Source organism: Bubalus kerabau, chromosome 23 (genome assembly GCF_029407905.1).
Source record: "Bubalus kerabau isolate K-KA32 ecotype Philippines breed swamp buffalo chromosome 23, PCC_UOA_SB_1v2, whole genome shotgun sequence".
NCBI lineage: Eukaryota > Metazoa > Chordata > Mammalia > Artiodactyla > Bovidae > Bubalus > Bubalus kerabau.
Window position 1 is genome coordinate 19,400,961 of NC_073646.1, and position 218,843 is coordinate 19,619,803.

General features: G+C 39.6%; 5 protein-coding genes across 12 annotated transcripts; 3 read left to right on the plus strand and 2 right to left on the minus strand.

Annotated features, from left to right (window-relative positions):
* Positions 1-19,785: 19,785 nt before the first annotated feature.
* Positions 19,786-43,147, plus strand: LOC129637279 (acyl-coenzyme A synthetase ACSM4, mitochondrial). The gene is made up of 13 exons (XM_055561276.1): positions 19,786-19,986; positions 21,921-22,131; positions 25,807-26,014; positions 31,636-31,779; positions 32,515-32,671; positions 34,949-35,028; positions 36,619-36,742; positions 37,772-37,852; positions 37,990-38,091; positions 38,566-38,693; positions 38,786-38,885; positions 41,747-41,866; positions 43,011-43,147. The coding sequence occupies exons 1-13, from the start codon at positions 19,786-19,788 to the stop codon at positions 43,095-43,097; spliced, it is 1,743 nt and encodes a 580-aa protein (XP_055417251.1). The 3' UTR covers positions 43,098-43,147.
* Positions 43,148-43,817: 670 nt separating this feature from the next.
* On the minus strand, positions 43,818-51,259 carry THUMPD1 (THUMP domain containing 1). 2 transcript variants are annotated; one of them, XM_055561277.1, is made up of 4 exons: positions 50,902-51,259; positions 49,454-49,631; positions 48,235-48,483; positions 43,818-47,731 (listed from the first exon to the last, which is right to left on the minus strand). In XM_055561277.1, exons 1-4 carry the CDS (start codon positions 51,130-51,132, stop codon positions 47,313-47,315), a joined length of 1,077 nt encoding a protein of 358 aa, XP_055417252.1. In that variant the 5' UTR covers positions 51,133-51,259; the 3' UTR covers positions 43,818-47,312. The 2 variants fall into 2 exon arrangements, with proteins under 2 accessions (XP_055417252.1, XP_055417253.1); XM_055561278.1 differs by having other exon boundaries at positions 49,454-49,628; positions 50,902-51,252.
* Positions 51,260-54,594: 3,335 nt separating this feature from the next.
* Positions 54,595-137,883, plus strand: ACSM3 (acyl-CoA synthetase medium chain family member 3). Of its 2 annotated transcripts, XM_055562563.1 has the most exons (15): positions 54,595-54,729; positions 55,225-55,334; positions 88,624-88,893; positions 89,687-89,897; positions 112,426-112,633; positions 117,000-117,143; positions 120,799-120,955; positions 121,441-121,520; positions 123,234-123,357; positions 124,712-124,792; positions 133,604-133,705; positions 134,363-134,490; positions 134,595-134,694; positions 137,228-137,347; positions 137,746-137,883. In XM_055562563.1, exons 3-15 carry the CDS (start codon positions 88,693-88,695, stop codon positions 137,830-137,832), a joined length of 1,743 nt encoding a protein of 580 aa, XP_055418538.1. In that variant the 5' UTR covers positions 54,595-54,729; positions 55,225-55,334; positions 88,624-88,692; the 3' UTR covers positions 137,833-137,883. The 2 variants fall into 2 exon arrangements, with proteins under 2 accessions (XP_055418538.1, XP_055418540.1); XM_055562565.1 differs by lacking the exons at positions 54,595-54,729; positions 55,225-55,334 and adding an exon at positions 80,561-80,697.
* ERI2 (ERI1 exoribonuclease family member 2) lies at positions 137,126-156,201 on the minus strand. Of its 3 annotated transcripts, none has more exons than XM_055562561.1 (9): positions 156,063-156,201; positions 150,977-151,044; positions 150,807-150,890; positions 149,389-149,516; positions 148,643-148,778; positions 147,148-147,248; positions 146,508-146,589; positions 140,391-140,479; positions 137,126-140,189 (listed from the first exon to the last, which is right to left on the minus strand). In XM_055562561.1, the coding sequence occupies exons 1-9, from the start codon at positions 156,083-156,085 to the stop codon at positions 138,852-138,854; spliced, it is 2,049 nt and encodes a 682-aa protein (XP_055418536.1). In that variant the 5' UTR covers positions 156,086-156,201; the 3' UTR covers positions 137,126-138,851. The 3 variants fall into 3 exon arrangements, with proteins under 3 accessions (XP_055418536.1, XP_055418535.1, XP_055418537.1); XM_055562560.1 differs by having other exon boundaries at positions 148,622-148,778; XM_055562562.1 differs by having other exon boundaries at positions 148,622-148,778; positions 150,807-150,885; positions 156,063-156,180.
* A 137-nt stretch (positions 156,202-156,338) lies between these two features.
* Positions 156,339-214,610, plus strand: REXO5 (RNA exonuclease 5). 4 transcript variants are annotated; one of them, XM_055562558.1, is made up of 20 exons: positions 156,339-156,450; positions 156,629-156,773; positions 164,901-165,013; positions 165,944-166,070; positions 167,184-167,280; positions 170,757-170,900; positions 181,072-181,160; positions 182,421-182,536; positions 186,514-186,652; positions 186,795-186,889; positions 191,769-191,871; positions 193,919-194,010; positions 194,776-194,896; positions 201,647-201,751; positions 202,237-202,374; positions 204,119-204,211; positions 209,302-209,518; positions 209,757-209,941; positions 211,071-211,189; positions 214,325-214,610. In XM_055562558.1, exons 2-20 carry the CDS (start codon positions 156,633-156,635, stop codon positions 214,440-214,442), a joined length of 2,352 nt encoding a protein of 783 aa, XP_055418533.1. In that variant the 5' UTR covers positions 156,339-156,450; positions 156,629-156,632; the 3' UTR covers positions 214,443-214,610. The 4 variants fall into 4 exon arrangements, with proteins under 4 accessions (XP_055418533.1, XP_055418532.1, XP_055418531.1 ...); XM_055562557.1 differs by having other exon boundaries at positions 156,385-156,522; XM_055562556.1 differs by having other exon boundaries at positions 156,389-156,526.
* Positions 214,611-218,843: the final 4,233 nt, after the last annotated feature.

A 218,843-nucleotide genomic window follows, 5' to 3' on the forward strand; every position in this document is an offset into this window, starting at 1 on the left:
GACGACTGGAAGGACCATAGACTTGAATTTATGGATCTTTGTTGGAAAAGTGATCTTTGCTTTTTAACACACTGCCTAGGTTTGTGAGAGTGTTCCTGCCAAAAAGAATCATCTTCTGATTTCATGGCTGCAGTCACCATCTGCATGATTTTAGAGCCCAAGGAAAGGAAATCTGTCACTGCTTCCACCTTTTCCCCTTCTGTTTGCCATGATGTGATAGGACCAAATGCCATGATCTTAGTTTTCTTAATATTTAGTTTCAAGCCAGCTTTTTCACTCTCCTCCTTCACCCTCATCAAGAGTCTCTTTAGTTCCCCTTAGCTTTCTGCCATTAGAGTGAAGTTGTTGATATTTCTGAAGTTGTTGATATTTCTCCTGGAAGTCTTGATTCCATCTTTTAAATAGCTTATTTCTTCTAGGCCCTTATTAAACATTTCTTCTGTGTTTTCATTTTGTTTAACTTACTGTGTTTGTGGTCTCTTTTCTGCAGGCCAGAAAGCTCATAGTTTCTCTTATTTGTGGGGTTTGCCCCCCATAGGTAGGGTTAGACTAGTACATTTTGAACAATACTCATTGGGGGAACTTGTGTCTGTATTCTGGTGGATAGAGTTGAATCTTGCCTCTCTGAAAGTCAGTGCCGTGTCCAGTAATGTGTTTTGGGTTGTCTTTGCACTTGGTATTGCTCTGGGCAGTCTATCTGCTAATGGGCAGGGTTGTGTTCCTGTTTTGCTGAAGGATCGGCATCAGGCATTTGGCCCTGAAGCTTGCTGGACTTTGGGTGGTATCTGGTCTTATTGTTGAGATGGAGGCCTTTGGGACAACTCTTGCCAATTAATGCTCTATGGGATTGGGAGTTCTCTGGTAGTCCAAAGTCCTGAACTTGGGTTCCCTCACCTTGGTTGTTGAGGCCCAACCCCTTACTGTAGCACTAAGACTTCACAGGCCATACAGCACAGAAGACAAAACCCAAAGACTAATGGTGAAAGCAACATTTGACAGCCAAGAACACCCAAAGAAACTCAGTGCCTACAAAGAGAAGAGTGAAAAAGGAAAAAAGGATAAAAATGGAGTCAAAAAAGAAGAGAGCACTCAAGCCAATAAACAAATCCATAAAAATGAAAACTATACATTTTTAGTTTTTGAAAAACTATACATTTTTGAAAACTATACATTTTTAGTTATTGTAGAAAAAATACAAAATCAAAAACACAGGGAAAAATGCAATATAACTAAAGAGTACTGTAAAACTAAGGAAATAAAATAAAATGAATATCTAAAAGTAAGATGTTTTTAAAAAGCAATAAGTAGTTTACAAAAAATAAAAATTAAAGGAATAATAAAGAAAGGACAATATTCGAACAATATGCAAAAGAAAAAAATAGAAAATATACAGAAAGGTAGTAGAAGAATTGGAGAAGGCAATGGCACCCCACTCCAGTACTCTTGCCTGGAAAATCCCATGGACGGAGGAACCTGGTAGGCTGCAGTCCATGGAGTCGCTAAGAGTGGGACACGACTGAGCGACTTCACTTTCAATTTTCACTTTCCACTTTCATGCATTGGAGAAGGAAATGGCAACCCACTCCAGTGTTCTTGCCTGGAGAATCCCAGGGACGGAGGAGCCTGATGAGCTGCCGTCTATGGGGTCGCACAGAGTCGGACACGACTGAAGCGACTTAGCAGCAGCAGTAGCAGTAAAAGAATGTCCTCATGATTCCTCCATTTTCCACTTCATACAGTGTGCTCCAGACAAACTGCCTACTCAGAAAGTCCTCCAATATTTTTAGAAAGATCTCTGGACCTTTTGTTGGCCGTGTGGGGTCAGCTTACACTCAGATCTTGCCTTACTCCAGCTTGAACTTGCTCCCAAAGTCCACAATTGCCCCTAAAGTCTCAGGCTAATTGCAGGGATTTAAGCTGCTGCACCTGCAGCTGCAGGTGCTAATTCCCTTCCTCTTCTTTAGTCACACGGCCCCTGGATTTCTGCTTTTGGGCCAGACTCTGCTTGTGGACCACACTCTGGTGTCTGTTCCCCACCTGTTCAAGAGCAGGCGAAGGCTGAGACTTATCAGGGCTCACTTGCTCAGTCAGACCAGAGAAAGGGCAGGGTATGGCAGCCACAAGTGGGATGTATCAGGGAGAGCCTATGGTGGTAGAGACCTGCTGGATGTTGTTACAGTCTGAGGTGGGCTGTGCAGTCTCCTAGAGGAATTGGCCCTGGATCATGAATCCCTTGGAAGAGCTTGGAAGAAGGTCAGCGGTGACCCGCTGCAGGGTTGGGGGCACTGATTGTAAATGTGTGCATGGGACCTTTTGAAGGAGGTCGCCATTATTCATTACCTCCACCATGGTTTGGCCTCAGGTCAAACAACAGAGAGGGAACACAGCCCTGTCCTTCAACAGAAAATTGGATAAAAGATTTACTGAGCATGGCCCTGCCCATCAGAACAAGACCCAGTTTCCCCCTCAGTCAGTCTCTCCCATCAGGAAGCTTCCATAAGTCTCTTATCCTTCTCCATCAGAGGGTAGACAGACTGAAAACCACAATCAAAGAAAACTAACCAATCTGCTCACATGGACCACAGCTTTGTCTAACTCAATGAAACTATGAGCCATGCTGTGTAGGGCCACACAAGATGGACAGGTCATGGTGGAGAGGTCTGACAAACCATGGCCCACTGGACAAGGAAATGGCAAACCACTTCAGTATTCTTGCTTTGAAAACCCCATGAAAAGTATGAAAAGGCAAAAATATAGGACACTGAAAGATGAACTCCCCAGGTTGGTAGGTGCCCAGTATACTACTGGAGATCAGTGGAGAACTAACTCTAGAAAGAATGAAGAGATGGAGCCAAAGCAAAAACAATACCCAGTTGTGGATGTGACTGGTGATGGAAGTAAAGTCCAGTTCTGTAAAGAGCAATATTGCATCGGAACCTTGAATGTTAGGTCCAAGAATCAAGGTAAATTGGAAGTAGTCAAACAGGAGATGGCAAGAGTGAACATCGACATTTAGGAATCAGCAAACTGAAATGGACTGGGATGGGTGAATATAATTTAGATGACCATTATATCTACTACTGTGGGCAAGAATCCCTAGAAAAAAGTGGAGTAGCCATCATAGTCAACAAAAGAGTCCGAAATGCAGTATTTGGGTGCAATTTCAAAAACGACAGAATGATCTCTGTTCATTTTCAAGGCAAGCCATTCAATATCACAGTAATCCAGGTTTATGCCCTGGCTAATAACGCTAAAGAAGCTGAAGTTGAACGGTTCTATGAAGACCTACAATACCATCTAGAACTAACACCCAAAAAAGATATCCTTTTCATTATAGGGGTCTGGAATACAAAAGCAGGAAGTCAAGAAATACCTGGAGTAATAGGCAAATTTGCCCTTGGAGTACAGAATGAAGCAGGGCAAAGGCTAACAGAGTTTTGCCAAGAGTGCACTGGTCATAGCAAACACCCTCTTCCAACTACACAAGAGACGACTCTACACATGGACATCATGAAATGGTCAATACTGAAATCAGATTGATTACATTCTTTGCAGCCAAAGATGGAGAAGCTCTATACAGTCAGCAAAAACAAGACAGGGAGCTGACTGTGGCTCAGATAATGAGCTCCTTATTGCCAAATTCAGACTTAAATTGAAGAAAGTAGGGAAAACCACTAGACCATTCAGGTAGGACCTATATCCAATCCCTTACGACTATACAGTGGAAGTGACAAATAGATTCAAAGGATTAGATCTGATAGACAGAGTGCCTGAAGAACTATGAATGGAGGTTCATGACATTGTACAGGAGACAGTGATCAAGACCATCCCCAAGAAAGAGAAATGCAAAAAGGCAAAATGGTTGTCTGAGGAAGCCTTACAAATAGCTGAGAAGAGAAGTGAAAGGCAAAGTAGAAAAGGAAAGATATACCCATTTGAATGTAGAGTTACAAAGAATAGCAAGGAGAGATAAGAAAGCCTTCCTCAGTGATCAATGCAAAAAATTAAGGAAAACAATAGAATGCGATAGACTAGAGATCTCTTCAAGAAAATTAGAGATACCAAGGGAACATTTCATGCAAAGATGGCCACAATAAAGGACAGAAATGGTATGGACCTAACAAAGCAGAAGATATTAAGAAGAGGTGGCAAGAATACACAGAACTATACAAAAAAGATCTTCAAGACCCAGATAATCATGATGGTATGATCCCTCATCTAGAGCCAGACATCCTGGAATGTGAAGTCAAGTGGGCCTTAGAAAGCATCACTACGAACAAAGCTAGTGGAGGTGATGGAATTCCAGTTGAGCTATTTCAAATCCTAAAAGATGATGCTGTGAAAGTGCTGCACTCAAAATGCCAGCAAATTTGGAAAACTCAGCAGTGGCCACAGGACTGGAAAAGGTCAGTTTTCATTCCAATTCCAAAGAAAGGCAATGCCAAAGAATGTTCAAACTACTGCACAATTGCACTCATCTCACACGCTAACAAAATAATGCTCAAAATTCTCCAAGACAGGCTTCAACAGTATGTGAACTTCCAGATGTTCAAGCTGGATTTAGAAAAGGCAGAGGAACAAGAGGTGAAATTGCCAACATCTGCTGGATCATTGAAAAAGGAAAGAGTTCCAGAAAAACATCTATTTCTGCTTTATTGACTATGCCAAAGCCTTTGACGGTGTGGATCACAGCAAACTGTGGAAAATTCTTAAAATATGGGGATACCAGACCACCTGACCTGCCTCCAGAGAAATCTGTATGCAGGTCAAGAAGCAACAGTTAGACCTGGATGTGGAACAACAGACTGGTTCCAAATCGGGAAAGGAGTACCTCAAGGCTGTATATTGTCACCCTGCTTATTTAACTTATATGCAGAGTACATCATGTGAAATGCTGGACTGGATGAAGCACAAGCTGGAATCAAGATTACCAGGAGAAATATCAATAACCTCAGATATGCAAATGACATCACCCTTATGGCAGAAAGTGAAGAAGAACTAAAAAGCCTCTTGATGAAAGTGAAAGAGGAGAGTGAAAAAGCTGGCTTAAAATACAACATTGAGAAAACTAGACCATGGCATCTGGTCTCATCACTTCATGGCAAATAGATAAGGAAACAGTGGAAACTGTGACAGACTTTATTTTCTTGGACTCCAAAATCACTGCAGATGGTGACTGCAGCCATGAAATTAAAAGACATTTGCTCCTTGGAAGAAAAGTTATGACCAACCTAGACTGCATATTAAAAAGCAGAGACATTGCTTTGCCAACAAAGGTTCATCTAGTCAAAGCTATGGTTTTTTCCAGTAGTCATATATGGATGTGAGAGCTGGCCTATAAAGAAAGCTGAGTGCCAAACAATTGATGCTTTTGAACTGTGCTGTTGGAGAAGACCCTTGAGAGTCCCTTGAACTGCAAGGAGATCCAACCAGTCCATCCTAAAGGAAATCAGCCCTGAATATTCATTGGAAGGACTGATGCTGAAGCTGAAACTCCAATACTTTGGCCACCTGATGCAAAGAACTGACTCATTTGAAAAGACCCTGATGCTGGGAAAGATTGAAGGCTGGAGGAGAAGGGGATGACAGAGGATGAGATGGTTGGATGCCATCTCCAACTCAATGGACATGAGTTTGAGTAAACTCCGGGAGTTGGTGATGGACAGGGAGGCCTGGCGTGCTGCAGTCCATGGGTTGCAAAGAGTCAGACATTACTGAGCGACTGAATTAAACTGAACTGAACTGGAAGAGCTAAGCTGCTTAGGCTCCCTGCAAGGTGCCTGCTCACAGTTTGGTGGCAGCTGCCACCTCTGGGTTCAAGAGCACAGCAGTGGCATTTTGTTTGCTGCCTCAGGCACTCTCCTTGGCTTTGCCAGTGGCTAGTGGCTTACATTTCCCCCTCTGGAACTGTAAACTGTAGTCACGTCTATCTCCACCGCTGGTACTTCTGCCCGTTTTAGCAGCCTCCACTGGGTATACAGCTGCTGTCTGGGAGTGGGCAGCGTTAAAGGGCCCTGATGCCAATGATCTCTTTTCACTGGGAGGCCCAGTATTTTCCCTGGGCTCCCTCAGCTGTCGTATTTGCCCCCTCAGAGTATCTTCATGGCAGTCAACCCCAAACCTCTCCCTGTGGTCCCACCCCCACCCCCACCCCCACCCCCCACCCCTCATGAGCCTGAGCCTCAGCACCCAGCCCCCACTCTCCGTGATGGGTGCAAGAGTTCAGGCCCTTTCTCAGCTGGTAAGTGCTGTTCAGCAACCATCTGTACGGTGAATTCTCTCCATTTTGCCGTCTGAGCAACTGTTGCTGCATTTCCCCTCTGAAGTTTTGAAGCTCCCCTCAAACCCCCTACCCCGGACTCTGAGTGTGCAGAAACTTTTCCTCCTTCACAACACCCTCCCTGGGGTGCAGGTCCCTGTCCTGAAATCCTTTGTCTCTTTTTTTTATCTTTATCTTCTGCCCTACCTTATTCTAAGGAGATTGGCTTGCCTTTTTGAAAACCTGGGGTTTTCTGCCAGCATTCAGAAGGTGTTCTGTAGGAGTTGTTTCACATGCAAATGAATTTTTGATGTATTTGTGGGGAGGTGGGTGATCTTCCTATCTTATTCCTCTTCCATCTTTGAAGTCCCCCACAATGGAGTCTTGTCAAAGGGCCACATTATAATCAAGCATTAAAATAATCCTTCAGTTCGGTTCAGTTCAGTCACTTAGTCATGTCCGACTCTTTGTGACCCCCATGAATCACAGCACCCCAGGCCTCCCTGTCCATCACCAACTCCTGGAGTTCACTCAAACTCATGTCCATCGAGTCAGTGATGCCATCCAGCCATCTCATCCTCTGCCGTCCCCTTCTCCTCCTGCCCCCAATCCCTCCCAGCATCAGAGTCTTTTCCAATGAGTCAACTCTTTGCATGAGGTGGCCAAAGTATTGGAGTTTCAGCTTCAGCATCAGTCCTTCCAGTTAGCCCTCGGCAACAACTTAACCTCTCAAAGTTCCAGTTCTCATTTGTAAAATAATGGTACTACTAGCGCCTACTTTATAAGAGTTTTGTAAAGATTATAATGAAATAATAGCACATAGGATCCCAGGAAATTATGAAGTATTGTATTCATGTTAAAATAGCTGTTACTACTATGTGAACGATTTCCAGATGAAAGAAATCTCTGAAGATGAAACAGACTCCTAGCATCTGGATTGGTGTGCTTATCCCTGAGGAGCGAGTCAACATTCTTAGCCTCCGATTCAAACAGCTTACCTAAGGGGTTAAGTGTATATTTTCTATTCTGATATGATTTGCAATGTCCCCTAGAAACCTATGGGTTACAATTGCTGTATTCCCTCATTCACCAGGGATGGAGTATGTTCCCTAAGGTCTCAGCCAATGGTCCAAGCTGCATGTCCATATACTCCCTGGGGTCTACTGCATAACAAGGTCCCTGATGTTTATCATCCCTGGAAGAAATATTGGTCCTTCCAGAAGAATCATTAGAGGCCTGGTGGCAATCTAATGATGGTGACTTATTACCTGGCCTTCCTAGTTACTGCAAGAGGCTCCCACGGGACACCTGAATAACCAAGTAAGAAAGCATAGAATACATGCTACTCCTTGCTGGAGGGAGAATTCAGTTCTTACAATGCAAAAGAAACATTCAAAGGCCTCAGAGAGGCTCAAGGAGCCAAATGGATCCCAAGATCACAGTTGGATAACTTTGCCCCAAATTTTGGATGAAAGTACTAACAGGAGGGAACATGTGAGAAGTGGAGTTTGAGAGCAGGTTATCCAGGAACTACTGATTTTTGCAGGGGCAGGGGTATTCCTGAGAGAGAATATTGAATACTGTCTCATATCCCCAGCTCTGGCCTTGAGGCTATCATAATAAGAATTTAATAAGCAAGACAGATATCTAAAACTGTCTATACAGCAACCATCCTCCTGGAGTAGCCTGTCTCGTCAACTATATGTCTATCCGGATAGCTTTCATGTTTTTCCTTGACCCCATCTCCACCTTGGCTTCTATTAATTAGTTCTTAACCAAACCCATGGAGAAGGCAATGGCACCCCACTCCAGTACTCTTGCCTGGAAAATCCCATGGATGGAGGAGCCTGGTAGGCTGCAGTCCATGGGGTCGCTGGGAGTCGGACACGACTGAGCGACTTCCCTTTCACTTTTCACTTTCATGCATTGGAGAAGGAAATGGCAAGCCACTCCAGTGTTCTTGCCTGGAGAATCCCAGGGACAGGGGAGCCTGGTGGGCTTCCGTCTATGGGGTCGCACAGAGTCGGACACGACTGAAGCGACTTAGCAGCAGCAGCAGCAACCAAACCCAAATCTTTTCTCCCGAGTTTTTCAACTTATAAATAAATAGTCAATCTCTTGAGTGGCAGAGATCTTAAGATGAAAAACCTTAGTGTTAACAAAGGCCAGTGTCCAGTGTGGAGAAAGCCAGTTTTCAGGGAAATAAAACAATTTCTCCACACAGGTAGGGAATTCCCTCCTGGTCCAGTGGTTTAGGATTCAGTGATCTACTGCCCTGGCCCTATGTTTGATCCCTGGTTGGGGAACTAAGATCCCACAAGCCAGAGGTGAGGCCAAAAAAATAAAATAAAATAAAGCAAAAACAAACAAAACACACACACACAAAACAACAATGAAATGGAACAACAACAACAAAAACCGCACAAAGAAATAGAGACAAGAAAAGGAAAGTACAGATTCCTATGACATTCAAGAGTCTCTGGTTTCCCAAGGCCCAGGTGTAACTGGTCTTCCTATCGTTTGGTTGATCAATGCATTCTTGATTCAACAAGCTAACAAGCACTTCCTTTCCCTCAAGCTGTGTAGATTTGGGTTCTGTCACTTCCAACCAAAATGGTCTTGACCTATAGATGACGTTCATATGGGCCAGAAGCAGAGTTCAGTATCCAAGCAATCTTTCTATTTCACCTCTGGAATGCCTCCAACTCCAGTGTGCATCTGGAATCTTCCCTTCCTACACATTTGCTGAACACCACCAGAGTAACCATGCTGAATACCTCTTCTTCATAAATATATTCTGATTCCCACATCTCCTTCACCACCACCACTAGGGCTACCCTCTCCATAAACCCGTTCACATGTCACATGTGCACTAGCTCTTCTCAGCCAGGATGCAATACCCACCAAAACAGGTACCATCCACGTCTTATTCACCTGTGACGCCCTAGTTCCTAGCACAGGGCATAGAATATTCTAGTGTCTGAGGATTATTTGCTTCCCTGGCCTGTCTCTATGTGGAGTTGATACGGTTCTTACCAGGCTGCTTGACTTTCTGAAAGATACTAATCCAACCCTCATCCCAGCTGATTACCTGCTCTTAACTTCTGTGTTTGTTAATACTCTACTCCCAAACATTCATAGTATTTGCTTTTACTGTATGTTGCTGAAATGTTATGGATTGGGTACAGAAACGAACTAAAGAGAAACCTCATTGTTGAATATACTATAGGAATGACAGGAAAGATGATGGTCACAGTAAGATACAAAAGAAAGTTCTCCCTCTGGTCTCAGTATCAGGAAAAAGTGAGACTTTTCTGCACAACCGGTCTGTGTTACCTTTATGGACACTGCATGCGCCTGATCATATTCCCCTCTAGGGAGAGCTCGTGCCAAACTTCTGGCACACTTCCAGCAAATGAAATAGGTCCTCGTGGCATGAGTTTTGTCTGTTTCTCTCACTCTGGTTTGTATCTTGCTTTCCTACTCTATTTTTTATTTTCCTGCATTTCCTCATCTCTCTTTTTTAAAAGAAAAATATTTTGTGCAATTCTCCAATAACCACAATTACTTACTGATGTAGCCACCTGTTGGGCACCGCACCACTTCTCAATCCTTGGAATCAGATTGGAAGCAATCGACATCATTTTCTCTTCCACACTGATTTTCATACGGTACTTTTTAAGTAAAACATTTAATATAGTCTTTATCCCATTTCCTTGATATTTTCTCTTCCACACTGATTTTCATACAGTACTTTTTAAGTAAAACATTTAATATAGTCTTTATCCCATTTCCTTGATATTTTCTCTTCCACACTGATTTTCATACAGTACTTTTTAAGTAAAACATTTAATATAGTCTTTATCCCATTTCCTTGAATATAATTTTTATTTTAGAATAGTTATTCATTTACAGAAAAGTTGCAAAAACAGTACAGAGAGTTCCCATATATTTGTCACCCAATTTCCCCATTGTTAACCTCTAACATTACCCTAGCACATTTGTCCCATTATAAACCAATTTTAGTACATTAGTATTAGCTAAACTCCACAGTTAATTACGATCTCCCTAGTTTTTCTGTATTGTCCTTTTTCTGTTTGAAGATCACTTTAATGTAGTAATGTGGAACCATTATGACGTTTAGTCATCATGTCTCTTAGTTTCTTTTGGTCTGTAACAGTTTTTCAGACTTTCCTTATTTCTGATGACCTTGACGGTTTTAAGGTGTGAGGTGTGCTGGTTGAGTCCTTTGTAGAAAGTCTGTCGAATCAGGATTTGTCTAATGTTTATTCCATAGTCAGATTGGGGTTATTGGTTTTGGGGAGGAAGCCTGCAGAGGTAAAGTGCCATTCTCATCGTACCATATCAGGGGTGCATGCTATTAACTTGACTTGTTACTGATGATATTAACCTTGATCACCTGGCCAAGGTACCATTTCCAAACTTTCTCCACTATAAAGATACTTTCTCTACTCTACTCTTTAAATCACATTGCTAAGCACAGCCTCCAAGAAGAGATAAGAAAGCCTTCCTCAGCAATCAATGCAGAGAAATAGAGGAAAACAACAGAATGGGAAAGACTAGAGATCTCTTCAAGAAAATTAGAGATACCAAGGGAACATTTCATGCAAAGATGGGCTCTATAAAGGACAGAAATGGTATGGACCTAACAGAAGCAGAAGATATTAAGAAGAGGTAGCAAGAATACACAGAAGAACTGTACAAAAAAGATCTTCACGACCCAGATAATCATGATGGTGTGATCACTCACGTAAAGCCAGACATCCTGGAATGTGAAGTCAAGTGGGCCTTAGAAAGCATCACTATGAACAAACCTAGTGGAGGTGATGGAATTCCAGTTGAGCTATTTCAAGTCCTGAAAGATGATGCTGTGAAAGTGCTGCACTCAATATGCCAACACATTTGGAAAACTCAGCAGTGGCCACAGGACTGGAAAAGGTCAGTTTTCATTCCAATCCCAAAGAAAGGCAATGCCAAAGAATGCTCAAACTACTGCACAATTGCACGCATCTCACACGCTAGTGAAGTAATGCTCAAAATTCTCCAAGCCAGGCTTCAGCAATACATGAACCGTGAACTTCCAGATGTTCAAGCTGGTTTTTGAAAAGGCAGAGGAACCAGAGATCAAATTGCCAACATCCGCTAGATCATGGAAAAAGCAAGAGAGTTCCAGAAAAACATCTATTTCTGCTTTATTGACTATGCCAAAGCCTTTGACTGTGTGGATCACAGTAAACTGTGGAAAATTCTGAAAGAGATGGGAATACCAGACCACCTGACCTGCCTCTTGAGAAACCTATATGCAGGTCAGGAAGCAACAGTTAGAACTGGACATGGAACAACAGACTGGTTCCAAATAGGAAAAGGAATACGTCAAGGCTGTATATTGTCACCCTGCTTATTTAACTTCTATGCAGAGTACATCATGAGAAACGCTGGGCTGGAAGAAACACAAGCTGGAATCAAGATTGCTGGGAGAAATATCAATAACCTCAGATATGCAGATGACACCACCCTTATGGATGAAAGTGAAGAGGAACTAGAAAGCCTCTTGATGAAAGTGAAAGTGGAGAGTGCAAAAGTTGGCTTAAAGCTCAGCATTCAGAAAACGAAGATCATGGCATCTGGTCCCATCACTTCATGGGAAATAGATGGGGAAACAGTGGAAACAGTGTCAGACTTTATTTTGGGGGGCTCCAAAATCACTGCAGATGGTGACTGCAGCCATGAAATTAAAAGACACTTACTCCTTGGAAGGAAAGTTATGACCAACCTAGATAGCATATTCAAAAACAGAGACATTACTTTGCCAACAAAGGTCCATCTAGTCAAGGCTATGGTTTTTCCAGTGGTCATGTATGGGTGTGAGAGTTGGACTGTGAAGAAAGCTGAGCACCGAAGAATTGATGCTTTTGAACTGTGGTGTTGGAGAAGACTCTTGAGAGTCCCTTGGACTGCAAAGAGATCCAACCAGTCCATTCTGAAGGAGATCAGCCCTGGGATTTCTTTGGAAGGAATGATGCTAAAACTGAAACTCCAGTACTTTGGCCACCTCATGCGAAGAGTTGACTCATTGGAAAAGACTCTGATGCTAGGAGGGATTCGGGGCAGGAGGAGAAGGGGACAACAGAGGATGAGATGGCTGGATGGCATCACTGACTCGATGGACATGAGTCTGAGTGAACTCCGGGAGTTGGTGATGGACAGGGAAGCCTGGCATGCTGCGATTCATGGGGTTGCAAGGAGTCGGACACGACTGAGCGACTGAATTGAACTGAACTGAAGCACAGCCTAAACCCAAGGGGAGGGAACTTAAGCTCCACTTCCTTCATGTGGCACCTACATAAATTATTCAGAATACTTTTGCCATATTTATTTATTGAATCTTTTTTTTTTAATAAATATACTCACAGCTATTTTCTTTTTCCTCAGCAACTTTTTAAAGATTGAATTGGATGGTATTTGGAGATATTAAATGAGGTTGTTTTCAGTTCCAAAATGTGTTCAAAACCCTTATCAGCATCAGTAATATTGAAAACAGGTTTTCAACTGAAGAGCCAGGCTTTTATAAATCATTGTGCATTTTTTAATAATTCATTGTGGTGTGTGTGTGTGTGTCCAGGAGCTTAATTATGCATATGAAGAACTAAAAACTCTGGATAACTCAGAACATAGGGTGGGAAAAGATGGCAAGAATGTGTAAATACCTTTATTCTTGCCCTGAAGAAGATAAAGGTTAACTAGAGGGTGGGCAGTGTGCCTGCCCATGAAAAGACTCTCTACCCAGGGACAGAACACGACACACACAAACACACACACACACACACACACATTCCAATAGTGCACGTTAAGTCTGAGGAAGCCACAGCCAGAGAGGTCTTATGACCCATTTCTGGAGAGAAGCCCACAAAGCTGTACATCTCCATATAGAAATGTGCCCCCACATGTACAGATGAGTAAAAAGGAAATGATGGTGTGGAAGAGAAGACCTACATGTCCTTAGCACCCCAACATGACATAGAAGAGCATCTAAAAGTATTCCAAGAGGGGTGCTGAGAGGAGGTAGAAGACTTGCAGGCAGGACTATAAAGAGGACCTTTCAACTCAGGTAGCTATAGAGCAAAGAATGATGGGGACAGTTCACAGTGGGTGAAGCAGAAGGGTGCAAGGATTAAAGATCAGCAAGGGTTGCACCCTTCGGCAGGAGTACCATGGATGATGTCAACAACCATGGACCAGATTCTGTTCTTTGATTGCAGGATGACACATTAGCCCTCTGAATTCTATACTGCACCCCGGGAGATGGAAGGGAAGGTCAGTATGTTGACTGAATTTTAGCTTTAAACTGGACCAAAAAAAGGTTTTTTATTGGAGGATAGTTGATTTACAACACGGTGTTAGTTTCTGCTGTACAGCAAAATGAATCTGTTTTCCCATACAGGCCATTACAGGGTATTGTACATAACTCACCTTTTCAATATCGTCACCCACCATTCCCTAAGAGAAAGCTTTGCTTTAGAAACTTGTCTATTTACCATCCCTGACTAGGCCTGCTCATTATTACCTCCATGTCTTTCTCCATGTTGTAGTCTCCTTCTGACCACTAAAAGCTCTCTTTTCTACCTATAGTCTTGCCATCCTCCAAAGCACCTCTTCTATGAAGCTGTTCAGGCAGCTCAGCCTGCAGTGAGCTGTATTATATCAGAGCTCCCACAGGGAGATGGAAGGAGCAAGGGAGAAGGATGCCTCTTCCTAATGAGCATTGTCATTGTTTACCCCTAGCTATTTGCCAGGTGCTGCCTTCCCCTTATAAGGACACTTGTGCTCATCTAGGTAATCTGGATAATTTCCCCATCTCAAGATCCTTAACTTAATCACATCTGCAAAGTCCCTTTTGCCACTTAAATAACATATTCACCTATTCTCAGGGAGAGGCTTTATTCAGTCTACCACAATGGAGTTCATTTATTAAAGGAGTTCGTTTATTAAACGACTAAGGCTCATGTCTGAGCCCAAAAGATATGCTGCCTTCTGGATATCACATGAGGTACCAAAGAACACAAGGTGAAAAGTGCCACTGTCAGGTCACTGGCCCCACCATTGCCACCAAAAAGCAACATTTAGGCACAGACTTCATGCAATCCAATCCTTGTTACCTATAATTGACATTCAAAAAGCCACAGGCAGGCAGAGTTTACATTCAAACTATCGATGACATTGTCTCAAAATGATTTCTAGTTAGGTAACATTAGGACCAGAGAAGGCCATGGCACCCCACTCCAGTACTCTCGCCTGGAAAATCCCATGGACGGAGAAGCCTGGTAGGCTGCAGTCCATGGGGTCGCGAAGAGTCGGACACGACTGAGCGACTTCACTTTCACTTTTCACTTTCATGCATTGGAGAAGGAAACGGCAACCCACTCCAGTGTTCTTGCCTGGAGAATCCTAGGGACGGGGGAGCCTGGTGGGCTGCCGTCTCTGGGGTTGCACAGAGTCGGACACGACTGAAGCGACTTAGCAGCAGCAGCATTAGGGCAGGCAGCTAGTCCTGTGGTAGCACACAGTCAGTGCTCAATGAAAGTCAAGAGTTGGAGGATTTCTCATAATCTCCTCTAATTAGTTAGTTGAGAGTTCCAGTATGATTTCTCTGGCTCTCCTTGGGTAGGTTTGCCAGGCCAGATCCATTATGCCCCAGTACTCCTGGGTTATTCAATAGTCATGTCAAGAAGTCCTGATAATATAGTCCACTTGAGTAGTATAAATCTTGATGTTGTCAGTTCAATGGGTGATGATAATCTGTTAAGTGGGCTTCCCCCCAGTAGCTGAACTGGTAAAGAATCCTCCTTCAATGCAGGAGACCTTGGTTGGATTCCTGGGTGAGGAAGATCCCCTGGAAAAGGGAACGGCTATCCAATCCAGTACTCTGGCCTGGAGAATCCCATGCACAGTATATTCCTTGGGGCCGTAAAGGGTCAGACATGACTGAGCAACTTTCACTTTTCACTTTCAATCTAAGTAGTAGAGTTAAGCCATTGTTTGGCACTGAACCATGAGAGGAGGTTGCTCCTGCATTTCCTCCCTCCTCCGCAAACTGCGTCTTATAAGTCGCTATCCCTTTAACCACAGGCTGTACAGAGAAATAAGAACTCTCCTCCCGGGGGATTGTGATCCTCCCAGCTGCACGCCAGAGACTTGGGGCTACAATGGCATAGATACCACCAAGAGAAAAGAAGGAAGAAAGCAAATTTCTGGCAGATACAGTGTGGAGTCTTTGTGAAGGAGCTGAAGGCCTTTCTGGATCAATAATACCATTTTCTGGTAAGGAGAAAAATGCATGTGGTATCATGAAAGTGACTTTAGTAAATGAGAAGTTGTGAAAGTGTATTTAAATCCATAGAAAGCTCTAAAAGTCACATTGTCTTGTCTTAACTGAATTACTGCAGACCCTGGATAAGAATGTCTCTTTGACAGAAAAATGGGCTGTTCTTCTATTTAGTGAAGTTTAGTAGAAATATTACAAAGATCTGTGATAGTGTTTCCTTTCATTGGCTTTGGAGACAAGTGCAAGCTGCTTACTAGATGAATGGCCTTTGGTAAACTGCTCACCTCTCAGTGCCTCAGACATCTTATATGTAAAGTAAACTGCCTGCCTTCTAGGCCTGTTACGAAAATTAAACAAGTTATTGGATGGAAATACCTCACACAGTGCTCAATACATATTTTTCACTGTTCATTTCCTCTAACACATTGGAAATAACTAAAACTTCAAAAATCACCTAGTTCAACTCTCACTTTTACAGATACCTTCTGGAGATATTTTGTTAAACACATTTACACACAGATTTCTACAGAGATAATGTCTTGACCCAAAACAGTCAGTAATTCCTCAGATTTGGTCCTGGAATCATATTAACTTTCCACAGAATACAGTCAGAAAATGGGTCTCTTCAATGCAAAATGGCAGCTCTTCAGAGTTTTGTGGTCTCCTTAAAAATTCGTCCACACTAAACCTTTAAGAGAATCAAAAACAGACAGGAGAGATAGAAAGAAAATTATTGGCAAAAATATTTTAAGGTCAATTAAGAAATCCTACTCTGTATATCTTGACTTGTCTTGGTCAGTAATGATCATGTTTGCATATGTAAAGCCATTTCACTATTTACTCACGTAACATAGGGAATGCTGAAATATATATTCATATCCAATCTTTTTATGACATGGTTTTAGATTTTTTGAATGTTAATTTGATGATTTATTAAGACATGGAAAATTTGCCCATAGAGATATGGAAAATAAAACAATTCATGAAAAATTACTTTTCAGTTTGGAGAAGATGGAGAGGAAATTTGCATTAAAAATATTCACTATATTTTCTGGACTATTTTCTCTGGGAAGCAAGAGTACTTCTGGTGTCCCATATCTTAAGCATCTTTCCAGAACAGCATTAAAATGGAACCAAGAAAGGTCCAAATGATGTATTAATAAGTGAAGGCCAGAATGCTTCAGGTGGATCGGGGCTCATTTTAGCCCCAAGAGCCTGTCAGGGCATTAAAAGAGGCAGAAATAGGATAAGGCACCAAGATGCTGGTGGCTCCACCCAATACTTTTCTAGGGTTTTTGTACATCAAGCAATTAAAGCCTCCTGCCAGAAATAGTTCTGGGGTTTGATTTTGTTTAATGTGCAGCATCTATTGAGTCCTAGTCATACACCTTGCACTATCCTAAGGCACTCACTTGAACCCCACAACTAGCCAATGAAGAAGGTACAATTATTACTCTCATTGCACAGTTAAAATGAGACTTAGAAGTATTAAACACCTTGACAAGGTCATCCAGAGAGGCAAGCGTGGATGCATGATGGTGTGTGGTATGTGTGTGTGTATATGTGTGGTATATGTGCCTGTATACATGCATGTGTACATGTGTGTACCTAGGAGGGGATGGGTTCTCACTTTCAGCAGAAAGATCCTTCTCCTTTCTACCTGGACATAATAAAGATTTTTTAACATCAATGATATTACCAGACTTAATTTTGTGTAACTATGGCTAAATTGGGCTTCCCTGGTGGCTCAGATGCTAAAGAATCTGCCTGCCAAGCCAGAAACCTGGGTTTCCCTGGGTCGGGAAGATCCCTTGGAGGAGGGCATAGCAACCCACTCCAGTATTTTTGCCTGGAGAATCCCATGGACAGAGAAGCCTGGCGGGCTACAGTCCATAGAGTTGCAAAGAGTTGAACATGACTTAAGCGACAGCATGCATGGATGCATGGCTAAATTATGCTGATCTTTTCTTATAAGTTTTCATACTTTCATACATAAAACTATAAATATTAGTCAAAAAAGAAGTAAACATGATCATTTTGTTGTTGTTCAGTCCCCCATTCATGTCCAACTCTTTGCAACCCCATGGACTGGAGCACACCAGACTTCCCTGTCCTTCACCATCTCCCAGAGCTTGCTCAAAGTCATGTCCATTGAGTCGGTGATGCCATCCAATTATCTTGTCTTCTGTCATCTCTTTCTCCTCCTGCCTTCTATCCTTCCCAGCATCAGGGTCTTTTCCAATGAGTCAGCTCTTCCCACCAGGTGGCCAAAGTATTGGAGTTTCAGCATCAGTCCTTCTGATGAATATTCAGGGTTGATTTGTTTTAGGATTGACTGGGTTTGATCTCCTTGCAGTCCAGGGGACTCTCAAGGGTTTTCTCCAACACTACAATTGGAAAGCATGAATTCTTTGGTGCTCAGGCTTCTTTATGGTCCAACTTTCACATCCATACATGACTACTGGAAAAACCATAGCTTTGACTAGACAGACCTTTGTTGGCAATGTAATGTCTCTGCTTTTTAGCACACTGTCTAGGTTTGTCATAGCTTTTCTTCCAAGGAGCAAGCACCATTTAATTTCATGGCTGCAGTCACCATCTGCAGTTTGCAGCCCAGGTAAATAAAGTCTTTCACTGTTTCCATTGTTTCCCCATCTATATGCCATGAAGTGATGGTACTGGATGCCATGATCTTAGTTTTTTGAATGTTGAATTTTAAGCCAGCTTTTCACTCTCCTCTTTCACCTTCATCAAGAGCCTCTGTAGTTCCTATTTGACTTCTACCATAGGGTGGTGTCATCTACATATATGAGGTTATTGATATTTCTTCTGGCAATCTTGATGCCAGCTTGAGCTTCATCCAGCTCAGCATTTCGCATGATGTATTCTGCATATAAGTTAAATAAACAATATACAGGGTGACAATATACAGCCTTGATGCACTCCTTTCCCAATTTTGAAGCAGTCTATTGTTTCATGTCCAGTTCTGATTGTTGCTTCTTGACCTGCATACGGGTTTCTCGGGAGGCAGATAAGGTGGTTTGGCACTCCAATCTCTATTACTGAAGATAGCTGTATGAGACATGTTAAGTGCTAAGGGTGCAAAGCATAACCTCTACTTACATCAAGATAGGTTAGAAGACAAGGCACATATGTTAAAAACAAGAGTTAATGACACAAGGTAGACAACTGTTGCATGAATAGTATAGATGCATGTTATGGAAATTCAAAGGAATAAATAAATCAGAAAATTAGGGAAAAAAATGTTAGAATACAGATGGCAGTACAGAAAGGAAAGAAGGTTACTTTACCAATGTCATAAAGCTAGTCTTGAAAGAGTTGAGAGTAAATCACAAGTTTCCTGATTCATATTGTAAGACTGTTTCATGGAACTATGTTAATGAAAATTATCTTAACAATAGCATTAGTTAACACTTTGAAGACACTTTTTACATACTGGGCATTTTACAGACATTATCTTATTAAATTCTCATAATAACCCTAGGACAGAGGTGCTGTATTTTCCCCCATTTCACACATGAGGAAATTGAGGTGTAAGAAAGATAATTTTCATAAAGCCCTACAGCCAGAAAATGGCTGATCCAGTACTTACACCAAGGTGTCTAAAGAGCTATAATGAAGGCAGGAAGCATGGCCCAGAAACCAGGGGAATGACAGGTCAAATCTAAGTGGTGGAAACAGACATTTATGAAAAGTCAGTGGGCTGCTTTACTGGAAGAGGAAATTCGAGAGAGGACTTAGCAGATAGAGTTAGAACAGAGTATGAGGCAGAGAGAAGGAGGTCGTGAATGTCAATCCAGGCAGCAAATATTCTGTTTGTCTATCATGTGTTTGGGAAGAAGGTAGGAACAGAAGATAGGAGCTTGACAACTCTATAGTTGTGGGCTGTTGTTGTTGCTGTTATTTTTAAGATTAACCTGGTCACAAAGAGAATGACGAGGAAAAGTCTAGTAGTAGAGGACTGATCAAGGGCTAAATCCTCAGCTCTAGAGAAGGATGGGGTGTTTTCAGGTGTTTTCCAAACTTCTGAGGGTACACAGCTACAGGTCCGCTTCCCAATCTCACCACAGAGCATGGGAAGAGACTAACACTCCTCACCAATATTTCCCCACAGACTGCAGTATTTCCATATCCACACAAGCTAACAAAGCCCTTTGGAACCATGAAGATTTTTTTCCGCTACCAGACATTCAGATTCATCTGGCTCACAAAGCCATCTGGCCGGCGCTTTCACAAAAGTCACCAGCTGGGGGTGCCTCTGACTCTTGCCGACTTTGAAGCCATAAATCGCTGTGAGAGATCATTGCCTAAGAACTTTAACTTTGCTGGGGATGTGCTGGACCAGTGGTCCCAAAAAGAGAAGGTATAAGATGACGGGCCTCCTTTAAATTCTTGGTGTCTACCTGTCTCTCAGACTTCCGTTTCCTTGTTCTGTGGCCATTTTTAATTCCATTTTTTCATACCTCATGGTTTCCTTTGTTTTCCAGTTGCCCTTCTCTCTCTCCAGGGAAGAACTTTGCACCTCAACTACGTATGGCTGTCTTCATCCTCAGCCCCCCTCATCATGGTTACTCAAAGAACTATGCCTCTTTCCCCTCGTTTTCCCCAAGTCGAACATAGCAGCTCTTTGGTCTCCAATTCTTCTGTTTGGTTTGGTCACAAAAAAAACAGTAACTTGAGCTTTGGTTTTATGAATAGTCATTGGTGCAGAAGCAGAGCTTGAAAAGGAAAAAGCAATATGTTTTATGAAGTGTTTAGTGTATCCCCAGGTCAAGGTCCCTGCATACTGACCCCCCCACCCCCAGCCAGGCACTAAGCTGAACACTCTACTTATCAATGCTTACCAAAGTGCACTGCGAGGGCCCGTGCTTCAGAATATATACTACATGTACAAGGTACTGAATATGTGGAGTTAATTCTTCCTAGTAAATAGAATGGACAATCTTCCTTCAAATCTATTGTCTTTAGCAGCTCTCTTATATTTGATACACTCACTTTTGAACAGAGAGCACAGATAGAAGATGAAAATCTCTAGATAAAATGTAGGGACATATTTTGTTTTCAGTATACATATTTATTTTTCAGTAACCCATTTTTAGCAAGTTGTACTGATTTTCCCATTATGGTGGTATTAATAATTAAACATATTTTCCTTCTTAAGTAAAGTATTCAAGTAAAAATGAGTCAACAGTGTAAAGAAGAATACAAAGAACAATAGCACAAGTGTAGACAGATCTGGAAAAATAGTGATACTCAAATGACTAACAATTGAGAAATATGGATCTATATTATTTCATCAAATCCCCATCACCACCCTGCAGCTAAGGGGGCTGCAGATAAGGAACTTAACCTCACAGAAGTTAAGCTACTTATGCAAGTTCACCAGTTCAAAGGTAAATGAACCAGCTTCTGATCTTACAGAGCTTTAATCCATTGGATAGGGATGCCTCTATGATATCACAAAGTTTAATGGAATAAATGGGAACGTGCATACAAAGCTGCAGGAACACAGAGAAGTCAGGAGAAGAAGTGGGAGCTAAGAAAGACTTGACCAAAGAAGTGAAATGAAAACTGGGCTTCCAAGTATTTTCCAACTAGGGAAGGTAAAGGGAGCATTCCAGATAGGGGAAGAAAAGGAGAGTAATATCTCCCCCAAGTAATACATAAAGCAAAGAGATTTTACAGTACAGACTTCTAGAATCATGTATAAGACATTTGCTCCAGAAAGCAATCAAGCTTCTTCTACAAAGGCCCTCCGTCTTGTTCTCGGTTACCTACGAAAGCCATAGCTTGTCCTTTTGGGTAAAAAATAAGTTCCTAATCAGTCTTGGTCCATTCATTTTGGCTTTTGGTTGGAAGAGACTCTAACTTAAACAAGAAATAAATTTATCAAAGGGATGTGGGAGAGGTCACAAAATTGGGTTGGAAGCTGGAGTTTTCACAAGGACAGGAAGCAGGACAGATGCATAAGCACCAAGAGCCAATAGATGGATTTTGCTCCAACCATTTTCTATCTTTTTGTTCTTCTCAGAAAACTCAATCAGGGACAGAAGGTGTGATTGGCCCAACTTGGTTCACAGGCCCACACGCTGATCAGGGAAGAATGGGCACCCTGGTGGGTTGTCTCAACAAGGAGGTATTTGATAGAACAGTGGCTCCCCCACAGACAAACTGGGTTCTGTTACTGGGCTCCACCAGCACAAGTGCTGAAGGAAAGATAACAAATATGTCCCATCTATTTGATGACCACTCAATCAAGCCTTCTCCCCTCTTCCCCATGTGCCCATGCATACCTAGACAGGAGAGAGACCAGCCAACCCAGCCCTGTGGTGGGTGAATGGCAAAGGGGATGAGGTGAAATGGAGCTTTGGAGAACTGGGCTCCTTGTCCCGGAAGGCTGCCAATGTGCTCACCAAGCCCTGTGGTTTAGAGAGAGGAGACCGAGTGGCCGTGATTCTTCCCCGAATCCCAGAGTGGTGGCTCATAAACGTGGCTTGTATGAGAACAGGTCAGTGCCAATATTTAACATTTTTAAATCATGCAGAAACAGAAAAAGACTGAAAGTAGAGGTTTTTATGAATTGTTAGTCCTGACTGAAGTTATGCTTACAAAGAACAGAAAAACTGGGTTGAAATTAGAAGCAATCATGATGCAATAATAAAACACTACCTCAAGAGGTAAGTATTATTGATGCCCATTTTGCGAGAAAGGAAACTGATGTTCAGAAAGGTTAAGTTTGCCCTGAGTCACACAGCTAGAAAGCTATGCAATTGGAGCTTAAACACGAAACTCTATAAAAGCGAATGTGGGTACCAATGCCTCTTTGCAGTGCTGGTTATGATGTGTTCATCCAGATGCTCCAGAACTTACTTCCCTGAATACATTTGGATTCTCCCTGACATAGCAGTACAAAAGGAAGAAAAAAGGACTTTATAACAAAATGACTTTTAAGACTAAGGTTGTAGATTCCAGCTGGAAAACCTTTGCCTCTTCCCAGAAAATTAATGTATTAAATGACACATTTTCTCCCACAGTAGTAATTTATAATGTACCCCAGTAAAATTTCTACAGAACTCTTTTCCTTTCTAGGACAGAGTCCAGCAGAAACCACAGCCAATGAGTTGGCCGTTTATTTTTGTAAATAAAGCTTTAAAGTTTTAATGGAATACTGCCATGCTCACTCATTTACATATTGTCTATAGCTCTTTTTCGGAGAAGGCAATGGCACCCCACTCCAGTACTCTTGCCTGGAAAATCCCGTGGATGGAGGAGCCTGGTAGGCTGCAGTCCATGGGGCCGCTAAGAGTCGGATATGACTGAGCGACTTCACTTTCACTTTTCACTTTCATGCACTGGAGAAGGAAATAGCAACCCACTCCAGTGTTCTTGCCTGGATAATCCCAGGGACGGGGGAGCCTGGTGGGCTGCCGTCTATGGGGTCGTACAGAGTCGGACACGACTGAATTGATTTAGCAGCATAGCTCTTTTTGCACTACAGCAGCAGAATTGCTAATTGAAATAGAGATGGTACGACTCACAAAGCCTAAAATGTTTACTGTCTGGCCTTTTACTGAAAAAGTTTGCACACACAACACAAATGTTTATACATCAATCAAAAATAAACAAGAATACCAAAGGATATACTACTATACCGAACACGAAAACATGTGTTGCAATATCATTAATAATAGGAAAAAATGGAAACAACTATATAAGAACTATTAAATAACTTAAAAACTAGCTGAGAATAAAGTTTAGTGGAGGTGTGGTTATTGCTAATTGAAATTATGATGCTTCAATTTGCTGGAGTGTCATTAAAAGAATAATTACAAGGATTTCATAATAGTGTTGAAAAATGCTCTCATTGCCAATATTACATAAAAATAGCAATATATAAAATTCTTTTTACATTCACTATAAAAAGGAATTTGCAAATGTGAAACAAATTGTGGGTTGGAAAGAGATTAAAGGTTTTGTCATAAAAATATACTAATATTACTTAACATAATGTATGCCATTTGTGAATGCTGAGATTAAAAACAAACCCACAAGCAGAATGGTCAAAAATATACAATTAATTAAATGTTAAACAAGTGCCTGAGGATTATGTTTTCAAGTTCAGAATAATTAAATCTCAGTAAATAGAGATACTAGTACTATGCACCACATAGCTAAACATTTTGCTTTTGCTGTAAAGCGTAAAAATCTGAAATCCACTAGAAGAGAACTTACTCCTGACCCCCAAGCTATCCATTAAATACATCCACATCACAAATCCCCCAAGACTACTAATAATTTCTGAGCCACTAAGAACAAATGATTTGCAAAATAATCTTATATTTTTATATTGAGTGAATGATGAGATATTTTCTTGATTAACTTATCACATCAAATATTTATTCATCTTCTCAAGAGGGGGTGACATGTAAGAGCTTTTAAGATATATTCAGTAATTGAAGTTTCCTTCCTAGGAATTCAACTCCATATCTTCCTATTTAGCGTACTTCAGGGAACTCACCAAGAAATAAGGAGTCTGGTATATGACATAGGTCTTGGGAGTCTGGGAAGTGTATCTTTGAATCTTGGTTCTTCCACTTACTTTACAGCCCTTGGGTTAGTTGTCATCTGCATGCTGGGATTAATTTTAAGTGAGATACCAGGCATATATTCGGAGAAGGCAATGGCACCCAACTCCAGTACTCTTGCCTGGAAAATCCCATGGACGGAGGAGCCTGGTAGGCTGCAGTCCATGGGGTCGCTAAAAGTCGGACACGACTGAGCAACTTGACTTTCACTTTTCACTTTCCTGCATTGGAGAAGGAAATGGCAACCCACTCCAGTGTTCTTGCCTGGAGAATCCCAGGGACGGGGGAGCCTGGTGAGCTGCCATCTATGGGGTCGCACAGAGTCGGACACGACTGAAGTGACTTAGCATTAGGCATATATTACATACTCAATAAATGGCAGTGGCTCTTTGTAATGCTTTACATACATTCCAGTTTCTTGCCATTGATCTGCTTTAGAAAGTGCAAACCACTTTCCCTCTGTTTTGCATCTAACTCTCCCATATATGTTCTTCTCATAAGGAACTAGTACTTTAAAATCAGGCCCATCACAGGCCAATGTTTAGAATGATGTGAAACAGTTGAATAAATTAAGCATTGACAAAGTAATGTAGGCATATGTCAATGAACACAGACCACTGAGAAAACCCAGATTTAAGGGCTGTCTCTACTACTTGCTTGGGTCATATTCCATCAGATGGCAACAACTGCATTGATTTACATGGTTGCTTAGAACAGTGGTCTCCAAGTTTTTTTGGCTATACAATCTATCAATAAAAATTCTTGGGAAACATATACTCCCATCTGGATATAGTTATTTAAGTTGTTCTACTTTGCTAATACAGTATGTATAAAAATATATACAAAAATGAGATAAAGTCATAACAGAATTCCATATCTGCAATAAATTTTTTAAATTCTAATTTCTTCTCTTATCCCTAGTGGCTTATCTTGCCAAACTCATTTGGAAACCATAGGTTCAGATGATTGGATGAGTTGATATTCATGAAAATGTAAACCTGTAAAGTGCTGTAAAATGTAAAGTACTGTTTAAGTGTTATATGACAATGACTAAAATGGAACATATAACAGCCCACCATTATGATGGCTCATGTCAAGAATCATCTGCCAATGCAGGAGATGTGGGTTCCATCCCTGGATCTGGAAGATCCCCTGGAGAAGGAAATAGCAACCCACTCCAGTATTCTTACCTGGGAAATCCTGCGGACAGAGGAGCCTGGCAGGCTGCAGTCCATGGGGTGGCAAAAAGAGGCAGACATGTCTTAGCGACTAAACAACGACAGCATAATGCTTACTATATGCCAGACTTACTATTAGTTTCCCCATTTTACAAAGAAGGAAAGGAAGACACAGAGAGATGAAGGAATAAGTGCAAGGTCACAAAGCACGTATGTTGCAAGAATGGGATTAGATCCAGGGACTGTCGGACTCTGAAGCTAGCGCTCTAAGGATCTCTCAGAGATCAGGGTCCTGCGGGATGTTCCTGGAGACCAAGACAAGGGTAGCTAAAGGTTAGATTTTGCAGCTCTTTGCCATGCAGGCACAAAGCCCAAGTTTCCACAGTCCACAGTCTATTCAGAGGTCTGTCTCTTTCCCAGGGCTTGTCTTCATGCCAGGAACAACCCAGCTGACAGCAAAAGACATCCTCTATCGGCTGCATGCATCTAAGGCCAAGTGCATTGTGGCCAGTGAGGAGGTGATCCCAGCAGTGGAGTCCATTGTGTCCGAGTGTCCAGACTTGAAGACCAAACTCCTGGTGTCTCCACACAGCCAGGATGGGTGGCTCAGCTTCCCAGAGTTACTTCAGTGAGTATTTTCCCCACGTCACTTGCAGTGCCAGCAATAACACCAGTCACAACTACATCTCAGAGTCTCCTAGCCTCCTGCATACTGTGGACTCCTGCATACTGTGGGTTGATACAGGCTCCTTCTCAGGAAAAGTCACCTAATAAAAACGTTTTAAGGACAGAGAAAGGGCTGCAGCTCTGCTCGCATTTCCCTCCTTTTTGCCAGGGCCTGAGATGAGTGTCCTACCCGAGTGAGTACTTGCCTAAGTCCTGGAGCACGTCTCCCACAACTCACGGCCTTGACTCTGGCCACCATTTTTTTTCCTTAAATGTGGTTCACCTCAGGGCTTTTGCACCTGCTGTTTTTTTCTATCTGGAATGCTCTTCCTCAGCCCTCATCAACAGGAAGTTGATGACTTCCTGTCAAACTTCAACTCAAATGTCTTATCCTCAGTGAGACTATCTCTGACCACCAGTTCCAAGCTAGTCTACCACATCATCCTATTGTTTTCTTCATAGTACTCATCACTACCCAAATATCACATCCACTCATTTGTTCCTGTATTTACTATCTGTTTTTCTCCTCTGCAGTTGACAAATGATGACCCATAGGCCAATTCTGGCATGGCACTCACTTTTATAAAGTTGTGTTGGAACATGACCACACCCATTTCTGTGCATATTGTCTAGAGCGGCTCTCATCTCATAAGAGCAGAGTTGGGTAGCTACAGCAGAGACTCTATGACCCCCAAAGCCTAAGATATTTATTATCTAGGTCTTTACAGAAAAAAAAACTTCCATCCTTCTTCTAAACAGTAAGCTCCAAGAAGGTTTTGACTGATCACTCTATTTCTAGTTCCTACCATTTAGTTGGGCCCTAAGAAATGCTTACTGAGGACTGAACAAAACAGCACCCTTAACCTCAATTTTCCTTATATGTAGATGCTTCCTAAACTGTAAAAAATGGAGTAAAATGTTTATTAAATGTATTATCCTTCAAAGAGCTGTTAAGTAGCTTATTTAAAAAAAATACTTTTGATCAGCTTATAAAAAGAAGACATATAAACTCTGTTGAATAAAAGTAGTTTCCATGGCTGGAATAAAATTTTACTAGTAATCAAAACTAAACCCTGTTGGTCAAAACCAAAAGGTTTTCCCACAGCTATGCCAGAGAATGCTGTTTGTGTCTTTCATAAACTGAGTACCTCTGGATAAGTCAAGTAACATCTCTAAAACTCTGTATCTTATCCATAAAATAAGGATAGTATAGTATCTACACCAATGAGTTGTATAAAAATCAAATGTGATGAAGCATGTGAAGTTTTTAGCATAATGCTTGGCACAGAGTAATCACTCTATAACATTTATAGTAATTATAATTATTATTAGTCTCAAGTTAACAAAGCCATTCAGCAGTGCAGTAATTCCCTAAGGTCAGTTCAGTTCAGTCGCTCAGTTGTGTCTGACTCTTTGCGACCCCATGAATTGCAGCACGCCAGGCCTCCCTGTCCATCACCATCTCCCGTAGTTCACCCAAACTCACGTCCATCGAGTCGGTGATGCCATCCAGCCATCTCATCCTCTGTCGTCCCCTTTTCCTCCTGCCCCCAATCCCTCCCAGCATCAGAGTCTTTTCCAATGAGTCAACTCTTCGCATGAGGTGGCCAAAGTACTGGAGTTTTAGCTTTAGCATCATTCCTTCCAAAGAACACCCAGGGCTGATCTCCTTTAGAATGGACTAAATTCCCTAAGGTAGTGTTATTCAATTGAATATTCATATTCCTCAGTAAAATATTTTTAACACACTCCCTTAATATATATTTATTTATTTATAAATTATATACATGTACTTTTGTGTACCACACAAATATAAAAAATAATTATTTTAAAGAATGAATTCTAAAATACATATAATTTGAAATTTTATTTTCTTCTCATTCCAGTCATCTTGCATATACTCCTAGGCAGCAAGTTCCCCTACTTTCAAGACTCCTGTCCTAAACAACTCTGCCCATTCTGTTGAGTCCCCAGAAAACCTTTAAAGCGTCACAAAATCCACAGGAGACAGAGAACTTTGAACTCATATGAATTTCAAATTGAAATTTATACATCTGGGGAGTATTTTTCAAGGTAAAGGGAATCCTCACTTCAAACCAACAACTTTGGAGTGTCATAACTTGACAACTGGCATGGATTGTTTCTCTAAAAGCTAAGGAAAAGAGACATAAATTGCCAACAACTGGCTGTTCTGTCAGAAAACCACACACAGCCACAATCAGGGCTATTTCATTTTGTTAGAGTCAATCTTCTGGGAGTTCACTTTAAGGTTTCTCACGCTACTTCTGTCTCCCATGGATAGATGTTCATGGACATTTTCCAGAATATTATACTAGAATGGGGAAACAGTTAAAATTATGGGCCTGACTGATATTTCTCTTTTCCTGTCCTAATAAAAAGGACCCTTCCCTTCAGCTCAAGACCCTGGATTCTGATCATAAGGGGCTTAAAACAATGTTCCAGGAAGAACTATATGAACAAAAGTATGGAGGCAAAGAAAACCCCAAAATGTGTAAAGAAAGGACTGCAAGCAGTTTGGGATGGCTAGAAAAGAAAATATGAAGCCAGAGTGGAGGCCAGAAGAGCAAGCAGAGGCCAGATAATGGCCTCTCATATAAAAATCTGACTCTTTGCGATCCCATGGACTATACAGTCCATGGAATTCTCCAGGACAGAATACTGGAGTGGGTAGCCATTCCCTTCTCCAGGGGATCTTATCAACCCAGGGATCAAACCCAGGTCTCCCACATTGCAGGCATATTCTTTACCAGCTGAGCCATCAGGAAAGCCCAAGAATACTGGCATTGGTAGACTATCCATTCTCCAGTGGATCTTCCCAACCCTGGAATAGAACCAAGGTCTCCTGCATTGCAGGCGATTCTTGACCAGCTGAACTACCAGGGAAGCCCAAAGATTGAATACGCATGCTAATTTTTTAACTTGATCCTATGAACAAGGGATCTAGAAAGGGAAATGGCAACCCACTCTAGTATTCTTGCCGGGAGAATTCCATGGATGGAGGAGCCTGGTGGGCTGTGGTCCATGGGGTCACAAAGAGTAGGACACGACAGAGCAACTAATACACACATGACAAGGGAAGCCAGTGAAGAGTTTTAAGAAGTGAAGTGTCAAGGTCAGTTTCCAGTTTTAAATAGATTTTTCTGGCAACTGCATAAAAAATAAATTTGAATAGAACCAAACTGGAATCAAAGAGACCATCTGAAAGGCTTATCTAGGGGAGCAAAGATGAGATTCTAAGTCCAAGCTCTGATGAGTAGTACTGAGAGAAGGAGGCACACTAAAGAAAGAACTAGAAGGATTTGGAGACTGATTGGACATGAAGAATGAAGGCAGGAATCTTCTGCTTTTAACTCAGATAACTTAGTGGGTGGGATACTATCAGCTGGAGAAAGAGTTTAAAGTTGTGTTCTCAGTCGCTCAGTAGTGTCTGACTCTGAGACCCCACTGACTGTAGCCTGCCAGGCTCCTCTGTCCATGGGGATTCTCCAGGCAAGAATACTGGAGTGGGTTGCCATGCCCTCCTCCAGGGGATCTTCCCAACCCAGGGATTGAACCCAGGTCTCCCACATTGCAGGCAGATTCTTTACTGTCTGAGCCACCAATTGAGGGGACTAAGAACAAACAAATGTGTAGCAAGTGGTAGATATTTGAGTCTCAGGCTCAAGGAGGTAAGGATATAAATCTGGAATCATCAGCATATAATCGGTTCCCAAAAACTGATTATATATATAAGTCAGGTATGCAAAGAAAGACAGAAGTCATACGCTGGAAACCCTGCTTGAAAATCTTCTTGTCACTCACAGATTATAATGTTTCTTTGTTTTAAAAATCAAAAGCTTTATATCAAAAGTTTTACATACTAGATTAAGACGCATTCAAAGATGAGTTGGGCTTTTTTGGTTTGTTTTTGTTTGCTTGTTTGTATCAGATACTATGATGATATTCCCCTTTCTCCAGTCCAACACATACCAATTTCACCATATATTTTACTGAAAAAGTCAATACAATTGAATGGTCTATTTTTATTTGGGGAGAGGGGACAAGGGGTAGGGTAGGCAAGTTACCAAGAAAACCACATTAATATTTCATGAAACTATATTTGACAATATAGTGTGTGTTTATACCATTAATCCTTACTGTTTTAAAATTTCAGTGGCAATCTTAATCTAATTAGGATGGATTAAAATGGTATCCTGAACTCTGTTTCCTTCAACCTGAGATATTAAAAAGATATGTGAGTTTCAAAAATTCATAGGTGTTCTATTGGGTATTAAATACTGAGTAACAAACCAACTCAAAAGTTAGTGATGTAAAAACAATCATTTTATTTGCTCAAGATTCTTTGGGTTAGAAATTCATGTAGGTCTCAGCAGAAGCAATTTATCTCTGCTCCACATCAGCTTGACTGGAGCTGGAGGATCCAAGTGGGTTCACTCATAATTCTGAGACTTTGGTGTTCGTTAAACATTTCTCTTCTCCCACACATGCCCTGTCTCTCCAGCAGGACAATCTGAACATTTTTATGTGGTGGCTGTGTTCCAGTGAAAAGTGAAACTACAAAGCCTTGGTGGCTCAGGCTGAGAAGTTGCACAACTTCTGTCATGTTCTGTTGGTCAAAGCAAATCTTAAGACCAGCCCAGATTCAAGGAGAGAGGACACAGGCTCCATCCCTCAGTGAGGCATGCTTAGATGGAAGGAATTGTTGGGGCTGTCTATGCAGACAATATTACAAAGATATTACTATCAGTTAAAGTGCTCTTAGCTTTAGCAATAGAAGACCCAAGTAAGCATGGCTTAAACAATACAAGTTTATTATATTACAGATAAGAAGTACAGAGGTAGAATGGAATGAGAGTTGGTTAATTCAGTGTTTTTTTGAAGATAGCATGGACCTAGATTCATTCATCTTTCCATCATGCCATCCTCAGTGTGGATGATAATGCTTCTTGTGATCCCAACATGGCTAGGCTAATTCCAGACATCAAGTACTCTTGCAACAATATCCAAAGGTCAAAAAGCAAGATGAATGGGGGTAGGGGGAGGCAGTATTCCTCCCTAATTGCATCATATGCCCATTCCTAACTCAGTAACTCGGAGAAGACAATGGCACCCCACTGCAGTACTCTTGCCTGGAAAATCCTATGGACAGAGGAGCCTGGTGGGCTGCAGTCCATGGGGTGGCTAAGAGTCGGACATGACTGAGCGACTTCACTTTCACTTTTCACTTTCATGCATTGATGGCAACCCACTCCAGTGTTCCTGCCTGGAGAATCTAGTGGTCTAGTGGTCTAGTGGTCTAGACCACTGGTGGTCTAGTGGTTAAGTTTTTATGCCCTCACTTCCAAGGGTACAGGTTCAATCTTTGGATGTAGAACTAAGATCCCACAAGCCATGCAGCACAGCTGCGAAGTCCCTATAAGTTTTCTTGAGAAATTTCTCTCAGGGAGGCTTTGGATTACATTCTGGTGTCAAGAAGGCATAAGTAGCAAAGCAAAAAAAAAAAAATCAGAGCTAAACTGGTCTGCTATGTTCAGTCATCATCTTGGGGCCCATACTTTACAGAACTGCCTCTGCAGAGCACAGTTGTGTGGAGACAGGAAGTCAAGAACCAATGGCCATTTATTTCACCAGTGGGACCACAGGTTCTCCCAAGATGGCCCAACACTCTCAGAGCAGCCTGGGAATTGGGTATACCCTCTGTGGAAGGTAAGGAGGAAAACTGTTTTTTGTTTTTTTTTTTTTTAATTATCCCCTGAGCTGCCAATATGTATATCCAATTGCCTAGCTGGCACCTCTACTTGGGTGGCTATTAGGTATTTCCAATGAAACATCTACAAAATAGAACTCTCGATGTCTTAATTCAGGAAATTGTACCATCTAACCAACTGGTCAAGCAAGAACTTAGGACCTGACCTTGATTCAGTCCCCACAACAGCATGTCTGGCTCCTTCTCCTTTTGGCCACATAAATTTGCCCACCCAGAAAGGCCTTCCAAGATGTCCTAAAACTATCACATTACCCTATTTCATTTTCCTCATAGCACTTATCACTATTTGAAGTTATGATATTTACTTAGATACTTATTCACTATCTCCCTAAAACAGGGAAGAAATCTGGTCTTCCTTGCACTCTGCTATAGAACAATGTCTATCATATAATATTTGCTCAGTAAATAGTTGTCACCTCAATGGACAAACTTGGAAAAACATGCAAAACCCAGACTCCCACTCTACTCTCAGACTACCTAAGATTCTGAAAAGCCCTCTAACAAGAATGAGAGGTGGTGCTGCTCATCTGGGCGTGGGGCTTCTTTTGACCCTTCTCCGTAGCCATTGAGGTTCCAAGGCAAGGCTGTTCCTTAAGGACACAAATTTGCTTACTTTCCTGTTTCTTTGTTTTATTTCAGCTTGGTCTGTCTTGTTGCTTCCCCATATCACTTAGGTATTGGCTGGACCTGAAGTCCACAGATATCATATGGAACATGTCTGACACTGGCTGGATCAAGGCTGCCATTGGCAGTGTGTTTTCCTCCTGGCTTCAAGGAGCCTGTGTCTTTGTGCATCGGATGGCCCAGTTTGACACCGACACTTTCCTGGATGTAAGTCACTACTTCAAATTACATATAGTTTTCTAAATTGCATATAGGTTTCTCTCGTCTTTCCCAGAACCATAGAGACATGATTCCTCAGAATGCAGGACTTCTTGGGCTTATGAAAATCATTTGTTTTTAAGAAGTGAAGTCTCCAGAGACTTGGCTTTAAAATGTATTTAACAGAGTGAAGAAGGAACACCCACAACGCTCTTAAGCATAAGAACCCCTCTTGTGCTTCAAATTGTTCAGGATTTGCTAGTATCACTTAATCAGTGGCCACCTGAGAGTCTGGTTCTAAATAACAGATTAAGTCTCAGTTCAGTTCAGTGGCCCAGTCATGTCTGACTGCCTGAGAGTCTAGTTCTAAATAACAGATTAAGTCTCAAGTCTAAATAAATCTTTGGTTTCTGTTTCAGTGAAACAAAGACAATAGTTGATAAGTCTGAACTCCTGTGTAGAGGAGATTGAAGGTGGTGTCACCTTTCTCCCAGAGTAGCACCTTTCATACTCCCTTCGCCCTGTGCTTCTCACTTTGCTAATTCTCAGAACCCAATATTCTTCTTGAAACCAGGAACATCCATCCTTCTCAGCCAGCAACAGCTAGAATGAGGTATCAGATGGCTCCAGTTTCTTAAGCCTTTAGAAAAATGTGATTCAAGGCCAATTATTTTTCAACCCCATGAATGATCAATCAAGTTTAACCAAATACTTATTATTAAAAGCACCACACCTGTGTGTGACTAAAAGCTATGCTCACCCTGTTATTTTGCCAACTGGTTTGACGAGATGGTTTATGAGTTTTCACAGAAATTTAGAGTAACATAAGAACTTGGGTCTCTACATCAGATTTGTAAAGTTACTTGAAGTAGGTAAGTTAATTTTACAGTTTTAAAACCAACATTTATAAAATAAGAATATTTTATTATTTATGAAATATTCTTTCATAAAGTAATATATTACAATATGTAAATAGAAATATTTAATAATGTTAATATACCATCACATGTAATTATATATAACATTATTAGTATTCTTATTTAGTATATTCAATGAGACAAAATATTCTTTTTATAAAATATTCAATGTGTAACATCTAAATATCTTATATGTCATTGGCAAATTATATATTAATATAATATTGATATATCTGTTTCATGAAATATTAAATACAAATATTAAAATTGTTCTCATTCAGTTGCTAAATTGTGTCTGAATCTTTGGTACCACACTGATGGCAGCATGGCAGGCTTCCCTGTCCTCCACTATCTCCCAGAGTTTGCTCAAACTCATGTCCGTTGAGTCAGTGATGCTCTCTAACCATCTCATCCTGTGACACCATTTTCTCCTTTTGCCTTCCATCTTTAGCATTGAGGTCTTTTCCAATGAGTTTTCTCTTCACATCAGATGGCCAAAGTATTGGCACTTCAGCTTTAGCATCAGTCCTTCCAGTGAAAATTCAAGGTTGATTTACTTTAGGTTTGACTGGTTTGATCTGTTTGCTGCCCAAGGGACTCTCAAGAGTCCACATTTGAAAGCATCAGTTTTTCAGCACTCAGCCTTTTATATGGTCCCAATCTCAGATCCGTACATGATTACTTGAAAAACCATAGATTTGACTAAATGGACCTTTGTCAGCAAAGTGATGTCTTTGCTTTTTTAATATGTTGTCTAGGTTTGTCATAGCTTTCCTTCCAAGAAGCAAGTGTCTTTTAATTTCATGGTTGCACCACAATTTGAAAGCATCAGTTTTTCAGCGCTCAGCCTTTTATATGGTCCAACTCTCACATTCATTCATGACTACTGGAAAAACCATATTTTTGACTATATGGACCTTTGTTGGCAAAGTGATGTCTTTGCTTTTTTAATACATTGTCTAGGTTTGTCATAGCGTTCCTTCCAAGAAGCAAGTGTCTTTTAATTTCATGGCTGCAGTCACCATCCACAGTGATTTTGGAGCCCAAGAAAATAAAGTGTTTCACCGTTTTCATTGTTTCCCCATCTATTTGCCATGAAGTGATGGGACCAGATGCCATGATCTTAGTTTTTTTAATGTTGAGTTTTAAGCCAGCTTTTTCACTCTCCTCTTTCACTCTCATCAAGAGGCTTTTTAGTTCCTTTTGCTTTCTGCTATTATAGTGGTATCATCTGTGTATCTGAGGTTATTGGTATTTTTCCATGAGATGATCACATGTCAATGAAAGAAAAGAGGAGGTTGTAGACATCAGCTCCAGTCATTGCCTTTAATTAACCACTGCTGATATTTTGTCTTTCTCCATCATCCAGACACTTACCACTTATCCCATCACGACCCTCTGCAGTGCTCCCACCGTCTACCGGATGCTTGTGCAAAAAGACCTTAAGAGGTATTTGGGCAGAAATCTCCATTTGAACCACAAACAAAAGTTATAATCCAGCAACACAGATCTCCCCTTTTCAGTACAAGATAGTTTCTCAGTCTCACCATTACTTACATTTTGAACCAAATAATTCTGTGTCATGGAGTGCTGTCCTTTGCTTTGTAGCATTCTACCTGGCCTCTACCTACTATTAATCTATATCAGTAGGACTTCCCTCTCCATCAGTGGTGATGATCAAAAATGTCTCCAGACATTACCAAGAGTCTCCTAGAGGGCAACCTCCCACCCCTGGCCCCCAACATCCCCAGTTTAAGAATCACTGGAACAACAGAACACTTCCAGAGACAACAAGAGTTCTGTAATCCCAGTGCTTTTATCACCCCTGCTCTAAACACACACACACACACACACACACACACACACACACACATCTATATTTATACTGCCCTGAAGTTAATAAAGTCTTATGACTTAAAGCTTATATTCAACTTAGCCAAATCACCTGAACGTTAGGTGAAGTTGCAAAGTATATTTATTTAACTAACATGAATTTAATATATAAGGAGAGAGAGAAAGGAAGAAACAATTTAAGTCATTACAGTCACCTGCTTCTCCCCTAAACCTAGATCCTTCAAAGACAAAACAAACAGAAAAAAGGCTTCCCCCAAGGTGTGGATGTCAAGGAGGGAGATAGCTATGAGAAACAATAAAGGAGACATGAATTTTCCCTTTTCCTAATCAACTCCTTGTGGCCCTCAGAATGTGAACATCTTGCTCAAATTTTAAGATTAATTCAAGGGCTTCTATTCTGAATAGGCCCAATTCATTTTCTACCAAACCCTCCCTCCCATTATGGACCTCACTATGTTAGAATTGAGCTGTTCCAAGCTTTCTCACCTGAACCTGGCTGGGCAATTGAGTAGTAAGCCACTAGTTAAAAGCTCACGCTACAAAGTCAAACAGGTGGACTCTGCTCCTAATAATGGATCTCAATCACTCAAGAAAACCTTGCTAAGGCTCCCTTAACTCCATCCATAAGAGATATTTAAGAGCCACCTCATGGGTTGTGGTAAGAATTCAACAACAGCAGCATGTTTGGTGAATGAGATACTTGACAAGTGATAAGTGTAGAGGACAGATTACTCAACTCTGCTCTTTATCATTTGGGAGGGCTTGGGCAAGTTCTTTAACTTTTTTCAACCTCAATGTCTTCATCTGTAAAACAGAGTTTGTGAAGATTATGAGAGTGCTCCACAAGCCCTTGTAACATCAAAAATGTTCAATTAATATTAGCTGCCATATTTCTTGGCTCTTAATAAGTTCTTAATATCATTATTAGCATTTTCTCCAACATTTTCCTCTCTTGAATGACATGTTAAATGTAAACTCCACCAAGAAACTGTTTTAATCATAACATACCCCATGTGCCTAGAACAACATCTGACAAGAGTATTTGCTCAACAAATATTCTCTGAATGAACTTTCCTAAGACTTGCCCTTCCTCACTCTTTGCTTGTTTCCAATGTCCTAGTTATCTGCCAATGAAAGCCACTCATATTTTGCTCCCCAAAGACCCCAGTGAAACTCTCTCTCCAGATATAAATTCAAGAAGCTGCGGCATTGCTTGACAGGAGGGGAGCCACTCAATCCAGAGGTACTGGAACAGTGGAAAGTGCAAACTGGATTGGAGCTGTATGAGGGCTACGGACAGACAGAAGTGGTATGTTTAATGGACAAAGTTTAGCCTTTCAACCCCAGGACTGTCAACTGAGCCCCTGAAGTGTTCCCATCATGCTCTAAATTGATGGTATTTCCTAAAACTTCTAAATTGCCCGACTAGGTTTGACTGAAGGGGAATCATGATTATTCTTGGCTTTCCTCCCTCCTTCTCACACAGGCTAAGTCTCAGAGGTGTTAGAGATTTAAGAGGTTCAAAATTGAATAGCTCATCTTTCCAATGCACTGGGAAGGACCCCAGAGAGTCCCAGTGGGCTTAACAGAACTTAAGGTGCACTTAATGGTACTCAGCCAAAAGGAGTGATTTTCAAAGTGTAGTCCCCAAACCAGCAGTATCAGTAGCACCTATGAATTTGGTAGAAATACAAATTCAAATACCCCGGCCTCTCCCTGACCTACGAATGAGAAACTGGGATGGGGCCCCAGCAATGTGTTTTAACTGATACATACTCAAGTTTGAGAACTACTAGTCCTCTCGCCTGGAGAATCCCATGGACGGAGGAGCCTGGTGGGCTGCAGTCCATGGGGTCTCGAAGAGTCAGACACGACTGAGCGACTTCACTTTCACTTTTCACTTTCATGCATTGGAGAAGGAAATGGCAACCCACTCCAGTGTTCTTGCCTGGAGAATCCCAGGGACGGGGGAGCCTGGTGGGCTGCCGTCTATGGGGTCGCACAGAGTCGGACACGACTGAAGCGACTTAGCAGCAGCAGAAGCAGCAGTCTCAAATAATGGAGAAGGAAATGGCAACCCACTCCAGTGTTCTTGCCTGGACAATCCCAAGGACGGTGGAGCCTGGTGGGCTGCCGTCTATGGGGTCGCACAGAGTTGGACACGACTGAAGCAACTTAGCAGCAGCAGCAACAGTCTCAAATAATGTATTTTGGAAGATGAGCTTGAATACTTGAAAAATCAGTCAAAACTGGGTCTTGGATTTCATTGTCATGATATATTAACAGCTACAGAAAAATGAATTTTTACATAGTTACATAAAATATATTCTCTTAATAGGGAATAATTTGTGCCAATCAGAAAGGACAAGAAATTAAACCGGGCTCAATGGGGAAAGGAGTACTACCCTACGATGTGCAGGTGGGTAATACCCAACTGGTTCAACAAAGAAGAGAGACTATTTCAGATTTCTGCTATTTGTTACACAACTATTAATAACCCATTTTCATTTTGTGAAAAGAAAGTTTTAGGTACCTAAACTGTTTCTTTCATTCTAGATTATTGATGAAAATGGCAACATCCTACCACCTGGAAAAGAAGGGGAAATTGCCCTCAGGCTAACATCTACACGACCCTTCTGTTTCTTCTCTGAATATGTGGTACAAGAATGTAGAACTTTAATAGACTTTAATAGAAAAGGTGGTATAATAGGGAGTCATATAGACTTGGGTCCAAATTTCATATCCCACATGTTTTGCTATGTAACCCTGGACAAGTCACAAAATCCAAGTCTATTTCATCAGCTGTAAAATGAAAAAAATAGATATATTATCTCTCTCCTAAGGATTTTGTAAAGATTAAACTCTATGTGAAAGAAACCAGCTACTTTGGTTGTCCTCAGAAAGGACACCTGGATAGGCTTTAGGGGGTGGGGGGAGGTAGATATGTGGTGCCATGGGTGGCATAGATAATATTTTTTATTATACTCTTGTATTCTTTTGTATTCTTTGCCAGGAACTACCTTTTTAAATTTTTTTTTAGAAATAGAATATGAAATGTACTAGTCACTTTATGGGTGCCATACCCCTTCTATTCTGATCAAACTAATCCCCAGTGTCATGTTTGATTCATAGGACAATCCAGAGAAAACTGCTGCCACCGTAAGAGGGAATTTTTACGTCACTGGAGACAGAGGAGTGATGGACAGTGATGGTTATTTCTGGTTTGTTGGCAGAGCTGATGATGTCATCATATCCTCTGGGTATGTACATTTGGTACTTTTAGAAAGTCACCATTTACCAGGGAAATCTACTTAGGTGTAGATATCAAAGGCTTCTTCTTTTCCCCTTCTAGGTACCGTATTGGGCCATTTGAAGTGGAGAGTGCACTAATTGAGCACCCAGCGGTCGTTGAATCAGCTGTTGTCAGCAGTCCAGATCCAGTCAGAGGAGAGGTAGTATGAAGGTCACTAATTAAAGTGGCAATATTGTATTTTCAAGTTGCCCATCTAACCACTTTAAAGAATGAATCAAAAGTAGTCATGTAATGAGACACACATGGCAATATATATTAGGCAATCAACTTTACAAGTGAGTTGTGTACCAAAGGGAATGTTTTAAGATTCTTTTAGTAGCAAATGACAGAAACTCAACTCAAACTGACTTATATTTCTTTAAAAAAAAAAACAAAAACAATCTATTGGCTCACACATCCAAGGGTTCATGTGATATTAGCAAAACTTAGTCTGTCTCTATTTCTTGCTCTGCTGTTCCTTATGTTGGCACTATTTGGGCAGGTTCTTCCCACCTGACGGTAGCAAACACCATATATACTTAACAAATTACACCTTAACAACCCCAGGAAAGGAGACAGCTTTTTGCTGTCTTTGCAAAGATCTTTGCTGTCTGGCTCAACCTGGATCATATGCCAGTCATTGGACATAGGAGTTAGTGTCAACTCCATCAGAGAGGTAAAGTAATCCTCCACAGGCAAATCAGGGTGCTGTTACTGAAAAGGGAAGACCAGATACTGCACAAGCAAAAGCAGATTTTACTATATGTATGATTGTCGTGAAATGCATACTGTACTTTCTCACAGAAACAGTGCAAATAAGAGATTGTGACCAAGTTCCCAAACAAATACCACAATCCTAATTAGGACCCAATGAAAGGGACTTCAGGGAATGACAAAAGTAGCCTTAGTTTTTGATGTTCAGTTACTCAGTTGTGTCTGACTCTTTGGGACCCCATGGACTGCAGCACGCCAGGTTTCCCTGTCCTTCACTATCTCCCAGAGTTTGCTCAAAATCAGATCCATTGAGTCAATGATGCCATCCAACTATCTCACCCTCTGTCGCCCCCTCCTCCTCCTGCCCTCAATCTTTCCCAGCATCAGGGTCTTTTCCCATGAGCTGGCTCTTCCCATAGGTGGCCAAAGTATTGGAGCTTCAGCTGCAGCATCAGTCCTTCCAATGAATATTCAGAGTTGATATCTTTTAGGATTGACTGGTTTGATCTCCTTGCTGTCCAAGGGACACTCAAGAGTCCTCTCCAGCTCCACAATATGAAGGCATCAGTTTTTCAGTACTCAACCTTTTATATGGTCCAACTTTCACATCCATACATGACTAATGGAAAAACCATATTTTTGACTATATGGACCTTTGTTGGCAAAATGATGTCTTTGCTTTTTAATATGTTGTCTAGGTTTGTCATAGCTTTCCTTCCAAGAAGCAAGTGTCTTTTAATTTCATGGCTGCAGTCACCATCCACAGTGATTTTGGAGCCTAAGAAAATAGTCTTTCATTGTTTCCATTGTTTCCCCATCTATTTGCCATAAGTGATGGGACCAGATGCCATGATCTTAGTTTTTTGAATGCTGAGTTTCAAGCCAGCTTTTTCACTCTTCTCTTTCACCTTCATCAAGAAGCTCTTTAGTTCCTCTTCGCTTTTTGCCATTAGAGTAGTGTCATCTGCATATCTGGGGTTATTAATATTTCTCCTGGCAATCTTGATTCCAGCTTGAGCTTCATCCAGCCTGGCATTTTCCATGATGCACTCTGCATATAAGTTAAATAAACAGGGTGACAATATACAGCCTTGACAGACTCCTTTCCCAATTTGGAACCAGTCCATTGCTCCATGTCTGGTTCTAACCGTTGTTTGTTGACCTACATACAGGTTCTCAAGAGGCAGGTAAGGCAGTCTAGTATACCCATCTCTTTAAGAATTTTCCACAGCTCAGTTGTGTCCAACTCTTTGTGACCCCATAGACTGTAGCCCATCAGGCTCCTCTGTCCATGGAATTCTCCAGGCAAGAATACTGGAGTAGGTTGCCATTTTCTTCTCCAGGGGATCTTCCTGACCCAGAGATCAAACCCAGGTCTCCTGCATTGCAGGCAGATTCTTTACCATCTGAGCCGCCAGGGACGCTCCAGCCTTAGTTCTAGGAGGAAGTCAAATAGCATGGAAGAGAGAATTTTCTTTTCCTCATGGAAGTTTCCTATATACTTTATGTTGAAATTTCAAAAACACTTTGCTTATCAGCATTCTCCCACATCTCTTTCTGTATTCCTGGCTCAAATTATACATGACCTTCTGTGGATCCCATTCTCATACCTCCAGTATCACTTCCATGATCAATGGATTCTGTTGTCCAAAATACTTTTCTCCTGTCACCAAATTCTCCTTGTCTCAATACAACCATTTCAGCTGAATATCAGAAGTAAACATGAATTAGAATCAATGTATGAATTGTTACTAACTTATATTCACCTCAGTAGTTATCTAGTTAGTGGGTTTTAAACAGTATTACAAAGAGAAGCAAAAAATATCAAGCAAGAAAGGCTTTTTATAGTAGATCAGTCCTTTCTGAGTCCATTTCTCAACATACACACTTTCTCCATCAGGCCTCCTCAAAACACATATTCTCTAAACCTCCAATAATCCTCTACTACTTCTTAAGTATGATGGAATAAGTGGCTACCTGTCAATCAAGGACTGCCTATTTAATAAACAGGATTAGTCTGGTTGAAATGTTCAATACTAGTGTGGCATGAAAATAAAATGAAGCCTTTAGCTTTATTGAACCACTGCATTCATCACTCTCTCAAACCATTTATCTGGAATTAGATCTCAAAACCTCACTGTATAGTTGTATTCAAGTTTTGTTCATAGGTGATCTCCAGCATATGCATGCATTTCTCAATCTACTATTAACAAACAATTAAGTATTGGTGTTTGCCATTGATTCCAAACTCTTTGATGTGTCTGAAAAAGAAATATATTGATATAAATTGATTTTTTCCCCCTACAGGTAGTGAAAGCTTTTGTTGTTTTATCTGCACCCTTTAAATCATCCAACCCAGAGAAATTAACTCTTGAACTTCAGGATCATGTAAAAAAATCAACTGCACCTTACAAGTATCCAAGAAAGGCAAGTATTGTGCCCAAAAGTTAAATGTGTTACCAAATAAATATCTAAACTAGTAAGTACAAATATTAGCTTTTGATTTTATAGTAACTCATTATACAAGTAGAGGACACCTGTTTCAACTTTAAGAATTTTGCTTTAAAATACTTTATATTAAGATACTACAGATGTTTGAAGAATTAGAATCTTTGGTCATCTCTACAATACTAAGTATACTAAAGATCCTTATCAGACTAATCAGTCCCATTTCATATGAGGAAAAAAAAATAGTGGCCAATTGTTTTCAAAGACAGCACGACTTATCTATCATAGTACTTTTGGGCCATTATACCTTTCTAAATTCAAAGCATGTGACTTTAAGTATTAAGGGATCAAATTTGAGGGACAGGAAGACAATATCATCCAAAGAAACTGGAATTTTTCCTGAAACCTTCTCCAAAGGAGGGATTTAAGGACAATTCTATATAAAGACACACAGATGGCACTACAATCTCCTTCTAGTCCTAGAATCCTATTAGTTGATATTGACTGATCCTCTACATAAGAATTCAGTTTCAGTTGGCATCATTTCAGCTAAAAGGTAGTTAATTTCAACCTAAGCAACCTAATTTCCATTCAGTTCACTTAATCAGTGCCTAGTTTCTTTTCATAAATGTTTGAGGACATTTTAAAATACAGTAGTCATATCTTGAGGGAGAGCAAAAAGTATTTTACTGTCAAGTCAGGGCCTAAGTAGGAAATTGTATATACTCAAAATTATCTTTAAAAAATCTCCCCAGAACTTCCAGGACCCAGTTCTTAAAAGGTCAAAAAAAACGAGAATTAACTTGATGTTTCTCTTTGCATTTAGCTGTGGCCTCCATCTCCCTGGGGAAGTAGAGACCTAGGTCTGGTTTGAATTAGAGGAAAGCAATAGAATAAAGGGACTGTTCTTCTGTAAAGCAAACCAGCATTAAAAACCAGCATGATGGAGCTCCACTGTATATATAAACTGAACAGTTTCTGGTGACCAAGACATTCAATTAGCTTCACGCAACAGACACTGAAAGTCAACAGACACTTGATCAGACACTTAAAGTCACATGCTTTACTAGTGGGGACAGTAAACTTGATCAAGTGTCTCATACTATGTTTTTCTGTTAACTAGGTGGAATTTGTTAAAGAACTCCCAAAGACAATCACTGGGAAAATCAAACGCAACGTTTTAAGAGACCATGAATGGGGTCGAACATAGCCTGACAAGAACACAGTGGCATTAAGCAGTTAACAGGGCTGCCTTCTTTTAGTCCTTGCTTCCCAATAATTGAGCGACTACTCTCTTAAAATGCTTACGATCTTTCCTGGTTGAAAAACTCTACCGAGTTTTTGTTTTGCACTTCGCCAAAAAATAAGTAAGTAAAAATCTAAAAATATTTGGGAAGAAAATGATGATGAACAAACAACAAAGGCAACGATAAATGGCTTGTAGTGTTTAAAATAGGAGTCAAATGATTAATTAGAAAAATATAATGGATGATGAATTTACCTTGTGCCTGATCTTTTCAAAATAAAGATTAGAACTATTCTAAGAGAAATGCCCAAGACACAATTTCTTCTACTTAAAATCTTTATATGCTACTAATTCTTTAAGGTGAATTAAAATACTACTCTTAAAGTAAGGACTCTAAAGAATTCAAAAGTCAATAAATGAACTTAATTAAGTACTGTACTATATACTTCATTTTGAAGCAAACTCACTGTAAAATATCTAACACTTGAATTAGACATAAAATGCTTAAAAGTTTTTAGTTTTAGAAACTAATATTTGTATCTTTACTTTTTGGACAACACACGACTTTTAATACATAATTTGACATAAAAACATCTTTTATGATTAAACTACTTTATAATTACAATTATAGAGCAAGAGCTTTACTAAGAGGCAGAAAGAAAAAGTAGAGACAAAGAACACTAGTCTTTAGGGAACTAATTTTATTTTTCTGAAAACATTAGGAACTATCAAAAAAAAAAAAGCTGAATATCTGGCCATAGCAAAAGCAAAATACAAGTAAAAACAACATTCAGAAATCATATTTAATCATAGAGAAATATGTTTTAAAATATCAAATTTAACACTTTCCTCCATAAAGCAAAACAAGTTCACTAAACCACAACACTGGAGTTTAACTAATTTTTTAAAATAAAAATTAAAAGAGAAAAAGCACTCCATTCCCACCCTGGAATCCCATTATATATAAAATAATATGCTCAAACGTTAGTGGAAATAAACAATTGGTAAACTTGAAAATAAAATCTTTCAATAAATGAACTCAGATTGCAACAGAACACAGTACTACCTCGTATTTGCAGAAGAGCTTTTGTCACACTTAGGCCTTACCAAATACAAACATAAAAGGGGATTAAAACAAACTACTAAATCAAAATCTTTATGTAGAGTAGCAGCTTTCACAAAATAAAACGAAACTAGTTCCATACAATTGTATGCCTACAGCCAATTTTATTCCCCAAGTCTTGTACTATCAAAATAAAAGTATCTTTGTCTTGGCAAGTCGGAAGGCACCAAAATCCTATTATTCACATTCCCCCAATGATACTTAGAATGCTTTTATCATCCTTTCAAGATAACTTCAACTTATTAAGAGTTAACATTCCAAAGATATATAAGGAAGCACCAGCCTCATCTGCATTAGCAAGGTCCTTTCTATTCACATAGCAGGGGTTGGCCTGTTCATTCATCTCTGACTCTTTGCAATCCCATGGACCATAGCCCACCAGGCTCCCCAGTCCATGGAATTCTCCAGGCAAGAATATTAGCGTGATTCGCCATTTCCTTCTCCAGGGGATATTCCTGACCCAGGGATTGAACCTGGCGCCTACTGTGCCTCCTGCATTGGCAGGTGGATTCTTTGCCACTGAGCCACCTGGGAAGCTATTCTCTTTGCCCCATCCCAAATTCTTCTGGTTTGAAGAATTAACCAGCAGAATCATTAGAAGGATAAAAATTATTTCCATGTTCACTAGCCAATAAACAACTACAGCCATTGGTGCAAGAAGACTTAACATTTATACTGCCAAACTTGTTAAAAAATAAATCCAACTCCAAAAGCTAATTTCACAACCCCTCAGTATTCTCAATTCAGATATTTTATTTTGCAATCCTCTTTGTTATCTCTCTTCTTTTTTCAGTTTTACCCTGGAGGAACCCCTGAAAAAACTTTCCAAGTATTGTGTGTGTGAGCACCAAGTTGAAGGATACTCATGTTTCACAGAAATCCACAACCGTGAGAATAGGACTCTCAGTTCTTCTTATTCTCTCAATGACAAAATCTCAAGCTGAGATTTTGAGAAAGGGTTCCTCACCCAGTCACATAGTGTTGGGAAAAGGAGGGGAAATGCTATTTAATTTGGTTTTGCAATTCTTCAAGGAGAGTTTAAATAAGGCTTGAGACGTTGCTTTCTTCATTCTCAAATCCAAGTGTCTGTGGAAACCAAGAGTGCCTTATTCAACATAATTATTCCAAAGAGTCAGTTTCTTTTAATCCAAGACTCCCGTCACTTTAAAGAAAAAAATATTTTTCTCCAGGCCCTCATAAAAACAGCTCATTTGTTCTTGCAATGAAAAAATGACTAATGAGACCATTCTTCATCTTCAAAGCATTTAGCAAAATCTGGCCTAGTGTTTTCTTGTACTTAGAACTTACTGGTAATTCACCTTTCAGCTCAAATATCCTGTGGCTAACTCTTCCTCAGATAAGCATTGGATTTCTGTATGTAAGAGATTTACATGCTCTTCATTCAGGTTTTAGTTGGTTCTTTTGTTTTAAACACATAAATGTATCTTTAACCACTTTTGTAGCATTATTTAGAACTTTCTTCACCTCCAAGCTTTTTCTTCACATTGTGAAGAAAGCAATGTGCTGTAATTACCAAAGTCATAGGATAGTCTTTTAATAAAGTGATGCAGAATTTGTCATGGAGCCAGCCACTGATGGGGAACTAGGAGTACAGATGACAGATCACTGGGTTTTCAGATATGAAGACCTAGTAAATTTTAATGACCACTGTTTGGAGAGGCTCCTAGCAACTTAAAGTTTTCTTGAATTTCCTGATCATTTACAAATGCTACAGCATGACAAATATTCATGAAATCTGTTGATTCATCAGCTCACACAGAGAAGCTGCTGCTTTTATACAAAACCTCTTTAGCATTAAGTAAGTCAATTTATTATACTGACAGTAAAGTCTTTTCAATTTCTTGTACTCCTTGATCTAGCTAAATGTTGGTATTATTAGATTCTTATCAATTATTCGAATTTTTCTTTTCTGGAAAAAATTCTACCACTAAATAATTTGCTTTCTAAACCTTTTCATTGGATACGGTTTTTTTGAACAAAAGGTTTACTGTCCTGGTATTCCAAAGCCATTAAAATAATCTTTATTTGTCAAGGGACTATGCTTTATAGTTACAACTGCTAAAACAAATGTTCAGTTTGTAAGTTGCATTTCACAAAGGATATACAATGGAATGGAACAGCTTGGATTATATATCCCTTTACATTGTAAAGTAGCTTACAGTATAAAGCTTTTGAGTCCCTGCTGCACTAGTAGACTGCAGTGACTCAGAAGACACATTCTTTATAACCAACCTTATCAGAAATGTCTGTAATTCTATGCCTAGAATGGAACATTTTTCTTTCAAAACTTGCCTTCAAAAATTGCACCACTGCACCATCAGATATGTTTGTAACAAATGTTATTAAAACATAAAAATGAGCATAACTTCCACTGTAGGGGCTATGGGTAGGATCCCTGGTCTGGGAACTAAGATCCCACATGCCCTATGGTACTGTCAAAAAAAAAGGGGGGGCGGGGAGTGGATAAAAACAAAACAAGAAAAATCCCCAAAAGTAAAAAAATTCACAAAACAATTCACTTCTAACCTATACAACCCATATTTGTCCAATGTTTACAACAAAGTGGCAGGGGACAGCTGAGTTGCAATACACAAAAATTCCTTTCTTAGAATGGAAATTTCCCTCTTCAGTTTTGATTTCACAGAGCCTGTTCATTCCTGTAAGTCAGCTGGTAGTGCAGAAGGGGATAGTGGGGAAGGTAATCATGAAGGAGAGGCCAACATCATTCCCCTACCACCCTCTGCCCTCTGCAATAGTGTTCACCAATTTATCCAAAGTCTCTTCTAACCCAACCAAATGCACGTGGGCCTGCTGCACACTGCCACATAGGGCTGAAAGGCCTCTAACAAAACTACTAACAGAGCTGCTCCACTACTGTGAGTGAACACTTATGGAGAACACAATATCAAAAACAGTATTTTTAGTCACAATTTTATATGGAATCCCAGCAACATCTCACAAAACTCCAGTTGAAAAATCCACCTCCAAAAAAAAAAGAAAAATCTACCTCCAACACCAAACAATTTCTTTTCCTATCAGAGATCATTTGCATTTGATTCAGATCCTTCTGTGACTTGACTTGCAAGTTCAGGTTTAGCCACCCCTTGATTCACCACATGTGTCTCAGATATTGATTCTGTTGGACCCAGCTCCTCACTGTTCTCTGGTACCACTTGTTGGTTATTTTTCCCTTCTGCTGGGTCACTTTGACTTGATTTGTCACCAGATTCCAATTTAGCTTCTTTCCCATTTCCTGTTTGTGCTGCCTGCTTTGGGTTAAGCTGTGACAAGTCCTTAGCACTCTTGACCACCTCCTGGAGATTGTATTTTCTGAACAACATGTAATCTTTCACAACACTCAGGCAACAGACAGCTTTAATGATTTCTACTACCACTGTGTACTGTGGATTGGTAAGATCCACTTTATTTTCTGAATTGAGGCTGCCTACTATTCCTGTAACAAAAAGGAAAACAAGATAATAAAAGATACCATTAAGCTCGGTGGATACAAAAACAATCTTTCACCTCCCCCTATTTAGAATTTGTTACATTTATAACTAACCTTATCAGAAATGTAGTTGTTGAAACACTACATATACTAGTAGTGTTATACTATAGTATATATATAAATGCATGTACTAGTCCACTACTTTACATGCATTTGAATCAAGTTTTCTGAATGCTTTCAATATATAAATACAAATGAAATCCTGAGAAAGTTAATAAGAGCCCTTTTTTCCTCAAAGAAAATGCAATTCTGATTTGGAAAAGACTTTAGTATCTAACTACCAAAAATAATCTCATACCCAACATACTGAAGTTAGGCTTGATATTATTTAATGACATTTTAAAATACTTGCTCTCACTCAAAAATATAAGCCCTAAATATTAAAAAAAAATCTTAAAAGCAAATATTTACCATGGCACATCTTTGCAAAATCACTAAGAGAAACATACCTGCCAATTCTTTGATAACTTCTTCTCTATTCATATGACTGTTATTCCGAGATTTGTATACAATCTGAAATGTTCCTTTGTTTGGAGCTTTAAACCATGGTTCCAAAAATGTTTCTGCATATTTTTTCATATCTTCTAAGAAAGCCTTGCATGTGCCTGAGATGGGCAACATTCGTAGAATAACCCGAGTCTTCTTCTTCTTGGTTTTGTATATATCTTGGAGAATATGATGCACCAATTTCTCAGGTTCTAAAAGAAAAAAATCAGCACAAAACAAACAGGTAAGTTTCAAAGTCCTCACACATTTTAAACTATTCAGACTGTCTAAAAAGAATTTTCATTGGCAGTGACATAAACTGACGGTAGATTAGAAAAACTTATCATAATGAATTTTAAGCAAGTTTAACCAAACATTTCCTCCAACTAATATTTCTTTGGTGCACTCTGTATTAATATTGTATCTAATATTTTAACTCCACTTTTATCAAAAGCAATTGTTCATGAAGACTCTGGAGTTAATTTATTCATGATGTCTGATTTATCTAATGACGTCATACTGTTATTTTCCTGTAACAGCAGCAACAAACTAATAAACATTAAATAGAACATGTTTTACAAAAACAAAACAAAAATCTTCAAGTCACTCAAGATTTAATCAATCCATTAGCTAAGTCTGTACAGAAGTCTAGATTTCAGACCTCAGAGTCATCCCTTAGCCACAAGATCATAATGTAGTCCTTAGGAAGCATCCTGACTACATACAATTCTATTTGGGGCTGTTCAGTGTTTTCAATATTTTTAAATTAGTTAACTACATTTAATAACATAGAAACTTCTCCAGATTTCCAACTTTTTTGAAAAATCAGAAGATCTGGCTCTCCTGAGACTACATTCCCAAATGTCTGGAGCCATTCCAAATTGGGAGAGCTGAGTAGCATCTGCTCCTTTTAGACAGAACCATGTACTCTTGTTTTGCCTAAAGTTAAATACAAAGGAAGTGGCAAACCCAGGTTTCTACTCCTAAGCCCATGCTGGTCCACCACCCCATTTTGCCTTTCCATATGCCTAGTGCCAACACAGTGCTAACACAGAGAGGATGCAATCAAATGATTAACTGAGCCATGCCCATGAAGCCATTTTGTAGGCAGTGTTCTCAGAGTCAGGGTGATGTCCTGATATTATAGGATCAATAATCTTAAAGTGTATTAGTCAGACACACCTATCCCAAGTGTCCTGATGAAGACTACATTATTTGCTCCACTCTCCACTGACTGGAATCTTCTTAGCCTCATCTCAGTGGATGCCTTAATGTCACCAACTTCTTTCTTCAAGGCAGCTTCCACATCATCATCTTCTCCCTCACTTCCAGAGGGTTGTTGATCCTTGTCTGCAAACTGCTTGCATAAAATTAATGAGGAGAAATGCCACAACAGCTCATATTAAAAGCTCTTAATTCACTATTTATGTAAACCCCACCCCCAGGGGCAGAAGATGCAATATTAACAATAAAACTTTTTATTTAGACACCACCTCCTCCAAAATGTGGAAAAAGAAGAGTTTCCTCAGACTACCATACATATCATTTGAAAATGTTTTCTAAAGCATCTTGACAGTCTGGGACAGAGGGAAATGTGCTCACAAGATGAATCATTACAGGGTGGACTGTAACTCTATCAATAGATATCTCTGTGCCTGATATGACACTCTCCTTTCATAAGATTAAACTAAATAGTTATGAAGTTAAAAATCCTTTACAATTGTACTACTGAAATAGTTAAAGAACTTGCTCAAGGTATCCACATAGACAGGACATACACTTGTTGCCCAGTTCTCTGCTCCACTAGTGATGAATATGGTTACCAATCAGGCACTAATCTTACACATTTATGGAGCATTTTTTGTTTACAGGGATGTTATTTTATGTACATATGCAATTTTTTTAGCCAACTTTCCAAAGTCCTATAACATTCTTTTTATGTAGCTCAGCAGAATTAAATAACGTGTTCATCCTTTGAGCTAGTAAATGACAGTACCTTACCTGAATTTAAATTAAATAACCTTTGTACTATGCTCCTCCATTTAATTCCCTGGGGTGTGCATGTGTGTGTATTGGTCCCAATCCTAAACCAGTAATATAATTATTTCCAAAACTGAACAACTAGATTTCATACGGTATTGTTATAAAATATTTTTTCTGCTTGAAATGCATTTTTATATGCATTTGAGAAGAAACTGGCATTAGTACCCAAACCACTATTTTAGAGATGTTACCGCTTAGGACAAAGACTGTACATTACAGCCATACAGTTCCAAATGGTGGCAAAAACCTTAAGTACGAATGAAGTGTGAACCTGAACCAGTGTCCTGGTGAGCAATACTTCCCAAAGCTACAATGAGAAATATGTGTTTCTGAAAGAGCTTCAGAAACAACGCCTGAAAAAGCAATCTATACCTGGAAGCCACTGTGATTAACGATGGGGGTGGAAACCAAGGGGTGCAAGCATTTCAAGCACAAGACCAGGCAGGGATGGGGCGGGGGAGGGGCTGAGGGAAATATACCTAGGCGAGGCCACGCCTCCTCACCGCCACTGTGGCAGCCAAATTCACTCAACTAGCTTGCCGCCCTTCCCTTCTGCCTCAAAGGCCGGCCCTCCCTGGGACTGGTACCTTTTCTGGTCCATACATGTCGTCGCCGTATTCGTTGAGCAGGCTATAGGCCTCCTCCACGCACTTGCGCTCGTTCATGTTACAGGTGATGAGAATGCCCTGAATCCCGGGCTCCAGCTGACGGGGCCCACCGCCATCCCAGCGCCGAGCCCGCTTGGCCTGCACATACTGAGCCTTGCCTTTACGCTTCCCGCCGCCAGGCTGAGGAGACTGCTGTATGCGGGCCGCCATGGTAGGTCAGAGTTGAGGCCCGCCGGAAACGTGTTTCTCCACAGCCCGGGCCACTGCTGGCGCGGGCTGATTACGTCAGCTATGCGCAAAGACCTCCTCTAGTCCCTCCCCCGAGCCTCATTCCGTGCTACGCCGGGTCCTAATGCCGGTACTAAAGGGCGGAAGGCTGTGGCGCGGTGGCGCGAGGCCCGCCCCTCGCCAGGACTGGCAGGCACTCGCCTTAGCCTCACCTCGGAAGAAGCTGTTTCTCTGGTGTAGGGGCCGGCCACAGGTGGCAGCAGCTTACTGCATCCAGTATCAGCAAATTGGCAGCCCTTTCAGAAGTGGCGGTAGTGGAAGTTTCCAGAACGTTAATGCCGGTTCAAGCCTCCAAGATTCCCCAACTGTAAGGCCAGTGCGGAGAAGAAGAGAACAAGCCAGGCAGTTAGGCAAAGAAAAGGAGATTTATTAAAGCGAAGTGAAAGAGTGACTGGCTCTCGAAAAGAAACCCAGTAGAATCCTTCTTATACCCAGTAGAGGGAAACTGGGTCCCCTGAAGTTGGGGTGGTTAGTTTATCTTTAGCCTGCAAGTGGAATTCGGCAGTCACGTAGTCTTGAGAGAGTCAGAGGTGTCCCACGGTAGGGTGATCGGGTAGTCTTGGGAAAGTAAGTGCCAGTGGTGAAAATAGGATGTTGCTTGAGCAATGTGATCAGTTTCATGGGTCTCTGTGACTTTATCTTTTGTTGGCGAGGTCAACACAATGAGGCCCCATGCAGACCCTATCACCAAACATCTTTGGCACCTGTTCCTCCAGCCTTCCCTATAATTCTATCAGCTTTCTGAAAGTTTCCAGTAAATTCCTTTTTAGCCTAAATTGGCCAGAATGTTTCTGTATGACTTACAACCAGGAATGGTGGGTTGCATAAATGTTTCACACTGCTTTCTCTGTGGTTTTATCCATAGGCTCAGCAACTATCATGTTAATATATTTATCTTTAAAAAGCGTTGAAAAGATATCCGTTTTGAGGTATGTGTTCAGAAGGAGTAAGTGCTCCCCACACTCACCCACAGTTACTACTCAGGTACAAAGTTGTTGCCAGATTTGAGTTGCCACAAACCCTAAAGGAGGTAATCTGCAAAAGGTGCACTGAACTTAGAGTCAATAATCGTTTATTATTGATAAACAATATTTTTTAATCCCAGGTTTACCATTATTTCAAAAAACCTTATCACCATCTTACTTTTTGCTTTCCTTATTTTTTGCTTGCCTTTGCTTCCACCTTTACTTTTCAGAATGTCATCTGTGGAGTTTGCATAGCATATATTTCTGGAGATCCTGAGCTGCTTGTGAAAAGCAGTCACATTACACTTGCCATGCTGTGGTGTTGTAGCAGTGGTCCCACATGGGACCTAAGGCATAAGGGGCCTTTCCCTCCCTGGCTCCGGCCTGCATGCTCCATTGAGACAGACACCAGCTATAACAGTCCCACTCAGCAGTTGGTCAGGGCACCCCAGGGGGATGACCCCTCCCACCCAACCAAGTGAGCAACTGTCAACCAGCAACTAGCTTGTAGCCCTGTTTTGCCATTGGTTGGTGCCACTGAAAGCCCCTTCCCCCTCCCTATTGTATATAGAAGGACCCTGAATCCTGACTGAGATAAGATGGTTTTTGGAGACTCTAGTCTACCATCTTCTTGGTCTCTAGCCTTCCGATTAAACTCATCACTCATTGCTCCAACAACTTGTCTCTTGATTTATTGACCTGTCATGTGGTGAGCAGAATGAACTTGGGCTCAGTAACACATTTTGGCAAGCCAGCCAGGAGCCATACTGCTCGTGGTGAACTGGCCCCACTTGGGGAATTTTCAGGAAAGGCCCTAGCAGCTGCCAGGACATTTGTCCTCAGAATCCTCCCTTCAGAATTTTCTGAAGTGGCACGGGCTGCCCCAGTGTTTGGTAGTTGGAGAAAGGAATTGACATTTGGGAGCTGATGGGCTCCATATAATAGGGTAAGTTGCTCTGGTGTGTACAGCTGGGAACATATTCACCTCTCAATTTGGACTTTTCCTTTAAAGGAAAAGCCAATTTGCAGGGTACCTTTTTGAAAGGGGGGATTGTTGAATTTACCTGATTTTGTGAACTGGTTCATTTGCTTTTGGTTTTGTGTCCATTCATGATGGAGTCTGTTTGTGCCTTTGGTATTAAATTTGTTTTGTGATTCTTGAACTTATCAGTAGAGGAAATACTCCATCTGTCCCTAAGGAAAGCTGTTTGGGCTGTATCCTAAATAAATGGGCAAGATATAGCTGTGGGCCTATGACTAAGAAAGAGATGATATCCTGTTGTAATGGTGTGTAGTCCCAATATATTCTAGAATCAGGGACTCGATGGCCCTTAAATGGCTCACTTAATTATTATGTGATCTCACAATTAAAATTGTTTTGTGAAAGGGCAGGTAAAAATGATGAGATTCCATAGAGGCATTTATGGTATTACATCAGGAAGAACAGTCAAATGGCTGCTGCCTTCTGGTGCAGCAATCTGGAAGGAAAGTCAAGGAAACACCTGTTCTACAAGAGGGAGAGGGATAAAGTGAGAGTGAGGATATGTTGTTTCAGAACTTAAACTCTCTCTGACCAACCCAACTCCTCCACTGGCCAAACATGTTGCATTGGCAGGTGTTCCAACTGCCCATGCTCTGTTTCCCCTCCTTGTGGAGATCAATTAGGGGTTTCTATGTTAACACCCAGGGCACAGGAGCCTGGCTTGGCATCACCATCCAAGACCCTGTAGGGACCCCAGTTTGGACAGGAGCCACTTCTGAAGCAGGGCAATTTGCCTTGCACCAATATGCCATTGGAGACGTTAATGCAGATGGCTAACCAACTGGGTTTCTATGGATGCACAAGCCATTCTCAACTTCATATTTGTTTAATTGGAAAAACAAGAACTCTACATATCGAGAGGACCCAATCCATATGACTGAACTTTTCTCTTCGATCTTTGCCACTTACCATCCCTCTTGGGCAGACATTTCTACTCTTTTGAATTTGATGCTCACAGGGGATAAAAGAAGGATGGTTATTGACAAGGCTAGGGAGGAAGCATACCAGCTTTATTTATCTAGCTAATCCAGTTGAAACTCCAAAAGCAAATCTGGCAACTCCTATTTCTAAAACTGACTGGGATCCTAACAGTGGAGGTATGCTGCTCCTAAAGCATTATAGGAAGTGTATCTTAGTGGGTCTTCAAAAGGGGTACCTAGGCAAAAGAGCTTAAACAAAATTCAGGAGATACACCAAAACCCCAATGAGAACCCATCAGAATTTCTAGAAAGCGTTTATCAAGCTTATGGGCAGTACACAGATGTTGACTCTGAGGCCCCTGAAAACATGAGAATGGTGAATATGACTTTCATTGGGCAAGGTAACCCATATATAAGAAGAGAATTACAAAAGTTAGATGGTGCATTTGGAATGAACCCTTCTCAGTTAGTAGATGTTGCTTTTAAGATGTTCAATAACAGGGAACAATGAGAGAAGCAAGAGGATGCAGGCAGAGCACCACCTTACTGACGGTAGCAATGGATTCCCAGAAGGCTTGTAACCAGAAGAGAGGTAAGCCACCACTGGGGAAGGAACAATGTGCTTACTGTAAGGAGGAAGGTCATTGGAAGACAAATTGCCCTAAGTTAAAGAATAAAAAAGATAACAAAAGAAAGAGTCTCTCTAATGGTAAAAAGAGGAGGACACTCTGATGATGAATGAGGAGACCACAGGGCTCCCTTGGACTTGAGACATCCGATTCAAATTTTCCCACAGGAGCCCCGGTAACTTTGACAGTGGGGAACAAATTAATTGACTTTCTAATACATACAGGTGCTACATACTCTGTGGTGAACACCTAGGTGGCACAGAAAACATCTCAGTCCATCCCCACTGTCACAGGAGTGTCTGGGAAAATACAAAATTGCTCCCTCTTACAACTTTTAGAATACCAATTAGGGGACTATACCCTGAAACACAGTTTTTTATATATCCCAGTGTGTCCAATCCTTCTTCTGGGTAGAGATCGTCTCTGTAAATTAAATGCTCAAGTAACTTCTTCAGCAGGTCAACTTGATATCAGAGTCTTGCCAGAGCAATCCGTACACCTATAGATGGCACTCATGGATGCCCCTGAAAAGGAGACAGAGCCTTTTCCCACTGAAGTCTATGAAAAGGTAAGCAGGAAGTGTGGGCTGATGGCACCCTGGGAAGGCCAAGAATGCACGGTCAATACAAATTACATAAAAATGCTGGGACACCTAATTTAAAAAATACTCTCTGAGACGAGAGACCAATTTTCGAGAAGATTTTTAAAAATAGGGCTGATTAAACCTTGCAGGTCCCCATATGACACCCCTATTCTCCCTGTCAAAGATCCAAACTCATCAGAATATCACTTTGTTCAAGATTTGAGAGCTATTAATGAAATAATCCAAGATTTGCACCCTGTTGTACCTAATCCAAAGCTCAACATTCAGAAAACAAAGATCATGGCATCTGGTCCCATCACTTCATGGGAAATATTTGGGGAAACAGTGGAAAACAGTGTCAGACTTTATTTTTGGGGGCTCCAAAATCACTACAGATGGTGAGTGCAGCCATGAAATTAAAAGATACTTTCTCTTTGGAAGAAAAGTTATGACCAACCTAGATAGCATATTGAAAAGCAGAGACATTACTTTGCCAACAAAGGTCCATCTAGTCAAGGCTATGGTTTTTCCAGTGGTCATGTATGGATGCGAGAATTGGACTATGAAGAAAGCTGAGCACCGAAGAATTGATGCTTTTGAACTGTGGTGTTAGAGAAGACTCTTGAGAGTCCCATGGACTGCAAGGAGATCCAACCCGTCCATTCTAAAGGAGATCAGCCCTGGGTGTTCTTTGGAAGGAATGATGCTAAAGCTGAAACTCCAGTACTTTGGCCACCTCATGCGAAGAATTGACTCATTGGAAAAGACTCTGATGCTGGGAGGGATTGGGGGCAGGAGGAAAAGGGAACGATAGAGGATGAGATGGCTGGATGGCATCACCGACTCGATGGACGTGAGTTTGAGCGAACTCTGGGAGTTGTTGATGGACAGGGAGGCCTGGCGTGCTGCGATTCATGGGGTCACAAAGAGTTGGACATGACTGAGTGACTGAACTGACTGAACTGAGTCGCCATAGCAACACAGGATTAAAAGAGCCTCCTACATGACTAAGGCTTAGTGAAGGAATGTAGAGGGAAAGAAAAAAAAAAAGTCCACCATTTGTCCCTTCGCCTCCTCTGCTCGTTTGGGGACCCTGGAAGCCTACCTGATCATTAACTCTTTTACCATAAAGACAAAGTTAGTCCCAGCTCTGGCCTAAGGACTACCAGACTTAAAGAAACCTTTCAAATTGTATGTCCATGAGAGACAAGGCAAAATCACTGTAGATAGTGACTGCAGCCATGAAATTAAAAGATGCTTGCTCCTTGGAAGAAAGGCTATGACCAATCTAGACAGCATATTAAAAAGCAGAGACATTACTTTGCTGACTAAGGTCCATATAGTCAAAGCTATGATTTTTCCAGTAGTCATGAATGGATGTGACAGTTGGACCATAAAGAAAGCTGAGCACCAAAGAATTGATGCTTTTGAACTGTGGTGTTGGAGAAGACTCTTGAGAGTCCCTTGGACAGCAAGGAGATTAAACCAGTCAGTTCTAAAGGAAATCAGTCCTGAATATTCATTGGAAGGACTGATGTTGAAGCTGAAGCTCCAATACTTTGGCCACCTGATGCAAAGAACTGACTCTTTGGAAAAGACCCTGATGTTGGGAAAGATTGAGGCAGGAGGAAAAGGGGACAACAAAGGATGAGATAGTTGGATGGCATCACTGACTCGATGGACATGAGTTTGAGCAAGCTCTGGAAGTCACTGATGGACAGGGAGGCCTGGAGTGCTGCAGTCCATGGGGTTGCAAAGAGTTGGACACAACTGAGCAACTGAACTGAATGGGGCCAGATGCCATGATCTTAGTTTTTTGTGTTTCTTTTTATCTTAGTTTTTTTTTTTTTTTTTTTTTTAACATTTAGTCTTAACCAGCTCTTTCACTCTCCTCCTTCACCCTCATCAAGAGGCTCTTTAGTTCCTCTTTGCTTTCTGTCATTAGAATGATATCATGTGCATATTGACGTTTCTCCCACCTATCTTGATTCCAACTTGTAATTCATCCAGCCCAGCATTTCTCACAATGTGCTCAGTGTATAGATTAAATTAACTGGGTGACCCCAGACAGCCCTGTCATACTCCTTTCTCCATTTTGAACCAATCAGTTGTTCCATACAGGGTTCTAACTGTTGCCTCTTGACCCACATATGGGTTTCTCAGGAGACAGATAAGATGGTCTGGTATTCCCATCTCTCTAAGAACTTTTCACAGTTTTTCATGATCTACACATTCAAAGATTTTAGAATAGTTGATGAAACTAAGATAGATATTTTTCTGAAATTACCTTGCTGTCTCTATAATCCAGTGAATGTTGGCAATTTGATCTCTATTCCTCTTTCTTTTCTAAACCCAGCTTGGACATCTGGAAGTTCTTTGTTCACATGATGCTGCTGGATGTTCACAATCTAGCATGCAAGATTTTCAGCATGACCTTGCTAACATGGGAGATGAGTGCAATTGTCTGGTGGTTAGCACATTCTTTGGCACTACCCTTCTTGGGAATTGGGATGAGGATTGACCTTTTCTGGTCCTGTGGCCACTGCTGGGTCTTCCAGATCTGACATAATGAATGCAAAACCTTGATGGCATCCTCCTTTAGGTATCTGAATAGTTCTGCTGGAATTTCATCGCATCCACTAGCTTTATTAACAGCAGTGCTTCTTAAGTCCCACTTGACTTTGGACTCCAGAATGTCTGGCTCTGGGTGACTAACCATAGCATCATAATAATCCAGTTATATATTAAGATATTTTTTGTACAGTTCTTCCAAGTATTCGTTCCATCTCTTCTTGATCTCTTCAGTATCTACTAGATCTCTACCATTTCTGTCCTTTATTGTGCCCATCTTTGGGCGGGTTGCTCCCTTGATGTTACTGATTTTCCTGAAGAGATCTCTAGTCTTTCCCCTTTTGTTGTTTTCTTCTATTATTAAACACTGTTCATTGAAGAAGGCCTTCTTGTCTCTTCTAGCTATTCTTTGAAACTCTGCATTTCTCCCTTGCTTTTCTCTTCTCTTCATTCTTCCACTATTCATAAAGCCTCCTCAGATAACCACTTTGCCTCCTTGCTTTTCTTTTTCTTTGGGATAGTTTCGTTCACTGCCTCCTGTACAATATTACAGACCTCTGTCCATGGTTCTTCAGGCACACTGTTAATTAGATCTAGGCCCTTGAATCTGTTCATTACCTCTACTGTGAGTTCATGTGGGATTTGATTTAAGTGATACCTGGCTCACCTAGTGTTTTTTTCTGGTTTTCTTTGGTTTAAGCCTGAATTTTGCTATGAGAAGCTGATGATCTGAGCCACAGTCAGCTCCAGGTCTTGCTTTTGCTGACTGTATACAGCTTCTCTGTCTCCAGCTACAAAGAATGTAATCAATTTGAGGTGATGTTGATGTGTAAAGTAGTCTCTTGTGTTGTTGGAAAAGGGTATTTGCTATGACTAGGGCATTCTCTTGGCAGAATTCAGTTACCTTTTGCCCTGCTTCATTTTGTTCTCCAAGGCCAAACTTGCCTGTTACTTGAGGTGTATCTTGACTTCCTAATTTTGCAATCCAGTCCCCGATGATGAGTAGAACATCTTTTTTAGGTGTTAGTTCTAGGAGGTCTTCTAGGTCTTCATAAAACTGGTCAACTTCAACTTCTTCAGCATCAAAGGTAGGATCATTGACTTGGATTACTATGATGTTGAATGGTTTGTGTTGGAAACAAACCTAGATCATTCTGTTATTTTTGAGGTTGCACCCAAGTACTGTATTTTGGACTCTTTTGTTGATTATGAGGGCTACTCTTTTCTTATATGGGATTTTTGCCCACAGTAGTAGATATAATGGTCATCTGAATTAAATTCACCCATTCCTGTCCATTTTAATTCATGGATTCCTAGGATGTCACTGTTTATTCTTACCATCTTCTGTTTGACCACATCCAATTTTCCTTGATTTATGGACCTAACATTCCAGGTTCCAGTACAATACTGTTCTTTGCAGCATTGGATTTTACTTTTGTAACCAAGGACATCCACAGCTGAAGGTTGCATTTGCTTTGGTCCAGATGCTTCATTCATTCTGAGGCTATTGGTAATTCTCCTCTGCTCTTTCCCAGTAGCATATTGGACACCTTCAGACCTGGGGGATGCATCTTTTGGTGTCATAGCTTTTTATGTATATGCTCTTTATGCAGTCTTATACATATATATATATATAGGCTTCACTGGTGGCTCAGACAGTAAAGCATCTGTCTACAATGCAGGAGACCCGGGTTTGATCCCTGGGTTGGGAAGATTGCCTGGAGAAGGACACGGCAATCCACTCCAGTACTATTGCCTGGAAAATCCCATGGACAGAGGAGCTTGGTAGGCTACAGTCCATGGGGTCACAAAGAGTCAGACACTACTGAGCGACTTCACTTCACTTCACTTCATACATATATATAGATATAGATACATAGATGTCATTTATATATCTATATCCATGTGTATATACATATCTCAAAATGATGCTTAGACTTTTGCTCTTCTCCACATTTCTCAACTAAAGCTCAAAGCTAAGAATTAAGAGGCACTGTCTCAGCCATTTCCAGTGTAAAAGGAACTGTAAACAAAGACTAAGTTAGGTACATCTCTCCAAGTTTGGAAAAAGATGACTTAATTAGCCCTGCTACATCCACACCACTCTGCTTCTCAATTTACATCAAAGTCTGGTCAGGGGACAGAAGAGACTGCTGTCACCTCCCTTTCCTACTTCTTATTTCCACTTTAGTCAATGCTGCTAAGAATGTTTTCACCCCCTTTGCAGAGAGGGGCATAAAGGGAATCCCTTATAAAGGTTAAAGGTGTTTGGGAGAAAAAGAAACTGGCATCATATTCCTGAGTTGATGTACCCTTCCACCTGGTTAAGTGAGAAAATGAGCCAGGATGGCAAGAAGAGATAGGTGGCAGGATACAGAGAGGGAAAATGGGGAGGGACACAACAACAGAGGAGAGGACTGTAGCCCAAGACAAAGTATTCTAAAGATGTGTGAGTTATCTGTGTCAAGTAGACTCCCAGAAAGTACTTGGGCTTAAACAGGTAGACCCAGCAGATAGAGGATTAAAGACACATTGTCATGGTGACTCCTGTTACCCTAGTATTTTTTCCTTATCCCCAAGAAGAGAATATCTAGAGTTTAGAATTGGGAAGGGAGAGAAAGTGGGAGATCGATAAGACTGCTTGTTTCTATTCCAGGCACTAGACTTGGAGGAGCCACAAAAATGTGGTCAGCCCTCCTGTCCAATGCTGGTTCTCAGAAGTACAGAGCAAGTCTGTGCTGAAGGGAGAGGAACAGGTAAAAGGTACATTGTGTTTGAGATTTAAATTTTGAGTGGACAAACTTTTAATAACTGAAAGTTATTGGAAAGTTGTAGGACTATCCCAAGAAGTCTTTCATTTTTCTCAGTTTAATTACTGTGTGTTTTGGTGTGTTCCTCCTTGGGTTTACCTACCTGGGACTCTGCACTTCCTAGACATGAATAACCTGTTTCCTTTCCCATGTCAGGGAAGTTTTCAGCTATTATTGCTTTAAATATTTCCTCAGGTACTTTCTCTTTAACTTTCTTCTCCTTCTAGGACCCCTAATAATGTGAATGTTGGTGCATTTAATGTTGTCCCAGAGGTCTTCATTTATTTTCACTCTTTTTTTCCTTTATTCTGTTCTGGGGCCTTCATTTCTACCATTCTGTTTTCTAGGTCAGTTATCTGTTCTTCTGCCTCAGTTACTCTGCTATTGATTCCTTCTAGTGTATTTTTTATTACAGATATTGTATTGTTCATCTCTGTTTGTTTGTTCTTTAATATTTGCCTCCATTCTTTTTCCAAAGTCTTGGATCTTCTTTATTATCATTATTCTGAATTCTTTTCCTAGCAGGTTTCCTATCTTTGTTTCTTCTAGTGTTTTATCTTGTTCTTTCATGTAGGACATATTCTTATGCCATCTCATTCTGTCTAACTTTCTGTGATTGTGGTTTCTATTCTGAAGACTGCATGGTTGTAGTTGTTTTTGCTTCTGCTGTCTTTCCCCTGTTGGATGAAGCTGTCTAAGAGGCTTGTGCAGGCTTCCTAATGGGAGGGACTCCACGGGTAGGTGGAGCTGGGTCTTGTCCCTCTGAAGGGCAGGGCCATGCTTAGAAAAACTTTAATCTGTTTAAGGTTTAAGGTTTAAGCTGTCTGCTGATGGGTGGAGCTGTATTCCTGTCCTGTTGGTTGTTTGGCCTAAGGCATCCGAAGAGATCAGCCCTGGGATTTCTTTGGAAGGAATGATGCTGAAACTCCAGTACTTTGGCCACCTCACGCGAAGAGTTGACTCATTGGAAAAGACTGATGCTGGGAGGGATTGGGGGCAAGAGGAGAAGGGGACGACAGAGGATGAGATGGCTGGATGGAATCACTGAATTGATGGATGTGAGTCTCAGTGAACTCTGGGAGTTGGTGATGGACAGGGAGGCCTGGCATTCTGCGATTCATGGGGTCGCAAAGAGTTGGAAATGACTGAGCAACTGATCTGATCTGATCTGATCTGATCCGAAGTCTACTGGCTATTGGGTACAGGTAATGGCAGCCTCTGGGAGGGCTTATGGCAAAGTGTACTCCCTAGAACTACCACCACCACTGTCTTTGTCCCTACTGTAAGCCACAGCCATCCCCTGGCTCTTCAGGAGACCCTCCAATACTAACAGGTAGGTCTGACCTGGTGTCTTATGAGGTCACTAATTTTTTTTCTCCTATGTGCATGGGACCTTGCATGTATCCTCCAAGAATAGAATCTCTGTTTCCCCTAGTCCTGTGGACTACCTGTAATCAAACCATCAGATCAGTCGCTCAGTCGTGTCCGACTCTTTGCGACCCCATGAATCGCAGCACGCCAGGCCTTCCTGTCCATCACCAACTCCCGGAGTTCACCCAGACTCACGTCCATCAAGTCAGTGATGCCATCCAGCCATCTCATCCTCTGTCGTCCCCTTCTCCTCTTGCCCCCAATCCCTCCCAGCATCAGAGTCTTTTCCAATGAGTCAACTCTTCGCATGAGGTGGCCAAAGTACTGGAGTTTCAGCTTTAGCATCATTCCTTCCAAAGAAATCCCAGGGCTGATCTTCAGAATGGACTGGTTGGATCTCCTTGCAGTCCAAGGGACTCTCAAGAGTCTTCTCCAACACCACAGTTCAAAAGCATCAATTCTTCGGTGCTCAGCTTTCTTCACAGTCCAATTCTCACATCCATACATGACCACAGGAAAAACCATAGCCTTGACTAGACAGACCTTTGTTGGCAAAGTAATGTCTCTGCTTTTGAATATGCTATCTAGGTTGGTCATAACTTTCCTTCCAAGGAGTAAGCATCTTTTAATTTCATGGCTGCAGTCACCATCTGCAGTGATTTTGGAGCTCAAAAAAATAAAGTCTGACACTGTTTCCACTGTTTCCTCATCTATTTCCCATGAAGTGATGGGACCAGATGCCATGATCTTTGTTTTCTGAATGTTGAGCTTTAATCAAACCATACTGGCTTTCAAAGCCGGATTCTTTGGGGGCTCCTTCTCCTATTTGTTGGACCCCCAGACTGGGAAGTCTGATGTGGGGCTCAGGACTTTCTCTCCTGTGGGAGGGCCTCTGTGGTATAATTACTCTCCAGTCTGTAGGTCTCCACCCAGCATGTATGGGATTTGGTCTTATTGTGATTGCACCCCTTCAACAATCTTGTTGTGTTTTCTTTATCTTTGGATGTAGGGTATCTTTTTTGATAGATTTCCATGTCTTTCTGTCAATAAATGTTCTGCAGTTAGTTGTGATTTTTGTGTTTCTGTAAGAAGGGGTGAGCCCATGTCCTTCTACTCCACTATATTGAGCTCAACCCCCCTCCAAGAAGTCATTAAGTGATGGAAAAAGGGTATTGAATATTGAGGAGGAAAACAGAAATTGAGGGGGAAATAGTTTTAAGAGTCATTTGAAAAGCTACATATAAATTATACATATTAACTAATTTTTATAGATATTCAATATATATAGATTTACATGCTGCTGCTGCTGTTAAGTCGCTTCAGTCGTGTCCAACTCTGTGGGACCCCATGGACTGCAGCCCACCAGGCTTCTCCGTCCATGGGATTCTCCAGGCAAGAACACTGGAGTGGGTTGCCATTTCCTTCTCCAATGCATGAAAGTGGAAAGTGAAAGTGAAGTCACTCAGTCATGTCTGATTCTTAGCGACCCCATGGACTGCAGCCTACCAGGCTCCTCCATCCATGGGATTTTCCGGGCAACAGTACTGGAGTGGGGTGCCATTGCCTTCTCCTAGATTTACATATCTATATCTATATATCTCCCTTGCACTCCCCCCCCCACACACACACAGTTACATAACACATTTGGTGACAACTTTATGTCATTCTGTATCTTTTATACAGAATGTATAATGCATATGTTCTTTTTACAAGTTAAAATAAGGTGCCATTTTCTTGATGTAGATATTCACCAAAGTATTTCTCTTTCCTCCTTGGGTATACAGCTAGACTAATATTCAGCCCCCTATAGGTAAGGGTGGAGAAACATGGGTAGATGTGATGCATGCTTCTAGGCCTAAATTCTTGAGATCCTCCACAAATGCACTCTTGTGATGTTCCCTTGCTCTGGCTCTTACTCTCCTGCTTGTCAACTTGCTGATTTTAGAGGATCCAATAGAGGAATATTAGGAAGCCTAGGAGAGAGTGAAATCTATGAATATAAGGACTCTGACTACTGTATAGAGGGGAGCCATCTAGGAAAGTCCATCAACCAGGAACTTCTGCATTAGATTTAAGCCTCTGAGTTCCGGGTTTGTTTCTGCAGCACAGCCTAAAAGAAAGAAAGTGAAGTCGCTTAGTCGTGTCCAACTCTTTGTGAACCTGTGGACTGTGTCCATGGGATTTTCCAGGCAAGAGTACTGGAGTGGGTTGCCATTTCCTTCTCCAGGGGATCTTCCCAAGCCAGGAAGCGAACCCAGGTCTCCCGTATTGTAGACAGATGCTTTAACGTCTGAGCCACCAGGGAAGTCTAAGCCTGTGTGCAGCACAGCCTAGCACATGTTAACTAATATACTGGCAATCTAAAGTTTGTTCAGAATGTCTTTACTATTCTTGTTAAAGTCTTATTGTCTATAGTGATTATGAACACTCTCTTTCTGATAAATTAAAAGAATAGGCCTCATAACAAAATGAAGAAAGTGTGGGTTTTGAGATCTGACCTGAGTAGACAGCCCAGCCCTGTTGTTTCTTTGGCAGTCTCAGAGGGAAATTTTAGCCTGTTAGCCAGGCCTCTGTTTTCTTGCCAAAACACCACACTGTACTTCTTACTTTCTCCTTAGAAAATGCATATGAAGTAGACTTCTGTCTGGAAGTAGATTACAAAATGGTTGAGACAATTCTATAAATTTTTTTTTCCTTTTTCCTGTAGAACCATTTATGAAAATGTTTTATTTTTGAAGAATTTTTTGGTTATTGTTATTTAAATTATTTGGGGATATATTCATAACTTCAGACTATTTTACTAATACATTTTGAGAAAATATTTAGCCAACCTTGGCTGGTGCGATAGGAACTCAGGAGAGATGGAGACTATTCCAGGTAACATTTTCCCCTATTTGACTTAATTGTGCCAGTTCCACAAAGCACACACACCCAGCTCTTTGAAAGTGATGGGAAAACCTCAGTGGGGCTCAGAAAAGGCCTGCCATTTTCCCTCTGCTTTTGTATCCCGAAGTTGGTCTACATAGGAGTCAGGGTCTACTGGGAAGAATAAAAATGGAAAGATGGGGTCTAATCACATGTTGGTTATATTACCTTGCCTTTTCCCCTTCTCCCTTCCCTTGGGAACTTTATGGGTAGGCAACATAAGGGCTGTTTCGACATGTTCATTATCAAAATCTTTGCTCCAGTCAAGTTGATTCTAAGTGTAATCAAATGACTTGACATTAAAGTAGAAGGATATTACCCTTCTAACAGAGTCACTTTGAAGCTGTATGATTTATTTTACGGTTCTTTGTTCTCTGCTCAACATTATTTCCTCATTTAAAAAAAAAAAGGGCATAGTTCTACTTACCTTACAGAGATGCTATATGGCCTATGAAAAACATTCAAGAAATGGTAATCCTCTTCCACTCTATGTAAGAGATGTTCTGAGGGAATTAAAGCTTAGGGCCCTTTAAGAAGGAGGTGAGCATTCTTGCTGATGCTTTCCTTAAGCCTTGTGCAACAATGTATCTTATCCAAGAACTGGCCTTTCAGTTCAGTTCAGGCGCTCAGTCCTGTCTGACTCTCTGCTATCCCATGAATCATGGCACGCCAGGCCTCCCTGTCCATCACCAACTCCTGGAGTTCACTCAAACTCATGTCCATAGAGTCAGTGATGCCATCCAGCCATCTCATCCTCTGTCGTCCCCTTCTCCTCCTACCCCCAATCCCTCCCAGCATCAGAGTCTTTTCCAATGAGTCAACTCTTCACATGAGGTGGCCAAAGTATTGGAGTTTCAGCTTCAGCATCAGTCCTTCCAATGAACACCCAGGACTGATCTCCTTTAGAATGGACTGGTTGGATCTCCTTGCAGTCCATGGGACTCTCAAGAGTCTTCTCCAACACCACAGTTGAAAAGCATCAATTCTTCGGTGCTCAGCTTTCTTCACAGTCCAACTCTCACATCCATACATGACCACTGGAAAATCCATAGCCTTGACTAGACCGACCTTTGTTAGCAAAGTACCCCAGCTGATGATCACACAGCACAATATCTTACTCATGGAAGTACTTTTCTTAGACTCTGTGTTAATAATTATAACTGTAACAAATCTTGCCTGGGAATCTGTTTCTCAGCAACAATATATCTCACCCAGAAACATATTGCCCAGAACCCTTTCCTTCTGACTAATCTTGTACTGAAGGTATCTCAGGATGTATGCCTTGGGAAAGGGTCTAATGGAACTTGTACAACCTTGAAGTGTTCTTTTTATCTATTCTCAGCAGCCAGTTGAGAAGTTTGCAATGCCCTGCTTAGTGAGGCGGGTACTCTACTACCCGCTTCTAATGTCTGTGTCAGTAGCTTTTTCTGTCACTTTCACTTTAAATAAACATCTACACAAAGCTCTGAGTGACTGAGACTGTCCTCAATCCCAGTGTTAAATATTCTTTGGAAACCACGAATCTGGCAGCACCGTTCACTGTAAGATATCAGTTCCAACACTAAACTCATTTTCTTGTTGTTATGATGGAAAAGGAGGTATGTTAAAAGAACCTCTCAGAAACCTGGTGTTGACTGGGAAGTGCATTTATTTATTCAGATTTTTCTTAAGACAGGTGGGTATAAGAATGATTCCAATCACTTAGGTTAGAATTCTCCAGGAGACTTCGTTTCAAATAATCAGAAGATGACTCAAGTGCAATGGATTATTCTCTGGGATTAAACTTGGAGTGAGGGTGGTTATTATACTTGAGTTGCATGCTTGAGAAGAAAACCTGATCTACTTCCAGAGAAAACAGATCTCTCTGTAAAATGAGGGATGCAGTGTTAACAAAATACACTGGGTAAATTTTAAAGCTCTAATTGGTTTTATTGCACAATTTATGAATTGAAAAGTGTCCCATCTAGCAAACAGAGAGGAACACCAAAGAACTACAGAGAGGGAAAAGTGTTTAAAAGCAAGACAAGGAAATCATAGACAAAAACTATTACTTCAGATTTATCTGTGGGGAACAAATGGGTCTAAGTGGCAGATGACTTCATCTTTCTTTTGGGGATGGAAAGGATTACTTCATTGGTGCTGATCAATAAATTTCTTATTGACCAGTTAGAATTACATTCATGGAGAATGTTGTGAGCTTTTGAAAGACTACAAGGAACCAGGGAGATTATTGTAATTATTATAAACAGGATAATTCCCAACATTTGGTGTGTACTGTGGAACCATGGTCCCTAAGGACGAAACCCAATCAAAATCAAATAAGTTGAAAAAACACTCTAAAGTAGTCATCTTTTTAAGCCAAGTTGGATCATTTCAGTGGTTTCATGTAACTAAATTTTAACCTCCTCAGAAATGTTCATCTACATGCAGTGGGTGTGTTGGCTACAACACAGACACTTCCTTGTTCAGCTAAAAGGCAATCAAGGGCTAACCTATTATCAAGAACAACTTTGGCCAAAGAATCTAAAGATTTTGTTAGACAATTATTGCTAAAGCAGCAGATCCTGCAACATTTTTAAGAGTAAGGAGAGGCTCCTTGTATGTAGGGAAGTAAGAATCTATCAAAGGGAGCTAATTTTGAATCTTGAATGCCTCCTGGTAATTTCTATTTGAATTTGTATAAGGGTTCTGGTTACCCTTACTTTATATTCCTTTCTTTGTATAGATCCTGAATGCAAAATTCCCCAAGTTTACAGTAGTTAAGCAGAGATAGGGGTTCTCTGGCAGCCAGTGCAGATATGATTTTTTTTTTTTTAATGACAAATCCATCAGTCTGAGAAATTACCTACACCCTCCCTCTCCTTAACAAAGGCCTGGGAGATACAGTCAATGGTGTCATCTTTCCAGGCTAAAGGAAGAAAGAGAAAAAGAGAGGGTTTTATATCTTGTTAAAGTATTAAGTCCTAATCTGGCATCTTGGAAGGAAGCGGTCTACTTTGATGTCAGCTACTTATTTTCCCAGTCAATTTGATTTGGCATTCTCTAGTGTTTCTATTGGATCAGATGTCAGGTAGAGCCTTCTTTAGCTGTGAGACGTACATACAAAGTTCAAGTCCCTGAAGTTTGGCTGCCACCTGGATAGTGAAGAGGACCTGAAACAGTCTCTTCCAAGGAGATTTAAGAGCAGTCTTGGTTCTTACTATCTCCAAATGAGAAGGATGGGGGAAAAAATGTAAATGTTTGTTTGGAGACTTGTAGCCAGATTTCAGGAAGCTGGAAGAATTTAAAATCCAGTCCAGGGAATTCCCCAGCAGTCCAGTTAGGACTTAGCACTTTCAGTCTGGTGACCTAGGTTCAATCTCTGGTCAAGGAACTAAGATCCCACAAACTACATAGCCAAAGAAAGGAAGAAAGAAAGAATCCCGTCCAGTTTACAAGTATAAAAGAAAACTCCAAAGTTGATTAACAGGATTATAATCTAACATCAACAAAAAAAGTGCAAACATAATTTTTCTCTTTCAATTGCTCCTGTTTTTCTTTTCTTTTTTTTTCTAGGATAATTAAAGTAAAACTAATGTTTACATGAGACTTAGCCTAAATATTTACATAAATACAATAAGAATAGTGATTGGCCATATAAATTCCTTTGAAGACTGCTTTGCTAGAACTTTTTATAAATTTAAACTTTCAAGGCCAGGAAACCAAACTAAAGTTCAAGTAAGTCCTTAAAGCTGTCTGATCATAGCTGAGTCTATTCATATTTATTTCAAATGTTATTACAGTCAAAGCATTGATTCTAATTACAATGTTTCTAATTGTCCTGTTACAGGATAGCAGATTTTTATTGAACTTATGTAAATAACTATGTTGCCAGAAAAGAACACTAAACAGTTTCCATATATTGGAGACAGGTAGGGAGAAAAAGTAAATGTTTCATCTTTGTTTACAAAGGTATATTTTATCAAATTGATGTAAGTCCAAATAGCTTAGGAAAAAACATTTACTTAAATCTGGAATAGGAAAATATTAGGGAACTGGCAATGTTTCCAAAAAAAAGTCATAAGAACTGTAATTATCCTCCTCAGCTTATTCACTCTGATGTTATTAATTCTTATTCTTGAATCCTCTTTTCCTCCTGGTTCTAGAAGAAACTAGGAAGAAAAAAGAATTACCAGTTCAGTTTTATGATCTTAAAGTTAGCAGAAAACTGCACTTGTCAAAGTTCTTTTCCATGAATTCTCTTTGAAAATTCACTTTTGCAGGAGGGCTTTTGTAAAAGCATCAGAGTAAAACAATAATTCTCTGCAAATGACAAAGAGTTTAAAATGCCCATTAGGACGAGAGTTCATTATAATGGAATTAATAAGGAAATTTGGTTATATCTGTGACAAACAACATTTTAAGATAATAACTAGAATTATGACCGATACACTAGGACACATCAGATTTCCAGGATACGTAGAATTATGACTGATACTACCAGGACACATCAGATTTCCAGGAATGTCATACAATTTCTGAAACAAATCTAACCCATATAAACAAAACATAAAGAAGGCTTTGTGTTACTTATTTGACACTACTTCCCATGTAATTTTGAGACAGGAAGACAAGAGTATAGCTATTTTGGAAAAGAACTGAGAAACGGGCTTGGGCAAAACAGACCTTAGAAGCTAATGCACAGAGGCCCTGGGGTCTGAGTCCCAGAGACAAGAATCAGAAATAAAATATTAACTTTATCTCTGTTACACTAAGGAGTGTACCTAGAAATTCAACTATAAACTATAACTTTATGTCTTTTGATGTTTTCTTGCAGAAAATTCTCATGCACTCCTCTTCCCTAATAGAAACACTCCCTATTCCTGATAGCCACCTTGAAGCCATCTACTACTTATCAAGAGGTCTGACAGTTTCTGGAAATTATCAGTGATCATGAGACAAACTTGCCCTTTGGTTATAAAAGCAACCTGCCCATTCTATCCCTCGAGTTGGCACTTTTGTTCCCACCTTTTCCTTTGAGCACACGCTATCTCTTTTAATAAAAAGCTTTGCTTGTCTTAAAGTCTTATGGAAGCAATATTCATTTCTATGGTATTGCTGTCTAAGAATCAGGAAAGGGCCTCTTAACATACCAAATAAGCCTAAATAAGCTCTCTACCTTTTTATAAGGAGAGAGAAAAAATCTTTTGAAATGTTTTAGAGACGCTTTGGAAATTTTCAAAGTTACTTTGCGGTCAAAAAGGACTACATACAGAATTTGATTTGGGGAAGTTTGTCACAAGATCTCAACAAAGGTTTTAAAATAACTTGGTTAAATAGGATCATAGGTCACTGTGAAACAGCACTTAGTTACCCATTCAACTAAAGTGACAACAGAAAATGTTAAGGCAAATACAGAAAGTTAAATAGATTTCTTTTTAACTTTAGCTTTTTTAATAGAGAAGATTAGGATTTCTGAACACAGAAACTTATTTGACAAAACACAGAATTCCTGTTTTTAGGAAGATGCTTTTGAAAGGTAAATAAAAATCTTTTGTAATCTGTTATCAAGAGCAAACCAAGAGCCCAAAAGACTTTGTCCTTACAGCAGAGAGAAAACCAAATGATAATTTTACAGCAGTTTATTTTTGGTATTAAAACCCTTATACTTAGTTAAATTCAAATCTTAGCCAGTTCTGACTACACAAAAATATTCCTTTCCAAAGATTTCTTTGTCACGAATCTTCTTTTACTGAAAACACATGTCCTACTTCCCATGCACATAGAAATGTTTCCCTTATAATTTCCAATAGCTTTAATCACATATATTAGAATTTTTAACCCTCAGAAATCTTTAATTTTGAATGAAAACTAAAAAGTACATGATCATAAACTATTTTTTACATTCAGTTCAGTTTAGTCGCTCAGTCGTGTCCGACTCTTTGTGACCCCATGAATCGCAGCACGCCAGGCCTCTCTGTCCATCACCAACTCCCGGAGTTCACTCAAACTCATGTCCATAGAGTCAGTGATGCCATCCAGCCATGTCATCTTCTCTCGTTCCCTTCTCCTCCTGCCCCCAATCCCTCCCAGCATCAGAGTCTTTTCCAATGAGTCAACTCTTTGCATGAGGTGGCCAAAGTATTGGAGTTTCAGCTTTAGCATCATTCCTTCCAAAGAACACCCACGGCTGATCTCCTTTAGCATGGACTGGTTGGATCTCCTTGCAGTCCAAGGGACTCTCAAGAGTCTTCAACACCACAGTTCAAAAGCATCAATTCTTCAGTGCTCAGCCCTCTTCACAGTTCAACTCTTGCATCCATACATGACTACAGGAAAAACCACAGCCTTGACCAGATGGACCTTTGTTGGCAAAGTAATGTCTCTGCTTTTGAATATGCTATCTAGGTTGGTCATAACTTTCCTTCCAAGGAGTAAGCGTCTTTTAATTTCATGGCTGCAATCACCATCTGCAGTGATTTTGGAGCCCCCCAAAATAAAGTCTGCCACTGTTTCCCCATCTATCTCCCATGAAGTGATGGGACCAGATGCCATGATCTTAGTTTTATGAATGTTGAGCTTTAAGCCAATTGAACTAACATCCAAAAAAGATGTCCCTTTCATTACAGGGGACTGGAATGCAAAAGTAGGAAGTCAAGAAACAATTGGAGTAACAGGCAAATTTGGCCTTGGAATACAGAATGAAGCAGGGCAAAGGCTAATAGAGTTTTGCCAAGAGAATGCACTGGTCATAGCAAACACTCTTGTCCAACAACACAAGAGAAGACTTTACACATGGACATCACCAGATGGTCAACACCGAAATCAGATTGATTATATTCTTTGCAGTCAAAGATGGAGAAGCTCTATACAGCCAGCAAAAACAAGACCGGGAGCTGACTGTGGCTCAGATCATGAACTCCTTATTACCAAATTCAGACTTAAATTGAAGAAAGTGGGGAAAACCACTAGACCATTCAGGTATGACCTAAATCAAATCCCTTGAATTTTTACATTATCATTCTGTAATTTGGCAAACATAAAATTTTAAATAATTTCTAGAAAGATGTACTTTCTGAAAGAAAATTTCTCAGCCTAGAATTAAGCATCAGTTCAGTTCAGTCGCTCAGTCATGACCAACTCTTTGTGACCCCCATGGACTGAATCACACCTTGCCTGTCCATCATCAACTCCTGGAGCTTGCTCAAAACTCATGTCCATCAAGTCGGTGATGCCATCCACCATCACTGACTCAATGGACATGCAAGCTCTGGGAGTTGGTGATGGACAGGGAATCCTGGCATGCTGCAGTCCATAGGATACGACTGAGCAACTTAACTGAACTCAACTGTAGAGTCATGTGAATTGTAAGAGGTAATACAGGTAGATTCCATGTATCCTTTACCCACTTTCCTTTACCACTTTATCATATTGTGCAAAATTTTATAGCACAATGTCACTACCATGATATTGACTTGGTACAATCAAGAAAGAAGGTACTTCCATCACCTCAAGGATCCCTCATGTTGACTTATTATACCCACATCCCTCACCTCCCACCCTGACCCTCTCCTTAATGTGCCCCCACAACTACTATGTGATGTGTTTTCCACTTCTGTAATAATGTCATCTCAAACATGTCAGATAAATGGAATTGTACAGTATGAAAAAAAAAAAGAATAATCAAAAGGAAAGTTTACAAATAAGAAATACAATAAGAGAAATAAAAAGCTATTTAGATGGACTAAAAAACAGATGAAAGGAACATTAAAAAAATCAGTGACCTGGAAGGTAGAACAATAGAAGTTACCCAATATTTATGACAGAAAGAAAACAATATATAAAAGGGGGGTTTCAAGGTGGCTCCCATGAATACATCAAAGTTTGCTGTTACTGCTTTTGCTAAGTCAAGTTCGACTCTTTGCAACCATAGACTGCAGCCTGCCATGCTAGGCTCCCTTGTCCTCCACTGCCTCCCAGATTTTGCTCAAATTCATGTCCATTGAGTTGGTGATGCTATCTAACAATCTTATCCTCTGCTGCCTCCTTCTTCTTTTGTGTTTAACCTTCCCCAACATTGGTCTTGTCCAAAGAATGGGTCTTTGCATCATGTGGCAAAAGTAATGAAGCTTCAGCTTCAACATCAGTCCTTCCAAGGAATATTCAGGGTCGATTTCCTTTAGGATTGATTGGTTTGATGTTCTTGCTGTCCAAGAGATTCTTAAGAGTCTTCTCTAGCATCACAGTTTGAAAGCATTAATTCTCAGGGCTCAGCCCTCCTTATGGTCAAACTCTCACATCCATATATGACTATTGGAAAAACCTCAGCTTTGACTATACAGACCTTTGTTGGCAAAGTGATATCTCTGCTTTTTAATACATTGTCTAGGTTTGTAATAGCTTTCCTTCCAAGGAGCAAATGCCTTTTAATTTCATGGTTGTAGTCACTGTCCACAGTGATTTTGGAGCCTAAAAAATAAAATATGTCACTGTTTCCACTTTTTCCCCTTCTGTTTGCCATGAAGTGACAGGCCCAGATGCCATGATCTTAGTTTTTCCACTGCTGAGTTTTAGGGCAGTTTTATCACTCTCCTGAAAAGGTCCTGAAAATTTGGTAAGCAGAGTACCCAAAACAAAGAGTAAAAGGACAGTACCAAGGTGGTAGGAGAAACAGATACAGACTCACCAAAGAAGAAAACCACACCCTAGCCATGGTGATCCACAGATGGGAAGGCTTACAAAACTATATTTATTTTCCCTCAGGAGTTAGAGATTTGAGCTCAACATGAGGCATCTTAATCCATTGATCCTACACAAAAGAGACAAGCTCTCAAAACACCTGGCTTTGAAAACCAATGGGGAAATTACCCAGGAAAACTATAGAACTAAATGGAACAGAAAATCCACTCTTAAAAGGGCTTGTTCACAGTCTCACTCAACCCAAAACCCAGCACAAGAACACCAGATTGAAAAGCACAAGGATCATAGGTGAATGGGATGCAACCACTAATCTTGAAGCATCTGCTGGGGAGTCAAGAACCTGTTGGGATGCTCCCTGGGGATTGAGACACTGGTGTAAATCATTTTTGCTATCCCAGGCTATGTTGTCAATACTGAAGCTGGCAGGTGCCATTTTGAAATTCTCCCTCTAACCCTGCTAGCACCTGTAACTGCACTCTGTCAAGAGCTAGGCACACATCTGTGCCTCAGCTGGGCCTTATACTTGCCAAGCGATAACTCTGCCCACCAGTGCCTGGCAGCAGCCATGTCCTGGCCCTGCAGCTAGGGGCCATCCTCACCCACTAGCATGCCACAGTAGCAGTGGCAGCTCTACACAAAGGAAGGTGAACATAGCCTACATAAAAGATACTTCTTGAGCACCTCGCTCTGTGGCCAGGTGGGACTGCACTTCTGAGCCCCATAGGACGTCTCCTACGTAAGTCACTCCTTCAAGATTCAGAGAGGTAGATGATTTTATCTACTACATAGAAACAAACACGGAGAATTAGGAAAAATGAGGGGATGAAGAAATATATTCCAGTTGAAAGAACAAAATGAAACCTCAGAAAAAGAACCAAGTGAAACAGGCACAAGCAATCTACTCAATAAAGAGTTTAAGTTAATCTTTCTAAACATGTACATTGAACTTGGAAGATGAATGGACAAACACAGTGAGAACTTAAAAAACAGACAGAAAATATCTAAAAATATCAGACAGAAGTTATAATGAACTGAAAAATATACTAGAGGTGTTGAGCACCAGACTGGATAAGATAGAAGAATGAATAAGTGAGCTGGAAGACTAAGTGATGAACTCAGACAAGAGAGAAAAATAAAAAAGAAAATTTTAAAAAGTAAAGATAAATTAAGGAACCTCTGGGACAACATCAAGGATATTAATATTCACAATATAGGAGTGACAGGATGGGAGAGAGAAAGAGAAGAGGTCTAGAAAAAATTATTTGAAGAAATAGTGGCTAAACATCTATAATTTGGGGAAGGAAACAGACATCTGGAACCAGGAAACTCTGGAATTACAAATAAGATGAATCTCAGGGGAAAAAAAGTTGAATGTAAAGATAAACACATCAAGACTGTAATTAAAATGTTAAAAGTTAAGAATAAAGAAGAAACTGTAAAATCAGCAAGAGAAAAACAACTTGTTATGTGCAAGGGAAACCCTATAAGGGTATCAGCAGATTTTTCAGCAGAAACTTTATAGGCCAGAAGGGAGTGGCATGAGCTATTTAAAGTGCTAAAAGGAAAAAACTTCCAACCAAGAATTCTCTACCCAAGAAGTTTATCATTAAAAAGAATAGAAGGATAGATTAAGAGTTTCCTAGGTAAACCAAAACAAAAGGATTTAATCACCATTAAACTGACACTACAATAATTAGAAAACACATGAAAATTAAAATCTCACTATAAAATGTAAATGTATAATAAAGGTAGTGAATAAGTTACCTATAAAGCAAGCAAAAAGATTGAGAGATAAAAGTAGTAAAATAAACCAAAGTTAAAATAATTAGTTAAGTAATACATCAAATAAAAAGATATAAAATGTATCATCAAAAGAATAAAGTGTTGGGATGGGAAGTGAAAACATAAAGCTTTGGAATGTGCTAAAATTTAAGTTGCTATAAAACAGACTGCTTTTTAATAGAATGTTGTGTGTGAATCTTATGGTAACTACAAAGAATAAACTTATAGTAAATATACAAAAGAATTTAAATATAACACTAAAGAAAACCAGCAAAATATAAGGGTAGAGAGAAAGAGAAAAAAGAACAGAGAGGAAACACAAAAAGAACCAGAAAATAATCAACACAGTGGCAATAAGCACACACCTATTCATAATTACTTTAAATGTAAATGGGCTAAATTCACCAATCAAAAGACACAAGTGGCTGAATGAATAAAAAAAAACAAAATACACTGATGTGTTGCCTAAAAGGGACTCATTTCAGAAGTAAGGACACACAGGGACTGAAAGTGAAGAGATAAAAAGATATTCCAGTAAATGGAAATGAAAAGCTGGAGTATCTATACTCATATCACACAAAATAGACTTTCAAACAAAAATTTTCAAAAAAGACAAAGAAGAGCATTACATATGATAAAGTGACCAATTCAGCAAGAAGATATAATTTTCATATGCATCCAACATAGAAACATCAAGATACATAAAACAAATATTAACATCATACATCAGGAAAAAGACAAGGATGCCCTTTTTACATCATTTTTATTCAACATAATATTTGAAGTCATAGCCCTGACAATTAGGCAAGTAAAAGGAATGAAAGGCATCTAAGTCAGAGAAGAAAAAGTAAAACTATCATCATTTGCAGATGACATGATCCTATAGACCCTAAAGACTGCACCAAAAGAAAACAATTAGGACTAACAAACAAATTCAGTAAAACCAAAGAATACAAAATCAATATATAAAAACCAGTGGCATCTATACATTAGTAACAAACTATCAGAAAGATAATTAAGAAAATAATCCCACTTACATTTGCATGAAATAGAATAAAATACCTACTAATAAACATAACCAAGGAGGTGAAAAACCTGTACACTGAAAACTATAAGACATTGTGGAAAGAAATAGTAGAAAGAAATGCAAAGATATATAATGCTCATGAGACGTAAGAATAATATTTTTAAAATGTTCATATTACTTAAAACAATCTACAGATTCAATGTAATCTCTACCAATATGCCAATGGCATATTTCACATGACTAGAATAAATAATTCTAAATTTTACTTGGAGCCAGGAAAGAATAATAACCAAAAAATCTTGAGAAAGAAGAAAAAAGTTCAAGGTATCACACTTTCTGATCAAACTATACCACAAAACTATAGTAATAAAAACAGTATGGTACTGGCACAATAACTGACACATAGATCAATGGAACAGAAGTGAGAGCCCAGAAATATACCTACACATATATAGACAATTAATTTGCAACAAAGGAGAAAAGAACATATTATGGAGAAAGGACAGTCTCCTCAATAAATAGTGCTGGGAAAACTGGACAGCCACATGCAAAAGAATGAAATTAGACTATTACATTTGGGCTCCAAAATCACTGCAGATGGTGACTGCAGCCATGAAATTAAATGACGCTTGCTTCTTGGGAGAAAAGCTATGACCAACTTAGACAGCATATTAAAAAGCAGAGACATTACTTTGCCAACAAAGGTCTGTCTAGTCAAATCTATGGTTTTTCCAGTAGTCATGTATGGACAAGAAAACTGACTATAAAGAAAGCTGAGCACCAAAGAAGTGATGCTTTTGAGCTGTGGTGTTGGAGAAGACTCATGAGAGTCCCTTGGACTGCAAGGAGATCAAAGCAGATCCTAAAGGAAATTAATCATGAATATTCACTGGAAGGACTGATACTGAAGCTGAAGCTCCAATACTTTGGCCACCTGATGCAAAGAACTGACTCATTGGAAAAGACCCTGTTGCTGGGAAAGATTGAAGGCAGGAGGAGAAGGGGATAACAGAGGATGAGATAGTTGGATGCCATCATTGACTTGATGGACATGAGTCTGAGCAAGCTCCTGGAGTTGGTAAAGGATAGGAAAGCCTGGTGTACTGCAGTCCATGGGGTCGCAAAGAGTTGGACATGATTGAGCAACTGAACTGAGCTGATACATCATACACAAAAGCTAAAAAGGGATTAAAAGCTTGTAATACCTGTAATAACTGAAATAATAAAATTTCTAGACAAAAAACATAGGCAATATCTTCATTGACATGGGTCTTAATGATATTTTTGTGGCTCTAACTCCAAATTAAAGGAAACAAAAGCAAAAATAAACAAATGGACTACATCAAACTAAAAAGCTTCTGCACAGTGAAAGAACCCATTATCAAGATGAAAAGGCAACAGACTAAAATGGGAGAGGATATTTGCAAATCATATATCTAACAAGTGCTAATATCCAAAATATATAAAGAACTCATTTAACCCAGTGACAAAAAAAAAAAAAAAGTAGGTGAAAAATGGGTACAGAATCTGAATAGACATTTTTCCAAAGAAGACACAGAGAAGAGGGAAAGATGTTCAATATTGCTGATTATCAGGTAAATTCAAATCAAAACCACAGTAAGATCTTCACACCTATGACTATCATCAAAAAGATAAGGAATAACAAATGTTGGAGAGGACGTGGAGGAAAGGGAACCCTCTTACACAGTTTATGGGTACAGTCCTATGGAAAACAGTATGGAGATTTTTCAAAAAATTATGAATAGAACTACCATATGATTCAGCTATTTTACTTCCGCGTGTTTATCTGAAGAACAAAAAAGCCACTAATTTGAAAAGATATATGCATCCTTATGTTATTGCAGAATTATTTACAACAGAAAATATATGGAAACAACCTAAGTGCTTATTTATAGATAAATGGAAAAAGAAGGTAACACATATGGATAAACATATATATGTTCATATATGTATGTGTGTGTTTAAATAGAATACTACTCAATCATAGAAATGAATGTAATCCTGCCATTTGTGACAACATGGATTGACTTTGAGGTATTATGCTAAGTAAAGTAAGGCAGACAGAGAAAGAAAAATACCATATGATTTTTATTCATGTATGGATGGCTTCCCTGGTGGCTCAGATAGTAAAGAATCTGCATGTAATGCAGGAGACACGGGTTTGATCCCTGGGTCAGGAATATAAAACAAATAAGTGAAAAACTCACAGGTACAGAGAACAAAACAGTGGTTACCAGAGGGTAAGGTGGTTTAGGGCAGGTGAAATGCAAAAGTCAACTGTATGCTGATGGATGGTAACTAGTCTTGTAGTAGTGATCACTCTGTAGTGTATATAGATGCTGAACTATAATGCTGTACACCTGAAATGCATATAATTAAAAAAATATATCAGGGCCCCAGAGATCTGTGGGACTATCATTAAAAAAAAAGTAACATTTGTGTCATCAGAATCTCAGAAGTTGAGAAAACTAGGGCAGGTCTTTCTTCAAAGAATGGTTAAAAAGTTCTAAACTTTGGCAAGAAAAATAAACTATAGAATTTGGTAATATATGAAAATAATTATACAAAAGGATGAAGTGGGGTTTATTCCAAGGAAGCGAGGCTGTTTAATGTTTAAAAATCAATCAACATAATCTACCTTATTGACAGGGTAAAGAAGAAAAAATCAGATGATGGTGTTAATTGATGCATAAAAGACGTTTACCAAAATTCAAGACTTATTGATAATAAAAACTCTCAGGAAAATAGGAATACATAGGAGAATTTCCTACACTTGATAAAGTTTTTTGTAGATGCTCTTTATCAAGTTAAATATGAGGGACTGAATGTTTTCCCATTAGTATCAGGAACAAGGCAGGGATGTCTGCTCTCAACACTCTTAATCAACATAGTGCTGGAAATTCTAGGCAGTCTAGTAAGACAAGACGGGAAGTAAAAGGCATATATCTGAAAGGAAGAAGTAAACCTGTCCCTACTTGTAGATGATATAATTATCTACATGGAAAATCCCAAGGAATCAACAACAACAAACTCCTAGAACTAAAAAGGGACAAATAAATGCCTCATCTTGTTTAAGTGATTTTGATTTGGGTTTTTGTCATATGTAACCAAGTCATTTATCTTTTCATTTTCCCATCAAATATTTATTGAATGCCTAAGATTTGCCAACAACTGATCTAGATAATAGTGATACATCCATGGAAAAAAGAATTGCTTACTTGTAAGGGTGGTAGTAAGAGATGTGAACAGTTAAAACAGGGTAAAGAGACAAAAATGAGGGATGCTATTTTAGAAAATGTGGTAAGGGAAGACCTCTTTGAGAGGACATCTCATAAAAGAGGGATTTGGTGAAGGCAATAGTCCAGGGAAGAGTGTTCTAGGCAGTGGGAACTGTAAGTTCAAAGATCCAAAGGCTGGAATACATATGTTACAAGAAAAGTAAGGGGGCTGATGTGGCTGCAGCAGACTGAGGGAGTGAAGGAGAGGGCAGTGGGTCAGAAAGGACACTGTGTCAGATCATGCAGTTTCTTGGAGTCCATGTAAAGACTTGAATTTTTACCTGGCGTGAACTAGAAAGTGTTGAAGGATGTAAACGGAAGAGCAAGCTGATACTATTTATTCTTAGTCCTGACCGGTTCAACAGGTGCAAAGATAAACATAGCAACTGGTTCACTGTAACCTAGAGCAACCTATACCTTAATTTCTTTCCTTTCTATTCAAAACCCCTTTGCTTTCTTTCACCCTCTTTTCTTTCTTTCTTCTGAGAGAAAATTCCCTCAATCCCTTCATGAAACTAACCCCTCCATCAACTCCATGGACATTTTCCCGCTAATAAATACAGTATTTTCCCATTCCTGCAAAAGCCTGTGGTGTATGTAAATTATTAACTATAAAAGGGATAAGTAACCTCAGGGGATTGTGTAAACTTACAGTGTAAACTTAGCCCAGAATGTTTGCTCCTCCCTCCAGAATGTCTTCACCAATCCAAGCAAGACACTTCTAAGCATAATTTAACCTTTCCCAACTGTCGGGCTATTCTCTCTTCTTTTCGTTATTACCACCACCAAAGCAGACGCAAGAGTTCAAGTTTCAGGGATCCTCCTCTAGGAAATAAGTCTGCCATCATCCGTCATCTCCAGCTGTGTCAGAATCTGTCACTTTAGTGAGTACCACCTTATCTGTCTTCTAAGTAAGGTTTTCTGGGCTGGCACATGTACTTTTAAACAAAGATAGCAAACAAACAAGACCAACAAATCAAAAATGGTCTCACTGAAATCTTGGGCAGCTGGGGTGTTTCTATCAGAATTTGTCAGTTGTCATGTAATGCTATCGAGTAAGTGACCAGGAGTATGTACACAAAAAAAGGCTATAAACATAGCAGCTAAGTTTTTCATTTTAAGCTTTTCATGCTATTTAATTTTTTAAAAAATCATGTTCATTTGTTAATTTCTTAAAGTGTTTTTTAAAAAAATTCAATTGAGTCCAAGTAGCAGCTGAGTTTTTCACTGTACTACTTAGCTCCCTGCCCTGCTCAGTGGCAAATAAGAATCCATCTTCTGCATCATCGAGGAAGTATGCAAGCTTTTTCTAGGAACTTTTAGGAAACATGCATGCCCACTCAAGGAAATAACCTGAGGGCAGCCACTTTTCTCTGCTACGTGGTCAAGCATAGATCTAAAAACTCTGTATAGAAGTTTTAAGGCAGGATCTTGTTAGGTTGGGGAAAATAGTAGGGATTTTACCTTGCTTTCAGGCTATATATGCCAAGCTACCATTATTGCTTGGATTACTTGATAGGAAAGATAGTTATGGAGATGTGGGGTGGTGAAAACTCTCTTGGCACTGCAGCTTATATGGATGTAGAGGCTACATTGCAGATGAGGCCCTGAAAAGTTCATCTGGCCAGAAGTGGTACTGTCTTTATTATAAGAGTTTTCTATGGCTCATTATAAAAATCCAGGCTTACACTGGGAAATTATCTCAGCTCTATCACCTAAAAAGAATACTAAAAGCCTATAAAATGGATGTTATGAAAAGTTAAAATCACTGAAAAGATAGGAAAAGAACTGTGTTGGGGAAAAGGTGGTCTTAGTTTTGATGACAAAGATGTTGGGATTTTCTTTTTGGTAGAACAAAATGATTAGGCCATTTTAAGCTCCAAATGCCTGGCCAATTTTCTTTTCAACATATGTTTGAAGGATTCTGAATACACTGGAGAAAATTTTTGAAATTTTCACTTTAATTGCAAAATAATGGAAACAGTCCAAATGAAGATAGATAGGGGACTGGCTTAAGATATTATAGCACAGCTGTTCTGGAATGCCATACAGCTATTTAAAACAAAAAAGCAAAATAAGGAAGATCTGTGCACAGATATGGAAAACCCTCCAAAGTTGTATTACATTAAAAAAAAATTATGGACAAAATTGTGCGTATTCTGGAAAATAAGTGGTATAAAAGTGGTGGAGAAAAAAGAAACTATAGTCATTTGCTTGAATATATATAAAGAAACTTTGAAAAAATACATAGAAATAATAATAGGGTTTTCTGAGGGAATAAGGATGGGATGATCAAGACCATCCCCAAGAAAAAGAAATGCAAAAAGACAAAATGGTTGTCTGAAGAGGCCTTACAAATAGCTGAGAAGAGAAAAGAAGCTAAAGGCAAAAGAGGAAAGGAAAGATTATACCCATTTGAATGCAGTTCCAAAGAATAGTGAGGTGAGATAAGAAAGCTTTCCTCAGTGATCAGTGAAAGGAAATAGAGGAAAACAGTAGAATGGGAAAGACTAGAGATCTCTTCAAGAAAATTAGAGATACCAAGGGAAGATTTCATGCAAAGATGGGCACAATAAAGGACAGGAATGGTATGGACCTAACAGAAGCAGAAGATATTAAGAAGAGGTGGAAAGAATACACAGAACTATACAGAAAAGATCTTCACAACCCAGATAATCACAATGGTGTGATCACTCACCTAGAGCCAGACATCCTGGAATGCAAAGTCAAGTGGGCCTTAGGAAACATCACTACGAACAAAGCTAGTGGAGGTGATGGAATTCCAGTTGAGCCATTTCAAGTCCTAAAAGATGATGCTGTGAAAGTGCTGCTGCACTCAATATGCCAGCAAATTTGGAAAACTCAGTAGTGGCCACAGGACTGGAAAAGGCCAGTTTTCATTCCAATCCCTAAGAAAGGCAATGCCAAAGAATGTTCAAACTACTGCACAATTGCACTCATCTCACACACCAGCAGAGTAATGCTCAAAATTCTCCAAGCCTGGCTTCAACAATATGTGGATCAAGAACTTCCAGATGTTCAAGCTGGTTTTAGAAAAGGCAGAGGAACCAGAGATCAAATTGCCAACATCTGCTGGATCACTGAAAAAGCAAGAGAATTCCAGAAAAACATCTACTTCTGCTTTATTGACTATGCCAAGGCCTTTGACTGTGTGGATAACAACAAACTGGAAAATTCTTTAAGAGATGGGAGTACCAGACCATCTGACCTGCCTCCTGAGAAATCTGTATGCAGGTCAAGAAGCAACAGTTAGAACTGGACATGAAATAACAGACTGGATCCAAATAGGAAAAGGAGTACGTCAAGGATGTATATTGTCACCCTGCTTATTTAACTTATATGCAGAGTACATCATGTGAAATGCTGGGTTGGATGAAGTACAAGCTGGAATCAAGATTGCTGGGAGAAATATTAATAACCTCAGATATGCAGATGACACCACCCTTATGGCAGAAAGTGAAGAAGAACTAAAGAGACTCTTGATGAAAGTGAAAGAGTAGCGTGAAAAAGTAGGCTTTAAACTCAACATTCAGAAAACTAAGATCATGGCATCCAGTCTTGCCACTTCATGGCAAATCGATGGGGAAACAATGGAAACAGTGAGAGACTTTATTTTGGGGGGCTCCAAAATCACTGCAGATGGTGATTGCAGCCATGAAGTTAAAAGATGCTTCCTCCTTGGAAGAAAAGTTATGATCAATCTAGAGAGAAAATTAAAAAGTAGAGACATTACTTTGCCAACAAAGGCCCGTCTAGTCAAAGCTATTTTTCCAGTAGTCATGTATGGATGTGAAAGTTAGACCATAAAGAAAGCTGAGCGTTGAAGAATTGATGCTTTTGAACTGTGGTGTTGGAGAAGACTCTTGAGAGTCCCATGGACTGCAAGGAGATTCAACCAGTCTATCCTAAAGGAAATCAGTCCAGAATGCTCATTGGAAGGACTGATGCTGAAACTGAAACTCCAATATTTTGGCCACTTGATGCGAACAACTGACTCACTCACTAGAAAGGACCCTGATGCTGGAAAAGATTGATGGTGGGAGGAGAAGGGGATGACAGAGGATGAGATGGTTGGATGGCATAACCAATTCGATGGACATGATTTTGGGTAAGCTCCGGGAGTTGGTGGACAGGGAAACCTGGCGTGCTGCAGTCCATGGGTTTGCAAAGATTTGGACATGACTGAGCGACTGAACTGAACTGAAACTGGGCAGCTATGTGATGGGGTGGAAGGCAGATTTTTCACTGTGTACCTTTTATAATTTTTTAAATCATTTGATAGTATTATCCTCCAAAATTAAAAACAAAGTTATAGCACTAAAAACAGTGTTGTGCTGTGCTCAGTCTCTCAGTCATGTCCGACTCTCTGTGGCATAATGGACTGTAGCTGCCAGATTTCTCTATCCATAGGATTTCTCAGGCAAGAATACTGGAACCAGGTTGCCAAAAACTTAGTGTTGACTACTTAACTGTTTCCTTCCCATCGAAGGAAACATTGTTAATTCTGTAAGAAGGAAGAGAGTTGCAAAATGTGCAGGATGTAACTTGCCAACAAATAAGAGAGGTTTGTTCCTTCCACTCAACCCTCACTGCCAAAGAGAATGATGTTTGAAGATTCAGGGCTTCATTTCTGTTCTAAAAAGCAGCCTCTTTTAGAGCCTAAGAGAACTGCCAAGGGATCTCTGGTGAATAATTAACACTTTTCCTCACGCAGCTTCAGGCAAGAGGAAAGTGATGAGTAAATAATTTACTATACCTGAACTTTTTTTTATTTATTTATTTTTAATACCTGAACTTTTAGAAAAATCTTATCTTGGGAATGCTTCCTCTCAAGTTTCCTGTATATTAATGTTTCATATCACTCCAGTTCTGAGCTACTATCAACAAGAATTTTCTGCAATGATAGAAATGTTTTGTGACTGCACTGACATGTGTATGGTAGCCACTGGCCACACGTGGCTATTAGGCACTTCAAATGGAGCTGCTGCTGCTGCTAAGTTGCTTCAGTCGTGTCCGACTCTGTGTGACCCCATAGACGGCAGCCACCAGGCTCCCCCGTCCCTGGGATTCTCCAGGCAAGAACACTGGAGTGGGTTGCCATTTCCTTCTCCAATGCATGAAAGTGAAAAGTGAAAGTGAAGTTGCTCAGTCGTGTCTGACTCTTAGAGACCCCATGGACTGCAGCCTACCAGGCTCCTCCATCCATGGGATTCTCCAGGCAAGAGTACTGGAGTAGGTTGTCACTGCCTTCTCTGTGAAATGTAGCTAGTGTGGCTAAGAACTAATTTTTAAATAGTATTTAAATTAATCTAAATTAGCCACATGAACAGTGCAAGTTGTCACACAATTCTGGTTAAAGTAGGAGAGGCACTTCTCAGGCCTACTATAATTCTGCTGTGTTGTAAGTGTGTGTGTGTGTGTGTTTGTGTGTGTGTGCTCAGTCCTGTCTGACTCTTTGCAACCCATTGGACAGTTCTGATTATTGGGGAAAAAAAAAAAAAAAGAAACCACCGTGTGTAAAGTTTCTGCCTTCTGAAGAAGTCATTTATTCATTCAACAAATATTTATTTAGCACTTACTCTGGCCAAATGCTATTATAATTCCCATGAATATAATAGACAATGCCCATACCCTCATAAACTTTATATTCTAGTGCAAAGATTAGCAAACTATGGCCCATGGGCTAAATCCAGCCCTCCACTTGCTTTTGTACAACCTGTGAACCAAAAATAATTTTTGAAGTTTTAACTATTTGGAAAAATAAAAATGGAATAACAATTCATGATGAGACATAATTAGTATTTTTAGTTACACAGTTACAATTGTTCATTTATGTATTGTCAGTGGCTGCTGTCTCAACTAGAATTGAGTGGAGCAGTTGCAACAGAGACCAAATGGCCCACAAAGCCTAAAATATTTATTATTTGACCCTGTACAGAAAAAGTTTGCTGACTCCTGAGCTAAAGGATAATGATATGCTAGACACCATGATAAGCACTTTGTCTCATTTAATCTTTGGGACAACTCTCTGAGGGTGATTCTACTAGTCTCTTCATTGGTAAATTGTGAAACTGGGGTCTGAAAATGGGTATTTCTAATAAGTTTCCAGGTGATGCTGATATTGATTGTTCATGGATCATAAACCTCCAAATCAGTGACTCTCTGCCTTGGTTGCACAGCAGAATTCTCTGAGGAAATTTTAAAAAATATGATTCCCAAGCCCTAATGAAGGAGGAAACAGACAAAGCTGGACTCCATCTTAGGCCAGGGTGTGAACATTAGGCTACACGCATGGTCACCCTCCCAATGGACTTTGAAATTTGTGCCCGGTGTCTATAGAAATGGCATACCAATGGAAAACCAGACTCCCAGATAAAAGAGCCTCAGGACTTGTACTTGGACTCTGTTGCCTAAAAGAATATGCTAATTATTTCTGTAACAGAACAAAGTGGTAAATTCCATTATGTTTATCAGGATATGACCACAGGGCTATTGATAAATATCCACTGTTTATTTAGTCTTGTGACACATGAATCATGGGATAACTTTGATCATATCTCTCTTTTACCTTGTCCAGACCAGTTTCAAGGAATTTGGGGAGGTGGGTTTGAGCAAGTACACTTAGGATATATAAGGTTTTCACAAAAACCGGTTGGGGTCCTTGGCTAAGAAGAGACTCTGCCTTGGGCCTGCCGGTATAATAAACTGCACTCCACTATCTGCACTGTCCTTCTGAGTGAGTCTGTTTCCCAGAACGCGTGGCTACAACACTAACCCCAGAGATTCTGATTTAATTAAGACTCAGGCATCAGTACATTTATAAACCTTTCCTCATGATTCAAATATATAACCAGGTTTGAGAAGCACTGCTGGAATGAAATTCTATTGATCTGTAGACCAACATTCTAGTTCTAATTCTCATATCACATTAATGCAAGTTGCTTCCCTTCTGCGGGATCCTGTTTTCTTTGCAGGTGAAAAATGAGGAGGTTTAAATCAGATGATCTCAAAGGGCTTAATCTCATTGCCTTGTCAGGTCTGCACACAAATAGATCAAAGGGTCAGACAAAATACCCAGGTCTCCTTGGCTCCTTGGCTTACAGTAAATCTCAGTGAAATATTTGTTGAATTAATATCTTTATTATCATAATAAATCATTATATTAAGTAACCATGAGGATGCATTGAGTGCAACAATATGATGCCCAATTGCCAGGTCCATTTAGGGTTAAATATATGGCTGGCATCCATTATTAATCATTGTTTGGAAATATATCAATACATAAATGCTTCCACACAGCTACTCTGCCTTACATACCGTAAAGTTAGAGTTGAAGCTAAAAATGATGATTTAATGATTGTGAGCCGGAGAAGGCAATGTTGATCCACTCCAGTACTCTTGCCGGGAGAATCCCACGGATGGAGGAGCCTAGTAGGCTGCAGTCCGTGGGGTCGTGAACAGTCGGACACAACTGAGCGACTTCACTTTCACTTTTCACTTTCATGCATTGAAGAAGTAACTGGCAACCCATGCCAGTGTTCTTGCCTGGAGAATCCCAGGGATGGGGGAGCCTGGTGGGCTGCCGTCCATGGGGTCACACAGAGTTGGACACGACTGAAGCGACTTAGCAGCAATGATTGTGAGAGTAGTGTTTCATTGCAGGAAATGTGGAAGATTACAGAAAGTATAAAGAAGAAAACCCGTAATCCCTAAAACTGCTTTTAAATAGCCTCAATTATGAGACCTCAGCCAAATAAATGACATGTGATCAAATGATTTCCCACAGAAGGAGGGAGGGCTGGGTGGCCCAGAGAGGCCTCTCCTACAAAAGGCTAAACTCTATTTTCATATCTCTGGTAAATGCAGCTCCAAGCCTGGAGGTAGTGTGGGCTCCTATCTGGAGTGTGGGAATTATAGTCTATAAACTAGAGGAGCTTTGACAGTGCTTTCATGAGTAACTGGTACTTTGCTACCTCAGTTTCTTCATCTGTGGATTATCCATTGCAAAAAATTCTCCTTAACATGTCTACACTCCTTTTGAAATCCTTAGATGAAAGAGAATAAAAGCTTAACTCTTTGCTTTCATTGAGAGTAACTGGATGACACAGATCTTTTCTTTTTTAGAAATGTATATGGGAGGCACTAGCCCTTACTTGTCAGAAGAATGGGCTGGAATGAGACAGTTCTAGGTTCAAATCCAATCAATGCCTCTGTTACAGACTGAATGTTTGTATCCCAGTTCAAAACAGTTCTTCTGTTAAAGCTTTGACCTCCAATGTGATGGTATTTGGGGATGGGGCCTTTGGTAGGTAATTAGGTTTAGATGAGGTCATGACAGTGAGGCGCCTGATGGGATTAGTATCTTCCAAGAAGTGGAAGAGAGAGCAGGGTTCTCTCTCTCTCCATCATGTGAGATCACAGAGGGACAGCAACCATCTGCAAGCTAGGAACAGACCTTCATGGGATAACTGAACCAGCCAGCAGCTTGATCTAGGACTCCCTAGCCTCCAGAACTGTGAGAAATAATTATCTGTTGTGTAAACCAGAGAGGACTGAGACAACCTCTTATTCATCATATTCTCCATCTGCAGAGATGATAATAGCACCCACTTTACAGGGTTACTCTGAAGATTTAATGATAAATTGTATGTAAGTAAAGCATTGAGCACAGTATTTGGGACATAGTGAGTTCTCAAAAAATAGTACTACTCTGATGATTAACAATAATAAAACTTGGCTGCTTGGGGATATGGCTGAAACAAATGCATGTCTTTTTGTTTGTCTTTTAGATGGATTGGTATCTGTAGAAATTCTGGGTGCTAAAATACTTAGCCAGACTGACGTTAGCCCTTGTCACCATGAAGATATTACTTTGTGCCAAATATTTTCAGTGCCCAGTAATTCCTGGCTCTATGAGAGCATTGCATAAAAATTACAGAACAGTGACCCCTCAGAATTTCTCCAACTATGAATCCATGAAACAGGACTTTAAACTAGAGATCCCAGAGTATTTCAACTTTGCCAAAGATGTCCTGGACCAATGGACCAATATGGAAAAGGTATGTAGCAAGGACCAGTCAGACTGCAGTTTCTTAACTGAGAGTGATTTTTCCCCCCAGGGGACATTTGGCAATGTCTAGAGATACTTTTGTTGCTGTGAGTTGGGGGAGGGTGTATGCTAATGGGTGGAGGCTAACGGGTGCTGCTAAATACCCTGTAATGCACAGGACATCTGGTTCACTGTTAAGAGTTCCATGGTTGAAAAAGCCTGGGTTATAAAAATCTATGATTACAGGTTAATTTTTTTAAAAATAAAAAGGAGTAGGGACTTCCCTGTTGGTCCAGTGGTTGGGAATCCACCTTCCAAAGCAGGGAACATAGATCTCACATGTCATGGGGCAACTCAGCCTGCTGGCCACAGGCCACAACAAAAGATCCCATCTGCTGCAGTGAAGATCCTGTGTGCCACAACAAAGACCTAAAGTGGCCCAATAAATAAATAAATACTAAAAATAAATAAATATAAAGGACTAGAATGAAATGGGAACCCAAGAATTAAAAATGGCAGGAAATGAGGCAAAGAGCATTGAGAGAATATAAAGGGATGCAAGAATTCTACCTTTATGGAAAGAAAAATAATCAGGCTAAATGAGAAATCACATGTGCTGAAAGAAGTGACATGGCTCCCAAAATCTAGAAATAAGGACCCCAGAGTTACTCCCAAATACTCCAAGTATGTCCTAACTAAAGACCTGTGAATTTTCTTCAGGGAAAATATTACATTAAGTCAGTTGAAATAGAATTTAGCTGCATAACCACCTTTAAATCTATGACTTGTTTGTCTTTCCTCAGGCTGGGAAGAAACCTTCCAATCCAGCCTTCTGGTGGATAAATGGAAACGGAGAAGAAGTGAGATGGAGTTTTGAGGAACTAGGATCTTTATCAAGGAAATTTGCAAATATACTTACAGAAGCCTGTGGCCTGCAAAGGGGAGATCGAGTAATTTTGCTTTTGCCCAGGATCCCTGAATGGTGGCTTGCAAATATAGCCTGTCTGCGCACAGGTTAGTAGTGTTGGTGTTGCAATATTTAAAGTATGGTGGATGAGAGATTTTCCAAAACATCTAAGTAATCATGAGACATTTATTTTGGCCATTTTTATCTGAAGAACTATACACAACATGGTATTATTCTCGAGAACCTTAGAAATGTGTTGGAAACATGCCATATCTTTTGACCTATGAGTTGGGTTTTTTTTTAATAATGAAATACATTTAAGTTAATACCAATCAACAATCAAACACCTATAGACCAATTTCTTCTCTCCTCCTATAGGATTCACAATCATCTGCAACTCAATCAGTCACAAACTCAAGGAACCCATCCTAGTTCCTGCGTCAAACCTTTATTCCTCTCATGGTTAATTACCATTCATCTAGTGCCCTAAGCCAGGCATCTGCTACTCCTCCTTCCTAATCAGTTCTTACATCTTATAAATTTTACTTCCTACATGGCTCCAAAGTACCTCCTCTTCTCCAACTTCATTGCCCTTTCCTTACTTCATTTTTACTATCTTCTGAGTGGATTTTCCCAAAAGAATCCCTACTCCTGATTCTGTGTGTGTCTATACCCTATCTCAATCCAATTCATCCTCCACAGCAGTGTTCTTTCTAGAACACATATGTTATCCTTTTATTTTGTTGCTTGATAGTATTTAATAACTCTTTGTTGCCTACCAGATAAAATCTGAGGTGAACTGTGGAAAGCTCTAGCTATCTTCCATGTGTTTTTCTCATTTTCCCACACTCCTACTCGTCAGCCATCTCAAACAGTTTCCTATAAGGTTTGTGATCTTTCTTGTCTCCTTGATTTTGTGCACACTATTTCCTAGGCTTAGAAAGTATTTCATTCACACCTAACCCATTAAACAACTCCTATTAAACTTAAAAGTCTCAGTTCTAATGTCACCTTCTCAGCAACATCGCACTGATCTCCCAGTCTAGGTGCTTTCTTTTTTGGGTGGCCACAGGACTAGGTCAATTTTCATTCCAATCCCAAAGAAAGGCAATGCCAAAGAATGCTCAAACTACTGCACAATTGCACTCATCTCACATGCTAGTAAAGTAATGCTCAAAATTCTCCAAGCCACGCTTCAGCATACGTGAACCATGAACTTCCAGATGTTCAAGCTGGTTTTAGAAAAGGCAGAGGAACCAGAGATCAAATTGCAAACATCCGCTGGATCATGGAAAAAGCAAGAGAGTTCCAGAAAAACATCTATTTCTGCTTTATTGACTATGCCAAAGCCTTTGACTCTGTGGATCACAATAAACTGGAAAATTCTGAAAGAGATGGGAATGCCAGATCACCTGACCTGCCTCTTGAGAAACCTATATGCAGGTCAGGAAGCAACAGTTAGAACTGGACATGGATCAACACACTGGTTCCAAATAGGAAAAGGAGGACGTCAAGAATGTATATTGTCACCCTGCTTATATAACTTCTATGCAGAGTACATCATGAGAAACGCTGGGCTGGAAGAAGCACAGGCTGGAACCAAGATTTCTGGGAGAAATATCAATAACCTCAGATATGCAGATGACACCATCCTTATGGCAGAAAGTGAAGAGGAACTAAAAAGCCTCTTGATGAAAGTGAAAGATAAATGTGGAAAAGTTGGCCAAAAGCTCAACATTCAGAAAACTAAGATCAGGGCATCTGGCCCCATCACTTCATGGCAAATAGATGGGGAAACAGAGGAAACAGGGTCAGACTTTCTTTTTTTGGGCTCCAAAATCATTGCAGATGGTGATTGCAGCCATGAAATTAAAAGACGCTTACTCTTTGGAAGGAAAGTTATGACTAACCTAGATAGCATATTGAAAAGCAGAGACATTACTTTGCCAACAAAGGTCTGTCTAGTCAAGGCTATGGTTTTTCCAGTGGTCATGTATGGATGTGAGAGTTGGACTGTGAAGAAGCTGAGCGCTGAAGAATTGATGCTTTTGAACTGTGGTGTTGGAGAAGACTCTTGAGAGTCCCTTGGACTGCAAGGAGATCCAACCAGTTTATTCTAGGGGAGATCAGTCCTGGGTGTTCGTTGGAAGGACTGATGTTGAAGCTGAAACTCCAATACTTTGGCCACCTCATGCGAAGAGTTGACTCATTGGAAAAGATTCTGATGCCTGGAGGGATTGGAGGCAGGAGGAGAAGGGGATGACAGAGGATGAGATGGCTAGATGACATCACCAACTCAATGGACATGAGTTTGGGTGTACTCCAGCAGTTGGTGATAGACAGGGAGGCCTGGCGTGCTGTGATTCATGGAGTTGCAAAGAGTCGGACATAACTGAACTGAAAGAAATAGTATGTGTTTCTAATTTAACCTGTACTGTATTGTCTGGGCATACTCAGTTCAGTTCAGTTCAGTTCAGTCGCTCAGTAAACTCCCGGAGTTTACTCATAACTCATGTCCATTGAGTCAGTGATGCCATCCAGCTATCTCACCCTCTGTTGTCCCCTTTTCCTGCTGCCCCCAATCTCTCCCAGCATCAGGGCTTTTTCAAATGAGTCAACTGTTCGCGTGAGGTGGCCAAAGTTTTGGAGTTTCAGCGTTAGCGTCAGTCCTTCCAATGAACACCCAGGACTGATCTCCTTTAGGATGGATTGATTGGATCTCCTTGCAGTCCAAGGGACTCTCAAGAGTCTTCTCCAACACCACAGTTCAAAAGCATCAATTCTTCGGTGCTCAGCTTTCTTCACAGTTCAACTCTCACATCCATACATGATCACTGGAAAAACCATAGCCTTGACTAGACAGACCTTTGTTGGCAAAGTAATATCTCAGCTTTTCAATATGCTATCTAGGTTGGTCATAACTTTCCTTCCAAAGAGTAAGTGTCTTTTCATTTCATGGCTGCAATCACCATCTGCAGTGATTTTGGAGCCCCCAAAAAGAAAGTCTGACCCTGTTTCCTCTGTTTCCCCATCTATTTGCCATGAAGTGATGGGACCAGATGTCATGATCTTAGTTTTCTGAATGTTGAGCTTTAGGCCAACTTTTTCACTGTCCTCTTAAACTTTCATAAAGATACTGTTTAGTCCTCTTCATTTTCTGCCATAAGGATGGTGTCATCTGCATATCTGAGGTTATTGATATTTCTCCCTGCAATCTTTATTCCAGCTTGTGCTTCTTCCAGCCCAGCGTTTCTCATGATGTACTCTGCATATAAGTTAAATAAGCAGGGTGACAATATACATTCTTGACGTCCTCCTTTTCCTATTTGGAACCAGTGTGTTGATCCATGTCCAGTTCTAACTGTTGCTTCCTGACCTGTATACAGGTTTCTCAAGAGGCAAGTCAGGTGGTCTGGTATTCCCATCTCTTTCAGAATTTTCCACAGTTTATTGTGATCCACAGAGTCAAAGGCTTTGGCATAGTCAATAAAGCAGAAATAGATGTTCCTCTGGAACTCTCTTGCTTTTTCCATGATCCAGCGGATGTTTGCAATTTGATCTCTGGTTCCTCTGCCTTTTCTAAAACCAGCTTGAACATCTGGAAGTTCACGGTTCACGTATGCTGAAGCCTGGCTTGGAGAATTTTGAGCATTACTTTACTAGCATGTGAGATGAGTGCAATTGTGCAGTAGTTTGAGCATTCTTTGGCATTGCCTTTCTTTGGGATTGGAATGAAAACTGACCTTTTCCAGTCCTGTGGCCACTGATGAGTTTTCCAAATGTGCTGGCATATTGAGTGCAGCACTTTCACAGCATCATCTTTCAGGATTTGAAATAGCTCAGCTGGAATTCCATCACCTCCACTAGCTTTGTTCGTAGTGATGCTTTCTAAGACCCACTTGACTTCACATTCCAGGATGTCTGGCTTTATGTGAGTGATCACACCTTCGTGATTATCTGGGTCACGAAGATCTTTTGTGTATTCTTGCCACCTCTTCTTAATATCTTCTGCTTCTGTTAGGTCCATACAATTTCTGTCCTTCATCGAGCCCATCTTTGCATGAAATGTTCCCTTGGTATCTCTAATTTTCTTGAAGAGATCTCTAGTCTTTCCCATTCTGTGTTTTCCTCTATTTCTTTGCATTGATCGCTGAAGAAGGCTTTCTTATCACTCCTTGCTCTTCTTTGGAACTCTGCATTCAGATGTTTATATCTTTCCTTTTCTCCTTTGCTTTTCGCTTTTCTTCTTTTCACAGCTATTTGTAAGGCCTCCCCAGACAGCCATTTTGCTTTTTTGCATTTCTTTTCTATGGGAATGGTCTTGATCCCTGTCTCCTGTACAATGTCACGAACCTCATTCCATAGTTCATCAGGCACTCTATCTATCAGATCTAGGCCCTTAAATCTATTTCTCACTTCCACTGTATAATCATAAGGGATTTGATTTAGGTCATACCTGAATGGTCTAGTGGTTTTCCCTACTTACTTCCATTTCAGTCTGAATTTGGCAATAAGCAGTTCATGATCTGAGCCACAGTCAGCTCCCGGTTGTTTTTGCTAACTCTATAGAGTTTCTCCATCTTTGGCTGCAAAGAATATAATCAATCTGATTTTGGTGTTGACCATCTGGTGATGTCCATGTGTAGAGTTTTCTCTTGTGTTGTTGGAAGAGGGTGTTTGCTATGACCAGTGTGTTCTCTTGGCAGAACTCTATTAGACTTTGCCCTGCTTCATTCCATACTCCAAGGTCAAATTGCCTGTTACTCCAGGTGTTTCTTGACTTCCTACTTTTGCATTCCAGTCCCCTATAATGAAAACTACATCTTTTTGGGGTGTTAGTTCTAAAAGGTCTTGTAGGTCTTCACAGAACCGTTCAACTTCAGCTTCTTCAGTATTACTGGTTGGGGCATAGGCTTGGATTACTGTGATATTGAATGGTTTTCCTTGGAAACGAACAGAGATCATTCAGTCGTTTTTGAGATTGCATCCAAGTACTGCATTTCAGACTCTTTTGTTGAGCATGATGGCTACTCCATTTCTTCTAAGGGATTCCTCCCTATAGTAGTAGATATAATGGTTATCTGAGTTAAATTCACCCATTCCAGTCCATTTTAGTTCGCTGATTCCTAGAATGTTGACGTTCACTTTTGCCATCTCCTGTTTCGCCACTTCCAATTTGCCTTGATTCATGGACCTAACATTCCAGGTTCCTATGCAATATTGCTCTTTACAGCATCGGACCTTGCTTCTATCACCAGTCACAACGACAACTGGGTATTGTTTTTGCTTTGGCTCCATCCCTTCATTCTTTCTGGAGCTATTTCTCCACTGATCTCCAGTAGCATATTGGGCACTTACCAACCTGGGGAGTTTATCTTTCAGTATCCTATCATTTTGCCTTTTCATACTGTTCATGGGGTTCTCAAGGCAAGGAGACTGAAGTGGTTTGCCATTCCCTTCTCCAGTGGACCACATTCTGTCAGACCTCTCCACCATGACCCGTCCATCTTGGGTGGCCCCACACGGCATGGCTTAGTTTCATTGAGTTAGACAAGGCTGTGGTCTGTGTGATCAGCTTGGCTAGTTTTCTGTGATTATGGTTTCAGTGTGTCTGCCCTCTGATGCCCTCTTGCAACACCTACCATCTTACTTGGGTTTCTCTTACCTTGGAGGTGGGGTATCTCTTCACAGCTGCTCCAGCAAAGCACAGCCGCTGCTCCTTACCTTGGATGAGGGGTATCACCTCACAGCTGCCCCTCCTGACCTTGAACTTGGAGTTGCTCCTCTCGGCCCTCCTGCACCCGCGCAGCCGCCACTCCTTGGATGTGGGGTTGCTCCTCAGTCATTGTCATAGGACTGTGAAAAAGCTTCTAAAAGGCAATGACATATTCATCTCTGTGACTCCAAAGATTGGCTTACAGTAAATTTCAGCGAAATATTTGTTGAATTAATATCTTTATTATAATAAATAATTATATTAACTTTCTTAATTTACTATAATCATTATTTGCATTTGAGGAGAGCTATATGCTCTAATCTCATGTGTACTTGTAAATTATTCACTGGAGTTGCACAGTCCACTTTTGCATAGTTTTTTAACAAAATGACCGCTTTCATGAATACTGTTCAAGCTCACTGTCTTAATAACACAGGGCTTCCCTGGTGCCTCAGTGGTAATGAATCTGCCTGTCAATGCAGTAGATGCAGGCTCAATCTGGGTTGGGAAGATACCCTGGATAAGAAATGGCAACCCACTCCAGTATTCTTGCCTGGGAAATCCCATGGACAGAGGAGTCTGGCGGGCTACAATCCATGGGGTCACAAAAGTGTTGGACACAACTTAGCAACTAAAAAACAGCTTAGTAAAAGACTAATGTTATATATATATAAAACATTATATTATATATAATGTTTGCAGTATATATAATGGCTGCAGTAGGTCTTCTTTGCTGCACGGACTTTCTCTAGTTGCAGAGATTAGGGGCCACTCCCTAGTGGTGTGTGAACTTTCACATTGTGATGGCTTCCCTTGTTGTGGAGCATGGGCCCTAGGGCATGAGGTCTTCAGTAGTTGCAGCTCATGAGCTACAGAGTGCAGGCTCAGTAGTTGTGGCACACGGGGCTTAGTTGCCCCATGGCATGTGGGATCCTCCCAGACTAGGGATCAAACTGGTGTCCCCTGCCTTGCAAGGTAGATTTTAAACCACTGAACCACCAGGGAAGCCCCAGTAACAGACTATTTGATTGCCAGGACCAGAAATCCATTCATATTCAATAGTTCAATAGTGAAGAAGAATTATTGAATATTTACTGGAGAATTTTACAGGGGAAAAAGTGCAGAAAGAAAAACTGGCCTCAGTAAGAGGTCAGGCTATTCAGCAGGCAGTTTCTGTCTCTACTTTTTTTGCTCTGAAGCTGTTGCACAAAGGGGGACCCCTTCCAGGGCCCAAAACTGGGCTCTTGTCTAACACTCAGAAATGAATTGTCTGAGGAGACACATGTGCTGACAAAGCAAGAGATTTTATTGGGAAAGGGCACCTGGGTGGAGAGCAGAAGGTAAGGGAACCCAAGCAATCTTGGGTTTTATGGTGATGGGATTATTTTCTAATGTGTTGTCTTTAGCCAATCATTCTGACTCAGAGAACTTCTTGGTGGTGCATGCCTTGTTCAACCAAGATGGATGCTAGAGAGAAGGATTCTGGGAGGTGGTCGGACATGTGGCGTCTCCTTTTGACCTTTCCTGAACTCTTCCAGTTGGTGAAAGCTTATTAGTTCTGTGTTCCTTACCAGAACCTCCTGTGGTGAACAACTCATGCAAATGGTTATCATGGTGCCTGGCCAGGGTGGGAGGTTTCAGTCAGTGTGCTTCCCCCCCTAACAGAGCCACAGGGCCTCTTGTCTCTCTGCTTCTCTCAAGCACCTGCTCCTTTGACCTCTTCTTTCTTGCTAAGGAATAATTTCTCTTCATTTTGGTTGGTGCATGGTTTTGATTTGCTAGACAAATATCTCAGGTCCTAACCTATATGTCACATCCATTAATCCACTCAGTCTCTTAAAATTTAAGGCAGAATCTGATTGGCACAGCTTAGATTAGGCCAATCAGAAGTGATCAGAGGCAGCTTCAACTGATAAAGCTTGGTTATTGGGGCTGTGGGCAGAAGGAAGGAAGGTTCTCTTAGAATAAGGAGGAATAAATGGTAAACCTAATATACTAACAATGCTAGTCTTCCAAATAGAATTAAAAATGAACTTATAGTTATTGGATTTCTTAATAATTTTCCCCTTTTAATAAAACTTAACTAATTTTTGCAAGTAACCTCAGCTATTTATGTATTACATAGGGCTATATACATGTGACAAAATGATAAAGAAATGCAAAGGAATGGTTAACACAATATTCTGGATCATGACTACCTGGAAATTTGGGGCAGAGCTCACAGAAGGCTTTAAACATATTGTTAAACTCTCTTTTTAAAGCTAGATGGTGGATAATTCTTATTTTCTTATTTTTTAAGGGGATACACTACATAAGCTCTGTTGCATAGTTGGTAGTTTTTGCAAAAAAATAAGAAAAATATACAATTTAACTGTACCTTTGTAGGAGTCATAAATGTTTGGGGATGCATTACTAAGGGTATAGTCGTGAGAAAACTGTTACTGTACTTTCAAAAAAGGAAAAGTACATAGTACTGAAGAGGAATAATGTTACAATATAGCATTCAAAATCAGAATTACTGGAAACTTGGAGAAATGTAAGTTCTTCAGCTCCACTCAAGGTTTACCGAATCTAAAACTGGAGTTGAGATATAAAAACCTAGAAATCTGTTTTATTAAGCCCTGTAGGTGATTCTGGTGCATGTTCAAGTTTGAGAACCACAGAACTAGAAGAAATAAGCCTCTCTCTTTCTGGGGGCCTGGAGAATGACAAGAAAGACCTGGGTAAACTGGCAGATTTTGCTACTGGTCACTAACCAGCTTATGTTAGTGTGTGGAGAGTGGAGCTCTGCATCTTAGGAGAGGCCTCTCATTATCCTGTTTATGATACGGGGTATATAAAATTACCAAATTTATTAATTTGCCTGAAGGGTCAAAAGACTCTGACATGAGTAGCCCTCTCTCCCTGCTAACAGACCTACTTAAGACAAAATTAAGCCAGAAGTTTGTTTAGCGGACAAAACAAGTAACTTTCATAATTTAATTTATTGGCACTGGGGTTTGAAAGCTCAGTTCATCCACCTCGTCTTATTATACTTTCAAGCAATAAGTGTTTACTGGTCACTTGCTATGTTTTAGGAGCTGTGGTGTTTATGATCCAGTGGGAGCGAGAGTCAGGAGTCAAGTAAACACAGAGTTGATAAGTGTGACAGGTGCTATAAAGGCAATAGCACAAGAGCCACTGTAATGTATGAGGGGTACTACTACAGACTGCGAGAAGGTCAGGCGCATGATTCAAGCTGAAACTGAGGGATGAGTCGGCCAGAGGGAGAAGGTATGGGTGATGGGAGCATTCATTCTAAGCAAATGGAAAAGCTTCTACAAAGGTCCTGAGCCAAGAAATAATTTGTAGATTTGAGAAAATGAAAACAGTGCAGTGTGAATATAGGTACTGGCTAGGGGCCACTTCATCCCAGGGATTATAATATGTAAAATCTCTTAACAGATACTTCTCCTCTAGACAGGCTTAGATGCATACTACCAGGATTTGCCCTAGTAAGTCTCCTTTTTCTATGTTCTGTGGCTGCAGTATCCCTTTCTGAAACCAATTTTATATTAATATATTATATATAAGGGTATGGCTTAATCTTGCTGCTCTGTGAATCATTATGTCTGTTTATATTGACTATGAATATCTCTATTCTATTTTATATTGAGTTTACAGTTTAGCTCTTGGAAGGCAATCTATTTCCCTTATTTCCAAGTTCTTAGAGAGATATGCCTATAGTCTCCAGGGCCAACAACAAACTCATCATATTTTCGTTTTCAAACTCTTGCGTATATATGTAGGTCAAATTCCTTTACAACAGAAATCTCAGTATATAATCATTAAAAAAATAGTAATTGCCAAGAACATGTTCCTTTAAGTGCCATTTACCACAAAAAGTTACTATCCCACCCAATCTCGGCCTACAGGTCTTGAAGAAGTTTATATAACATTTGTGGTCCCTCTGGAATTATAATAAACATTCACTCATTTTGAAAGATTGTTGCTGAGCCATGAAAAGACGCCGGAATTCTTGGCCTCTGGAGGAGAGGAATTCAATTCAGGGCCAGTGACGAGGCTTGATCACTCAGAGCTTTTGTGTAATAAAGTTTTATTGAAGTATAAAAGAAATAGAGAAAGCTTCTGACATAGACATCAGAAGGGGGCAGAAAGAATGCCCCCCTGCTAGCCTTTAGCAGTATGTTATACACCTATCAGCAAGCTGTTAATTAGAGAAAGGAGATATCCTGAAATTCAGAGAGGCACCAGGTCCCTTACCCACAACATGAATTTTAAGATAACATTGGCACTTGTCCCGGGCCATAAAATGATTGACATGAATCTTGAAGAAAGACAGGTTTCCAAGTAAATATATAGTTTTATTAATATAGATTAGGAGAACAATGTATGAGTAAAACATACAGGTTTGTTGAGCCCTTATCATTCTGAATCTTAAGCGAACTGACTTGAAGAAAGACAAAGTCTAGGGTGAATACATAGTTCATTAACATAGCTTAAGACAAACATTTCCATAAGAAAAAATGCATTGATTAGCTCAAGATTTGAGAAAAGTGAAGTTCAGGTGGAGCCAGGTGTCATCATGGCAACACAGAATTTTAAGAGAAACCTTTTAATTTTGTATAGAGATGGGAAAAAAATCTGACATTTGTTTGTTTCCTCCTGCCGCTTAAGAGAGATAAAAAATGTCTGACACTTGCAGCCTATTTCCTCTGTTTGGAGACCCCTGGGCTTCCTGCCTGTTACTCTCTCAATTTGCTCGTTTTATCATCACAAAAGCCTTATGATTAGGAAGAGAAAATCTCATTTTATAAACAGAGAAGGGAAAGCTTTCATAGTTGGGGGAAAAGGAACATTAAGTCATTTGCCCAAAGGCATTCAGAAACTCAGTGTAGAGCCCAATGCACCCTCTAGAATTTTCTAGAAATTTTTATAAAATTTGAAAATAAGAACAGTTCTTTAAAAATCAACTATATCTCAATAAATTTAAAAAAATCATCTAGATGTGGTAATTCAACATCATGGTAGTGTGAGATGTTTCCTTTTTCTCTCCCCTTCAATTTGCAATAAGTAAAACATATAACTCTACAAAGGTTCCTCTGCCCAACACACCAGGGTACCAGAGAGATCCACACATCTGTACATCTGAAGGTGGATGGAATGGTACATAGGAGGTGGAATCAAGGGAACAAGGTGGGGGAGTGCCCATAATCCTGGCTCTTTGACCACAGTGGATGAACACACATCTGAGAAAGAATTCAGTGGTGGCTGGGGAGGTGGTGTACACAACTCCAGCTTTCCAGCAGCAGCAGTACCTGCAGCTAAAGGGAACCAGGCAGCAGCGGCAGAGCCTGCAACCCCAGCCCTACCAGCTACAGGGGTGCTGAAGGCTCCAGCACCCCTGCACAAGGCAGCAATGCCTGCAAACCTGACAACCCCAACCCCAGAGGTAGCAGAGGTGCCTGCCATTATGGTGCACCCAGTGGTGACATGAGCAACAACAGCAACGCTTGCAGCAGAAGGCACCAAAGACTCCAAAGGCGCAAGCAGTGACAATGAGGGCTCCAGGCACACCCCTGACAGAGGTAACGAAGGGTGGAAAATACTGATTCCATAGTACTGTCAGAGGCTGGTCAGGTTAGGGAAAGCAAAGACGCGTGTTGTGGTGCCACCTGCTGGAAAACAAAACCAAGTCCTCTAATTACCAATGTATTGAATTTTTAGAATCAAAGTAAACAAATCTTCCCAGGTGGCCACTAGTAGTTAAGAATCTGCCTGCCAATTCAGGAGACACAAGAGATGCTGTTTCAATTCCTGGGTCAGGAAGATCCCCTGGAGTAGGAAATGGCAACGAACTCCAGTATTCTTGCCTAGAAAATTCCATGGACAGATGAGCCCAGTAGGCTACTGTCCATGGGCTGCAAAGAGTTTGATATGTTTGAGCACACACACACACACACACACACACAACAATCTTACCTAATAAGAAAGATATTCACTCCTTCAAATGTGTGGGCAGAGGAAAAAGATAACGAGCACTGTGAAAAACCACAGTAATAAAGTATCACAAAAAGAAAAGTGACACTTCTCCAGAAACCAAACTTAAACTCATGGAAGATTGCAATCAGATAGAATTCAAAATAGCTGTCAATAAGCACAAGAAAACTCAGAAAGTCATTTCAATGAGCTCAGGAATAAAATAGAATAAAAACAGAAGGAATATTTTACCAAAAGGTTGGATCTCTAAAAGAGATACAAACAGAATTTCTAGAGCCAAAGAACTCAATAAATGACATAAATAATGCAATAGAAAGCACTGGAAATAGAGCAGACCATAAAGAAGAAAGAATTAGCAAGCCATGACTTCAGAAGTCTAGAAATGATCCAGACCAGAAAGGATAACTAAGTTTTATTTTTTTTAATGCAGAGATCTATTTGATTCCCTTAGGAAAGGCAACATAAGGAGGCTTCTGCAGAAAAACTAAAGCTGAGGGAGTTCATCACCTCTACACCTGCCTTACAGGAAATGTTGAGGGCTTCTTGAAGATGGCAAAGAGTACATGGCAGTAATATCCTCCATGAACACATCAAAAATACATTTACTTGTGGAAAATTCTCACTGAAAACTAACTGGAAACTGGCAGAAGGACTTCTGTACAACCAAGGCTATAAGAAAGACATACATATAAAAGGGTAGGGTGGGAATAAAAGTGATTGAGTTGGGACCTGTGCTCCTGGGAGGGAACTTAGAGGAAAAAGGAGATTTCTTGGGTGGACACCTGCCCTAGGGAGTGAGTAGGTCAAGTCACAGACAGGGCATCTCAGCCCTGGGGACCCATGTGGAGGAGGCAATACCCACTAGCTGCTTGAAGAACTATTGGTACAGATAGAAAGGCTGGAGAAGCTTAGATTCCTCTTGTGAGGAGCACACAGATGCTGGTTTGTCCCTGGGCAGGGCGGAGAGAGATCTGCCCTAGGGGTTACCAGGTTTTCTGAGACCACCTAACTGTGCACCCCAGTCCAAGGTGACCAGTTCCCGCTCATTCCACACCACAGCATGGCACTAGATATAGGGAAACCACAACCCAGGAAAAGACATGACAATAGGCTACATCTAAGTGGAGCCCCAGACACCTACATAGACAGAACACTGGACCTCTAGACACACAAGCCCTATTTCCTTTATCACTTCCGACCTTTGGGGCAAAGGTCCTGGTGCAGGAAGAAGGAAAAACACACATTCAAATGGAACAGTGCCAGTTCCAAATGGCCAAAAGACACATGAAAAGATATACAACATTACTAATTATTAGAAAACTATAAAACAAAACTACTAGATATAACCTCATACCTATCAGAATATCTATCATCAAAAAGCCTACAGATAACAAATGGAGAGGATGTGGAGAAAGGAGAACCCTTGTACACTGTTAGTGGGAGCTCAGATTGGTACAGCCACAGTATGGAGGTTCCTCAAAAACTAAAAATAGAACTATCAGATGACCCAGCAATTCCATTCCTGGGTATATATCTGGAAAAAATGAAAACACTAATTCAGAAAAAAGATACATGCACCCTAATGTTAATAACACAATTTACAAAGTCATGGAAGATATGGAAGCAACCCAAGTGCCCACCAATAGATAACTGGATAAATAAGATGTGAGATATATAATGGAATATTATTCAGTCATTAAAAAGAATAAAATTTTGCTATTTGCAGCAACATAGATGGACCTAGAGAATATTATGCTTAGTGAAATAAGTCAGACAGAGAAAAACAAATACTATATGTTATCACTTATATGTGGAATCTAAAAATAACACAAATGAATGTGTATGCAAAATAGAAACAGATTCACAGATATAGAAAACAGAGTGGAGGGGAGAGAGGGAGGGACAGATTAGGGGCATGAGATTAACAGATACAAACTACAATGTATAAAATACACAAGCTATAAGGATATACTGTATAGCACAGGGAATTAAAGCCATTATCTGTAACAACATAAAGGAGTATAATCTGCAAAAATACTGAATCATTATGCTGTACACATGAAACTAATGTAATATTGTAAATTAACTAAACTTTAATTTAAAAAAGAAATGTTGAAAGGCTCTTCTACCAAAAACAAAAGGGCAGAAGTACACAAAACCTTGAGGAAGGTAATAGAATCAGAAAATTGCAACTGTACATTAGAATAGGTTGTTAAACAATTATAGCATAAAGGTTAATGGGGGAAAGCAATAAAAAATAACTACAGTTACTTCAATTTGATAATGACCTCACAACACAAAAAGATAATTTTGAAACAACAAAATAATTTGAGACAATAGAAACATAAAAGGGGAAGAGAGAAAGGAGAGAGACTGTATAACTAAATGAAGAGAAAGTGAAAGTGTAAATCTCTCACTCGTGTCCAACTCTTTGCAACTCTATGGACTATACAGTCCATGGAATTTTTCAGGCCAGAATACTAGAGTGGGTAGCCTATCCCTTTCTCCAGCAGATCTTCCTGACCCAGGGATCACACCAGGGTCTCCTGCATTGCAGGAGGATTCTTTACCAATTGAGCTATCAGGGAAACCCCCCAGTGAAGACAAGATGTTATTGGCAGTAAAAGGACTATTGAGATATAGTGCAACCAGAAAACAAGATAAATGGCAGTACTAAATCCTCATTTATCAATAATTACCCTAAATGTAGATTCATTGGTAAAAACTTTAAAAAAAATTTTTAATTAAAAAAATTAAGTAAAAAAAAAGAGTAACTGGATGGATTAAAAATAAGACCCAACTCTATACCTCCTCTAGGAAACTTCTCTCAGCTCTAAGGTCAAAAATAGCCTCAGATTGAAGGGATGTTAGATGATACTCCAAGCAAATGGCAGCCAAAAGAAAGTAGGTGTAGTCATACTCATATCAGAGAAAATAGACTTTCAAGCCAAAAGATATAAAGCCAGAAGAGATAAAGGTGGACATCATATAATGACAAAGGGAACAATCCCTCAAGAAGACACAAATAATTGATATCTATCTATGTATCTGTAGATCTATATTTATCTATCTGTTTGTCTTTCTATCTATATACATACACATTTAACACAGGAGTAGCAAAACATATAAAGACCTACATGGAGAAACTGACAGGAGCATAATAATGGAAGGGTACTTTAATGCCTCACTTACATCAATGGACAGATCATTCAGACAGAGTGTCAATAAGAAGGCAATGGCACCCCACTCCAGTACTCCTGCCTGGAAAATCCCATGGACAGAGGAGCCTGGAAGGCTGCAGTCCATGGGGCTGCTGAGGGTCGGACACGACTGAGTGACTCCACTTTCACTTTTCACTTTCATGCATTGGAGACGGAAATGGCAACCCACTCCAGGGTTCTTGCCTGGAGAATCCCAGGGATGGGGGAGCCTGGTGGACTGCTGTCTATGGGGTCACACAGAGTCGGACACGACTGAAGTGACTTAGCAGCAGCAGCAGCAGCAGCAGCAGCAAAATATATAAAGACCTACATGGAGAAACTGACAGGAGCATAATAATAGAAGGGTACTTTAATGCCTCACTTACATCAGTGGACAGATCATTCAGACAGAGTGTCAATAAGAAAACGTTAACTTTAAATGAAATATCAGACCAGATAAACTTAATAGATTTATATGAATATAGCATAGCCCATCCAGTGCAACAGAATACACATTTTTCTAAAATGCACATGGAACATTCTCCAGGATAGATGACATGTTAGGTCACAAAGCAAGTCTCAATACAATCAAGGAGATTAAAACCATATTAAGCATCTTTTTTGACCACAATAAAATGAAACTAGAAATCAACTATAGGAAATCTGGAAAAATCACATATATGTGAAGACTAAACAACATGAAACTTAAAAACTATTGGCTCAATGAAGAAATCAAAGGAGAAAATTTTAAATACCTAAAGACAAATGAAAAGAAAAAGATGATATACTAAAATCTATGGGATGCTGCAAAAGTGGTACTAAGAGTGAATAATATAGGCCTACCTCAAGAAATAAGAAAAACCTCAAATAATCTAAACCTTATACCTAAAGGAGCTAGAAAAAAAAGAATAAAAAGAAAAAAAGAAAGAACAAAGCAAGCCCAAAATCTGTATGAGAAAGGAAATAATGGTAAAATAATAATAAAAGTTAGAGCTGCTGCTGCTGCTGCTGCTAAGTCGCTTCAGTTGTGTCCGACTCTGTGCAACCCCATAGATGGCAGCCCACCAGGCTCCCCCGTCCCTGGGATTCTCCAGGCAAGAACACTGGAGTGGGTTGCCATTTCCTTCTCCAATGCATGAAAGTGAAAAGTGAAAGTGAAGTCGCTCAGTCGTGTCCGACTCCCAGCGACCCCATGGACTGCAGCCTACCAGGTTCCTCCATCCATGGGATTTTCCAGGCAGGAGTACTGGAGTGGGGTGCCATTGCCTTCTCCAAAGTTAGAGCAGAGACAATGAAATAGAGACTTAAAAGACAATGGAAAAGATCAATGCAACTAAAAGTTGGTTCTTTGAAAGGATAAACATGACAAATCTTTAGATAGACTCACCGAAAAAACAGAGAGAAGGCTCAGATAAATAAAATCAGAAACAAAAGAGGGTAAATTACAATGGATACAATAGAAATACAAAGGATTATAAGTCTACTATGAAGTCTACTACTATACACCAACAAATTAGACAACCTAAAATAAATGAATAAATCCCTAGGATCCTACAATCTTCCAAGACTAAAGCATGAAGATATAGAAAATTTGAATTGACTGATTACTAGTAAGGAGATTGAAACATTAATCGAAAATCTTCCCCAAAATAAAAGTCCTCCAGCAGACAGCTTCACAGGTGAATTCTATCAAACATTCAGAGATTTAGTAGCTATCCTTCTCAAACTATGGGGCTTCCCAGGAGGCACTAGTGGTAAAGAACCTGCCTGCCAATGCAGGAGACTTAAGAGATTCAGGTTTGATTCATGGGTTGGGAAGATCCCCTGGAGGCGAGCATGGAAACCCACTCCGGTATTCTTGCCTAGAGAACCCCATGGACAGAGGAGCATGGCAGGCTACAGTCCATAGGGTTGCAAAGAGTTGGACATGACTGAAGCAACTTAGGACACACACATGCACTTCTCAAACTATTTCAAAAAAATTGAAAAGGAGGGAATGCTTCCCTAACTCATTTTACAAGGCCATCATTACCCTGATTACAAAATCAAACAATGAAAACACACAAAAAGAAAATTACAGGCCAATGTCTCTGATGAATATACATGCAAAAATCCTCAACAAAACATTAGCAAACCAAATACAAAAATGCATTAAAAGGATCACACACCAGGATCAAGTGGGATTTATTCCAGGTATGCAAGGATGATTCAACATCTGCAAATAAATCAACGTAATATACCACATTAACAAAGTGAAGAATAAAAATCATATAATCGAGAATTCCCAGGCGATCCAGTAGTTTGGACTCTGCTTGCTCACTGCCAAGAGCCTAGGTTCAATCCTTGGTCAGGATCCCATAAGCCACAGGGCACAGCCAAAAAAAAAAGTTAAAAAAAAAAAAAAAAAATCATATGATCATGTCAATAGATGCAGATGCAGGAAAAGCATTTGATAAAATTCAATACTCATTTATGATAAAAACTCTCAAAAGGGGATAGAACAAATGTACCTGAAAAGGCTATTTATGACAAACCCACAGCTAACATAATACTGGTGAAAAACTGAAAGCTACCCCTCTAAGATCATGAACAAGAGTACCCAATCTTACCACTCTTACTCAACATAGTGCTAAAACTCCTAGTGACAACAATTAGGCAAAAAAAGAAATAAAACACATCTAAACTGGAAAGAAAGAAGTAAAATTGTCATTATTTGTAGATGACATGATTTCATATATTGAAAACCCTAAAGATTCAAATGAATGAAACCAGACCATTATCTTACACCATTCATAAAAATTAACTCTAAATGGATTAAAGACATGAATGTAAAAACTAAAACCATAAAACTCCTAGAAGAAAACATATACAGTATGCTTGTTGACATTTTTCTTAGCAATATCTTTCTGGATATGTCTCCTCAGGCAAGGGAAGCAAAAGCTAAATTAAACCAACAAGGCTATATCAAAATAAAAAGCTCTGCACTGCAAAGAAAACCATCAACAAAACAAAAAAGAAAACCTACCAAATGGGAGATGTTTGCAAATAAGATCTGATAAAAGGTTAATATCCAAAATATATTAACTCATGGAACTTCCCTGTGGTCTATTGAAGGACTCTGTGTTTCCACTGCAGGGGGCATGAGTTTGATCCCTGGTTGGGGAACTAAGATCACACATGCTGCACAGCACGGCCAAAACCACCAAAAAAAAAAAAAAAAAAGTTAGCTCATGAAACTCAACAACAAACAACCCAATTAAAAAATGGGCAGAGGATCTGAATAGACATTTTTCCAAAGAATATATATGATGTTCAACACCTGTATGAAAAGTTGTTCATCAGCATGAATTATCAGGTAATTGCAAATCAAAACCACAATATTACTTCACATCTATTAGAATGACTATTGTCAAAAAAACAAGGAATAACAGATGGAGAGGATGTGAAGAAAAAGGAACCCTCATACACTGTTGGCGAGACTGTAAATTGGTGCAGTCACTGTGGAAAAAAGTATGCAAATTCTTCAAAAAATTTAGAACTACACACACACACACACACACACACACACACACACACACAATGGAATACTACTCAGCCATAAAAAGGAATGAAATCTTGCCCTTGCAACAACATGGATGGACCTTGAGAGTCCATAAGGCGAAGTTGTGAAATAAGGCAGACAAAAAAGACAAATACAATATGATTTCACTCATATGTAGAATATAAAACAAATAATAAAACAAAATAAACAAAAATAAAATAACAAAAACAAACTCAGAGAACAAAATAGTGATTACAAAGGGCAAGGGGTTTGGGGTGGGAGAAATGGGTAAAGGAGGTAAGATGAGCATGGAAACTAGTCTTTGGTTATAAGTTAAATTATAATGTTGTCAATTTATAAGTCAAATTATAAGTAAATTTACAATTATTAGTCAAATTATAATTTCTAAGTCAAATTAAAATGTATACACAAAACATATGTTATAAACCAACATTACTGGGATTTAAAAAATCATCTAATTCACTTTCTCAAACCTTGATATGCATATGAATCATTGGGTTCTTGTTAAAATGCAGATTCTGATCCAAGAAGCCTGGGAGAATCCTGAGATCCTGCATTTCTAACAAGCTCCCAAGTGATGTAGATGCTGCTATTCCAGGGAACACCCTTCAGTTCAGTACAGTCCCTCAGTCATGTCCAACTTTTTGCAGCCCCATGGACTGAGCATGCCAGGATTCCCTGTCCATCACCAACTCCCAGAGCTTGCTCAACTCATGTCCATAGACTCGGTGATGTGATCCAACCATCTCATCCTCTGTCATCCCCTTCTCCTCCTGCCTTCAATCTTTTCCAGCATGAGGGTCTTTTGAAATGAGCCAATTCTTTGCATCAGGTGGCCAAAGTATTGGAGTTTCAGCTTTAGCACTAGTCCTTCCAGTGAATATTTAGGACTGACTTCCTTTAGGATTGACTAGTTAGATTTCCCTGCAGTCCAAGGGACTCTCAAGAGTCTTCTTCAACACCACAGTTTAAAAGCATCAATTCTTTGGTCCTCAGCTTTCTTTATAGTCCAACTTGCATGTCCAAACATGACTACTGGAAAAAACCATAGCTTTGACTAGATAGACCTTTGTTGGCAAAGTAATGGCTCTGTTTTTTACTGTGCTGTCTAGGTTGGTCATAGCTTTTCTTCCAAGAAGCAAGCATCTTTTGATTTCATGGCTGCAGTCATCGTCCGTAGTGATTTTGGAGCCCAGTAAAATAAAGTCTGTCACTGTTTCCGTTGTTTCCCCATCTATTTGCCCTGAAGTGATGGGACCAGATCCATGATCTTAGTTTTCTGAATGTTGAGTTTTAAGCCAGCTTTTTCACGCTTCTCTTTCACTTTCATCAAGAGGCTGTTTAGTTCCTCTTCACTTTCTGTCATAAGAGTGGTGTCATCTGCATATCTGAAGTTATTGATATTTCTCCTGGAAATCTTCATTCCAGCTTGTGCTTCATCAAGCCCTGCACTTTGCATGATGTACTCTGTTCAGTTCACTTCAGTCTCTCAGTCATGTCCGACTCTTTGTGACCCCGTGAATCGCAGCATGCCAGGCCTCCCTGTCCATTACCATCTCCCAGAGTTCACTCAAACTCATGTCCATCGAGTCAGTGATGCCATCCGGCCATCTCATCCTCTGTCATCCCCGTTTCCTCCTGGCCCCAATCCCTCCCAGCATCAGAGTCTTTTCCAATGAGTCAACTCTTCACATGAGGTGGCCAAAGTATTGGAGTTTCAGCTTTAGCATCATTCCTTCCAAAGAACACCCAGGGCTGACCTCCTTTAGAATGGACTGGTTGGATCTCCTTGCAGTCCAAAGGACTCTCAAGAGTCTTCTCCAACACCACAGTTCAAAAGCATCAATTCTTCGGCACTCAGCTTTCTTCACAGTCCAACTCTCACATCCATACATGACCACAGAAAAAACCATAGCCTTGACTAGACGAACCTTTGTTGGCAAAGTAATGTCTCTGCTTTTGAATATGCTATCTAGGTTGGTCATAACTTTCCTTCCAAGGAGTAAGCGTCTTTTAATTTCATGGCTGCAGTCACCATCTGCAGTGATTTTGGAGCCCAAAAAAATAAAGTCTGACACTGTTTCCTCTGTTTCCCCATCTATTTCCTATGAAGTGATGGGACCGGGTGCCATGATCTTCGTTTTCTGAATGTTGAGCTTTAAGCCAACTTCTTCACTCTCCACTTTCACTTTCATCAAGAGGCTTTTGAGTTCCTCTTCACTTTCTGCCATAAGGGTGGTGTCATCTGCATATCTGAGGTTATTGATATTTCTCCTGGCAATCTTTTCCAGCTTATGCTTCTTCCAGCCCAGCGTTTCTCATGATGTATTCTGCATAGAAGTTAAATAAGCAGGGTGACAATATACATCCTTGACGTACTCCTTATCCTATTTGGAACCAGTCTGTTGTCCCATGTCCAGTTCTAACTGTTGCTTCCTGACCTGCATACAGGTTTCTCAAGAGGCGGGTCAGGTGCCATTTTAGTTCAGTGGTTCCTAAAATGTGGACGTTCACTCTTGCCATCTTCTGTTTGACCACTTCCAATTTACCTCATTAAAAAATTTAACTCATTTTAAAAAAAAATTAACTCATTTAATCCTTAATAATCCTATAAAGAAGGTAGTGTTATTATAATCCCCATTCTACAGATGCAGAATCTGAGACTCTCAGAGGTAAAGTAGTCTTGTTCAAGACCAAGCTTTAAGAGTATCTGTCTCTAGGACACTCTCTTGACCACTACACTGTACCTTACTGTACCTTACAGTACAGTTTATAGCAGATGGGAAAAGAAGCACAGAAAAGATGAATGCCTCAATCCTTCTCTTTGGAAAGAAATTATAAAATTAATGTATGTTTTAAGAGGCACTTTGGCCACCTGATGCAAAGAGTTGACTCTCTGGAAAAGACCCTGATGCTGGATAAAACTGAGGGCAAGAGAAGGGGGAGACAGAGGATGAGAAGTTGGATGGCATCACTGACTCAGTGGATGAGCAACTTTTGAGCAATTTCAGGGAGATAGTGATGGACAGAAAACCCTAGTGTGCTGCAGTTCATGGGGTCGCAAAGAGTTGGACACGACTCAGCAACAGAACAGCAACAAAAGATGCACTGAAGCAAGGTGGTTAAATTACAGCCTAAGTCAGGCTGCAGTGTTCAGTCCATGCACTGCCCCTGCTACTTCAGTGATTCAGACAAATTATTTATAGGGTGGACTAAGAATGCTGCCTGCCATATCAGCAAACAAAGGATGTCATGTCCATCAAGCCGTCGGCTACTACAGTTGCCTCCAGAGATGAGCCCTGAGGGAACTCAGGTTGAGAAAGAACAGATTAGCCCTAGATAGTTAAGGTGAATATCAAAGGAATGAGATCAGTGAGCCTAGACTCTTGCATCTTCCCATACACAGAAAAGCACTAATTGATTAACTTGCCATGTCTGGTTTTCTTTAATTAACAGTAATCTTTTGATGTTCCAACTACCTGGTTTTTGTTGCAAACCCCCGTGTATATCCTGGCTTCTCCCTTCACCCTTCAGAACAGTCCCTCAGAGCTATCTGAGAAAGCCCTCAGAAAGTCCTCCCAATAAAACATAATTCTCAACTTTTATGTTGTGTATTTTCTAGTTAACAATAACATTTGTGTTTTTGGTAGAGATTAAATGTTAAAATATGCAAACACTTACACAGCACCTAACACTCAAAGTACTCAATAAATGTTGGGTAATATTACTTTTTAATTCAAAACCCTCTTCAAGTTAAATGTTATGAATGGTCTCCAGATAGAAAATAATTAATTATCCAGGATTTAACATCCTTTCATGTTAGATCAAAAGGGTCCTAGACTTTGAGATTCCTTTAAAGGCAAAAGTATAGTAATGAAAGGGAGACAAATAGATATCCTGCCTGGAAAATTGACTAACTCACCCTGAGAAGGAAATGGCAACCCACTCCAGTGGTCTTGCCTGGAGAATCCCAGGGACGGTGGAGCCTGGTGGGCTGCCGTCTACGGGATCGCACAGAGTCGGACATAACTGAAGCGACTTAGCAGCAGTAGCAGCAGCACCCTGAGAAACACTGAATATACATGGGTTATCTATACTACCTTAATTAATATGATGAAGGAAATCCTTTCTAAATACTTTCTTTTCTTCTCTTTTAGGGACAGTTCTAATTCCAGGAACCACTCAGATGACCCAAAAAGACATCCTCTACCGACTACAATCTTCAAAGGCAAAGTGCATTATTACCAATGAAGTTTTAGCTCCAGCAGTTGATGCTGTTGCATCTAAATGTGAAAATCTGCACTCCAAACTAATTGTGTCTCAGAGCCCCAGAGAGGGTTGGGAGAACCTAAAGGAGATGATGAAGTGAGTAACCATAATTGTTGTAGAACAGCTTTCCAAAAAGAAACACAACATTGATAAGATAGTCAACCCTGGATTAACCAGAAAAATGAAAATTAAAATAATAGACAAAGGGAACAACTGGTGATTATAGTGCAAAGCTCTGAGGCAAGGAACTGGTGGTGTTTTTCATAGGTTGGGATCTCAAGGAAGCACACCATAAGACAGACATTAGTTGTGTAAGTTTAGTAAGAAGTTATCTTAGGAGCAATACCTGTGAAGAAAAGGGAACAATGTGGGATTGGGCGGCTGTTGAAATTTATCATCCATATACTTCAAAAAAGCCATCAGTCAACTTATGGGGATCACTGGAGTTTACATAGCCCTTCAAAGCTATGTCCAGCTAAAGCAAGAGGTCTAATCAGATCAGATCAGATCAGATCAGTCGCTCAGTCGTGTCTGACTCTTTGCGACCCCATGAATCGCAGCACGCCAGGCCTCCATGTCCATCACCAACTCCCAGAGTTCACTCAGACTCACATCCATTGAGTCAGTGATGCCATCCAGCCATCTCATCCTCTGTTGTCCCCTTCTCCTCTTGCCCCCAATCCCTCCCAGCATCAGTCTTTTCCAATGAGTCAACTCTTTGCATGAGGTGGCCAAAGTACTGGAATTTCAGCTTCAACATCATTCCTTCCAAAGAGATCCCAGGGCTGATCTCCTTCAGAGTGGATTGGTTGGATCTCCTTGCAGTCCAAGGGACTCTCAAGAGTCTTCTCCAACACCACAGTTCAAAAGCATCAATTCTTTGGCACTCAGCTTTCTTCACAGTCCAACTCTCACATCCATACATGACCACAGGAAAAACCATAGCTTTGACTAGACGAACCTTTGTTGGCAAAGTAATGTCTCTGCTTTTGAATATGCTATCTAGGTTGGTCATAACTTTCCTTCCAAGGAGTAAGCGTCTTTTAATTTCATGGCTGCAATCACCATCTGCAGTGATTTTGGAGCCCAAAAAAATAAAGTCTGACACTGTTTCCACTGTTTCCCCATTTATTTCCCATGAAGTGATGAGACTGGATGCCATGATCTTCGTTTTCTGAATGTTGAGCTTTATGCCAACTTTTTCACTCTCCACTTTCACTTTCATCAAGAGGCTTTTGAGTTCCTCTTCACTTTCTGCCATAAGGGTGGTGTCATCTGCATATCTGAGGTTATTGATATTTCTCCCGGCAATCTTGATTCCAGCTTGTGTTTCTTCCAGTCCAGCATTTCTCATGATGTACTCTGCATATAAGTTAAATAAGCAGCATGACAATATACAGCCTTGACGTACTCCTTTTCCTATTTGGAACCAGTCTGTTGTCCCATGTCCAGTTCTAACTGTTGCTTCCTGATCTGCATACACATTTCTCAAGAGGCAGATCAGGTGGTCTGGTATTCCCATCTCTTTCAGAATTTTCCACAGTTTATTGTGATCCACACAGTCAAAGGCTTTGGCATAGTCAATAAAGCAGAAAGAGATGTTTTTCTGGAACTCTCTCGCTTTTTCCATGATCCAGCGGATGTTGGCAATTTGATCTCTGGTTCCTCTGCCTTTTCTAAAACCAGCTTGAATATCAGGACGTTCACGGTTCACATATTGCTGAAGCCTGGCTTGGAGAATTTTGAGCATTACTTTACTAGCATGTGAGATGAGTGCAATTGTGCGGTAGTTTGAGCATTCTTTGGCATTGCCTTTCTTTGGGATTGGAATGAAAATGGACCTTTTCCAGTCCTGTGGCCACTGGTGAGTTTTCCAAATGTGCTGGCATATTGAGTGCAGTACTTTCACAGCATCATCTTTCAGGATTTGGAATGGCTCAACTGGAATTCTATCACCTCCACTAGCTTTGTTCGTAGTGATGCTTTCTAAGGCCCACTTGACTTCACATTCCAGGATGTCTGGCTCTAGGTCAGTGATCGCACCATCGTGATTATCTGGGTCGTGAAGATCTTTTTTGTACAGTTCTTCTGTTAATCAGTAACTGGGTACAAACTGTCTTTAGAAGGAGGCATGACCTTGAGCAAGGCAGCTATCTTCAGCCAAGGCAATATCTAAAGAGGGATCTCAGCACCTGAAGGGCAGCATGTCCTAAAATTCTGCAGCAGGATCTAGGAGGTACATCACAGCATCAACCACAGAGCTATTATCGTCTCCCATAGGAACTAATCAGAATCAATCCTTCTGTGGATGCTGTATTATTCCCTTGCTGACAGTGACATTTCTATCAGGTTATAGTAAGAAGAATACTTAATAGATGCAATTAATAAAACTATTACACAGATATTCAAGCCCTGATATGGGGTGCTTCTAGGGGTCACTTGGAACTTTTTGTCAAGTATTGGTTATCTTAGCTTTAGGGTGGCAGCAAATTCCCTCTCTAGAATGAGCTTCCTACCTTTACTCAATGATTTTGGAGCAAGCTTGCAACTATGGACTTGTTCTTTGTCATTGTTTAGTTGCTAAGTTATGTCCGACTCTTTGTGATATCATGGACTGTAGCGCACAGGGACTTGTTATGACTCTTCTAAAATAGTTAACATTTGTTGTGTGCGTACATGCTCAGTTGTTCAGTTGTGTCCCACTCTTTGAGACCCCATGGACTGTAGCCCACCATGCTCCTCTGTTAATGGCATTTTCCAAGGAAGAATACTGAAATTGCCATTTCCTATTCCAGGGGATCTTCCCAACCCAGGGATTGAACCCATGTCTCCTGTGTCTCCTGCACTGGCAGGTGGATTCTCTATTGAGTTCTTACCAAAAGCCAAATTCTGTTCTAATAAAAATAGTGTTATAATTGTATAATATCTAACACTTATATGGCACTGGTTATGTGCCCAAAACTGCACTTCAGATATATTGGGTTGGCCAAAAAGTTCATTAGAGTTTTTCAATAAGATATTATGGAAAACCTCAAATGAACTTTTTGGCCAACTCAATATTAACTCATTTAAATATCACAACAAACTATGGGGTAGGAAATGTTAAATATACAGATACTCATGCTCAGTCGTTTCAGTCATATCCAACTCTTTGCGACACTATGGATGGGATTTTCTGGGCAAGAATACTGGAGTGGGGTTGCATTCCCTCCTCCAGGGGATTTTCCTGACCCAGGGATCAAACCCACATCTTCTGCATTGCGGGTGGATTCTCTGGTTAGACAGATAAATAAGGTCAAATGTTAGGATCTGGCAGAACTGGGTTTCACACTCAGGCAGTCTAGCTTCTAAGCCCACACTATTACCTGCTAGGTTTACTGCTTCTGAGAGATTGGTACAATAAACCTGCCTTAGGTTTCATGAGCAATAATATCTGTGATAGAAGTGATAGGTACACAGTTATAGGTACTAGCTTTATAATGAAAAAAATTATGGAATCATAGCCTAAACATTTGGTTTAGGATTTAAGTCCTATGTTAGGATTTAAAAATAGAAATAGTTCTCATAGCTGAATATTTCTGATTCATTCATTTTCAGCTCAATATTTCCTAATAAAATTCTGTATGATTCTTAGAGCCTCAAATGTACAGAGTTTACTTCCTCTCAGCTGCCCTGATGTATGACATATATAAAAGCCCAATTATCATTTGGAACCAAAATGTTTTCTTTCTTTAACTGAAACCCTTCCTTCCCTAAGTGGATACTTAGATCCTCTTCAGTCTTTTTGCTTACTATATTCAGAACTATGTAGACTCTCTTGTGTGAAACAGAAAAACCATCCTTTTGAGGGGGCAGCAAATGGTTTTTTACAAACAGGATGGATAGTAAATATATAGGATTTGCAGGCCATGTAGTCTCTATCATACCTACTCACTGTCATAGTGTAGAAAGCAGTCATAGGCAATATGTACAAGAATGGACACAGTTGTGTTGCAATAAAACTTTATGTGTGAAAACAAAAGGCAGGCCATGTTTGGCCCATAGGCCTGTAGTTTAATGATCCCTGCCTTATACCATTACACATGACTTCTATCAACATACTCATTTTTTTTTTAATCACATTTTACCTCACATATACATGATTAGAAGATCATAGAATACTCATTCTGTAGAAGGTATGATAAAATTCTTGAGTTTTTTTGGTAATGCTTTCACTCTTCTTCATCACACAGTAAAAAGCTATGAAGTCAACCTGTTATAAATGGGCTATTGATGGCAAAGTTTAGCTTGTTTCCAGAAAGCACCTTAAAAGATGGAGACAGATGGCTTTTACCTTGGAATTCAGTATAAGTCCTTAGGGCTTAATCAATGAGATGAAGAGGTCTGAGTAAATCCTTTTCTGTGGTAATAGTCTATGATACTGTGTTTAATATATACAACCATTGTAATTCTTCCTTCATAGACATGCCAGTGACAACCACACCTGTGTGAAGACAAAACACAATGAGATGATGGCCATTTTCTTTACCAGTGGAACAAGTGGATATCCTAAAATGACTGGCCACACCCACAGCAGTTTTGGTTTAGGATTATCTATAAATGGAAGGTATTTTCACAGAACTGTAGTTTGAAGTGTCAATGTTACAAAAATGATGATTCCTTTATTTGTATTTTAAATTTGTTTCCATATATATATATATATAGTTAAGTCTCTATATATATCTCAAGTGTGCGTATATATATATATTTATTTATATTTATATCTCAAATGTATATATGTTGTTGTTGTTCAGTTGCTAAGTTGTGTCCAACTCTTTGCCACCCCATGAACTTCAGCACGCCATGCTTCCCTGTCCTTCACTATCTCCCAGAGTTTGCTCAGATTCATGTCCATTGAGTTGGTGATGCTATATAGCCATCTCATCCTCTGCTGCCCTCTTCTCCTTTTGCCTTCAATCTTTCCCAGCATTAGGGTGTTCTCCAGTGAGTCTGCTCTTCATATCAGGAGGCCAGAGTATTGGAGCTTCAGGTTTAGCATAAATCCTTCCAATGAATATTCAGGGTTGATTTCCTTTAGAATTGACTGGTTTGATCTCCCTGCTGTCCAAGAGTCTCTCAAGAGTCTTCTCCAGCACCACAGATTGAAACCATCAATTCTACGGCGCTCTGCCTTCCTTATGGTCCAGCTCTCACATCCATACATGACTACTGGAAAAACAGTAGCCTTGACTATATGGCCTTTTGTCAGCAAAGTGATGTCTTCTCTTTTACTATGCTGTCTAGCTTTGAAATAGTTTTCCTTCCAAGGAGCAAGTGTCTTTTAATTTCATGGCTGCAGTCACTGTCCACAGTGATTTTGGAGCCCAAGAAAATAAAATCTGTCACTGCTTCCACTTATCTCCCTCCTAAGTGATGGGACTGGATGCCATGATCCTAATTTTTTAAATGTTAAGCTTTAAGCCAACTTTTTCACTCTCCTCTTTCATCTTCATCAAGAGGCTCTTTAGTTCCTCTTCACTTTCTGCCATTAGTGTGGTTTCATTTACATATCTGAGGTTGATGATATTTCTCCAGACATTCTTGATTTCCGTTTGTGATTCATCCAGCCTGGCATTTCCAATGATGTACTCTGCATATAAGGCAAATAAGCAGGGTGACAATATACAGCCTTGTTGTGCTCCTTTCCCAATTTTGAACTAGTCAGTTGTTTATTTATTGTCCAAATAAAGTTCTAAATGTTGCTTCTGGACCCACATACAGGTTTGTCAAGAATACCAGGTGGTCTGGTATTCCCACCTCTTTAAGAATTTTCCACAGTTTGCTGTATCTATCAAGTCCATTCTTTGTACAGTCAGTGGCTCAAACAGCAAAGAATCTACCTGCCACGTGGGAGACCTGGGTTCAATCCCTGGGTTGGGAAGATCCCCTGGAGAATGAAATGACAACCCACTCAAGTATTCTTCTCAGGAGAATCCCATGGACATAAAAGCCTGGTGGGCTACAGTCCATGGAATCGCAAAGATTCAGACATGACTAAGTACAGCACAGAAAATACAGTCAGCAAAAAAAGAAAAAAAAGACTGGGAGCTGACTGTGGCTCAGATCATGAACTCCTTATTGCCAAATTTAGACTTAAATTGAAGGAAGTATGGAAAAGCACTAGACCATTCACATATGACCTAAATCAAATCCCTTACGATTATACAGTGGAATTGGCAAATAGATTCAAGGGATTAGATCTGAAAGACAGAATGCCTGAAGAACTATGAACAGAGGTTCATGACATTGTACAGGAGGTAGTGATCAAGACCATCCCCCAAAAAGAGAAATGCAAAAAGAAAAAATGGTGTCTGAGGAGGCCTTACAAATAGCTGAGAAAAGAAGAGAAGCTAAAGGCAAAAAGAAAAGGTAAGATATACCCATCTGGACGCAGAGTTCCAAGGAATAGCAAGGAGAGATAAGAAAGCCTTCCTCAGTGATCAATGCAAAGAAATAGAGGAAAAAAACAGAATGGGAAAGACTAGAGATCTCTTCAAGAAAATTAGAGATACCAAAGGAACATTTCATATAAAGATGGGCACAATAGTACAGAAACAGTATGGACCTAACAGAAGCAGAAGATATTAAGAAGATACAGAATGTGTGGTAAGAATACACAGAAGAACTATACAAAACAGATTTTCACAACCCAGATAATCACAATGGTGTGATCACTCACCTAGAGCCAGACATCCTGGAATGCAAAGTCAAGTGGGCCTTAGGAAACATCACTACGAACAAAGCTAGTGGAGATGATGGAATTCCAGTTGAGCCATTTCAAGTCCTAAAAGATGATGCTGTGAAAGTGCTGCTGCACTCAATATGCCAGCACATTTGGAAAACTCAGCAGTGGCCACAGGACTGGAAAAGGTCAGTTTTCATTCCAATCCCTAAGAAAGGCAATGCCAAAGAATGTTCAAACTACTGCACAATTGCACTCATCTCACACACCAGCAGAGTAATGCTCAAAATTCTCCAAGCCTGGCTTCAACAATATGTAGATCAAGAACTTCCAGATGTTCAAGCTGGTTTTAGAAAAGGCAGAGGAACCAGAGATCAAATTGCCAACATCCATTGGAACATTGAAAAAGCAAGAGAGCTCCAGAAAAACATCTACTTCTGCTTTATTGACTATGTCAAAGCCTTTGACTGTGTGGATCACCACAAACTGTGGAAAATTCTTAAAGAGATCGGAATACTAGACCACCTTACCTGCCTCCTGAGAAATCTGTATGCAGGTCAAGAAGCAACAGTTAGAACCGGACATGGAACAACAGACTGGTTTCCAATTGGGAAAGAAGTAGATCAAGGCTGTATATTGTCACGCTGCTTATTTAACTTATATGCAGAGTACATCATGAGAAACGCTGGGCCAGATGAAGCACAAGCTGGGATCAAGATTGTTGGGAGAAATATCAATAAAATCAGATACACAGATGACACCACCTTATGGCAGAAAGTGAAGAAGTAAAAAGCCTCTCGATGAAAGTGAAAGAGGAGAGTGAAACAGTGGGCTTAAAACTCAACATTCAAAAAAACTAAGATCATGACATCTGGTCCCATCACTTCATGGCAAATTGATGGGGAAACAATGGAAGCAGTGACAGACTTTATTTTCTTGAGCTCCAAAATCACTGCAGATGGTGACTGCAGCCATGAAATCAAAAGCTGCTTGCTCCTTGGCAAATAAGCTATGACCAACCTAGAGAGCATATTAAAAAGCAGAGACATTACTTTGCCAACAAAGGTCTGTCTAATCAAGGTTATAGTTTTTCCAGTAGTCATGTACGGATGTGAGAGTTGGACTATAAAGAAAGCTGAGTGCCAAAGAATTAATGCTTTTGAAATGTGGAGTTGGAGAAGACTCTTGAGAGTCCCTTGGACTGCAAAGAGATCAAACCAGTCAATCCTGAAGGAAAACAGTCCTGAATATTATTGGAAGGACTGATGTTGAAGCTGAAACTCCAATACTTTGGCCACCTGATTCGAAGAACTGAATCCTTGGAAAAGACCCCGATGCTGGGAAAGATTGGGGGCAGGAGGAGAAGGGGACGACAGAGGAATCGATGCTTGGATGAAATCACTGACTTGATGGACATGAATTTGAGCAAGCTCCAGGAGCTGGTGATGGACAGAGAAGCCTGGCGTGCTACAGGCTATGGGGTCGGAAAGTGTCGGACACGACTGGGCGACTAAACTGAGCTGATTCTTTGTTTACCTAGGTTCTGGCTGGATTTGACCCCTTTGGATGTCATGTGGAATACCTCTGACACAGGCTGGGCAAAATCTGCATGGAGTAGTGTTTTTTCTCCATGGATCCAGGGAGCATGTGTATTTGCACATTATTTGCCGCAGTTTGAGCCAACTTCCATCTTCCAAGTAAGGCAGAGCACAAGAGGTCAATATTTAGAAGTGAATTAGCACTATTACTGACAGGACTAGTGAATAAAGTAACTTGTAGAAATCAGAGTAGATAATGTTATTTAAGGTATTCCACAATGGAAAATCAATAAGCTTGAAAAGATATACAGAGGAAAGGTGTGAGAGTGTTTGTGTGTGTGTGAAAGTCATTCAGTCGTTTCCGACTCTTTGCGAGTCCATGAACTGTATTATACAGTCCATGGAATTCTCCAGGCCAGAATACTGGAGTGGGTAGCCTTTCCCTTCTCCAGGGGACCTTCCTAACCCAGGAATCGAACCCAGATCCACGGCATTGCAGGTGGATTCTTTACTAGCTGAGCCACAAGGGAAGCCCATTAGAGTGTTTACATTAGAATAAATAATGGTCTAAGTTTTACTATGTCTACCATAGGTATTTAAGTACTTATTAAAAATTGTGTAAGACTACTTCTTCTAAATTGCAGACACTTTCCAAGTTTCCCATCACAGTCTTCTGTTCAGCACCAACTGCATATAGAATGCTTGTACAGAATGATAAGGCCAGGTAAGCAAAGTTGGTAAATGGGCACTTATGGGCAGAGAGGAAAGGAAGAGGAAGATACAAAATAAAGGATCTCTCTGCCTAAAAACATATCTCCAGATCAGTAGGTATGGTATTTAGCAATCTTTTCTCTTCCTCGTCCTTCTTGCTTATATTCTGTACACGATAACTACTATATCCAATGTGGGTTCCCTCAAGCAGAGAGAGGAAAGATGGTTCAAGCCACATGTATAGCTCTGAGCCCAGTGTTTATCCTTTGTCTGTTACATGAGCTGAGAAAATATACTTCACCCTTATTCAAAACCCTATCCCAGCAAACAGGAAAGAAAATGAATGTCTTTTACTTAATTACTGATTCCATTTGAAAGTATTACGTGGTCACTACTTTTAAATTGATTTAATTTTTAAATAGGAAACAAGTCACATGACATAAAATTCAATAGGTATGTAAGAATATATAGTGAAAAGTCTTCCTCCACACCTTGTCTCCAGTTTTAGTTCTCCTTCTCCCTGAGATTTATGCCTGCACAAGCCAATATGCACATGTTCTCTCCCCACTCTTTTAAAATGAGACATGATATGCACACAGTTCTGCCCCTTCTTTTCTTCACCTACAATACTTTCTGAAACTGTGCTGTCCAATTTGGTAACCACTAGGAGAAGGCAATGGCACCCCACTCCAGTACTCCTGCCGGGAAAATCCCATGGACGGAGGGGCCTGGTGGGCTGCAGTCCATGGGGTTGCTAAGAGTCGGACATGACTGGGCGACTTCACTTTCACTTTTATGCACTGGAGAAGGAAATGGCAACCCACTCCAGTGTTCTTGCCTGGAGAATCCCAGGGACGGGGCAGCCTGGTGGGCTGCCGTCTATGGGGTCACACAGAGTCGGACACGACTGAAGTGACAGCAGCAGCAGCAGCAGTCACATATAGTTATTTACATTTTAATTAAATTAAAATTCAGCTCCAAACTATAATTAATAATACTGTATTACATATTTGAAGTTGCTAAGACAGTAGATCTTAAAACTTCTCATCACAGGAAAAAATAGTCTTTTAACTATGTAGGGTAACAGACGTTAACTAGACTTGTGCAATCATTTCACCATATGTACAAATATCAAATCACGACATTGTAAATCAAAAAGTAATATAACATTATAAATCAATTATATTTCAATGAAAAAAAATTCAGTGCCTTGGTTACACTAGTCTTGTTTCAAGTGCTCAATAGTCACACAGGACTAGAGGATACAATAGTGGACAGCTCAGTATAGAAATTTCTGTCATAACAAAAAATTCTATTGGATAGTACAACCCAGGAGCATCTTCACTCCTTCTATTTTTTTTTAACAACTGTATAGTGTTCTATTGTATAAATGCTCCACAATCAATTTAACCAATTAGGAAGCTTTTTATCACTGATTTAACATAATATTATGTGGTACCTTCCCTAGGGATGGCATGGTTTTTCTTTGCAAAAAGTCACGCCACCCCCAATCCTCCCCCTGCCCTCCACCCCCCACCAATAAAATGGAGAAAAAGAAAAAACAAAACTTGGTGTTTCATGATAAAATTGTTTATTTTGTATCAGAGAGGAAAGTTAGGGGAAAAACTAAAACATTTTGTACTGAAATTTCACTAGAAATAATCCTAATTTCCATTTTTATCCATTTTCCTCCTAAATTTAACTCCTTATCTGTTTTTCTGAGAAGCTATAAGTTCAAGAGCTTGAAGCACTGTGTAAGTGCTGGGGAACCAATCAACCCTGAAGTGACTGAACAATGGAGAAACAGGACAGGTCTGGATATCTACGAAGGATATGGACAGACTGAAACGGTATACAGACTTCACTGAAAAGACACGGCTGAATTCAATTCAGCCAGATAAATAAAAACCAAAGTGCTACCATGTGTAAAATAGCTAGTGGGAAGCTGCTGCTATATAACACGGGGAGTTCAGCCTGGTGCTCTGGGATGACCTAGAGGGGTGGAATGGGGGTGTGTGTTGAGAGAGGTTCAAGAGGGAGGGGATATATATATATATATATATAAAATTATGACTGATTTGCATTGCTGTATGGAAGAAACCAACACAACACTGTAAGAAAATTATCCTTCAATTAAAAAAAACCAACAAATTGTTTATTGTAGCTTTGTGATTGAGGGATAGGGAGGGAATGGAGTGATTAGAAGAAACAGTTTCTTTAAAAAAAAAATGAGGGAAGATGGTTACAAAAGAGCTCTGTAAGAGATGCAATTGTTTACATAGTCATTCACTGAGGAAAGCCACTATAAAATTGACTAGGACCAGGGCATTAAAAAATTTATGTATAATATCATATATGAAATGAATAGCCAGTCCAGGTTCGATGCATGATACTGGATGCTTGGGGCTGGTGCACTGGGACGACCCAGAGGGAGGGTACGGGGAGGGAGGAGGGAGGGGGGTTCAGGATGGGGAACACGTGTACACCTGTGGCGGATTCATGTTGATGTATGGCAAAACCAATACAATATTGTAAAGTAATTAACCTCCAGTTAAAATAAATAAATTTATTAAAAAAATACTAGATGTATAAAAAGATTTCTCTTTGTATAATAAGGAAATATCTTAGGGCTTTGCTGATAAAATAGAAAATGCTGAGCTCCTTGTTACTTGAAATGTTAAGTTTGCTGGACAATTACTTCACAGAACACTATAAAAAGGTTTATCTAAAGAACTCATAGAAATAAGAAATTCTAGAGGAAATGAAATAACAAAAATTGTTATGTAGGAAAGAGAGGGATAAGATAGGGCAGATAAGTGAAAGACTGAAATAAATTTTTCATTGTCTTTATATACCGCTTCGATTTATGAACCATGAGAAAGTAGTACCTGGTCAAAAAATAAAATACAAAAAATAAAATAAAAACAAAAATCGATGAATTTATTAAATAGAAATAGCATAACAAGTACCATATGAATAAGAGTATAAATGTTTTCATAAATATGGATGTTTTAGTAGTTACAAATTTACTTAATATTTTAACTATATTAGTGTCTATCTATAATTCTTGAGAGCAGAAAATATGTTTTAATGTGAGCCTGGTTCATAGTAAACTCTGAATAAATATTTATTGAATGAATGCGTGGTGGATAAATGAATAGATATAAGTTATTTGTAATGTTACTCTTTTTTATTCTTAACTAGGTACTAATCTGTGGAAATTTTAAGGGAATGAAAATTAAGCCTGGCTCAATGGGAAAACCTTCTCCTGCTTTTGATGTTAAGGTTTGTACATCCCTTTCCAGGAAAATATTTAACAACCCATTCTGTTTACCCCTACCCCACTTCTATTCCCTTACACTATTGGTTTTGATGATGATTATGCTACTTCCATGATATCTTAACCTCCATATAAAGATGGAAATGGTTTAGAAACATTAGCTTGTCTCTTTTTTTCTCCAAAGCAGTTATTTGTGCCAAATAGTTTTATGCATTTTATAAATATTTATTTTCAGAAGGAACCTATGAGAGACATAGCAATATCAGAACCATTTTACAGATGAGGTTGAGAGAGGTTAAAGGACTCACCCAAGGCTACATAGTTAGTAGCTGCTAGTTCTAGAATTCAATCCTAAGCAATCTGGGACGAACATCCATACTCTTGACTGAAACACTATGTTGCCCCTTCTGGTTAGGGAGCTCCAGATCTTCTAAAAGGGTTGACTAGGACAAAACAGGCTACAATTCAACAGTGGTTATAGGTTCTCCCTCTTCCTGCAGCATGCCTGGCTAGTTCCTGGCAGTCAAGAAACTATTTTCATCACTTGATTCTGAGGGGGCATCCTATTACCCTATTAGCGCACTTTGCTCAGGGTTAGAACTGTTCTCAGATCAATCCAGCCAAAGTTAAGTATAGACAAAGGAACTTATATTAATACATAAAACAATACCAACAAAAACACAAAATGGATGAGTTTACAGAGAACTCAGTATCAAACTTAACTGAGGGTTAGTTGTAAATTAGACCAATGCTTCCCAAGCTTATCTGATCATAAAGAATCACATAGGTACATGTGAAAAATACAAATTCTCAGGCTTCTTCTTCTCTAGAGAGTCTGATTCAATAAATTTAGGGTAGGATCCTGAAATCCTAAGGTGTTTTAAACAAGCACCTCAAGTAATTCTAACTCTGCTATGAAAACTTGTCTAAAGGTAGGATTGCCTGATGGCTTTTATTTCAGCTCTCCTGTTCATTACTGAGTATCTCTGGGTAAGCTGTTAAAGTCTGTTTCCTGATATATAAAACAGGGACCAAGGTGAACAACTTGTTCCAGTTTGACTGGAACTTACTTAGCTCTCAGTTCAATTCAATTGCTGTCGTGTCTGACTTTTTGCGACCCTATTGACTGTGGCACACCAGGCTTCCCTGTCCATCATCAACTCCCAGGGCTTGCTCAAAATCATGTTCATTGAAGTCGGTGACGACATTCACGTCTCCTTCTGCCTTCAGTCTTTCCCAGCATCAGGGTCTTTCAAATGAGTCAGTTCTTTGAATCAGGTGTCCAAAGTATTGCGGTTTCAGCTTCAGCATCAGTCCTTCAAATGAATATTCAGGACTGTTTTCCTTCAGGATTGACTGGTTTGATCTCCTTTTAGTCCAAGGGACTCTTATGAGTCTTCTCCAACACTACAGCTCAAAAGCATCAATTCTTCAATGCTCAGCTTTCTTTATAGTCCAACTCTCATGACCATTCATGACTACTGGAAAAACCATAGCTTTGACTGGACAGACCTTTGTCAGCAAAGTAATATCTCTGCTTTTTAATATGCTGTCTAGGTTGCTCATAGCTTTTCTTCCAAGGACCAAGCATCTTTTGATTTCAAGGCTGCAGTTACCATCTGCAGTGATTTTGGAGCCCAAGAAAATAAAGTCTGTCACTGTTTCCATTGTTTCCCCATCTATTTGCCATGAAGAGATGGGACCAGAGGCCATGATATTAATTTTTTGAATGGTGAGTTTTAAGTGAGCTTTTTCACTCTCCTCTTTCACTTTCATCAAGAGGCTGTTTAGTTCCTCTTCATTTTCTGCCATAAGTGTGGTATCCTCTGTATATCTGAGCTTACTGATATTTCTTCCAGCAATATTGATTCCAGCTTGTGCTTCATCTGGCCTAGCATTTCACATGATGTACTCTGCATATAAGTTAAATAAGCAGGGTGACAATATATAGCCTTGATGTACTTCTTTCCCAATTTGGAACCAGTCTGTTGTTCCATGTCCGGTTCTAACTGTTAATTTTTGACCTGCATACAGATTTCTCAGGAGGCAGGTAAGGTGGTCTGGTATTCTGATCTCTTCTAGAATTTTCCAGTTTGTTGTGATCTACACAGTCAAAGGCTTTGGTGTAATCAATAAAGCAGAAGTGGATGTTTTTTGGGAAATCCCTTGCTTTTTCTATGATCCATTGGATATTGGCAATTTGATCTATGCTTCCTCTGCCTTTTCTAAATCCAGCTTGAACATGTGGAAGTTCACAGTTCATGTACTGTTGAAGCCTGGCTTGGAGAATTTTGAGCATTAGTTTGCTAGTGTGTGAGATGAGTGCAATTTTGTGGTAGTTAGGACATTCTTTGGCATTGCCCTTCTTTGGTATTGGAATGAAAACACCTTTTCCATTTCTGTGGCCACTGATGAATTCTCCGAATTTGCTGGCATAATGAGTGAAGCACTTTCACAGCATCATCTTTTAGGATTTAAAATAGCTCAACTGTAATTCCATCACCTCCACTAGCTTTGTTTGTGGTGATGTTTCCTAAGGCCCACTTGACTTCACATTCCAGGATGTCTGGCTCTAGGTGAGTGATCACTCCATTGTGGTTATCTGGGTCATGAAGATCTTTTTTGTATAGTTCTTCTGTGTATTCTTACCACCTCTTCTTAATATCTTCTGCATCTGTTAGGTCCATACCATTTCTGTCCTTTATTGTGGCCATCTTTGCATGAAATATTCCCTTGGTATCTCTAATTTTCTTGAAGAGGTCTCTAGTCTTTCCCATTCTATTGTTTTCCTCTATTTTTTTGCACTGATCACTGAGGAAGGCTTTCTTATCTCTCTTCAGAACTCTGCATTCAAATAGGTATATCTTTCCTTTTTCTCCTCCTTTTCTCAGCTATTTTATGGCCTCAGAGAGCCATTTTGCCTTTTTACATTTCTTTTTCTTGGGGATGGTCTTGATCACTACCTCCTGTATAATGTCAAGAACCTCTGTCCATAGTTCTTCAGGCACTCTGTCTATCAGATCTAATCCCTTGAATCTATTTGCCAATTCCACTTTATAATCGTAAGTGGTTTGATTTAGGTAATATGTGAATGGTCTAGTGGTTTTCCCGACTTCCTTTAATTTAAGTCTGAATTTTGCAATAAGTTCATGATCTGAGCCAGAGTCAGCTCCTGGTCTTGTTTTTGCTGACTGTATAGAGCTTCTCCCTCTTTAGCTGCAAAGAATATAATCAATCTGATTTCGGTGATATCCATTTGTAGAGTCTTCTCTTTTGTTGTTGAAAGAGGGTGTTTTCTATGACCAGTGCTTCCCCGATAGCTCAGTTGGTAAAGAATCCACCTGCAATGAAGGAGATCCTGGTTCCATTCCTGGGTCAGCAATATCCAGTATTCTTGGGCTTCCCTGGTTGCTCAGCTTGTAATGAATTTGCCTGCAGTGTGGAAGACCTGGGTTCGATCTCTGGTTTGGGAAGGTCCCCTGGAGAAAGGAAAGGCTACCAACTCCAGTATCCTGGCTTGGAGAATTCCAAGGACTATACAGTCCATGGGCCACAAGACTCAGACACGACTGAGCAACTTTCCCTATTTAGCTTTAGGTCTGAAAGTATTGATAGTATGTCCTGAGGATACACCCCTGCCTTCAGTTCAGTTCAGTTCAGTTCAGTCACTCAATCGTGTCCGACTCTTTGAGACCCCATGAAGTGCAGCATGCCAGGCCTCCCTGTCCATCACCAATTCCCGGAGTTCACTCAAACTTACGTCCATCGAGTTGGTGATGCCATCCAGCCATCTCATTCTCTGTTGTCCCCTTCTCCTCCTGCCCCCAATCCCTCCCAGCATCAGAGTCTTTTCCAATGAGTCAACTCTTCGCATGAGGTGGCCAAAGTACTGGAGTTTCAGCTTTAGCATCATTCTTTCCAAAGAATACCCAGGGCTGATCTCCTTTAGAATGGACTGGTTGGATCTCCTTGCAGTCCAAGAGACTCTCAAGAGTCTTCTCCAACACCGCAGTTCAAAAGCATCAATTCTTTGGCACTCAGCTTTCTTCACAGTCCAACTCTCACATCCATACATGACCACTGGAAAAACCATAGCCTTGACTAGATGGACCTTTGTTGGCAAAGTAACGTCGCTGCTTTTCAATATGCTACCTAGGTTGGTCATAGCTTTCCTTCCAAGGAGTAAGCATTTTTTTAATTTCATGGCTGCAGTCACCATCTGCAGTGATTTTAGTCATGGGCAAATCAAGATGGTTAGTAACTCTAATAATAAAAGGACAGATTTTATAGGGTTCTAGTGAGGATTAATGCAATAATATTTCTAAAGAGCATAGAAAAGTGGTTGGCACATAAAGATCCACAAGATAGGTATTATTAGAAATATAGACCAGTGGAACAAGATATAAAGCCCAGAGATAAATGCACACACCTATGGGCACCTTATCCACAATGGAGGCAAGAATATACAATGGAGAAAAGACAGCCTCTTCAATAAGTGGTGCTGGGGAAACTGGATAACTATGTGTAAAATAATGAAATTAGAACATTTCCTTAACACCATACACAAAAATAAACTCAAAATGGACTAAAGACCTACATGTAGGGCCAGAAACTATAAAAGTCATAGGGGAAAACATAGGCATAACACTCTGACATAAATTGCACCATCTATTTGACCTATCTCTTAGAGTAATGGAAAGAACAAAAATAAACACATGGGATCTAATTAAACTTAAAAACTTGTGCACAGTGAAGGAAACTATAAACAAGATGGAAAGACAACCCTCAGAATGAGAGAAAATAATTGCAAATGAAACAACTGACAAAGGATTAATCTCCAAAATATATAAGCAGCTCATACATTTCAATATCAGAAAAACAAACTAATACAAAAATGGGCAGAAGATCTAAACAGACCTTTCTCCAAAGACACATGGCCAACAAACACATGAAAAGATGCTCAAAACCGCTCATTATTTGAGAAATGGAAATCAAAAACACCATGAGGTATCACCTCACAATGATCAGAATGGCCAGCATTGAAAAATATACAAACAATAAATGCTGGAGAGGATGTGGAGAAAAGGGAATCCTCTTGCACTGTTGGTAGGACCAACAGTTGTTGATGCAACCACTGTGGAGAACCTTATAGAGATTCCTTTAAAAACTAGGAATAAAACTACTACATGACCCAGTAACCCCATTACCAGGCATGTACCCTGAGAAAATCATAATTGAAAAAGACACATGTACCCCAAAGTTCATAGCAGCACTATTTACAATAGCTAGAACATGGAAGCAACGTAGATGCCCATCAACAGATGAATGGATAAAGAAGTTGTGGTACATATATACAATGGAATATTACTCAGCCATAAAAAGGAATGAATCTGAGTCACTGGTAGTCAGGTAGATGAAACTAGAGCCTGTTACACAGAGTGAAGTTAAGTCAGAAAGAGAAAAACAACTATTGTTTATTAACACATATATACTGAATTTTGAAAAAATGGTACCGATGAACCTATTTGCAGGGCAGGAATAGGGATGTAGAAGTAAAGAACAGACTTGTGGACACAATGGGGAAGGGAAAGGTAGGACAAATTGAGAGAGTAGCATTGACATATATACACTACCAGGTATAAAACAGATAGGTAGTGGGAAGCTGCTATTAATATACAACAGAGAAAGCCCAGCCTGGCACTCCATGACAACATAGAGGGGTGGGAGGGAGGCTCTAGAGGGAGGGATAGTAATAGTTATGACTTATTTGGGTTGTTGTATGGCAGAAACCAATGCAACATTGTAAAGCAATTATCCTCCAATTAAAAATAAAATAATAATAAAAAACAAAAGATAGGTGCTATTATTATTATTATTCACCTCTCCCTCGAATTTGTTTCCTTTGAAAAGCTTTTCTAAGAAGAGATGGTAGAACAGCACTAGTTACATTCAGTAGAAAGACTTAATAGTTCATTGGTTAATATTAATAGGCTGCCTTAAGTTAGAGAAAGAAATATTGATGATTAAGCATTATCTGCAATACAAGTAATCAAGCTGGCATTTCACACGATGTTTTCTCTTGATGACAACCCCCAACATACATGGCTATCAGGGTCTCACAGACATAGCTGTATTCATAGCCATCCCAACTGCAATGTACCACCAGTTCCCCACTCATTCAAGCCCAGTGATTTATTAGAGTAACTATCTTTGAATGAAAACTTGTGTGGACGAGAGGAACAGTGCACCGGCATCTCTACCTTCATTTATTTATCCAAATCTTTTCTACTGTGGTAAAAAACATGTGACTTAAAATTTATTAGTTTGACCATTTTTAAGTGCATCATTCAATGGTATTAAATAATACCATATTAAATAATGTTGTGCAGCCGTCACCACTATCCATCGCCATAACTCTTTTCATCTTCGAAAACTATAACTCCATATATACTGAACAATAACTCAATTCCTCTTCCCACTTGACCCTCACAATCACCATTCTACTTTCTGCCTCTATGATTTTAACTACTTTAGGTACCACATATAAGTGGAATCATACAGTAGTCATTTTTTGTAATCAGCTTATTACATTTAACATAATGTCCGCAAAGTTCATCCATGTTGTAGCTGCTGCTGCTGCTGCTGCTAAGTCACTTCAGTCGTGTCCGACTCTGTGCGGCCCCATAGACGGCAGCCCACTAGGCTCCCCCGTTCCTGGGATTCTCCAGGCAAGAACACTGGAGTGGGTTGCCATTTCCTTCTCCAATGCGTGAAAGTGAAAAGAGAAAGTGAAGTCACTCAGCCGTGTCCAACTCTTCGGGACCCCATGGACTGCAGCCCACCAGGCTCCTCTGTCCATGGGATTTTCCAGGCAAGAGTACATATTGTAGCATGTGTCGGGATTTCTTTCCTTTGAAGGCTGAATAATGTTCCATTGCATATATGTACCACATTATGCTTGTTTATTCATTTATTGATGAGTGCTTGGGTTGCTTCCACATTTTAACCATTGTGAATAATGATAAACACGGTAAACCAGTAAATCTTTGAAACCGTTTTTAATTCTTTTGAGTATATACTCAGAAGTAAAGTTGCTGGATTATACGGTAATTTTATTTTTAAAATTTTTTATTGGAGTATAGCTGATTTACAATGTTGTGTTAACACACAATCAAGGTATACAACAGGTATACAACAAAGTAAATCACTTGTACACATGGTAATTTTAATTTTTTGAGAAACTGCCATGCTGTTTTCTCCAGTGGCTGTACCATTTTGCATTCCCACCAATAGTGCACAAAGATCTTTACCAACACTTGTTAGTTTTTTTGATAGTAGCCATCCTAGTAGGTGTGAGATTGTAGTTTTGATATGCATTTGTCTCATGTGGCCACCTTCATTTTTAACTCTTTCCCATGGGCTTTTGTTATTGTGTCCCTCCTTACCTACCTAGGAGCATCTTTAGTGATATTCTAAAATCTGAGCATGTACTCTAACTAGCTAGATGCCAGACTTTTGCAACTTAAAAGATCAAAGCTCATAATTTTCATATTTAAACATTCTAAGACCCCTTGAACAGGGAGGTATGTGATTCTTCCCAGAGATAGAACATTTTATCTATGTTCTTATCTACTAAATAGTAGTCTGTGTAAAGTAATCAGAACTCTTAACATTTCTCTTTTCTATCAATAATACCTTGATAGCTGTAGCCAAATATTAGATGACTTGGTGGGAATTTACACTTTTTTATTTGCAATAATTTAAAAATAAGTTCTTACATTTAGAATTCTTTTGCCTTTTCAGTTTCTTATTGGGGACACAAGCCCTTTTTGTTCTGGAAAGGGCCAGATAAAGATATCCTTTGCTAACAAGCTACATCTCAGATTTGAAGGGTGTATATAAAAGCAGTGTGGAGTTTTCATATTTAGAAACAGCTAAAAGAGCAGAATAGGTAAGCAAGCAATCTGAGAAATGCTTAGTTATATTTTTAGAAAATGAATTTAACTCCCTGGAAAGGTTGCACAGAGAAGTATGATGAAAACCACAGGTTCTACAGTATGATTGCTGAGATTTGAATTTCACCTCAATCATGCACTGTGGTGTTACTTAAACTCTCTGTGCCTTTGTTTTCTTACATGTAAAATGAGCATAATAATACTCCTAACCAGATAGGGTTGTTTTAAGGACTAAAGAAGACAGCACATGTGAAATAGAGCATTAACATTTATTATTTAGGATGTGGTAAGTGCTTAATAAATGCCAGCTACTATTAGGTACTTCAGAGAACAGGAGAGGATAAGAGAGCAAGGCTTCAGCTTACCCACCACTGTCTCAGCCACAAAACAGTTCCCTTTTCCTGATAACTCACATTTGGCTGCTGTGGTAAGATTTTGTTTGTTTCACAAAGTTGGAAAACCAGTAATGAAATACTTATGAAAGAAAAAGACAATAAGATATATCACAAATGATAAAAGCAGGTTGCAAAACACTATAATATAAAGTGATCCTATTTTTTCTGTCTATATCATCTCAAAGGATATTACTAGAATGTGATTATTGCTGGATGATAGAATTATAGAAAAATTTTATTCTTTCACATTTTGCTAACCTGTATTTTACAATATAATTTACAATAAGAATTTAAATTATATTTCTCTTAGGAATTTTGCTTAATTTTTTAAACTTAAAATTTTTCTGAAGTCTGCATTCTTAAATGGCAAAAAAACACACAAACCCACCAAAAACTGCAGTGCGAAGATTTCAGATGTGGCATTAAATAAAAATTTCCTGAAATAAATTACTCTGTTTCATCCTAGATTTTAGATGTAAATGGCAACGTTCTACCACCTGGAAAAGAAGGAGATATTGGCATTCGAGTTCGACCTAACCGACCACTTGGCCTTTTTACCCATTATATAGTAAGAGATTACTAAATAGCATCTCATTTCCTATTTATTTCTCAGAAGTGCCTGGTAACTATCCCTATTTGCCACAAAATACAACTAGGATAGGTATTTGGCCTTTTCTTGAGAGATTCATTGTCCCGAACAGTAATCCCTTAGACAGGGAACTGAAGAAACACCCAAATGTTTTTTAAAGAAGGGCACTCTAGTCCCCCCCAGGCTAGATCACTGCTCCAAGCCCATGAAAGTAAAAGGAAGGGGGCTCTAGAAAGAAGACTGCCCTCTTAACATCATTAATCCACTCCACTGTAAATCAGCACCCAATAATTTTCCTGAAATCTGATTAGTGGTCTCCCTTCATGGAAAGAGTGAGAGAATTGAGATATTAACCAATTAGCAAAAGACTTATTTAGCCTACTCCTCTGAGTTTCTGCAATATTTATTTTGTGACCAATCTAAAAGAATTCCCAGCATGCCTAGTCTTTGTAGTTATAGTTTACCTTTCTGATTTTGGGCTGGCTCAATGCTAGACTTCCATCTCTATTTCTCATGTTAGCTCCTCTTCATTCTAAGAATTCTCAAAAACACTAAACTTTTTTTTTTCTCCTTAAATATTTAAAAATTCAACTGGATCAAAGAATAACATTCAAAATAAAATTATTTGTTTTACAGGATAATCCTACAAAAACTGCTTCAACTCTACGAGGCAATTTCTATATCACTGGGGACAGAGGCTATATGGATGAGGATGGATATTTCTGGTTTGTTTCAAGAGCAGATGATATCATATTATCTTCCGGGTAATTTTCATTTGTCGATATGTCTGTGTTGACTGCTTGTTAGTAGTCTGGAGTGAACTTTTTGCTCACCTTTATAAATTCCTGCCTTATGTTTTATTTCCCAGTTACCGAATTGGTCCATTTGAGGTAGAAAGTGCCCTGATCGAACATCCTGCAGTTGCAGAGTCAGCTGTTGTCAGCAGTCCAGATCCCATCAGAGGAGAGGTAACTGATTCATCTCTCCCTTAGTTTGTTGGCAGCCTAACACATACTTTTAAACAGTAGTTCACTGAAACAGAATTACCTAAATGATTCATTCACTAATTATGTAATTTAGAGACTCATTATTAAATATGCTAGTCAGATAGAAATATGCTAATTAGAATGAACTGCTACAGAATGAGACTGAAAATATACACTCTATAAAGAATTTGAATCCTCTCCATGGAGTATTGGGGCAAAGACAGTGTGAATGCCAACAACCCAGGTTCACACCAGAAGCGACCCCATGGGCTGTAGCCTACCAGGCTCCTCCATCCATGGGATTTTCCAGGCAAGAGTACTGGAGTCGGTTTGCTATTTCCTTCTCCAGGAGATCTTCCCCACCCCGGGGTCGAACCCGGGTCTCCCGCATTGTAGACAGACGCTTTACTGTCTGAGCCACCAGGGAAGTCAGAAGCTAATTAGATAGGTTCAAGTTGTTACCCAGATCTGGAAACTAACATGGCCCCTAGTGTAGCTGAGGATAGGCTGGCATCAAATATCAGGACTAGGAACAAGGTCAGAAATAGGAACTACATAACCAGAAGCAAGCTGGGTCGGTCAGGAAGTAGAGGCTTCAGGAAATAATAAATAAGACATAAGTCCTGAAAGCTCACTTCTATTGGGGTTGATAACATGGTAGTCTGGGTTTAAAGATTCCATGCCACTCTTCAGGTCCTTTTTGCCAGGCATGGTCAATAATATTCCACATTCCAGTAATGCAAGTAGGGAAAAGATTCAGTGATTATTGAAGTTTGTTCCTTTGCTTTGAATACCATCAGTAGGTGGGATGAGTCTCTCCCCTAATATCAGTCATCATTTCCTCCTCTGTAAAAGGATTCTGTGAGGGGAATTACACTCCATATTTTGTAATAAATCTACAAGGGAAAAGAATCTGAAAAAAACTATATCTTATCTATATCTGAATCACTGTGCTGTACACCTGAAACTAACAAAACAGTTAATCAACTATACTTCAACAAAAAAATTACAAAAAGAGAGAAGGATATAAAGTTGTAATGTACAGCAGGGTTCCAATTTTAAGTATAAATGTCTTAGGAAAAATAGGAATAATTCACACCACTTTGCTGGTTTTCTCTGGAGAATAAAATTTAAAATGATTTTTAATTTATTTTTTAAAAAGTTTGTGAGGATTAAATAAGTTAACATAGGTATAGGGCTTATAACAATACTCAGAACATATTAAGTCATTAAAAATATTAGGTATTAGTTGCAGTAGTAGAAGTATAAGATTTTTTTAACCTAAAATCTGTAAGTGGGCTTCAAAGTTTCCCTGAAATTCTGTGCAAAAAAAATTACTACAACCGATACCTCATGTTTTTAATGACTTAGTATGTATGTTCCAGGTATTGTTATAAGCTCTATACCTATGTTAATTTACTTAATCCTCATAAACTCCTTTCACAGAGAAGGAAACTGAGGCAGAGATGTGTCCTTACTTGCCTGAGATTATAGGCAAAGTGTGACTCAAATCCAGGTTGTATACTTCAGAGTTCATGCTTTTAACCATGTTAGATTTTTCTTTATTAATTTATCATTTTCTGTAATGGTTTATAAAGAATTCTATAAAGATAAGTTAGATTTTATCCAAGGTGTATGACTCATCAATATGCAAACCAGTAATTACAAACACTAGTTCTTAAAATAACTTGCCTTTGCACAATTCACTTATAGCAAGGATGCAATTTTTTAATTCATAAAAATGTTGATAAGCAATAGAACAAGCATAAATACAAATAAATTTTCTGAAATGTCAAACAATGAATACAATAAAATTATATACATGCATAGACACACATACACAACTGCCTTGCATCAACAGAAGTGTCTATGAAGTAAAGAGTGGACAGTCTCAGCGAACTGTTTCTTTTAACAAGGATATGGCAAACCCAGTGAGAAGACTGTTTATTAGGACCATACTGAGTGTGGTGACCTATAAGCTAGACTAGATCAGGATGGGTTGTTTTATAAAAGACTGTGCTTAGTGCACTACCAAGTTTCCAAAAGAAAATTTTTTGAAGGGGATAACAGATGAGGCAAGAAGTCAAGAGCAGAGATGATCAGAAACACATCAGAAAGTAGTTTAAGATGTAGTGAGATGAGACAGTTCAAGTATAGATCAAAATCAAAGTAGGGGTTCCAAAAGCTCTGTTGTATTAAGATCCCCTGGAGTAGGAAATGGCAATCTGCTCCAGTATTCTTGTCTGGAAAATTCCATGGACAGAGGAGCCTGGCAGGCAACAGTCCACGGGGTCACAGAGTTGGAGACAACTGAGTAACTGAGCACACATGCACACATTAGATACAAAATCTAGGTGTGGGAGTCAACTGGCTGGCTTAAGAGCAGAAAGCTGAGATCAGACTCTAATAAACATTTTGGCTCACCGCATGAGGTATTTATTTAGATTCTCAAGTTAAGAGAAAGATACATTGAAACATAAAAATATACAACTCATCATTCAAATATTTATTTTAGGTAGTAAAGGCTTTTATTGTTCTGAATCCTGATTACAAGTCACATGATCAAGAACAACTGAAAAAGGAGATTCAGGAGCATGTAAAAAGAAATACAGCACCTTACAAATATCCCAGAAAGGTAGGTACTCTAATTAAGAACAATATTTGCTTAGTATTCTAGAAATTTTTAGCTGTTTATTTTTTCCATTTTAATGAACATTCTCTTGAAATGTGCTATACCAAACATTTCAAACTGAACTAATGACATGGTTAAGAAACAGAATCTTTGAGATTAAAATGAAACTCTTAACCTAATTTGTAGGATCATTTGGCTTACTGGACTTACAGTAAATACTAAATATCACAAAAAATATCCTCAACAATATCCCTTCTCCCTTTTTTGGCTGTTACCAAAAAAAACCTCCCAATTGGTGTCCTGATTCTTTCACCTAGAGTTCATAATAGAACTGTTACATAATTGACTTTGTCTAAAGATGAAAACTTCTGGCCTAATTTTCTTCCCTTGGATATCTACAGGTAGAATTTATTCAGGAGCTGCCAAAGACTATTAGTGGGAAGATAAAAAGAAACGAACTGAGGAAGAAAGAATGGGAAACAATTTAAGTCTATTCCATTAATTATGATGGTCTCTAAAAAATAAGACTCTGTAAAATCAAAGATTATGAAACGGTGGTAAAAAATGTGATAGTATGCTTATGAACTAATTGATTTAAAATATCCTGTGGTTATAACCTCACAGGCTGGATTCTGAAATAAAACATTCAATAAATTCCTCTGCATCAGTGTCAATGTTTTTAAAATTTGGTAATATAAAAAGAATACCACCAGTTGTTGAGGAATTTTTAAACACATAGTGTAGAAGCAATTTCTGAACTAAATCTCTGACCTATTGAATTTCAGATCTTAGTTGAGTAATTCTACCGATACACTGACTATAAATCAGAACCAATTTCTAAGGGGTGAAATAAAATGAAACAAGTTATAAAGGTTTTAGAAAAGTCTTAAATAATAGATTATCATAATTCTCAAAGTACAAGTATCTCCCTGAAAATAGTGTAGGGATTTTTTTATTGGTCACACTGTTATTCACATAATTTAAAAATAATTTAAAATTCATTTCAAGGTCTAAGTGTAAAAGGATATCATATACTGTACACCTGAAATTGATATAATATTGTATGACAATTATAATTCAATATAAAGAAATAGGATATCATGTATTAATATTGCTATTATATTTAATCTAATAAATACAGTTTACCAAATATTTAATTTGTGGTTCTTCAAAAAAGTGTGATAAGTTTGGTAACAGTTAATATATGAAATATAAATAAAATAGTGTAAGACATTATCAGCATACTCGTGTGTGGAAATTCAGGGGACAATCAGGATTCATACATGGAGAGAAGACAAATTAGATAACTGGTGAATGAAATTAGAAGACTGTGATATTATTTTTTTCTATTTTCAGTGTGTGTGTGTGAATGTGCTGAATAGCCCCAGAGTAGCTTACAGAGCTCAGATATGCAGTCCTCACAACACGTAGTCCTATACACACTTTTTTCTCTTTACTGCACTAAAAGTCACACTGAAGTAAAAACATAGTTTAGACATAAAAAAGGTCAATTTCTCATTGAAGGTCTGAGTCTCAATGAATGTTTAGTAGAGAAATTTACATTTCTGTCACAAATAAGGTTTGTTTCTAGAGAACTAAAAGTGAGTCCTCCTGGGGAATCAGATAGAACTATACTGTTCGCTCTTTCCTTTTGAAGTGTTTGTTCCCACTTGAAATAACCACAACATTTTCTCTTTTCTTGGTACTTCCCAACAGGACAACAATAGAAGACTTTTCCATGGTTTGGTCCATTATTAGAAACAGTAAGTCTCTTAGATCTTCGGCCACACTTGCATAAAGGAGGTGTTATTTTTCCATTCTTCCAAGGCTCTTGCAGATTAACTGTAGAAGTTAAGACAGAAGGGACAATCTTCCAGGAAGAAATTGCTCCTGGGGAGTCATTAGATGATGCAGGCTTTTCTTCATGAATAGTGAAAGTCTGTTTTTTTGCTGGTGGGAAAAGTGGAGGACTGGATGGATTCCTTTTACTATCATCTAAACAAAGACGATGTTTCCCCAAAACTAAAGGATGAGACACATCGGAATTAACACTGTTGAAATTACTTGATTTACGTTCAGGTAATTTAAAGCCAAAAGTATCTGAACCTGGATCTTTGGCTTCCTTTATATTATAAATAGTAGTATGGGGACTCTTATATACAATAGACTTAGAGGTAACAGATTTTTGAGGAGTTTCTTCTGTGCCTCCAAAGTTTTCATGACTTAACATTTCAGATTCTTCTAAAACTATTACTCTTTCTCCAGAATTAAGTGAAGTGCCTACATTTGAGTCACTAACGGGAGGTATACAAGATATATTTTGCTCGGGCTGAGATGCTGGCAGTAAAGCTACATCCTCCCAATCAGCCAACATAGGTAAACAGTCAAGAGCAGAACTCACTTCCATATCAGAAACATTATTAAAAGATGAAATGGTAGTTAAAACAGGTACCAGTTCTGAACCAACTGCTAAAGACTTAGAATTGGTATTAAATGCAAGATGTTGGTTTATTTGCTTCTGCATAGGTGTATTCCGGCTGGAAGACTGCAACTGCCCCAGAGAAGTCCAGGACTTAGTAGCATTAAAGAGAGATAAACAGCTTCTGACATTGCAAAGACCTGCTTTTATGCTGTCCTTTTGTTGTAACTGATCCTGCTGTACCTTTATAGGAGAATTCACACCAACTGACTTCATTTGAATTTTCTTGTAAGATTTTATTGAATTTTTAGGCTCCCCACCATATATGCTGGGATCATGAGTGTTATTGGTACAGGCTGATGTTTCTTCAACTTGATCCATATTCAAATTTCTGGTGAAAATGTTAGGATTCCTCTTAGTGGAAACCTAAGATTCCACAGATAAAACCAACAATTTTAGAAACCCTGCATTCATAATTTCTTTAGTATTATATAATATGACAAAAAAGAAAAACGTCAGCACCGATTGATCTATAAATGACAGCATACATAACATCTACATTTCAGTTAGCCTGTAATTACTTCTGGAGTTTGAAATAACAGAATAAAGAGGCAAGACACCACTAACCTTGTTCAAAGACCTTGTAATCTTCATTAAGCAACCATCCCTGATCATTTTCCAAGCAAGAAGGGCAGTATTCCGAGAATCATCCAACCCTGAGGAAACGGATATTAAAGACTGAATTTAGTGGTACCTATGTAAAGAAATAAACTACCACTTAAGCAGAAATTGGAACATACAGTTGGTTTTATGATCATCTACTAAATTTCATCATATAAAATGGTCTTGTGGAAAGCTGTGGCAGCCTCACCAATGAAAGATTTCCCACATTTAGTCATCTGGTCCTGAACTTTTGTTTGTTAGGAGTTTTTTTAATCAGTTTTGATTTCAGTACTGGGATTGGTCTGTTCATAATTATTTTCTGTTTCTTCCTGCTTTGGCCTTGGGAGACTGTACCTTTCTAGGAATTTGTTCATTTCTTCCAGGATGTCCATTTTATTGCCACAGAGTGGCTGGTAGTAGTCTCTTATGATCCTTTGTACTTCTGTGATGTCAGCTGTAATTCTTTTTTCATTTCTAATTTTGTTGATTTGAGTCCTCTCCCTTTTTTTTCTGGATGAGTCAGGCTAAAGGTTTCTCAATTTTATCTTTTCAAAGAACCAGCTTTTAGGTTCACTGATTTTTGCTATTGCTTTCTTTGTTTCTATTTCATTTATTTCTGTCTGATCTTCATGGTTTTTTTCCATCTACTAACTTTAGGTTTTGTTTGTTCTTCTTTCTCTAATTGCTTTAGGTGTAGGAATAGGTTGTTTGAGACTTTGTTGTTTCTTGAAGTAAGACTGTATTGCTACAAACTTCCCTTAGAACTTCTTTGGCTCCAGCCCATAGGTTTTAGATCACTGTGCTTTCTTTTTGTCTCTAGGTATCATTCTTTAACACCATACATAAAAATAAGCTCAAAATGAGTTAAAGACATAGATGTGAGACTGGACACTATAAAATTCTTAGAGAAAAACACAGAACACTCTTTGACATAAATCACAGCAATATCTTTTTTGATCTGTTTCTGAGTAATGGAAATAAAAACAAAAGAAATAAATGGGATCTAATTAAACTCAAAAGCTTTTGCACAGCAAAGGAAACCATAAACAAAATGAAAAGACAACTCACAGAATGGGAGAAAATATTTGCAGATGATATGACAGACAAGGTATTAGTCTCCAAAATTTACAAACAGTTCATGCAGCTAAATATCATCAAAATAAACAACCCAATCAAAAAATTGTCAGAAGACCTAAATAGACATTTCTCCAAAGAAGACATACAGATGGCCGAGAGGCACATAAAAGATATTCAACATCACTAATTATCAGAGAAATGCAAATTATCAGAGAAATGCAAATTAAAACTAGAGATCCCTCACCTCACACCAGTCAGAATGGCTATCATCAAAAAATTCACAAACAGTAAATGCTGGAGAGGGTATGAAGAGGAAACCCTCCTACATTGTTGGTGGGAATGTAAACTGGTACAGCCACTATGGAAAACATAAGTGAGTTCCTAAAGAAACTAAAAACAGAGCGACCATATGATCCTGAAACCCTACTCCTGAGCATGTATCTGGAGAAAAACATGGTCCGAAAGGATACATGCACCCCAATGCTCACTGCAGTGCTGTTTACAATAGCCAAGACATTGAAACAATCTAAATGCCCATTGACAGAACAATGAATAAAGAAGATGTGGTACATATATACAACGGAATATTATTTGTGGTAGTTATAGTCACTAAGTCATGTCTGACTCTTCTGGGCTGTAGCTCACCAGGGATTTCCCAGGCAAGAGTATTGGAGTGGGTTGTCATTTGCTTCTTCAGGGAATCTTCCCAACACAGAGATCAAACTCATATCTACATTGCAGGCAGATTTTTTACCACTGAGGCATCAGGGAAGCCCAAAGGAATATTACCCAGCCATTAAAAAGAATGAAATAATGCCTTTGCCACAACATGGATGGACTTAGATACACTGACTGAAGTAAGTTAGACAAAGAATATCCTGTATCACTTACATGTACAATCTATCTATCTACCTATATATACAAATGAACTTATTTACAAAATAGTAACAGACTCAGAGACTTAGAGAAAGAACTTATGGTAACAGGGGGAATGATGGGGGGAGGGATAGTTAGGAGTTTGGGATTGACATATACATTCTGCTATATTTAAAATGGATAACCAACACAGACCTACTGTATAGCGCATGGAAAGCTGCTCAGTGTTATATGGAAGCCTGGATGGAAGGGGAGTTTGGGGAGAATGGATACATTTACATGTATGGCTGAGTCTCTTCACTATTCACCTAAAACTATCATAACATAGTTTGTTAACTGGCTATACTCCAATACAAAATAAAAAGTTAAAAAAAAACAAACAACAAAAATTAAAACAAAAATAAAATGGATGGGGACTTCCTTGGTAGTTCAGTGGCTAACACTCTGCAGGGGGCTGGGATCCCTGGTTAGGGAACTACATTCCACATGCTGGTAACTAAAGATTCTGCATGCTGCGACAAAGACCAAATATCCCATGTGCCACAGCTAAGACCCAGTATGCTGCTGCTCATCACTTCAGTCGTGTCCGACTCTGTGTGACCCCATAGATGGCAGCCCACCAGGCTCCCCCGTCCCTGGGATTCTCCAGGCAAGAACACTGGAGTGGGTTGCCATTTCCTTCTCCAATGCATGAAAGTGAAAAGTGAAAGGGAAGTCGCTCAGTCGTGTCCGACTCTTCGCGACCCCATGGACTGCAGCCTACTAGGCTCCTCTGTCCATGGGATTTGCCAGGCAAGAGTACTAGAGTGGGGTGCCATTGCCTTCTTCCAAGACCCAATATAGCCAAATAAATAAATACAAATAAATATTTTTTTTAAAAAGAATAATCAGCAACTTCTGTATAGCACAGGGAACTCAGCTCAATATTGTGTAACAACCTAAGTGGGAAAAGGATTTGAAAAAGAATGCTGCTGCTGCTGCTAAGTCGCTTCAGTCGTGTCCGACTCTGTGCAACCCCACAGATGGCAGCCAACCAGTCTCCCCTGTCCCTGGGATTCTCCAGGCAAGAACACTGGAGTGGGTTGCCATTTCCTTCTCTAATGCATGAAAGTGAAAAGTGAAAGTCAAGTCGCTCAGATGTGCCCGACTCTTAGCGACCCCACGGACTGCAGCCTACCAGGCTCCGCCTATGGGATTTTCCAGGCAAGAGTACTGGAGTGGGGTGCCATTGCCTTCTTGAAAAAGAACAGATACATGTATATGTATAGCTGAATCACTTTGCTGTATACCTGAAACTAATAACATTATTAATCAACTATGCTGTAAAATAAAAAGACTAAAAAATAAAACCACATGATTATCTTAATAGATGCAGAGAAAGACTTTGACAAAAATTCAACACCCATTTATGATAAAAGCTCTGAAGGAAGTGGGAATAGAGAGAACTTACCCTAAAATAATAAAGGCCATATATCACAAACCCACAGCTAACATCATTCTCTATGGTGAAAAGCTGAAAGCATTCCCTCTAAGATCAGGAACAAGGCAGGGATGTCCACTCTCACCATTTTTATTCAACATAGTTTTAGAAGTCCTAGTCATCACAATCAGAAAAGAAAAAAAACAAATAAAAGGAATCCAAATTGGAAAAGAAGAAGTAAAACTGATACTGGCTGCTGATGACATGATACTAGTCATAGAAAATCCTAAAGATGCTACCAGAAGACTACTAGACTTTATCAACAAATCTGGTAAAATTTCAAGATACAAAATCAACACACAGAAATCTTGCATCCTTATACACTAACAATGAAAGAGCATAAAGAGAAATTAAAGAAACAACCTCATTCACCACTGCATCAAAAAGAATAAAATACCTAGGAATAAACCTACCTCAGGAGACAAAAGACCTATACTCAGAACACTTCACAGTGTTATATGAAATACAGCATATCTTATGATACTGCTGAAAGAAATCAAAGATAACACAAACAGATGGAAAGATATACTGTGTTCTTGGACTGGAAGCACCAATATTGTGAAGTGACCATACTATCCAAAGCAGTATACAAACTCAATGCAATTCCTACCAAATTATCAGTGGCATTTTCCACAGAATTAGAACAAAAAAAAAGTTACAATTTGTAGGGAAACACAAAAGTCCCCAAATCACCAAAGCAATCTTGACCAAAAAAAAAAAAAACAAAAAAAAACAAAAAACCGAGCTAGGGGAAACAGGCTTCCTGACTTCAGACTATACTACAAAGCTATAGTAATCAAAATAGTATTAAACTGGCACAAAAACAGATATATAGATCAATGGAACAAGATAGAAAACCTAGAGATAAATTCATATACCCATGGTCAATTAATCTATGATAGAGGATGCAAGAATATACAATGGAGAAAAAAACAGTCTCTTCAATAAATGATGCTGAGAAAACTGGACAGCTACATGTAAAAGAGCAAAATTAGAATACTCTTTAACAATATACACAAAAAATAAACTCAAAATGGATCAAAGACCTAAATGTAAGCCCAGACACCATAAAACTCTTAGAGGGAAATGCAGGCAGAACATTCTCTGACATAAATCACAGAAGTTTTTATTTTGATCTACCTGCTAGAGTAATGAAAATGAAAATAAAAATAAACAATTGGGACCTAATTAAATTTAAATGTTTTGCATAGCAAAGAAACCAATAAACAAAATGAAAAGACAACTCACAGAATCAGAGAAAATATGTGCAAATGAAGCAACAAGCAAGAGATTAATCTTCAAAATTAACAAACAAAATAAATAACTCATGCAGCTCTATGCCAAAAAACCAGATCACCCAACTGAAAAATGGACAGAAGATCCAAACAAACATTTCTCCAAAGACACACAGATGGCCAAAAGCACATGAAAAGATATTTAACATCACTTATCAGAGAATTGCAAATTAAAGCTACAATGAGGTATCATCTCATGCCAGTCAGAATTGCCATCATCAAAAAGTCTCCAAACAATAAATGCTGGAAAGGCTGTGGAGAAAAGGGAGCCCTTCTACCTTGTCAGTAGGAATGTAAATTGGTACAACCACTACAGAATAGTATGCAGATACCTTAAAAAAACTAAAAATAGAACTACCATTATGATCCAGCAATCCCACTCCTGGGCATATATTCAGGGAAGACCATAATCTGAAGATATATGCACCCCAATGTTCACTGCACCACTGTTTATAACAGTCAAGACATGGAAGCAATTTAAATGTCCATCAATAGAGGAATGGATATAGAAGATGCGGCACATATATACAATTGAACATTACTCATCCATGAAAAGGAATGAAATAATGCCATTTGTAGTCACATGGACTGACCTAAAGATTATCATACTACATGAAGTATATCAGAGAGAAAGACAAATATGATATCACTCATACATGGAATCTGATTTTTAAAAAAGATATAAATGAACTTAATTACAAAACAAAAACAGACTTTCAGATATGAGGGGAAAAAGGGGTGAGGTATAAATCAAAAGCTTGGGATGAACATACACACACTACCATATATAAGATAGATAACCAACAAGGACCTACTGTATAGCACAAGAAATTCTAATCAATATTCTATGATAACCCAAATGAGAAAAGAATCTAACAAAGAATACATGTATATGTATGTAAGAATCATTTTACTGTACACCTGAAATGAACACAACATTGTCAATCAACTATAATTGAATAAAACTAAAATATATATAAAAAATATGACCAACATTCTGTAGGGATCATGTTTTATGCATAATCTAATAGTCTTGTTCAGTTTTTTCACTAGTCTATTCTATTATTTGGGCATTTGTTTACAGTCTCCATTTGATATGGCTAATTCTTTTCATTTTTTTTTTTTTTAAGAAACTAGAAATCCACTAGATAACAGTCTTATATAAAACCTTACAATATTTTAAGGAAGTGGTAATTTGAAAATCTTGGAAATAATCTGAATGTATAGACTAGGGCTTTTTTCAGGCTGAGGATATTCTTTGTTAATGACATCATTGAAAAATGAGATGCAAATGAAAGACTGTATAAAAATAAAATGACTTACATAATAAAATTAATCTCAAGATATACTAACCAAAATGTTCTCGCCCCAAGAATTGCATTCCCACTTCCTGCAGGGCACCACTGAGTCCTTTTGGTTTTCTTTTATAGAAAATCTAGTCAAATAAAAGACAATATATTTTAAAAAATAATTACTATGTGAAAGGCTATATAGTTAGCCATTTACTTCTCATGATTTTTTTCTATTAGATTTGAAATGTGCTTATTTTTGTGTTGTTTTTATATACTTTAAGAAAAGTATTTATATGGATGCTTCAAAACAAAATATTTTGTTTGTAGAAACCCATACCCATGTGTGAAGTGAAAGTCGCTCAGTCGTGTCCGACTCTTTACAGCCCCATGGACTATACAGTCCTTGGAATTCTCCAGGCCAGAATACTGGAGTAAGTAGCCTTTCCCTTCTCCAGGGGATCTTCCCAACCCAGGGATTAAACCTAGGTCTCCTGCATTACCAGCTGAACCACAAGAGATGCCCAAGAATACTGGAGTGGGTAGCCTATCCTTTTTCCAACAGATCTTTCTGATCCAGGAATCAAACCGGGGTCCCCTGAATTGCAGGTGGATTCTTCATCAACTGAGCTATCAGGGAAGCCTATGTGTAGGATAAAGTTTAATAACTTTTCAACAGAAGGAAAGTGAACATGCCCCCTTACCTTGTAAGTTACTCTGAGATCAATCCAAGAATTAAGGAACACAGGTTTTAACAGTTGTTTTCTTTTACATTCATACTCCAGGCAAACCCCCAAGTCCCAGTCTGCATCAAGAATATTAGAACAAAGTCAATGATGCTAATGGGTTTTACTTACGCTATTATTTATAAACAAAATGCTGAAAGTCAACATAAAACAGAACTTAGAATAATATATAACAACATACACTATACTATATTTTATATATAGCATATACAACATATGGAATATATTATATACTATGCAACACATAATAGAAGAGTAAGATTTTTTTGCCCTAATATTTAAAAATTACTCATAACTTACTAGTAAGAAATTAGGTCAGTAACTAAGTTTCAAAATGATTTCTTAAAAGCCCAGTAAAACACACTGATATTTCAGAAAGAAGAGTAAGGCATCACATTACAAGGCTTAGATGGAAAAGATTATCTGCTTTCAACATTCTAGAAAATATTAATGTAACTGAGAAACCAAACATCTTACAGGGACCCTGTTGGGCTATACCCCACAACCATGCAAGCACTGTACTTGCCCAACCTCAAGACCAAAGAAAGAGCCCAGAGTCAGTGACAGAGACATCAAGGGTTTAATGAACAGGGGGATTGTACATGTCTGAAGCATGGTCTTGGAGCATACTCCATCACGTGAAGCAGATGGTGGGCAGGACATGACGGCAGCAGTCTTCGGCAAGGTTTTACCAGTTATAGAGGGAATTGACATCAGTTGGTTCATCACTTACTAGGGAAACCAGCTGAGGAGAAAGCCCTCATGTCCCTTTGATAAGCTATCATGGTGGAGATAAAGATTCTGGTCTAAAGATATAAAGATTAGAACAATCACTAGCTGGGGCTAAGGGCAAGTATGTATTAAGAGGGGAGGTCAGTCATATGAGTAGGGTGTAGGTCAAGCAGGGGTATACAGAGAACAAAAGAACAGCCATCTTGAATGGCCTGATCATACAGACCCATACACAATTATCAATGCTATGCTGTCAATGACAGAGCACTGTTAACAATGACTATTAATGGCAATGCTCTATCAGGGCATATAAAAGATGTACTTTAAATGGCCCATTTTTTCCCTTGATGTCTACATTAGAAGCGTGAAAGTATAAAAGCAAAGATTGCAAGGTGAATATGGATTCTTTTTATCAAAATTGTAGAAATACCATGATAAAAAAACTTTCACCGGTCTTTGCCCAGATTCAGGAGAATAGAGAAATCTAGAAAGATTCTTAAAATTTAGAGCTTAACTTTTAAAGGTGTTTAAAAATTTAAAAATATGAATGTTTACTTTTGTTGGTTAACATCATGCTAGACATTTAAGATTTCTTTTTGTGGCCAGGAAGGTAACAAGTGTAATTCTTACTAGAGATAAAGAATTACCTAGTGGCAATGCTACTCATTAATGATTGCTAAATATAAGTTATTTTTTTTACCTGACCAAGTAACAAACGCACATAATTTTACTTCAGAAGTGGAAATATCTGACACTGTAGTAGCAAAAATAATTTTCTTCTGTTGCTGAATCTTCTGAATCCATTTACAGAACTGAGATAAACAAATCTTCAGAGGGACTCCTTCATCAACTTGAGCCTAAATAGAGTCATATAATCTGAATTCAATAACTGAATTCCATTATTGCACACATAATTAGGCACTATGAGGAGGATATACAACAAGGAAGAAGAGGTTTTAACTGGCAGTTTATCTAGTGAAAAGATGTTAAAACACACAGGAGAGAGATAATACAACAATTAGAATTCTGCAAGATAAGAAAAATTACATTGACTAATCTAAAATCACACAGAAATACAATAAAGATATCCTGATAGGCAGAAATCTGATATCACTTAATTTTCATAAAATATATTTGATATACATTTTTATAACACTATTCTTTCCAATTTTTTTTTTTTTTTTTGCTGTACCATGGGGGAATCTTAATTTCTCAACCAGGGATCAAACCCACGACCTCTGCAGTGGGAGTACAGAGTCATAATCATTGGACCACTGTGGAAGTCCAGTTTTTTCTGATTTTTAAAGATTCCAATGGGCTTCTGGAGGGGACAGTATTTCTAACAGTGAATGAATCTAATTCCACATGGCATATAGCTTTTATTCTCTGAGTTTTAATATTTACATCTTTCCTGCTTGTTTTTTGTTGGAATGGGAGGATGAGAAGTGGGAAAAAGAGAGGGCATACCTGCTTTATGCCTGTCAGTTCCATGCAAAATTCAGAAAGAATTGGATGTTCCTGAGGCTGAACATAAGCATGGAACTCAGATTCAATCTCTCCAGTTGATGTGTTCAGTAATACAGCTGGAAATTCAACTACATGAAAGAATCATCAAATGACAGTTGAATACATAATTGTTAAACTAATGCTGCAATCACTTTAAATTAAGTATATATTGATATTACCTTCACATAGTATTATTAAATAATCATTGTTTTAGTGAAAGCACATTAAAATGACCAAAGCAGTGTAATGTAATGGTTATATAAAATTATGCCAAAGAATAAATCAAACTATTAAAGTTACATGTATATCTATTTAAAACTCTTGAATGTATTTCCATAATTAGAAGACCATATGAAAGTTGAAACATAGTTCTTTTTGCAAAGGTATTTTTTTTTTTTTTTGAAAAAATCTCTAAATGGATTTTATTTGCATATACTGAGCAAAACAAGCCAGAGAAAAAGGGTTCATACTGTATGATTTCACTTACACAAAACTCAAGAACAGGCAAAACGATCATGCTGATAGAAACGAGGCCAGTGGTTAAGGATGGAGGTGAGATTGACTAGAAGGGTTTTCGAGGACCTTCTAGGGTGATGGCAATGTTCTATATCTTGAATGGGGTATGAGTTATATTGTTGTATGTAGGTATAGGGACAATCTCATTATCCTTATAAAAGTAATTGTTTTTACATGAAAGCCCCAAATTATCTGGCTTTCTTGCACAATGACAAGAATGAGTTTCGAGTGATTCAGGAGACTTTTATTATTCAGTTCTTTAGAAGATTTCCAATCCTTTCCTGGGGTAGATTCATGCTAATCTTTACCCCAGAGAATTTCTTGATATGGGCAAGAAATATGCACAAAAGTGTTTCTGTACTATCCATAATAGTATAAAAATCTCACCCCACTGAAATAAATCTTGATCTTTTAGATACTATTAACGTCAACCATGTTTAACAAAACTTAAAAAAAAATACACCCCTTGGTTAAGGCAGAACTACAACTAAACTATCACTAAACTAAAGATGATAACTAACTGGTTTTGAAACTTTCAAGCAAAGGTATTTTTTAAATCAATTTCTATGTATTTGAGATTTTGAAACAATTATTTTATATGCTGACACTCTTAAGTATTAGGTTTGTGGTCTTTTTTGTCATCAGATTTCATAGTAAATTACCAATCCACAGATCATTTTGTTTTCTTATTTAGCATTGTGTGTGCTGTGTGCTAAGTTGCTTCAGTCATGTCCAACGACCCTATGGACTGCAGCCCACCAGGCCCCTCTGTCCATGGGATTCTCCAGGCAAGAATACTAGAGTGGGTTGCTGTTCCCTTCTCCAGGGGATCTTTGGCCACTGGCAGTCAAGTTCAGACTTACTTATTTCCTGATTCCGGTGGCATTTCCCATCATTCCAACATGTTGACTCAAAATCAATGATGATTAAGTAGTCAAACAACTGCTCTGCAAAAGATCAGAATGTCCTTATGTATTACCAGTGTTAAAAGTGCAAGACTACAGAATGTAAAGAAATGAGGCACATTACTTACCAGATTTGCTTCTTCCTAGGTTTCCATTTGCTGGTGGAATTGATTTTCTCCTAATTAATCCAAGCTGCCTAAAAATGTAAAACAACCCAGGTATGTTCAACAAAATCATTCATATTCCTGTTTACATAAGTTAACAAACTGATGGTATAACCCTCATTAATGTACTAATGTATTGTGATTGAGAGGAAACTGAACTAGACTTTGAGGGCAAAAGACTTTGGTTCTTTGCCCTCTTCTGACTTTAGCAGTCATTCTACCAAAGACTGTTCAAACTACTACACAAACTACTGCACTCATTTCACATGCTAGCAAGGTAATGCTCAAAATTCTTCAAGCTAGGCTTCAAACAGTACGTGATCTCAAAATTTCCGGATGTACAAGTTTGATTTAAAAAAGGCAGAGGAACCAGAGATCAAATTGCCAACATTTGTTGAATCATAGAAAAAGGGAATTCCAGAGAAGTATCTACTTCTGCTTCAATGACTACATTAAAGCCTTTGACTGTAGATCACAACAAACTGTCAAAAATTCTTCAAGAGATGGGAGTATCAGGCCACCTTACCTGCCTCCTGAGAAACCTGTATGCAGGTCAAGAAGCAACAGTTAGAACTGGACATGGAACAACAGACTGGTTCCCAATTGGGAAAGGAGTAAGTCAATGCTGTATATTGTCACCCTGCTTATTTAACTTATATGAAGAGTACAGCATGAGAAATGCCGACATGGATGAAGCTCAAGGGGGAATCAAGATTGATGGGAGAAATATCAATAACCTCAGATATGCAGATAACACCACCCTTATGGCAGAAAGTGAAGAGGAACTAAAGAGCCTCTTAATGAACATGAAAGAAGAGAGTGAAAAAACTGGCTCAAAACTCAACATTCAAAAAACGAAGATGATGGCATCTGGTCCCATCACTTCATGGCAAATAGATGGGGAAAAATGGAAACAGTGACAGACTTTATTTTATTGGGCTCCAAAATCACTGCGGATGATCACTGCAGCCATGAAATAAAAAAATGCTTGCTCCTTGGAAGAAAAGCTATGGCTAACCTAGACAGCATATTAAAAAGCAGAGACATTACTTTACTGACAAAGGTCCGTCTAGTCAAAACTATGGTTTTTCCAGTAGTCAAGTACGGATGTGAGAGTTGGACCACAGAGAAGGCTGAATGCTGATGAACTGATGCTTTCAAATTCTGGTGCTGGAGAAGACTCTTGAGAGGTCCTTGGACAGCAAGATCAAACTAGTCAATCCTAAAGAAAATCAACCCTGAATATTCACTGGAAGGACTGATGCTGGAGCTGAAGCTCCAATACTTTGGCCACCTGATGCGAAGAGCTGACTCATTGGAAAAGATCCTGATGGTGGGAAAGATTGAGGGTAGGAGGAGAAGGGGGCAACAGAAGATGAGATGGTTGGATGGCATCATCGACTTAATGGACAAGAGTTTGAGCAAACTCTAGGAGACAGTAAAAGACAGAAAAGCCTGGCATACTGCAGTCCATGTGGTCACAAAGAGTCAGACATGACTAAGCGACTTAACAAGTCATTCTCCCTGCATGGGCTTCAAAGTGCATATTTGCAAACAGACTGTTTCTCTGTGCTCCTATTATTTTATAGTAATAATGAGGAACTCAAGTGGTTGTAAAGATGCATTGAAAACCTAAGTTAATTTTGCTTTTGTTTTTTTTCAGTCTTTGCTATGTGAAGAGCACAGTGGAGAGGAGAGAGGGCAGGTCCAGTCTTCTAGGAGTTTAAAATATCTGGGTAAGTAAACTAGATATTCATGGAAAACTAGTGTAAGGTAATATATAATAAAGGATCCTTATGGGCAATATTCTAAGTCCACAGAAAGGGAATAGCTTGTTACCTGAAGCCTCTTGGTAGGTGTCAAGACAAAAGACCACCAAGGCAAAGAGCAGAAGGAAGGATTTATTACTTGCAGCAAGTAAATATAACACTAGGGATCTTTCCTGGTGTTTCCCACACCAGTGTCGCCCCTAAACTGCAAAACTGGGTAAGTTTAAGCTAAGGGTACATGCATGTTTCATGTAGGGGCTTCGGTGGTTGAGATTCCAAACATTAGCTGATTGAAGTCAAGAGAGTCAAAAAGGTCAACATCATCATCCCTTGGGTTCCAGGTGATTGGGTGGTTGAGTGCTTCAGGCTAATCTTTACCATTGAAACAGAACTAGGAATTTTTTTTTTCTTTTTGGCAGCTTGGCAGGATATTGGTTTCCAGAGCAGGGATCAATCTTGTACCCTCTGAAATGGAAGCTGGGAGCCCTAACCACTGGACCACTAGGAAACTCTCAAGACTAACAGTCTTTACTTCTGAGATATTATCTTTGCCACTGTTACTTCTCTTGCCTGGTAACAGCTGTTTCTGCATTCTTTGTTTCTTTAATAGCATTAATTTCTGAACTTCTCTGGCAGTCCAGTGGTTAGGAATTCACTTGCCAATGCAGGGGACATGAGTTCAATCCCTGCTCCAGGATGACTCCACATGTTGAGGGGCAACTAAGCCCATGGAGCACAACTACTGAGCTCGCCCTCCCCAACTACCAAAGCCAGTGCACCCTAGAGCCTGTGCTTTGTAACAAAGAGTAGCCATCTCAATGAGAAACCTGCAGACCATGACTAGAGAGTAGCCTCTGCTTGCTGCAACTAGAGAAAAGCCTGCACACAGCAACAAAGACCCAGTACAGCCAAATACAAAATAAAAAAAAATTTTTTTAAAGGATCACTGTGGCCAGCCTCAGACCACAAAATGGCTTCTCTAATACTGAGAAAGTCATGTCTGGTTGTCCTTCTCCAGCGAATATCTGCTTATATGCTTATTGAGGTCTTAGGCTTACTGACATCTTAAGTGTCCTGAGACAAAACTATTCAATACTTTGCTAGGTAGACCAGGCAGACACCACTCATTCTAGTTTCCCTGTTTGACCTGTGATGGGAAGTTGAGAACAATGGTTAACATCTATTGATTCTTTACCATATAATGGTGGTGGTAGTTTAGTCAGTCTTCTGATTCTTGGAATCCTCTGTCCATGGAATTCTCCAGGCAAGAATACTGGAGTGGGATGCCATTTCCTTCTCCAGGGGATCTTCCCAATCCAGGGATCAAACCCCGGTCTCCTGAACTGCAGGCAGATTCTTTACGGACATATTACGCACTGAATCAAGATGGTGATCTCATTTCATCCTCAACAACTGTACAAAACAGTCCTTTCTGCTACCTATATTTAATCGGTGAGAAATCAAATTCGGCAATTTGCCAGAAAACACGTATTTACTATGTGAAACCAGGATGATCCAACTGTGAAACCCATGCTTTCACGAATGCATTCCACTGTTCCTATTAATTAGAAATGTGAAAAGCGTGTCCAAGAATCAGGAAAGAGGCCATGATTCACACTGTGAATTAAACAGATCACTAGTAAGTGGTAGGGTGAACAGCTTGATAGGTGGAGTAATCTTGATAGCTGCCGGTGAACTCCAAATGGTCCCCTAGGGCCGTTCTTAATGTTCCCGGAGACCTAGAATAGGCAGACACTGGCTGAGGGGCACAGAGTAGAGAGCCCTCCCTGGTCCTTCACGCTGCAACAAAGAGCTGACTGAGGCTCGAGACTGAAGTCCCAGAAGAGTGACCTTCCAGTTCAGGCTGGCCAGTGCACGCCCAAACTGCAGAAAATGGAAGCTGAACACCGCGGACACTGACGCGAACGCCAGCGCCGGATCAGGAGCTGCCGGGGACCAGCCCCGGCTGATCCAGGGTATTCGAAGGAGAGACGGCTAGGCGAGGGTCAGGGAATAACTGCTTAATTACACTTTAATTAAGGATACAAAGAGTAATAGAATAAGGATAGCTCAGTGAGGAAATTCAGTGGAGAAAAGCGGCTGAAATAAGGATAGCTCAGTAAGAAAATTCAGTGGAGAAAAGAAGCTGAGTGGCTTGGTTTACGCGGAAAATCAATATAACCCGTGACACCAGGTTAGCTCTGACCACGGAGGCCGCAGGCGCCCTCTCGAATAGCGGAAGGTGCCCCACCTTAGACACCTTCTCGAGTGGGTCTTAGAAGCCCAGGCAAATAAATGGTCGCAGAGGACATCCACGCTCCAGATGGACGCTCAGCCAGAAGTTAAAGGGAAGAATGACATGGGGAGACCAAGTTTCAGTGAACAAGGCCCGCACTTTATTTTCCAAAGTAGTTTTTATACCTTAAGGTATGCATAGAGGATAATGGGGGAAGGGGTAGAGTCATGCAGCAAGCCAGGCTTTCTTCCTGCAAACTTATCATATGCAAAAGTTCAGGTGATTGACATCATCTTCTGGCCCGGAGGCCTGTTAACATTTTAAGAAACTTATCTTTCTCTAAAGGTGATTATTCCAAAGTCAGGCGCCAGCCTTCCAAAAAGCATTGGACAAAGCGGCATTTTACATTTCTATACACCCATTATATCAATCAATACACTGCCAAGGACACAGTAGGTAAGGAGTATGGAGACTTAGCAGCAAACATTGGCCCAACAAGTGAAAAACCCTTTACCAATACAATTTCTAATCAATCTTTTAACTACTCAAAGGAATCTGTGTTTAGGCAGTTTAGAACATCTCCTGCCTCTCACAGTTGGGAGGCTCTGAACAATCACATGTGGCCGGAAAAACCCATTCAGGCAGGCTAGAGGATTTCCAAAGGAGTTTGTAGGTTGAAACACTGTCACATCCAGGAATTATTAACTGGAGCTGTGAGCTAACTCTTTTTTCAGAGAGAGGTAGTGGGGGACAGCCCCCCGTAAAGTCAGAGGTGTAGGTGAAAGCACAAAGCAGAAAGTAGGCAGACTCTGGTTTTGGGGGTAGATGCTCGAGAATTTCCAGGGGGACTCCTGAGGCTCGATCCCGCCTTTGCGTATGCCGAGCCTCCTTCCTCATGACCTTTGTCATGGGCGGAGTGCCTCACGCTGGCTCCCGGAAGTGATAGAATTCCAGTTGAGCTATTCCAGATCCTCACTCAATATGCAATATGCCGGCTCCCAGCAAGGAGCGATCCCCCGCCACCGCCCAGAACCGCCTTGCATACCGTGCGAGTCTTTTGGTCGCCATTCCTGACGTTCCTTTCTAGCCTCAGCCCAACTGCCGGAAGTCGCTGTACCCCTACTTCCGGCCCATTCAAACGCCCCGCGCGGCTGGGGAGGCTGCTGCGGCGGCTTCTCTGCCTGTGGCTGAGGCAGAGGCGGCGCTCATTTTTACTCTCTCTCCCGGCTTCTTTCAGCGTCTTCGGGGATACGGGGTTTGGGGAGTGGTTTTTGGCAGAGAAGCAGTTAGAAAGCGCTCCCTTCCCTCTTCCTAACTGACGGAGGCGCGTTTGCGCCGTTGGGGAAGCGTTTCGAATTCGGCCTCCAGCGTCAGCAGTAAAGCCGTTTGGCTTGATGCTGCGTCGTTTTCTGCGTGGAGTAACGGGGAAGACGGTTGGTGCCCTCGCTTTCTGCGGTGGGCGGGGAGCGCTCTGTAAACTGATTTGAGAGGATCTGAGAAAGGTGGTAGGTAGGCTGTCGAAGCCCTTGCTCCTCCCCACTGTGGAGACAGCCCGGGCCCTCAGGGCGTCGGGGTTTTCTCAGAGCGCTAAAAAGCGATCTTTCTCAACAGGCTCATGGAGCCAGAGAGGAAAAGGAGCGGGAGCACCCTCAAGAAGGACAGAAAGAGGAGGCTGATTCCGAGCAAGCTGGTCGGGGCCGCTGAGGCGATGAGATCCCATTGGGATCTTGAGGAAAGGCAGCAACCTGTAGCCAAGGTGAGCAATGGGGGATCCCGACTGGGCAGCCCGAGGCAGTTTGGAACTCCCAAATAATAACACAATACCATTTACCTTGGGGCTGGTATTGGCGGTTTAAAACTGGTATTGTGCCTGGCACGCGACAAGAATGTTCAACAAATATTTTGAAGTCTTCTGTGTGCGGGAATTGTTCTAGGTTCTGCAAATATACCAGTGCATAAAAGCACAAAATTTCCTGCCCCTGTGCAGTTTACGTTCCAGTAATGGAATAATAAGGCTGATAATCTACCATTTCTTCAGCATTCTGTGGCATTCATCCCCATAGTCATCAGATTTCTATTGTCTTTCTAGGCACTTGGGGAACATTAGTGAGTAAACAAAGATCGCTACTACCTTTCTGGTGGAGAGAGAGATAAACAATAGTAAGGGAATTAGTGCTATGAAGTCTTTTAAAATGCTATTCCTTTTGGGGGAGCCTATCAGATTGGCAAAACAATTTTTTTTTAAAGGTTAACGTGGTAGAAAGTTGAAGTTGACAATCTCATCACTTTATTTTGAAACCGTCTCAAACTTAAAATTTGCGAGGACAGTATCAGAAACTTTTATCCACCCACATATTTTAGTGTTTACATATTTTCTAATATCTAATAACTAAAATGCAACCAGCAAAATCAGGAAATAACATGGATATATGCTACCATCTAATTCTTAGATCCCATTCAGGTTTCTCCAGTTCTAATAACGTCCTGTTTAGCAATAAGATCTAGTTTAGAATAAATGTGTTACTTTAGTTATGTTTCCTTCAATGCAAACAATTGTTCAGTCTTTGACATTTGTGGCTTTACTACCTTTGAAGAACCTGTACCAGTTATTTTGTAGAATGTCAGAATGTCCCTCAAGTTAGGTTTGTTTTCTCATTATTAGATTCAGGTTATACATCTTTGACAGGAATGTCACAGAAGTGATACTATGTTCTCTTGTGTTTTATAAGGTCGTACCCTAATTTGACTTGTCCCAGTACTGATGATATTAACCTTGATCATTTGATTAAGACAGTATGTGCTAAATTTCTCTAAAGTTGCTCTTTTTCTGTTATTTTGTGGGGAGTTGCTTCCTCATTAAACCTTCAGTTTATTCATTTTTTATTAGTATGAATTTGTGGATACTTATTTTATTCAATTAATTATAATCCATTACTATATTTTGGTGCTCAAAATATCCCAGATTTGGTCATTAAGCTAGCTTCTGTGTCCCTTTGACATGGACCTGATCATTCTTGAGCATTTCCTTATTTTTCTGGCACAAAAAGATATTTCAGACTCTTCTGTGCTTCCCCTGTCTTAGCCCTGAAATCAGCCATCTCTCTGAGAAGACTTGGTTCTTTTTAGTGGAGAATGACATTTAGAAATTCAAGATCTGGGTGCTAGATGTGCTGATTGCTGTTGGGATGTCAATATTCCAAATGAGAGCTAAGAAATATGTGTGTGTAGGTTTATACACACATACATATGTTTACATTAAAATACTTTTATATATATAGATATATCTATACATATTGAAAAACTGTCAATTCATATCAGAATCTTTGCTTCCAATCCAATTCCACTGAGTTCATTCTAGTTGTCTCCCTTTTCATATTTATAACTTCCTTATATAGCTGAAAATTTTGACTCTTGTTACCTTCAAATATATTTGATTTGGTCCCCTCTTTCTGCCATTGCCTCACACCCTCACACCCTCCTCACCCAGCTTAGGCTCTGGTCATTCTCCATAATGTACCAGGTCACTCTCCATTGTGAATGCCTTCATTGCAACTGTGACAAGCCACTCACATGGTGGATGCCTGCACATATCCTTTTCAGGCTCTGAATTCAGTGACACTACTATTTGTCCCTCAGGACTGGTGCCCTCCTTACCCTAAAGAACTTCTTACATCTGATGCCAGCTTCACTGCTCTCCAGTTCCCACTGCATGGATACCCTCCTCATACTGCTCAGGCTTTGACACTTCACACTGGGCCACTGTTCTGCAATGTATATTCTGGTTTCCTAACCCTTGTTGTTCAGTCACTAAGTCATGTCCAACTCTTTGTGACCCCATGAACTGCAGCATGCCAGGCGTCTCTGTCCTTTGCTAATTCCTTGAGTTTGCTCAAACTCATGTCCATTGAGTCAGAGATGCCACCCAACCATCTCTTCCTCTGTTGCCCCCTTCTCTTGCCCTCACTCTTTCCCAGCATCAGGGTCTTTTCCAATGAGTAGGCTCTTCGTGTCAGGTAGCCAAAATACTGGAGCTTCAGCATCAGTCCTTCCAGTGAACATTCAGGGTTGATTTGCTTTAGGATTGACTGGATTGGTCTCCTTGCTGTCCAAGGGTCTCTCAAGAATCTTCTTCAGCATCACAGTTCAAAAGCATCAACTCTTGGGCATTCAGCCCGCATGAAGCCTTCTTTATGGTCCAGCTTTCACATCCATACATGACTGCTAGAAAAACCATAGCTTAGACTATGCAGATCTTTGTTGGCAAAGTGATGTCTCTGCTTTTTAATATACTGTCTAGGTTTGTTACAGCTTTTCTTTCAAAGAGCAACATCTTAATTTCATGGCTGCAGTCCCATTCACAGTGATTTTGGAGCCCAAGAAAATAACATTTGTCACTGTTTCCATTTTTCCCCATCAATTTGCCATGAAATGATGGGACTGGATGCTAAGATCTTTGTATTTTGAATGTAGAGTTTTCAGCAAGCTTTTTCACTCTCCTCTATCACCTTCATCAAGAGACTCTTTAGTTCCTTTCCGTTTTCTGCTGTTAAAGTGGTATCATCTGCATATCTGAGGTTGTTGGTATTTCTCCCAGCAATCTTGATTCTAGCTTGTGAGTCATCCAGGCTGGCACTTCTCATGATGTACTCTGCATATGAGTTAAATAAGCAGCATTAACAATATACAGCCTTTGACGTACTCCTTTCCCAATTTTGAAGCAGTCTGTTCCATGTCCGATTCTAACTGTTGCTTCTTGTCCTGCATACAGGTTTCTCAGGAGGCAGGTAAGGTGGTCTGGTATTCCCATCTCTAAGAATTTTCCACAGTTTGTTGTGATCCACACAGTCAAAGGCTTTGGCATAGTCAAAGAAGCAGAAGTAGATGTTTTTCTGGAACTCTCTTGCTTTTTCTATGATCCAAAGGATGTTGGCAATTTGATCTCTGGTTCCTCTGCTTTTTCTAAATCCAGCTTGTACATCTGGAAGTTCTCAGTTTACGTACTGCTGAGGCCTAGCTTGAAGGATTTTGAGCATAATCTTGTTAGCATGTGAAATGAGTGCAACCCTAGGGTAATTTGAACATCCTTTGGCATTGCCCTTTGGAATTTGAATGAAAACTGACCTTTTCCAGTCCTGTGGCCACTGCTGAGTTTTCCAAATTTGCTGGCATATTAAGTGTGGCACTTTAACAGAATCATCTTTTAGGGTTTGAAATAGCTCACCTGGAATTCCATCACCTCCACTAGCTTTGTTCATAATAATGCTTCCTAAGGCCCACTTGATTTCACACTCCTAGGATGTCTGGCTTTAGGTGAGTGACCACACCATCATGGTTATTTGGGTCATTATAACGTTTTTTGTACAGTTTTTTCTTTGTATTCTTACCACCTCTTCTTTATATCTTCTGCTTCTGTTAGGTCCTTACCGTGTCTATTCTTCATTGTGCCCATCTTTGTATGAAATGTTTCCTTGGGATCTCTGTTACCGAGTCCAAGCTTCCTCTGCTCACCGCACAATAGGCCAGTGAATCCGAGAGACGAGGTGTTGAGGCAAGGAAGAGCTGGCAGACCGAGAAGATGACAGACTAGCACCTCAGAGTAACCATTTTATTGGGGGCTAGATGCCAGGTTCTTTTAAAGGTAGAGAGAAAGAAGCAAAGTAAAAAGGCCATTAGTTTTGCAAACATCTCCTAGAATGGCAAGCCTCAGGCAGGGATGTGTTAATTTTTTCCTTCCTGTCATCCACAGGTGGACAGGGTTCTAAACAAAGACATTTTAGTTCAGAACAGTCAGGCAGAGGGGCAGGATTCTCTGAGGCAGACCATTCTGTATGATTATATATAATAACAAAAGCAACGAAAAACAAGTCAAAGAAACAGTTCCAACATGGAGTCAGAATTGGCTTCCTCTCTGCAACATCTCCTGTTTTCTTGAAGAGTTCTGTGGTCTTTCCCATTCTATTATTTTCCTCTATTTCTTTTCACTGTTCATTTAAGAAGGCTCTCTTACCACTCCTTCTGGAACTCTGCATTCACCTGGACTTCCTCCTGTGTAATATGCTTTCCTCATCCTACTCAGGCTCTGACATCCCATGTTTGGCAACTGTGATTACTTACTGCTACATATAGAGTCCTTCATACATTGTCAGTATTGTATATTTTTATTTGATTATTTGATAAGTATAAATTTGTATATTTTTTCAGGAGTTAGCAATTTTGTCAGAATGTAAGGTATACGTGATTCAGTTCAGTTCAGTCGCTCAGTTCTGTCTGACTCTTTGCAACCCCATCAATCGCAGTACACCAGGCCTCCCTGTCCATCACCATCTCCCGGAGTTTACTCAAACTCACGTCCATCGGGTCGTGATGGACTCCAGCCATCTCATCCTCTGTCGTCCCTTTCTCCTCCTGCCCCCAATCCCTCCCAGCATCAGAGTCTTTTCCAATGAGTCAACTCTTTGCATGAGGCGGCCAAAGTACTGGAGTTTCAGCTTTAGCATCATTCTTTCCAAAGAACACCCAGGACTGATCTCCTTCAGAATGGACTGGTTGGATCTCTTTGCATTCCAAGGGACTCAAGTCTTCTCCAACACCACAGTTCAAAAGCATCAGTTCTTTGGCGCTCAGCTTTCTTCACAGTCCAACTCTCACATCCATACATGACCACTGGAAAAACCATAGCCTTGGCTAGACGGACCTTTGTTGGCAAAGTAATGTCTCTGCTTTTCAATATGCTGTCTAGGTTGGTTATAACTTTCCTTCCAAGGAGTAAGCGTCTTTTAATTTCATGGCTGCAGTCACCATCTGCAGTGATTTTGGAGCCCCCGAAAATAAAGTCTGACACTGTTTGCATTGTTTCCCCATCTATTTCCCATGAAGTGATGGGACAAGATGCCATGATCTGACCAGATGCCATGATCTTCGTTTTCTGAATGTTGAGCTTTAAGCCAACTTTTTCACTCTCACCTTTCACTTTCATCAAGAGGCTTTTGAGTTCCTCTTCACTTTCTGCCATAAGGGTGGTGTCATCTGCATATCTGAGGTTATTGATATTTCTCCTGGCAGTCTTGATTCCAGCTTGTGCTTCTTCCAGCTCAGCGTTTCTCATGATGTACTCTGCATATAAGTTAAATAAGCAGGGTGACAATATACAGACTTGACTTACTCCTTTTCCTCTTTGGAACCAGTCTGTTATTCCATGTCCAGTTCTAACTGTTGCTTCCTGACATGCATATAGGTTTCTCAAGAGGCAGGTCAGGTGGTCTGGTATTCCCACCTCTTTCAGAATTTTCCACAGTTTATTGTGATCCACACAGTCAAAGGCTTTGGCATAGTCAATAAAGCAGAAAGAGATGTTTTTCTGGAACTCTCTTGCTTTTTCCATGATCCAGCGGATGTTGGCAATTTGATCTCTGGTTCCTCTGCCTTTTCTAAAACCAGCTTGAACATCAGGAAGTTCACGGTTCACATATTGCTGAAGCCTAGCTTGGAGAATTTTGAGCATTACTTTACTAGTGTGTGAGATGAGTGCAATTGTGTGGTAGTTTGAGCATTCTTTGGCATTGCCTTTCTTTGGGATTGGAATGAAACCTGACCTTTTCCAGTCCTGTGGCCACTGCTGAGTTTTCCAAATTTGCTGGCATATTGAGTGCAGCACTTTCACAGCATCAGCTTTCAGGATTTGAAAGAGCTCAACTGGAATTCCATCACCTCCACTAGCTTTGTTCGTAGTGATTTTTCTAAGGTCCAGTTGACTTCACATTCCAGGATGTCTGGCGCTAGGTGAGTGATCACAGCATCGTGATTATCTGGGTCGTGAAGATCTATTTTGTACAGTTCTGTGTATTCTTGCCACCTCTTCTTAATATCTTCTGCTTCTGTTAGGTCCATACCATTTCTGTCCTTTATCGAGCCCATCTTTGCATGAAATGTTCCCTTGGTATCTCTAATTTTCTTGAAGAGATCTCTAGTCTTCCCTGTTCTGTTGTTTTCCTCTATTTCTTTGCGTTGATTGCTGAGGAAGGCTTTCTTAGCTCTCCTTGCTATTCTTTGGAACTCTGCATTCAGATGCTTATATCTTTCCTTTTCTCCTTTGCTTTTCGCTTTTCTTCTTTTCACAGCTATTTTTAAGGCCTCCCCAGAGAGCCATTTTGCTTTTTTGCATTTCTTTTACATGGGGATGGTCTTTATCCCTGTCTCCTGTACAATGTACATGATTATTTGACCAGGAATTTATCCTGAGAAAATAGGTGTGCAAGGATGTCTATACAAGGACCCTCATCATAATATTGTTTATAATTTAAACAAGTGTCATCAACTGGGAATTTTTTTTAGATAAGCTGTAAGTTTTTAGGTAAGTTGAAAGAGTGGACTATTATTAAAATTGACGTTTGTTATATTTAACAGCTATGGAAATATACTTACAGATTTTTCCCCCCCATACCAAGCAGCTTGCAGGCTCTCTTTTCCCTTACCAGGGATTGAACCCTGAGCTACAGCAATTACAGTTGGCCGAATCCTAACCAATAGACTTCCAGGGAACTCCTTCCCTGGGGGTTTTTTTTTTTTTTGTGGTGGTGGAGGGAGTTGGTTACAAAACAATGTAAAGTGTAATCCCTTGGGGACAGTATAAGATAGAGACGAAAAGAGTTTAAGCTTTGGAGCCTGCATTCTGATTTTGGTTCTGTAGTTATCTGTCGTTCCTCCATTTCTTTATTTGTAAAATGGGGATAATAGTAGTGCCCACTTACAAAGAATTAAATGATTTAATAGATGTGGGTAAGAAGTGGGTAAGTGCTCAGCATTAGCTTTAAATAGTCACATGGGAAAACAGCAATAATAATAACTGGTGTTTACTTATAGGGTATGTTGGGCACTGGCTTCAGTACATTACTCTTGCCTCAGTACATTACCTTGTTGGTTTTCCCAATAATTTCATAAGGTAGAATTATAATTATTCTGTAAATGAAGAAAACCTTAGTCTTAGATCAAAGTACTTGTCCCTAACCTCTTAACATCTTACAGCACTTAGAATGGTAGAATTTGGTATTTGACCTAGGTAGTGGAACTCTGGGGCTTGAACTCGTAACCACTGTTACTCTGAGGCCTCTCAGACCAAAAGGAAAATGATATGAGTTGTACTTGAATTGTACAAGTATAGGTGACTTATTTTCACCTATCTATTGTCAGTTGTACTCTTCTCTATTATTTGACTCTATTTTAATAAGCGTGAATTACTTTAATAACTTTATGTAAGTACAAAGCTGTTTTAAGGAGAGGCTTAAAGTCTGATTCCTTTGCTTAGGCCACATTGGTCTTCTATGATCTGACTCCAACTTCACCTTCCTCTCATATCTCCATTGCTCTACGAAACATGCAGTCTTGGCTCCAGCCAAACTTAACTACGTATTTAGGCACAATGTTTCCTCCTACCTGGCTGACTCATTACTTTCAAGGTCCAGTTCCATTATTTTCATCTCAGTTATGCTATCTCTAAAATTCTCCAAGCCCCCAAGACAGTTTTAGCCTCTTTGCTCCTTTATCTTTAGAACAGCACCTACATCTTAAATAGGAATTACCTGTTTCTGCATTTTTTCACCCTGGTAGAATGGGCTTCTTAAGAGCTTATTTTATTCATCCTGCTATTACTAGCACATAACAAGCTAGGGATATCTATAATTAAGGTTCCGTATCAGTGTTTATTAAATATCTTATTAATACTGTCATATCACAGGTTGTTTTAGACCTTCATTTCTAATTAATTAGAACCCTCCTTATGGTTATATTATGGTAAAATAATAAGAAACTAGAATATTTTAAAATTTGCCTTGTTTTTGTTGCTGTTGTTTATAACAATAATCTGTTATGCCCTGATTTACTTTTGCAGAAAGCTCGATTATCTACCATTGTATTTGCTGAAAACTGTGAAGTAACCCATGGCCAGCTATGTGAATTGCTCAAGTATGCAGTTCTGGGCAAATCCAGCTTTCCTAAACCCAGGTATGAGATGAACTTTAGATGGATATAGACCTGAGGTTTCAAATTTGTATCTAGGGAACCATATCTGCCTGACATTTTTTATTTGCCACTCAGAATGTCCTAATTTTTTAAACAAAATTACCAACAATTTAAATTGGAAATTCCTTTATAAAAATCCATATTTCTTGAAAAAATTCTGGCAACTGTCCCTATGAATAGTGGCCTCTCATTTTAGATGTATAGTTCAATGTCCCACCTGGCCTGCTTCCCTTATTTATATTATCTGTCTGGCTGCTATAGGTATTTTAGTTTATAACCTTTGATGGAGACCTGATTGAAATAACATCATATATTAAAAATCCCAATCTTTTTTCTTCTCTACAAATCAAGGGCAAAGAGAATATGACTGTTTTGGTATCCTTAGTGCCATTATTAAATGTCTAATGAAAATTGTGTTTGTGTATGTACCAATAGAGAGATTTTCAGATGTATACTTCTGTCTGGGGGTGGAGTAGCTAAATACCTCAAAAACCCTCTCTGCATTAACAGATACTGCCATTGCTCTGTCACTTTATCTAAAACTGGCTTTCTTGAAGCCAGTCATGTGCTTACTTGCTTAGAAAGGATGGTAGAGCAGATTGGGATGTTGAAGGTATGCCTTTGTAAATTGAGCTTAATTAGTTCCAGTTTAAAACACATCTTAATAGGATTTTGGATTTGAATTCATTGTGTTTCACTTGGTATTCTACTTGATTTGAATGAAATAATTACCTCAGGAGATCTTTGTTTAAATTCTGTGCTGTAATAGCTGTTCTTCATTTCCAGGCAGTCAGTGAGCAGTGATAAACTCTGATAGCTGTTGCTCAGTGCTTTTTTCACACTTCCTTTCTGAATGCCTGTAACTGACTTAAAAGTTTCAGTCTTAGCTGTATTGGTTTGATTTTTCAACAGCTGGTGCCAGCTTTTTCACCAAAACCACCTGAAAAACGTGGTGGTTTTTATACTGCAGGGATTGAGTCAGCTACACTTTTACAAGTTCTATTTGGAATTTGGATTTCTCCGAAAGACATTCAAACATGTAAGTCAAGAAAACTTTTTATTTGGACTTGAGTCAGGTTCTCACACTTTGCGACTAGTGCATATATTTCAAATTGTGCTGGTTGGCAGCCTGATTGAACAAGAAGTAGAAGTTGTAGAAAGCTAAAAAGGTTATGATTGATAGCTTGTGTTGGCATTAGATTTGTCTCTGATGTTTTTCTTTTGGTAATCTAAGCAAAAATCTCAGATTGCAATCTATAGTTCCTGGGCTGTAATCTATAGTTCCCAGATTGTAGTTGACATTGTCACATTTTATTTGGGCATTGGTGTTTTTGAAAATTGTAAAATTTATATAAAATCCATATTTCTTGGCCTCTCGACAATATCACAAGATTGAGTTCCCTTAAAACAGTATCTGGAGCTGAATAGCAGCTGTCTTCTTTAGAAAGGTATGTACTCTTCATTTTCCCATAGCCTCCTCCATTCTTTATCAGACTGTTTCATCCATTTACCCTCGAGAGCATTTGAATTTGTTAGCCCTAACCTAATTCTCCTTGGGTCTTCATTTTCCTTTCTGCTTTAATTTGTTGAATACTACCTATGTGCTCAGCCCTTTATTATTCATACTTAGCATGCATCATCTTCAATTCTCACAATAGTCTTATAAGAGATACTTTTTAAAATTCCCATTTTATTTATAAGGAAACTGAGTAATGCATCCAAATTACAGCTAGTAAGTGGTTGAGCTGGAATTTAAGCCCAGGTGAGCCTGAGGCTTGAACTCTTAATCATCGCTTTTCTGTGTCATTTTTACCTGGCATGTTATCCACTAAAGTAATGCATATGAAAGTGCTTTGAAAAATAAAGGGTACTTTGCTTTTCTGAGTTACATGTTTTTTAATGTTTCTTTCTTTAGTATAATGTATAGTCAGGGAAGCAAAGAAAATTGCTAGGGTAGGATAAATGGTATTTCACTTATTCAGTCATTTTTACACATTAAGGAAACAGTTCTCATTTTACAGTGCCAACAGTTAAGGTCCAGATTTTTCATAGCACTGAGCTGAGTCTACATAGCATAGCTCTGAATCTAGACCTTTGACAGTATTTTAACTGCTTTCAAACATTTTTGTAAAAGCCTGTTATGTATTTTCAGAAATTCCGCTTGCCTCCCCCTTCATCTGATTTCCTAGCTGATATCATTGGGCTGCAAAAGAAACAAATAATTGGGAATCTGCCCAAAGCAATGGAAGGTATGATTATGACTCTGGTTTGATATTTGCTGATATGGATATGCTTTGTTGTTCCTTAGTCACTAAGTCATGTCTGACTCTTTGCTACTCCATAGACTGTAGCCTACCAGGCTCCTCTGTCCATGGATTTCTCAGGCAGGAATACTGGAGTGGGTTGCCATTTCCTTCTCTAGGGGGATCTTCCCAACCCAGGGATTGAACCTGCCGGTTCCTGCCACATCTCCTGCACTGCAGGCAGATTCATTGCTGCTGAGCCACCAGGGAAGCCCTTGGATATGCTTACAAGTAGGTTTATCAGTCAAGTTTTTTTTTGCAAACAACAAAACTCAACTCCAATTAAATTAAGCAGAAAAGCAATTTTGTGTGTGTGTGTGTTTAAGAAAGAAGAAAAGTATATTCCCTGGTTATCACTGACAGTAGATTCTTATCAATTACTGTGAATCATTTTTAAACTGTCACTGGGTCTTTGTACACACAAGTGTACAAATGGGAAGGAAGATCTTACCTCTTACTAATGAGGGGATGCTCACTAATACTGCTCACAGTGGGGAATAGGCAAGTTTAGATGCTGGCCAGCTAAAGTATAAACATCCACAATAGCAGTGTTTTTCAGACTGGGTTGTGTCCCATTAGCAAGTTATAGCTGACCTTGTCTTTGGAGGGGCAAGGAGGTGAGTGATGGAATAGACCTTAATAGTTCATTGTAGATAGTAAGTTAAGTATTGTTCAATAATGCATTTTGTATGTGTATTCAGAAATAATTTAAATTATTGAATAGTTGCACTGAGGGAACATGAAAAAGTGGTGAGGAAAAACCTATGATTCCTTTCCATATTCTCCATGACTGTGTTTCCTATTATCTTCTATCTCAAAAGCATCTAACTTCTTACCTTTGCATTGTTCCCCTTTCCTTCTTTCTAATAGATGTCCATATCAGACCTGCAACTTCATTTAATTTGACATCTACTGTGTTTTGACATATTTGAGTGAATCACAGAGTAGTCATTATGAGATTCAAAACTCATGTAAAAGCATTGAGTTGTAAAAGAAAGGATGTAATCTGAAAAAAGAAATTGATGTGACTAAAGAATATGGATTGTTGAGGGTGACTAGGGGTGGAGATGGAATAAGAGGAGATGTAGTAGTGAGAGATGAGGCTTAGAGGTAGGTTTAAACTTTGTTTTGCAGGCTGTAAATGCCATGCTAATAATTTTGGGTTTATTCTGTAAGCATTGAGGAACTAGAGGATTATAGCTAATTCTGTCCTAAGGATTTTGCTTCAGTTTCCCAACCTAAATATCAAAGTCCTTAAGTTATAGTCCATTAGATCCTAGCACTTTGATCTTTCTTCACTTTAGTCTTTCTTTGAAATATTCATATATTCTTCTCCAGTTTACCCACCTCTTCTGTGGATAACTTCTGCATCTTTAGCTTTGATGTCCCAAATTCCAGGCCTACATTTTCTCAGCTGCCTGCTGGATGTTGCTACCTGGATGCTCCATTGTACCTTCAATCGTAGCATAATTAAAAGCATTTTTTTTTTGTCCTTAAATAATAGACTTCCACCTTCAAATCCTCTTTTCTGTTAGTGTTGTTTTTCTCTAAGACACCAGTCTTGAATTTTAGAATTTCTTTTCTTTTGGCTCCCCATACCCAATCTGCATGACTCATTCCCTTTGCTATTAAGAATCTCTATTCAAATGTTACTTTATAAGAGAGACCTTCCCTGATTATAAAATATATGACATTAACCCTTTTCCTGCCCTAGCGCTCCCTTTCCTCCTTTACCTTATCCTCACCTGATATATTATGTATTTGTTTATTGTGCATCTTCTCAACTAGAATTTAGGAGAATTTGTTGATTTTGTTCATTGGGGAATCTACTGGGTAGAGCAATGCCAGGCATGTAATAAGTACTCAGTAAATATTTTGTTGACTGAACTGAATTATTCTGTCACTATGCTTTATCAGTTTTTCTTCTGTAATGTTTCTTTTATCCTTTTTCTTCCATCCCTCCACGATCTTAATCCAGACTGTTTTTTTGCCAGAATTACTGCAAAGTCATTTTTCTCTCTACTACATTTTCTACATATCTTTGAGATTGATCGTTCTTAAAGTAGTGTTTGGTTATGCCACTTCCCTTCTCAGGAGCTTTCTGTTGCTCCATAAGTCCAGACTCTTGAGCCTGAAATTCATAGTGGTCTACAGTTCACTTTTTCCCTCTTCTTTCAACTTGTATCTTATACTGCTCTTCTACAAAGATCTTTTGTCCTCCCTGACTTGTCTAGTCATTACCTTACCAAGTTTGGTTTGTACATTTTTCTTACTGGGAATGCCCTCTTTTCTTATTTCTGATATTTTGGCTTTTTAGGTTGCCAGGACCAGATACTCATTTAGGCCACCTTAAGTGAGAGGGTATTATTTGAAGGATGCCTGTGGACTAGAAAGACATCAAGAATCTAAGTGCCTCTGGTGAAGACCTTTTCTTTATCCTTTTCATGGCATCTTAGCTTCTTTGTTTTCTGTTCTAACTGGTCTGTTCTCTGTATTTCTAGTTCAGTTTTGGAAGCAAGAAAGCAGATCAGCTTAGCTAATACCCTTATCTCTTTTGAGCATGGCAAGGAATATCAAGTTACTAGTCAGTTTATAGTTGGTTCCCTCTTTAGCCAGGTCCCCACTCTTAATCTGGAGAAGGCAATGGCACCCCATTCCAGTACTCTTGCCTGGAAAATCCCATGGACGGAGGAGCCTGGTGGGCTGCAGTTCATGGGGTCTCAAGGAGTCGGACACGACTGAGCGATGTCACTTTCACTTTTCACTTTCCTGCATTGGAGAAGGAAATGGCAACCCACTCCAGTGTTCTTGCCTGGAGAATCCCAGGGACGGCGGAGCCTGGTGGGCTGCCGTCTGTGGGGTCGCACAGAGTCGGACATGACTGAAGCGACTTAGCAGCAGCAGCAGCAGCCACTCTTAATCCAATCAGTAACTGCTGCTTCTTAAAGAACAGGCTTGTGTTTGAGCAAGTGGTTAGGGGTGCAGTAGATTTATTAGGAGTGGCAGACACTGTAACAGACTAGTTTCAGTTCAGTTTAGTTGCTCAGTCATGTCTGACTCTTTGCATCCCCATGTACTGCAGTATGCCAGGCTTCCCTGTCCATCATTAACAGGCTAGTTTAATACAGCAGATATCTGAATTCTGCTCTTTAAGACTAGACTCAGCTAGTCTTTTCCTGTCTTGAACCATTTCTGACTATCTCAGCCAGTGTATTCTCCCTTTCCCTTTTATAGCTTTTATTGTTACAACCCATTTTAGAGTTATTTTTGCTTTGTGTTCCTATAAATATATTAGAATGCAAGCTCCTTTAAAGTTGGGACTGGGTCTTATAAACCTTTTGATCTATACATCATTAAAAGACATGTCCTCTGAAGTCTTATAAACATACTTTATAACATATATGTGATTGTCTTTGTTTCAGGGTCTTTACCTTTTGCCAGCTCAAAAGTTAGCATCAACTTGCAGAAAGACCCCATCATTCAAAAGTATGGCTCTAAGAAAGTGGGCTTGACTAGATGCCTTCTCACAAAGGAGGAAATGAAAACATATCACTTTCCATTACAAGGTTGGTATAGATTTTATCCTGTGTTGGCAACAATGGAAGAATGTCTGTTAGTTTATTTAAAAATATTACTGTTGAAAGTTTGTTTTTATGGACTGCTTTCCAAGTGACTTATTCCATCCTCTATTAAAGAGGAAATACTTTAAGTGCAGTGTTTCCTAAACTGTAGGATGTATACTGTGACTGATTTTAGGTAGTACATGAACATGACCTTAAATAACATTGAAATATTTTGTGGGAATAAAAAAATATTCCTTTTTTATTTTTCTTTCATTCCTTCTTAGTGTATTGAAGTCAATATGTCTTTAACATTTTAACACTTCTCTAGTACTTCTAATATTCCTCCCACCCACCCCCACCTCCATTTTCTTTAATAAATAGGTCTAGGCTCAGAGCCTTGGTCAGTTATGTAGTAAGACTTTAATAAAAATTCTTTTATTTATTACCTCTTAATCACAGCAGTAATATTATAATTTCTTAAAAAAAAATAAAGCCCTATTGAGATATAATTAACCTACCATACAGTTCACCCATTTAAAGTATACAATTTCAATAGTTTTTAGTATGTTTGCAGATTTCGTCAACTATTGCCACAGTCAGTTTAGAACACTTTCATTACCCCAAAAGAAACCTTGTACTATCATTTCCTGCAATGTCCTTTAGCCCAAGGCAACTACTAATTACTCTCTGTTAATAGATTTACCTATTGTGAATATAAATGGAATCACACAATATGTGGTCTTTTGTAATTAACTTTTTTAGCTCAGCATAAAATTTTCATGGTTTATCCATGTTGTAGCATGTATTATTATGTCCTTTATTTTCATTCTAATGATATTCCATGTATGTTTATACATTTTATTTATCCAGTCATCAGTTGATGACATTTGAATTGTTTATACTTTGGGGCTGTTGTGAATAATGCTACATCCAGATGAAAGTTTTTGCATGGGTATATGTTTTCATTTTTCTTAAGTATGTAGCAAGGGGTATATACCTACCAAATCCTATGGTAACTCTATGTTTATCCTTTTAAGGAACTACCAGACTTTTTTTTTTTTCCTTTTTAAAAAATTTAAAATAATTTACTTATTTGTTTAATTGGAGGCTAATTACTTTACAATATTGTGGTGGTTTTTGCCAAACATCAACATGAATCAGCCATGGGTGAATATGTGTCCTCCCATCCTAAACCCCCCTCACACATCCCTCCCTACCCCATCACTCTGGGTTGACTTGGCTTCGAGTGCCCTGTTTCATGCATCAAACTTGCACCAGTCATCTGTTTTACATATCGTAATATACATGTTTCAATGTTATTCTCTCAAATTATCCCACCCTCGCCTTCTCCCACATAGTCCAAATGTCTCTTCTTTACATCTGTGTTTCTTTTGGTGTCTTGCAGGTAGGGTCGTCATTACCGTCTTTATAAATCCCATATATATTCCATATAAATTACATACATACAGTGTTAATATACTGTATTGGTGTTTCTGTTTCTGACTTACTTCACTCTATATAATAGGCTCCAGTTTCATCCACCTCATTAGAACTGACTCAAATGCATTAATTTTTTATAGCTGAGTAATATTCCATTGTGTATATGTACCACAGCTTCCTTATCCATTCTCTGCTGATGGACATCTAGGTTGCTTCCATGTCCTAGCTATTGTAAACAGTGCTGCAGTGAACATTGGGGTACATGTGTTTCTTTCAATTCTGGTTTCTTCGGTGTGTATGCCCAGCAGTGGAATTGCTGGGTCTGAGCCTGGTAGGCTGCCATCTATGGGGTCGCACAGAGTCGGACACGACTGAAGCGACTTAGCAGCAGCAGCAGCATGGTAGTTCTGTTTCCAGTTTTTTAAAGGAATCTCCACACTGTTCTCCATAGTGGCTGTACTAGTTTGTATTCCCACCAACAGTGTAAAAATGTTCCCTTTTCTCCACACCCTCTCCAGCATTTATTGTTTGTAGACTTTTTGATGGCAGCCATTCTGATCCACATAAGATGATACCTCATTGTGGTTTTGATTTGCATTTCTCTAGTAATGAGTGATGTTGAACACTCATTCATATTTTCATTTTTGTTAGCCATCTGTATGTCTTCTTTGGAGAAATGTCTGTTTAGTTCTTTGGCCCACTTTTTGATTGAGTCTTTTGTTTTTCTGGTATTGAGCTGCCTGAACTGATTATATATTTTAAAGATTAATTCTTTGTAAGTTGCTTCATTTGCTGTTATTTTTTCCCATTCTGAAGGCTGCCTTTTCACCTTGCCTATAGTTTCCTTCATTGTGCAAAAGCATTTAAGTTTAATTAGGTCCCATTTGTTGTTTTTTGTTTTTATTTCCATTACTCTGGGAGGTGGGTCATAGAGAATCTTGCTGTGATTTATGTCAGTGTTCTGCCTATATTTTCCTCCAAGAGCTTTATAGTTTCTGGTCTTACATGAAGATCTTTAATCCATTTTGAATTTATTTTTGTGTATGGTGTTAGAAAGTGTTCTAGTTTCATTCATTTACATGTAGTTGACCAGTTTTCCCAGCACCACTTGTTAAAGAGATTGTGTTTTCTCCATTGTATATTTTGCCTCCTTTGTCAAAGATAAGGTATCCATAGGTGTGTGGATTTATCTCTGGGCTTTCTGTTTTGTTCCATTGGTCTATCTTTCTGTCTTTGTGCCAGTACCATACTGTCTTGATGACTGTAGCTTTGTAGTATAGTCTGAAGTCAGGCAAGTTGATTCCTCCCGTTCCATTCTTCTTTCTCAAGGTTGCTTTGGCTATTTGAGGTTTTATTGTGTATCCATACAAATTGTGAGATTATTTGTTTTGCTTCTGTGAAAAATACCGTTGGTAGCTTGATAGGGATTGCATTTAATCTATAGATTAATTTGGGTAGCAAACTCATTTTCACTATATTGATTCTTCAATCCACAAACATGGTATTTCTGCATCTATTTGTGTCATCTTTGATTTCTTTCATCATTGTTTTATAGTTTTTTGTATATAGGTCTTTTGTTTCTTTAGGTAAATTTATTCCTAAGTATTTTATTCTTTCCATTGCAGTGGTGAATGGGATTGTTTCCTTAATTTCTCTTTTTGTTTCTTCATTGTTAGTGTATAGGAATGCAAGAGATTTCTGTGTGTTAATGTTATATCCTGCAACTTTACTATATCATTGATTAGCTCTAGTAATTTCCTGGTGGTGTCTTCAGGGTTTTCTATGTAGAGGTTTATGTCATCTGCAAACAGTGAGTTTTACTTCTTTTCCATTCTGGATTCCTTTTATTTCTTTTTCTTCTGTGGCTGCTGCTGCTAAGTCGCTTTAGTCGTGTCCAACTCTGTGCTACCCCATGGTCAGCAGCCCACCAGGCTCCCCTGTCCCTGGGATTCTCCAGGCAAGAACACTGGAGTGGGTTGCCATTTCCTTCTCCAATGCATGAAAGTGAAAAGTGAAAGTGAAGTCGCTCAGTCATGTCCAATTCCCAGCAACGCCATGGACTACAGCCTACCAGGCTCCTCCATCCATGGAATTGTCCAGGCAAGAGTACTGGAGTGGGGTGCCATTGCCTTCTCCATTCCTGTGGCTAGGGCTTCTGAAACTATGTTAAATAGTAGTGGTGAAAGTGGTGAACAAGACTTGTCTTGCTCCTGATTTTAGAGGAAATGCTTTCAATTTTTTGCCATTGAGGATAACGTTTACTATGGGTTTGTCATATGTGGCTTTTATTATGTTGAGGTATGTTCCTTCTATGCCTGCTTTCTGGAGAGTTTTTTTTATCATAAATAAGTGTTGAATTTTGTCAATGGCTTTCTCTATGTCTATTGAGGATTTTTGCATCTATGTTCATCAGTGATATTAGACTGTAGATTTCTTTTTCTGTGGCATCTTTGTCTGTTTTTGGTATTAGGATGATGGTGGCCTCATAGAATGAGTTTGGGAATTTACCTTCCTCTGCAATTGTCTAGAAGGGTTTGAGTAGGATAGGTTTTAGCACTTGTAATTTTTTGGTGGAATTCACCTGTTTAAGCCATCTGGTCCTAGGCTTTTGTTTGTTGGAAGATTTTTTATTACAGTTTTGATTTCCATGCTTGTGATGGGTCTATTAAGATTTCTTTTTCTTCTTGCTTCAGTTTTGGAAGGTTATACTTTTCTAAGAATTTGCCCATCTCTTCCAAGTTGTCCATTTTATTGGTATATAATTGTTCATGGTAGTCTCTTATGATCGTTTGTATTTCTCTGTTGTCTGTTGTGATTCTTCATTTTCATTTCTAATTTTATTGATTTGATTCTTCTTTTTTTCTTGATGAGTCTGGCTAACAGTTTGTCTATTTACCTTCTCAAAGAACCCACTTTTAGTTTTGTTGATCTTTGGTATAGTCTCCTTTGTTTCTTTTTCATTTATTTCTGCTCTGATTTTTATGATTTCTTTCCTTCTACTAACTTTGGGGTTCTTCTTTTCTTCTTTTCCTAGTTGCTTTAGGTGTAAAGTTAGGTTGTTTATTTGATGTTTCTCTTCTTTTTTGAGGTAGGCTTGTATTGCTATGAACCTTCCTCTTAGCACTGCTTTTACTGAATCCCATAGGTTTTGGGTTGTTGTGTTTTCATTTTCATTTGTTTCTATGCATATTTTGATTTCCTTTTTGATTTCTTCCATGATCTGTTCGTATACAAAATTGTGCTGTTTAGCCTCCATATGTTTATATTTTTAAATAGTTTTTTCTTGTAGTTGACATCTAATCCTACTGCATTGTGATCATAAAAGATGCTTGAAATGATTTCAATTTTTTAAAATTTACCAAGGCTAGATTTGTGGCCCAGGATGTGATCTATCCTGGAGAATGTTCTGTGTGCACTTGAGAAAAAGGTGAAATTCATTATTTTTGGGTGAAATGCCTTACAGATATCAATTAGGTCTAACTGGTCTATTGTATCGTTTAAAGCTCGTGTGTCCTTGCTAATTTTCTGTTTGGTTGATCTATCCATAGGTGTGAGTGGGGTAGTAAAGTCCCCCACTATTATTGTGTCACTGTTAATTTCCCATTTCATACTCATTAGCATTTGCCTTACATATTGAGGTGCTCCTATGTTGGTTGCATATCTTCTTCTTGGATTGATCCTTCGATCATTATGTAGTGTCCTTCTTTATCTCTTATCATGGTCTTTATTTCAAGGTCTGTTTTACCTGATATGAGTATTGCTACTCCTGCTTTCTTTTGGTCTCCATTTATATGAAATAACTTTTTCCAGCCCTTCACTTTCAGTCTGTATGTGTCCCTTGGTTTGAGGTGGGTTTCTTGTAGACAGCATATATAAGAGGTCTTGTTTTTGTATCCATTTGGCCAGTCTTTGTCTTTTGGTTGGAGCATTTAACCCATTTATATTTAACATAATTATTGATAAGTATGATACCATTACCGTTTATTTTGTTGTTTCGGGTTCATTTTTAGAAACCTTTTCTGTGTTTCCTGTCTAGAGAAGATACTTTAACATTGGTTGAAGAGCTGGTTTGGTGGTGCTGAATTCTCTCAGCTTTTGCTTGTCTGTAAAGCTTTTAATTTCTCCTTTATATCTGAATGAGATCCTTGCTGGGTAGAGTAATCTTGGTTGTAGGTTATTCTCTTTCATAACTATGTCCTGCTATTCACTTCTGGCCTGAAGAGTTTCTATTGAAAGATCATCTGTTATCCTTATGGGATTCCTCTTGTGTGTTATTTGTTGCTTTTTCCCTTGCTGCTTTTAATATTTGCTCTTTGTGTTTGATCTTTGTTAGTTTGATTAATATGTGTCTTGGGGTGTTTTGCCTTGGGTTTATCCAGTTTGGGACTCTCTGAGATTTTTGGACTTGGGTGGCTATTTCCTTCCCCATTTTGGGAAGTTTTTGACTGTTATCACCTCAAGTGTTTTCTTATGCCCTTTCTTTTTGTCTTCTTCTTCTGGGACACCTATGATTCGAATGTTGGGGTATTTAATATTGTCCTAGAGGTCTCTGAGGTTGTCATCATTTAATTCTTTTTTCCTCTCTGCTTCATTTATTTCTACCATTCTATCTTCTACCTCACTTATCCTCTCTTCTGCCTCAGTTATTCTACTGTTTGTTCCCTCCAGAGTGCTTTTAATCTCAGTTATTGCATTGTTCATTATTAATTGACTCTTCCTTATTTCTTCTAGGTCTTTGTTAAATATTTCTTGTATCTTCTCAATCCTTGTCTCTAGTCTACTTATCTGTAACTCCATTTTGTTTTCAAGATTTTGGATCATCTTTACTGTCATTCTGAATTCTTTTTCAGGTAGACTCCCTATCTCCTCTTTGGTTTGTCATGTTCCTTCACCTGCTGAATATTTCTCTGCCTTTTTGTTCTGTTTAGATTACTGTGTTTGGGGTGCCCTTTCTGCAGGCTGGTTCCTCTTAATTGTGAAGTCTGCTCCCTGTGTATGGGGTTGGAATAGTGGCTTGTCAAGTTTTTTTGGTTTGGGGAACTTGCATCTGGGTTCTGGTGGGTGGAGCTGGATCTCTTCACTCTGGAGTGCAATGAAGTGTCCAGTAGTGAGTTTTGTGGTGTCTATGGGTTTGGCATGGCTTTGGGCAGCTTGTCTTTCAATGTTCAGGGTTGTGTTCCTGTTTTTCTGGAGAATTAGGGTGGTGTGTCTTGGACTAGAACTTATTAGCTCTTGGTTGGAACTTGGTTTCAGTGTAGTTGTGGAGACTTTTGGGTGAGCTCTTGTCTATTAATGTTTCCTGGAGTCAAGAGTTCTCTGATGTTCTAAAGTTTTGGAGTTAAGCTTCCTGCCTCTGGCTTTCAGTCCTTCTCTTACTGTAGCCTCAAGACTTCTCCTTCCGTACAGCACAGAAGATAAAACCCTTAGGTTAATGGTGAAACAATTCTCCATAGCCAGGGACACCAGGGAGATTCACAGAGTTATGTAGAGAAGAGAAGATGGAGGAAGGAGATAGAGTTGACCTCGAGGAGAAAAGGGAGAGTCAAAGGGGAGAGACCAATCAAGCCAGTAATCAAATCCCTAAGTGAAAATGGATACTGAAGACTAGATTCTTAAAGGTACAGAATTGCTAACAAATATCAAGAAGCAAAGATTAAAAACCTAGAATAGAGGTTAGACTCTCATAAGTACAATATAAAAAATACAAAACAAAATCAATCACAAAAATTAAAAAAAATTATATATATGAAATTTTTTTTAAACTAGGTTTTTTTTTAAGAAAGGTAATAGTAGGCTATAAAAATGAAAGTTAAAGGAGTAATAAAGAACTAAATTTTTTTTTAAAAATTAAGAATTGATAATAGTAAAAATATATCTAGGAATTTCTGTGGAGCTGTTGTGAGCAGTGTGGGGTCAGTTCAGTTTCAAATAGTCCCTTGTTCCAGCTTGTACTTGTTCTCAAGTTCTATAGGTGCCCCTCAAATGTGCACAGTCCCAGTATTAACTGCTGAGTTTTAGTCTGATGCACCTGTCACTTCCAGAGTGGTTCCTCCTCCTTTATTTTGGCTTCCTCTGTTTGCAGATCTCTTCAGTGTGTAATCTCTGCCCTGACACAGGGGTCAAAGGTGGCCACTTATTTAGGCTCACTTGTTCAGTTGTCTTGTGGGGAGGGAGGGACATTGCAAACAAATACTGCTGGCATGTGTGGGGAGTGCTCATGGTGGATGGACCACACTGGGTTTGCCACAGCCCAAGGTGGCATGTACTTCCCGGGTCTATACTTCTCAGGCTCCAGGGTGCTCTGCAAGGGCGCTGTCCCAAGTGGGCCCTGCATTCCATGCATTTCCCAGGTCTAAACTGCTCAGGTTCTTAGGTTCTCCACGGGGGGACAGACCCAGATGGGCTGTGCGTTTTGTGCCCTTCCAAGATCCAAGCAGCTTATGCGAGACCTGGTGCTTGGCTACTACTCTGTCCCGGGTGGGCTGTGTGTCTTATTCACCTCCCAGGTCCTGGCTGCTTGGTTTCCCAGGTGTGCAGTGAGAACACAGACCCAGATATGCCATGTGTCTCCTCTGGGGAGCTGATCTCAGACTGTGATACTCCTGGCAGATGTCAACCGTCCAGGATCCCAGGAAGACATGGTTAGCAACTGGGAGCCTGCTCAGTTTGTTGGAAGAAGTCTCTGGGGCCAAGATTGCAGCAGCCCCTTGCCTTCCAGCTCTGGCTGTCACAGGCCTATCTCTCTGCCTTTGGGGAGGGAGAGCCCTATACAGCAGCCAGCAGCTAGCTTGCTGTCCTTTGGTATTCGCTCAATCCTTTGTTATGTGAGCACACCAGGGGTCACCATGTGGTGTTAGAGCCTTTTGAGGGAAAGTTCTTTTTTTTTTTGTCTTTGTGGAGCCCATGGTTTGGGTTGCTGTCTCACATTAGCTCCCTCAGATTGTCTTCAGGGAATTCAGGCCCGGTCCTCGGCATGAGCCTCCATGCCACTTCCTCATCTCCACTTGTAGTTGCAGTTAGGCACATATTCTGTGGGTTTTGTTTTTTTTTTTCTCCTGGTTGTGTTGCCCTCTAAGATTCCAAAACTCCCCACAGACATGCCTGTGAGAGGGTTTCCTGCTGTTTGGAAACTTCTTCTCCTTCGTGACTCCCTCCCTAGGATGGGTCTCCATCCCTAAATCTTCTGTCTCTGTTTCTGTCTTATATTTTGTCCTACCTCCTTTCAAAGAGATTGGACTGCCTTTGTGGGTGCCTGGTGTCCTTCACAGTGTTCAGAAGTTGGTTTGTAGAAGTTGCTCAACATTCAAATGATCTTTTGATTAATTAGTCAGGGAGAAAGTGGTCTCCCCATCCTATTTCTCCTCTATCTTTGGACCGCCTCCCCCCAAACTGTTTTACAAGGCCTCTGTACCATTTTACATTCCCTCCAGCAATGTATAAGGTTTCCAATTTCTCCACATCCTTACTAACACTTGTTATGCTCTTTTTGATTATACCCATCCTAATGTGAATTAGTGTCTCGTTGTGATTTTGGTTTGTATTTCTCTGATAGCTGATGATATTGAGCATCTCATTATATGCTTATTGGCCATTTGTATATCTTTTCAGATCCTTTGTCCATTTTTTAATTGGGCTGTCTTTTTTTATTACTGGAGATCTTTTTGTATTCTGGATACATACATTTCCTTTTAAAATAGATTTACTTAAAGTAAAAAAGCTATTTGTAAGATGGAGTTAACAGTTCATATATCATAGGATTGCCATGAAGATTGAGTTAATGTACAGAAAAAGCTTAGCATGGGGCACATAGTGCTTTAAAAAAGTTATTTTGTGGTATTATTGATACTAATACTACAGATAAGGAGGTCAGCAAGTACCATGTCTCCAAGATTTGAGAATATTCCTTTTGGGTTAGACTTTTTTGATTCTTTTAATTGTAATCAGTTGGAAATTTCAAGGTACTGTGACATAGAAACTGGTGAAAGCTTTTCATACTCCCCTTAGTTTCTTGTCAGATAAAAATCTGTTACCTTTAACTGTTTCAGCCTCTATCTGAAGGTAGGAATATTCAGTGATTCAGACACTTTTGGGCTTCTCAGATGAATGTGCCTGATTTATTGACTTAGGAAGGGGTATCCTAAGCCTATATCTGAGCCTCTGTACGGAGTTTTCAGGCTGGGAGTCTAGAAAATGCGGCACATTTCTAAAAAGCGATCTCAGAGAAATTTTAAGGGTAAGGTTAAGTACTAGAGTGTATATGGTGAATGTTAAACTTTCGACCTTCAGTGAAATCCTTTTAGATCTCTGCTATGGTGGAATTTCATTCCTTCTTTTTCTTGTTTGTTTAGGAAAGAAAAATACCACATACAGTCATTTGCATACTTTATTCATCCTCTGTTACTGCATACATGGAAAAGGTCCCATGACTTAGGATTTAGGTACAATTTGTTATTGCTAATAAGGAGGAAAAAATTGTTACTTGGTAACTGCAAAAAAGTCTAGGCCCTAGTATCCCCAATAACAGCAGCCTACATTATTCTCCCCAAATATAAAAATGAGTAGATGGATAAAAAATTAAGGACAGAAATTATCTCATTTAATCTTCATATTTCAGGTGTCTAACATAGCGAAATGCCCCACAAATGTGGAGTCTCAGTTTTCCCTGAATAAATATAGGAGTGATATTTACCATTTCTAGTTCTAAAGGTAAATGTTTTATTCCTTTTCCTCCTAGGTTTTCCTGACTGTGAAAACTTTGTACCTACCAAATGTAATGGTTCTGTAACAGACAACAGTCCTCTCTTTGGCCTTGACTGTGAAATGGTAAGTGCTACTTTTGATTTTCAACTGGAGTGTTGCACACTAGGGTCTAGTTGTCTTGATTGTGTTCAGTTCTAGCATTCGGTTTAAATAACTGAAAGTGGACCCATTTCATCACGCTTTAGGAAAATTGAATCTTTGCTTCAGGATGAGGAATAAGTATCACATAAGTTTTCTAACTAGTCAATCTAATTTTTGATTATTACTCGAAGTTGATTGCTTCTGTTTTTTGGGTTTTTTTTTTCTGCACTGAGACTCTCTTGCTGTGTGCAGGCTTTCTCTAGTTGCAGCGAGCAGGGACTACTCTGTAGTTGCAGTGCAAGGGCTTCTTGTGGTGGCTTATCTTGTTGCAGAACATAGACTTTAGGGCACATGAGCTTCAGCAATTGGAGTTCTTGGGCTTAGTTACTCCATAGCAGCATGTGGAATCTTCCCAGACCAAGGACCAAACCCATGTCCCCTGCATTGGCAGGCAAATTCTTAATCACTGGACTACCAGTTGAAGTCTGCTTCTGTCTTTTGCACAGGTTTTTTGTCATTGTTGCCTTGAAGTCTTGCCTCAATTACCATTGGTTTGACTTGGTTTTACACATTTAAGATTAGAAGAAGGATTTCCCTGCTTCAGCTTCCTTTGTGTTTTACTTTGTCTAAACCTCCTTTCAAATGCTGTGTATTCCCTCTCACTTAGTGCTCAAGTAATAGTTTCTTAACTCTTAACAGTGGATAAGATCTAAGGATTTGGAGTCATATCAGGGTGTGTATCCTGGCCTTGCCTGTCTCCTTGGGCAAACTAATTCCCTAATTCTTCCTCTGCAAAGTGAGGCTAATGTTAGAGGCTATTTCATGGGGTTATTATGAGATGATATATAAAATACCTAGTATTGCATTAGATAATAGTGCATGCTAATAAATATTACTTTGTAGTGATACTTAGCATGATACTGGGTTGTAGTACACAGTAAATGGTACAATTATAATTGATGTTATGGTACAATTATAATTGATGTTATTGTTTCTGTCCCTCTTAAGCACATCCTTCCCAGAGAAATAGTACTGTGTTGGTTACCTTTAACTATAATAATGTTCAGCAGCCTGCCTAGCTTTAATTTCATTCATATTGGATCTTCTAGTCAGCAAACAGCTGTACTGTTGTCTCAGGGACCCCAGTAGCTTAGAATAGATGACAGCTGATATAGTCTTAAATAATGAGAGAAAGCAAGAGCTTCCACAGTTTAGCAGCCTAACTACATCCTAATCTTTCAGTGCCTTACATCCAAGGGAAGAGAACTAACACGTATCTCACTGGTTGCTGAAGGAGGCGGCTGTGTTATGGATGAACTTGTTAAACCTGACAACAAGATTGTGGACTATCTCACCAGGTATTTTTAACCCTGCCTCCAGCTCTTGATAGATGTCAGACTAGAGTGGAATGAAACTTACCAGGAATAGCCTGTAGCTTCTATTTAGTTAATTATTATCTCAGTTCAGTTCAGTTGCTTAGTCGTGTCTGACTCTTTGCGACCCCATGAATCGCAGCATGCCAGGCCTCCCTGTCCATCACCAACTCCCGGAGTTCACTCAGACTCAGGTCCATCGAGTCAGTGATGCCATCCAGCCATCTCATCCTCTGTCATCCCCTTCTCCTTCTGCCCCCAATCCCTCCCAGCATCAGACTCTTTTCCAGTGAGTCAACTCTTCACATGAGGTGGCCAAAGTACTGGAGTTTCAGCTTTAGCATCATTCTTTCCAAAGAAATCCCAGGGCTGATCTCCTTCAGAATGGACTGGTTGGATCTCCTTGCAGTCCAAGAGACTCTCAAGAGTCTTCTCCAAAACCACAGTTCAAAAGCATCAAGCCTTCTTCACAGTCCAACTCTCACATCCATACATGACCACTGGAAAAACCATAGCCTTGACTAGACGGACCTTTGTTGGCAAAGTAATGTCTCTGCTTTTGAATATGCTATCTAGGTTGGTCATAACTTTTCTTCCAAGGAGTAAGCGTCTTTTAATTTCATGGCTGCAATCACCATCCGCAGTGATTTTGGAGCCCAGAAAAATAAAGTCTGACACTGTTTCCACTGTTTCTCCATCTATTTCCCATGAAGTGATGGGACCAGATGCCATGATCTTCGTTTTCTGAATGTTGAGCTTTAAGCCAACTTTTTCACTCTCCACTTTCACTTTCATCAAGAGGCTTTTTATTAGTTCCTCTTCACTTTCTGCCATAAGGGTAGTGTCATCTGCGTATCTGAGGTTATTGATATTTCTCCCAGCAATCTTGATTCCAGCTTGTGCTTCTTCCAGCCCAGCGTTTCTCATGATGTACTCCGCATATAAGTTTAAGCAGGGTGACAATATACAGCCTTGACGTACTCCTTTTCCTATTTGGAACCAGTCTGTTGTTCCATGTCCAGTTCTAACTGTTGCTTCCTGACCTGCATACAGATTTCTCAAGAGGCAGGTCAGGTGGTCTGGTATTCCCATCTCTTTCAGAATTTTCCACAGTTTACTGTGATCCACACAGTCAAAGGCTTTGGCAAAGTCAATAAAGCAGAAATAGATGTTTTTCTGGAACTCTCTTGCTTTTTCCATGATCCAGCAGATGTTGGCAATTTGATCTCTGGTTCCTCTGCCTTTTCTAAAACCAGCTTGAACATCAGGAAGTTCACGGTTCACGTACTGCTGAAGCCTGGCTTGGAGAATTTTGAGCATTACTTTACTAGCATGTGAGATGAGTGCAATTGTGCGGTAGTTTGAGCATTCTTTGGCATTGCCTTTCTTTGGGATTGGAATGAAAACTGACCTTTTCCAGTCCTGTGGCCACTGCTGAGTTTTCCAAATTTGCTGGCATATTGAGTGCAGCACTTTCACAGCATCATCTTTCATGATTTGAAAGAGCTCAACTGGAATTCCATCACCTCCACTACCTTTGTATGTAGTGATGCTTTCTAAGGCCCACTTGACTTCACATTCCAGGATGTCTGGCTCTATTATTATCTGCTGCTGCTGCTGCTGCTAAGTTGCTTCAGTCGTGTCTGACTGTGTGACCCCATAGACAGCAGCCCACCAGGCTCCCCCGTCCCTGGGATTCTCCAGGGAAGAACACTGGAGTGGGTTGCCATTTCCTTCTCCAGTGCATGAAAGTGAAAAGTAAAAGTGAAGTCGCTCAGTCATATCCAACTCCTAGTGACCCCATGGACTTCAGCCTACCAGGCTCCTCCGTCCATGGGATTTTCCAGGCAAGGGTACTGGAGTGGGGTGCCATTGCCTTCTCTGTATTATTATCTACTTACTATCAAAGAAAAGGCTGGGGTACCACAACTGTAAATTTTAATACTGAAATTGTACAGTGTTGGTATATAATGCTCTTATCCTTCTTGCACTCTAATTTTCCTATGACTTTAAGTCATCAGAATATTATCTTCCTTGTCATAGAATCTGACAGTTGTAGCAACTGCCAAATATCTTTGCTCTCTGATAAGACCCCATCTGAAAAAATCTATAAATCATCTTTTGGTTGTCAAATGATCTTAGACCTTAATCTCCCTTGGCCCCAGAAACCAAAATGAAACTGAGTTTTTCCACAGCAGAAATTTGAAGTTAAAATTTTTTTTTTATCATTCCAAAGATAAGCATGCAATTTCAGAATATACACAGTACTGTGATTAGGCAAAGAAAAGCCAGGAAATATTACTGTTGTTGCCCATTGTAGTTACATCTATCAGTTCATGCTTACTTAGGCACAGAGAGGCCATGATAATGATAAAGACTGTCCTATTAGTAACAAGACAATTACACGATATTGTTAGGGAACAGTCATATGTAACAAAGCTGTATGTATAAGCACGTTTGTCATAGTATTGCAAAAATATGGGAATATAAATGTAGGGGGTTGGTTAAAATGAAAATGGGGGATTGGTTAAAATGTTATATCTACTCTAACCATTTAAAATGATGTGCTGAAATAGATTTATTGATATGAAAACTTGTTCATGACATATAGAAAATGTTATGTTTATATTATACAGTAATATGCATTATGATTGCCACGTGGCTTGTGGGATCTTAGTTCCCCAATCAGGGATCAAATCTGGCCCACCACAGTGAAAGCAGGGAATCTTAACCTCTGAACCACCAGGATAGTCCCATGATAACATTTTAAAATTGTTATTTATTTTTTCATTTTTAAAATTTATTTATTTTTAATTGGAGGACAATTGCTTTACAATATTGTGTTGGTTTCTGCCATACATCAACATGAGTCAGCCATAGGCACACATATGTCCCCTTCCTTGTGAATCTCTCTCCCACCTTCTACCCGATCCCATCCTTCTAGGTAGTCACAGAGCACTGGATTTGCACTCCCTGTATTATACAGCAGATACCCATCAGCTATCTATTTTACATATGGTAATATATATGTTTCCACGCTACTCTCTATTCAACCCATACTCTCCTTTTCGCCATGTCCACAAGTCTGTTCTTTATGTCTGTGTCTCCATTGCTGCCCTGCAAATAGGTTCATCAGTACCATATTTCTAGATTCTATACATATGAATTAATATATGATATTTATCTCTTTCTGACTTACTTCACTCTGTATAATAGACTCTATGTTCCATCCACCTCATTAGAACTGACTCAAATGCATTCATTTTTATGGGTGAATAATATTCCATTCTATATATGTACCACACCTTCTTTATCCATTCATCTGTCCATGAACATCTTAAATTGCTTCCATGTCCTATCGTAAATAGTGCTGCAATGAACATTTGGGGTATATGTGTCTTTTTCAATTATGGTTTTCTTAGGGTTATATGCCTAGTAATGGGATTGTTGAGTCCTATGGTAGTTTTATCCCTAGTTTTTTAAGGTATCTCCGTACTGTCTTTACTGTCTTCCGTAGAGGCTGTATCAATTTATATTCCTACCAACAGTACAAAAGTGTTCCTTTTCTCCATACTCTCTCCAGAATTTATTGTTTGTAGATTTTTGGATGATGGCCATTCTGACAGGTGCATTTCTCAAATAATGAGTCATGTTGAGCACTTTTTCATGTGCTTATTAGCCATTGCATTTTTATAAAAATGAAACATACATGAATATATATGTATCAAAAAATATGAAAGGGTATTTATTAAAGTGTAAAAAGTGATCTCTGGGTAGTGGGATTATAGGCAGTTTTTAATTTCTTCTTTGTTTATTTTCAGTCTTATTACACTGAGCATTTATTAATGTTTTATCAATTTTTTAAAATATTCTTTTTGAAGTGGCTTTCCAGGGAGGAAAACTTAGTAATATCCTGGTTTGTCCATTTCTGTTTTTTTTTTTGTTGTTGTTGTTGTTGAAAGTTTCTCTGGAATCACAAAGAAGATTCTTAACCCAGTGACAACCAAACTCAAAGATGTACAGAGACGGTTGAAGATCCTTCTTCCTCCTGATGCTGTGTTAGTGGGCCACTCCTTAGATTTAGATCTCAGAGCACTGAAAGTGAGTATCTGATTTAGGACTTAGTTTTTCTAGCATATGAGCCTGTTTTATCTATCTTAGATCTAAAGCCTTCTGTTCCCCAGTCCACTTATTTTTTCCTTTAACATAGGATGCTACTCATTCTATTCTCTTTCCTCCTCAGATGATACATCCATATGTTATTGATACATCATTGCTGTATGTCAGAGAGCAGGGCAGAAGATTTAAGCTCAAGTTCTTAGCCAAAGCTATTTTGGGGTAAGTTTGTTTGAATATTATATTATCCTGATAGACTGCATATAAGTTAGCATATTGTGTCTTATTTAAAGAATATTGCAAAAGGTCAGCCTCTCTGCTCTTCCTCTCTCTTAGTTTGTAAACATTATTAGGAATTCTGAGATCCTAACTTCAGAGAGAAGTATGACACATAAATGAAAAAACTTTGGGAATACAAAAAGGAGTTGCATTCGTAGCTGAAGATTGATGGATAGACTGGACAGAAAAGGCAGAAAAGTTAACCAAAACTTTGAAACATAACATTTCTATATTGATAGTATCCTAGTACGTATAAACACATGTATAATGATGTTCATTATAGTGCGGTTTAAAATAGCCCCCAAATCTTCAGATATTCTACAAGACTAGTTAAATAAATTATGGTTATCTGTATAACTGAAGCTTTGTTATTGAATGTGATGATATGTGCTAATAGTTCAGTTCATTCACTCAGTGTGTCCGACTCTTTGTGACCCCATAGACTGCAGCACACCAGGCCTCCCTGTCCATCACCAGTTCCCAGAGTTTACTCAAACTCATGTCCATTGAGTCGGTGATGGCACCCAACCATCTCATCCTCTGTCATCCCCTTCTTGTCCCGCCTTCAATCTTTCCCAGCATCAGGGTCTTTTCAAATGAGTCAGTTCTTTGCAGCATGTGGCCAAAGTATTGGAGTTTCAGCTTCAGCATTACTCCTTCCAATGAATATACAGGACTGATTTCCTTTAGGATGGACTGGTTGGAACTCCTTGCTGTCCAAGTGACTCTCAAGAGTCTTCTCCAACACCACAGTTCAAAATCATCAGTTCTTCAGTGCTCAGCTTTCTTTATAGTCCAACTCTCACATCCGTACATGAATACTGGAAAAACCATAGCTTTGACTAGGTGGACCTTTGTTGGCAAAGTAATGTCTCTGCTTGTTAATACACTGTCTAGGTTGGTCATAACTTTTCTTCCAAGGAGCAAATGTCTTTTAATTTCATGGCTGCAGTCACCATCTGCAGTGATTTTGACTGTGACTGGTGATGGAAGTAAAGTCGGATTCTATCAAGAGCAATATTGCATAGAAACCTGGAATGTTAGGTCCATGAATCAAGACAAATTGGAAGTGGTCAAACAGGAGATGGCAAGAGTGAACATTGACATTTTAGGAATCAGTGAACTAAAATGGACTGGAATGGGTGAATTTAACTCAGATGACCATTATATCTACTACTGTGGGCAAGAAGGCAATGGCACCCCACTCCAGTACTTTTGCCTGGAAAATCCCGTGGATGGAGGAGCCTGGTGGGCTGCAGTTCATGGGGTCGCTAGAGTCAGACACGACTGAGCGACTTCACTTTCACTTTTCACTTTCATGCATTGGAGAAGGAAATGACAACCTACTCCAGTGTTCTTGCCTGGAGAATCCCAGGGACGGGAAGCCTGGTTGGCTGCCGTCTATGGGGTCGCACAGAGTCGGACACGACTGAAGTGACGCAGCAGCAGCAGCAGCAGTGGCCAAGAATCTGTGAGAAAAAAATGGAGTAGCCATCATAGTCAACAAAAGAGTCTGAAATGCAGTACTTGGATGCAATTTCAAAAATGACAGAATGATCTCAGTTCATTTCCAAGGCAAACCATTCAATATCACAGTAAGCCCAAGTTTAGCCCTGACCAGTAATGCTGAAGAAGCTGAAGTTGAATGGCTCTGTGAAGACCTATAAGACCTTTTAGAACTAACACCCCCAAAAGATGTCCTTTTCATTAGAGGGGACTGGAATGCAAAAGTAGGAAGTCAAGAGATACCTGGAATAAAGGCAAATTTGGCCTTGGAATACAGAATGAAGCAGGGCAAAGGCTGATAGAGTTTTGCCAAGAGAATGCACTGCTCATAGCAACACCCTCTTCCAACAACTCAAGAGAAGACTCTATACATAGACATCACCAATTGGTCAATACCGAAATCAGATTGATTATATTCTTTGCAGCCAAAGATGAAGAAGCTCTATACAGTCAGCAAAAACAAGACTGTAAGCTGACTGTGGCTCAGATTATGAACTCCTTATTGCCAAATTCAGACTTAAATTTAAGGAAGTAGGGAAAACCACTAGACCATTCATGTATGACCTATATCAAATCCCTTATGATTATACAGTGGAAGTGACAAATAGATTCAAGGGATTAGATCTGATAGAGTGCCTGTTGAACAATGGACAGAGGTTCGTGACATTGTAGAGGAGGCAGTGATCAAAAGCATCCCCAAGAAAAAGAAATGAAAAAGGCAGAATGGTTGTCTGAGGAGGCCTTTTAAATAGCTATGAAAAGAAGAGAAGCAAAAGGCAAAGGAGAAAAGGAAAGGTATCAGCATCAGAATGCAGAGTTCCAAAGAATAGCAAGCAGAGATAAGAAAGTCTTCCTCAGGGATTAATGCAAAGAAATAAAGGAAAACAATAGAATGGGAAAGACCAGAAATGTCTTCAAGAAAATTATAGATACCAAGGGAAGATTTCATGCAAAGATGGCCACAATAAAGGACAGAAATGGTATGGATCTCTCAGAAGCAGAAGATACTAAGAAGAGGTAGCAAGAATACACTGAAGAACTATACAATAAAGATCTTTACAACCCAGATAATCACGATCATGTGATCACTCACCTAGAGCCAGACATCCTGAAATGCAAAGTCAAGTGGGCCTTAGGAAGCATGACTAGGAACAAAGCTAGTGAAGGTGATGGAATTCCAGTTGAGTTATTTCAAATCCTAAAAGATGATGCTGTGAAAGTGCTGCACTCAATATGTCACCAAATTTGGAAAACTCAGCAGTGGCCACAAGCCTGGAAAAGGTCAGTTTTCATTCCAATCCCAAAAAAAGGCAATACAAAAGAATGCTTAATCTACCGCACAGTTGTACTCATCTCACACGCTAGCAAAGTAATGCTCAAAATTCTCCAAGCCAGGCTTCAACAGTACATGAACCATGAACTTCCACATGTTCAAACTGGATTTAGAAAAGGCAGAGGAACCAGAGATCAAATTGCCAACATCTGTTGGATCATGGAAAAAGCAAGAGAGTTCCAGAAAAACATCTATTTCTGCTTTATTGACTATGCCAAAGCCTTTGACTGTGTGGATCATAATAAACTGTGGAAAATTCTTCACGAGATAGGAATCCCAGACCACCTGACCTGCCTCCTGAGAAATATATATGCAGGTCAAGAAGCAACAGTTAGAACTGGACATGGAACAACAGACTGATTCCAAATTGGGAAAGGAGTACATCAAGGCTGTATATTGTCACCGTGCTTATTTAAGTTATATACAGAGTACATCATGAGAAATGAGGGACTGGATGAAGCACAAGCTGGAATCAAGATTGCTGGGAGAAATATCAATAATCTCAGATGTGCAGATGACACCACACTTACAGTAGAAAGCAAAGAAGAACTAGAGAGCCTCTTGATGAAAGTGGAGAGTGAAAAAGTAGGCTTAAAGCTCAACATTTAGAAAACTAAGATCTTGGCTTCTGGTCCCATCACTTCATGGCAAATAGATGGGGAAATAGTGACAGATTTTATTTTTTTGTGCTTTAAAATCACTGCAGATGGTGGCTCCAGCCATGAAATGTGCAATAAAGGGACGTCTAAGATGTTACTGAGAAAAAATCTGGGTATTATTCTCCAATTTATAGATTAATCTCCATAAAATGGAGATTCAGAAGAAGATTCAAAGATTTTGAGATATTGATATGATGTAGCTTAGATTTAGATATATCTATAGACAGAAGTATGAGTGAGTGAAGTCGCTCAGTCGTGTCTGACTCTTTGCAACCCCGTGGACTGTAGCCTAACCAGGTTCCTCCATCCATGGGATTTTCCAGGCAAGAATACTGGAGTGGGTTGCCATATCCTTCTCTAGGAGATCTTCCCGACCCAGGGATTGAACCCAGGTCTCCCACATTGTAGGCAGATGCTTTACCATCAGAGCCACCAGGGAAGATATGTATTTTTACAAGTTTTTTAAAATAATGAGACTTCTCTGGCATTTCAGTGCTTCCAATGGAGGGGGCACAGGCACCATCCTTGATCAGGGAACTAAGACCCATATGCCACACAGTGCAGTCAAAAAATTAAAGAACTTTTAAGTATATAACAGACATGCGTGCATGCATGCAAAGTTGCTTCAGTTGTGTCCCTGACACAACTGTGTTACAGTTGTGACCCTGTGGACCATAGCCCACCTGGGGCCTCTATCCATGGCATTCTCCTGGCAAGAATACTGGAGTGGGTTGCCATGCCCTTTTCCAGGGGATTTTCCCAACCCAGGGTTTGAACCTATGTCTCTTAACTCTACCTGCATTTTTAGGAGTGTTCTTTACTGCTAACGCCACCTGGGAAGGCTGTATATTAGACACTTGTATACAAATAGAAAATTTCTGGAAGATAACTTTAAAACCACAGCTATATCTAAGAAATGAGACAAGGGATTGACTAGGGAGTGAACCAGAGACTTTTTATTAAATAGCCATTGATGATGTGCTTACTGTAGACAAAGCCATTCCTGATCATTTTGTATTCTCAGAACCTCTCAGATCTTGGCACTAAGGAATAAACGAATCTTGATTGTTGTGATTCAAATCTAATTACTGGGATGCTAAAATTTTACATGTAGCGAGAACTTTGGGGTAGTTGAAAGAATCTGTCATTAAAAATGCTCTCAGAACTTTCCTGGCCTTCCAGTGGTTAAAACTCCATGCTTCCAAAGTAGGGGGTGTGGGTTCAATCCCTGGTCGAGGAATTCCACATGCTGCACCTCACAGCCACAAAATTAAAAAAAAAAAAGAATGCTCCCAGTTATCTCAATTTTACCTTGACTTTCCAGGAAGGATATACAGTGTCCAGATAGGCTTGGTCATGATGCTACAGAAGATGCTAGAACAACCCTTGAATTGGCTCGATATTTCCTCAAGTATGGCCCAAGGAAGGTTAGTATCTTTGCTTTCCTTAAAATTATGAGACTAGAACAGTGTCACAAACCACCATATCCTATTTATTTACAAAAATGGGAGTGTAATTCAAGGTGAACATATATTTGAAATTAAGATGTGTATCACTAGCATAATATAGTGGTTAAATGTCTCTGAAGTTAGACTTAACCTGTTTTTCAGTAGGTGAAATGATATATATTATAGGTGAAATGATATGTGATATCTAAGGCAATTTCTCTGAAGAACTTTAGTTTCTAGTTTTTAGTTTCTAGATCTGTAAAATGGGAACATACTTCTCTGGGATATTGGTGAGGGTAAATGAGATATTATATAGTACAATACTCTTAGCATAGTGCCATGAATATATTAAGCACCATAAAGTGGTATTAATCATTATAGTTGATAGAATTCCAGTGGTTAAGACTCTGTGCTTCCATTGAAGGGGGCATGGGTTTTATCCCTGGTTAGGGAACTAAAGATCCTGCATGCTACTTTTAAGTCACTGTAACTGATGTTAATAATTGTGATAATTATAAATATCTACATAGATTTTTGCTCTCTTGGGGTAGCACTGTTTCAACAGGAGTTGCCACTTGACTTCTAGGAAGAACTGCATATCACTTGAGTAAAATCTAAGGAAATCTGAATTAAGCATAGGCTTTAGTTAATAACACACTGGAAAAGAATCTATAAAAGAATGGATATGTGTAACTGATTCACTTTGGTATAAATAGAAACTAACACAACATTGTAAATCAACTATACTCAAATAAAAAATTTAAAAAGAAAAAACTAACATCAATAATTGTGCCAAATATATACTACTAATCTAAGATATTAATAATAGTTGAAAATGGCAGTTGAATATGCTTGGGAACTCTATACTCTCTTTATAATTTTTCTGCAAATCTAAAATGATTCTAAGTAAGAAAACTTGTATCTCTATACACGAAAACTCCCAAAGGGCTCTCACTTTATGCAAAGAGAATAAACTAGAATACTTTTAATAATTTTGTATTAATATAGTAAAGTCTTTTTTTCTTCATATTGCCATGAAAACTATTCTTTTATAATTTCAAAAGATTGCATGTTTACAGAGAAGTAAGTTTTAAGTGACTTGGGAATGAATGAATTGTCACTGCTTTTCACTTAGCCCCGCTTGGTCCTTTCCCATATTAATGTTACATCAGCAGCTGGTAACAGATTGCCATTCTTGGCTGAGCAGCCAGACATGATCTGGTAAGTATGTCCCAGTCTAGGACTGTGGCATCAGCAAAGTTCACTGTCTACAGAAGCAAAGCACACCACTTGAGTAGGTTTTACAGGTTTGAGCATTTTGTTTGTTTTGTTTTTTAGCCTCAAATACTTTCAGTTCAGTTCAGTTACTCAGTCATGTCTGACTCTTTGCGACCCCATAAACCGCAGCACGCCAGGCCTCCCTGTCCATCACCAACTCCCAGAGTTTACTCAAACTTATGTCCATTGAGTCGGTGATGCCATCCCACCATCTCATCCTCTGTTGTCCCCTTCTCCTCCCGCCTTCAATCTTTCCCAGCATCAGGGTCTTTTCAAATGAGTCAGTTCTTCACAACAGGTGGTCAAAGTATTGGAGTTTCAGCTTCAGCATCAGTCCTTCCAATGAATATTCAGGACTGATTTCCTTTAGGATGGACTGGTTGGATCTCCTTGCATTCCAAGGGACTCTCAAGAGTCTTCTCCAACACTACAGTTTAAAAGCATCAATTCTTCGGTGCTCAGCTTTCTTTATAGTCCAACTCTCACATCCATACATGACTACTGGAAAAACCATAGCCTTGACTAGATGGACCTTTGTTGGCAAAGTAATGTCTTTGCTTTTTAATATGCTGTCTAGGTTGGTCATAATTTTCCTTCCAAGGAGTAAGCGTCTTTTAATTTCACCATCTGCAGTGATTTTGGAGCCCAAAAAAGTAGTCTGACACTGTTTCCACTGTTTCCCCATCTATTTGCCATCAAATACTTTACAAGATACTAAATGATTTTTACCACTTTATTTTCTTTTAAGATTGCAGAACTAAATCTGGAGGCACTATCTAGTCACCAGGAAAGCCAAGAGCTAAGAAATACAGCAGAAGTAGTTCAGCAGCTAAATACAAGGTAATATTTTTCAGTTCTAAATAGTTACAAAGATAAATGGAGTATCTGATTGCTTATTTAACAACAAAACCTGGCAATTTCTTTTCTCCTTTTGAGTCTATTGAGAAATGTTTACCAATAATATGAGTAACATTCTTCCATTACAGAAACTATGGAGGGAAAACTATCATCTACTTCCCTGAATAGCATGCTTTTCTAATTTTCTGAATATATTGACTTGTCTTAAAATAACTCATTTTACCAAAAAAGTGAGACATTGAAATAACATTGAACTAAGTAGCATGAGAGGAGATATAGACTAGTGAGTATTTGGGTTAAAGGAGTCAGCTATAGTCTTGATGTCTTGCCCAGATTGGGGAAAATACAAACAAAAAACAGATTCAGAAGGGGTTTGTCTCTGCAGCATAATAAATATATCAGATCCTTACAATCTAGCCAAAACTTTGATAAAGAGCTTTGAATATATTTTTGTTTATCCTTCCTCTCCCTGAATCAAGAGCAGCAATGACAAATATGATTTCTATAGTGGTGGAAATGTTCTGTAACTGTGCTATCCACATGTGTGAACCTTTTAGTACACATGACTACTGCAATTAAGAAACTGAATTTTCATTTTATTTAATTTTAATTAAAATAACCACATGTTGCTAATTGGTACCATGTTAGACAGTACAAGTATAAAGAAGTAACTCTTGGGTTAGTAACTCTTGGGTTATTCCTAACCTCTTAACCTTGGGTTATTCCTTAACCTCTCCTTCTTTACAGTGTTTTAGAATGCCTGGACTCAGTGGGCCAGAAGCTCCTTTTCTTGACCCGGGAGGCAGATGCTAGTGCGCTTTCTTCTTCCAAAAACTGTCAAACTATTAAGTGCCTTTCAAATAAAGAGGTGAGTGACCCACTGTGTCTTTGAAGGTTGTATTCAGAGTAGAGGGTAACATAACCCTTCGTAACCAATGCCAGTATCAAGCTGTTATTCATTAGCAACCTTGTGTACCATTAGCCAGTCTTCTGTCTCAAATTTTGTATGGAGCACTTTTAGTCTTAGTTACCCAATAGGAGCAGAACTGTCAGCTGCCAGTGTCTTTTTCCAGATTCTAGCAGGCCTGTGGCTTTGGCTATTGAATTTCTGTCTCTCATGACATTGGTAATTTCATTTTGGGTTTCCTTATAATTAGATTCAGGTTATGCAGACTATATTTTTAGCCAGATCATACATAAGTAATATGTCCTTTCAGGGTACCACATCAAGAGGCATATCTGTCCATCTGTCCCTTTCTTGTTTTTATTTTGATGATCTTAACGAGATGTTGTCTGCTTTCTCTGTTAGAGAGTTACTGCTTTTTCCCCTTATTTCAAATAAGTACTATGTGAGGATATACTTTAAGAAAAGCAAATACCCTGCTTTTCATCAAAATCCCCTCCTGCTCTTATCAGACTGGTTCCAAATAGGAAAAGGAGTACATCAAGGCTGTACATTGTCACCCTGCTTATTTAACTTATATGCAAAGTACATTATGAGAAACGCTGGGCTGGAAGAAGCACCAAGCTGGAATCAAGATTGCCGGGAGAAATATCAATAACCTCAGATATGCAGATGACACCACCCTTATGGCAGAAAGTGAAGAGGAACTCAAAAGCCTCTTGATGAAAGTGAAAGAGGAGAGTGAAAAGTTGGCATAAAGCTCAACAATCAGAAAACGAAGATCGTGGCATCTGGTCCCATCACTTCATGGAAATAGATGGCGAAACAGTGCAAACAGTGTCAGACTTTATTTATTGGGGCTCCAAAATCACTGCAGATGGTGATTGCAGCCATGAAATTAAAAGACGCTTACTCCTTGGAAGGAAAGTTATAACCAACCTAGATAGCATATTGAAAAGCAGAGACATTACTTTGCCAACAAAGGTCTGTCTAGTCAAGGCTATGGTTTTTCCTGTGGTCATGTATGGATGTGAAAGTTGGACTGTGAAGAAAGCTGAGTGCCGAAGAATTGATGCTTTTGAACTGTGGTGTTGGAGAAGACTCTTGAGAGTCCCTTGGACTGCAAGGAGATCCAACCAGTCCATTCTAAAGGAGATCGACCAGTCCTGGGTATTCTTTGGAAGGACTGATGCTAAAGCTGAAGCTCCAATACTTTGGCCACCTCATGCGAAGAGTTGACTCATTGGAAAAGACTGATGCTGAGAGGAATTGGGGGCAGGAGGAGAAGGGGATGACAGAGGATGAGATGGCTGTATGGCATCACCGACTCAATGGACATGAGTCTGAGTGAACTCTGGGAGTTGGTGATGGACAGGGAGGCCTGGCGTGCTGCAATTCATGGGGTCGCAAAGAGTCAGACATGACTGAGCGACTGAACTCAACTGAACTGATGATTCTTAGCTGAACCAATTTTACTGTGACTGTTGTACAAGGATGACTTTCCAACTCTATATACTTCCTCCATATTTACTAGTTGTTACTCAGCATTCTATGAGTAAGAGTCCTCCCATTACCTTATTTATTTGTTCATTCATTCATTAATTTCACATGGACCTGTGGATTCCTATTTTATTTCAGTATGCTAAGTTGTGTCTGACTCTTTGTGACCCATTGGACTCTAGCCCACCAGGCTCCTCTGTCTGTGGAATTTTCCACACAAGAATACTGGAGTGGGTTCCAATTTCCTACTCCAGGGGATCTTCCGAACCCAGGGATTGAATTCACATCTCTTGCGCCTCCTGCACTGGCAGTCAGATTCATTATCACTGTAGCTTCTGGGAAACCCTATTGATGTCTATACATTTATGCAAAATAACTACTGTGAAGCCAAAATGGGCATTTCATTTCTGGACAATTTGAACTTTTTTTTTATATGAAACTTAAATATTAGGTATCCTCCTCAGAGGATATTTTATTACTCTGGTTAGGACTCTCAATACTGTGTTGAATGTAGGTGGCAGGAGCGGGAATCCTTGTTTCTGATCTTAGAGAAATAGTTTTTAGTCTTTTACCTTTGAGTATGATGTTCAGTTCAGTTCAGTTCAGTCATTCAGTCATGTCTGACTCTTTGCGACCCCATGGACCACAGCACGCCAGGCCTCCCTGTCCATCACCAACTCCCGGAGTCCACCCAAACCCATGTCCATCGAGTCAATGATGCCATCCAACCATTTCATCCTCTGTCATCCCCTTCTCCTCCTGCCGTCAATACTTCCCAGCATCAGGGTCTTTTCCAATGAGTCAGCTCTTAGCATTAGGTGGCCAAAGTATTAGAGTTTCAGCTTCAACATCAGTCCTTCCAAAGAATACCCAGGACTGATCTCCTTTAGGATGGACTGGTTGGATCTCCTTGCAGTCCAAGGGATTCTCAAGAGTCTTCTCCAACACCACAGTTCAAAAGCATCAATTCTTCGGTGCTCAGCTTTATAGTCCAACTCTCATATCCATACATGACTACTGGAAAAACCATAGCCTTGACTATGTATAATGTATCTGTATGTATGTATGATGTTATCTGTGGGCTTTTCATATATGGCCTTTATTGTGTTTGGGAAGTTTCCTCCTATTTTTAGTTTTTTATTGTTTTTATGAACTAGTGTTGAATCTTGTCAAATGCTTATTCTGCAGTTGAATGATCATATGGTTTTGTCTTTCATTCTGTTAATGTGGTATATTACATGGAATTATTTTCATACACTGAAACATCCTTGCATCCCAGGAATAAATTTCAGTGGATCATGGTGTGTAATACTTTCAAGGTGTTGTTGAATTCAGTTTGCTAATAACATTTTGCTGTCTAAAGTAATCATTGGATTGGAAGGATTATTTCCATTTTATTGTTTTCTGTATCTTTTACAGCTTTTTGTCCCTCCTCTCTTTTCTACTGTCTTCCTTTGAGTTTCATTGATTGTATGTGTATGTGGGTGTGTAGAAACAGACTTTGATACCCTTCTCATTTCCTTTTGAGTATGTTCTGGAGATATTTTCTTTGTAGTCATCATTGCAGTTACCTTAAAGTTAAAACATTGTTTTAAACTGATAACAACTTAATTGCATACAAAAATTCTACTCCTACAAGCTCCACACCACTCAACTTTGTTACTGATATCATAAATTGCATTTTTATATATTATATACACATTAACGACCTCAGATATGTGGATGATACAACTCGAATGGGAGAAAGTGAAGAGGAACTAAAGAGCCTCTCAATGAGGGTGAAAAGGAGCGTGAAGAAGCTGGCTTAAACTCAGTATTAAAAAACTTAAGATCATGGCATGTGTTCCCATCATTTCATGGCAAATAGAAGAGGAAAAGGTGGAAGCAGTGACAGATTTCCTCTTCTTAGGCTCTAAAATCACTGGGGATGTTGACTGCAGCCATGAAATTAGAAGGCAATTGCTTCTTGTCAGGAAAGCTGTATCAAACCTAGTTGTTGTTGTTCAGTGGCTCAGTCATGTCTGACTCCTTGCAACCACATGCACTGTACCATGCCAAGCAACCCTGTCCATCACCGTCTCTGGGAGCTTGCTCAAACTCATGTCCATTGAGTTGGTGATGCCATCCAACCATCTCATCCTCTGTCATCCCCTTCTCCTGCCTTCATCCTTTCCCAGCATCCAGGTCTTTTCCAGTGAGTCAGCTCTTCTCATAAGGTGGCCAGAGTACTGGAGCTTCAGCTCCAGCATCAGTCCTTCCAATGAATATTTAGGACTAGTTTCCTTTAGGATGGACTGGTTGGATCTCTTGCAGTCCAAGGGACTCTCAAGAGTCTTCTCCAACACCACAGTTCAAAAGCATCAATTCTTCGGCGCTCAGCTTTTTTATGGTCCAACTCTCATATCTGTACATGACTACTGGAAAAATCATAGCTTTGACTAGACAGACCTTTTTGGCCAAGTAGTGTCTCTGCTTTTTAATGTGCTGTCTAGGTTTGTCATAGCTTTTCTTCCAAGGAGCAAGCGTCTTTTAATTTCATGGCTGCAGTCACCATCTGCAGTGTTTTTGGAGTCCAAGAAAATAAAGTCTGTCACTGTTTCCATTGTTCCCCATTTATCCCCATCAAAAAGCTCTTTGGTTCCTCTTCGCTTCCTGCCATAAGGGTCATGCCATCCGCTATCTTAGGTTATTGATATTTCTTCTGGCAATCTTGATTCCAGCTTGAGCTTCAACTACCCTGGCATTTTGCATGATGTACTCTGTATGTAAGTAAATAAACAGGGGGACAGTATACAGCCTTGATGTGCTCCTTTCCCAATTTGGAACCAGTCTGTTGTTCCATATCAGAACAGCAATTAACATAGGCATGTAGTTATTTTTTCCATGTTTTTGTCAATTTAAGTTCTGGATAATTAAAAGTGAATTTATGCACCAAAATTACATCAATACAAGTGTATTATGTTTATGTGTGTTCATGCATTTACCTTAATTGGAATACTTTCATGTTGTCATCTAGTATCCTTTCATCTTAAAGGACCCCCCCTGTAGCACTTCTCATAAGAGTAAACATAGTGATGATAAACTTCCTCAAGTGTTTTTTTTTTTTTTTTAACCTTCATTTTTTAAGCATAGTTTTGCTGGATACAGTTTTCTTGGTTGATGGGGTTTGTTTGTTTTTTAGCTCTTTGAATTTTTCACTCTCTTCTGATTTGCAAGGTTTCTGTAAAGAAATCCACTGATAATCTTATGAAAGCGTCCTTGTATGTGATGAATTGCTTTACTCTTGCTGCTCAAGATTCTCTCTTTAATTTTGTCTTTTAACAAATTTGATTGTAATATGTCTTTGTGTTGGTCTCTTTAGATTTATCCTGCTTGGAGTCCTTTCAGTTTATTGAATTTGTATGTTCTTTCCTTTGCTCAGATATGGGGGGTTTTCAGCCATTATTTCTTCAGATAAGCTCTCTATCCCTTTTTCTCTTCTTCTGGGATGCCTATATTTTTCTATATTAGTCTTCTAGATGATGTCCTGTAAGCCTCTTAGATGCTATTTGCTTTTCTTTATTCTTTTTGCTCTAACTTAGTGATTTCAAAGATATATTTTCAAGTTTGCCTAATCAAGTCTGATGTTGAAACCCTTTAGTGAATTTTTCAATTCACTTAATGTATTTTTCAGCTCCAGAGTTTATTTAGTTCTTTTTTATATAGTTGCTGTCTCTTTAATGAAATTCTCATTTTGTCCTGATTTCATTAGTTGTTTATCTTTGTTCTCTTTTTAGTTCATTCTGTATTTCTTTAGGTCAGCTACCTCTCCCATTGTTAGGGCCTGGCATTGTGGAAAGGAAAGCTTTCACTGATCAGCTCAGAGTGAGGTTTCAGGACCTCTCAAATCTACTTTGAGGATGTATTGTCACTGAGCTTGTGCAGGTGCTTTTAGTTGTTTTAGTTTACTCCCCGAGCAGCTTGTCCCTGTTTCCTTTCAGAACTTGTAATCTGTTGCTCCTCCTGACATCTGCGTTTGGAACTGCAGCTCTAATGTGCAGTGATTACAAGTTCATTATTAAGATGTGATTGCATCAGTGGCTTACAAACAAGGCTGCCAGTCCTATCAGTGGTTTGAGTCAAGTGAAACAGAAACTGATCAGTCCCTCAGGCAATGCCCAATCTAACCATGACATTGAGTGCATGGTCCACTCTTGTTTCTGTCCAGAGGGAAGATCCCCAATATGGGAAGTTCCCTCTATGTTGAGCTCTTCTAGGTTAGATAGTGCAGGCATAGATGGGTATACAAAACCTGCATATTTTCCTTTTCCTGTTGCTGGGATCCCTTGTTGTTGTTGTGTCTGGGTGCTGTAGTTCTCCACCAGTCTCTTATATTCTTGCAAAGATGTTTTGGCTTACATAGTATTAAAGTGGTGTGTGTGGGAAACTGAGGGCCTAAAGCTTCCTTGTACTCTTATCTTGCGATGTCAGGCTCTCTTTTTTCTTTTTTTTAAGTGTTGATGGTTTTTTTGAGAAAGATGTGCTAGGAAGAGTAAGTTTATAATGCTCTTGTGAGGGATTGGTATTTATCTTTTCCTATCTTTTATTTCTCTTTTTTCCTTAATTTCTGTCCTGATTTCTTTTTTTTTTCCCTTCACTGCAGTGGCTCCAATAGGGTATTGCCTCTTCTCTATATATCTGATTTTTCCCCAGAAACACTGTTTCTCTGAGGCTGTCAAGTCTCTTCCTTGTAGTCAAGGGCTTGAACCTTCAAAGTTGTGACCTGTGTTCATTGCTTTGGCATTTAGTTGTACTTTTTTCTGGGCCTGATTTTGTTTCACCCAAGCCTTCTGTGCCCCTTGGCTCCCTGCCCCTCAAAGTCTCTTGCACCTCTTTTCCCTCTTTATTCACAGGCTTGCAACAGTGTGGGGTGATGGTAGCTCTGTTGGAATTTAACTTGTTTTTTTACTTAGAGGTAATTTGAAGGTTGTAATAGCCTGCTTCTTAGTAATGCTAGAGATCTGGGTCGTATGTGATTCTGTTCTTTTTACTGATTAGATGGTTTTTTACAAGGCTGTGTGGTATCACCATTTTTTTTCCAGACCTTGAAGTCAGCCTCACATTGCTTTTTAATATGGGTAAAAAGACAACCATTGTTTATATTACTGTGCCTCACCTCCACAAGCCACAATAGACTAGATTCCTGCCTCATCCAGGCTGTGCTGTTTTCTACAGGTTCTTGAGCAGGCTAGAGTGGAAATCCCCCTGTTTCCCTTCAGCATCGTGCAGTTCTCTTTTGAACCCTTTTCACCCAACCTCACTGAAGAGATGAACAAAAGGGTAAGTGAATGGGTTCTACTAGATGATTTATTTGATGACATTATAATCTCCTCCAATTAAGGAAAGTAATACCTACTTATATTAAGTTTACTATATATTTCTCTAAATTTTTTCTATAGGTATATTACCATTTACATTTTTATGATGGGAATCAGACTATATATTCTATTTTGCAACTTTATTTTTTCACTTAACAGTATATCTTAAACATCTGTTCATAACACTATATAATCTTTGTGCTGCCTAGTTTTCTTTTGTACGATATACCTATTATTTTCAGCATTTGGATTTGATAAAATTTTGCTATTCCATATAATGATGCCATGAAATCCCTGTAGACAAATTCTTGTACATTTGACGGGTGTTTGTGTTGAGAAATTCCTTGAAAGGATTTATCCCATGTTTCAACTTACGATTTCTTTGGATTTGACTTGATTCTCTTTCCACATCCATCTCCTCACTGTATTCTGTTGTTTTTCTTGTAGATAAAGATCAAGTGGACAGAGATGTCAACTGTCTACGCTGGGCCATTTAATAAAAATTGTAACCTCAGGGCTCTGAAGAGGCTGTTTAAGAGTTTTGGTCCAGTCCGGTTAATGACTCTTGTTCTTGAAACACATCAGGTAATGAGACAAGAAAACTTAGATTTTTGACCTTCTAATCTATTGTGGTAAATTCAGATGCCTTCTAGGGCCATTCAGATATTAGTGATTTGAGCTTGATTGTCACCAACTGGAATATGAGAGAGACATGCTCTGTTTCATGGGAACAGTGTTGACCCATAAGAATGTGTGCCCAGTATTGACAAGATCTGATTTTTTGAGAATCAAGAAATCTGTCAATACTCATATTGCCTCCAATTTTCTTAAATATCATGTTCAGTTCAGTTTCAGTTCAGTCGCTCAATTGTGTCTGACTCTTTGCGACCCCATGAACCGCAGTACATCGGGCCTCCCTGTCCATCACCAACTCCCGGAGTCCACCCAAACCCATGTTGTTTTTGGTTTGGGGGGCATTTTTTGTTTTGATCCATCCTAATGGGTGTGAGCCAGGGTGGCTTCCCTGGTGGCTCAGAGGTTAAAGCATCTGTCTGCAATGCGGGAGACCTGGGTTCAATCCCTGGGTTGGGAATATCCCCTGGAGAAGGAAATGGCAACCCACTCCAGTATTCTTGCCTGGAGAATCCCATGGACGGCGGAGCCTGGTGGGCTACAGTCCACGGGGTCGCAAAGAGTCGGACATGACTGAGCGACTTCACTTTACTTCACAATGGATGTGATGTAATATCTTGTGGTTTTTCTTGACTTCCAGATCCCTAATGATTAATGATGTTGAGTATCTCTGTATGTTTAGTGGCCATTTGTGTATCTTCTTTGGAGAAATGCCTCTCCTAGTCCTTTGCCTATTTTTTTATTGGGTTTGATGTTTTTGTTGAGTCTTAGTAGTTCTCTACATATTTTATTTTTTAATACTTGTTTATTTGGCTGTACCAGGTCTTACTTGCAGTTTGATCTTTGTTGGGACATGCAAACTTTTTAGTTGAAGCATATGGGATCTAGTTCCCTGACCAGGGATCAAACCCAGCTCCCCTGCATTGGGAGCACAGAGTCTTAGCCCCTGGACCACCAGGGAGGTCCCCTATATATTTTGACTCCTTCAGTAGATATGTGATTTGCAAATATTTTCTCCCATTCTTTCTGCTGCCTTTTCACATTGTTGATGGTTCTTCCTTGATGCACATTTTGATTTAGTTCTCTCTCTCCTTTTTTTATTTTGTTGCCTGTGTCTTTAGGGTCATATTCAAGAAATCATTGTCAAATCCAATAAAATGAAGGTTTTCTGTGGGAGCACTTTAATCTCTATGATGATGTTATGGCTTGGACTATCACATAGATTTAGCTATTTGGTTAATCAAATGGAAAAGCAGTAAATTTGAAGACACAAATCCAGTGGAAGAACTTAACCTCCAGAAGTTTGTGGGAAAGCTGCTTATTTAAAAAATTAAGCTAATAAGACAAATAGGAATCTCTGTCTGTGACTCAGAGTGATGACTTTAGTGATTAATAATAAATAATATGAAAAGCAATTTAGGCAGTAAATACTTTTGTTACTTACCCCATAGCACCCAGAGAGAGAAAGGCTTCAATTTTAAGTGACAAATTTAAGGTTATTTTCTGAGAAACTAGGTTCTGCATGTGGTGATTCTACTTAAAATGACAGTTTGTGATCACTGTCAAGCCCAGCACTGCAGGGACATCCATTCTTGTGACTTTGGCCACTGTAGTTTAAGGGGACTCTATTCCCAGACTCTTCTCTGGCAGATTAAGCCTACAAAGCCAAAGTAAGAAAATCTTGTTGTTCCTGCAGCCACATCTCTGTATACAATATGAAGTCCTGGAAGCTGCCCAGCTGGCCATAGAGTCTTTGGATGGCGTCCTGGTAGAGGGTTCCTGCATCAAGGTAAGGTCACCAGAGAAAGCATAAAATAGTACCCTTCACTCAACCCTGTATTTTCCAGCTTAGACAACCACCCTTCAGAAGCTTAGACATGAGACTTTATATTATTGAAAGTCTTCATCCAAGCCTGGTATTCTTATAGTGGTGACCTGGCATGTGATAACTTTCATTTTTGTCAAAATCAACCTGTGCTGCATTGGCATTGTCCTTCTACTCTTAATGACTCAGTTCAGTTCAGTTCAGTCCCTCAGTTGTGTCCAATTCTTTGCGACCCCATGAATCATGGCACGCCAGGCCTCCCTGTCCATCACCAACTCCCGGAGTTCATTCAAACTCAAGTCCATTGAGTTGGTGATGCCATCCAGCCATTTCATCCTCTGTCGTCCCCTTCTCCTCCTGCTCCCAATCCCTCCCAGCATCAGAGTCTTTTCCAACGAGTCAACTCTTCCCATGAGGTGGCCAAAGTATTGGAGTTTCAGCTTCAGCATCAGTCCTTGCAATGACCATCCAGGGCTGATCTCCCTTAGAATGGACTGGTTGGATCTCCTTGCAGTCCAAGGGACTCTCAAGAGTCTTCTCCAACACCACAGTTCAAAAGCATCAATTCTTTGGCGCTCAGCCTTCTTCACAGTCCAACTCTCACATCCATACATGACCACTGGAAAAACCATAGCCTTGACTAGACGGACCTTTGTTAGCAAAGTAACGTCTCTGCTTTTCAATGTGCTATCTAGGTTGTTCATAACTTTCCTTCCAAGGAGTAAGCATCTTTTAATTTCATGGCTACAGTCACCATCTGCAGTGATTCTGGAGCCTAAAAAAATAAAGTCTGACACTATTTCCACTGTTTCCCCATCTATTTCCCATAAAGTGATGGGACCAGATGCCATGATCTTCATTTCTGAATGTTGAGCTTTAAGCCAACTTTTTTCGCTTTCACTTCCATCAAGAGGGTTTTTATTAGTTCCTCTTCACTTTCTGCCATAAGGGTGGTGTCATCTGCATATCTGAGGTTATTGATATTTCTCCCGGCAGTCTTGATTCCAGCTTATGCTTCTTCCAGCCCAGCGTTTCTCGTGATGTACTCTGCATATAGGTTAAATAAGCAGGGTGACAATATACAGCCTTGACGAACTCCTTTTCCTATTTGGAACCAGTCTGTTGTTCCATGCCCAGTTCTAACTGTTGCTTCCTGACCTGCATACAAATTTCTCAAGAGGCAGATCAGGTGGTCTGGTATTCCCATCTCTTGAAGAATTTTCCACAGTTTACTGTGATCCACACAGTCAAAGGCTTTGGCATAGTCAATAAAGCAGAAAGAGATGTTTTTCTGGAACTCTCTTGCTTTTTCCATGATCCAGTGGATGTTGGCAATTTGATCTCTGGTTCCTGGGCCTTTTCTAAAACCAGCTTGAACATCAGGAAGTTCACGGTTCACGTATTGCTGAGGCCTTGCTTGCAGAATTTTGAGCATTACTTTGCTAGCATGTGAGATGAGTGCAATTGTGCAGTAGTTTGAGCATTCTTTGGCATTGCCTTTCTTTGGGATTGGAATGGAAACTGACCTTTTCCAGTCCTGTGGCCACTGCTGAGTTTTCCAAATTTGCTGGCATATTGAGTATAGCACTTTCACAGCATCAGCTTTCAGGATTTGAAAGAGCTCAACTGGAATTCCATCACCTCCACTAGCTTTGTTCATAGTGATGCTTTCTAAGGCACACTTGACTTCACATTCCAGGATATCTGGCTCTAGGTGAGTGATCACACCATCATGATTATCTGGGTCGTGAAGCTCTATTTTGTACAGTTCTTACGTGAACCGTGAACTTCCTGATGTTCAAGCTGGTTTTAGAAAAGGCAGAGGAACCAGAGATCAAATTGCCAACATCCGCTGGATCATAGAAAAAGCAAGAGAGTTCCAGAAAAACATCTATTTCTGCTTTATTGACTATGCCAAAGCCTTTGACTGTGTGGATCACAATAAACTGTGGAAAATTCTTCAAGAGATGGGAATACCAGACCACCTGATCTGCCTCTTGAGAAATTTGTATGCAGGTCAGGAAGCAACAGTTAGAACTGGACATGGAACAACAGACTGGTTCCAAATAGGAAAAGGAGTTCGTCAAGGCTGTATATTGTCACCCTGTTTATTTAACTTATATGCAGAGTACATCATGAGAAACGCTGGACTGGAAGAAGCACAAGCTGGAATCAAGATTGCCGGGAGAAATATCAATAACCTCAGATATGCAGATGACACCACCCTTATGGCAGAAAGTGAAGAGGAACTCAAAAGCCTCTTGATGAAAGTGAAAGGTGAGAGTGAAAAAGTAGGCTTAAAGCTCAACATTCAGAAAACGAAGATCATGGCATCCGGTCCCACCACTTCATGGAACATAGATGGGGAAACAGTGGAAACAGTGTCAGACTTTATTTTTCTGGGCTCCAAAATCACTACAGATGGTGACTGCAGCCATGAAATTAAAAGATGCTTACTCCTTGGAAGGAAAGTTATAACCAATCTAGATAGCATGTTCAAAAGCAGAGATATTACTTTGCCAACAAAGGTCCGTCTAGTCAAGGCTATGGTTTTTCCTGTGGTCATGTATGGATGTGAGAGTTGGACTGTGAAGAAGGCTGAGCGCCGAAGAATTGATGCTTTTGAACTGTGGTGTTGGAGAAGACTCTTGAGAGTCCCTTGGACTGCAAGGAGATCCAACCAGTCCATTCTGAAGGAGATCAGCCCTGGGATTTCTTTGGAAGGAATGATGCTAAAGCTGAAACTCCAGTACTTTGGCCACCTCATGCGAAGAGTTGACTCATTGGAAAAGACTCTGATGCTGGGAGGGATTGGGGGTAGGAGGAGAAGGGGACGACAGAGGATGAGATGGCTGGATGGCATCACTGACTTGATGGATGTGAGTCTGAGTGAACTCTGGGAGTTGGTGATGGACAGGGAGTCCTGTCATGCTGCGATTCATGGGGTCACAAAGAGTCAGACACAACTGAGCGACTGATCTGATCTATGTATTCTTGCCACCTTTTCTTAATATCTTCTGCTTCTGTTAGGTCCATACCATTTCTGTCCTTTATCGAGCCCGTCTTTGCATGAAATGTTCCCTTGGTATCTCTAATTTTCTTGAAGAGATCTCTAGTCTTTCCCATTCTGTTGTTTTCCTCTCTTTCTTTGCATTGATTGCTGAGGAAGGCTTTCTTTTCTCTCCTTGCTCTTCTTTGGAACTCTGCATTCTGATGCTTATATCTTTCCTTTTCTCCTTTGCTTTTCACTTCTCTTCTTTTCACAGCTATTTGTAAGGCCTCCTCAGACAGCCATTTTGCTTGTTTGCATTTCTTTTCCATGGAGATGGTCTTGATCCCTGTCTCCTATACAATGTCACAAACCTCCGTCCATAGTTCATCAGGCACTCTGTCTATCAGATCTAGTCCCTTAAATCTATTTCTCACTTCCACTGTATAATCATAAGGGATTTGATTTAGGTCATACCTGAATGGTCTAGTGGTTTTCCGCACTTTCTTCAATTTAATTCTAAATTTGGCAATAAGGAATTCATGATCTGAGCCATAGTCAGCGCCTGGTCTTTTTTTTGCTGACTGTATAGAGCTTCTCTATCTTTGGCTGCAAAGAATACAATCAATCTGATTTTGGTATTGACCATCTGGTGATGTTCTTGTGTAGAGTCTTCTCTTGTGTTGTTGGAAGAGGGTGTTTGCTATGACCAGTGCATTTTCTTGGCAAAACTCTATTAGTTTTTGCCCTGCTTCATTCCGTATTCCAAGGCCAAATCTGCCTGTTACTCCAGGTGTTTCTTGACTTCCTACTTTTGCATTCCAGTCCCCTATAATGAAAAGGACATCTTTTTTGGGTGTTAGTTCTAAAAGGTCTTGTAGGTCTTCGTAGAACTGTTCAACTTCAGCTTCTTCTGCGTTACTGGTTGGGACATAGGCTTGGACTACCATGATATTGAATGGTTTGCCTTGGAAACGAACAGAGATCATTCTGTCATTTTTGAGATTGCATCCAAGTACTGCATTTCGGAGTCTTCTGTTGACCATGATGGCTACTCCATTTCTTCTAAGGGATTCCTGCCCACAATAGTAGATATAATGGTCATCTGAGTTATCACCCATTCCAGTCCATTTTAGTTCGCTGATTCCTAGAATGTCGACGTTCACTCTTGCCATCTCCTGTTTGACTACTTCCGATTTGCCTTGTTTCATGGACCTGACATTCCAGGTTCCTATGCGATATTGGTCTTTACAGCATCAGATCTTGCATCTATCACCAGTCACATCCACAAATGGGTATTGTTTTTGCTTTGGCTCCATCCCTTCATTCTTTCTGGAGTTATTTCTCCACTGATCTCTAGTAGCATATTGGGCACCTACAGACCTGGGGAGTTTATCTTTCAGTATCCTATCATTTTGCCTTTTCATACTGTTCATGGGGTTCCTAAGGCAAGAATACTGAAGTGGTTCCCCATTCCTTTCTCCAGTGGACCACATTCTGTCAGACCTCTCCACCATGACCCGTCCATCTTGGGTGGCCCCACATGGCATGGCTTAGTTTCATTGAGTTAGACAAGGCTGTGGTCTGTGTGATCAGCTTGGCTAGTTTCCTGTGATTATGGTTTCAGTGTGTCTGCCCTCTGATGCCCTCTTGCAACACCTACCATCTTACTTGGGTTTCTCTTACCTTGGACTCTCTTATCACTACTTAGATCCAAATGGTTTGTTTGTTTTATGGTTGCCCTTTAGCTTTCAGGGAAATCAATGATATCTTGATGTTTCTTATGTAATTAAACCAGAATTTCATTGGTGTAGAAGGCAGAGAACTGATTTCCATTGCAGGTGTTGGGGTGAAAAGGAAAGGTAAGAGAGTATTATTTACACAAAAATATTTACATTTTATTTATCTATTATGTAAGTTACTACCATAGTTCTTTGGGGAAGTTATCATTAGCCTCTGTATATAGATAAGGAAACTGAAGAATTAAGTTACTTGCTAGTATGTAATAGGCCTGGGGATTGAAGTAGTGACTTTTCTAGCACTAATGCCATCTTTCCTTGGTTAGGTGCAGAGGCCTGTGACAGAACTCACCCTTGATTGTGACACCCTTGTGAATGAGTTGGAACAAGATTCTGAGAACCGAGGTACTATATACCTGTCTGGAGTGAGTGAAACCTTCAAAGAACACCTGGTGCAACACTGTAGCCTCTTCCTGGGCCTGGAAGCTATGATCTTGCCTAAAGATCTTAAAAGTGGAAAGCAGAAAAGATATTGTTTCTTGAGTAAGTCTGTGCCACCAAATATAGCCTTGGGGAAGGAGATTAAAGATGGTGATACCATGAGGTCAGAAAAAGGAAACGTTCACCAAATAGGCTCTCCTGGGCTGGATCAGGTCAGCATCTCCTGATTTTGTCCTTCTTCCTTGGCTCCGGGTGAGCTCTAACTTGGATGGTGATCAGTTTTGTTTTTGGTTTCTTTTTTTTGGTCCTTAATAACAGAACAGAGTATTCTTGTTTTCAGGGTTCAAAACATTTGGCAGTGCCCAGAGGGCCCTCAACATTCTCACGGGCAAGGACTGGAAGCTGAGAGGCAGGCATGCCCTAACCCCCAGGCACCTCCATGCCTGGCTCAGGGGCTTACCTCGTGAATCAAGGCTACCAGGGGTTCGTGTCATACCTCCCCCTTCAGAGCAGGAGGCCTTGCAGGTGCGTGAGTTAATGACTGTATCCTGGGGCTTGAGGGGAAAGGTAGCTAGATACTTTAGTTTTCTTGGTCTTGGTGTTGGCCTTCTGATGTTTATGGAAATTAGTCATGAGAGTCCTGGCACTTAACTTCACTCTCCAGCTTCTTCCAGCCCTGGACACACCTTTCTTTCTCCAAGATATCTCATACTTTGTCTCCTCCAAATTTGCTAAAATCAAGTTTTCAAGGTGGCTCTCCAAGGGATTTTGAGGGGTTGATACAGGAAGTTGGAGAGCTGGACCAGTCTTAAGTGATTTAAGGTTTCCTGCAGTGTATATATACACAAGATGATTTTTGGTGGTCATAGGTGGACCTCATTTTTCACCTTTTTTTAGTTATGAACTTTTTTTTCTAACATTTATTTAAGGTAACAACCACCACATTGAACCTATGATTACATGGATAGTATTATTTTTAAAGTGAAAGTGAAGTCCCTCAGTCGTGTCCAACTCTTTGCGACACCATGGTATATAGCCTGCCAGGCTCCTCCATCCATGGGATTTTCCAGGCAAGAAGACTGGAGTGGACTGCCATTTCCTTCTCTAGGGAGAAGGAATTGAACCTGTGTCTCCTGCATTGCAGGAAGACTCTACCATCTGAGCCCCCAGGGATCCCTAGTATTACTTAGATGAAGCTAAGGAGGAAATTGATTCACTTTAAAGAAAACCATTACGGAATATCCAACAGAAGGGTGAAGATAGGAGGTGAGTGGCTTAAGTTTGGGAAACTCTGCCCTAGTCTCATGTCCCACATTTAGCAGATGAGAAATAGAGATGAGAGCTAGTGAATGATTTGCCCAGGTCACAAATATACTTAATAGCAGAGGCCAGACTAGAGCTCTCCTTATGATTTGGTTCCCCTAACTCAGGGCCCTGGAAGATCCATCTGGAGGAATGGACAGCAGCTGTCCTAAACTGACTTGAAAGCCTGGGGATGCTGGGATGGGCCGGGAACCCTATAGTATAGATTCTGGCTTCACACTGAGGATTTGAACAGAGCCTTTCCTGGGAGCCTGAGGAGGAATGTTGCCATCTGTCCAAAAGTGAGCATTGGATACCCTGGCTGAGTGTCTATATCTGGCTTTGATCCTAGATGCTGAAGGTGGACCATCCAAAGATAGCTGCCTGGCACTGGGGCCGGAAGATAGGAAAGCTCTACCACAACCTGTGCCCAGGCACCCTCTGCCTGATCTTGCTGCCAGGAACCAAGAGGTAAGGATTGAAGGGTTGTTCCTTCATGATTCTGACCTCTGGACTTAAGTTTTTATTGGAGAAAGGCCTTTGGTTGATGTCCAGGCACATAAATGAAGACTGAAATGAATCATCTCTTTAACTCTCACAGTTCTAAGAGATAGGTTATTGTATTCCTATTTCACATGTGTTTGCTCTTCTATAACTACATTTTGTGATCCCTCAAGGTGGCTCATCCCAGTTTAAAGGCAGAGATCTTAGATCCTGCAGCCTCTCTAGAACAAGAAGCACTTGAGTAAAAAATGGTCAACTTCTAGGCAAGGTACAGGCTCAGATGGGACCAGAGCCTACCTTTCCCACATATAAGGAATGTGTTCCTGTCTTCCCTGCCCTTTCTGCCTTTACCAGTTCTGTTAACTTTTAAGAGATAGGGCCTGTTTTGTTGATTCTAAGCCTGAGGAGTAGTGAAGCAGGACTCTGGGTCTAGTCCCAGCTGTATCACTTAACTTTTCTGACAAGTAGTGGCCAAGCCACCTTCCTATTATGGATCTATTTCCCTTTAGTAAGATGAGGGATTTAAAATAAATCAGTAATTTTCAAATACTTTAAACTATAAAAATGAAAGTGTTAATAGCTCTGTCATGTCTGACTCTTTGCAACCCCATGGACTGTAGCCCACCAGACTCCATGTAATTTCCCAGGCAAGAATACTGGAGTGGGTTGCCATTCCCTTCTCAAGGGGATCTTCCCAACCTGGGGAGCAAACCTGGGTCTCCTGCATTCCAAGCAGATTCTTTACCACTGAGCCACCAGGGATCAGTTCTTTAAACTATAAAACCCTTTATTAAAGAGAAAAATTTTGATGTTAAATCTTTACTGAGGCATAAAGATGAGCAGTTCTGAAACGGGTGAGTAGGTATATGAATGAATATGTGTATTGGGGGATGAGGGAAAGAGGGCAGTGGCTCTTTTGAAATAAGCAGTTTGAAAATCACTGGATTGTATTATTTCTAATAAGTCCCTTAAAATTCTGACATTCTAGGATTATTTCACAGGCCCAGGGTTCCAGGTAGTGAAACATGAATGAATGCCTCAGGCCTTGAATCCTGGATCAGAAGTTAATTTCCTGTCATAAAATTCTTATAATATGTATTAGGGCTACTAGTGAAACAGGCTTCCTGCTGGGCAGCTTATAAGAATTACTGTCTCTGAGAAACAAATAATTACTAGGTGTTTACAGCAAAAAAAAAAAAAAAAAAATCTTGGACTGATACACTTTAAACAGGCTTATAGGTAGACTTAACAGTAAGAGGTTAAAAAGTGACCCACAATTGCCAAAGAAAGAGAAAAAAAGCTTTTTGGTTAACAGTTTGGTCTCTAAAAGGGGCAAACTTGAACTCGCCTGGACGAAACTTCTCAGAGCAAGTGCTGTGGAGGTTGAGGTAAAATAGGCAAATCTTCATGTACCAAGTAGAATACTTAGCTTGTAAGTATTCTACCCCCATTGTGTAGGTAAACTAAGCCAAGAGAGGGTCAAAGCTTTCTTCTTCTAGAAGTGGTTGGGATATTCTCAGGGGATGAGAGCTTAGAGGTGGGAACATTGGGTCAGGGAGCAAAAAAGCTTAAGTTCTGACTGAGGCAAATGTCCCAAGGCATGTTTGACAAGTCAGGAGAAAACTGGAAACAGCAAATCCTGTAGTAACAAAACCTGATGTTAGTCCTTTGTTTCAAAAGTTACACTCTCATTTCTGTAGTCATAATGATCTGTAGCCAGCAGCAGGAGCATGTTATTTCCCCGAGCTATAAGCCTTCTTTGTGACTGACTTCTTGTGGCCTCTTCTGTGCAGTGTCTCCATGATGCCAGCAGATAACATTTGGGAAACAGTAAAAGTGGCTCAGGAAGGAGTAGCAAGGAGAGTACAAGGTTTTCCCTCATGGTGGGAGCTTGACTCAGCTCTTAATAATTGCTGTAATTCATCAAACCCTTAATAAATGTCAAGTATTGCTAAGTGTTTTACATGCAGTTTTGGTTAAGGTTATTGCATCTCCAATTTTAACAAGATGAGGAAAAGGCTCAGGTTAAGCACCTTGCCTAAGGTCACAACAGCTTGTAAGTGCACAATTAATACTTGAATTATGAAGTGTAAACTGTTACTCGCTCAGTCATGTCTCTTTGTGACTCCAGCCTTCTCTGTCCATGGGATTCTCCAGGCAAGATTACAGGAGTGGGTTGCCATTCCGTTCTCCTGACCCAGGGATCGAACCCTGGTCTCCTGCATTGCAGGCAGATTCTTTACTGTATTTGAATTATGATTGTCTCTAATTTCAGAGCCACTCTCCAGCACTCAGAACTCCAGTTCTCCATACCCAAAAGGCCTGTGGCTTGTTAGCTTAAGTTCAGACGTTAGGTGGAGACAGATTCCGTGTTTGTCTTTGCTCATTTCTGCCGCCTCCGCCTTGGAGAGCTCCTCAGCCCTCTCACCCAATTCCATGAGTATTCACTATGAGGTCGTAGGAAACTAAAATATATCAGGTGACTCCTAAATTCTAAGCAATGTGCTAGGTGTTTCACAACATATTAAAAGTTAACATAACATTTTTAAGTAGTGCCTGGCATGTGATAGGTGCTACAGAAGTAGTTTTAGCAAAACAACATTCTAACAGCAGTTTAAAAGGATTCTGATGACAGTCTGTTATCTACAGCAGTACCTACTCAAGGTACATTAGCTGTTTGGGAGGAGTAAATGAGGACACATCTACAGTTCTTACTGCTTTAGTTGCAGTAAGTGCTCCATCTACATTAACATGTTAGCTCATACAGTCTACAGTCCTTCCCAAAGCCCTGTGAGATAGTAATTTAAATATTTAATATTTCTTTATCGTTGAAGAAACTGAGTTTGAGATCATTCACCCTTAGTTGAGATGTGCCTCACATCTGTTAAGTGGCAGAGCAGTGATTTGATTCTGGGCATCTGGGACTAGTCAGTATTCTTTCCATTGAACTATTTTCAGCAGGCAGCTTTCCATAGGCTGTCTACCTACCTGGCCCTCACCCCCATGGCACACACCCATACAAAAAAACCCTTTCACCTTTACCTTACTTTTTGTCAACAGGGTTGAATGAATGGTTAACTGTCTACTCCTCCTCCATTACAGCACTCATGGATCGCTCTCTGGCCTAGGACTGATGGGAATAAAAGATGAAGAGGAAAGCACCACTCCACAAACACGTGTTTGTGAGTCTGGCCACCACTTTCCGGGTGTTATTTCTTAATCCCTTGTGGGCAATGGCAGAAAATGTGGTCAGGCTGCAGGCACTCCACAGGCTGCCAGACCTCTCTATATAGCAGACAGTTTGTGGAAACATTGTACTCACTTAAGAGTCTAGTCCATTTATATGGCATGTACAAATTTTCAATAAATACCTAAAATTAAAACCTCATCTTTGAGGGGAGGCTACCAGTTTGTACTTTTTTGGTGTCAGTGGGTTTATATACAAGTTTTCTAGCAGGTGCTTATTTCATGTAGCACTCCTATTAAATGGTATACTGTATATAAGTAAGGAAACCAGGAAGAGAAAACCCAGACAGTATGTGGTTTGTCAAAGTTGTAACATCTGTGAAGCAAATTTCTGTAAGGCAAACTACTTTCTATTGAATGACTGTTACAAAATTGAAAGAAAAAGGCTGACTGAAAATCTGGCAGGTCCACAGAGGAAAATAGAAGACTCAGCTTTTAACCAACCCAGGAAACCCTCTTTCAGTTCAATTTTTAGGAACGCTGCCTTCCAGAGTGACTGCAGTGTTACCTTTACCAGTAGGTGCCTCCAACACCAGCAGTCCTAACTTAGAAGCTTCAATTTCAATAAAAACCTTTGCTTTTTAAAAAATTAACTTTCAAATTATCAACATTCTGTGTTGGGAAGGACATGGGCACAGGCACACACAGTTCCAAAACTGATAGCTGATACTAGCTGCCCTTCTGAAAAGATGAACTAATCTGTCAGGCAGTATGTATCATTCCAAAAAACTTTGTAAATTGCTCCCTACCCTGGGACACATTAGTTCTACTCCTAGAGTATTATCCTACAGTAACAAGATAGTTTCTCAAAAACATGTATGGAGGAGATGCTAACGGGTTATTCGGTGGAATTCTATCCTTTAAAAATTATGTGTGTGTAAAAAAAATCTAGTGAAAGATCTACAAGCGGCAGCAGACCTCTGGATCCAGACTACCTGACTCTGAATTCCAGCTTTCCTACTTTTAGTTGTGTGAACCTGAATAAATTATTTAACACCTCTGTGCTTGGTACATAACAATGGTATATATCTTACAGGATTGTTGTGAAGATGAGATTATGCATTCATAGTATATCATAGGTTGTATAATGCATGGAGAGTTACAGAATAATCTGTATAGTTGAGTAGAAAAAAGATATGCATAGGCTTGGAACAAAACCTGGAAGGCTATATGGCAAAATATGAACAGTTTTTATCTCTGGCTGGTGGGACTGGCAGATTCAATTTTACCAAATGCTTTTTTGAAAGTAGCTGGTTTGTTTTTTTAAATCAGCACATATTTGTTTTATAATCAGAAAAAAATAATTTACTTAAAATTAACTCTTAAGTTTGGGCATTTGAGTCCGTGTTTAATCCTTTAAATGCAACTTCCACAAGATCTGGAAGTTGGGAACCAGAAGCCAGAACTGAAGAGTTTGATTTTGGATTGAGATACTACCATTTGAAGTTCCCTTGTAAATTCCCTAGGTGGACTGCTGATCTCAGCTGCAAGGCCTTGAGAACATCTTGAAACAATGTTGCTGGATTCTTTCCTACTGCAGAACTCCAAAGCTGTGGCAGTTTAGCTGCTGTTTACCTCTTGAGACTCCAGTCCTGAGACACAAAATAAATGTCTGCCTGAAGGTTGGCACTTCAGCTCTGCTGCTGGGCCAGTCACTTAACCTTGTTTGAGCCCATTCCCACAGCTCTGTAAAATGAGGATGTATCTACTTTTAAGGATATGAATATTCAAAGATTCAGTTTGTGAAAAATGACTTTAGTGGAATATGTTATGAATTATTTTCCCTCTCTGAGCCTAAGTTTCATTTAAAATTTTTTTTCATTTTGGCCACAGCACACAGCTTGACAGTTCCCCAAACAGGGTTGACCAGGGATTGAACCCAGGCTACAGCAGTGAAAGTGCAGAATCTTAACCATAGACCACCAGGGAACTCTCTCAGTTCCCTCATTTTAAAGATGGCAACATAATTACCTACTTCATAAGGTGGTTATGAGAATTAAATTAGGGAAACCCTACGTTTTATTGAGGATCATCTTTGAACTGCAGACTCACAGAGCAGATCAAGGCTCCGTGTGCCAAGAGCACTCCCTTTGCTCCTAGGGACAGCCAAGGCTTTCCTTTTTCTCGATGGGCAGGGTGAAGTTTCCCCATGGGCCCCCAACTCTAGAACTCTGCAGAGATAGGCCCAGACTATAAAGTCTCTTGAGGCTCCAGTCTGCACACATTGTTCTTTCTGATGCTCCCACCTTTTGGAAGCCAAAGCTGCCAACTTGGCCTCTTGCAAAACACATTCCATTCATAAGTGCGTTTGTGCATTTTTCCTCCCACACCCTTCTAGGCAGCCACTGCTGAGCTGCCAAGGCAGCTGCTAGAGAAGCAACTTCTCATTTGGGGGAAAAAAGCAACTCGAAGGATTTTCACAGAATACTTGGTTTAGGCTTTGAACATACTACTCCCAAACTTTCTAGCCTCCTCACCCATATGGGGTTGTTTAGTAAAAACACTCAGCCATGTTATTTTCATTTCCTTTTGCCCCCCATTTTGTAAATTCTTTGTTATAAAGGAAACCCACTAATGGAAACTTGAAAAATCCAGAAGTTAAAATCATACCTAATCCCACCAGACCACCATTTTACAATCTGCTATCATACATTTTTCTCTATTCAATATTCAAAAGCAGTTTTTAATAGCGGCATAATATTCCAACATGCTGATGTGTGCCATAACTTCTAAACCAGTCCCAAGTTGTCCCCAAATGATGCTGCCAATCATATCCTTGCACATCTTTGGCAGATAATTATTTCTTGAGGAAAAATTCCTAGAAGTGAATTTAATTGGGCTGAAGTTTGAACCACTGAAGGTTTTTTTAATTCCAGAAAAGTTTTTACCTTGTTTGCTAGCATTTTTTCAAATCTTTGGCAATTTGATAGATTTAAAAGTTTTTCATTTTAGGTTTAATTTAGGATTTAAAATCTATTTATTCAAATACCCTTTAGATTGTCATCTACTATTTTTTCCAGAAGCTTTTGGCCAATTTGTTTTTAGAGTTGTCCATATCCTTTGCCCATGTTTCTGTTGTCTTTTCCATAATGAATTTTCCATTCTGAATTTTTAAGTTCTCTTTACGAATGTAGTGTTCATTTGTCAATTATTGCAAAAATGTTTCTAGTTTTTTAAGAGGTTTAGAAGTCTATTCTTGTCTATAATGATATTTTTCTATTTGCTTTTACGCATAAAAAGTTTTGACTGATCCAGAGATAATATCCACTGATTAAATATATTTTTAAAATGATTTTTTACACATATACCTTTATTCCTCCTAGAACTTATTTTGGCATACGTAACTTTCCACCAAATATTTAGGTTTTATCCAGTTACCTATCTTGTACAGTAAAGGAGGCTTTACTGTAGTCTGTGTATTCAAGAGCCTTGTGTCTGTGTCTTCTGTTTTGTCTCACACTAGTACCGTATCATTTTGGAGCTCTGTATTGTAATACACTCACCTTCTCAGCAGCAACACCCCAGATAAACATGGGCCCAGAGTCCTCATCAGCATGGATTACAAAACATTATAGAGTTAGATGCTTGCTCTGCTGCTGACTGCATTGCTGCCATATTTCACTAACTTTCCCAGCATCCCACAAGGTAAGAAGAGAATCAAGGAATATTACATAGGAAGAATGTTAAACCCATATAAGAGCCTTATAGCTTTCATGAGAGAGGGCATCCTTGGAAGTCATAGCAAAGGAGGTGGGAGAGGTTAGGCTGGCTCCCTTGCCTTAACTTCCAGGCAGACTAACCCTTTAGGGTCTAGGTCAAAATCCAGAGTTAGAGAATGACTTCCAAAGCTAACCCAGCCATGTACTTTGGCAGCTGTATTTGAGGGGAAGAGGCCAGTGCTGAGGTGACTACAGTACTCTGAACCCTCAGAACTACTTTCAGTATACCATTCCACATACTTACTGGTAATACTGTTAGTTGCTTATCCCTTAGCTAGTCAAAAATTGTTTTTTAGCCATATATCACCATGACAACACTTTGAATAAATGGCCCCATATTCTATACAAGCACCCAAATCAGCAATCTTCACTTTATTATTTCTCATACCTCTTATTTGTAAGGCTCTGGCTGGGCTCATTAACTCAAACAGCCAAAGAAGACACAAGCTCAAGAGCCAACTGGGGAAATAAGTACATTTTTTAAGTGAGGAAAAAGTCATCCCCTAGATTTCCTGATGGCTCAGTGGTCAAGAATCCACCTGTCAATGCAGGAGACGCAGTTTCAATCCCTGGGTTGGGAATATCCGCTGGAAAAGAAAATGGCAACCCACTCCAGTATCCTTGTCTGGGAAATCCCATGGACAGAGGGGCCTGGC

Excerpts from the sequence above, each read along its gene's own strand:
- ERI2 (XM_055562560.1), bottom strand. The coding sequence starts at position 156,085 with ATGGCGACCAAAAGACTCGCACG. Across the intron at positions 150,891-150,976 it reads CCTAGGAAGAAGCAAATCTG|AGCAGTTGTTTGACTACTTA; the intron begins GTAAGTAATGTG and ends GATCTTTTGCAG. Across the intron at positions 140,190-140,390 it reads TTACAAGGTCTTTGAACAAG|GTTTCCACTAAGAGGAATCC; the intron begins GTTAGTGGTGTC and ends GTGGAATCTTAG.
- REXO5 (XM_055562558.1), top strand. The coding sequence starts at position 156,633 with ATGGAGCCAGAGAGGAAAAGGAGCGGGAGCACCCTCAAGAAGGACAGA. Across the intron at positions 165,014-165,943 it reads TCCAGCTTTCCTAAACCCAG|CTGGTGCCAGCTTTTTCACC; the intron begins GTATGAGATGAA and ends ATTTTTCAACAG. Across the intron at positions 202,375-204,118 it reads TTGTTCTTGAAACACATCAG|CCACATCTCTGTATACAATA; the intron begins GTAATGAGACAA and ends TTGTTCCTGCAG.
- ACSM3 (XM_055562563.1), top strand. The coding sequence starts at position 88,693 with ATGAAGATATTACTTTGTGCCAAATATTTTCAGTGCCCAGTAATTCCT. Across the intron at positions 123,358-124,711 it reads GATATGGACAGACTGAAACG|GTACTAATCTGTGGAAATTT; the intron begins GTATACAGACTT and ends ATTCTTAACTAG. Across the intron at positions 124,793-133,603 it reads CTCCTGCTTTTGATGTTAAG|ATTTTAGATGTAAATGGCAA; the intron begins GTTTGTACATCC and ends GTTTCATCCTAG.
- LOC129637279 (XM_055561276.1), top strand. The coding sequence starts at position 19,786 with ATGAAGATTTTTTTCCGCTACCAGACATTCAGATTCATCTGGCTCACA. Across the intron at positions 19,987-21,920 it reads AGTGGTCCCAAAAAGAGAAG|ACAGGAGAGAGACCAGCCAA; the intron begins GTATAAGATGAC and ends ATGCATACCTAG. Across the intron at positions 22,132-25,806 it reads CGTGGCTTGTATGAGAACAG|GGCTTGTCTTCATGCCAGGA; the intron begins GTCAGTGCCAAT and ends TCTCTTTCCCAG.
- THUMPD1 (XM_055561277.1), bottom strand. The coding sequence starts at position 51,132 with ATGGCGGCCCGCATACAGCAGTCTCCTCAGCCTGGCGGCGGGAAGCGT. Across the intron at positions 49,632-50,901 it reads ACATGTATGGACCAGAAAAG|CAGTTTGCAGACAAGGATCA; the intron begins GTACCAGTCCCA and ends ATTTTATGCAAG. Across the intron at positions 47,732-48,234 it reads AGTTATCAAAGAATTGGCAG|GAATAGTAGGCAGCCTCAAT; the intron begins GTATGTTTCTCT and ends TTTTTGTTACAG.